Source organism: Heteronotia binoei, chromosome 17 (genome assembly GCF_032191835.1).
Source record: "Heteronotia binoei isolate CCM8104 ecotype False Entrance Well chromosome 17, APGP_CSIRO_Hbin_v1, whole genome shotgun sequence".
NCBI lineage: Eukaryota > Metazoa > Chordata > Lepidosauria > Squamata > Gekkonidae > Heteronotia > Heteronotia binoei.
Genome location: NC_083239.1, coordinates 24,022,642 through 24,302,540, shown reverse-complemented (window position 1 = coordinate 24,302,540; position 279,899 = coordinate 24,022,642). Strand labels below are relative to the sequence as shown.

At 47.7% G+C, this 279,899-nt stretch overlaps 12 protein-coding genes and 2 pseudogenes across 14 annotated transcripts in view; 11 read left to right on the top strand and 3 right to left on the bottom strand.

Annotated features, from left to right (window-relative positions):
- The window catches only part of UTP11 (UTP11 small subunit processome component), an 8,527-nt gene extending 5,120 nt beyond the window's left edge, over positions 1-3,407 (bottom strand). The window contains exons 1-4 of the mRNA XM_060258679.1: positions 3,305-3,407; positions 1,993-2,054; positions 1,126-1,228; positions 14-127 (exon numbers count right to left, since the gene is read on the bottom strand). Coding sequence (XP_060114662.1) covers positions 14-127; positions 1,126-1,228; positions 1,993-2,054; positions 3,305-3,367 — 342 coding nt within the window. The 5' untranslated portion in view covers positions 3,368-3,407. The remainder of the gene's footprint in view (positions 1-13; positions 128-1,125; positions 1,229-1,992; positions 2,055-3,304) is intronic.
- A 5,528-nt stretch (positions 3,408-8,935) lies between these two features.
- FHL3 (four and a half LIM domains 3) lies at positions 8,936-31,410 on the top strand. Of its 2 annotated transcripts, none has more exons than XM_060258677.1 (6): positions 8,936-9,086; positions 24,482-24,669; positions 27,208-27,382; positions 27,483-27,652; positions 30,003-30,189; positions 30,333-31,410. In XM_060258677.1, exons 2-6 carry the CDS (start codon positions 24,514-24,516, stop codon positions 30,485-30,487), a joined length of 843 nt encoding a protein of 280 aa, XP_060114660.1. In that variant the 5' UTR covers positions 8,936-9,086; positions 24,482-24,513; the 3' UTR covers positions 30,488-31,410. The 2 variants fall into 2 exon arrangements, with proteins under 2 accessions (XP_060114660.1, XP_060114661.1); XM_060258678.1 differs by having other exon boundaries at positions 24,479-24,669.
- Positions 31,411-35,630: 4,220 nt separating this feature from the next.
- Positions 35,631-41,919, top strand: SF3A3 (splicing factor 3a subunit 3). Its single transcript, XM_060258051.1, has 17 exons — positions 35,631-35,927; positions 36,028-36,075; positions 36,483-36,535; positions 36,643-36,748; positions 37,086-37,158; positions 37,316-37,407; positions 37,910-37,992; positions 38,260-38,398; positions 38,591-38,659; positions 38,801-38,868; positions 39,024-39,131; positions 39,327-39,396; positions 39,486-39,650; positions 39,992-40,102; positions 40,441-40,531; positions 41,293-41,348; positions 41,650-41,919. The coding sequence occupies exons 1-17, from the start codon at positions 35,832-35,834 to the stop codon at positions 41,725-41,727; spliced, it is 1,506 nt and encodes a 501-aa protein (XP_060114034.1). The 5' UTR covers positions 35,631-35,831; the 3' UTR covers positions 41,728-41,919.
- Positions 41,920-53,648: 11,729 nt separating this feature from the next.
- LOC132586221 (uncharacterized) lies at positions 53,649-57,648 on the top strand. Its single transcript, XM_060258219.1, has 8 exons — positions 53,649-53,762; positions 53,927-53,986; positions 54,154-54,221; positions 54,719-54,817; positions 54,992-55,157; positions 55,578-55,642; positions 55,822-55,917; positions 57,097-57,648. Exons 1-8 carry the CDS (start codon positions 53,726-53,728, stop codon positions 57,358-57,360), a joined length of 855 nt encoding a protein of 284 aa, XP_060114202.1. The 5' UTR covers positions 53,649-53,725; the 3' UTR covers positions 57,361-57,648.
- A 6,757-nt stretch (positions 57,649-64,405) lies between these two features.
- Positions 64,406-97,305, top strand: INPP5B (inositol polyphosphate-5-phosphatase B). The gene is made up of 21 exons (XM_060258266.1): positions 64,406-64,504; positions 65,336-65,433; positions 65,738-65,767; positions 67,427-67,540; positions 68,101-68,183; positions 68,443-68,579; positions 69,024-69,125; positions 70,036-70,150; positions 70,951-71,067; positions 72,248-72,435; positions 73,500-73,611; positions 81,011-81,120; positions 83,651-83,786; positions 85,211-85,321; positions 86,778-86,940; positions 88,033-88,268; positions 88,393-88,503; positions 89,041-89,125; positions 95,627-95,760; positions 95,871-95,982; positions 96,966-97,305. Exons 1-21 carry the CDS (start codon positions 64,458-64,460, stop codon positions 97,088-97,090), a joined length of 2,466 nt encoding a protein of 821 aa, XP_060114249.1. The 5' UTR covers positions 64,406-64,457; the 3' UTR covers positions 97,091-97,305.
- Positions 97,306-100,358: 3,053 nt separating this feature from the next.
- Positions 100,359-121,538, top strand: MTF1 (metal regulatory transcription factor 1). Its single transcript, XM_060257554.1, has 11 exons — positions 100,359-100,522; positions 101,248-101,708; positions 108,074-108,312; positions 108,642-108,773; positions 109,856-109,929; positions 110,534-110,667; positions 111,841-111,918; positions 112,219-112,321; positions 113,072-113,604; positions 113,792-113,855; positions 116,340-121,538. The coding sequence occupies exons 2-11, from the start codon at positions 101,298-101,300 to the stop codon at positions 116,768-116,770; spliced, it is 2,199 nt and encodes a 732-aa protein (XP_060113537.1). The 5' UTR covers positions 100,359-100,522; positions 101,248-101,297; the 3' UTR covers positions 116,771-121,538.
- A 112-nt stretch (positions 121,539-121,650) lies between these two features.
- On the top strand, positions 121,651-125,357 carry YRDC (yrdC N6-threonylcarbamoyltransferase domain containing). Its single transcript, XM_060257534.1, has 6 exons — positions 121,651-121,828; positions 121,938-122,133; positions 122,377-122,491; positions 122,627-122,746; positions 124,129-124,271; positions 124,733-125,357. Exons 1-6 carry the CDS (start codon positions 121,699-121,701, stop codon positions 124,800-124,802), a joined length of 774 nt encoding a protein of 257 aa, XP_060113517.1. The 5' UTR covers positions 121,651-121,698; the 3' UTR covers positions 124,803-125,357.
- A 1,708-nt stretch (positions 125,358-127,065) lies between these two features.
- AIRIM (AFG2 interacting ribosome maturation factor) lies at positions 127,066-136,910 on the top strand. Its single transcript, XM_060257532.1, has 5 exons — positions 127,066-127,140; positions 130,799-131,077; positions 134,244-134,420; positions 135,857-135,975; positions 136,643-136,910. Exons 2-5 carry the CDS (start codon positions 130,800-130,802, stop codon positions 136,681-136,683), a joined length of 615 nt encoding a protein of 204 aa, XP_060113515.1. The 5' UTR covers positions 127,066-127,140; position 130,799; the 3' UTR covers positions 136,684-136,910.
- Positions 136,911-143,332: 6,422 nt separating this feature from the next.
- Positions 143,333-169,265, bottom strand: LOC132585746 (rho-related GTP-binding protein RhoC-like; annotated as a pseudogene).
- Positions 169,266-213,118: 43,853 nt separating this feature from the next.
- RSPO1 (R-spondin 1) lies at positions 213,119-239,727 on the top strand. The gene is made up of 6 exons (XM_060258480.1): positions 213,119-213,299; positions 227,654-228,053; positions 234,036-234,227; positions 235,157-235,306; positions 237,216-237,404; positions 239,112-239,727. The coding sequence occupies exons 2-6, from the start codon at positions 227,948-227,950 to the stop codon at positions 239,258-239,260; spliced, it is 786 nt and encodes a 261-aa protein (XP_060114463.1). The 5' UTR covers positions 213,119-213,299; positions 227,654-227,947; the 3' UTR covers positions 239,261-239,727.
- A 5,697-nt stretch (positions 239,728-245,424) lies between these two features.
- Positions 245,425-269,297, top strand: GNL2 (G protein nucleolar 2). The gene is made up of 16 exons (XM_060257533.1): positions 245,425-245,560; positions 245,655-245,739; positions 251,535-251,629; positions 251,883-252,022; positions 253,510-253,694; positions 254,661-254,727; positions 255,932-256,090; positions 256,400-256,513; positions 257,959-258,087; positions 258,744-258,848; positions 260,829-260,987; positions 261,930-262,037; positions 264,112-264,521; positions 267,260-267,342; positions 268,770-268,873; positions 269,127-269,297. Exons 1-16 carry the CDS (start codon positions 245,497-245,499, stop codon positions 269,274-269,276), a joined length of 2,157 nt encoding a protein of 718 aa, XP_060113516.1. The 5' UTR covers positions 245,425-245,496; the 3' UTR covers positions 269,277-269,297.
- Positions 252,238-252,390, top strand: LOC132586551 (U1 spliceosomal RNA; annotated as a pseudogene).
- Positions 269,298-270,057: 760 nt separating the features above from the next.
- Positions 270,058-273,629, bottom strand: DNALI1 (dynein axonemal light intermediate chain 1). Its single transcript, XM_060257543.1, has 6 exons — positions 273,162-273,629; positions 272,937-273,073; positions 272,663-272,832; positions 272,026-272,204; positions 271,058-271,222; positions 270,058-270,282 (listed from the first exon to the last, which is right to left on the bottom strand). Exons 1-6 carry the CDS (start codon positions 273,240-273,242, stop codon positions 270,247-270,249), a joined length of 768 nt encoding a protein of 255 aa, XP_060113526.1. The 5' UTR covers positions 273,243-273,629; the 3' UTR covers positions 270,058-270,246.
- On the top strand, positions 273,374-279,476 carry SNIP1 (Smad nuclear interacting protein 1). 2 transcript variants are annotated; one of them, XR_009556333.1, is made up of 5 exons: positions 273,374-273,836; positions 274,075-274,162; positions 275,940-276,520; positions 278,174-278,582; positions 278,639-279,476. XR_009556333.1 is itself a non-coding variant. In XM_060257542.1 (4 exons), exons 1-4 carry the CDS (start codon positions 273,754-273,756, stop codon positions 278,433-278,435), a joined length of 1,014 nt encoding a protein of 337 aa, XP_060113525.1. In that variant the 5' UTR covers positions 273,374-273,753; the 3' UTR covers positions 278,436-279,476. The 2 variants fall into 2 exon arrangements, 1 of the variants encoding a protein (XP_060113525.1); XM_060257542.1 differs by having other exon boundaries at positions 278,174-279,476.
- The last annotated feature ends 423 nt before the right edge of the window (positions 279,477-279,899 follow it).

Here is a 279,899-nt window from a genome sequence, read left to right as displayed (position 1 = left end):
AATGTGCTCTGACCTTAGCTTCAGCTACTCGCTTCATTTCAATATATTTCAAATCCTGTGTCTTCATCAACTTCTGCTGTTCCAGTGTCTGTTCTTCTTCCTGCTGCTTAATCACATGAACTCCATCCTGTCAAGAAGGGAAAACATGCTCTGAGAGTAGTGAGAGAAACTGTGCCAGGGCTTACTTGTAAATGTATTTTTATTTGGTTTAAAAAGTTTTCCCTACCTTTCCTAAAGCTAGGGGCAGTTTGCAAAATGGCTAGTAAAAGCATAATGAACAAAGGTCCTGGACCTGAATGGCCCCAGCTAGCCCAATCCTGCTGTAATCCACCTTGAGACTCAGCAAAAAAAGAGAAACTATAAATAAGTCTCCAGTTCATGGCTGAATATTGTTAAGCAAAGTGAGCTGGGAGGTGATGCTGAAGGCCTCTGAACACGTGGTAACAGCAGGAAAGTCTCCACTAACTTTGTTGCATCTGCTGAACCTCATCCAGTGAAATCACTCCATAATCTGGAATCTTGTAACAGTTAGAACAATACTTCCCATCCTGTGGGTTCTTTTGTATTTTGGAAACCCAACCTGTGCTTTCTTTTGTATTTTGTAAACCCAGATTTTACCCTGTTAACAGTATCTTCCATGTCATATGTCAGCAGGTATTTTTTTCTCTTCACTTTGTTTACATGCTAATCAAGTAAAATGCATCCTGACGGTTACTAGAGTTTTAGAATCTTAGGGGGGGATTACAGGGAGTAATGGAGAAGGAGAAGGTAGTCAAAAGCAAAGGTTGTACACTTTGGAATGCCACTTGCTTGGGGTTCACAGTGGGAGCAGCTGCAACTTTTAGTGCAATGTTTGTTGGTTTCTCCAAAACATTTGTTTAGCCACTGTGGAAAACAAGATGCTGAACTAGATGGGTGCCAAGGTCACCAAATACCCAAGGATGACTTCAGCAGTAGCTTGTCCACAAGCATCCATCTCCAATACATGCAGATAGAATACTCACCAAAACTCCAGCCTGTTCAATATGCCTACCTAATTATGCATTTATGTGTGAAACAGACAGCAAGAAACAAAGCCCCATCAACACAATGCTGTGCCCCCCACCCTGGCCAGCAGATTGTTACCTCAAGCTGTACACGGGTCATTTTGAAATAAAACTCATCTGGGTTCCTCTCCTGTGCCTTTCGGCGAAGTGCCTGAAGGACATTCTGCTTCTTGTGGTAGTCACTGCAGGGCAAAACCACAGCATTAATACAGCCTTCCTCTCCAAAGAGGGGGAGTGAAACTGAACACATGAAGAACATATGAAACTGCCTTATCCTTAATCAGATCCTTGGTCTATCAAATTCAGTACTGTCTACTGCAGTCTAGCAGCAGCTCTCCACATCTTAAGCAGACGTCTTTCATATCACCTACTGCCTGGTTCTTTAACTGGAGATGCCTGGTACTGAACCTGGGACCTTCTGCATGCTGAGCAGATGCTCTACAACTGAGCTACAGCCCCTCCCCAAGGCATAGTTTTGCTTTCACTTAATGATAATACTTGTACAGCATATGACAAATCAAGTCATTTTACAGATAGTGTCATGCTCCTCCAAAGCAGCAACTAACATTTAAACAATTCCAGACAAGCACAACAAAATATTTAAAGCACTGTGAGAATCCATCTCCTTGCACTCCTCAGCATTCCTACGAATTAGAAGTGGGCAGGAAAGGCTAGCCCAGTCCAAGGGTACCAGCTTCCCTCTTAGGATCTACAACAGATTAACGAATATCTACACTGTCACCTTTCCAGATACTTCAAATCTGGCCACAGAAGGAGCCAAAACATGGTGCTGGATGGGGATTGTCTGACACAATACATACAGGATGACAATTCTCAATAAGTTTGACTTTATTGGGTTTCCAACAAAGCACAGCTACATGGAAGTAATGGATCCAAGCTGCAAAACATGCACACTGATGGACCATGACAAACAGCAGCAACTTACTCAGCACGGAGCTTGTAATCTTTCTTCTTCTCAAGGATCCCCAGGTGCTTTCGGGATGCAAGCTGCGGGCAAGGGGGAGGGAGATAAGAGACAGGAGAAAGACACATAAATTAGAAGTCAATAACAGGAGACAGTTTATCCAGGACACCAAAATGACCAAGATCTTTTCTGAAACTAGTAAAGTTTAGGTGCATACAAATCCAACTTGTCAAATCTCTGATCATGAATATACCAGAGCAGATAGTTTCATGCAAACAGCAGTGCTGATCTTCAGTAGCAGAGCAAGACTGGCACTCAATAGCACCTTAAAGTCCAACAAGACATCCAGGGTAATAAATTTTTGAAATTCAAAGCTTCCTGCATCAAGAACTTGGCGAAGAGAGCTTTGACTCTTGAAAGTTTATACTTTGGAAATCTTGTTGGTCTTTAAGGAGGTACTAGACTTCAGTGCTGCTCTTATACAATAGCTGAGTGTACAAAATAAAATTTCAAAAGCATCCATTGCTCTCCTATTGGGAAACACTGTAGAGCTTTTTGCAGAGAATGCCAATTGAAACCTCTGTCCAAATACAGATATAATTAAGAGATCTTCACTATTTATTTGCCAACAGAGAGAAGGCTTAAGGATGCCTACAGACACCTTCCTCTACCAGTCTGGGATCTCATCAACTTTATGATGCACTGATTGACACAAAACTAGTTCAGGTATAGGGCAGATACCCTATGTCAGAATGAAGCACACCACTTTGAACCAGGATATGTTTGTGTGTATCGCACTTTGTAATGACTTCCTTCAAGCAAACCAACCCACCCGCTCCCAGTAGTAGTTTTCTATTTGGACAGATAATTTTACATACGAGACAGCGGGGCACGTCCACCCCTCCCTTGCAGCCCCATACATTTTCCTGTTCGGATGACCCAGCCTTTACACTGTCTATCAGGAGGGCAGCTTAGCCCCCCGGGAGATCTTCCTGAGCCTGAGGGGAGCCACTCTACATTTGTTTCCAGGGATAAATGAACAGGTTGCCGTTTTTTCGCCGCAGAGCAACAAGCAACTTTCCAGAATACCTAAAAGCGCTCCAGGAAGGCTCTACGCACCCGAGGCTCCACCGCTGAAGCGGAAATGGAGAAAGGCCCTCCCCTTCCCGAGGCCAGGAGGGAACTCCGAGAATGGACCCCTCTCCCACAGCCCCACCTCCGGCTTCACCCAAACAGGCCTATTTGAACACGCGTTATTCCACACCGCGCTGTTCACACGTTCGGGACCGCCGTGCTTTATGCAAGCGGGAAGGGCCTCGCGGCGACGTCTCACCTGGCTTCGCTCTCGGTGCTGGCGCTGGCCCGTTTTAGCCGCTTTCTTAAAAGCCGTCGCCATGCCTGTAGCCTCCCCAGCCAACCGCTTCCGAGGCACCGCCAAAACTGCTTCCGGCAGCCAACCACGCCCCCCCTGAGAAGTGGGCGGGGAGTAAAACGCGGGAGCCTGCCAATCAATCGATCCGTGGTGGAGAAAGAGACTAGACTCTTAAGGAAGGAGGCGCACGGCAGCGTCTGGGGGCAGCACTCCTCCGTCCTAGAGGCATAGGTGGCAATTACTAGTCTATTCTTTTTGGGGAGACATGGTAGTTTAGGATTAAGGGGGGGGGGGGGCGGGGGTCAACTGTTGCTAGTCACCCAGTTGCTTAAACAGCCCATTCATTTGCCAGAAAAGCGGAATAATTCTAATGCAAATGAACTCTCAGGCAGAAAATAAAAGTGGACCAATTTCGCACCAGACCGTTAATCCTGGTCTAGCACTGTCCCCAAGCTGACATTCTACACTAAAGTCACAGAGTTGGTTTCTATAATTCTAGAGCAGAATGTCAGTTTGGGGACAGGGCTAAACTAGGATTAAAGGTCTAGTGTGAAACCGGTCGTGGTCTGAGAGCAACGGGTCCTTTTTATACGTTTTCTTTTTAAGATAGCAGGCAAGGAGCAAGCATGGAAAAAGCAAAGCTGGCATGGTTTTCAGCTTCTCTGCCTGCAGGGCTCTAGTCCATCATTTTTGGAAGCAAAGTCAGTTCTCATAACATCCCAAGCCAGTTTAGAGTCGCAGCCCAGCAGGATGGGTGTAACCAATTCCAGCAAAGCAAGGTAGGCATCCCGACCTTAAGGCACAACACAGATATCTATTCTTTAAAAATCTGGGCAGAGTTCACCAAGCTGAATAAGTGTGTCACAGTTCAAAACGGAAATTACCCAAGGCCTAGACAGGCTTATAAAACGTGGTTTTCAAAGCAGGTGCCTTAGGGGAGACAGACATGGGGCTGCCAGCCCAGGCTGATGGCTCCCTTGTGTCAGACAGGTTCCTCTTGAGTGTCTGGAGGGAGCACTGCAACATGGCCAGACAGAGCTCTATGGATGTGGATTCAACTCTCATCTTGGCAGCAGTAGCAGTAAGACACTCCTTCAGCAAACATGAGGCTGTATAGTAGCCCAACAGTTACTCGCTCAAGGATTCTGGCTGAGAATTACCTGACTTTTACCAGGCAACCAAACCAGGCAGAAGCTGGGAGCAGCACCGTGTGAAACAGGGCCAACATTGTATTGAAAAATTCATGGAGATTTGGGAGATAGTATCTAGGGAACATAGACTTTTAGGAGAAAAGGAAGCACAGTGGAGGGACATGGTGTCATTCTAGGGCTTCTATTGCTCCTAAACTCTGATATACCATAGAGTCTGCCCTCTGAAACTACCATTTCCTGCAGATGAACAAATATCTGTAGTTTCAGAAGAATTCCAGGCCCCACCTGAAGGTTTGCAACCCTTCATGGCATGTGGACCAGCCATATAAGGGAAAACTGCAGGAAAAGGCACTGCAGGGGCAAAAAGCACAGATTGGCTGTCATAGGGAAAGAGAGCCAGGGTTCCAAGTCAGCATAGGGAAAGAGAGCCAGGAACCTGGGTCAGGGTTCCAAGCAAAGCTGACATTTTGCCCTGCCAAACCGAATCACAGAGTAGGCCGCTAATGATGATTGGTTGCCCATCCTTTTGGCCAGCACCCCCCCCCCCAAAACAGCCATCTTCCTCCTATACTTGAGTTTCATAACCACCATCCACTCCCATTTGCCCCAGAAATCTTCGCCCTCCCCCCCCCCCACCCCCCAATCAGACTGCCTGGCTTAGACACCAGCAGTGATCTGGGGGAATGTGTGGCCTGGAGACAGTTCCCCTCCCCCTTATCTGTGCCTCTTGCCACACCCTCAGCCCTCTCCCAGCATGACGTCTGTGCTAAAGACATCTGAGGTTAGGAGGGAGCAGGGAGTGGGACCCCAGGCAAAGAGAGACATAGCAGAAGAGCAAACGACATTTATTGAGCAGCATCAAGAGACTGTAGCTTAGCAGTAAAATATCTGCCTTGCAAGCAGAAGGTTCCAAGTTCAGTCCCTAGCATCTCCAGCTTAAAAAGGGCCAGGCAGTAAGTGATGTGAAAAACCCCTGCCTGTGACCCTAGAGAGCTGCTACCAGTCTTAGTAGACAATACTGATGGCCAAGGCTCTGATTCAGTATAACAGTTTCAAATGTTCAGTATTGAAAACGAACTGGATGGAGTTGCCATCTCATTTCAGCAAGACACACACACGCCTTTGTTTACATGCTCCATTGACTGGTACAGCTGTCTCAGTCATTGTACGTACAAGGCAGGGACCGCTGTGCTGGTCTTCAGCATGCTGCTACTTGGGTGGGGAGGAGAAGGTTCCTTGGATCTGATAAGCCACAGACCAGGACTTGGGGTGGGGTGTATGGAACCCAAAGACAGCTGGAGCCAATGGAATGGGTCCTCTCTTCCCTCAACATCAGCGGCTTGCTGAAGACAGCCAAGGTCGACACCAAGCAGGTGAGGGAATCAATTCCCATATGGTAGACCCCAGTCAGACACCATGGTCATTGAACAGCATCAGCAACTGAAAGCAAGCCAGAGGAACAGGGTTGTCACCTCTCTTCACACACACACACACACACACACACATACCCTTCCCAAGCCTTTGCAAGCTGCACTAACTAAATGCAGGGCCACAGGCAGAGTGGTTATGACAAAAAAAACTGTGGGCCAAACAACTGTTGTGTGCTGTGCAGCAATGCAAGGGCTAGGCTAGAGCCCATGACACACCCTTGATGCCACCCAATTCTGTCAGTGCTCGAGTAACTCTAAAATATGGGGCTTCAGTTAACTCTCCTATTTAAGCTATTTGGGGACACAGTTTAGGATGGTATCTTGAGTCATGCTGTTAGTTCTTCAACAGGGAGCCAACATAAGAACATCAGAGAAGCCATGTTGGATCAGGTCAATGGCCCATCCAGTCCAACACTCTACAGTGGCCAAAAAAACCTGATTTTGGCAGTGTGATACCCAGGGCTGCCGAGAGAGGGCAGCAAAGGATTCAAACTTGAGAGATGCACAGAACAAGCAGGGGTGAGGCTGAATCCCTGGGACACAAAGGCTGTAGCTCCTGAGCAGCCATACCAATGTGTAGGAGGGAATATCATTGTGCAGGAATGGACACACATTTCCTCTGGGTGATCCCTGAGAGGTCATAAAAATCTTGCAGCTGTCCCAGGTATCCGCTTGGCAATGATACCCTTTCGCCTCACTCCCTATGTTTGCCAGAAACAGTGATCCCGAAACTATATATTTTTAAACAGAATCATATCTCTAGCAGTCTGTTACTGCACTGCTGTTTAGGGTCTCCGCCTCATTGCCGTGCCTCCTGCTACATCCCTCCAAGCTACAAGAAGAGCAGTCTATCACAGCTCCACGCTATTGTACTCCAGGGGTGGCGAGTCCCTCCCCATTACCACACTTCATATAATACTGAGTAAAGATGGTGCATTTCCAGAGGCCAGGCTTAGAGCAAGTCAGGAAGTTTAATAAACAAAAAGAGTATACATGATCCGATCACGGTGATCTGTTTGTGCATCTGGCTGAACAAGGGTACAAAGAAAAGTTGAATTATGCAGTTCCCTTTCTTTATACTTGGAACTTATTCTCAATAATGTTTAAATAGAGCAGGCTAGTTTTACCTGGGTCCTCCTGGCCTGGATGGCCCAGGCTAACACAATGAGGTCTCAGAAACTAATCAAGGTTGGTCAAGGTGAGTACTTGGATGAGAGTCTTCCAAGGACATCCAGGGTGGCAACACAGACACTGGTTCCAGACTGGCAGTTTAAGGCAACCCAGGGATGGCTCGGAAACAGATCAGAAAAGCCACATCTGCCTTCTGCCCGAATCCTGTACTCACTCTGTCCTCCGGCGTTCTCAAAGCAGCTCAAAGTGGTAGCAAATTTCTGAGCTGTACACCATTTGCCTCTTCAGCATCTGGATGAGGAAGTGCATGGAGGCGGATTGGTGGTGTGAACCTGCCAATCCACTCTAGGCGCTCACCAGTATGGAAAAAAAAGAAACCCAAACCCTGCCAAGAGAATTTTGCACTACAGCCATCTGACCATGCCAAAGCCCCTCCCGCGTGGGAGATGGGCACTTAGCAGGGGGAGCATGTGGACAGGCTTCCACTGCTCCATTTTGAGCCGGCCTGATTTGGGACACCTCCCATGCACTTCAAGCTGCCAGTCTGGAACCAGCCAGAGGCAGGCAATGCCAAACCACCTCTGTCTCTTGCCATGAAAACTATCAGAGGCCACTATAAATTGGCTGGGACTTGACAGTATTTTCCATCTCCAGTTTTACCTGAAGTTGCAGTAGTTCAGTTATATTTTACTTTTTGTTGCTTGGACTTCTCCCAATGTCTCTGGCCAAGACAGCAAGTTGGCCCTAAGTAAAGGTTGAGTCCTTCATGGCTTATGCCACCTGAGTGAAAAGCAAGATGCAATTGGCTGGGCTTCTCAGCCCTGAGAATTTATAATCTTCCCTTGGGAGAGTCCTTGTACCCCAAGGTTATTTTGCCTTGAGAGGAAAAGAATACATGATGTTCATTCAGATTTGAGCCCAGGACCTTCTCTCTGTCCATTTGGTGTCAACTACTGTCCTGCTTTGCCTTTGTGCTCTGTGCTGGGAGCTTGACATGGCTCCTTTTCCCAACCCCCTGAACAGGAATCTTTGCTAACACAGGAACTGCAGAGGTTCCAGATCGCTTTCTGCTCCACTGGAGAGAAAGAGGGAGGCATAAATGAATTAAATAAGTATTACCTAGCAATGAGGTACCTTCTGAGACTGAGAACCAGGATGTTTCCACTACACCTGATCTCGGGCCAATGGAGGTGGCAGCCATGAGCCTGATGCCCACATATGAGGGCTGCTGGCCCAGCCCTTCTTGCTTGGGCAGTGGTTGTATTGCACAGCAAGCCAGGAAGAGCACCCAACTGGAACTCTGGCCTGTTCCACCTAGGGTTGCCAGCCTCCAGGTGGGGCCCGGAGATGTGCTAAAATTACAACAGATCTCCAGACGACAGAGATCAGTTCCCTGGAAGAGAATGACAATTTTGGAAGGTGGGTTCTATAGCATCACATCCCTGCTGAGCTCCTTCCCTTCCCCAGAAGTGTCTGTCCCCAAATCTCCAGAAATTTCCCAACCTACAGTTGGCAACCACCCTCTCCCAGTTGACACAGGTGTCTGGCCCGCCCAGGCTGTCTAGCAGATAGACTCCGAGATACCGGCCCTTTCCAAGGGTTACTTGTTCTAACGGCAGGCAAGCGCAGCACAAAGCCACCTAGGCAAACTCTCGTCTTTAGCGGCCAGCCCCGCCCCGCCCTCTCTGTTGTCTCCTGGCGAGTAGTGTTCCCGGCAGGCACGTCGGAACGCGAGTGTGCCCCGACAGGCCAACCCGGGGCCTTTCTAAAAAGCTGCATGGAAGAGTCGAGCCTGTTTTGCGATCAGGACTCTCGTCGCACAAGTAGGGAAAGCGCGCCGGCTTCCCCTCCAGCGCGCCCAGCCGGGCAGGCAGGTCCCCTCGTGGGCAGCAGCTCCGCCCTCGCGAGGGCCGGGCAGACGGAGGGCGCGGCCACTCCGACTCGGGCAGCCTGGCGGGCTGGAGGGAAGGCGAGAGCCGCGAGCAACCGCCAGGAGCCGGGCACAAGCGGAGCGCCGACGGGGCGCGGCAGGTGGGCGAGGCGTCGCGGGGGAAGGAGCTCCTTGGCCGCCCTTGGCTCCGAGCGCTCGGCTGGCTTTCCCCCTCCCGGCCCGGCTAAATGGAGAGGGAAGCCGCTTTGCGAGTCGTCGGAAGTTTCTCCCGGGCCGCCGTGCCCCGCCTCCCGAGGGGTTTGGGTCGGCTCTTGGGCAGAAAGCAGCAGGGCCGGACGCTGGAGGGAGGGGGCCAGCGAGGAGCGAAGCCTCCTCCTGCCAGGCGCGGGAGCAAAAGAGGTGGCGAGGGAGGCTCGATCCGGACGCTCGGCCGGCGGGGGGGGGGGGGGCGGCTCCCCTGGCTCTCGGGCTGGGCGCTACCCGGACGGCCGTACCCCTTTCTCGCTGCTGCTGTAACTGCTCTTGTGGGACTCCCGCCTGCTGGAAAAGCGTAGCAAGGCGCTACTAATTATTTCGGGGGGGGGGGGGACTAGTCTCCAGAAACTGTGTGCAAACGAGGCCGTCAAGACTGCCTCCCCCACGCACGTGTGAATGCGCCTCTGAGTCGAATTCGGCCTTTGCTGGGAAATGGACCCAAATGGTCGTTTGAGGCGCCGGGCTTAGAAGTCTAGGGGGCCTTGGGAAGGGGCTTCCTCCCCTTCAAACCAAGGGTGGTGGTAGAGTCCACCTTTGAAACGCTCCTTTGCCTTCAAAGATGAGACCCGGTGGCGGAGCAGGGAGGAAGCCAGCGTCTCTCCGCGCTTGCCGGGCTGCTTTTATGGGAGCAGTCCAGAAAGTGACTTGCCCCCCGACAGTCTTTCCTCCGGCCCCCCTCTTTCTCCAGCAAAGGTGAATCAAACCTACCATTAGGAAATAAGACCGCAAGCCGGAGCCCTGGCGCTGCCTTGACTCCTTTTCTCTCCCTTTGGCATTGTGGTGCTTGAGACAAAAGAAGCAGCTGCCTTCCTCGGGGCAGGTGAAAGGATATAATCATAAACTCAACCTGACAGCTTTTATCGCACCCCAAAATTTGCACCCTGGGGCAAGTTGCTTTACCCTCCCTGCTGGTAGGGTGAGCCCTGCCTCCCCATGAAATTCCCTGGCAGAGAGGAGTTGCTAGGTTTGCAGGACAGCTAATGTTATCAACCTCTCTCATCTCCAGCTTTGCATTTGCTCCTTTTGGCAGATGGGTGGGGTGGGGGCTTTCTCCCTGCTGAAGGCTCCTTTTGAAGGCTGAAATGTGTGCCTCATCCGCCTTTGACCATCTCCAGCCCAGCAAATTGAAGTGGGGCCCTAGTTGATTGTTTAGTAGTTGTGTATATTCACCTGGATTTATCTATTTATATGCCTCAAGTCACACTGTGGTGGTGCCATGGGGTTCTAAAGTCAAGAGACATTCAGAGGTGGTTTGCCATTGCCTGGCTTCGCATCACAACCCTGGTATTTCTTGATGGCCTCCTTTCTAAGTACTGACCAGGGACAACCCTGCTTAGCTTCCAAGATCTGTCAAGGCTGGGCTTACACCCGAACATTAAGGATTTATATGCTGTGAAATGGCATCATGCTTCTTCCTGGTGTGTATGTGTATGTGGGAGCTACAAAGTTGGGAAGTTGCTTCTCTTTGAAAGCAAGCCAGTGAGTGAAGGGCACTAGTAGCAAATAGATGTGAAATCAACATAGCCATTAGAACTCCCCCTTAATTTTTTGTGTTCATCAGGGCTTTTTTTGAGCAAGAATGCAATTCCGGCTAGCTTGGCACCAGGGGGTGTGGCCTAATATGCAAATGAGTTCCTGCTAGGCGTTTTCTCCCCCCCCCCCAAAAAAGGCCTGGTGTTCATCAATCCATTCCTGCAACCAGTATGCAACTTCTTACTCTGCTTGGTTTCCAAACCAAAGATGGATGTAGGTCTAAAATTAAATGAAATGGGCTCTAGATGGTATTCTTGAGAGCCGAATTGCTTAAACCCCTCTAAAAGTGTATGCATAAGAGCTGGCAAAAAGCCTTTCTTTCCCTTTTAAGGGAGAGCACCAGTGTCATTGCTACTTTGATGTTAGGATTCTTGTCTCTCCAGATGTTAATCTCTGCCTTTTGCTTCTCTGTTTGTCAAATGAATTCCGTTGTTGTCGTGTGGTCTTCAAAAAGTATCTGTAGTCATTTTGAAAAAATTATTTGTTCGTTTTTGCTGTTCCAGAGAACTCTTAAATTTTAAAAGAAGCCTGATAATATTTTCTTTTGAAAGCTCACCTCTTATCTGAATAACAAGTTTCCAGAGTCTGCAGATGTGTTAAATGAACATTTCCTTTGATTTGCTTTTTCAAGGACTATTTTAGCTTTTTGGAGGGGCAGCTGGATGACTCGTGACCGGAAAAGGAGAAGTCTGCCCCTGTTTTTTGTCTGGCCTCTTTCCACAGCTTCCGGAAGGAGCTGGGAAGGGGGGAGGTGATTCTGTGTGCAGCATCTGCTCATGCCAGCTGTGCAGAGGAGGAGGAGGGACTTCCTCTTGTCTGTCTGGCAGAGATCAGGCCTTTGGTGGTGAATCACAAGGAAATGTGGCTTTGTGTCAGGTTTGCAACAATGGATTTTAACTTCCTCCCATTAAGATCCCCTTCCTACATACAGGACCCCTGTTGGGCTTTGGGGGAGCCCCCCAGCTTTGAACGTAGGATGTCCTTTAGCACAGATTCTGTTACAAGTGATGGGTATTTAAAGCCCTATGCGGACTGGGACCAACATATCTGCAGGACCATCTCTCCTGATATAGCCAAAAGGGCTCCTCTGACTGACATCTACTGGTGATCAAAAGATGTATGCTCAGCTTTGACCAGAGACAGAGCCTTTTCAGCTCTGGCGCTGGCCAGGTGGACATCTCTCCTTCATGAAATCTAGGCCCTACAGGATTTAATGCAGTTCTGCAGGGCCTGTAAAGTGGATATGTTGTGCCAGACCTGTAGCTGAGGTGGCCTTAACTTATCTACAATGACCTCCCCTGTTTTGTTTTAGCTGCTTTATTTTAGTCCTTCATTGCTGCTCACCTCACCTCCTCACCTTGACCTATTCCATCTACGACTACACATAACCATAGTCTTCTTCGACTCATTAGATTAAGCGGCTGATGTCACTTAATGCTGCTTGTATTAGTATTGTTTAGTAACTGATAGATTTTTAAGGACTGTTTTATATTGTAACTTTTTGTATGTCTTAAGAGTGTTATAACCTGCTCTGAGCCTGCTGGGCAGGGAGGGTGGGCTAGAAATTAAATAAAATCATCATCATCATTGATTGGATGAAGAGTAGCAAAATGGGAAAACCACTACAAGAAGAAGAGAAGAGACTGGATTTATACCCCTCTCGGAGTCTCAGAACAGTTTATCATCTCCCTTCCCTTCCCCTCCTCACAACAGTCACCCTGTGAGGTAGGTGGAGCTCAGTACTCCCTCTAAGCTGTGGAGTCTGGTGAGCAAATATTCTACTTCGTTAGCTACTGGCATTAAAGTTGTGAGCTATTGCATAAATTAGATTGTTCTGCGACCATTTTTTCTGAGCTAAGACAAAAATGTGTGAGCTGGAGGCTAAAAAACTGTGAGTTAGCTCACACTAACTCAGCTTTGAGAGAACAGTGGTGGGGCTGAGAGAGCTTTTTCAAGAACAGCTCTGAGAGAACTTGTGACTGACCCAGGGTAACACCAGCAGCTGCATGTGGAGGAGTGAAGAATCAAACCGAGTTCTCCCAGATTAGAGTCTGTACTTTTAACCACTACACCAAACAGAATCCTAGGCAGTCTGGAACTGGAGGCCTCCTTTGGTGATGTAAAATGGAGGAGAGAAGAATGACATGAGCCACTTTGGGGGTCCCCATTGGGGTGAAAGATGGGGAGAGGAGCTGTGTCTAAGAGGTAGAGCATCCGCTTGGCGTGGAGGAGGTCCCAGGTTCAGTCCCTGCAATCTACAGTATGTGGAAGGTGAAGTGAACGACCTCTGTCTGAGACCTTGGAGATCTGCTGCCAGTCTGAGGAAACCCTACTGACCTTGATGGACTAGTGGTCTGGTTCAGTAGAAGGCAGCTTCATGTCTATAAATGAAGTAAAATAAAATAAACACCTGCCTTGCAGTTACTTTGTCTTTTGAGAGGGCAGGCTGCAGAGATTGTAGACAGGGAGAAAGCCATCTTTGAAGTAACAGGGCCATAACCTCAACCTCCTTTGCCCACCGTTGGGCCCTGCTAACCTCTGAGCAGCAGCTAAAAGGAAGTGTGGCCCCAGATAGAGTGGATGTTCCATGACTGGATAAGAACATAAGAAGAGCCCTGCTAGATCAGGCCAGTGGTCCATCTTGTCCAGCATCCTTTCTCACACAGTGGCCAACCAGTTCCTCTGGACAGCCTATGACGGGGCTGAGGCCTTCCCCTCATGTCACCTCCTGGCACCGAGATAACTACCTATGAATGTGGATTCTGACTGTTGCCTTTTCCTTTGCTTAAGAACCTTCCACTGGGTTTTTGCAGAGATCCTGGCCAGCTGAGCTTGTTGGCACCTAAGAGGTTCCTCAGACAAAAAAGTTAGTTGCTACTGACAAGCCACTCTCTTTGGGACAAGCCCAGGGCTAGCAGCTAGTCTGATCTGACTCTCAATTTGGTGAAACTGGAAAGATCGCTTCTGGAGTGAGCATGTGTGCATTTTACAAGGCTGCCCTCAACTACAGCAGCCAAGCTGTGGAACTAGGGCTGGATATTCTATACTTTTGCTGCTGTGTCTCTAAAGATAAAACAAACAAACAAAAATTGCATGAGGAATAACCTATTTTGAGGGTACCCTTTTGGAAACAAGAGGACCTGGAGATCTGATATCACCCTGTTGCCCTTTGAAGGAAGGGAAACGTTGCCAAATTCTTGGACATCCCATTATGGCTCTCAAAGGCTGTAAGACAAGCAAGTCAATGACCTTCAGAGCCAGCAAGAGTTGGCAGGAAGCTTTTGTACTGTAATGAAGTGTGTGTGTGTATGAGTGAGTGAGGGGGACACTCCATGTGATGTGCCTTTAGGCAATGGCACCTCTCCTTTGGAAATGTGGAGTGCTCTTTTGTAATAACAGGAGGCTGAATAAAGTTAGAGTCCAGTGGCACCTTTAAGATCAACAAAGTTTAATTCAAGGTATGAGCTTTTGTGAGCTGAATGTGAGAGTCTGAGTCCCAGGGGGCTTAACAGTTTGCTTGTGAGTTACAGACGATAACTATATCCTTGAGGTTCTGAAGGTGCAAAAGTTAACTGCACGGTTTGCCTTCCTCTGCATAGCAAGCCTGGTATTCCTTGGTAGTCTCCCATCCAAGTACAGACCATGGCCAACTTTGCTTAGCATCTAAGCTTGGGCTTGTTTATTTAGTCTGCTATAATGCAATGATAAAAAATACATAAAATGAGAGAAATCACTTTAAAGCTGACTACATCAACCAACTTAGTGAAAATATGTAAAAAGCTTAGTTGAAAAGGCCTTCAAGAATAAGTCTGCAATCACACACACTAAATGCACTTTCAGTCCAGTTTCAATGCACTTTCCAACTGGATTTTGCCAGTTCACACAGTAAAATTCAGTTGGAAAGTGCACTGAAAGTGTATTATTTAGTGTGTGTGTTTGCAGCCTAAATGAGTTTTTAATAGATGTTGAAAGCCTTGTGATGGCCTACAGATCCCTGGGATGTTCCTCAACGACTAGCAGGAAAGCCCTCACATCAGTCCCCACTACATGCTTCTGAGATCAGCTAGATTTTACCTACAAGAGAGTCCCTCAGATCATGGGCAAGAACATGCAGGCTCTTAAGCAGACAAAATACACTCATGCATAATTTTCTGCTCTGAAAGTTTTTGCAAAATGGTGGGAATAATTTGCTGGTATGGATTTGTGGGGATTGACACAGATGAGATGTAAAGTTCATGCATCAGATCCCCCAAATCAGTGCCTCCAAGTCTCAACCCAAAGACCCTTTGGGGACAGAGCCATCAAAACCCAATGGAGTCACCATATATTGGCCGCAACTTGATGGCACTTCCACCTCCAGCGGCTGAAGAAGGGCTATGCCTGGGCTTTCTCCGGCACTGAGCAGTTCTGAGCTCCCCAGATAGAATCCCAACCACTTGCCAGAGACCTGGGGCACACCTTGTTGCCCACCTATGGCACTATGGTTAGGAAAGGACTGCCTTACATGGAATCAGGCCAGGGGTCAATTTTGTCTTCTAAGACTGGCAGTGACTCTCCAGGGTCTCAGACAAAGGCTTTTCAACCCACCTATTACCTGATCCTTTAACTGAAGATGTCGGATTGAACCTGGGACCTGCATTTCAAGCAGATGGTCTAACCACTTAGCCATGCCCCCCTCCCCATGCAGAACGGCTTGCAAGTAGCCAGTTAGCCCTGTGCGTTGTTTCTTTTCAGTGTGTTCTTGGAGAATTTGTGGGTATTGTGAGGTGAACCAGAGACTTCGAGAACGGATCTGTGTGTGCAGCAAGCCTTAAACTGTTTCTCCTGTGGGCGCTTGGTCCAATGAAGCAGCCCTTTAAAAGATGCCTGGGAAAAGGTTACCTTCAAATTGGAATGGCTCTGCCTTCTGCAGGCATCCCTTTTCCCTTGCATAACTGACCCATCTTGCAGCTTTCACTTCGTGTGTGATACAAGAGCAGCTGTTGCCTCAAGGTCTCTGCTCTCGTTGTATGTTCGGCATCTCCAGACTAATAATACAAGCTGCAGAATAGGGGTCCCCCTTGTGTCCAGTCACATGGGTTTCCCGAACGCCCCGGGTGGCTGGCCTCCATCTCCACGTCTTACACGTGTTACAGGCTGCCCTTTCTGCCTCCTGGCATGAGGTGCCTTCCCATTCTTTTCCAAGCAGTGACAAAAAATAGACCAGAGGATTTTCACATCTGCCTTCATGCCCCATCAAGAGCTGCTTTGTCCCTTTCTAGGCCTGGGAGAGGCTGCCTGGGCTCAGTGGAAGAGCCTCTGTTTTGCATGCAGAAGGTCCCTGGTGTCATCCCCTGCATCTCCAGGGTGGAAAAGTAGGTGACGTGGAAAATCTTAGCATGAGATCCTGGAGAACCGCTGCTAGCTTTCGACAAGACTGACCTTGACACACTGAGGGTTGGGGGATATCTGGAGGGGGTGGAGTTTGGGGAGGGGAGAGACCTCATTGGGGTATAATGCCATAGGTGCCACCCTCCAAAGCGGCCATTTTCTCCAGGAGAACTGATCTCTGTCATCTGGAGATCAGCTGTAAAAGTGGGAGATCTCCAGGCCCCACCTGGAGGTTGGCAGCACTAACCGAGGATATGACTCAGTATAAGGCAGTTTCTTATGCGTGCGTCTCAACTTGTAGAGGCAAATCTGCATTATTCACGGTTTCGCCTTTTTGTCCTCCCCTCCCTTCTGCTTGGTAGTTGCCCTTGATCCTGCCACAACCATGGCCTCCAGGGCTGTCCCATCGACTCAGGGGGACCCACGGGTGAGTGCTGGCTTTGCACAGAACTCAGTGATAGCTGCTTTGCACAGCTGCCTGCCTTTTGCACACCGCTGTGTCTCCTGCGCTCACCACAACCCACCTAGGATCTTAAGCAATCCTCATGGAGAGCGGGGTTCTGGCAACCAGAGCAGCTTACCTCATCCTGGAAAAATGCTTTGTTACTGAGACTAGGAAAACTGTCTGAGGTTTCTGTCTGAGCCGGCCGACCAGGATGGCGGGTGTCTTTTTGAAACACAGCACAGCAGAGAGCAAAACTGCAGCTGTTTCGGAGCCATGGAGACAGGCCGCCTTCAACAGGGAACTCACAGGCAGGACAGCAGGTGGCCCAAAGGGGACCTCAGGCTCAAACTGCCACCGACCCTTCTGCCTCTAGCTCGGCAGGGTGCCAGAGGTTCTCCGAGAAAACCCTGGATGACTCACTGACTTGTCAACAGTCAGGACTAATCTGGGTTCGACTCCAACTGAATCCCAAACTTGCTGAGTCTTTCTATTTGGACAGGAGCCTCTTCTGATAGCTGGGAAGGATGAGGGAGTGGTGAAGGTCAGGGCTTCCAGCGAGATGGAGACCAAAATATCAGGCGCGTGGCTCCCTTTCAAATGCCTGTTTGTTGCCAGACTGTCCTTGAGCATTCTGGGAAGGCAAGAGCACAGCCTCCATCCCCCCTCCCCTTCTCACTTGTGGCAGGCACAGCCTGTGCATGGTGTGCAAAAGAAAAGGCAATTTACTGCTGTAACTTATCATGCCTTACCGCACCTGGTTCCATGACAGTGGGCCTGAAAAACACACTGAAGAATCTGCTTTCACACACATTGGAGAATGCACTTTTGATGCACTTCAGCAATTGCAAGTACCCTGAAAGTGCAAAACAGAAAAATCCAGATGCAGAAAATCACTAAAGTGCCTTGAAAGTGTATTCAAAGGTAGTGCAACCAAAATGAGCATTCTGTTTGCTAGCTGCCCACCATCCAACTACTGCCTTTCTTGAGCTGCTTTCTCATGAACTGCATAATGCACTTTAACAATCGCTTGCAACTTGATTTTCCTTTGTGAAATGGGAAAATCTCTTTGCAAACAAGCATTAAAGTGCCCTGAAAAGACAAAACAGGAAAATCCAGTTGCAAACAATCACTAAAGTGCATGGAAAGTATATTGCAAGTGCATTATCTGACATGTTTGAAAGCATCTCAAGAAAGGCAGCAAGAAGACGGCAAACGGCTAGCAAATTGAACACCCGTTTCTGTCATACTACTGTTTGAAGAAAATTCCTAGCTTGCCTTAACTTGGCTAGGTCAGAGAATACTAGTGGGTGGCAACTGTGCCCAACAGATTGATGTGTAGCAAAACAACTGACTTAACAGCACTTTGCCACTTGTGAGTATGTGACTGTGGGAGATATCACTAATACTTATGTGGGTTTTCCTGGAAGCAAACAGAACTGCTGTGGCTGCTGCTGGGCTTTCAGGGAGGGAGGGGACTGGGCTTGACCCAATGGGCATGTTTTTGACCAGGGTGTTTTTTTGGTAGAAAAAGCCCAGCCACACCCCCTGATGTTACCACTGTTTTGCACAGGGCTTTTCTGAAGAAAAGGCCCGGCAGGAACTCATTTGCATATTAGGCCACACACCCCTAACACCAAGCCAACAGGAACTGTGTTCCTGCACAAAAAAGCCCTGTTTTTCACCCTGTTCTAATATTCCTCACCTTTTGAAAAAAAATGCAGGCTCACATGTGGTTTCAGCAAGCTTTTTGCTTTGTGCCAATGTAACAGGGTTTTCCTGTGCTCTTGTGCTCCCTGCTCATTGTGCTGCAGCTTGGAGCGTGCTGGTTATCAGCTAGCTGGTCTGCTGCTCGCCCTTCCCCGCTGTTTGAATGAAGCCCACCCTTTTGTACACATGGCCTCTGTGACTTATTCACATGGTTTGTCTGATAGGCAGGGCTGGCGTCAGCATCCCCCCTGAGGTGGGGCAGGTCAGCTATCAGGGCCCAGGACTTCTGGCTGGGCCCATTGCCACTGACCCTGCCCACCCATGCACCTCCACTGCCAGCTGTCTGTACCCATGCTCCCTCTGCCCAGAGTCACTGAAAAAGGGCATGCGAGTAGTGCACAGTGGCGGCACAATCTGGTGGCCATGGCAGCAGATCTCCCTGCTGCATATAGTGGCCGGTGCTGTCAAGTAAAGGGCGTGCAAGTAACTGAGCATGGGTGATGGGAGAAGGACACATGAGCAGGTGGGCCAGGCCAGGCCCCCCCAAAACCAGAACTGGCCATGCTGATGGGGTGCTACGATTGCTGCAGCTTCAGTTCACAAAGGAAGATGACTTCCAAGAGCAGTGCCTGGCCCAAGAAGACCCTTCCACCAAACCCATCCTGCTCGTTTAATTCTGTACAGATTTCAAGTCATGAGCAGGACATTTTTTTAGTAGGAACACAGTCCCAGCTGGCTTGGCAGTGGGATGTGTGGCCTAATATGCAAATGAGTTCCTGCTGGGCTTTATCTACAAAAGGCCCTATGCAAAACAATGGTGACACTAGGGGGCATGGCCTGATATGCAAATGAGTTCCTGCTGAGCCTTTTCCTTTCAAAAAAGCCCTGTGCAAAACAATGGTGCCATCAGGGGGTGTGGCCTGATATGCAAATGAGTTCCTGCTGGGCCTTTTCTTCAGAAAAGCCCTGTGCAAAACAGTGGTAACATCAGGGGGTGTGGCTTGAAATGCAAATGAGTTCCTGCTGGGCTTTTTCTACAAAAAAAAGCCTTGAGCTTCTCGGTGCTGGGTAGTCAGGGTAGGGAGTGAGGAACAGGAAAGGACCCAAGGATCCCATTTCAGCTGACAATCCCAAAGTTGGGTACAAAACAAACACAAAAAGGTCAGATTCTCTCTAGCCGAACATCAGCTGCTTGCGGATGTGGTGTGTGGATCACAGCCAGCTTTCTGGACTGTGCTGAGGGTTCTTGTTCTCGGAAGGTCTGTTGCAACCCCAGCTCTGTCTCAGTTTACCAGAGGTGAAATATCTGTGGAGCGGCTCCTTCTCGAAGTGGGGCAGAGTGCATCGCCCTGCAGTCTGCTGAAGGACAGGCTCTCTCTGCGGAAATTCAGATCACTGACCTCCCATTGGGCCTTTGCTCTCTCCAGTCTTGCCTAGGGGGTGGGGGTGGCTTTGCAGGCGAGAGAGCATGTCTCCTGCTAATCTCCTGGAGCCTGGGCTCCCAGGCACCTTTTTGGAGTCTTGACTGATTTCGCAAAGGAACTGAATGTTTTGACTTGGGCCAATGGAGAGTGTCAAAGTCTGTGTTTGCCTGGGGAGCTGGCTGGCTTCAGAACAGCTTCACGGATCACTTAGGAAGGCATAATGAAGACCTAAAAGTATGAGCCGCTCTCCCTCCCCTTCCCCCCCCCCCATGGGTCTTGGGGAAAGAACTTGGCAAGGAGGGATCTCCGATTCCCACAGGGAAATGTTTGCTGTGGTACAGAGGGATTTGCAGTTGGCTCAGGCTTGCCCTGGGAGCGTAATTGATAGCAGATGGAGCTTGCCCAGCTCTCTCTCCAGGACTGGAACATCTCAGCTGTACAGCTGGAAATGCCATCTAGTTTTACTGGGGGGGGGGGGGAGGAGGAGGCGCTCCCTTTGTTTCCTGCAGGACCCGCTCCAGTCGTGCTGCCTCTAGAAAAGGGGGTGTGTCTGCCTGCCCCCTGCATAACAGATGGTCTGGATTTCTCAGCCTGCAGTGGGGCACGGTAACCTGAGAAGCATCTCTTTCGGTGGGTAGGACACATTCCCAAACTGTGAAGCGTGCGGGAGAGGGAACTCCAGTCCTCTTCCAGATTCTCTCCTCTCTCCCCCACCGCTGTGTGGCCTCCCTTGACCTCTGGCTTGCCGTGGTGTCAGCTGGCCAGAGTCCAAGTACAAAAGGCGCCTTGAGCCCCCCAAAAGCCACAAGCGCTTTCGCTCTCTCTTGGATACCCGATCCACGTCCCTCCCCCGCTTGGAAAGGCTGCCTCCGGAGAGGCAGTTCTCCAAACAAAGAGCCGCAAGCGAGAGCAACTGTTTTGACCAAATTTGGGGAATAAAGAGTTCCCTTTTGCCTTCGTGCGGACATGGAGAGCAAGGGCCCCCTCTTGCGCCTGCAAGCTGCCTTTTTTATCACACCACTCTGTGTGTGTGATTGCACAGTTGCAACACCCCAGCTCCCGCTCACAACTCATCCACGTAAGTCCCAAGCCCCGTTGACCTGAGGAGTGTTTCCAGAAATTGTTCACAGGAAGGGCCAAATCTGATTCTCAGTTCCTCAATTAGTGATTCTTTCATTGATGCAAGGGGAGACCTTTGGAGAGAAAGGCTGTGACTCAGGGGTAGAGCGTCTTCTTTGCATGCAGAAGGTCCAAGGTTCAATCCCTGGCATCTCCAGTTTAAAAAAAGGACCAAGCAGTAGGTGAGACCTGAGACCCTAGAGAACTATGATGGGCAGTTTGACCAATCTGAATAGACAGTATTGAACCTGATGGACCAAGGGTATGATTCAATATATGGCAGCTTCAGGTATTCAATTTAGAGATTGTCATTCAGCAGAGGGCAGGGAGATCTTAAACTGCTTGCTCCATTTCTGCATTTCTGTCAGACCTGAAAGCTATATGCCCTCCCTCAAGTCCAGCCATGATGCATGCAAGAAATCCCAGTCCATTCCCAGGGGTTGTTTTATTGTCTGTTATTGAAAATTATAAGTAAAAGAATGGTAGCCCTTATATCAAAGTTCTAGTTTGTATTTTTGGAGTGTGTCTCCACTGTGATCCCATAATTGTTTTTTCCCTCTCAAATCCAGCCATGCGGCATGCAAGAAATCCCAGTCCATCCCCAGGGGTTGATATATTGTCTCCCCTTCCCTTGAGACAAGACCCTCAACTCTATATAGGTTTATGCAAAAGGACATAAGAAACCAGGAACAAGTTGTCCTCTGGTTTAAGCCTGGCCATCAGGACCACAGCACACTCATGCCCTGTTTGCAAAGAGCATTGTGGGGTGACGGTGCTGCTTTCTACTAGTCTCTCCTTTAAAAGCCAATTTTCCATAATTTACTTCCCACAGACCTTTCTTTTCTGGTGGGAACTGCCGGAAGGAAGGCTGCCCTTGAGCTTGACCGGGCGTGAACCTGGGACATCATGTGCCGTGTGCCCCAGTGTGCATTTAGCAGTGCGCAAGAAGACCAGTGGGCCTTTTCTGAGTTCCAAAGCCAAGACCAATCAATCTCTTGGTTCAGTTTGCTTGACGTGAGTGTTGCTTGAACATCTGCAGAGAGTCAAAGCAGTGGAATGCCTTTTCCGTGTGCCCAGGGAGTTGTTTTCTCCTCTTGGCTCTGGGGGATGACTCTGGCTGTGGTCAGATGGGCAGTTTGGCCAGATATAGTTGCTTTTCCCTAGTGGATTAAATGGGCTTGTTCATACACCCACATCTGGCAACTGTTCCCTTGTCATGCTCAATCCATCATAAGATGGAGAAAATAGACAACAGATTAATTCTGGTGCTTTAGGATCCTTGCTCATTCATTGAAGGATGTCTGAACTCCCTCAGGGCGTGCTTAAACTGGTTCAGAAGTGTGAACTTTTAGTTCCAGTTTCACTGTTTGTTTGTTTTTTTAAATGGTAGAGCATATATGCATGGGCACGGGGGCATACATACACACCCAAGGAATGATTTTTTTTAAAAAAACTGGTTTTTAAAAAATAAGACCAACCCATGTGCTCCATGGTTGACACGCAACACTTACCTAACAGTCAACTATGGAAGACGTGTGTGGCTGGATCAGAGTGAGAGTTTGATCAAAAATCTCTGTCACAAAATGCAGTTGGAGTAATTAGCAGTGTGCCCAAACCATGCCAACCTGCCAGTCTGACCACAGCCTCCGGTTGCCATCCTTATATTGGGAAATACCTTGAGGGGTGGGGCCTGGAGAGGTTGGGGTCTGAGGAGAGGTTCAGTGGGGTACAATGCTGTAGAGTCCACCTTTCAAGACAGCCATTTTGTCCAAGGGAATTTATCTCTGCACTGGGGATCTGTTGTAATACTGGGAGGTCTCCAGGCAACACCTGGAGGTTGGCAACCCTATGACCCATAGGAATAGGTTTTCAGAAGTAGCTGCACTAGAAGTCTTACCTTGTTTGGTTTTGCTAACATACTCCTCCACCTGCACTGTAACGCTCACTGCCAGGTATTTTCATATATGTGTATTTTCTGTAGCATAAGTTCCCATCTGGGGGGGGGGTGCTGTACAGGTAGGGTTGCCAGCTCTGGACTGGGAAATTCCTAGAGATTTTGGGGATGGAGCCTAGGAAGTGGAGGGATCTTAGCAAGGTATAATGCCATAGAGTTCACCCTCCAAAGCAGCCATTTTCTCCAGGGGAACTCCTCTCTGTAGCCTGGAGATCAGTTGTAATTCCAGGAGATCTCCAGCCACCACCTGGAAGTTGGCAGCCCCATGTACAGCCCATTGCTGAGTTGCCTGCCTGGCAGACTCAAGGTGCGTTGTTCTGCCTCACTCCCAGCTGCTGTCACTCCACAAAGTACAGCACAGACTCCTTGGTGTGGCAGTTGTCATAGTGAGAGCCAGGGATTTGACTCACCCTCCAACACCAAAGGATTGCAGTTGCCTCTTTCCCCTCCTATACGTTGGCTTTGTTTTATAAGGACTGTTCCCTCGCCATTTCCCGCTGACCCAGCTCACAGCTTGCCCTTGCAGGTCTCTGGCAGGCTAGCCCGGGCACGTCCCACAAGCTCTTTGCCTGATTAGCCAGACAGTGTTGAGGCCTTGGCAGTACAGTGAGCAAGGAGATGCTGGCGGCAGCGGTTGGGTCAGGGGGAGGGGCTCCCTTCCACTCCAGGCAGAGGCTTCATCATTCGGCTGCTGAGCAGAAACAAGGGGAGTCCTGCCCAGTGGGGAAGCTAGCTGATCCCCAGCTGCAGGAGCAGGTGGTCTGTCTTTTCCCCATCCTGACCAGGAATCCCAGTTCTCGGGGGCAGCACCTGGCTGGAATTCCTGGGCAATCACAGTGAAGGTCTGTGTGCTGTCAGGAAGAAGCGCAGCTCAAAGAAGCCCCAACTGAGGGCCTCCAGTTTAAGCAAAGTTGGATTGGAGAGGCACTGTGGCTCAGCAGAAGGTCCCAGGTTCGATCCCCGGCATCTCCAGTTAAAGGATCTTTGTGTGGCCTAATATGCAAAGGAGTTCCTGCGACAAAAAAAATCAGTGGATTTTTTCACATCACAGGTGGTGATGTGAAGGACCTCTGCCTGAGACCCTGGAGAGGCACTACCAGTCTGAGTTGACAGTACTGACTCTGATGGACCAAGGATCTGATTCAGTATAAGGCAGTTTCATATGTGTTCGTGTAGATGCAACAAATGGACTTGATGGAGAGTCAAGCAGAGCTGTTGGCTAAGCCTGTGAAGCTGGTCTTGCACTCTGCACTCTTTCTCCTCTCCAGTTCCAGTTTCTCCCATTTTTTTTCAGTGGAGTGCTCTCCCTCTCCCTGCCCTCTCTCTGCCCCTTCATTAGACTTGCAGTATGTTGCAGTGGCCACACCTTACCAGTTTTTGATGCATCCAACTGAGACCAGACTTTCCTGGGACAAAGAGCTACCAAGAGATGTGGAGGGGGGGCTGCTCATAAAATTGGAAAAGGAGGAAAACATCACTTGTATGATTCCCTCCCCTCTTGAAACTTTCCAAATTGCCATTTTTGGGGGGTTTTTTTCCATGGGGGCTCAGTCTCCTCCAAAAGATGATCACCATGCAATGTGGGGTGTGTAGGAGCCAATGTTAGTTTAGAATCAGTTTCTCTGTAGAGAGCCCAAAGTCCCAGCCCTTCCATCCCTTGTGGGCTATCCACCACCTTCCCAGTGACTTGGAACTCTTGCTGACTGTGTGACCTTTTCTCCCCAGAAGGTGTGTGGGCGGGTAGCATCTCAGCCGGCATCATGACGGAGGGGTTTGATTGTGCGAGCTGCAAGGAGACCCTCTACGGGCGCAAGTACATCCAGGTGGAAGAAGGGCCGTTCTGCATCCCTTGCTACGATGCCCGCTTTGCCAACACCTGTGACGAATGCAAGGAGCTCATTGGGCATGACTGCAGGGTAAGCCCAGCCCCGTGGCTGCTGAGTCATCATTGCCCACAAGTCCCAGGCATTCCAGCCTCCCTCCTATCAAGGAGCTCCAGAGTGAAGGCCGGTTACCTCAAGAGGATCAGGGGATTTGACAGTATCCCCTTGTCTTCCACCTGCTCTGGTTCCCAAAACATGGCTGACTGGCACGCTCATTTGGGAGGTGGCCTGTTCCTGCAGCCTCCAGAAAGGGCCCCATGTTGTAAAATAGCTGGCCCACATCTGGATTCAAATCTTAGATGAGGCCAAAGGATGAAGGCTGCTATCAAAGAACCTTTTTCACCCAAGGTAGTTTTCCTGTGAGTAGCTGTGTTGGTCTACAGAAGAACCAGATTCGAGTCTAGTAGCACCTCGGGGGCCAGGATTTTCCTGGGTTTCAGCTTTCATAAGTCAAAGCTTCCTTAATCAGAAGTGAGCTTAAAAAAATTAATTTCTACCTCTCCTTTCTCCCCAGTAGGGATTCAGAGCAGCTTACATCATTCCCCTCTCCTCCATTTTATCCTCACAACAGGGGTCCCTTGTTGCTAGGGAGATCTCTCAGCAAACACCACTGGCAGGGGGTTCACATCTGCTTCTGAGCAGCTGTCATTGGATACAGAACTCAAGGCTAAAGAAGCCTCCTTCTCTGGTCCAACAAGGCAGCCCTTCTTAGCCATGACAGCTAAACGGAGCCTTCGTGTCCAAGGCAGCGTATCTTTGAAGACTAGTTGCGGCAGTGTGTGGGAGGGAGCCAGGGAGGGCCCTGTTTGTGCACTTCTTGGAGGAAGAAATCATAGACTCATAGGGTGGAAGGTACCTCCAGGGTCATCTAGTCCAACCCTCTGCACAATGCAGGAACTTTACAAATACCCCCACCCCCTTCCTGACCTCCCTCTCATGATCTGCCTAATTCAGAAAATAGAGATGTCTCCATAATTCTGAGCAACTGCCTGATAGAAAGAATTACATAGATGTTTCTGTCCCATCTGTACATCTTCAATGACCTTTTGGAGCTGTTAAGAATCCCAAGCCTGAAAAAATCTCTGAAACAGGAAGTGAAGGTTAGCAGTGCTGTTGCATGATTCACGGGATTTATGAGAGTGGATCATCCACTGTGAACTTGTGTGTGAACATTAGTACTGGAATTGGACATCACTATTATTACCAATGGAAGGATTTTGTACATTGGACTTTAATAATATACCTGTTCCATTTCAAAATGTTATAAGTTGCATTGGTATACTGTTCTTAATAATTTTGGGTCAAAGTGGCCTTTTGGGTCTATTTGTCTCAAGTTTTGGTGAGTTTCTCAGGTTTCTCCTATTGATACTTATAATTCAGAAAATCAGCACTACTATCAGATGGCCATCTAGCCTCTGTTTAAAAACCTCCAAGGAGGAAGATCCCACCACGTCCCAAGGAAGCCTGTTCCACTGAGGAACTGCTCTGTCAGGAAGTTCTTCCTGATGTTTAGCCAAAAACTCTTCTGATTTAATTTCAACCTGTTGGTTCTGGTTCGACCTTCTTGAGCAACAGGAACAGTTCTGCTCCATTCTCTGTATAGCAGCCTTTCAATTACTTAAAAATGGTGATCATATCACCTCTCAATCGTTTCCTCTCGAGGCTCAACATGCCCAGCTCCTTCAGCCTTTCCTCCTAGGGCTTGATCTCCAGATCCAGTAGTAGTAGTTTATTGTATATACTGATTGGCTATCACAAATTTGATAACAGGAAACTTAAACAAATAAAACCTTAGTAGTTAAAACAGGTTTAGACATACCAAGCTACAGTGTCTTAAACAGCTGTCCCTTTCAATACCACCTTAGATCTTATCTTCTTTGCTGCAAAGGCAAACAAGGAAACTCTATAAGAGATGACTTCCTGGAGGCTCAGCCTGACTACTGGGTGTTTGGTCTGGTAGAACAGGGCTGCTCGGGGGCTCGTAAGAGCATTTCTGCCTTGAAAATGTTGCCACAGATTGGCTTGCCATCGGTGCTGCATTCCTCACCCTTCTGAGGCTTGGCGATGGGTGCCAGTGATGCAGGCTTCTCGTTCTGGCCTGTTTTGCCAAGCAAGACGCTGTGCACTGATACAGGCCTGATTTCTCCTCTACCCGTTGCCCCGTCCACTCCTCTGCAGAATTGCTCCTTGACGCACGAAAGAGCTTGGCCATTTTGTTTGGGGCTTGCCTCCCTGACTTGCAGAGGACCACTAAAGAGAGCCTGGGAGCACCTTGCCCTACATGGCAAAGAGGGCTGTGGCTAAGTCTCTGCCAGGGCTTTCTTTGTAGCAGGAACTCCTTTGCATATTAGGCTACACCCCCCTGATGTAGCCAGTCCTCCAAGAGCTTACAGGTGAGCCCTGTAAGAAGAGCCCAGTAACTTCCTGGAGGTTTGGCTACATCAGGGGGGTGTAGCCTAATATGCAAAGGAGTTCCTGCTCCAAAAAAAGCCCTGGTCTCTTCACTGCAGCTGCTGGAGCAGGCAGGATGGGGGAGCCCCTTCAACCCTTTCCTCTCCTTCCTCCCCCAAGGAGCTCTACTACGAAGACCGCCACTACCACGAGGGCTGCTTCCGGTGTTTCCGCTGCGACCGCTCACTGGCTGATGAGCCCTTTACCTGTCAAGGAGAGGAGCTTCTCTGCAATGACTGCTACTGCCGAGAGTTCTCCTCCCAGTGTGTCGCCTGCCAGCAAATTGTTATGCCAGGTACTGTGCTGGCTACCAGGAAGTGGGCAGGGGGGCAGGTTCACAGGGTGTCCACCGCATCCCTGCAGCACTGTAATCCCTGATGCTTCCTGCCCCACAGGCTCTCGGAAGCTGGAGTACAATGGGAAGACATGGCACGAGCATTGCTTCCTGTGCAGCAGCTGCCAGCAGCCCATTGGGGCACACTCCTTCATCCCCGACCAGCAGGACTACTACTGCGTCCCCTGCTATGAGAGCAAGTTCGCCCCCCGTTGCACACGCTGCAAGAAGGTCAGCGGTGTGTGTGTGTTGGGGGGGAGTGAGGGTATTCCCACAGGCCTCCAGGTGGAGAGTGTAGTAGGGTTGCCAGGTCCATTTGAGACTGTGGCAGGGGTGGAGTGGGGGGACATTCCAGAAGCCACAAGCATCACCCTGACTTGCTGACATCACTGACATCACGGGCGACTCCCTGGTTTTGGGACAAAAGTCTTATCGTAAAATCACCACACCATAGAGTTTTGCCCCTCAAAAAACCAGATCGTCACCCCCTGCATGCCCACATCAGTTCCGGATGACGTAAGCATGGCACAGGACATTGCTGTTGGGGCGGGGAATTTCCTTCTGCCATCCAGTTGGCTGGCTGTGGACAGGAGCCCACAAAACTGGGGGATCCCCTGCCCTAAACTGGGGAATAACCCAATATGAATAGAGAATCACAGATAAATGACTAGCAGGGGAGCCCCTAAGGGTTCTGTGATTAAACCAGCCCCCAATATAATCAACAAATTTTCATTGAAATTTATAAAGGAAACATAAACAACCACTTAAAGCAGTGAATTGTACATAAGGTGAAATCATACAGTATGCTCAGCCCTTTATAAGGACAAAATAAGGTGAAGTATTATAATATGCACAGTCTTTCTTGGGACCAATAGGCCTCCAAATGGTTTCAGCCAAGAACTGGCAAAGTAGAGTCTTCTTCACAAGTCAAACTGCTGTAGAAAAAAGCCAACAGTAGCAGACAGCTACGAAGGCGGCGCCTCTCTGCCTCCTTTTCTCTGAAGCTTCCACAGGCTGAGTGAAGAAGAATACAAACTAAGTATACAGATAATCCATACACAAATAGTTTCAAATAACCAATTTGAACCATTTTACCTTAATGAAAAAGATTACAAAGTTGATAATGGAAATCAATCCTTCAAGTACAATGAAAGTTATGTTTATAATGTGGTGCTCCAGCGACCATTAAAACCCACTATACATTCATGCAATATAAACCCATTTACAGGTGTTAAAAGTTAACATATTCATTTAAAGGAGCCACATCAAGTCTACAGATGCTGCAAACACTCATATAAAGCAGGACAAATCACATTCAATGTTTAAACCATTTGGTTGCAGAGAATTACATTTAAAAATCCAGAACGCCTCACGTTGTAATAACCATTTAGTAACATAATTTCTGTTATATACACTGGAGTTGAATTTTTCAATAAAAAAAATCTTAAAGACTCAGGAGCATGGTTTTTTGCTGCGAAATGTTCCACCAAAGAGCTGAATCAGTTTGATGTTTTAATCTGCTCTTGTGTTCCAATAAGCGTGTGCATACTACCCGTGTGTATGTGGGAAGTACTACACGGGTAGTGCGCACACGCTTATTGGAGCACAAGAGCAGATTAAAACATCAAACTGATTAGCTCCTTTGGTGAATATGTTAACTTTTAACACCTATAAATGGGTTTATATTGCATGAATGTATAGTGGGTTTTAATGGTCGCTGGAGCACCATTAAAACCCACTATACTGGCGCCGCCTTCGTAGCTGTCTGCTACTGTTGGCTTTTTTCTACAGCAGTTTGACTTGTGAAGAAGACTCTACTTTGCCAGTTCTTGGCTGAAACCATTTGGAGGCCTATTGGTCCCAAGAAAAACTGTGCATATTATAATACTTCACCTAATTTTGTCCTTATAAAGGGCTGAGCATACTGTATGATTTCACCTTATGTACAATTCACTGCTTTAAGTGGTTGTTTATGTTTCCTTTATACATTTCAATGAAAATTTGTTGATTATATTGGAGGCTGGTTTAATCACAGAACCCTTAGGGGCTCCCCTGCTAAACTGGGGAATGGCAAGCCTTGTTTCCAACCTCCAGGTGAGGTCTGAAGGTCTCCTAACAGCAGAGGTCAGTTCCTCTGGAGAAAAATAGTTGCTCTGGAGGGTGGACTTTATGGCACTGAACCCTGCTGAGGTTTCTCCCTTCAATCCTGCCCTCTCCCGGCTCCATTCCCCAAATCTCCAGGTATTTCCCAGCCCAGGAGGGTTGCAGTGGGGGTCTGTGAGGGCACAAGCTCACAGGGGAAATTTTTAAAATAAGGAGTCTCATATACTTACCAGAAGTTCATTTAGGAAGTCACAAAGGAAACTGTAGAGTTTCTGGTAGCTGTAGGAATTGCTGGAAACTCTGTGTCACTTCCTATATGAACAAGCAGTAAGTACACTAGGCTGCTTTAAAAAAAAACTTTATCCCACTGCCAAGCGGTGGTGCGCAGCAGGATCTGGGGGTAGGGAATCGTTGTCAGCCCTAGGGAGAGGGAATCTGTGCAGAGCATCCAACGTGAACACTGCTCCTGTGCCCACAGTCGTTGACCAAGGGAGGCGTCACCTACCGGGATGAGCCATGGCACAAGGAGTGCTTTGTCTGCACCAGCTGCAGGGTGCCCCTGGCCGGGCAGCACTTCACCTCCCAGGATGACCAGCCATACTGCGTGAAATGCTTCGGGAGCCTCTATGCCAAGAAGTGCAGCGCCTGCACAAAACCCATCACAGGTGAGTGGGGGGTTCCCCTTCCTACTTGCTAGCCTGTCAAAGGTGCCCACTTGGAAAGTAGGCTGTCCAGTTGCCACAGGATGGGGGGGATGGAGCCAGTAGGCAGCTCCACCCAGGAGTCCTCACAGCCTTCTCTTCCGCAGGGTTCGGTGGGGGCAAATACGTCTCCTTCGAGGATCGGCACTGGCACCACAACTGCTTCACCTGCTCCCGCTGCGCCACCTCGCTGGTGGGGAAAGGCTTCATCCCTGAGAATGAGGAGATCCTGTGCCGCGACTGTGCCAACAGCGACCTCTGAAATGCCACCAGGCACCTGTCCTGCAGGCTTTGCGTGTGCCCAAGTCCCTTCTTGGAGCAGCAGGCGAGGAGGGGGCGGGCGGATGCCCCCCCCAGGAAGACACCGGCCCCTGCTTCCTCAGACCTGCCTGCCTGATCTTGGGCTTGCTCATGCAGGCTGTCCCTGTGATAGAGCCCTCCCCCCCCAACCCTGAGGGCCAGCAAGGCATTTTGCAGATCTCCATAAGTCTGTGATCAGCTGGAGGGGGATGGAATGTCCAATATGGAGGGGGCGGGCAGGACTTGGCTCAACTGTCAGAGAAGACCCTTTGGAATCCAAAACTACCTCAGTTTTTGAGGTTTTGACCAAATGGTCCCCAGCTGGTGATGCTTACCACTCCTTTTCTCACAGCAAAAGTCTGACCTAGCTCACTTGCAGGTAGGGGAGGGAGGTAACGAAAAGAAAAGCGCTCCTTCCCCCCTCCAGTGATCCCCAGTGTACGCTTAGAGAGAGAGAGGGCTGCTTCTCTTTCTACCTGTTTTCCTAAGTGAGGTGAGAGGGCCTCGGCCTAGTAGGAGTCAGGAGAGCCTGCAAAGCTGAACCTCCTGGCCTGAGCAGAGCTCCCAGGGGTCTCTATTCTGGGTTGAGTTTGCTTCCTCTTCTTGGGGTGAGGTGAGGTTTCCTTTCTTCCCTTTCTCCTGGTGAGAAGGCGAAGCGATGTGTGTTCCCTCCCACTCCTCTGGAAGAGGTTCCTGCATATCACCAGCCCCTCAGTCAGAACCTTTGCTGGGGCTGGGGAGTGCATCAAGCACCAGTTGAAGTGTTTCAAGGTTTTTCCGGGGTGGGGGGAGGGTTGCTTCCTATGGCCCTGTTCACTGCCAGTAATTGTATGTGCCTCTTCCCTTCCCACTTCTGGCATTGAATAATAAACCATTTTAATGGACCATGAATGTCATTCGGTGTTTTGAGCCGTGGGGGGTGGGGTGGCTAAGTTCCTCTGAAATTTGTGGTCTTTCCCTTTTTCTTGAGTGGTTCCTAAAGCCGCTGCCTGAGTTTTGCTACAAGGAAGGAAAATGAACTATTTCCATCCTCTTGCCCTCCCCCCCCCCCCCCCCCCGTTTCCTTGCCCAGTGCAGACGGCCTGGTCCTTTCTGGGCTCACAGTCAACATCTCTCATGAGGTTCTGAGGCCTCTCTTGCAAACAGAAGCTGAGCTCTTCTTGAAATCCCACGCCTGCCTGCCCTCCCGTCAGCCATGCTGTGAAACTGAATTCCAGCCTTCCCTCCGGAAACAAGAGCCCCTCCCTCCAGCCGTTCTGAAATCCCCCCACTACGCCGGGTAAAGACGTTCTGGTGCTAATGGCAGGGTGCCTGTGGCAGCAGCCCCCTCCTTTTGATTCTGTTCATGTGCTGCATTCCCTTTTATTCACAACCATCTTTACAGATGTGGCTGCAATTGAAACTCTTTTGAGGAGAGGGGGGAGGGCTTGGCCCAGATAACAATCAGCGCCCCTCCCCACAACACACACTGCTTGGCTTGCAGGTTTTCCCCCTGGGAACCAGTAACTGGTACCGTTCTCCAAAAAAGGAAACGGCCCCATCTGCATGTGGCCGGCAACATCTGGATTCCATCCCAACGTGAAGGGGTGGTGACTCACTTAATGAGGGGGAGAGGGGTGAGGTAATGCAGTGAAGGCTTTGGAGCAGGGTGGGGGTAGACCCAGCAGCGTCGTTGGGTGAGGGAGCCAAGTTGGAAAGGGGCCCAGCACTGCTGAGTGAGAAAGCCCAGAGCGGGGACAGCAGAGGGATGAAAGCACCCCTTCAGGCACCAGAGCCTGCCCCACACTTTCCTTCCCATCATCTAGCAAGGGGGCAGAAAGAGCAGCCATTCTGGAGTCCTTCAGGGGTCACCTCAGCAGCAGGCTATGCAAGTTGCCTCTTTATTGTGCCTCACAATGTGTCCTGACTGGTGGCCCAATGCTGTAGAGCGGGGCCTCCAGGCTGAGAGGCCTATTTCATGCTCACTTTGTCCTTGGAAGGCCCTGCACCTGGCTCCTCATGGGTATGGCTTGTGCCTAGGGGTGCCTTCTCCTTCCCACTCAGGACTGGGCCAGATCAAAGGCATGGAACATTCCAGGATTGGGCCCAACACCTGTGGGGCCCACATGGGGAGGGAAGAAATTCAAGGCCTTGCCTCATGCTGCTGTGGGGCATTTTTTAGGATACAGCAGCAACCTCAACCCCAGTACTTCATAAAAAATCACAACGGAGTTTTTCATCCTGGCAAGACTCTTTAAGGCAAGATAAGAGTAGAATTCAACCTCACTCTTCCTGGGCCTGGCTGGGCAGAGGCCTCAAGAGCCAAACTTTGAAGCAAAAGAACAGCCCAGCCAGGAAGAGTCTGCTTTGCAACTAGGGCTATTCGCTTGTGCCGTTTCTTTGAAGTACCAGGCTGGGGGACCAGGCAGCGCCACCCCCTGGCCTGATAAATAAGCAGACTTTGCAAACAGTAGCAACAAGCAAAGAAAGCAAAAAGGGGGGGCAGCATATCCCCTCCTGAGTAAGGCAGGCAGTGACAGTATCATGACTCAAGAGGTGTCAAGGCCAGTCTGGTCCATGGGGAAAGAGAGAGAGCTAGAGTTTTTATCTTTTGGGTTCTTGTTGATTTTTAGCCTGCCCAACCCCCGCTGTTTCCCATGCTCAATGGATGGACTTGTGTGTCAATTCTATGTGTTTTGCACTCTTAAACCAGCATAGAGAAATATGTATAAATCTAGACCAGTTTATGCATGTATAAGTACTGTCAAGTTGTTACTGACATACAGCAACCCCAGAAAGGGGCTTTCATGCCAAGTGACAAGTAGAGGTGATCTCCCATTGCCTCCTTCTACAGAGTCTTCCTTGGTGGTCTCCCTTTCAAGTACCGCCCCTACTTAGCTTCTGAGATCTGACTAAAGCACACCATTCCATATACTTGGCCACACTTCACTTGGTTAGACAATGGAGATGAGGCCTTCCCACTACAGTTGGAGGAAGGGGGATCTAGGAGATTGAAGACAGTGAGTGGGACTGGGAACAGCTGTGTGTGAGAAGCCAGCCCAAACTTGCAAAAGGAAAGATAATGTCCTGTGGCTGTACATTTAGGCTTTTGGCATAAACCCACTGCACTCAGTGGGACTTCTGTGTAACCATGCATGTGATCCAGCTCAGAGGAAGAAATTCCAGACAGGCAGCTGTGTTGAAGTCCTTAGAATTAAGTCCCAATGAGGCTTATGCCCAGATTCAAGGCTGTAAAAATGGGTTCAACTCAGGGGTCGTTTTGTAGAAAAATAGGTGGTGGAGCTCATCCAGGGATTGTTATACAGCTGCACCTACTATTCAATGGACAAGGTGGGAAGGAGGAGGTGGAACTCTCAGAAGGGTTTAGGAGCTGTGCTGTGAGCTCCTGCTGAATCTGAGGCCTGGTTCAACTTTTAAAGCAAACCATGATGTCAAAAAAGTATTTGTGTGAAGGAAAATCACCTTTAAGAGTTTTTTCTTTCAGGCTGAAAGGGCTACGCCCTGGTAAAATCTTGGCATGGGTTAAGTATTCATTAGGAACCAGGGTGGTATAGAGCTTAAAAGTGTTGGATTAATGTATGAGAGATCTAGGTTCAAATCCCCACTCGTTGCCATAGAAGCTTGTTGGGTGACCTTGGGCCAGTCTCTTAGCCTAACAAACATGACAGGGTTGTTATGAAGATAAAATGGAGGTGAGGAGAATGATGTAAGCCATCCTGGGTCCCCATTAGGAAGAAAGGTGAGATATATGAAGTTCCAAAGACCAATGTTCGTAAAACCAAAACAGGAATCTTGTGCCAGTTTAAAGATTAAGAGATTTACTGTAGCAGAAGCTTTCTGGGCAAAAGCCTGTTTTCATTAGATGGATGAAGTGACTCCTCAGTCAGCAGATACAACTACGCCCATGGAAAAAACTGGAGAGCTTGGGGCGGGGGGGGGGATTGAATAGTTCTGTGCAAAACTCATAAGTACAATGATTATTCTCAACAGCAGTTAACTGTTTATACCTGGGTTAATTCAATTACATTTATTGTTAAATCCTAATTTAGCAATTATATGTATTTTGATAAATATTAAGTTTTTTACTATAAGGAAGGAAAGCAATTGTGACACCCATTGAAGTACGTTAGGCCACAAAGCTATGAGCCACTGCAATGATACCTTACATACACACCCCTATATATTCACAAGCAAATGGAGATTATAGACCCACAAAAAGACAAGTGGGTTCCAGCTTAAATCAAATCTGAACTTTCCTTGGAAGCTAAAATGACTAAGCAGAAGCTATAGTATTTTGGTCACGTTGAGAAGAGCCAATGGAAACAATGCTAGGAAAAACAGATGCCAGCAGGGAAAGACCCAACATGAGCTGGATTGGCTCTAACAAGGAAACCAGGTTCCTCAGTTTGCAAGACCAGACAAGGCTGTTAGCAACAGAACGTTTGGGAGGTCACGAATTCATAGGGTTGCCATAAATTGGAAGCCACTTGACCCCTCCCTCCCAAACTTTCATTCAAAAAAATCCCAGAATATACAGATTATTTTCATGCACCCATGTTTAGGAACTGGGGTGTACTGAAGGGCAAAATACCTTGAAAGAACCTGATATACATACTGTTGTAAAGCTACTCAATTGCCGAAACACATACACTCTGGTAGGGGGAGTAGGCAGGAGCTGCGGATAAAAAAGCTTCTGTGGAGGCAGGATCAAGAAAATCCAAACTTCCCTACCCGCACAGCAGCCATCATTCCAGGCTCTGTTATTAGATCTTTCTCCAAACTCAGCAGAAATCATGTCCAGGGAAATACACCACGCTGCCGCAGGGAAGCAAAAAAAACCCTGGCTGTGATCACACACACACAATAATACACTTTCAACTCACTTTCAGTGTACTTTCCAACTGGATGTTGCTGTGTGAACTGGCAAAATCCAGTTGGAAAGTGCATCGGTTAGCATGTATGATAACAGCCCCTCACTGTCCATCATCACGGAAGCGGGGCAAATCATAATCCGGCGGGGAGAAACCACGCGACTGAGCTTCAGAGCTAAACAGAGCAGTGGGACAACTCCAGCAACCAATGAAAAGCAGTGGCGTGTTGGGAGGGGGGGGGCGGCAGCAGCCAAAAGCTTTTCTCTCAGGAGCAACTAAAGCTGCCCTCGGGACAGCGCGGATGAACCAGCACCTCCCCTCTCCGCGCTGCCGGAACCGGAACTCTCACTCTGGCTTCCGGGCGGTGCTTGGCAGGACGACTTCCGCCCGAGGGGAATACTTCCGGCCACCGTATCCTGGCTCTTCGCCTCCGCCATGGAGACTATACTAGAGCAGCAGCGCCGCTACCATGAGGAGCGAGAGCGGCTAATGGACGTCATGGTCAAGGAGATGCTGACGCGCAAGTCCACGGTGAGAGCCCAGGATCCACCCCGGGGGGACGGGGGAGGCGATCGGTGGGGTTCCCTTGACACAAACGCTCCTTATCTCGTTATCTTCCCGTTCTTTGCAGTTGCGTGATCAGATCAACTCGGACCACCGCACAAGAGCGATGCAGGATGTGAGTAAAGCCGGGGTCTCCAACGTGGTGCCCGTGGGCGCCATGTGCCAAGTGGTTTTAGAAAGTGGGCGGGGCAGGGTAGGGCTTTTACCCAGCTGTCCTTCCGATTCACTATTGGAGATTTTTTTTTAAAAAGTTGGTTTAATAGCAAGTGCCCCCACAGCACAATAATCTGCATTGTGTCATTGAAAGTTAAGATGTGGCAATCATTTTGTGGCTGGCTCTGTCTCCTGTGGCACTCGTTCTGTGGCACCCATTTTGTGGCTTTGCCCACCATGTCATGTCAGAATTCCAAATGTGCCTAGAGGTTAAAAAGTTTGGGACCCCTGGAGTAGAGGATTGGGGGGGTGGGACAGGGATGAGGCTTAGTGGGTCATTGACATGTTTTAACAGCTTTCTTTCTCCAGCGCTACATGGAGGTGAGCGGCAACTTGAGAGACTTGTACGACGATAAGGATGGGTAAGCTAGGCAGGGGTGTGTGTGGAGGGGGTCTGCCTCAGTTTCCCATTCCCAGGGCTGGCTGGCATGTTCTCTTCGTGCTGCTCAGGTGTTCTTTTGGTCACCAGGTTGCGGAAGGAGGAGCTCAGCGCTATTTCGGGCCCCAATGAATTTGCAGAGTTCTATAACCGTCTGAAGCAGATCAAGGAGTTTCATCGGAAACACCCCAATGAGGTGAGGGGAGGCCACCTTAGAGCCTCATATGGGTCAGGAAGAGGGCTGGGTGGAATGCTGCCTTAGTTCTTTTGCTGCCCCTTGTTTGCCCCTGCCATTGAACCTTGGTTGTCCTGGTCTGGGGCCCTCTAATTGGCTGCTATTTTACTTTTTGTCTTAGTACTCAGCTTTACCAGAAACCTTTGCCTGGGCATTCTGGCTTCACTATCTGCTTATGGAATCTCAAAATCTCATTGCTTTTGTAGTTTTTTTTTGGAGGCGGGGGGGGGGATAGTTTCTGTCTAACTGTCAAACATGCTACTTCTGAACTGCAGTAACATTGTGTTTTCCTTCACAGATCTGTGTTCCAATGTCAGTGGAGTTTGAAGAGCTCTTGAAGGCACGAGAGAACCCTAGTGAAGAGGCTCAGAGTGAGTTAAGCTGGGCCTTCTATCTCTGTTTTGGAAGCAGATGAATTAAGCTGGTAGAGAACTGGTGCAGCTTTGACTGGGCTTGTTGCCATCAGCAGCTTCCCTGGGTTTTTATTGTGGCAGTTCTGAACAATCTTCCAATCTTTGCTTTCTGCAGACCTGGTGGAGTTCACTGATGAAGAAGGATATGGCCGCTATTTGGATCTGCATGATTGTTACCTTAAATACATTAATCTCAAGTCCTCAGAGGTAAGAAGTCTTGATTGTGCTGTCTGGGGACGTTGCTTATTCAATTCCATCTTGAAGCATAGACAGCTTCAAGAGGGGATTGGAAAAGCATATGGAGCAAAGGTCCATCAGTGGTTATTAGCCACAACTTATCATTGGAACTCTCTGTCTGGGGCAAGTGATGCTCTGTTTTCTTGGTGCTTGGGGTGGGGGGCACAGTGGGAGGGCTTCTAGTGTCCTGGCCCCACTGGTGAACCTCCTGATGGCACTTGGTTTTTTTGGCCACTGTGTGATACAGAGTGTTTGACTGGATGGGCCATTGGCCTGATCCATCATGGTTTCTCTTTTGTTCTTATGCTTAGTGTCTCCCCCTGGACCTTTAGTAACTATCCTAGTTTCTTTATCTGCCCAAGTTTATTATGATGGCATGGAGAGAGCAGGAATAAGGAAATGATTCAGTGGAAGCCCTAAAATCTTATGTCTGTTTGTTAATTATTGTTTGTCTTTCATCCTTTTGTTGTAGAAATTGGACTACATCACTTACCTATCTACTTTCGACCAGCTCTTCGACATTCCCAAGGAGAGGAAAAATGCAGAATACAAGAGGTGAATTCACAACAGGGAGGAATGGGGAGAAGTTGCAGTATGTCAGTCTTGGCCTTGCTTGGCCTGTATTTGTGTTGTACTTTTATGCCATTTTAAGCGACTTGTCTGGATATATTCTCTTTTTTCCACATAGTGATTAGCAGTAACCAGAACCAAATTTAACATTGCTGGATGGAGCATGCTGTCTTTGTACAGAACTCTGCTTGTGGGGGTTGCAGGGAAACATCACTTGAGATAGCAGTCTCCCCTCTTCTTTGTTCATTCCAGATACCTGGAGATGCTCCTGGAGTACCTGCAGGATTACACAGACCGAGTCAAACCACTGTTAGATCAGAATGAGCTCTTTGGCAAGATCCAGGCAGACTTTGAAAAAAAGTGGGACAATGGCACATTCCCCGGCTGGCCAGTGAGTTCCCTGGGGATATCGTTGTGGGTTGGGATTCGGCCTGGATGACTGCCACCCAGAGGGCGGTTGTTCAAACAGGCCTCTCCAGGGCTTGCTCCTTGTAGATGCCTTGATAGCGGCTTGTGTGTCTGATCAGGGAAGCTCTGGTGTATGCCCCAGGGGCCTCAGCCAAGCCTTCTTCTCTTTTGACAGAAAGAGACCAGCAGCGCGCTCACTCATGCTGGTGCCCATCTGGACCTCTCAGCCTTCTCTTCCTGGGAGGTCAGCTTGTCTTCTGTTTTGCTATTTTTTCATTATGGAAAGGTGGTAACAGGATGCAAGGAGCTTCTTGTTTGGGCTGGGCTGTCTCCAGCTAGGGCTGTGTTTAACTCTGGACACTTGTGTCTTTGGGTACATCTACAGGAGCTGGCCTCCCTCGGACTGGACAGGTTGAAATCTGCCCTTCTGGCTTTGGGACTTAAATGTGGAGGGTAAGTAGGGGACTTGGCTGCTGATTGCTGGGTGGGGGGGGGGGAGGTGAAAAGGGAAGAACTTTGTAGTGACCCAAGAATCCAGGCTCACTCCCCAAACAAACTCTTTCTTGGTGATATCTTCCTTTTCTTCCCTCCTCTCCAATTTTGCCCAGAACACTAGAAGAGCGTGCTCAGAGGCTGTTCAGCACCAAGGGCAAGTCCCTGGAAGCTCTTGACTCCTCCCTGTTTGCTAAGAACCCAAAGACAAAAGGCAGCAAGCGGTGAGTTGAGTGTTTTGCTCTCTTGTTACCAGGCAGGGTGAGTTTGGCATGGTTGCCTTTGGCCGCCATTCACTGCCTTCACTTCTGTATTTCTCTCCTTGGCTTGCCTCTCAGTGGCCATTGAAGGGGGTGGGGGTGGCTTTCACTAGCAGCAACTGAATCAGGTTGGTGTTTATGGAACTTTCGTCTTGACAGGGACACTGAGAGGAACAAGGACCTGGCCTTCCTGGAGGCTCAGATCTATGAATACGTGGAAATCCTTGGGGTAAGCACCTGCCTCACTTTCCCTAGTGGTGGGCTCACAGCAGTAGCAATGAGTGAATCACATTCCCATTCTCTGTCTTCCCACTGCAGGAGCAGCGTCAGTTGACACATGAGAATGTGCAGCGCAAGCAGGCGCGGACGGGTGAAGAGCGTGAGGAAGAAGAGGAGGAGCAAATCAGTGAGAGCGAGAGCGAGGATGAAGAGAATGAGATCATATACAATCCCAAGAACTTGCCACTGGGATGGGATGGCAAGGTAAGGGGAAGGGCATAGGGGCAGCAGAGTGCAATTAGAGGTCCCTCATTGGCACACCTGGCATCTTGGAGGACAGACTTATTAGTGGCTTCTAAACATCATGACTGAAGTGAATCTCCACATTCAGAGTCAATCAGTCTCTGAATATGACTGCCAGGAGGCAGCATCAGGAGAAAGCCTTAGCCTTTGTGTCCTGTTGTTGGTCCTCTATAGCAGTGGGTTGGCCACTTTGTGAAATGGGATGCTGGTCTAGATAGACTAGTGGTCTGATCCAGCAAGGCTCTTGTGCTCTGATCTTCTTCTCTTCTCCCCTGCCCCTTACATTCTCTCTTGCCTTCCAGCCCATCCCCTATTGGCTCTACAAGCTCCATGGCCTGAATATAAATTACAACTGTGAGATCTGTGGAAACTACACATATCGGGGGCCCAAAGCATTTCAGCGGCACTTTGCGGTAGGGGTGCTATCAGATTCTTTTGTTTGGTCCGCTGTGAAGTTAAGAGTTACAGTGGGAGGAAAAGAGGTGGCCCATCAGCTGGTTGTTGGGACTCCTGTGCAGCAAAAGTTCCAGGTTATGGCAGTTGAAGAAAGAGAGATGGGGAGCATCCCTTTGTTCAGCTATTAAACCAGTTAAAATAGCAGCCCTTGCCCTTGGGCTGGTGTTCTCATACCATACAGAGATGTTTTGTGGCCACTGTTTTGGGCCATTTTGGTAGGATTAGGGAGAGAAATCATGTGGCTGATTTCACTTTGTGCTCAACTCTCTTTTTGATGCCCTTTTGTGCTCTGTAGGAGTGGCGCCACGCCCATGGAATGCGATGCCTGGGCATCCCCAACACGGCTCACTTTGCAAACGTCACGCAGATTGAAGATGCTGTTTCATGTAAGTGGCTGTGCAGGTGCTCTTGGGGGCATTTGGCCTTATCTGGGTTGTTAGGTACAGTGACTGGCACTGGGGAGATGTCCTCTAACCTCTGTCCCATCAAGGAGATTGGTGGCTTTTCCATTTTCTTTTGGTCGAGTGTGTTCAAGCATGTGAGAAGGGCAGCTTTGGCCCTGCCAGCATCTGCAGCTTTTGGGCACAGAAGAAAATTTTCCACTTGAGGAACCAACACTAGAGATACAATCTAGTGGGGGGGGGGGGGGGGCGCGGGGCGGAAAGAACAGAAAAATTCATTAATTTAAAAAATTATATTTTCCCCCGTCTAAAGACTTCTTTCAGTTTTCCAGTTGAAAAATAGAGAAATTCGGAGGAATGCTGAAAAAAAAATCTACTTGATTTTCCCCTGTTGGTAATGATAGTGAAATGATTTTTAAATACAAAGGTTTTCCCCTTTTGGAATGAGCAAAATTTACTAAAGCAGCAGTTAGGTGTTGCAGTTTTCAGCACTATCTCACTTTAGCCTTGGGTGTATTTGCAATTTAGTTTCATGGAAAGCTAACCTATACTTTTACGTGCTATAAATACATGAACCGATGGAATTTTATATGCTAGCGAAGTTATGACTGATTTTTTCCCCCATTAAAGCAGCAAAATCTCTAACCCAGACACACTTGTATTGCTCTGCGGAGTAGAGGCTGAGGTTTGGGGAACTGGCAGAGCCAGGGTGAGAGTCTGACTTTGTGCTTTTGTTTGTGTTCCAGTGTGGGCAAAGCTGAAGCAACAGAAGGCGTCGGAGAGGTGGCAACCAGACACAGAAGTAAGCTGGCCCCAAGGGTGCTTTATTGATGCCTGTGGGGAGGGGAATGTCTGGGGTTGATGACTTACATGTGTGGATGCCACACTATCCTGTGGCCTTTGCAGTCCAGCAAAGAGAACCAGGAAATGGACATAAGTGAGGAAAGCCAGTGTCCTCTTTTCTTCTCCCATCATCCTTTTCAAAGAGGAACACAGAATCAGACCAAACCTCTTATTGGCTCAGTGCTGTTTTTCTTTTTCTTTCTTTTTTCTTACCTTGCCCCACACTTGGAACCCAACAAGCTTCTTTCTTTTCTTTGCAGGAAGAGTACGAAGATTCCAGTGGGAATGTCGTCAACAAAAAGACCTACGAAGATTTGAAACGCCAGGGCCTGCTGTGATGGAAGGATGCTGCCCCAATGTACTCGATTGTCATTCTCCTCCTGTTACCCGCCCCTCCCCCCCACACACACATAGTATGCTGAATTTCCCTCTTCTTTGTCAACTGGCACTTCCAGGATGCTAGCAGGGTGGATTCTGAAACAAGTTTGTTTTTGTTTTTCTATGGAAATAAATGTTAGTGTTAAAGAGAATGGGCATCTGGTATGGTTTGTAGCCTGCAGCACTTTGGAGTCTTCCCCAGACTTGCATGTGCATCACTTCCTCCTGGTAAACTGAGATCTGCGCCCCTCCCCCGCCATCTCCAGTGTCCTGGAAAAGACTGACCATTTTCAAGTTGTGAGGCCTGTTTCCAGTTCCTCAGGGACTTCGTTCTGGATGTGTTCCAAAGCATGTCTTCCAAGTAGATGTCCAAATTTCCTCCCTCCTGCACAGAACTGTTTACCACTGAGAAGAGTTTCATTTGAAATTCAGTGGCTTTGGCCATCCTTGCTTTCCCCCCTTCATAGCATGTGATGCTAGCTTGCTAAGTTCACCTTGTACCTAGGTTTTTTTTTAAATGTCTCTTATGTGACTTTGATTCTAACTCGAAACAAGATAGCTAAACTTTATATCTCCAAGCACGAAACCACTGTACACCCATGTATATAAAAATAAGCAAGGGTAAACATTAAACACAGGTTTGGATATGATTACCGTATTTTTCGCACCATAAGGCGCTCCGGAGGATAGGACGCACCTTCCTCCTGGGGGGCGATCCGTTGCCTCTGCCTCCGATCCGGTGCTTCCCCCACGCCTGCCTGCCTGCCTGGCTCCATCTTCTTCAGGCAAGCGCTGGGATCGCTCCACGTGGCCCCACCGCAAACCCAGCGCTTCGCAAGCGCCGGCTGCGGAGGGGGCAGCGTGCTTCCTCCTTGCCTGTGCCTAGCTTCAGCTGTGATGTTTAAAGCAAGCGCTGGGATCGCTCCCTCCGCCCTCCGATCCCAGTGCTTGCTTTAAACATCAGAGCTGAAGCCAGGCACACAGGCAAGGAGGAAGCACGCTGCCCCCTCCGCAGCCGGCGCTTGCAAAGCGCTGGGTTTGCAGTGGGGCCATGTGGAGCGATCCCAGCGCTTGCCTGAAGAAGATGGAGGCAGGCGTGGGGGAAGTGCCGGATCGGAGGAAGAGGCAGCAGCTCGCCCCCCCCCCCCCCCGGAAGGCACGTACCTTCGGACCATACTTTTCCCCCCACTTTTTTTGGGGGGGGGAGTGCGTCTTATGGTCCGAAAAATACGGTAATTATGCCAGACCACTCTGCCTCCAACAGTTGCAAACTTTTACCTCCTTGTAGCATAGTGATTTTATCTAAAAGGAAATTATCCTTTGTCAAGCTACTCCCAAATGGCAGGGCAATTTTTGGATTTCCAGTGTTTTGCAAGGACTAACCCAGCAACAGTAATCATATATGTGAGAATAACCTGTACCTTGGATACAGTTGAACATAATTTTGAAGCATGGCAAAGCCGCATCCCATACTTCAGCAATTGTAGTCCAATATTCCCTCGCAGATTTCTAAAACCACCACACATGAATGATGTCTGTGGAAGGTACATCATAATACCATCGAGATAAACTACAGATTTTCGCTATTTGATTATGTCTAGTTTTCTATAAACAGAAATTCTTGGGATGGGGGGCATAGTTAAGAAAAGCCATTTAATTCTAAGAGTCACCAGTTGCCACCTATAGTTATGCTGCCCAGTCACAGCTAAGATCAAGTTTAGAGGCCACCATCTTTTTTCCCCTAAGAAGAAGGAGGAGGTAGGGCATGAGGGTCGTGGAGTTCCTTTAATCCAGCAAGCTTTGTGCCCTCATCCCTTGCGGTTCCTTTGCCATGCAGCAGAAGGCAACTGAATGTTCCTGTGTCTTTGGAAGAGCCATGGCCATGTCATTCTCCCAAACAAAGGGGCTCCAATGTTCCACACAGCAAGCTCTAGGTGTCCTTCCTTTGCTCATGAGAACATGGAGAATTGCAGATTGTCAGTGTCTTAAGCAGCTTGCCTCTGTGATGGGAGAAAAAGAAGGCAACTGGTGGGTGGATGCCTCAGAAGGCATGTTTCTGTGCTTTTGCAATAGTTCATCTGTCTTGCAGAAGGATGTACCCTGTGGCAACCTTATTTGGCCTGGCTGCAATAGGAAGCACTTGAAGCACCTGTTCCGTTGGTCTCTTTAGAGCCAGCCATGTCTGCTTCAGCTGATGATGGCTCTTCTCATTCAGGTCCTGATTTCATGCTCTCCGGAAAGTCTAATGTGTGGTCAAAGAGGCACCTCTTTGGAGACTGCCCAGGGCTGTTTTATATGAGAAGTCTGCTTCATGCAATTTCCCCTTCCCTGGAGTGCTAGCTGGTGACAGATCAGATGTGTCCCACTGAGAATCTACTGGGTACATGTAAATTTTCAGGCTAGTTAGAAAATAAGATAACTTCTTTTAAAGTGGTTGCTCTTCTTTGCAGAACAGACCACACACATCTGCATCTATCTGTTGGCTGTATTTCCCTTCCCACTACCGGCTTCCCAGCTCTCAGAATGATCTGTTGTGGTTTCTATGTTCTTTTGGGTCCCCAGTGACGAGTTCCCCAAGGAGGGAGGGAGGGAATAATTAATCTAATTGGGGGCAGGCTTGTTGCTGCAATTATCCCAGTCCTGCTTTGGGCCCAGAAAGCAACAGCCCCAGTGGCGAGATGGGGATAGCAAGTAGAGCAGAGGCTGTTTTAGTAGAGTCTTCCTAAAATAACAGGACACAAGCAGAGCTTTGGGGACCAGGTGGAATATGGGGAGAAGGTCTGTGAACAAAAATTTACTAAATAGAGTTCAAATGAAGGAGGCAGTCCGTCCCCTCCTGAAAAAGGTTACATCAGATCTGGCCGAATTGGCTCATTATTGGCCGGTCTCAAACTTGCCCTTTTTGGGCAAAATCATTGAGAGGGCTGTGGCATTGCAGTTACAGGGCTTCTTGGATGACGCTTCCACCTTGGACCCATACCAGTCCGGCTTCTGCCCGGGCCACGGGGTGGAGACAGTGTTGGTCGCCCTCATGGATGACCTCCGGCGACATCTGGATCGAGGCGGCTCGGCGGTATTGCTGTTGCTAGACCTATTGGCTGCGTTCGATATGATCATCGGCTGCTGACCCGCCGCCTCGCCAACGCAGGAATTCGGGGGCTAGCCTTATAGTGGCTTTCCTCCTTCCTTGAAGATCGGGGACAAAGGGTGGTGGTTGGAGGAGAGCTGTCCCAGAGACACCTACTTAACTGTGGGGTGCCTCAAGGGGCAGTTCTCTCCCCGATGTTGTTTAATATCTTTATGCGCCCCCTTGCCCAGATCGCCCGGAGACATGGGCTGGGTTTCCATCAGTATGCTGATGACACTCAGCTCTATCTATTGATGGGCGGCCAGACTGACGACGCCCCTGTAAATCTGGACCGAGCATTGCAAGCCGTGGCAGGCTGGATTAAGCTGAGTGGGTTGAAGCTGAACCCAGCAAAGACAGAGGTTCTTTGCGTTGGCCGCAGCGAGCTAGGAGGGGAGATCTCCCTACCGGTCTTTGACGGTGTGTCACTGATACCAGTGCGCAGGGTCAAGAGCCTGGGAGTGCTACTGGAGCCTTCCTTGACAATGGAGGCACAGATAGCAGCCACTGCTAAATCCGCCTTCTTCCACCTTAGAAGGGCGAGGCAGCTGGCCCCCTTCCTGGAATGTAGCGACCTAGCAACAGTGATCCATGCAATGGTCACCTCGAGATTAGACTACTGTAATGCCCTCTACATGGGGCTGCCCCTGTGCCGAACTCGGAAACTGCAGCTAGTGCAGAATGCGGCGGCCAGGCTGTTAGTGGGACTACCTCGGTGGGAACACGTACAGCCTGGGCTGAGGGAGCTGCACTGGCTTCCAATTGTATTCTGAGTTCGCTACAAGGTGCTGGTTATTACCTTTAAAGCCCTATATGGCCGAGGACCTGCCTACCTTAGGGACCGCCTCTCTCCATATGTTCCCCAGAGAGCACTGAGATCTAGCTCCCAGAATCTCCTAAAAATCCCTGGACCAAAGGAGGCCAAACTGAAAGTAACGAGGGAGCAGGCCTTCTCAATAATGGCTCCCCACTGGTGGGATCAGCTACCGGAGGAAGTGCGAGCCCTGCGGGACTTTAACCAGTTCCACAGGGCTTGTTAAACTGTCCTCTTTCAACAAGCCTATAAGGTGGAACCCTGAAAGTGACATCTGGACATATACCGCATTTTTCGCTCCATAAGATGCACCTGAGCATAAGACGCACCTAGTTTTTAGAGCTGTTTGTGTGAATTTAGAGGCATTTGTGTGAATTTTTTGCAGTATTCGCTCCTTAAGACGCACACACTTTTCCCTCCACATTTTTTTGGAGAAAAAGTGAGTCTTATGGTGCAAAAAATACGGTATATATTACTGTACTGTAGCACCTTTAAACTATTGTGGTTTTTAAATTTTATGTAACTGTTTTAACAGTATTTATTAATTGCATTTTATTATATGAATTGTATTATAATCATGGTACATACCATGTCTTGTTAGCCGCCCTGAGCCTGCCTTGGCGGGGAGGGCGGGATATAAATAAAAACTTATTATTATTATTATTATTATTATTATTATTATTATTATTATTATGCCCTACTAATAGCTGTGTGTCATCAGGTTGCAGTCGACTCATGGAGAGCATGAGGTTTTCAAAGTAAGAGATGAGCAGAGGTTTGCCAATGCCTTCCTCCGCATAGGAATCGTAATCTTCCTTGATGGTCTCCCATCTATGTACTAACCATGGCCAACCGCTCTTAGCTTCCAAGTGCCAATGAGACTGGATTAAGAGCAATATAGTCTTCCTTCCCAACTCCCTTGAACTTCAGGAGTCAAACTTCAACACTTTTCTTTCCTCTTCCTTCCCCAAATCTGTATTGGCTCCATTTTGTCTTCCTCCCCGAACCTGACAGAAGTTGGTCACAAGCCGCCTTGAGAAAGACCTTATCCTGAAGTGAAGATGGTGCAGGGAGGGTTGGACTTCCTCCACATCCTGTCTCCATCCCATCCAAAAAGTGTTTTGACGTCAGTATGCTTGACCACTGTCTGCAGCCCAGAGAAAAGATTCCAAAGGATAGATTCAAGGACTCCTTGTGTTGAGATGAATGTATTCCCAGCTTTAACCACCTGTCTGTCTTTTGGTTTGGCCAACTCTAGCTGCATAAGAAGCACCCTGCTGGATTAGACCAGTAGTCCACCAAGTCCAGCATCCTGTCTCAAACAGGCCAACCAGTTCCTCTGAAAGGCCAACAACAGGATAAAGAGGCCACAGCTTTGCTTTATGTTACCTCCTGGCACTGGTATTCATAGGTTTACTGCCTCTGAATGTGGAGGTTCCCTCTAGTCACCATAAGAACATAAGAGAAGCCATGCTGGATTAGGCCAATGGCCCATCCAGTCCGTGTCACACAGTGGCCAATATATGTGTGTGTGTATATACATACACACACACACACACATATATATATATATACACACAATGTGGCTAATAGACACTGATGGACCTCTGCTCCATATTTTTATCCAATCCCCTCCTAAAGCTGGCTATGCTTGTAGCCGCCACCACCTCCTGTGGCAGTGAATTCCACATGTTAATCACCCTTTGGGTGAAGAAGTACTTCCTTTTTATCCATTTTAACCTGACTGCTCAGCAATTTCATTGAATGCCCACGAGTTTTTGTATTGTGAGAAAGGGAGAAAAGGACTTCTTTCTCTACTTTCTCCATCCCATGCATAATCTTGTAAACCTCTATCATGTCACCCTGCAGTCGACATTTCTCCAAGCTAAAGAGCCCCAAACGTTTTAACCTGTCTTCATAGGGAAAGTGTTCCAAACCTGTAATCATTCTAGTTGCCCTTTTCTGCACTTTTTCCAATGCTATAATATCCTTTTTGAGGTGCGGTGACCAGAATTGTACACAGTATTCCAAATGAGACTACACCATCAATTTATACAGGGGCATTATGATACTAGCTGATTTGTTTTCAATTCCCTTCCTAATAATTCTCAGCATGGCGTTGGCCTTATTGCAATCACACACTGTCTTGACATTTTCAGTGAGTTATCTACCACGACCCCAAGATCTCTCTCTTGGTCAGTCTCTGCCAGTTCACAACCCATCAACTTGGATTTGTAGCTGGGATTCTTGGCCCCAATGTGCATTACTTTGTATTTGGCCACCTTGAACCTCATCTGCCACATTGACGCCCACGCACCCAGTCTCAACAGATCCCTTTGGAGTGCCTCACAATCCTCTCTGGTTTTCACCACCCTGAACAATTTAGTGTCATCTGCAAACTTGGCCACTTCACTGCTTACTCCCAACTCCAGATCATTAATGAACAAGTTAAAGAGCATGGGACCCAGTACTGAGCCCTGCGGCACCCCACTGCTTACTATCCTCCACTGTGAAGTCTGCCCATTTATACTCACTCTCTGCTTCCTATTAATTAGCCAGTTTTTGATCCACAAAAGGACTTGTCCTTTTACTCCATGGTCGTTTTCGTACTCACCTCCAGCCGGCGCGACCCCCCTCTTCACCGCACAGAATCTGCGCGGATTTCGCACTAAATGCCGCGGAGCAGCCTTTTGCACCGGAAACTCCCGTCGCAAAAGCCGTGCAAACGCCAAACTGCTTTTTGGCGATTTACGTTTGAGCGGCTTTTGCGACGGGAGTTTCCGGCGCAAAAGGCTGCTCCGCGGCATTTAGTGCAAAATCCGCGCAGATCCTGCGCGGTGAAGAGGGGGTCGCGCCGGCTGGAGGTGAGTGCGAAAACGACCCATGACTCTCAAGCTTACTAAGGAGCCTTTGATGAGGAACTTAATCAAAAGCTTTCTGGAAGTCAAAGTAAACAACATCTATTGGGTCTCCTTTGTCCACGTGTTTGTTCACCCCCTCAAAGAACTGTAACAGGTTAGTGAAGCAAGATCTTCCCTTACAGAACCCATGCTGAGTATTCCTCAATAACTTGTGTTCATCAATGTGGCTACTCATTCTGTCCTTGATAATGCTTTCTACCAACTTTCCCGGTATTGAAACCAGACTGACTGGCCTGTAATTTCCTGGATCTCCTCTGGAACCCTTTTTAAAGATGGGGGTGACATTTGCTACCTTCCAGTCCTCAGGAATGGAGGCAGATTTCAATGAAAGATTACATATTTTTGTCAGGAGATCCACAAGTTCAACTTTGAGTTCTTTCAGAACTCTTGGATATATGCCATTCGGACCTGGTGACTTATTAGTTTTTAATTCATCAATCAGTTGTAGGACCTCCTCTCTTGTTACCTCAATTTGGCACAGGTCTTTCAACGCCCCTTCCAAAATTAGTAGTTCTGGAGCGGGCAAATACTTCTCATCTTCTCCAAGCTAAAGAGCCCCAAACGTTTTAACCTGTCTTCATAGGGAAAGTGTTCCAAACCTTTAATCAGTGAAGACTGAGGCAAAAAATGCATTCAGCTTCTCAGCCATTTCCCTATCCTCCTTCAGTAATCCTTTGACCCTTTGGTCATCCAAGGGCCCCACTGCCTCCCTGGCTGGTTTCCTGCTTCTAATATATTTGAAGGAATTTTTATTGTTGGTTTTTATGTTTTTTGCAATATGCTCCTCATAGTTCCTTTTTGCCTGCCTGATCACAGTCTTGCATTTGATTTGCCACAGTCTGTGTTCCCTTTTATTAATCTCACTTGGACTAGCTTTCCACCACTTAAAGAAGTCCTACCGTGGTCACTAGCCACCGATAGGCCCGTCCTCCATGAATTTAATACCTTTGCAAAGCAGCTTATGCTTGCAACTATCATCCTTGAAGCAGCCATTTCCCTCCCAGGCTAAGCCTTGCTGTCTAATAGTATTGTGACACAAAGGAGAGGCAAGGACAAAGAATCCCATCAAAAGCCAAGATCCACGCAAAATTACTAATAAATTCACATAATATAATAAATTTTACACAAAATTAATGTACAATTCATAAATAATTCCATCAATTTCAGGTGAATATAAACAGTAATTCTTCACAATTGCATCAATGCTGTGAACTCAAAGTGCTAGAATAATTACAAAAGTCCATTCATAGAATATTCCAAACGGAGCAGACATACCAAACATTCTAAGAATGGACTTTTGTAATTATTCTAGCACTTTGTTTGCATTCACAGCATTGATGCAATTGTGAAGAAATACTGTTTATATTCACCCGAAATCGATGGAATTATTTCTGAATTGTACATTAATTGTGCGTGAAATTTATTATATTACGTGAATTCATTAGTAATTTTGCACGGATCTTGGCTTTTGATTGGGGTCTAATAGTATTGGCCTGGCTAAAAGTTTCTGTCTTCCCCTTTTAGAAACCCTTTTGACTGAGTGCCATGTCTGAATGGAAGCAGTTTCAAAGTATTGAGCTCCCTCCAACACATGTAAAAAATGGTTGGCCCTGTCCCCCATCTGTTTGGTTGCAAAACATTTGGTAAGTGGAAGGGGGCATCCTTCAGATCTCCTCTGTGTAAGCGAGGCTAACACCATGGGATAGGGTTGCTACCCTCCAGGTAGCACCTGGAGATCTCTTGCTATTACTATTGATGTCCAGACAACCAAAATCAGTTCCCCTGCAGAAAATGGCCACTTTGGAGGGTGTACTCTATGGCACAAGAGCCCTGTGGTGCAGAGTGGTAAAGCTGCAGTACTGCAGTCCTAAGCTTTGCTCATTACCTGAGTTCGGTTCTGGGTGGAAGTGGAGTTTTCAGCTAGCCGGCTCAGCCTTCCATCCTTCCGAGGTCAGTAAAATGAGTACCCAGCTTGCTGGGGAGAAAGGGTAGATGACTGGAGAAGGCAATGGCAAACCACCCCATAAAAAGTCTGCCTTGAAAACATTGTGAAAACTATGTCACCCCAGAGTCAGAAACGACTGGTGCTTGCACAGGGGACTACCTTCACCCTCATGGCATTGTATTCTGCTTTGGTCCCTCCCCTTCCAAAACCCTGCCCTCCCCAAGCTCCACCCCCCCAAATCTCCAGGTATTTCCCAGTCCAGAGCTGGCAACCCTACCAAAGGAACAAAGCTGCTTTCTCAAGGCCTTGATCCAGAAGTCAGGTAGCATTGTGTTGCATGCATGCCCTTTGGGTGTAACGTGAGACATCTGAACCAGGCTTCCTGAGGGCTGTTCAAAGGTTAACAGTTTATTTTTCTTCATGTAAGTTTTTTAAGTAGTTGGATGCATTTCCAGATGAGCTTTCTCAGACAGGAAGGCTGAAATTCTCAATGAAGCAAGGATTTTGAGATTGTGTAACACACCCGCACAAACTGTTTCTCAACAATGGGCTGAGCCCCAGGTAAGGAGAGAATGCTTCTTGCTTGCAGCATCAGGGAACTGAATCCGTCCATCCCTACCACTCATCTCCATCTGTTGGTTGGCGCCGTCTCTGCCTGGGCGTGGAAGAGGGCTCCCCAAGGTGCATCTATTCTGCCAGTGTTGAAGGCAATCAGAAGTTGCTCAGACAGGCAAGCAGGGCTTCCCCATAGGTGTCAGGCGAGCCAGGTAAGTGAACTGAACCAGGTGGGTTCCTTTGGGGGAGTGGTGTGGTTGTCTGAGATTGAAAGGCTGATAGAGTGAATGTTCTGCCCATGGGACTGGTTGGAAGTTCCTGCTTAAAGCTAAGGTGGTTTGTCCTGCATCCTCAATGCAGGCTGGAACTCTGAACAGTAATGGTGGATGGATGGACAGGTGGGTGGATGATTTCTCTCTTGCTATCCCAGTATGTGGGGAGCTGCCCTCTCTTCCTTGCCCAGTTCTGTAGTTTGGAGGCTGGTGGCTTCTGAAGAGCAAATTTGGTTATAAACTGTGGAGAATTTGAATGTTTGAGACTACAAGAGATGTTTTTGATCACAAGAGGATGATAACCATGTAGTAGTACCAGATACCAGAGATGCAGCATTGGTCTTTTGTTCAGGATGACAACCTCCTGCATTTCCAGTAGGGCCTCGATTTTGGTACAGCCAGCAGCATCACAAGGATTTAGAGATTAGCAGATGTGAAGCAGTATCTCCAGGTGCTGAGGCTGGAAGGGCCAAGCACTATTTTTGCACATCCTTGCTATGAGTGAGTGTACTCTCCCTCACTCTCCAGATAAAAGCTTCAACAGAAGCCACTAAAAGATGTGGGGATGGTTTTGTGAATGGTCTAGTCTTCTCAGGCTAAGCTTCAGCCAGAGCTGTTGACTGGGCGTTGGCTCACCCTTGTTGGCAAGCTGTATGTTGCTGTTCTTGACGTCTGTCTGTGGCTCCACTCTTTCCCCTCTGAGACTCTGCTAAACAGGCTGTTGCTGGGCCAACCGTGTGTGTCATTAGTGAACAACTCTGGGCCTCGGGGCTTATCATTTTCCAGTCTCCATGACAGCCACCAGCCACTGGGGGGATCTGCAGGGAAACCTAGAACAGAGCTTTTGAAACTTGCTGTCTTGTCAGGCTTGTAGGATCCCTCTCTCTCCACATTGAGGTCACTTCCAGATGTTTTTTCTTCCTTCTCTCAATGGCATTGACCACATTTCAGGAGCCCAAGTTTTGGAGGACTGCATGTGCCTTGCAGCCCGTGTGTGTACATGTGTTAAAAATGCCATCAAGTTCCTTCCAACCCTTTGAATTAATAACCTTTCCAAAATGTCTTGCAAACTAAGGGTCCTGTCTTTCTTTATTGAGTCAATCCATCTCACATGGAAGTTTTATAACTGCCTTAAATTTTCCAAGCATTTTTGCCTTCTCTAGAGAGTCTTGTTTTTTTATGAGACACCAAGTGACCATGTATTTTCATGAAGGCCTTTCTTAGAGATCCCTCTCATGAACCCAGAGGCTGACAACATTTGTTATTCTAAATATGTTCTTGCTAGAGTGGAACTTATAGATCAGTTATGAAATAAAACCGATCCCCAGATTTATGATTGACATGAGCTACTAAATCCTGGCTACAGAAAGCTTTTTCCTCAGAGACAGGGCTTCTGGAACTAGCTTGAACTTTCACAATCTTGAAGCAGGGAAGGGAAGTCCAAAGGGCAGAAGCAACCATAGTGAATGGTCCTCTAGTCAACTGGCCATTTCTGCATTCAGAATTCCCAAAGCAGTTCACATTAACACCAAAATCAAAACAATGGAAAGGCTGGCAAAAGTTTGATCAGCCCCCTAGGGAGAAACCAAGTTGCTCTCCACTCCCACTGAGAGTGCTTCCCATGGAGATCCAGGTGTGGGGTTTGCTGTGTCTTTTGGGCTGCAGAAGGGCACTTGATGACCAGCTTGGCACTGGGTGGTCTTGGCCAACATCAGTCCTATGAGACATGGGAGGAAGGGAGGGAGCATGCTGAGGACACTTAGTGCTCTGTGGGTCCATGAGGTGCTTGGTTGAGGCCTGGTACCAGCCTGTGGGGAGTGAGCTGCTGCCAGTGGCACAAGCCGCCCTGTGAAACAGATGGCCACATATGGTCATCCTGGTCTAAGGAGCAGCAAGAGCCAACTATTTCCTCTGGGAAAGCAAGGCTAATGAGTGTGCTGCCTGGCTGGCTGTCCCTTTCTGGGCCTCTCCTCCCGCAGGAGCAGAGGTTATGGTCAGAGCATCACAAGCTCTGGAACATGTAAGGCATATTGGCCAGATGGAGCAATAGTTCACAGCCCAAGAGAGAATTTTATATGCCTTTTTATTCCCTTTAGTTCTGGCAGAAGAGGCCAAAAGAGAGCAACATGAATTGCAAAGTATTGCTCAGGCTGCCTGGTAGACAAATGGTTCTAGGTGTTTTTTGGGGGGAGAGGTGTATTTCACTTCTAGATTTCATGTCTTAGTGGGATCTGCCTTGCTGCCTTTCAAATTCCTCTCTCAAAAGGAACATGTTACTCTCCCCAGCCTAAGGTCCCAGTAGCAGCAAGTCCCTGTGATTAACAATGGCACGTCCCAGCTACCGGATCATGTCATCCCAAGGTAAGAGCCTTCATTCTTGTGCAGGGAGTGCTTTCTGGGTTGTAGTCTCCTGTCATGGAGCAAGCACCTGCTGAAGATAGGTTCTAGACACTTTCAGAACAAGCTAGGAAGCTCTTCCCTTTTTGGATTTCTGCCTGTTCTGATCTACCTATCTCATTCTGTAGGCTTCCTTCTGTTCTGGGCTGCTCTGCATTTCAGCACTTGGAATGTTTGTGCATCAGCAGGTGAGAGAAAGAGGTGCATGCTGGGAGGGGAGGAGAGTCATCATGCCCCAGGACGGACCTGTCTGTGATCAGGCTAGTGCCTTGGCAGGGAGGACTTCCCATGCCTGAGATCTTCACCTCCTCCAGGGCTGAGACTGCCGTATGCTCATCCCTCTCTTCTCTTCCAGATCCTGGGCCCATTTCAGGAGCAGCCCTGGTCCCAGACAGCACAATGAACAAAACTGTCATGATGCCTGTAAGGAAACTCAGCCACTAGCTGCGGCATGGGAGTAAGGGTGGGAACTGCAGGGAGGGAAGACTTTCTGGGGAAGACCTCTGGTGGGACAGGAAGTCAGGAGATGGTGGAGGCCCTTGCTGGGCAGGGAGGAAGAGATGTAAAGGGCAACTGGCAAGGTGACAGACCTCAAGGAGGGCTCAGGTAGCAGCTGATTCTGCTGGCAATGCACTGGGCATGTGGCCAGGGAACACCTTTGGACTCTGCAAGGGCACTGCCTCCTAGGGTTGCCAGCCTCCAATTGGGGCCTGAGACCTCCTGGAATTACAGTAGATCTCCAAACAACAGAGATCAGTTCCCCTGGAGAGAACAGCATCTTCAGAGAGCAAACTCTATGGTGTTGTACCTTGTTGAGGTCCCTCCCCTCCTCAAACCCCATCCTCCCCAAGCTCTATCCCTAAATGTCCAGGAAATTCCCAACCTGGAGCTGGTAACCCAACTGCCTCCTCTCCTTACAGCTTACCTGTCAAAGCTTCCAGTGCTCTGGCGAGAGATGCTACCAGGAAGAAGCTCATGGCAACAACACAGAGCCCTGCCACAACGCAACTCACTGTGAGGTAAGGAGACCCAAGACACCACCCTGCAGGCCCTTCTATGCAGAACAGCCAAGGAGGGAGTGGGTAATTTGGGGCAGGAAGTGGAATACACCCTTCTCCCCCTTCCCATTAAGACAACCTGGGAAAAGTCTGGCTGTTTGCTTGCCCCAGCTAATGCTTCTGTGGTTCTTTCAGCTTTACCGGTTCAACAGCACCAGCTATACGGCCCGGTGCAGCAGTGAGTGTGGCAGCAGCAACGACACTGAGATGTGCATGACCAATGGCAGTGTTAGCATGAACCTGTGCACACTGGAGTGCTGTGGTTCGCCCAACTGCCTCAGCCTCAATGCCACAGCCTACGGTAAGCAAACCTAACATGAGCCATGTCCTCAGCAAATGCTGAGTCTTTTCCTTGCTACCCATGATAGCTCTGGCACTAGGATATGTATGGCTTGTTTGAGATTTCCATCCAGGGGTGAATAGTGGGGCTTCTGGGCCAAGCTATATTCTCAGGCAGGGCTTTGCCAATCCTCTGGGAATGCAACTGCACCTTCTCACCAGATCCCCAGAACCAAGAACTGTCTAAGAAGGATCCCACCATAGCAGTTTATTGTTGACAGCTTTCCCTTGAGGCCACAAACCCTGGCTGCATTCGCACACACTAAAGAATGTTTTTTGCAACTGGATTTTTACTGTGTAAGAACAGCAAAATCAACTTGCAAACAGTTGCCATGTGAAAGTACTCTCTTTCCACTCTCTTCTGCTCTTGTGTTTCTTCCAGGTGACCTGCCACCCACCACTACGCCAGCTCCCACAACTACTACCACCAAAGCACCCCCAAAAAACGTAGGTGCCATTTCATGTTTGTACAAGATGTGACATTTCCCTAGCTCCCCTGACTATCTAGGATTCTTGTCCTGCTGTGGAAGTAATGCTCTTACCTCTCACTGTCCTATGCTCCATTTTGACCCAACAATGGGCATTATTTTCTGAGCTGTGAGACTGCCTGTTTTTCTTCCTTCCAGGGGAAAGTGTGCTCAGCTTTCACCTGCCACGGAGATGGCTGCTACAAGAGCCAAAAGGCTTCAGTCGGCTGCATTGTGGGTTTTGACTTCTGTGAGGTACTGTTTCTTAGCTGTCCCCTTACATAGGCCTAACACCAGGCTCTTGCCATGCTGCACTGTGTTCTTTCAGGCCTGGCTTGTGACTTGTTTCAGGAACCCATTCTTCCTATGACCTCTCTCCACACCCATAACAAAACAGCTGTCCAGTGAGTCCCTGTGAGACGGTTGCCATGGCACCTTGGAAGCAGGAGTCAGCTGGCTTGTTTGAGGCCTCCACTTTTGTTGGAAAGAGCATGAAGAGGCACAACTGTCAGAGAGCACTGCTGACCTCCAGTGGACCTGGAGTTCTCCTGTGATTTACAACTGATCTCCAGATGGCAGAAATCAGTGCCCTTGGGGAAAATGACTGCTTTGAACAATACACTATGGCATTATACTTTGCTGAGGCCCCTCCTCTCCCCAAAACTCTGGCCTCCCAAGACTCCACTCCAAATTTCAGAACCTGGAGTTGGCAGCCCTGAAACCCATTAGCTATGTATTGCCTGAACTGCCAAACTAGAGGCTGTGCTTTGAAGCCTGAGAAACGAATGGATCTATTAATGAGTGTTGCCATCTCTGGGTTGGGAAATACCTGGAGATTTTGAGGTGGAGCACGAGGAGGGTGGGGTTTGGGGAGGGGAGGGACTTCAATGGGGTATAATCCCATTCCACAGTGGCTATTTTCTCCAGATGAACTGATCTCTGTTGTCTGGAGGTCAATTGTAATAGCAGAAGATCTCCAGTCATCACCTGGAGGTTGGCAAGCCAACACCTTCCACTTCTGCACCCTGTTGTTCCAGCTATCCCCCAAATAGGTTGCGCTTCTACCACCACTGTGCCAAAAAGCCCCACAGTCGTTGCTGGAGTTGCCAACTCCAGGTTGGGAAATTCCGGGAGATTTGGGGTGAAGGGAAGGCAGGGTTTGGGAAGGGGAGGAATCTCAGTGTGGTATAATGCCGTAGAGACCATCCTCCAAACAGCCATTTTCTCCAGAGGAACTTATCTCCATAGTCTAGAAATCCATTATAATGCTGGGAGATCTCCAAGCCCCACCTGGAGATTGGCAACACTACTTAAATCTGGGCCTTGGTAATCCTCAGCCCCTCACGGAGCCCTCCTCAGGAAGGGCTGTAGCTCTCAATCACACAGGTCTGGTAGCTGCAGCCAGGACCTGACTGCTGCTTTTTCTCCTTCCAGATGAAGAAAACAGGACCCCACTACGTGGCAGGCTGCAGCAAGCTCTGCAAAACATCTGGCCGGCCCTGCACCACTGGATCCACTGCACCTTGCTATCAGGAATGCTGCCCTGCTATGCCCAAAACCAGTTGCCTCAAGCTGGATGGCAAAGTGCATTTCAACCAGGCTGGGTCTCTGGCTCCTGCCCCCCTGCTTCAGTTCCTAACTGGGGTGGCACTACTGGGCCTGAACTATGCCCTGTTGTTCTCCTTGGGGTCCCACTGACAGCTGGGCCTCTGAGGTTGAAGAATGGGTCTTTGGGCTTGAGACCATGCCTGCGGGCTAGTGTGGCTCCCTCTTATGGGTTAGGATCCCTCTGCAAAGAAGAAGGGGCAGGCGTTCAGGAAAATACCCCCTCCTTCTTTCACCCTATGCTGAGCAGAGCTTATGCACAATGCTTTCTGTCCCAAACCTTTGGCTTGTGTCTCTTGGCAATGGAGTTCATCTCTCTACCTGCCTCTTGCTTTGCTCTAGTTAGACCCAGAGCGGGGCTGGAGCAGGTGCTCTGGGTCAGAGCAGTGCCCCTAGGAATGGCTGTCGGGTCTCGCTTGCTTTTTATAGTGAGGATCCTGGAAGTGCGGTGGGACTGCTTCTTGCACACAACGGGCCCTGGCAGGCTTGGTGAAGAAGCAGCCCCTTCCATTGCTGGCAGTCAATCTGCTCACTCTACCAGTCCGATGATTTGCCAGAGCCAAGCAGCGGGGAGGACTGATTTGGGAGAAGGTGAAAGAGATATCTTTAAAATTGCAAAGGGGAGAAAGAGAAGGTCCAGGCAAAGCTGAGTCTTTTCCGCATGCTCCTCCTCCATGTGTGAGAAGGAAAGTGCATTGTTTTTCCCTCCGTGGCTAGGGGTTTTGCCTTCCCCACTGTGGCACCAGCATCCCCTCAATGCTACTTAACAGAATTTTCAGCCACCCTTCCTTCACTAGCTGCCCTCAGGAAGCAATAAGTGAGACTGAAGTTCTTGCTGGATAAATTTTGAGTCCAGAGCCACCTTTAAGACCAATAAAAATTTGTTTAAACCTTGCTGCTTTCTAGGAATTAGGAGTCTTTGGCATCAATGGCTGTTGCTGCTGCCCCACTGGGCTTGTAACCAAGATTGCACTCTGTTGCTTTTACTGCCAGGAATTTGTTTTATATTATTTACTGTCATTAACCTATTTGATCATTTCCTTGGCAATGAATAATTATTTTCATGGCTGAAGGAGGGGGAGACAGACTACCCTCCCCCTGGAGGGCTGCACACACATGTTTACCTTGTGCCAGCAACAAGATTTCTAGGTACCCTCAATGACCTTGCTTTGGAGCAGACAGTCTGGGCACAAATGGTGAGAGGCAAGGACCCTGGACCACAATAGCCTGACATAGGAAGTTACTGGATAGAACTAAGGTGGTCACACCTATTAAGTGTAGCATATATGTAAATTAGCATCTTGACCAGAAGATCCAACATTTAAAATCAGATATGGCAAAGTGGAAATTTCTCTGAGATCAGGCAGGGGTTAGTTAAAAGGGAAGGGGGGAAATACAGGGGAGAGCTGCTGGGCTTCTTTGAACTACCAGGTTGGCTACCGTGAAAAGGAGAATGCTGCACTTGATGGACTTGTCCAGCAAAGATCTTCTGGGACACTACTTCAGCAACAGCAGCAGGACTCAATATGTGATTTCTTGCTGCCTGGGAAAACTGTGTGCATTTGTTCAGCTTTGTTTGTGTGATACTTCTCCATGGCCTCTGTCCTGCATAATAAAATGTCAGGATTCTGTTGCTTGTGAAGTGACTCATTTTGAGACCAGTAGCACCTTAAAGACAAACAAAATTTCCAGAGCAAAAGCTTTTGGGAGTCAAAGCTCCCTTCATCAGATATGCATCTTGCAAAGAGAGCTTTGCCTCTCAAAAACGTATACCCTGGAAGATGCTACTGAACTCAAACTCTGATTTTCCACTGCAGACTAACCCAGCTGCCCACCTGAAATCGTGTTCACTGTGAAGTTCCTGTGATGGTCTGTGAGAGTGACACACCAACTTCTTTTAATGCAGGACAATGTTCCAGATTTCCTCTTCTTGCTCCTTCACTGCATTTGCAAACAAAATGCAGGGCTTTCTTTGAGCAGGAACGCAGTTCCGGCTGGCTTGGTGTCAGGGGGTGTGGCCTAATCTACAAACGAGTCCCTGCTGGGCTTTTTCTACCAAAAAAAAAAAAAAAAATCCCTGGGCACAAGTAAGATCAGCCACTTTCCAAGGCTGGCCATAATGTAAGAATGGCTGTTTGCATGCTGTTTAGTTTGGAACTGCAGCCTTTTGTCTGGGAGTGAAGAACAGGGTCAAGCAGAAAAGGGGAGGGGGGGGGTCAGGCTTGGGCTTCAAGTTCAAAGGGGAGGGAGCTCTAATTTAAACCTCTGGGTACTTGATAATTTTCATGACATGTAATGCGCATCCCTGTTGGACCAAACTGTGACATATGATCTCAGCTTAAATAAATAAATAAAATTTCATATGGTGTTTTGGTTTGTTTCATGGATCATTATTTGTATTTTAAGGCTAGGAGCCTCAAAAGGTGGATCTGAGAGGACTGGGCAAGGAGTGGCACATATCTCTAAGGATCCCACTGCCAAATTGGTGGTGCCCTTTGGTCTATTTTTGTCCACTGTGGCTGCCTGTTTTTATTTGAGTGCTTTCTGAAGAGGACTCATGGTCTCCCTAGATGCAACAGTACAGCATGGCTCAAAGGGAAAATGCAAATGAGGAGGCAGGGGACGAACTCCAAGCATCTTACACAGGGCCTACTCCTGCGTGAACAGTCACTGATTCATGAGTGAATCTGACTGTTGCTGCTAAACTTATCCGCTGTTCTCTGTGTTGTCCTTCCATCTTTTTTCCGACTGGTTTGGGGCAATATTTCTGACTTTGAATATAGAGCAGCACCCCTTACCTGGTCTATAGACTGGAAAAGCACAGATACAGAAATGGCTGGATTGGTAATGCTGTTTCCTGGTCACACTAGCCAGCTTCCAAGTGGGGCCTGGAGATCTTCCAGAATTACGGTACAACTGCTCTCCAGATTAAGCTTCAGTTCCCCTGGAGAAAATGACTGCTTTATGCCATTAAATCCACCCAAGATCTCTCTGCTCTAGTTTCCCCACACTTCACCCCCAAATCTCCAGGAATTTCCCCACCCAGAGTTGGCAACCTTACTGGCATTGTCCTTTTGAAACATCCTGCCATAGGGACGTTTCCAAATTCCATCATCATTCTAAACGGCTACCATTGCAAAGAGGAAACGATGTCAATAAAGGTTTAATTAGAGTCAACCGGATGGAGACAGAGGAAGATCTCGTGTCGAATATTTTGTCTGCAAAGGGGATTTTAAAGATTAATTCCGGTTCCACCATTGACCAGCAGTGAAATAACTTTACAGAAAGGTAAATTTGCAAAGATTAAGGGCAAATAACGGGAGAGGCAAAGAGGAAACGAGCTCATTTCCACAGCCCAGCTACTCCTCAGACCCAAACTCCTCTGCTGAGGTCCTCTGCTGCTGCCCTACCGACTTCGGGCCTTGGCCAGCCCAAAGCCAAGCTGGGCCCGCTATTTGCGCCGGCTGCTCAAGGGTTACGGCAAGGCCACTGCCTCCAGGCAGGCAGGAGGGGCTGCTGCTGGGCCGCCGATGTGGCGCGCGGCATCCGACTGAAGCAGCGGGCGGCTGCCTGCGAGGGGGCGGCAGGTAACCCGGCACAGCTCGACTGGGCGGGGCAGCGCCTGCTTGCGGGGAGGAGGGGGAGTCTCTTGCTGCAATCCCGAAGCCTCCGGGCTATTGCGGAGGGGGGGGCGAGTTCAGCAGCTGGGAGTCGGAGGCGGGGGCGCTGTGGAGCTTTCTGTGCCTGCCGAGGAGACAGCTGGGTGGGGAGAAGGAGAGATGTCGCTGTCCGCGGGGAGGGGAACAGGCAAGGCCCTTTCCCTGCCCACCAGAGCCGGGCATTGGGCTTTAGCGTCATAAGAAAAAAGGACCGACCCGAAAGGACCCCCGCCCCATCTGCGTTGAGAAAGCAAGCAAAGCTGAAGATACCGAGCATTAGTTTTGGATGTGCAGATGGTTGCTGATAGTAAACCGGTCGACTTTTAAAAAGTCATCCCTCCCAGTTCTTCAGCAGGGTGGGGCCTCCTGTCACAAAGCAGCCGCTTACTAGAATGGCCACACTGGATGGGCGCTTCCAAGTGTGTGCGCTGTCTGTCAATCACTTCTAACCTAGGGTGACCTCCAAAACGTCCTGTCCATGACAGACTTGTTCAGGTCTTGTAAACTGAGTCCCTCCTGTACCATAGCTCCCTTCCAGCAGGTGGTACTTCACCACCAGGCTGAGGTCCATATCCTTTCTCTTGGGAATTCAGACAGCTTTCCTCCATTTCCTGACAGACTGGAACAATAAAAGAGTCCTGTACTACCTCAAAGACCAACGATTAATGTGACAGGAGGAGCATTCAAGCTCCAGAGGCCACTCCAGTAAATGCATGAAGGATATATGTGTATGGTGCGAACTGTATGTATCAGGGGTCCCCATGTGTACCATGGTTGTGTTTTGACACCTTTCCTGGTTTTCCCCAGTGTTTTTAGAAAGTGGGTGGGACCAAGTTGGGGGTATTTGCTCAGCTAGACTTCTGATTGGCCATTAGAGATTTGATTGATTGATTGATTGATTAGTTACTAGTTTGGGAGATTTGGGGGGCAGAGCCTGGGGAGGGGAGAGATCTCAGTGGTCCATAATGCCATACAGTCTACCTTCTAAAGTAGACGGTACTACCAGTTAGTGTAGCATTAGCATCTACATCACAGTATATTTGTATCTTTTACCTGGAGGCCAGCTGGAATTCTAGGCTATCTCCAGCCACCACCTGGAGACTGGCAAGCCTACTGTGCAGATTTTTAAAATGTTCATTTGGCCAAAGCTGCCACTGCAGCACAAGGATCTTTGTGACGAAAGAAGCTATGGCAGTATTTTTTGTGGCTGGCTCCACCTCCTGCAGCAGCCATTTTGTTGCTGCGGCCTCTGTCAGAATTCCAAAGAGGTCATCAGGCTCAAAAAGGTTGGGGACCGCCAGTGCTTTTTTTGTAGCAGGAACTCCTTTGCATATTAGGCCACACACTCCTGATGTAGCAAATCCTCCAAAAGTTTATAGGGCTCTTCTTACAGGGCTTACTGTAAGCTCTTGGAGGGTTGGCTACATCAGGTTGTGTGTGGTCTAATATGCAAAGGATTCCTGTTACAAAAAAAGCCTTGGGGACTGCTAATATACATGTACCCACACTAACCTCCAGATCTCCCAAAACTACAACTGATCTCCAGCCAACAGAGAACAGTTTTCCTGGAGCAAATGGCTGCTTTGGAGAGCGGACTGTATGGCACTATGTGCTGAGGCCCCTCCATCCCCAAATCCTGCCATCCCCTGGCCCCATGCACAAAGCTCCAGGAATTTTCCAACCCAGAGGTGGCAACCTTAAAACTTTCTGTACAGACAGAAAGACGCTGGCCAGTTGTAGAGTGAATATGGACCATGCCCAATTGCCAATCAAGTTTGCCCGCAAGTGGACAGTATTCCTTAACATGCGACAGTGATTTTCTATAGTGAGCTACGTAAATAAGACAAAAGTCCAGTGGCACTTTTAGAGAGGTGGCCTCCCCAGTCTTTATTGAGCCCCATCTTGATAGGTCACATACAAATTCCAGCTTCATGTCAAAGTCTCCCTTCGATGAAGTCTGACACCCTGAATGCTTATTAGTGAAAGACAAGGAGGTTGGAAAGTTTTCTTCCTGGTCTCTGAGTTTCCTTTTTAAAATGTCTGACTTGCATCCCTTTGTTTTCCTGCATAGAGACAGCTTGGTTTGACCAGTGTAAATGGCAGGAAGGAAGGCATTGCTGATACACAATAGCATATAGGGGAATGAGCCCTTGATACTGTGCCTCGTGACACTGTCTCTTGGAGCAGGGCTAGTAACTGGGTTTGCTTTGCCTTTGTCCATTGTTGCTGGGATGTGATTGCTTCCAATAGCAGGGGCTTCTGTAAACAAGGACAAGTCACCCTGTTCCCTTTGCCCAAGACCTGAGAGGGAAGAATCATCTTCTGGGGATTGCAGTAAACCAGCCTCAGTTGCTCTGGCCATTGGCTGCCTGGCCGTATCAGCTGCTTGACTCTACTTGTACTGAGGCCCTTGAGAAACTAAGGGTTTCTCCCTTGATTGGTGTCCTCCTCTCCAAGCCTTAATAAGTATACTCAGGTATCAGCATATCTGGAGATGGGTCATCTGCCAGGGCCCACAAAGACTGACCCCCAGCCTGCATTGCACACCCTTCCCTCACACACAGACTCGCAAACATTCCACCTCCTGTGCTCATAGTTGCCTGGATTGCCAAGCACCACCAGCGACGAGTATATGGGTGCTCCTTATGGTCACAGCAGCCACACACACTGCCCAGCATCACTGAGGAAAGGGTATGCATGCAGGTGGCTGGGAGTGTGGGTGGTGGGAAGGATCATGAGTAGGCAGGGGAATCATGCAGAGTCAGGGGGCAAAGGAGTGGAGGTGGGAAGGGAGGTGAGAGCAGGGGTCCTGGTGATGAGCACAGGAGGAGTCCCCAAGCACTCTCTACCCGGTGCCCCTCAAAACCTGGAATTGGCCCTGGGTATCTGTTACTCAGCATGAGGCTCACCAGCCACATCTTTGGTCCTGTGAGCCTCCTCTCCAGTTTCCTTGGCTGCTGATGGTGGCTTCTGGCTCCCTAGTCTTAGGCACCTGAATAGATGCATTATTATCATAAGGAAAAACTAACAGTCATGGTTTCCATAAATCACAATGATGGCAGCTCCACTCTGCCCCACAGTCCAGACAAAGGTCTATAAAAAGTTGGGTGACTTTGGTGTCCCTCATGCCCAGTTAAGAATAAGACTCGTGTCTGGGTTCTGATTCCTCTCTATTTCCTTCCTAACCCACAGGATGGACCAGTCTTTTGCCATCCAGGAGACGCTGTCTGCTGGGGAGACTTGCCTGGCCATATCCTTCAAGAAAGGAGAGAATGTGAATGCCAGAAGGGCACTTGGTTTTGATGGGCTGTTCCCTCATGCAGGCATGGAGTGAAGTGGAGAAGAGCTGGCCATTTACTATGAAGAGAGTGCAAGAGCTAACATATGTGTGTGCAGGTGCATGTTCCTGGGACCTTTTGGGAGATGTCAGTTCCAGCCCTGGGTGTGTGTGTGTGGAATCAGCAGTTTTATTGAGTCTTCCTTGACTGTCAGTTGCACACGGTGCAGGGAATCCTGGCTGCCGAGGAGGGCATGGAGAGCCGACTGTTGAGCCTGGTTGAGAGCCACGGAAAGTCCATGTGCGTTGCCTAGATGTTACCTTAGGGCTTGGTGCTGCTTGGTGTCACATGAAGTCAAGAACCACATGGGGGACTGCAGGAAGAGGAGATTATTTCCTGTGCCAGTATCTTTCTTGTCATACATGCATCATTTTGCAGCTGAGGAGTGCATGCTGGTCAAGTCCCATCCTAAGGCTTCCAGTGCTAGCTCAGCATCATGCTACCCTCACTTGGTAGTGGAGAAATATGGTGTGAAAGATCACCTAATCCCAGATGCAGAGCGAGGCATAGCAATTGCACCAGAGTCCTCTGCAACCCACTACTCATGTCATGGCGTGCTGGCAATGCCCTTGTGACAGACAGGCAGAAACAATTCCAACCAGCACATGCTGATGCAGCTATGACCCCACCCACTCTGATATTTTTTGACCTATGGATGTCTTCTTGGTTTGGATTTATACAGCACAGTGATGTGCTGCAGACATAGTTGGTATTCTAAGCACTGCTGGGATGTGTGATTTGTTGCTTCGCCCACCATGCCATGTCAGAATTCCAGATGTGGCTGCAGGCTCAAAAAGGATGCGGGCAGGGCTTTTTTTGTAGCAGAAACTCCTTTGCATATTAGGGCACACACCCCTGATGCAGCCAGTCCTCCTGGAGCTTACAGTAGGCACTGTACTAAGAGCCCTGTAAGCTCTTGGAGGATTGGCTACATCAGGGGTGTGTGGCCTAATATGCAAAGGAGTTCCTGCTGCAAAAAAAGCCCTGGTTGCAGGGCCCTGGTGTACATGATGGTGGGGGCTGCTGAGACTGAGAGTTGGTTGGGTTCTCCTTCCTCCTCTGTGCCTGCAGGATATGCCTCTACACTCACCGGAGGATGGCCATCACAGCTGAGGACGTTGGCCTGGACAGGGTTCTCCTCATCCAGGAGGGATTTTCAGTGGAAGAAGGTAGAGGCTGTTCTGCTCCTCTAGTGTTTACCTCTTCCCCTGTGGCTGCCATATATCTCAGGGGATATCTGGGAGGAGCTTCTTCTGCTTCCCTTTTGCCTTTTTGAACTTTTGAAGTGAGATGCAGCCCTGCTGGGGAGAGGAATCCATGCCAAATAATGGCTGACAGGCAGCAGGTAGCACTGCAGGTATCACCCATTCTTTTGGTTTTGGGGGCAGCCTTCTCACCAAGGCAACGATTGCTCAGGGCAACTCTCCTGTAGCTCCTCCACCAGTAACTGCTTTTCTCCTTATTTTTTGACAGTCACCCAGGAGAATGACCTGCAGATTCCAGGTGAGTGGCTCAGTTACTGCTGTCGTTCCTAAGAAGGGTAATGCTGTCATTACTGCCCCCAGAATCTTTCACTCTACTTCCGTGGCAGGTTAGGTCGCAAGAATTGTATGACTACACACATTCTCCACTGAGGCCAATGTGATGTAATGGTTAGAGCAAGAGTCTCCAAGGTGGTGGCCTTGGTGCTATGGTGCCTGCCAACATCTTTCCTGGTGCATACCAAGTGTTCTTAGAAAGTGGTTGGGGCTTTTGTCAAGGAAGACTTCTGACTGGCCATTGGAATAGGGTTACCAGGTCTGACAAGGCTGTGACAAGCATGATTGAACTCTGAAGGAAGTTCTGGCCATCCCATCACATTCTCTATTATTTCCAATGAAGGAAAAGCATTTAAAAGGACCATGCTCATTTTAAATGCTTTTCCTTCATTGGAAATAATAGAGAATGGGGCACCTTCTTTTGGGACTCACAGAATTGGACTCCCTGGTCCAATCTTTTTGAAAACTGGGAAGTTTTTTGAGGAGAGGCATCAGATTCTATGCTGAAAATTTGGTTCATCTACCTCAAAAAACAGCCCCCCTCCAAGCACCAGATACCCACGGATCAATTCTCCATTATTCCCTATGGGACTGGTCTCCATAGGGCATAATGGAATGCCCAGCAGATTTCCTTCCACCTCCACTTTCTGATAACCCTGAAGCAGGGGAAGGGCCTCCAAACAAGGGAATCCTCTTCCCCCCCAACTGGGAATTGGCAACCCTACACTGGAGTTTGATTGGCTGTGCAGATTTTAAAAAAATGTTGCTTGGGCAGCAACTGCTACTCCAGCACTGGGATCTTCACTGTGTGACTGAAGGTAAGCTGCCCACCACACTGTGCCAGAATTTGCCTGCAGGTCTCAAAAAAGGTTGGGGACCACCTTGACCTGCATAACCCAGGCAAACCTGATCTCGTCAGATCTCAGAAGCTAAGCAGGGTTGACTCTGGGAAGTACTTGGATGGGAGACCTCCTTGGAATACCAGGAATTGGGAGGACAGGGGCAGGCTTTATTCAGCCACCTCTTCAGGTCCCCAGGAGGGGTCAGTCACCAGAGGTCGCCATGACTTCCAGGTGCTCATGCACACACATACAAAAATAAGCTTGGGGACCCAGGATTAGAGTGTAGGATTGGGATCTGGGAGAACCAGTCTTGAATTCCCACTTACGGAAGTTTTGCTGGGTGACCTTGGACCAGTCACATACTCTTAGCTTAATCTACCTCTCAAGGTTGCTGCAAGGATAAAATGGAGAAGATAATGATGTAAGCTGCTTTGGGTCTTTACTGGAGAGAAAAGTGGGATATAAATGAAGTAAATAAAGAAAAGAATATACACATTTTGTACAAAAAGAAACCCATGTTGTACAGTATGAGTAATTCAGGCCAGCCTGCAGCTGCAGATTCGTAGCTGAAGGTGCTACATGGGTCCTGCTTGTGACAAGCTTAAGGGCCTTCATTCAGCCTTGTCCCAGCTGTTTAGTTTTGGGTCTGCAGTTGTGTTTGGTGAGGGTCCCTTCAGTCTGCAGGGGGCAGCTACAGCTGTGGTGCCCAGCTATACAAGCATTTGCCAAGTGCAAACCATAATAATGTGCCTGCTGCTCTCTCTTCTGTCCTTAATGTTCAGGTTCTGATGTTACAGTCCGGATCACCTCAGGCAGTGCCAACTTGCTGATGCAGCTGCCTTTCGGCTCGCACACCCAGATGTTCCTGAAGGAGGTCAGGAAGCGCTGCAGTCCAGGTATCATGCCTCACTACTTCTGGCAGGTGTTGAGCCCATTTTCCCCTCCTGACCTTTAAAGAGAGGTTCTGGGGATCAAGCTTGTCTGAAAACGCTACTGACCAATGTCGAAACATGGATGAGTGGCTCAGTAGTAAAGACATTAAGTCCGTGCAGAAAAACATTGCATACTCTGCACAGTTCAAGGCTGCAACCAAAACCAGTTCTGGAACAAAAGTCCTGGGCTAACAGCTTGTCCAGGGCCACACAAGGAGCTCTCAGCAGAAGATGGGTGCCACCCAACCCTTCCTTTCTTACTAAAGGGGTTTTGCAAACAGCCTGGATGGGGCTTGCAGCTTCTAGTCTGTTGAGGGGGAGTTCTTTGTCCAGCTGCATGCCTCTTTCTCCTTTCTCCTTCCTGGAGAGCTGATTCCCTGCAGAATACAGGCCTTTTGGGAGGGGAGCAGACCAAACAGCCTTCCCTGGGGAAAAGCCCTTAGCAGGCTCTGCTGGCAAACAGCTGCACACCACAAAAAAGGCCACTGAGGGATTTTACTTTTACTTTTTTTTTTTAGTTGCAGGGAACAAAGATGCAACAGCAGCGGACCCAGAATGGAGCACCAGTGATGATGTCAAGGTTGCCCCCAGGTACAGGCACCAGAAGGCAGTGCCATTGTTTCTCTGTGTATACGGAGAGTGCTGTTTGTCATTGAAGACTGCCCACCACAGCCTACTTCCATCCTTCCGGGGCTAGGAGACAGCACTTTCAGGGACAGCCTGGCTGTGTGCAAGAGAAGAGAAAACGTGGTTGTCTCTGGGCTGAACCAAACTGTGGGACGCAGAGCGGACCTGGCTTGTTGGTCCCAGCTCTTTGTTTAAGCATCTGAATCCTCTCCTCTCTGTCCCCCTGCCTTGCCAGTGAGATGGTCCATTCATCCAGTGCGCCAGCATCTGAGCAGACACAGGGCCTGTCCACTCGGCTGTGCAGGCCAAGAGACACCCTCATCCAGTCTTGGCTCAAGCAGAAGGAAGCTTCATACACACACCTCCAGAGCTTCAGGTAATGGAAATCTGGAGGGCTGGTGGGAGGGAGTTGGCTTCCTTTATGCATAAAGAGATGAAGGGTGTTTGAAGGAGAATGATGTTCCCCCCTCTCCCCCTGCCTCCTCTGCAATAGCAAGTGGCCGTTAAGCTGCTGAGGCATAGCAGAGACTGGTGTGGAGACAGCAGAGGTTGCCAGTGGGCAGTGTTCCCTCAAAGCTGAGTTAGTGTGAACTAGCTCACAGTTTTTTAGCATCCAACTCACACATTTTTGTCTTAGCTCAGGAAAAATGGCCCCAGAGCAAGCAGATTTATGCAGTAGCTCGCAACCTTAATGCCAGTAGCTCACAAAGTAGAATTTTTGCTCACAAGACTCCACAGCTTAGAGGAAGTATTGCCACTGAGCGTGGACAGAACTCTGCTGCTGCTTGTGGGTTCAGGCAGCTCTTCTGTTTCTCTGCAGGTTCTTTGTCGGGACGTATAATGTGAATGGTCAGTCACCCCGAGAGAGCCTGCAGCCCTGGCTAAGCCAAGAGGGGGAGCCTCCCGATGTTTACTGTGTGGGGTACGTAAGCCTTCCCTATCTAGCCGTTTGCTTTTAGACACTCTTTAGAGGAATTGGGAGACCTCAAATCCAGAGTGGGTGCTCTCTATGGCAGCGCTTGCGTGTTGTATTGTGCAGAGCTGGGGTATGCAAGGTGTGGCCCAAACTGGGAGTCCACCCCATCACCAAAGCTTCCTGCTCCTTCCCAGTAGAGGGAGGGGTCCCCTGCAATGTGGGGAAAGACTTCAGAGGGAAGTCAGGTTTTGACACACTCCGTTTCTGAATTGCATTCTGGGAGGGCTCAGTTGCAAGTCCCTGGGATGCAGTGGAGGAATTTTGCATTTGGAAGGGAGCGTCATAATACCATCTCTCTGGCTACCTTTCCAACAAGATTGTTTCCATTGCTTCCAAGGCTTGCTTTCCAGTCCAATGCAAAGCCCCAGGATATGATGGGGAAAGAGTTTGGTGGGCTGTGGCAGAACCAGAAAACAGAATGGGGCGGGGGGAGGGACCTCAGCTCTGGTCAACGTCCATCATGGCCCATGTACATGCACCCCCAGTGCAGAAGTGTGGCTTTCACTTCAGTCACTTAAATTCTAATCAACCAATCTGCATTGTATACATAAGTGCTGCTGACTTACGGCAACCCAAGCAAGGGGTTTTCAGGGCAAGTGATAAGCAGAGGTTGTTTGCCATTGCCTTCCTCTGCAGTCTTCTTTTGAAATCACATATCTGAGTACTGACCCTGTTTAGCTTCCAAGATTTGACAAGATAAGGCTATATGACTAGATTATGTCACCTTCCCAGCCCCCTTTTATAATTCAGTAGGCAGACAACTGTTCGGTTTATTTCCTACTGAGAAAGTGATATGGGGGTGGGTGGGATGCATGTGCTAAGGCTTCTCACTGACCGCTTCCTCTCCTGGATGCAGCTTCCAAGAGCTTGACCTGAGCAAAGAGGCCTTTTTCTTCAATGACACACCCAAGGAAGAGGAATGGTTCAAGGCCGTCACCGAGAGCCTTCACCCAGGAGCCAAGTATGCCAAGGTAAATTGGGATTGGGCTGCTGGGTGGGCAGGATTACCTTGTTTCTTTTTGGTGTCCTATGACCAGAGCTTTTTTGATAGAAAAAGCCCAGCAGGAACTCATTTGCATATTAGGGCACACCCCCTCACTCCAAGCCAGCTGGAACTGCATTCCTGCTAAAAAAAAGAAAAGAAAAGCCCTACCTATGATCCGCTCATTTTGTTGCACAAAGAATACAAGAGAAAGTTGATATTTTTGACCAAAGCAGGGGCAAGGGGAGTGTCAAGGGCATGAGCAGTCAGCTTCCCATTTGAGGTCTACAAAAGCGGGTTAGAAAAAGTGGAATGACAGCTTTCTGCTGTGCCAGCATTTTCTTTCCTATCCCCCATTCCAAGCTTGCAGAGAGGGGCACATGAGGCTGCTCCCTCCTTAGAGTTGGAATGGGACTTCCAGGGTCATCTAGTCCAACCCCCTGCACAATTCAGGAAATTCACAAATACCTCCCCCCATACACCTCCACTGACCCCTGCTCCATGCCCCAAAGATGGCAAAAACAAAAAAAACCCTGCAGGATCCCTGACCAAATTGGCCTGGGGAAAAGTTGCTGCCTGACCCCAAAGTAGCAAACGGCATTTTCCTAGGCATGCCTCTGCTTGGCAAAGAAGCCTATGGGCTTGTAGTAGAGTGTCTATGAACTGGCTCTTGTCAAGGATTTGGAGGGGAACTGGATCTGGATGGGAACTCTGGATCTCCCTTGGCACCCTCCTCCTTGAGTGGGTACAGCAAGCACAAACCTTCCTTGCTCCATTCCATGTTAACAGGTGAAGCTTATCCGGCTGGTTGGGATCCTGTTGCTGCTGTACGTGAGGACTGAGCTGGCCATGAACATCTCCGAGGTGGAGGCCGAGACGGTCGGCACAGGCATCATGGGCAGAATGGTGAGGGCTGCCAGGCAGTGCGTGTGCAGGGACTGGAGGCGGCAGGGTCTCAAACATTTGCTGCGCAAGACAGCTTTGCTTGCAATGCTGTGTGTGGACCCTGTCTCAAAGTAGGGCATGTAAGATGCAGGCATGTGGATGGATGGCTTCATTCCTTGGTAGGGTGGAATAACCTCTGCATGTGCGTTATGGGCCATTTGTCACTGGACAACAGTGGCTGGGATCTAGTTGAATCTTACAGGGGATGGGTGCCAAATGGTGTGTGGAAGGCACACTGGGCCTTCTTTGGCCTCTGCTAGGCTTCTCTGTTCACCTTCCTACATACTACAGAGGCACTTGGAAATCCTAGACTTTTCATTAGGGCAACAACCACGTGGCAAAGATTCTCTGATCTGTGTTCATTGCCATTGCAAATTACAGAGCCATTCATACTGGCAATGGAGTAACCACCGAGGAGTTTTCTGCACATTATCTCCTCCTTTGGCCACCATTTCTCTTGCAGTTTTTTTTTTTTCTCACAACCCCACCGGAGAGCTTTTTGAAGATTTAAAAAAAATATCAGTCATTGCTGTAGTGATATGGTGCTATGCCAATTACTGTCTGTGTTTTGATGTGCCCTGACCTACCTAGATGGCCCAAGAAAGCTTGATCTTAGCAGATCTTGTAAACTCTAAGCAGGGGTGGCCATGGCTAATACTTGGATGGGAGGCCACCAGGGAAATTCAGGGTTGCTATGCAGAAGCTGGCAATGGCAAAGCACCTCTGGGTCTCCATAAGTCAGCTGTGACTTGATGGCACTTTCCACCACCACTGGTGGCATGGTATGGAAAATGGTACTGATGCAGGTAGGAGCTTAGCACCACCTTCCCATTAAGGCAATATGCCAGTGAGCCTGGACTTCATACTTTTAGACAAGGTGGTTAGTAAACCAAGTTTGAGAGAGGGTGTACCAAAGATGGGAAAACCATGGAAAATTGAGAATTGCAGGATGGTGCTTGCGGGTGCTTCCAAAAACAGGACTCCAGGGTGGAAACAAAGGCAGAGGAAAAAATACCCATTTGGTAGCCACCCAAGTCTGTCTTCCCACATGGTGGTGTGCAGTGGGAAAGCATTTGGCCTTCTTTCACTTCCTCTTTCTCTCTGTCCTTCACTCTCCCCCACTTCTGATGCTGCTGCTCAGGGCAACAAGGGCGGGGTTGCCATCAGGTTCCAGTTCCACAACACCACCGTCTGCGTGCTCAATGCTCACCTGGCAGCCCACCCTGAGGAGTACGAGCGACGGAATCAGGAAATCCAAGACATCTGTGCCCGCCTGCAGTTCCACCAGCTGGAGCCCGGACGCCCACTGCTTGCCATAAATGGACATGAGTAGGTTGGCAAAGGCAAGGAGGGAGACTGCTTGAGGATGCTGTGTTGTTGCTTGCAAGGAGACAATTGAAAGGGGTGTTTGTGAATGCGGGAGCAAACAGCCATCCCTTCCTTTTAAATGATGTCTCTCATAACTCTTTCTCCTCCTGCTTCCTTATACTTACATAAAACACACTAGATGCTGCCTTGGGAGGAAGGTGGTAGGCTCTACCCTGATCTCATTAGATCTTGGAAGCTAAACAGGGCCAGTACAAAGGAAGCACTTCATTAGGAATGGGCACAAACTAGCTCACAAATAAACATTCATGATGAATTTTGGCCAGTTTGTGCCAAAATTGAGCTGCCACAAACTTCTATGAATTTTAAGGCAGTTTATGGCAGTTTGTGAAGAGCAGAAAGCTGGGGTTTAAATGGTTCCAAGCCATTTAACTGCCTGCTTTCTGCTCTTCACAAAAAAAGCTGAACAGCAGGGAGCAGAAAGCAGGAGTTTAAAGGGCTACAAGCCATTTAAACCTCTGTTGTCTGCTCCCCACCACTCAGTGGCTTTTAGCAGGGAAACCCCTGCTTTCTGCTCCCCAAGAAATGGAGGCATAATAGGGGATGTAGGTGCTGCACTGTCTTCCTCCAGCTGTTTTCTGCTCAAAATGCCCCCCCACCCACTTTCCCACCTCCATGGCAATTTGCATGGCAATCTCCCTATCAGCAAAAAGCAACTTGGAGATAAGACATTTTAGCAGTAAAACTGCCTGAAGCAGGAAGGTAAAACTGCACCTCTGCTCAAGACTACAGCCTCCTGCAGTTGGTTTTCAGTTTTTTAAAAAGCCATTAAGAGACTGTTGGATTCATCTGCAGTATAAAGCCTAGTTTGGCCCAAGTTGCCTTTCCCACTTACAGCCACAGGCAGAAACAACAGTTGAAGGAACAAGGCCTTAAGGCCTACATGGGGGGATCCCTTCCTCTGCTTTGCCTCCTCTCTTCCCCAGCAACCTGCTTTAGTTGTTCAGTGTGTTCCTTGCCATTCTGCCAGATGCATTGCTTGTCTGCAGCACCCTTCTTTTTTGCAGTGTTGTCTTTTGGTTGGGAGACCTGAACTACCGACTGGAGGAGCAGGACATGGTGCAGGTGAAGAAGCTGATCCAGGCTCAGGACTTCCAAATCCTTCATCAGCAGGACCAGGTACCCCCAGAGTTTTTCTGCGGCAGGCAGCTGTGCTTTCTTTGAGGGTGCAGGGCATAGGAGGCTTCTTGGTAGGGCTGCCAGGTCTGGGCTAGAAAATACCTGGAGAGACTTCCAGGGTTGGAAAATGCCGAGCTGAATAGCTTCTCAAAAGGGGAGCAGGCTGAGGCTTCTGTTCAGGATAGTGGAGGGCAATTTAATGCCTACTGCCTACTCTTCTCAGTCAGAGATCAGTCCAAGATATGCACAGGAAACTCTGAAGAGATTTACCTTGGCTAAAAGGGAGTCCCGGGGGGGGGGGGGAGCTCCTTTGAGGGGTCTCCGGAGACGAGTTGCATATTCATCATCTGCAGAAGTTTCCAGAGTCATTTATTTGACATAAGCGCGACAGGATCCTAACCTTCTTTGAGACTGCTAAACATCTAAAGCTATACAAGACCGGTGTGGGATCTGGATAACTGCAGAAAAAGGTACTGATGACTATCTTCATTCCGGGACTATTTAAAGTTAAACAAAATAAAATCAGAAGGTGGGAAATAGAGATTCAGAAAGCTTGGAAGAAGAAGGGGAGAAGGGCTAAAATTTGAATTTTGTAAATTTAAAGGACAGTGCTAAAAAGTGGAAAGGAATTTATTGTTTTGTCTACTTGCGGTTTTGGTGAAAAAGCCCCATCGTCACAGATTTGCAGCTCTCGCAGTCAACACAGGAAATACGTCAAACTTCGCGAGATCTTTTTACCAGTGAAAACGGGATTTGGTGGCAAGAAAAGCAGGAAGTGTCGGATGGAAAAGGGAAATCATTGAAGCAGCTAGCCTACTGTAGGACTATAATATCACAGAAAAACATCGACGGCCATTGCTAGGAGGTCAAAATTTAAACAAAGTTTTTTAAGTGTTCGGGACATTAAAAATTGGTGAAGCTGACAGAGGGACAATTATAAGGTAAATACTATTGGACATTATCTCTGATAATTATTTTAGAAGCCTTTTAAAGGAAATTTTTTTTTAAAGGGAAGCAGAAAGTCGTGACTGCCATTTTGGAAGAAATAAAAACTTTAAAAATTAATATCTGAGCCCAGTGGCTCTGAGGATGGCGAAATTAGGCTTATTGAAAAGGGCAAGCCTTACTCTATCAAACCTGATAGTTTAAATTTAATTTGGAGAGGTCAAAATTTTCGGTGTTTTTTAAAATGTCAGAGCATAAGTTAACCTGTGCAAGGACTGCCTCAATGGAGAAAATGCAAGAGCAATTAGAAGCAATGGAAGCCAGGATGATGAAAGGGGTGAGAGACATGATAACTGCTTCTAAAAAAGAAATTAGAAAAGACATTAAAGAGCTAAGGAAAGATATAGAAGATCTCAGAAATGAGACTGTGGTAACATCAAAGAAAGTGCAAGAGGTGGAAGAGAGAGTGAAAGTACATGATTCCACCTTGCTAAAAATGCAAAAAAAGGTGGCAATTCATTATTACAAATTGATGGAAACCCAGATACGTCTGAGAGGAGTACCTGAGGATGAAGAGACTGATTTGAAAGGATATATAATAAGAATAATTGCAGAATTTTTGGAGGAAGATCCTGAAGGAACTAGAAGCATGTTTGACTATATGCATAGAGTGAACTCACTATATGCCAAGAAAAATAATCTACCAAGAGATGTGGTTATAAGATATATGACAAAAAAAATGGTTGAATAAAAATTTTGAAAAGACATTGATAGTGGGAGGCAGCAGAATAAGAATCATGAAAGAATTGCCAAGACAAGTGATAAATGACAGAAAAGCATACAAAAAATTGACAGAAAAACGACGTGACAATGAAATGAGGTATAGATGGATAATGCCTGAAGGTCTGAGCTTTGAGCTGCAAGGAAAAAGGATTACAATTACAAGCACACAGGAAATGCGTAGGTTTTATGAAGAACATAAAGAATTTGCACCATGATGGATTACAAATTATTATCTTGGAATATAAATGAACTAAATTCAGCACAAAAAAAGAAAGGCAACGTTTCATTGGATTAAAAAGCAAAATTGTAATATAGTTTGTTTACAAAAAGTGCATATCAAACAAAATAATTAAAAAATTTTATGGAATAAACAACTGGGACTAGAATTTTATTCATTGGCTGAACAGAAGAAAAGGGGAGTGATTTTTTATATTAAACAAGAATTGGAGCCGAAATTGGTCAGACAAGAAAATTTGGAGGACATATGGAGGAAATTTAATCCTGAAGTGCCGGACTATATCTTTTTTTCAGCAAGACATAAAACTTTTTCCAGAATTGACATGTTGTGGGGCACTAAAGACTTAGGCCTTATAACAAAGAAAATAGAGATTTTACCTAAAATTGGGGCTGACCATAACCCAATAATGTGGATTACAAAATTGTCTAAGAAGTTGAGAAGATGGAGATTGAATGAAGATTTACTACAGAATAAAGAAATAGTGACATCTCTAGAAAATGAAACTAAAGCTTTCTTCCAAACAAACGATAAAGAGGATATAGAATTTCAGATGGTCTGGGAGGCTTATAAAGCAGTAATTAGAGGAATATTGATTACATTGAATAAGAGGGCAAAAGAAAAACAGATGTTGGACATTCAAAATGAAATAAAGAAAAAAGAAGGGGAACTGAAAAAAAGGCCAGGGAAAAAGAAAATTATAAGAGAGATTACAATATTACAAACACAAATGAGACATTTGTTACATAAAGAACTGGATTGCAGCAGAAATCTTTCGAGGGAGCAAACACACCCGGAAAATATTTGGCCTGGCAACTGAAGAAAAAGAGAGAAAGTAAAATTATTAATAAAATTGTGGTGGATGGAAGAGAGGTGGTAGATCAAGAAGGAATAAAAAGAGAATTCTTTAAGTATTATGCCAAGTTATTTAAAGGTGTTAAAATAAGGAAAGGAAAGATGAATGAGTACTTACAAAAGATAAAAATAGCACCCTTAGCAGAAAATATGCGAAAAGTTTTGAACGATCCAATTGAAAAAATAGAAATTGAAGCAGCAATTAATGCAATGGAAAATGGAAAAGCACCTGGGCCAGATGGATATACAGCTAAATTTTTTAAAACCTTCAAAGAGGAGTTAATCCCGAAACTTTGGAAATTGATGAATATGATAAGAACAAAAGGGAAAATACCAAATACATGGAAGGAAGCTGTTTTTTTGTTGATTCCAAAGGAAGATAGAGAGGTTACGAACGTAAAAAATTATAGACCAATTTCATTATTAAATAATGACTATAAAATATATACAAGAATCTTGGCAGAACGGTTTAAACAATATTTGATAAATTTTATAAAGGAAGATCAAGCGGGGTTTCTTCCCAAAAGGCAAATAAAAGACAATATCAGAACTGTTGTAAATATCATAGAATGTTATGAAAGACATCCAGAAAAGGAAGTAGCATTATTCTTTGTGGACGCAAAGAAAGCATTTGACAATTTAAATTGAGATTTTATGTTTGCAGTAATGGAGAAAATGGAGCTGGGAGAAAGCTTTATAAGAATGATAAAAGCAATATATACTGAACAATGTGCAAGGCTATGTATAAATGCTGATCTTACAGAAGACATGATAATTAGTAAAGGTACAAGATAAGGTTCTCCACTTTCCCCACTATTACTGATGCAAATTCAAGAAGATAAAGAAATAGAAGGATTTAAAGTAAAAGGATTTACTTACAAATACAGAGCATTTGCAGATGATATAATGTTTATAAATGAAAATCCCATACAAGTCACACCTTTGTTGTTAGCCAAAATACAAGAATATGGGGAGTTGGCGGGACTTTGTATTAATAAAGAAAAATCAAAACTTCTATGTAAAAATATGCAAATAAATAAGCAACAAGAATTGCAGAGACTAACGGGCTGTGAAGTTACCTCCAAGGTACAGTATTTGGGTGTGGAGATAACAATGAAGAATATTGATTTGTTCAAAAATAATTATGAGAAGCTATGGTGTAAAATGGATGAAGATATGTTAAAGTGGAATAAACTTAATTTGTCACTGTTGGGTAGAATAGCCGCAATTAAAATGAATATTCTACCAAGAATATTGTATTTGTTTCAAACTATTCCAATTGTGAAAGACAGTAAACAATTTAATAGATGGCAAAGAAAAATTTCAGAGTTTGTGTGGGCGGGGAAGAAACCAAGAATTAAAATGAAAATTTTAACAGATGCAAAAGAGAGGCGGATTTCAATTGCCAGACTTAAAATTATATCATGACGCAGTTTGCTTAGTATGGATAAAAGAATTGATAATGTTGTTAAACAAAAAACTCTTAGCGTTGGAAGGTCATGGAAATAAATTTGGGTGGCACGCTTATATGTATTATGGGGGGAAAAAGATAGACGGCTTTTTCTCTCACCATTATATAAGAAACAGCTTGCTAAATACATGGGTGAAATATAAGAAATATGGAGATGAGAGAAAACCGTTATGGATAGTGCCAGCCGAAGTGATAAAAATAACAGCTGAGACGGGTGAAGAAAAGTGGTTGTCATATAATCAACTATTAAAAATACAAAGTGGCAAAATAGAATTAAAAACTGCTGAAGAGCTGAATAATAAATGTGATTGGTTTCAAATGCAACAAATAAAGAGCTTGGTGGAGAATGACATTAAAACTGAAGGAATAAGAAAAGAGCAAACAGAAATGGAAAAAGTTCTGCTTGGAGACAATGAAAAATTAATTTCAAAATTATATCAATTACTTTTAAAATGGTCTACGGAAGATGAAGTAGTGAAATCTCAAATGATTAAGTGGACAATTAATGTAAATAAAGAAATACAGATGGAAACTTGGGAATATTTGTGGAAGAACTCTATGAAGCTTTCGACGTGTCATAGTATTAAAGAGAACAGTTTTAAAATGATGTATAGATGGTATATGACTCCTAAGAAATTGGCAAAGATGAATAATAAGATGCCAGACAGATGATGGAAATGTAAAAAACATGAAGGTTCTTTCTACCATATGTGGTGGACTTGTGAAAGAGCAAAAAAGTATTGGCAGATGATTCAACAAGAAATTTCTAGGATATTGGGATATAAATTTAAGAAAGTTGCAGAGACTTTTCTGTTGGGATTACAAATGGAAAAATTTCCAAAAGAAGATAGAGCTATAATTTGGTACTTGCTTTCAGCTGCTAGGACATTATATGTGCAGTTGTGGAAGCAAGAAAAAATACCAGAGAAATGGGATTGGATTGTAAAAGTTATGACATGGAGTGAAATGGACAAATTAACCAGAATTTTAAGAGACTATGATTTAGAAGTTTTTAAGATGGAGTGGAAAAAGTTCAGAAGATATGTAGAAAAAGAGTGGAAAATAAAAGGACATTGGACAGTTTTTGATAATATTAAGTATTAGAAGGAAGAATAATATTAATTTTTGGTTTTATTAGTTAAGGGTACCTTTAAACATTAGAACTTTAAGTAAATAACACGGGCGGGGGTCAAGTAACGGGGGGAGGGGTGGGTAGAAAGTAATATTTATTTATTTATTCGAGATTTATATCTCGCCCTTCCCACAAGTGGCTCAGGGCGGGATAGATAAAAGAAGTTATTAATGATGCATGAAATATAATTTGTTACCATATGTTACCAAATTAAAAAAATTGTTTTAACCAAGAAAATACCTGGAGACTTTGGGGGTAGATCCAGGAGAGGGCGGGGTTTGTGGAGGGGAGGAGCCTCGGCATGGTACAATGCCATAGAGTTCACCCTTCAAAGCAGCCATTTTCTCCAGGGGGCTGCTGCTTGAAAGGCACTTGGTGTAATTAGTAGACTGATCAAAGCCACCAAGTAATACACTGTTTTATAGTTTGCAAAAATATTTCACAAGGATTGTGTACAACACATAATAAACAATACAATATTGATAGAGGCCAGAGGTGCTAAGGCCTTTTAAAGTAACAGAAACCTCAAGGGGCCAAAAAAACCCCATCCCCAAATAAAAACATAAGAGAAGTCACACAGTGGCCAATATATATATCCCCAAATAAAAACATAAGAGAAGTCACACAGTGGCCAATATATATATATATATATATATATACACACACACACACACACACAGACTGTGGCTAATAGCCACTGATGGACCTCTGCTGCATATTTTTATCTAACCCCCTCTTGAAGTTGGCTATGCTTGTAGCCGCCACCACCTCCTGTGGCAGTGAATTCCAAATGAATAGATATAAGTCCAAACTTGGAAACAGTCCAACTGAAATTCACAAGGTGGATGCTCCTAAGGAACGTAGCTTCAACGCAGTCGCTTTCTTAAAAAGACGTCTCTCTAGATTTTGATGACGTTTCAATTCCTTCTTCAGTTTTAATGGCTCAATTATTTAGGAACCCTATTCTACATTCTCTAATCACAGCATTAAGCTTCTCATTTTCAGTGTGAGCATTGGGCTCTTTCATTAAGAAGCCTCCTTTGGCCACCATTTCTCCTACTCAATCCTTGTAATATATTTTTGCAAATTGTAAGATGGTGTACTACTTGGTGGCTTTGATCAGTCTACTATTTTCTCCAAGGGAGCTGATCTCAGCCAGCTCTAGATCAGTTGTAAACGTGGGAGATTTCCAGGCCCCACCTGGAGGCTGGCAACCCTACTTTTTGGAAGGTGCTGAGGAGGCACGGCTGCTTCTTGCTTTATTTAACCTGGACCAGATAACCAGTCTTGCATAGGGGTTAGAGGAGTGGTCTCCAGTGTGGGACCACTGATGTACTTCTTGAGCTTCAAGACAAGCCCTAAATGGGCTTGAAAGGACCAAAAACAGAGAGCTCTGGGATACTCTGTGACCAATGATTGTCAAGCAATGAGCTGAGCTCAGCCCATACAGGCACAATGGCATTTAAGAAGAGCCCTGCTAGGTCATACCAGTGATCCATCTAATCAAGCATCCCATCTCACACTGTGGACAACCAGTTCCTCTGGAGGGCCACCAGCAGGGCATAAAGACTGTGACTTTCCCCTGATGTTGCCTCCTGGCACTGGGATCCAGAGATTTACTGCTTCTGAATGTGGAGGTTCCCTTTAGTTACCATGGCTGGTAGCCACTGACACACATGTCCTCCATGAACTTGTGAACTTCAATGTACTGTGTGCTGCTGCTATTAAATCTCAAGAGCTCGTAGAACAGATACAATGATAAAGAATTCAAATATGGAGGGATTGAGTGTCTTGGGGAAATGTATTTGCATTCCTGCCTCCCAACCAAGGCTAGTAAAAAGAAGGGAAAGTGCATATTCCTCCAGCTGGAGGTGGCTTTACCCTGCTGGCCATTCTCCTCTAGAGCAAGAGAAGAAAGCAGGTCTGAACTTGGTCTTGTATTTCCAGTTCTTATCATTTTGTCCTCTTCTGCTCCTAGCTGAAGATTCAGATGGATGCCAAGATGGTCTTTGAAGGCTTCCAGGAGGGAGAGATTTCTTTCCAGCCAACCTACAAATACAAACCTGGCTCTAATGACTGGGATGACAGGTAAGCTGGGCAGGCTGGGGTGTCATGTGGTATCGCGGTTACTTTGTTTTTTTGAGTGTTCCCTTCTCCAGTTAAAAGGCAAAATGGGAGAACAAGGCACTGAGTCACTGCAGTGTTTTGCACAGGAAAAGAAGACTTAAAACAAGGGATGTCCAACCAAGTTCTTGCATCCAGTTGGAATCTTCATGTTTAAATGCAGCTCTGGAGAGGAAGCACCAAGTGAATTGATGGGGTGGGTTGAGGAGGGAAGCTGAGAAACAAAAGCACAAATGGTGCACATTGAAAGTGAAATCTTTTCCTGCTAGAGCTTCTTGCAGCTTCCTGCTGGTGGAAATGCCTTTGAGGCACAGCTGACTTACAGGATTTTCAAGGCAAGAGGTGGTTTGCCATTGCCTGCCTCTGTATAACCACCCTGGACTTCCCATCCAAGAGTTAACCAGAGTCCACTCTGCTTAGCTTCCAAGATTGGCTGAGATATGGCTAGTCTAGACTCCCTGAGACAGTTCAGAATCAGGATTGGAAATAGAAGATGTTATCCAGCAGCAGACCAAATTCACTGCTAGTGATGAAAAGTGCCATAAAGTCTCAGCTGACTTATGGTGACCCTGCAGGGAGTTTTCAAGGCAAGGGACTAAAAGAGATGGTTTACCATTGCCTGTCTGTGTAGTCTGTGCAGCCTACCTGAGATTTTCTTGGTGGTTTCCCATCTAAATACAAATCAGAGCTGACACTGCTTTGTTTTGTAGCTCTGACAGGATTGTGCTAGCCTGGGCCATCCAGGTTACTAGTAAAAATTTAAACCCAATGTAAATTTACACCTTGCTTGCTTTTGCCCAGGGAGATGAAATGGGAAAATGTCAGTTTGGTGTAGTGGTTAAGTGCACAGACTCTTATCTGGGAGAACCAGGTTTGATTCCCCACTCTTCCACTTGCACCTGCTAGCATGGCCTTGGGTCCGTCATAGCTCTGGCAGAGGTTGTCCTTGAAAGAGCAGCTGCTGTGAGAGCCCTCTTAGCCCCACCCACCTCACAGAGTGTCTGTTGTGGAGGAGGAAGGTAAAGGAGATTGTGAGCTGCTCTGAGACTCTTCGGAGTGGAGGGCGGAATATAAATCCAATATCTTCTTCTTCTCCTCTACTGCGACTAGCCCAGGGCTAATCACATATGTATTCAAATTAGCCAAGGTTAAGAGTGCCAAAAAATCCTAGCACAACAGTATTCATAGCTGCTCCCTTATGCCTCCAGAATCAGTTCTGCCACCATCCATCATGGTGATCTATGCTGTTAATATAGCTTTACTAGCCATCCCCAGAAAACGCCAATCAGAATCCAGCTGTGGCCACAACCAGGCAAGCTCTACCAACAGCCACTCATCTTACTAGCAGTATCTCCTCTAGCTGCAGTCACATGCAGGTCAGCAGCTGGCAGGTCTACAACCACAAGCCCTGCATACCTCCCCTGTCAGAGGCTTGAATTCCCTAGCAGCAGCCTCGAAACCAACCTTCCTTTTGCCAGGGAAGACTGCCAGGGCCACTCAAAACTGGCCAGATAGATGATATCCAGGGCTAATTACTTGGAATCTACATACAGTTTTAGATATATTTGTCCATGCCAGGAAAGGCTGAGATAGTTGGAAGTGACCTGGAGGTGGCATCTGGAGGTGGAAGCTGGAAATGACCTGGAGGTGGAAACATGTATCTTTCCAGAGGACCTTCCCAAAGAAGCCAAACCCACTTATATTTTTACATCAACAAGTACACAGGAAGTTGCTTTCTACTGGGTCAAACCATTGGCCTATCTAGGTCAGTCCTCTGACTGGAAGCGCCTCCCCAGGGTCTCTATTTGAAGTGTTTCCATCACTCGCTACATCATTTTTTTAATTGGAGATTCCAGCAATTGAACCTGGGACCTTCTGCATGCCAGGCAGATGCTCTCCCACAGTGCCACAGCCCCAGGGCCAGCCTAGACTGTCCGGCACCCTATGCAAGGCTAACTTCTGGTGCCCCACCCCCCACACTGATAACATCATCGAGTCACATGGGGGGTGCCCAATTCTGCGCCCCCAGAAGGCTGGCGCCCTAGGTAATTGCCTAGTTTGCCTAGTGGCAGGGCAGGCCCCGCACAGCCCTCCCCTCCCCTAAGTACGAATATTCTTGCTCTTTTAGCATTGAGCTGTGGGCAATCCGTACCAATGAGCCATGTGATCAGTCTCCCCCTTAGTGGCAAAAGACACAGTGTGGGGTTCAGTTCATCTCTGACTTGTGCAGTTTTGTGCTTTAGTCTCCACCGGCGCTAGTCTGGATCCCTTCTCCTAGTTCTATATCAGGAGGGTCTGGGGCAGTGTTACCACCTCCCTGAGAGGCAGACAGGCCTCTGAATGCTTTTCCGTCACACTGCCTTTTCCCCTGCAGGCCAGTAATAAGGATGGGAGGGCTTCAAGAGCCTAAAGAGAGGGAGGCTTTCTTTTGTTGAACAGCAAAATGCCTGCTTATGTTAGGGAGGAGGCTCTACACTCTCCATTTCCCTAGCAGTGAGAAGCGTTGTGTCCCAGCCTGGTGTGACAGGATCCTCTGGAGAGCGAAGACCGTCTCTCAGCTGAGCTACCAAAGCCACATGGCCATGAAGAACAGTGACCACAAGCCTGTCAGTGCGGTCTTCGACGTTGGGGTAGGCACCCAGGGTTGACTCTAGGCTTTGGGGGACCCTAGGCAGAGTGCACCCGGGGGGGCCATATGACCAAGACCAGGCCCCTCTTCTTACCCATCCATCCATCCATGTGCCTTCACTTCCTTGTGCATTGTTCTCCAGCCCACTGGCAAGATCTGCCACTATCTGCAGTGACAGCTGCCCACACTGCTTGCACATCCTTTCCCTGGTGGTGCTGTGCTGTGAGTGCACTTAGGAACACCATTGCCATGGCCACCAGGAATGCCAGTGATTTGTGCACCATCTACCTGCTCTCCTTCTTCTGCAGCTCTGGGCAACCTACACACCTGGAGGCAGTAGGCACAGGTGACAAAGTGCTCATGAGTAGGCAGTGGAAGGGTGTGAGTGCAGGCATCCAAGGAGACACATGAGCAGGGAGGCTGGCGGCAGTGGGCCCCCCCAGAAGCCATGAGTCCCGGCAGCAGCCCTGCTTCAGGGTGTGCTGACGCCAGCCCTGTGTCTCAAGGCTGAACTGAGCTATGGAGAAGGGAGCTTTGGAGGAGCACCTTGATTCATCCCACCCTGCTTCTGACTCTGAAGTGGGCCAGATGTGGATGCCCAAGGAAGTGGTCTGCCCCTATACGGGGGCTTTCCTTTCTGCCTCTGTGCATCAGATGCAAAAGCAATGGGTTGAAATTAAATCAAATTAGTTTCTGGCTAAACATTAGGAAGAATTTTCTGACAGAGTGGTTCCTCAGTGGAACAGGCTTCCTTGGGAGGTGATGGGCTCTCTTTCTTTAGAGGTTTTTAAGCAGAGGCTAGATGCCCATCTGACAGCAATGCTGATTCTGTAAATTAGGCAGATAATGAGAGGGAGGGCAGGAAGGGTTGCATCAGTGCTTAGTTCTTGTGACCTTTTCTTACACTCCCATGGAAATGCTGATTGCCACTTTGGGGTCAGTCAGCAATTTTTGTCCAGACCAGTTTGGCAAGAGATCCTGGAAGCTTTTGCCATCTGGGCATGGAGCAGAGGTCACCGGGGGTGTGGGGGGAGGTATTTGTGAATTTCCTGCATTGTGTTAGGGTGTTGGACTAAATGATCTTGGGGGTACCTTCCAACTCTATGATTCTTCTATCAGGGCCTGGCCCTAAAAGGCTGGGCTCTCCTTTTCAATAACATTCTTTGCTGCCCATCAAATGCCTAATTTCTCAGGCCAGGAGAGCCAGGCTTCTGTGCGCAGCCTCTTGTATAACCAGGATAACTTGGAAGATGACCTATTTATATTCCAGGTTGTTTAGTATGTGGCTCTCCTTGGGACAGATGTGGGAATTGTTCAGTCTTCTCTACAACCTAGTGGTTGGGTGCTTAATTCTACATGGCAGTCTCTGCAGATGTCTTTCAATCATACAGAAGGCCCCCTGATGAAGCCAGATGTATTTTCCAGGTAAAGGTGGTGGATGAGAAGTGCTATCGCAAAGCCTTTGAGGAAATTGCACGTTCCTTGGATAAGAGGGAGAACGCCAGCATCCCATCAGTGACTCTGTCCAAAAGAGAGGTAGGATGTGCTGCCTTGTCCAGGGAGATACACTCCACTTTCTGAAGATTCTGACCATATTAAGAACCTGGAGAGAGAATCTCAAAGGGTTCTGCTTAGCCTCTCTTGCCCTGCTTCTGGGGTGGTCTATTTCCTTCCATGGAGGAATCTAGGCAAGGTTTGTACAGCTCTGAGCTATACATCAGAGTATTGGCAGGCATAGGGTTACCACCTCAGGTTGAAAATTCATGGAGATCTGGGGGTGGAGCCTGGGGGAGGTGGGGTTTAGGGAGGGGAGAGATCTCAGAAGGGTATATTGGCATAGAGTCCACCCTCCAAAGCAGCCATTTTCTCCAGGAGACCTCATCACTGTAGTCTGGAGATCGGTTGTAATTCCAGGAGGTCTAGAGATTGGCAACCATGCGCAGGAGGCTTTGGGCTAGGTATTTGATCTTTTGGCTTATTTGTGACTTTGTGTGAGAGCCAGTTTAGTGTAGCGGTTAAGTGTGTGGACTATCTGGGAGAACCAGGTTTGATTCCCCACTCCTCCACTTGCACCTTCTGAAATGGCCTTGGGTCAGCCATAGCTCTGGCAGCTGCTGTGAGAGCCCTCTCAGCCCCACCCACCTCACAGGGTGTCTGTTGTGGGGGAGGAAGATAAAGGAGATTGTGAGCCGCTCTGAGTGGAGGGCGGAATATAAATCCAATGTCTTCTTCTTCTTCTCCCTCTTGGAAGGTCAATGACTGAGCAAGAGGACAAAACGGGAGCCACCAAGAGCTCTGGGCAAAGTAGGGCTGCCAACTATGGGCTGGGAAATATGATTTGGAGGGGTACCCTGGTGAAGAGTTTGGGGAGGGGAGGTACCTCAGCAAGGAATAATGCCATGGAGTTCACTCTCCAAAGCAGCCATGTTCTTCGGGGGAACTGATCTTGTTTGTCCAGAATTCAACTGTAATACCAGGAGATCTCCGCTTGCCACTGGAGGCTGGCAGCCCTGGGGGCAAAGGCAAGAGCAGCCTGTGACTAGGCCTCAGATTCAGCACAGTTCCTGAACCTTTCTGATGCCCACTTTCTGAACCCCACTCCCCACCTACCTTGTCCATTGAATAGTAGGAGCAGCTGCATAACAATCCCTGGATTAGGACAGCCAGCCAGCTACCAGGAGCTTTGTCATGCCCCCAGCAGCCCTCGTTAACCCCTGGAGAGGCCCACGCCACCCTTTCTCCACTTCTTATGTGATTTTGGGCAGTGGGGGCTTGCTGGTCTTTCGACTGGGATGGGGAGGGCTGGATCTCTAGCCAGCCCAAGCAGGCCTCGCCCACCCGTGGCTCTCCTTTCTTGTGTTGGGTTGCTTTTGGTTGGTGGAGGGGGGCATATGCTAATGAGTTATGCTAATGAGCTCCACCACCTATTTTTCTACAAAACGACCCCTGCCTATGACCATTCTTGCTGTGTGTTATCCCTGTCGCCCTTCAGTTCATTTTCAAGGATGTGAAGTACCTACAGCTTCAAGTGGAGTTTTTCACCATCTGTAATGGCCCAGTTGCCTGCCAGTTTGAGTTTATTAACAAACTGAATGAAGACACCTATTGCAAGCCATGGCTGATCGCAAAACCAAGAGAGGGCTTCCTGTTGCCAGGTGACTTTTTTTTTAACTTTTCAAAAGTTTACTGAGAAAGTTCAAAAGGATATAGAAAGAAAGATAAGGCCAATAAGCAGTCAACAAAAAGGCAGTCAATACACAAATATCATGTCAAGCAGCAGTAAGAAATTGAATTAAAAGAGATCATACACTTATAAAACCATAAAGCTTTGCATACATGGAAACCCATTAAGAAAACATATTAACTCAAGAGGAGACCCTGGGCGAAATAATATTATGAGCATGTTTTCCAGAAAAAAGAAAAACATTGTTCCTGCCCAAGCGCTTGGCTCAGTCACCAGAGCGCTCTTTTAGGATGGTGGTCAATGCACAGACACTTTCAGAGCTTGTATAGGTTTTATTGAAATAAAACTTGTATAGGTTGTATTGAAATCCCAAAGTAATCAACAGGTAATCTACACTGGATGTGGCTATTGGAGTCCTGTATAGAAGCTGCTCAGAGGGTCATTGCGTGATTCAGCCAGCTGATTAACAAAACTTACAAGGGATTTGGGGCATGATTCAGCCAGCTGATTAACAAACCTTACAAGGGACAAGAATGGAGGGTATACATGACCATTTGCATGCATGTAGTTTGGGGTATGTAAGCCTCCCCTGGTTTGGAGGCCCTCCTCCTACTTCAGAGTTATCAGAAAGCAGGGGTGAGGGGAGGAAATATCTGCAGGGCACTCCAAAATACCCTATGGAGACTGGTCCTCGAAGCGTATAATAGGTAATCTATCCCTTGGGATCTGGGGTGGGGGGCTGTTTTTTCAGGTAGAGGCACCAGATTTTCAGAATAGCATTTAGTGCCTCTCCTCAAAAATTGCAACCAACTTTCAAAAATATTGGACCAGGCAGAAAGGAAATATTGCTGCTGGCTCCACCCCCAAAGTCTGCTGGTTCTGCCCCCAAAGTCCCCAGATATTTCCTGAGTCAGATCTGGGAACCCTAGTTCAAAATTTACAATAATTTAAATGACAAGAGCAATCCAAGCAAACCAAACAAATAGTAAGAATCTCTGTTCTCTTCCCACTCCCCCCAAAAAACTTAGACTGGAATAACCTGCATCTTTTTTTTCCTCTGAAGGTTCTGAGGTAGTGATCAAGTTGGAATTATTTGTGAATAAATCAACAGCAACAGCCTTGAACTCTGGAGAGGACAAGCTGGAGGACATCTTGGTGCTCCACCTGGTTAGGGGAAAGGATTATTTCCTGTCTGTATCGGGGAACTACTTGCCCAGCTGTTTCGGGTGCCCTATCCAGACCCTCTGCTACATGAAGGAGCCCATCCGTGAGATGTTGCCAGAGGCCATCAGGGAGCTGGTGGGTTCCTACTGTTGATCAGTTGATGGGGAGGGGGGTATTACACAAGATGGAGGAGCATCCATTCATCTAGGATGTTGTGTTGCATGGAGTTATGCCCATTTAAAGCAGTGCTCCCTTTTAGACCTTGATGCCGTTGTTGACAGACGATGCTTTTCGGGATGAGAAGCCCTTGGACATCCCCAAGGAGTTGTGGATGATGGTGGACCACCTCTACCGCAATGCTTGTCAACAGGTTAGGATGCCTTTGGGCCTGGATTTTAGCATTCCTTTTTCAACAGGACTAGTAGTTGGCTGCCCTGACCTGGATGGCCCATGCTAGCTGGATTTCTGTCAGGCTCTGGTTAGTACTTGGAAGGTAGATCACCAAGGAAGACTAAGGGTGCTACACATAGGCAGACAATGGTAAACCAGCTCTGTTCTTATCTCTTGCCTTGAAAGCCCTATGGGGTTGCCAAAAGTCAGCTATGACTTGGTTGCACTTTTCACCATGAATAGTTAGCTGCAATCGCTAGCATCAGGATGAATTGGGCAGTGTCGGAAGATGTATTGGTGTTTTCAACCCTTTTGCTTGCTCTGTGCCCGGGATCCTCCTGTGCAGGACAGCCCAGCTAATTTGAAATGTTATGCAGAGAGGTTTGTGCCAAGAGGGAATGTTTCTGGATGCAAACATAGGAGGTATTGCTTGCACCAGAGATGGAGAAGTGAGACAAGCTGTTTTATCTCCTCATCCCTCCCTATGATGTAGCTGCTTATATATCCTTTCTTGCAGGAAGACCTGTTTCAACAGCCAGGTTTGAGGGCAGAGTTTGAACTGATCCGTGACTGGTTGGAAACAGGGACCCTGGATGTTCTTGGTATCCTTTGAAAGGTTTCTTCTGCTTCCCTAGTGTCGAATACTTTTAATCATTTGTGTATTTTAATATACTGTAAATTGCCTGGATGCTGCACTGCAACAGAAAGGTGTATATAATTTTGTAAAATGCCTCTCTTCATTTGGTTACGTGTTTATGTGCTGCCAAGTCATTTCTGACTTCCAGCAGCCCTATGAATTAATTACCTCCAAAATATCCTATCATTAACAGTCTTGTAAACCTGAGGCCATGGCTTCCTTTATTGGGCCAATCCATCTTTCTCTACTGTCCAACTTTTGTCAGCATTACTGTACAGTAGCCTCAATTTAGTCATTTTAGTTTCAAGGGAGAATTCAGGCTTGATTTTATCTAGAACTCACTTATTTGTCTTTTTGGAAATCCACAGAATCCATAAAACTCTCCTTCAACACTATAAATACACAGTTGTTATAGGGGTTTTAAAGAGCAATCTGGCCTTTCTGTTCAGTCCCAGCTATCTCTAAGCAAAATGAACTGTTGTCCCCAAAAGTCTTGTTAGCAACTTAAAATGTAGAAAAATACATTTTCCAGAAATTTTGAAGCTGTATAAAAACTGGAGATTAGGGGGAAATTTAAATACATGCAATAGTTGTTTTCTTAGAAACCCTAACTATATTGATCAAGATGAAGGAGTGAGCATTAACTTACAAAAGTTCATATCCTGCTCCAAAGTTTTTTAGTCTTTAAGGTGCTCCTGGACTCTTGCTCATTTCTACTTTCTGTACTGAGTTAAGAATATTAAATACATCACTCATAATTTCATAAGCATATAAAATTACCCTAGTTATGCTACAATTATGTTCAAACAAAACATACTTAATACTAGAGAGAGCTCAGGGAGGGAAGATAATATGGTACAGGTACAGCCCGATCTCATCAGATCGTAGAAGCTAAACAGAGTCAGTACTTGGGAGGTCACCAAGGAAGGCTGTGCAGAGAAAGGCCACAGCAAACCACATCTGCTTCTCATTTGTGTTAAACGCCCCTTGCTGGGGTTGCCATAAGTTGGTTGCAACTTGCCAGTACATACATATGGATACAGAGAGAGCTTGGTGAACTGCTGCACCTTGTGCTATCCAAGGGTCTTGCCATCTGGGAACTCGGGAAGAGATAAATATTAAAGAGAGAAGCCATAAAGATGGTAGTAAACGAAAGATTGAGATAAAACAGTCACATGGAGGAGGATATACCCTTCTTCCAACTCAAGAGGCTCTTCCTCGAGTGGAAGAGTCACTTTTGAAGAAGGCTTCAAACTTGAGCTAAAAGGAAAAGTGAGGAATAATTCTGTGAATAAATAAACTGTGCTCAGTGAAGTGGTGGGATAGGGGTAGAATCCACCCCAGTATTATGTCTCTCTCTCGGCTTGGCTTCGCGAACGAAGATTTAAGAAGGGTGCAATAGTCCACGTTTGCTGCAGGCTCGCTGGTGGCTGACAAGACCAATGTGGGACAGGCAGGTCCGGCCACAGCGGCTGCAGGGAAAAGTCTGATTTAGGGTTGGTCCTGTAGCAGTGCGATTCTTCCTCGATCTCCTTTTGTCCTCAAGACCAGCTATGCGTGCGTTCTCAAAGGAAGAGACAGCCTGGTGGATGGTGTGCCTCCATGCTTTGCGATCTGAGGCTAGGTCAGACCACTGGTGATGGTTGATGTGACAGGTGCTAAGGGATTTCTTCAAGGAGTCCTTGTACCTCTTCTTTGGTGCCCCTCTATTTCGATGACCGGTGGAGAGTTCGCCATACAGGGCAATCTTGGGAAGGCGGTGGTTTTCCATCCTAGAAATATGCCCTGCCCAGCGCAGCTGTGTCTTCAACAGCAGTGCCTCAATGCTGGTAACCTCCGCCCGCTTGAGGACTTCAGTGTTGGTCACAAAGTCACTCCAGTGGATGTTGAGGATGGTGCGAAGGCAGCGCTGATGAAAGCGCTCAAGGAGTCGCAGGTGATGACGGTATAAAACCCACGATTCGGAGCCGTAGATGAGGGTTGTCATCACAACCGCTTTGTAAACATTGATCTTTGTGCCTTTTTTCAGATGCTTGTTGCTCCACACTCTTTTGTGCAGTCGGCCAAATGCACGGTTTGCCTTTGCCAGCCTGTTGTCAATCTCCTTGTCGATCTTGGCATCTGAGGAGATGATGCACCCCAGGTAGCTGAACTGCTGGACTGTCTTCAGAACTGATTCACCCACAGTGATGCAGGGGGGGTGATAATCTTCCTGGGGTGCAGGCTGGTGGAGAACTTCTGTCTTCTTCAGACTAACTTCTAGGCCGAATAGCTTGGCAGCCTCTGCAAAGCAGGACGTCATGTGCTGCAGAGCTGATACCGAGTGGGAGACGAGTGCAGCATCATCAGCAAACAGTAGCTCTCGGATGAGTTTTTCCATTGTCTTGGAGTGTGCCTTTAGTCGCCTCAGGTTGAACAGGCTGCCATCGGTGCGATAGCGGATGTATACACCATCGTCATCATCTAGATCTACTGCGGCTCTTTGAAGCATCATGCTAAAGAAGATCGTAAAGAGAGTTGGCGCGAGAACGCAGCCTTGCTTTACACCTGTGCCTATTGGGAAGGGCTCCGAGAGGTCGTTGCAGTGTCTGACTTGGCCTCGCTGGTCTTCGTGTAGCTGGATGATCATGCTGAGGAACCTTGGGGGACATCCTAAACGTTCCAAGATTTGCCACAGGCCTTTCCTGCTAACGGTATCGAAAGCTTTGGTAAGGTCGACAAAAGTCACATACAGAGCCTTGTTCTGTTCCCTGCATTTCTCTTGGAGCTGCCTGAGAACAAATACCATGTCGGTGGTGCTCCTGTTAGCTCTGAAGCCGCACTGGCTCTCTGGGAGGAGTTCTTCTGCAATGGTGGGCACCAGTCTGTTCAGGAGTATTCTGGCAAGGATTTTGCCTGCGATGGAGAGCAGGGTTATCCTCCGGTAGTTGGAGCAGTCTGACTTTTCCCCTTTGTTCTTGTATAGGGTGATGATGATTGCATCGCGAAAGTCCTGTGGTAATTTGCCTTGTTCCCAGCAGGTGACAAGTACTTTGTGAAGTGAGCTATGTAGTACTGTGCCCCCATGCTTCCAGATCTCTGGTGGAATTCCATCAACTCCCGCTGCCTTGCCACTTTTCAGTTGCTTGATGGCTTTAACAGTCTCTTCTAGGGTGGGGATCTCATCCAACTCTGTTTTCACCGGTTGAAGTGGGGTGAGGTGGATTGCTGAATCTTGAACTACGCGGTTGGCACTGAAGAGAACCTGAAAATACTCCGACCACCGGTTCAGTATGGATGCCTTGTCTGTGAGGAGCACTTGGCCGTCTGCACTATGCAAGGGACTCTGAGCCTGATATGATGGACCATATACTGCCTTCAGGGCTTCGTAGAACCCTCTTAAATCACCAGTGTCTGCACACAGCTGGGTTCTCTCTGCAAGCTTGGTCCACCACTCGTTCTGAATGTCTCGAAGCTTGCGCTGGAGGTTGCTACATGCAGCGCAAAAGGTTGCTTTTTTCCCAGGACAGGAGGGCTGAGCAAGATGTGCTTGGTAGGCAGATCTCTTTTTTGCCAGTAATTCTTGGATCTCTTGATTGTTCTCATCAAACCAGTCCTTGTTCTTCCTTGTGAAGAACCCGAGGACTTCTTCAGAGATCTGCAGGACGGTAGTTTTTAGGTGTTCCCAGAGTGCTTCTGGAGAAGGGTCTGTGGGGCAACTGGGGTCCTCAATTCTTGACTGGAGTTTTGCCTGGAAGGCAGCTTTAACTTCGGCTGACTGGAGGCTGCCAACCTGAAACTTCCTCCGAGGGATACCTCCTCTCCTGGGTGTGGGTTTAAAGTGAAGACAGAGATTGCAGCGTACAAGACGATGATCCGTATGACATTCTGCGCTGGGCATTACTCGGGTGTGTAAGACATCTCGAAGGTCTCTCTGGCGCACCAGAATGTAGTCGATAAGGTGCCAATGCTTGGACCGTGGGTGCATCCAGGTTGTCTTCAGACTGTTCTTCTGCTGGAAGATAGTGTTGGTGATGGTGAGCTGGTGCTCCATGCAGAATTCTAGTAGGAGGCGCCCGTTGTCATTGCAGTTGCCAATGCCGTGTTTGCCAAGTACTCCTTTCCAGGCTTCCGAGTCTTTACCTACTCTGGCATTGAAGTCACCAAGGATGATCACCTTGTCCTCTGTAGGGGTCTTCCGTACGAGGTTGCGTAGATCAGCATAGAACTTGTTCTTTTCTGCAGGATCTGCTTGAAGGGTTGGGGCATACACACTGAAGAGTGTTGCATGCTGCTTGTTTTGAAGTGGGAGGCGCATGGACATGATGCGATCTGAGTGACCTGTTGGCAGGTTTTCGAGTTTGGAGGCAATGGAGTTCCTGACCATGAAGCCAACGCCAGAAAGGCGGCTCTCAGCCTTTGACTTACCCGACCAGTAGAGGGTATAGCCAGCACCGTGTTCTTGAAGACTACCTTCCTCAGGGAAACGGACCTCACTGAGAGCTGCTATGTCGATATTCAACCTGAGAAGTTCGTGGGCAACTAGAGCAGAGCGTCGTTCAGGGCGACCACTGCCTACTGTGTCAAGCATGGTTCTGATGTTCCAACATGCAAGCTTTAGTCTTTGCACACTTTGTGAGGCAGGTGCATGCCTTTTCTTTGTTGTTATTTTTCGACCGCAAGTAAGGATGCCCGTTGACCGCGGCTAGCCAACTGGGGTGGGGGAGACGAGCTTTGTTTAGGCCACCTTTTCTAGGCCCCTCTCCGTGTGGAGCAAGCAGTGCTGTCCCTAGATAAGGCTGCTTGGTCGTTCAGGGTGCTGCCGAAAAATGCTTTCGTCTCCGGGTTAGCATCAGGCGACCAATACCCTGAACCGCCTACATGCAGGATCGGGACTGCGGCTTCCAGTGGCACCTTCCACCTGCCGTTTCGCCCCTTGCCCATCGCTGCAGGACTTGATGCGTTGTGTATTGTGTGTGTGGATATGCCCTTCAGGCCTGCGCAGAGGAATTTTTTAGGTGAAGCGCAGTGTGCGCGGTACTGGCTCCACCCTTTCACCTGGGGGTCATCTGCCATGGCCCAGTAAGCCGGGACGCCGGCAGCGAGTCCTCCAGGTGGTAGGTGTTACATTAACGAGCTCTATCTGCCCGGGTTTGATGTTAGAGTTTTCCTTCTCTTAGGCTGGCTAGGTTGGTGGGCCCAGCCTGCCCATCCGGTTATACCGCCGGACATTCGGTCGCACCATGACGTAGCAAACTCTGTGAAAACGGGGGGGACCAGCGAGAAGGTGTTGCTACGGATGCAGGAGAGGCCATTGCAGTGACCATCTGCCAGGCATAGCCAGACAGTGACCACGCGGCGTTCACTACACCGGGAGAGGAGAGGCTATGTATTGCGCATGCACTTTCCCTGGGGGGGGGGTAGGATTCCCAGAGGGAGCCCACCCCCCACCCCCCCAGTATTATGTAGTGAGTTATGAAAATGTGGTATTTGTTGCCAGAGGATGTAGTGATGGCCAGAGGAATAAACAGCTTTAAAAGGGGAAGGCCTCAGTCTCTGTGCTTTGTTGTTGGTCCTTTGGAGGAACTGATTGGCCACTGTATGAGACTGGACACTGGACTAGATGGACTATTGATCTGATCCAGCAGGGCTCTTCTTATGTTCTTATTGTGGACTATCTAAATACTGACATCTTCAATAGTGTATTAAATAATGAATAGATCTTTGAAAATAGGTAGTATATGTCTACAGTATGTCACTGATTCCAAAAGAGAATTTTTTTCCCAGTGGTCTCCTAAATTTCCATTTTTTCCCTCTCTCTCTCTCTGTAGGGGGGAGGTAAAAGATACCTGTGTGTTCTGATTGGCAGGGTGGAGGAGGGCTTCATAACATATAGGACAAATATTTCCTCCCTGCCCATTCTTATGGCCAGCCATCATTCATTACTGCTTTCCCACACTCTATTCTGGACGAGAGAAAAAAACATCCTCACTTGGAGGGAGAGAGGATCTGCTTTTGGCATCTCTAGTTAAAAGGATCAGGCAGTAGGCAGCATTCTCTCTAAGCTAAGTTAGTGTGAGCTAGTTCAGTTATTTAGCCTCTGGCTCATTCGTTTTTGTCATAGCTCAGGAAAAACAGCCCCAGAGCAAACTAATTGATGCAGGAGCTCACAACTTTAATGCCAGAAGCTCACAAAGTAGAATTTTTGCACACAAGACTCCACAGCTTAGAGGGAGTATTGGCAGTAGGTGATGCGAAAGACCTCCAGCTGAGACTTTACAGAGCTGTTGCCAATCTGAGTAGACAATACTGGCCTTGGTGGACCAAGGGTCTGATTCAGTATAAGGTAGTTTTATGCGATCACTTGGCTGCATGACGCCCTTCCCTGGACCCTTCTGCTATGCACAAGTGTGTGTGATTAGCATTAGTTACAGTTGGAGCTAGGAGTCCCATCTTGGCTGTTGTTTCTTTAATCTACCCTTTCCAGCGCCAGTTGGCAGCAACCACTCTGTGGCTGAAGCGCTGCTGCTCTTCTTAGAGAGCCTTCCTGAGCCAGTCATCTGCTACAAGCTGTACAGAAGCAGCCTGGAATGTGCCAACAGCTACAAGATGAGCAGTCAGGTCAGGCAGGCACCGGGAGAGGAACAGCGCTGAGTGGCAAGACACGTCACTTGCGTGCATCTGGAAACTGATGTGCGTGCAACACTAAAGTGCTCCCAAATCTCCCACAGGTTATTTCTCTGCTGCCCAAGTGCCATCAAAATGTATTCCGTTACCTGATAGCGTTTCTGCGGGAGCTTCTGAAACACTCTGGGAAGAATAATTTGGATGTGAATATTCTTGGTAAGGAGAACAGAACGAGGGACGAAGACACCCTTTTTGGTACATCATCTTTACCAGTGTTGTTGTGGGGGAAGGGGAGAGACAGGAAGAACTCATGCATCTGTATGCCTTACATGTTATCCTACACCTTTATCCAAGGAGCTCACGTGGTCCTCTCAGTTTGATTCACACTATGAGGTAGGTAAGGCTACTGGCCAGCACTGTGTCTTATCTCTGACTTAGCCCCCCTCCCATCGGGTAAGCCCTGAGGGCCCTTGCTCAGAGAGGGATCCAGTAGAGAACCCTGAAGCAGCGGCTAGCTGACAGGCCCCAATCAGGTAGTAGCTCTCTCTGATGATAGAGACTGGAGAGATGGACAGCCCAACAGCAACCTGTAGGGGTGAAAGCCAGCAGCTGGCAAGGACCAAGGTCAGAAAAAGACGAAGGAGGGAGATCTGGACCTGATACCTTTAAAGCCCAGGAGGGACAGCAAAGGACAGGCAGCCCTAAGAGTGGTACCCATCTGTCTTTTATCACTCCCAGGAAGAAGCGGGGGCAAATCATGATTGGGGCCAAGGGTGGTATATAAAGGAGGCTTCCATGCCAGGCCTGGGGGAGAGAGAGAAGCTGTGCTCACTTAGGGGAAAGAAGAGGGCCAGGGTGCCAGAACCCCCTCTCCTTCCCATTCTGAGCCTGGTGGGGAACCTGGTTCAGACCCATCCAGGATGCCAGATGGTTGGGTGAACCAGTATAGCAAAAGAGAAGCCTCAGAATTGCAAGAGTGATATCATGATGATTGATTTTAAAGCCTTGAAAACTTATTGTGTGGCTTGAGCAAGGAAACAGTGAACTATAATAATTCTGGAGCACTTAAAAAATCAGGACACCATGTGCCAACCTCCCTGGCTTTTTGCTTTAGTCTGACGGGTGGGGTGGAAGAAGGGGCCTGGATGCTCATTGTGTTGGTTAAAGCATTAATGCATATTCTTGGCTTTCCTGTGCAGCTAGCATCTTTGGAGGCCTGTTGCTGCGCCTGCCCCCAGGCCACACCAAACCAGGCACAGTTGAGAAGCAGAAGGCTCAGCAATTTATCCAGCAGTTTCTCTGCCAGGAAGAGGGCACAATGTGAAGGTCATGGACATGCCAAGTTATAGATTGCTGCAATGATAACACTGCATACATTCCAGATATTAGATTTGATAGAACATTAATATCTCTTCATGCAAATACAAGCATGTATTCTGGCATACAAGTCCAGTATGACATACTACTTGCACAGCTGCTTGCAGGCTCAAGTAATAAAGCAGTTTTGTTTGTGTATTGCTGCCTCCTCGGTTAACTGATTGTAAATCAGTGAATTTTGTAATGATATTAAAGGAACAGGTTTTTTTAAAAAAAGTATGCACTTAAGAGATTTTTGTGCTCTTTCTGTCAACTCCACAGTCAATGAGGCCCTTTCTTCACTTCTTGTGGTATCACCCTTGTATACCCTCAATGGAGCAGCAGCAGTGTTGGAGTTGAGGAAAATAGTTTCAGGAGGGTAGCTATGTTGGTGTGCAATAGAAGAGCTCAATTCAAGTCCAATAGTACCTTAAAGAGCAACAAGCGAAAGAACCCAGGCAAGTCCGGTTTTGTCAGATCTTGGAAGCTAAGCTGGATCAACTCTGGCAAGTACTAGGATGGGAGGCCTCTTTGGAATACTGAAGCAGGGAGGCAGGGGCAGGCTTTATTTAGCCACCTCTCTGAATATCCTCCAAGCCCCCAGTAGGGATCAGTCACCAGATGTGACCATGATGTTTAGGCACACACACAATACCAAACCTCTCCCCACAAAACAGATTCCCAGGCTTTGCCAGGTGCAAGCTGCTCCCCTTCCACCCTCAAGACCTTTATTGCTGGATGGATATCTGGGAAGCTAACAGATCTCAGAAGCTAAGCAGGGTCAGCCCTGGCTAGTATTTGGATGGGAGACCACCAAGGAATAACAAGGCTTGACATAAAGGCAGGTATTGGCAAATCACCTCTTAACATCTCTTGCCTTGAAAAAATGCCATAAGTCAGCTGTGACAAGATGGCATTTTCTACCACCAATAGGGAGAGCATCTCCCTTGCTGCTTGTTTTCCTACTGCTTCTTTGCCCCATACTTCCACTGAGTGGCACGTAAGCCACAGATTACAGACCAAGAACTAAATGCCACACAGCTTGAAAGCAGGGCAGAAGTGACATAATATAGGGGTCCCCAACCCCCGGGGCTGCGGCCCACTACCGGGCCGCAGCCTGTTAGCAACTGGGCCACCACTCCCTGTCCTCCGCCCCCCTGCTGCCACCCCCCACTCTGTACCCCGCGCATGAGGCACCATGGCCCGCCACCTCCCCTTCCCAGTGCTGCGCTGTGCTCCGCCCCCCCTCCCCCGCGAGCAGAGGAGCCAGGAGGCTGGGTGACAGCTCTACCCACTTTGGCAGGACCCCGGCTGATTCAGTTGTTTGAAGAGCAGGCCAGAGGAGGAAGAGTTTCGCCCCCTCCCTCCCTTCCAGAAGTGAGGGGGGAGAGAAGCCTCCTTCAGCACTAACTTAGAATCAGCCCGGTTCCTGCCGAAGCCGTAGAGCCGAGCCTCATCGCCCCTCTGATTGCGCATGCGAGGGGTGGGGTGGGGGTTGATTTTCAGCATAGCATCCAGTGCCTCTCCCCAAAATACCCCCCAAGTTTCAAAACGATTGGACCAAGGGGTCCAATTCTATGAGCCCCAAAGGAAGGTGCCCCTATCCTTCATTATTTCCTATGGAAGGAAGGCATTGAAAAGGTGTGCCGTCCCTTTAAATATGATGGCCAGAACTCCCTTTGGAGTTCAATTATGCTTGTCACATCCTTGCTCCTGGCTCCATTCCCAAAGTCCCCAGATATTTCTTGAATTGGACTTGGCAACCCTAGGGCGGGCTGTGGTGGCGGCAGTGGCGGCAAAACCGGTTCCTGGTGCCAAAAAGGTTGGGGACCACTGACATAATGCACAGCTTGCCATCACAGCATTCCAGAGCCAGAAGTTCCATTGCTCTAAAATGCCACCTTTCCCCCACATGTTACATTATAGATAGCTCAAGATGGGTAGCTGCGTTAGTCTGTCTGTAGCAGTAGAAAAGAGCAAGAGTCCAGGAGCACCTTAAAGACTAACAAAATTTGTGGCAGGGGATGAGCTTTCATGAGTCACTGAGCAGCTAATACCCTGAAACAAATTTTTGTTAGTCTTCCTGCTAATGGACTCTTGCTCTTTTCTATTACAGTACAGTGTTTAGCAGAAATTAACACGCATGAAAAGCCAAGCTTGATGTGTGTGTTATGTACTTTTAAGTCACTTCTGTCTTATGGCGACTGGGATCCTATGAATGAATTAAAAATAACCTTCGCAACATCCTATCATTGATCATCTTGTTCAGGTAGATAGATCCAGGTGGGTCAGCCGTGTTGGTCTGAAGCAGTAGAACAAAAGCAAGAGTCAAGTTTCACCTTTAAAACCAACCAAGTTTTATTCAGAATGTAAGCTTTTGTGTGCTAAAAGCACACTTCATCAGACAATAGTATGGAATGGCAAGCCGTTCTAAATATAGAGGAAATACTTAGGACTGCTTACTGCTTGCCATTCTATGCTATTGTCTGAAGAAGTGTGCATGCACACACGAAAGCTTACATTCTGAATAAAACTTCGTTGGTCTTAAAAGGCACAACTTGACTCTTAATCTTGTTCAGGTTTTGCAAAGTGAAGGCTGGCGTGGCGTCATCTCATGTTGGGCCTTCTTTGGGCTACTACTACTGCCTTCCAGAGCCTGTTTTTGCATCCATCTTTAGAGCGACCCAGCTTCGGAGTCGTGCTTAGGGAATACGGGAGGCGTGGGGAAGGGACGCCACGTATTTGGTGACTGTAGTTCCCTGACTACACAAGCTGGGGAGGGGCGGAAAAGGTTTCTACTCCCTCTGCCGGGAAAGTCTGGAAGGAGCGAGGCTCAACCCTCAGGCACCAGCACAGACCCAAGTGGCAGCCGTGTAGGTCTGAAGCAGCAGAACAAAGTAGGAGTCAAGTAGCACCTTTAAGATCAACAAAGTTTTATTCTGAATGTAGGCTTTCGTGTGTGCATGCACACTTCTTCAGAAGAGGAATCAGATACAGCGAGAGATTCCTCGTCTGAAGAAACGTGCATGCACAGTGTGCGTGCATTACACACACGAAAGCTTACATTCTGAATAAACTTTGTTGATCTCAAACGTGCCACTTGACTCCTACTTGGCACCAGAACAGGCGCTCTTGACTGCCGCCCGCGAAGCTCTAACCTCGCTCCTTACCGCTTGGACGAGACGCGCCGTAGAGACCCGCCCGAGATGCCGCTCTAGCCCGCCACCTCCCAGTAACCGGAAGTAGGGCCTTGGTATGCCCCGCCCTAGGCGGAAGCGGAAGCGTCGATGTCTGAGGAAGCCCCTGGCGGACCGAGTCGGGGCCAGGGCTGCGCGGGGCCTGCCGGCGGGTGCCATGGCACCGACACGGGCTAGGGTCGGCCTGGTCTTACGAGGACCCGGTGAGGCAGCTGCGCAGGGAGGGAGCGGCTTTCGCGTTGGGACCGTAGCGAGGGGGTGGGAAGGCGGGTTCGGACGACTGTGGCGACGTTGAGAGAAGGGACAGGTAGGAGCGAGTTCTTCCTTCTCCCACACGGCGGGGCTCCGGACTGTCGGCAGGCCTGGGCACTGCAAAGACAGCCGTGTGGAGGCGTCGCTCGGCCTGTGTCTGCCCACACCTCTCCTTTGCGGGCTGGGCTGGGCTGGGTCGTCCCGTGCTCTGCTGTCTCCTGACAGGCCGGCCCGCTTAATTACGACGTGTTTGAAAGAAAGTTTAGCTTGTTTTGCGTTGCCTGTGTTGTTGTGTTTTTAATTGCATTGCAAGTCACTTTGAGAGCCTTTGGCGGAGAAGTGTGGGAGTAAATGGTTTAAGCGAATATCCTTTATTCTGGAGGCCTCCTGGATGTAGGAATGGGCACGCACGCTGAATGTTGTTGAAAGCAAGTTTGGGTTGTCATTATTCTATTAGAATTTTTCATTTTTAAGTCACTTCCCCCCCACCCCGAAGAGCAGATATACTACTAAAAATGAATAAAGCACCACCCAAATGGGTTAAAGTATGACAGCATGAGGTAACACCCAAGAAAAATAAAGCGGCATGCCAAACTGTCATAAGATTTGATTTCTTGTTTTGTGGTAAAGTATTGATTAGACTGTCATCATTGTTTTTTGTATTATTCTGCTTCAGGTAAGCTGTTGCTTATTTATCCTGCGACTCTACCTGAATTCCTTTGAACCATGGGGGAACACAGTCCTGAGAGTGTCATCTATTATGAAGTGGAGGAAGATGACTTGACACAGGAGGATAAACCATTAAGGTTTGTGGACAAGAATGGCCTTGTCTCATCTTTGTCACGGACGGTGTATGACAGAACAACAGTCCTCATTGAACAAGACCAAGGGTCACTGGAGGAAGATGAAGATGAAGGGCAGTGTGGTGATCCTCTGCCTTTTCTACCTGAAGGTCATGAGGACAGGTTTCATTTGATAGCGGACCATGAAGGAATGTCCCAGGGTTATGTCCAGCACATTATTTCTCCGGATCAGATTCATTTGACTATCAATCCTGGTTCAACTCCAATGCCAAGAAACATAGAAGGAGCCACCCTCACATTGCAGTCAGAGTGCCCTGAGACTAAGCTTAAAGAAGTAAGTAATGGACTGGCTGCTTTCTGCTTTTAGCAGGCTCTTGTCTGGCAGTCTGGAACTCCATCACACAGTGTTGCTTTTGTGTTATGTTCTAAAGCTATGAGATCACTTTTGAAGTGTCATGCACAAAAAATGTAATTCTGGATCCTGTATTTACACTGCAGAGCAAATGAAGTAATTGATTACCTTTACTAAAACTTGCATGAGCTTCTATGCTGATTTTGGCTATTTGCCTCTCATTATTTTCCATGATAAACTTTTGTAGAGTAGAAATCTATCATTATGCATCCATGTACCTTTACGTATAGGTTGATTCACAAGGCATATGATTTCCTGTTAAAAGCAAAATGGAGAGTGGACTTAAGATTCTCATTAAAATCAGTATACTCTAGCAGGGAGAGCTTCGCACTGTGCTTGTGTGGGCAGTCCAGATAGTAATGCCTGCTCTCTCCTGATTTAAGCTATGCATTCTGTCACACACACCATGAAAAACCCTAAAAAACAACATTAATCCTTGACTGTAAATATGAACATAGCATAAGAAAGCCCTGCTGGATCACAACAATGGTCTTTCTAGTCCAGCATCCTGTTTGACACAATGCCCAACCAGTTGCCCCAAAAGGCCAACAAACAGGACATAGAAGTCAAGTCATTCTTTGTCAATGTGGTTCATGGTATTCTTGGCATGACTGGGTTCTCCTTTAGCTTTTGTTCTGTTACTAATGAGGGAATTCCCCAATATACATTTCTTGTTACTTTTGCAACTGCAAAAGCAAGTGTTTTGTTCCTATTAAGAGGAAGTCCTTAGATGGCTAACAGGGCAGAAGTACAGTTTATTTGAGTTACAAAGAAACTGGATTTATCTAATTTTGACCTGGATCTTCAAAATCTTAGTCTGCAATCTTAAAACTGCAGATTTCTGAAGCAGACCTGCTAGTTTCCGTTTGATTGCTGGGCTGTAATTTGATTACTTCTATGTCAAATAAACTGAGGACTTTTGCAGCTCTGGAGAAGGACTGACTCTGAAACGCCTTTCTTTTGCTCAAAAAATGAACAGGATAAATTTTCTCTCATTTTTATGAGGCTACTGGGGATAAAATTCATCTGGTATTTTTAATGTAACCATTGTATATTTAAGTGATTATTTAAATCAAGCCTTAAATTGATATTACTACTTAGTCATTCAGGAAGAGAGGTAGTTTAGAAGGGACAGAAACCTTAGTTTGTGTATTTCTGTACAGTGCAGAAACTGTTGACACTTAACTCCAGTTGAAATCAAAATGCATTTTTTCTGATTGTAAAGGCAAAAGGAAATCTTAAGACTGATGGATTGATTGTATGAGAAAGTTTCACAAAGTAGGATGCACTTCAGGCATATGCATGAAAACTTTATGCTACCATCCATCTATGACACTTTTTTACTCAAGACACTCTTTTGTGTTGCAATGGGTCTCTGGGATTTTTTTTGTCTTTGTGTACAAGATTGGCTATTAGCTTTCCTCGGAGCAAAAAGTCATCTTATACAAGTAGGCTAAGCAGAATCTCTCAGCTACCAACTTTATCTTGGCAGAAGATAAAGTACCACCCAATTGTAAAGTGTATTGACTTGTATTCAGAGAGCTGGCTAAGTCTGTTTGGAATATAGTTATTCTTGCTGTCACCTTCTGCCCCCCCCCCCTCCATGAGTGCAAGTTCCCTTTGCCAGGGACCACTGAAGTGTGCTGTGAAAGGTATCTTGTGGGTGCTGTGCTGTTCTCTGCAGCTTTGGGATCAGGCAAGGAACAGCAGACTCTTTATTTAGCAGCAGCAATTGGTATGTGGTGGGAAGACCTGCAAGCAAACTCAGACAGGTGAACCTTGTTGCAGCGCTTGGCCAGAGTGCTTCCCCTGACAATGAGGTCCATATGCCACCTTGGCTTGCAACAAAGCCCAAGGAGCTCAGTTTTATTGCCTCCTGGGGCACAATCTCCTTTATCAGCTAAATTGACTGTAGCAGTTGCATGTGTCTCTTGCAGTTCTGCTGCGGTGCTGTTCTCTGCTTGAAGGAAAGATGCAGACTTGAAAAATTTTGCTAGCTCAAACTCATCTAGGGGATTAAAAAAGGTGAACTGCTTTATCATCTCTGATTACTACTGGTGGCAAAAGCTTGAATTTAATAATTTAAATACAGCCTACGCATTCTCATTTTTCCTGACCTGCTCTTATAAAGTTTTCATTGGTAATTCTGGAAAACTTTCAAGCTGCTATTGAGTCACCCTTACCCTCAGTTATTGCTTATCTTGAGCTTGCAGCCTTTTCTTTCCCAAGTTCTTCAGGATCAGTCTGGATTGGCCAACAATATTATCTCGCTGTAACCAGGGTGAATGGAGGAGGTGTTATCAAAAGTGTCAGGGTGCTGTTTCACACAGTTCTGTGTTTCTTTTTTTAAAAAGGGCTTGATGCTTTTGGGAGCAGCCTGTTGTCTTAGGTTGGTAATTGCCCTACCAATTTGCTCAAGTAAAGAACAGAAGAGCCCAAGTGTCCTTCCAAAGAGTTCCTGAGACTGAAATCACCTTTGAGTCTTCACTTCACAATCATTATTGAAGCATGAGGCATTTGGGTACTCGTGTGAAAATCTCAGAAGACACCATTGCTAGAACATTAAAAGTAGTTCCTGTCAGTTTCCTGTTTATCTGCTTCTGGAATACAGGGCAGAACCACTCTTCCCTTTGAACATTTGAATGCTTCACACTTTGACAACTCACGGGATTAATCCAAAGATCCATGCAGTTGGACCATTTCCTTCATAGAATATACAGGATCATTTTTTTATTAAGGTGCTAGAGCAGTTTGGGGGAAAGCATAGGATTGGTCTTTGCTTCTTTTGTGAACTAGCAAGAAAGCCTTTATAGCAGGGGTGTCAAACTCATTTGTTATGAGGGCCAGATCTGACATAAATGAAACCTTGTTGGGCCAGGCCATGTGTGTACCTATTTAAAATTAGGTAGCAGAGATATAAACTTTATAAAGAACACAAACAAACACAATTAAAGTTTTTTTTAAAACTTAAAATAAGACATGCTTTAAAATAGTAGCACTCATTGGTCTTAAATGTGCTTTCTTTGTATTTCTAACATGGGATCCAGGGAACAGGACAAAGAAAGCTCTGGCTCTTTCCTTCCTTTCCCAGGGGACCAGGAGGGGGAGGAGCCTCAGCCAATAGAAGGAAGAGAGGCTTGGCTCAATAACTGTTGTGTGATTGAGAGAGCCTGGCAAAGCAAGCTCTCCATCCCTCCCCCTTCCTCCTCAAGGGTTGAGCATCAGCCAATGGAGAAAATAAATGCTTTTCTCTGTAGTGCCTTTGTGATTGAGCAAGCCTGACAAAGCAAGCTGTGATGCAGAAGGAAGCAAGAGAGAGGGAGAAGGAAACAGACAACAGCCAGTTGCTGAAGGGCTTGATAGGAGCCCTCCAGGGGCCTGATTTGGCCTCCAGGATGCATGTTTGACACCCTGCTTTATATTGTTTCCAAGAAATGATAGTTAAAAGTATTGGAGATGCTGGAGGGCCAGTGATGTTCCTCTATAATTTGGCAAGTCCGGGAGTTCAAGCATACACACCTCGACTTCTTTCCACACATTCCCTGAGTCCCTGGTGGAAGTGTGGCAGCACCAAAAGTTTGCCTATTACTCTTTCATCCCTAAATCACTCATTTGCGGGTTCCACCAAGAATATTCTCTCATCACGCAGATTGCTGGACACGATCCATTTCCTATCTCCCCCTTTTTAGAAGCTCTGGTCTTGGTTTTCCCTTTCAGTTCAGCAAATCCTTACCTCTTCAGTTTTGGTACACCTTAGAAAGATGTGAATGCCCAGGCACTTGAATCTCATCTCAGGTTGTGAGGGGCACAGAACTTTCTCTGCTACGTTTGCGGTGTGACTAATTTCAGTGGCATGGCTTGACTTTATGACAGGTTATGTTCTGTCCCTGGGCTCCCATTGCCAGCAGAATTGACACTGGCCAAGTTCCAGATCTATTGGCAGCAGATGCTGGAGCGCTTGCTGGCTCCTCTGTCCTTTGTCCTTCAAATTCTTTGCTAGGGCTTAAGCAGATGTCTTACTTTTACAGTGTTTTGCAGACTTGGCCAGTCAATAATAGAATGTACTGTTGTGTGCATGCGGCTTTTTAAAAAACGTAATATTTTTCATTCTCTACCTTTACAATATTTTAGAGACCCATATAGCCAGACTCCTTCTTTACCCTAGTTATTCCAGTACATCGTTTGAAAAGTCTGTTTTTCAGTCAGCGACAGGCAGCAGTGGCTGAGCATAGATGACTCTCACAAGGTGACTTTTTCTTTAATGTGTGCTTACATACCATGTAATCAGTTACCCACTTTGAAAGGCAGCACAGTGGTAAAGGCAGTACAATGGTAAAATCTTTCCTGAGATTCTGGTAGTCATTGTTAGCCTTCTGTGGCAAAAGATATAGCTGTGTGAGGAAGATGAAATGGCAACCTCTCTTCCTACCCCTGCCGAGAAACCAAATAAAGGAGGTCTCTTGATCAACAGTGCAGGAATTACCTTTCACTGAAACTGACCACATTAGCACCACTGATCATTACAAAACTGGCTTGTTCTTTCATCCTGTTTGCTTGCTTTCTTCCTGTTGTGAAAGGAAAGATCAGCATGCAAGTTGGTGGTTGTCGCAGCTTTTTTTGTAGAAAAAGCCCAGCAGAAAATTATTTGCATATTAGGCCACACCCCCTGACAGTACCATTGTTTCATACAGGGCTTTTTGTAGAAAAAACCCAGCAGGAACTCATTTGCATATTAGGCCACAGCCCCTGACACCAAGCCAGCCAGAACTGTGTTCCTGCTAAAAAAAAAAAGCCCTGCAGTCTCTCTGCAATTGTCTTGTAGTTACCTTCCAGGTAGGCTAGTAAAAACTTGGATGGTTGAAAATGTCATCCAGTTGCAGCTGAGTTACGCAACCTTGTGGATTTTTCAAGGCACTTTTCCAAAGCCCTCTGAGGCCATTAACAATTGAGCAAATTTAAACTCCAGAATGACTAAAAATAAAGTTCACTTAAAAGCCAACCTTAACATTTTCAAGCACTGCTTTAACTGCCTTGACTGTCCAATATGACCCCTATGAGCAAACTTCACAAATGCCGCTGTATTTCACACAGAAGAATTGGCTTCATCCCAAAGCTCCCTTTCCTGACAGCCTTTGGCTTGTGTTTGGAGTTCCTGTCACTCTTGGCATACCTGGAAATCCTTCCTAAGCCTTCTAGGCAGTGTGGGTTCATCCCCTGACCTTTCAATGATCTCGTTCAGGAAAGGAAGCATGAAAGAGTGGAAGGGTCTTTGGAGTCCTCATTCTCAGAGCTCACCTGTTCAGATCCTTCACTTAACCACGTTCAGAAACATTAAGTGGATGACTATCCCCATAAACCTTTGGCAGAATTATGCAGAGAAAAAGGCATTGTTTGTATTCTAGAGGCTTAGCCCCACTAGTCCACAGCAGCAAAAGCAATCCAGGAGTCTTGTGGAAACTATGGAGGCTATAACCCATTTTAATTCTAGCAGAAGCTTTTGTGGACTCAGCTAGAACCTGCCTGATCAGATGCGAGCTTGTATGTGACTCTTTGAGTGCAGCCCAGGTAGCTGAGACAAATCTGCTGCTCTGTGAGACTGACCACTTCTTTGCCTTGGGGCAGCTGGTTTTGGGACTCTTAAAGGGCTAGTAGTTTGACTACACTGCTGAGGATGGGCATGGAGCTGTGAGACAGATGTGTTCAGCAGCTCAACCAGTCCTTCCCCTTTAAGGAGATCTCTGGATGTTGACCAGCATAGTAAGTACAGATGAATGGGAAGGCCACATGACGTCATCCTAAGTCGTCTTTCTGAAACAGTTGCTGCTCGTTCCTGCTGGGACTTGACACCCCGCCTCGCTTCTGTTAAATTCTGCTCAGCAAATGCCTTTTTACTTTTGCGACGGTTTGGGAAATTCTGTTACTGTTACCCTCAAGTGAATTAACTTAGCCTTAAGTGCCATTGCCTCTTTGCCCTTCCAAAGCAGTTGATTTCATCCAGTGGGGTATGCTCTGGGTTAACACTCGAGGTAGACTTTTCCTGGTCTTTTCATAGAGCTGGATGAAGTATATAGCAAACTTTGATCAATGTGAGGCCCAGTTATGCAGCCTGATTAACAAAACCTTCACATTAGGCATGTTGTGGTCTTTTGTTTTGCAAGGAATATGTCCTGTCTGGGTCTTCTTGGTAAGTAGGTTTGGCTTACAGAAAATAACTTGTCCAGGCCAAGAGGAATAAGAATGTCTACAGTAGGAAGATTCTACTGTGCCATCTTTGTTTTTCCTGATAGGTGAAACGCTACCAGTGCACCTTTGAGGGCTGTCCTCGTACCTACAGCACCGCAGGCAACCTGCGAACCCACCAGAAGACGCACCGAGGGGAATACACCTTTGTGTGTAACCAAGAGGGCTGTGGAAAGGCTTTCCTGACCTCCTACAGTCTCAAAATCCATGTTCGTGTCCACACCAAGGAGAAACCTTTTGAGTGTGATGTTCAAGGCTGTGAAAAAGCCTTTAATACACTGTACAGGTAAACATTGGAGGACTCTCTCCCCCTTCCTGAAGAACAGAGTTGCTCTCACATACACTCATGCTTTCAGTCCCTCTGAGAGTCTACCTGAAAATAGTTTCTCCACAACTTTTTTCTTCAAGACCGTGGTTATGTCAGATGAGTCTGCTATTCCAGGCTACTTGCAGGATCTGAGAGGAGCCTCCTTCACTGCCCAAATGTCAGCTGTTTCTGCTTGCAGTCCCCCAGCATGCCACTGTGTCCAGATACTTCCCTGGGCCTGCCTTGTTAGGTGGATCCGGTTCAGAAGATGCCATCAGTAATGGAGTCTCCTTCTTCCCATCCTGTAGGTTGAAAGCCCATCAGAGGCTTCACACAGGGAAAACATTCAACTGTGAATCAGAGGGTTGCAGCAAGTACTTCACCACGCTCAGCGATCTACGGAAACACATTAGGACTCATACGGGCGAGAAGCCCTTTAGGTGAGCTTTTGAGTTGAAGTGTGGAGTCAGGCAGAGTTGGCAAACTGCTCTAGATTAGGTTCCTATAAAGATGGATGAGAACTGTGGAGACTGGTACAGAATACCATTGCTTTTGAGACAATAGCGCTGGTTATTAATGTGTTTTCAAACTCAGTTCAAGTTGCTAGTTTTGATGTGTAAGGCTGTAGATTTTGGAGTATATTGGTGAGTATCTTCTTCCAAGTAAACCTCCCCAAAACTTCAGCTCAGCCAACGAACCACCACTTGATATTTATTTTTATGCTGGATTGGCTTCCACAGCAAAGGGGTGCTTTGCTGCTGTAGACCTGGTGGTCTGGAACACCCTCCCACTGTTGTTCATCTCCTTCTTTAGTGGTGCTCCATAAACAAGTGTGGGACCATTTTTGTTTTGTTAAGAGCTTTTGTTAGCCTGTTCTTTTATTTATCTGTATACTGCTCAGGGTTCCTGAGCTACCCCAATGGGCTGACATTATACTTGTTCCTTTCTCTTCTGCACCACTGCTATGTCCAGAGGCAGGCTGGGAACCAAGCTGGGTTGTGTCCTCCAGGGCAGGGGTCCCCAACCACCAGGCCGTTTACCAGTACCGGTCCGTGGCCTGTTAGCAACCGGGCCGCAGAGCAAGGCAGAGGAGCTGCACTGCCCCTGCCAGCCCAAGACATGGGTGGATGAAAGAGGCAGCATGGCCTTGCTCTGAGGCAGGGAGGCAATCTCAGAGCAAGGCAGAGCACTGCCCCTTCCGCCTGTCCAGCACCTGATCAGCTGACCAGTGAGGGTCTTTAAATGGAAGGGGGAGGCAGATTGGCCTTCTGCCACCTGAGCAGCTAGCGGGGAGGCGGCAGAAACCCCGGCCGCCCCTCCCCACCAGTCCATGGAAAAATTGTCTTCCACGAAACTAGTCCCTGGTGCCAAAAAGGTTGGGGGCCACTGCTCCAGGGGACTTTCCTTTCCCTGAGGGTAGGTTAGTGGACAGGCTTCTGACCCAGTAGGAGGCAAGGAGTATTCTTCAAAAAGGTATCAACAGGAAGCCTTTTGCTGATACTTCCCTTCCTTTTCCCTGTAGGTGTGATCATGATGGCTGTGGAAAAGCCTTTGCTGCAAGTCACCACCTGAAAACGCACGTCAGGACACACACAGGTAAGATTGCCAGGATGAGGGACTCGAGAGTCACTTTTGTAATGCTGTATTGCTTGTCACTGAAGTAGCTGCAGGCAACAGTGGCTAGCTGTTAATAACTGAGAATTTAGACCAGGCTAAAAGTTCAATCAACTCGAAAGAAGCCCAGCACACCAGAACAAGCAGTCAAGCCAAAACAGTTCCTCACTGAAGTCTGTTAGCCCTTTGTGCACTTTTGTACAGTTAGCACATGAATCCTGTTTGGGCATTTGAAATCATGTGAACACATTAAGCTGCCTTATACTGAATCAGACTAGCAAGGTCAGTATTATCTACTCAGACGTGCAGTGGCTTTTCAGGATCTCAGGCTGAGGTAGGTCAGAGCTCACTCATCCCTCATATAATGTTCATTCTTATGGCCAATTAATTTCTATTAAATGTGGCAAACTGGATGTGCCAAGGATTGAACCTGGGACTGTCTGCATGCCAAGCAGAGGCTCTTCCACTGAGCCATGGCTCCTCTCCAAGGAAATCCCATGTCTGCTGAGTAGTAAGGAGCTCTTGTACTGGCAGCAACCTAGAAACAGCTGGCTGTGCACGTTCATACCAATTTGTGCTGTTGCAGGTGAGAGACCCTTCTTCTGTCCCAGCAATGGTTGTGAGAAGACCTTCAGCACACAATACAGCCTCAAGAGTCACATGAAGGGGCATGAGAAAGGGCCCTCCTACACTGTGCTTTCCAACAGCAACATCTCTGAGGTGGGTGGCTTCTTCCCTTGGAAAAAGAAAACGCTCTGTTCTTTGTCAATATCTAGGATATTGAAGGCTGGGACTTTTAGAAGTTCAGCTCCTTAGGAGTCTTTTGTAGGTATAACTGCAGAATAGGGAATGAGCAAAAATGTGCCCTTTTTCTCATAGTGTGGGCAGGAAGGTTCTCTACCATTGGAAAAGCTGATGCCTAGATCTGAGCAGCTTCAGTAACAGTCTAAAGCAAGTGGTCAAGGGCACTGTAAAGACTTAACAAATTTTATTCTAGCATATGCTTTTGTGAGTCGGAGCATATGATGTACATCCTTAAGGACAATTAACTTAGATTAAAGTTGGCAAACTTAAATGTTATGTGTGGGGTATTACAAAGAGAGACAAGTTTAAAACAAGATCCAATCCAAACAAAAACCAATCCACTCAGAATTGTGGTTTGCAGAAGACATGGATTCTGCTGAAGGGAAGAGATGGAAATCTGGTTGTTCAGAATTTCTTGGTTTGGTTGGAGACAGAATGTTTCCCTTGGTGTCTGTGGCAGGATTTGGGCCCCTGTCCTGGAGCACTGGAAGGAGGAGAGCCAAGCCACTGGCATTCTCAGTGGCAATAATCCCACCTCCCTCCATTCTGCCACCCCATTGGCAGTTACCAGTGGAATGAATGGTTATTAGTATTCCACTTGTAAATTTCAAGATATAACAAGCCTGCCAGCCTGATCCAGTTTTGGAGAAAGTCTCTTTGAAAGAAGTGGGACTAACTTCTCTAAGATTGGGGCATGTGTTTTTTTTTCTTCTCGTTGTTAGAATAGTCTAGTCTTTGGCTTCATTTGTATTCATGCAGTGCTGGTTTCGCTCGCTAACCCACACCATGGCTTGGTCTGCCTATGTTCACGTATGTGTCATTAATAATTTTTGCCTTGCTGGACACTCACTTGAGTGCCAATTGGGTGGAAAATGCAGTCTAAGATGCCTTCAAGTGACCGTTGAATGCTATATTATGGCTACAGGCTACCTACGCATTCAGTAGTACTTCTTAATTTTGTTTTTAAAAGGGCCAGCAAATATTTTGGCACTCCCCAAACTGATGCACTTGGAAAGGATGACCCAAACTACCATTGTAATTTTAAGTGCTCTATGGATTAAAAGAATTCCCATCTTTTTTTTCCTGCAGGATACAAACCACTCACTCTGCCTGAGTGACCTGAGCCTCATGTCCACGGATTCAGAATTGCGGGATAATTCTAATCCAGTAAGTATTCTTTGGATTCAGTTGTTCACAGCACAGTGAACCTTGTGCAAGGCACAGCAACAATCCCCAGCTAGCTTCTGCAGATAAGGATTAATGTCTTCCATTTCAGTGGTGGATTTCTCTTGAGCAAGTGAAAACAAACCTTTACATCTCTGTGAACTGACTGCATCAGGGAATAGATTTTGAGAGTAGATGCCTGCTCTGTGAGTCTGAGCAAGTGGCTGTGGCAGTGCCACCAAAACTGCCCAGGTACAGAGAGCTGACTATGAGGTTCCCTTAATTGCTCCCTTCTTTCTCCAGATGCATGGACAAGACTTGAGCACCATCTGCCCAGCCAGCATTTTCGAGTCCATGTTCCAGAGCCCAGAGCCTTCTACCACTCAGGAGGACTCTCAACAGACAGGTACGGGCCCAGTCTGCATCACCTCTTCCTTTCCCACGTGGATGGCTAAAGTGTCTCAGGAAGGATAGCAGCCACATAGGCTACTCAGCAGCTTTGGAAAGAGGGATGCCCAGCAGAGATCTGTGACTGAAGGGGCCCCATGTCTAGAAATGTGTAGCTGAAGACCATCAATCAGTTCTTGGTTTAGAGGTCTTTTCAATACCCATCTTTCCTTGTATGCCTCACAGTGTTGTTATAGTCAGTGAAGTAATAAGCTCGTGTTTGGCATGGGTAGGGCTGGACACCTTCCCTGTCCTGGGAAACCAGGGCTACATAAAATTGCAGGGGGTGGGGGGATTCTGTTCTGGTGTGATGTTTTGATCTCTCCTTCTTTGGAGGTTTTTAAACAGAGACTAGATGGCCATCTGACAGCAATGCTGATTCTGTGAACTTAGGGGGGAGGTATTTGTGAATTTCCTGCATTGTGCAGAGGGTTGGCCCTGGAGGTCCTTTCCAACTCTAACATTCTGTGATTCTATCCTTTACATCTCAGACCAATTCCTGAATTACTAGAGCCCAGACAGCAAGAACAGCATATAGAATGTGTCCTCTGAAGTTAGTGGAGAAGCAGACTGGGGTTAAAAGTGGGTCCTCCTAAAAATCCAAAGTCCCTGGGCCACTAGAGGCTGAGTAGCTATATCAGGGGACTCATGCATGAAGAGCTTCTCTAGATCCCACACAGCTTTTTTCATTCTGCTTCTCTTTCAGCAGCCGCTTTGATTGAAGGTGTCAGTGGTGATGCAGACCCGGCCCCTGCCAGCCAGCCGTCAGCAGGAGAGGCGAGACCTGTATCCCTGCCGCTCGTTCTGCAGCTTGGTATCTCTGATCCCACCCACCCTGCACCACCGCCTGCTGCCCCTGCCAGCCCTCCGCGAGAAGCGTACGGAACCCCTGCCACTCTCTTACAGACCCCAGAAGTGCCTGCTCCTAACAGCACATTCTTTGCAGCAAACCCTCAGAACTTCCTGCAGCCTGTTCAGCCGCCTCTGCAGCCCCTTGGGACTGGACTTCCCATTGTCACAGGTGCCCCCGCACAAGCCACACCAAGTGCTCCCGAGGTGCTGCCCAGTGGAGTTCAGACCATGCCTCTGGGAGGGAATTCGGTGCTGTCTGGCAGTCCGACTATCACCATCACCCCTTCGCAAAGTGCAGCCATTCTGCAGTCCAGCATCGTCATGGGAGAGCAGAACCTCCAGTGGATCCTTAACGGTGCCAGCAGGATGTCCCAGAACCAAGAGCAAATGGTTCGTGTCAGCTCCACATCCCAACAGGGAAAATGCCAAAGGGAGAAACAAACGATCCTTATAGTTGGGGTGCTCAAGGCCTGTGGTTCTCGGTGGGGGAGGATTTTGTTTTATGGGTTTTCCCCCCTAATCTCTTGCTGACTTGGACCATTTGGTGACTGAAAGATGTCTTTTCTCCTCCTTACAGCCACAGGCTCCAGTGGTGGAGAATGTCTTCTTTACTGCTGCCTTGCCCGTTGCTGCTAATGCAGGTAAGTAGTTATTAAGACACTTGAGTCTTATCCTCATGGTTTCTGGCACTGAAAAAGACATACTTAATGGGATGTGGATGACTCAGGCTAGCCCCAATCTCGTCAGGTCCTGGAAGCTAACCAGGGTTGGTCCTGTTTAGTACAAAGGAAGTCCAGAGTTGCTGCACAGAGGCAGGCAGTGGCAAACTGTTTTGCCTTGAAAACACTCTATGGGGTTGCCTAAAGTTGGCTGCTACTTGACTGCGCTTTCCACCATCACCAAATGGGATGCTCTCATCAGATCAGCCTGCTCCCACACTGAGGCTGGTTTGAGGAAGGAAGGACCTATCTGGGAGAGCTGCATCCCATTTTTTTCAAGTTATCACGCCAGTCACCACCCCAGGAACCTCCTTTCTTAGTGAGATTATCTTCCTGTGTTAATTACATGTGTTTGTCTGCCTTCCTACCAATGCCTGACAGCTGTCTGCTGTAAGATGAGAACACTGCTTGGGTCTGGAAAACAGGACCAGTGAAGTGTTAGGGCAATAGGGCAGACAGCTGAGCCAGAAAGAATAACCATTCACTTGAAGCAGGAAATCAGTGTGGAGTATAATGATATCTTCAAGCCACTGTGGCTGGGCAAACTGCCAAGTCAGAATCTGGTATCTGGTGGTGTCTCTCTCAAATGCTCGTTCCACTGTGCTGAGATTGCTTAGCACTTAGGTTTTGGGTGTATTCTCTTAATAGTTCATCTTTCTCATTGTGTAAGCCAGGGTTTCCCCAAATGTGCCATCCATCATGCCTCCCTTGGTCACCTGCAAAGCTTTTCAGGAGCGGGTGGGGCCTTTGTAAGGCAGGGCATGTTAATTGTTGCCTTCATCTAAATGAAAGAGTTTCCGTGTTTGTGATAACATGGTCAGGAAGACCAGGAAGCACCTGGGCTTTCCTTAGTCAGTATATGGCTTCATCCTTTCTTCTGGTTTTCCTTCTTCCTAGAGGGCACATCTGGCTCTCCCTCCTGTGGCATCTATTTTGGGTTCAGCTCTGCATTCTGCAACAGCTGTTTTGGGGTGGTACCCTCCTCTAAATTCCATACCTGCCTACTGGGTCAAAAAGGCTGGTGTAAGCCAATGCAGTGAATAAGTTGAAACATCTAATAAGCAGTGTACTAGGACTGGGTTTACAGTAATCTGAAGCAAAGTGTTAGACGTGATATGTTAAGCAAGGCAGAAAATGGTATTGCATATGTTTAAAAACAAAGCAGTGAGAGCAAGATAATACAAAATGCAAACAGACCATAAGTGCTATATGCCGTTCACATTCCTGTTTCTCTTCTTTTTTCCTTCCTGAATGTTTTTGTTATAATATAGCTTTATTTTCTGTATTAAAATGAGCAATTTCGTTTGGCATAATTTGTGGAATGCCAGGAAGGTGGGGAGCCTTCTTGACCCCCACCCCCCCCGACAGGCCATTCCACAAGGCCATAATGGTGAGGACATGTGTAGAGGCAATTGTCAACCTTGCCCATTTGCAGGTTGGCACCTGTGGAAGGCCCTAAGCAGATGAGTGAAGCTGTTGTGTAAGAGAAGCTGTGGTTCTGCAGATAGGAGAGTCAAAGGCCATGAACGGCTTTTCTTGTGATTAGCAGTGCCTTGAATTGAACCTGGTAACATAGCAGCAGCCAGTGGAGTGACTGCAGCATGGAAGTAATATGTATGTTCCACCTAGCTCCTGATAATAGCGGAGCTGCCACGTTCTGTAACAACAGCAGTTTCTGACTTGACTTTATGAACAGACCCATGTTGAGTGTGTTAACAGTAGTCTGGTCTCTGTTAACCGTGGCAGTGATGCAGCTGTGCAGATCAGCCGAGTCAAGATAGAGGCTTAGCTTCTGGGCTGAATGAAGTTGGAAGAAAACATTTATTGCACCTGTCTTTATTTGCTGGGTCCAGTGTAACCCCTTGGCTTTTATCTACATACTTTATTTATACCTCACTTTTGTCTCCAATGGGGACACAAAGCATCTTACCTTGTTTTCCTCTCTTCCATTTCATCATTGCAACCTCCCCGTGAGATACATTAGGCTGAGTGTGTGTGTTAGTAGCCCAAAGAGCCATCCAGCAAGCCTCCATGGCAGAATGGGGGATTCAGACTTGGGTCTTCCAGATTTTGAGCCAACACTCTTACTTCTGCACCCTGCTGTGCTGCTCAGCTACCTGCCTCTTGCTGCTGCCCAAGCAGTTACCCGCTTCCAGTGCTGTGCTCTGCATCAGCAGAATCCTGGATCTCCCCTTGCCATCAGGCATACCAGGGTAGGGAGGCGGCAGGAAAAGACTTGTCCTGTGGCTTACTGGTGGGTGGCAGTGACACAGGTGCTGAAAGAGGCTGCTGGAGGCTTCTTTGCTACTGAGTTTGTCCAAAGTGTTGTTTCCACCTGAGGAGTAGAAACAATGCTTTAGGGAATCCCCACAGCCCTGTACTGACATGCCTGGTGTTTGTCTCCAGGGAGCTCCATGCAGCAGATTGGCCTGAGCGTACCCGTGATCATCATCAAGCAAGAGGAAGCCTGCCAGTGCCAGTGTGCCTGCCGGGACATGGGCAAGGAGAAAGCCAGCAGCAACAGGAAGAACTGTTCCTCCTCTGACGCCAAGCCTTCAGGGGAGCCTCCTGCACCAGGGCCTCACCCTCAGCCCTTCCCTGTGGCCCCTGCTGCCGCCCCCTCTGCTGCTGCCCTCTCTTCCACGTTGCCTCCTTCCTGCGAGCAGAGCGCTCTGGCGGGGAAGCCGTCAGGCTCGCAGACCCAATCCCTAAGTGCCATGGATGTTTCCGACTTCCTCTCCCTCCAGAGCCGTGAGGCCCCCTCGCCGCTGATCCCCCCCGAAGCCCTGCTGCAGGGGGAGGAAGAGCTTGCCCTTGGCAGCAGCTTCCCCAAGTGACGCCCTCCTGAGCCCGAGGGAAGGTTCAGCAAGAGCCTGCTGTGTTCCCTGGCCATTGAGTCCTGTCCTTAGGAGAAAAGGCCTGTCCGGAGAAAAAGGGCAAAGATGCATCCGGACCTCCGGGCCGCTCGCTCTGTCTCGCCCCCTTCCGCTCCTTGTGGACGAACAGGGGAACTGGAGTCGTGTGGAGAGGGCTGCTGGGGCTGGCGCTGCCTACTTGCACATAGCTTGGTGGAAGTTGGGGAGTGGTGCGGGCAGCAAGTTGAAGTCCTTGTTACAGTCCTCTGTGGAGTGTGCACTATTAAGGGGGCGGTGAGGGAAATCGCAAGGTGGACTCCCATTCAAGAGGCAACTGCACTTTTCAAGATGGTGTCACCAACTTTCACGGCCAGGGAGGAAGAGAGCTTGCTCTCCTTCCCAAAGGAGTTTTCCCCTCTGCTTGGAAGGTCTAGAAGTCTAAGCGAGGCACATCTCAGAGTTTGCACTGGAGTAAAACGCTCTGTAGAGGCAGCCAGGTCTTCAGACTCTCTCTCTTTCTCTCCTGCTTGGTAGTCAAGTGCCACTCTCAGGAGCAGCGGCCGGGGTGTTTACACAGACATGGGTGGCTCATTTGCACTGTTTCAGCTTTATCAGAACCACTTGCCCAGCACAGCTGCTTTGCAGTGTAGCAAACACAGCCATAGGAGTTCCGCAGGTTTCTCTTTCTGTAGGTGGGCAGTTTTGGCTGTGGAAGGCTGTCTGTCCTTCAAGTGGTCATTGCTCTTGTCACATAGGAATTGTCCAGCCAGTTGGGGGAAAGCCCTCTTTGGTGATGCTGCCCAGCCCTTGGACAAGCAAATGCCAGTCTCTCTCCAGGAAGCAGTAGGCATCGTTGGCTTCCCAGACAATTCCTCTGGGCTGTCAGGCAGTTCCATTCCTGCCCAATTTTGCCCTTGGCACGCTGCTGTGGAAATGGCATCCTCCTTTCCTTCTAACTTAACTCAGGGTAAAATCGTAATACAGATTCCCTTCACGCCAAAGCCTGTACTGTTCTGGGAAGCGTCCTCTCCTTTTCTAGCATTCTAATGATATCCTGTCACTTTTATGAAGTAGGTGCCATTTTGAGGGTTCTGCCCAACTGTGTCTGGATTTGTAGCTAAGTCGTTTTCTGTTCTAGGGGCTTTGCATGCAGAATAGTTTGACAGAAGGTGGCTACTGGGCAGCTTCTTGCATACTGAGGGGCAAATGATATTGGCCGCTCCAGGAAGCTCCGGGCAGACTTGGGACTTCCTTAAGCCTTCTCTGGAATTTGTCCTGGTGTAGGAAAGATGAGGCTAGTAACCTCCACCCCTAGCAGCCTGGGGTGGGCAGGTTCCACTGACAGTCATTAGAGCCAGCTGTTAAGAAGGGGCTTAAGCATTTTGGTAGGTCTGAGCCAGCCTTGGGGAGGGGAAGAGATTGTCTGCACTACAAGAGCAGATTCTGGCTCTTAGAGTGCTTTCACACACTGCATATAATGCACTTTCAGTCCACTTTCTGTGTACTTTGCAAACAGTTTTCACCGTATGAGATTGCAAAATTTACTTGCCAACAATTTGCAAGAGCATTGAATATAGTGCATTATTCATTGTGTGTGAAAGTGCCTTCTAGGGTGCTTTCACACATGCTGAAAAATTCACTTGACTTTCCATGCACTTTAGCAATCATTTGCAAGTGGGTTTTTCTGTTTCACACGATGAAATCCAGTGGCAAAGTGCCTTGGAAGTGGATTGAATGTGCATTATTCAGCATGCATGAATGTGCCCTCTTTTTTTTTTAGCGTAGGAAAGGACAGCCTGGGCTGCACAAGGCTGTCTCGAAGTGTTGCTTAACTCAAGCTAGATTATAGCACAGCAGAGAGGGCAATCCTTGGCCTGGAAATGGCTGGGCTGCATTGGTTGGCTTGGAGTCTCGCATGACACAGCACAGAGGTGGAGATCTTTTCCTCTGGCCTTGCTGCGATCTGCTGTTGGTTTTTCAAGAGGTCTCCTCTGTCCCCCAGCTACAGCAGAATTGGGTCCAACCTTTCAGCTACGCAGCTGCTAGCTGTACTGCCTCCTTTGGCAGGTAGTCAGAGGCTTGGGGCAGCAGAGCGGCAGATGTTCACAAGCTCTGCGTTGCTGCTGTTGCTGTGGTTAGGCCTCTCTGGTGGTGGAAAGCAGAGCAACTGTTGGGGAAGTTCTTTTAACATTCTCTTCTGCTCCTTTTGGTTTATTTATTATTAAATTGAACTCAAACCATCACTTTGAGAATTGCCATCTCCTTCCCAAGAGTGGGTGAGGCTTGGTGTAGCTGGAGGGCTTGGTTGGGTGCAGGGAGAGGCCCCCGCACTGGGCTGTCAGGGATTGGGTTTTCCACCTTTTCATAGGTTTGCCTGTTTGGAATAGCTGCTGGGAGCCTGCTGATGAGCACAGATGCTGCCACCACCTGACACATTTAGGGGGCCTGACTGACCTTGCAGCTCTGCTGGGCACCCTGGGCTGGGTGATTTGGTTGTGCTGAGAACCCTGGGCAGGAATAGCATCATGCTGGAGGGACTGTTTTTGGAATCTGCTGCATTTGCTGGAAGCTGCTAATGGGAGCCTAGAGAAGGAAAGTGACTTTGCTAGGGCTGCTCCATTTACACAGACCTGCTGGGCGATATAATGCACTTTAGTTTTCTTTAAAACCGACTGCTGCAATTTTCATTTGTAAATATTTTCCAGAAAGTTTTCCCCTCCCTCCTCTCTCTTTTCCTCCCCTGTCTGACTAAAAGTTTAATGTGGTTGTGCAAAAAGAAGAGCACTTAACCTCAGTGCAATACGTGTATCTAGAAATCGCATTCACATGCACTTCAGGTGTTTGTGTGACTGCACATGTGTAAGATGGATGAAATTGGTGTAGGAATCAGCTCAGTGGTGTGCACTCTGCCCCCTTCTGATTTATGCATTCTTAAGCAAATGTCCAGTCTATGCAAAAAAAAAAGGAGATTCAACTATATGGAATCAGGCTGGGGTCACTCACATTTTCTGAGGTGACTCTGGCCACCAGAGATACAGAATCTAGTTTGATACATCTGCCTTCCTCTTTTAAAAGCCTCCCAGAGAGGAAGGGGCCAGAGGGGAAGGGAAGAATGCTGTCTTTCATTGCGTTTGTAGCACCTTCCGCTCTTCTGGGTATTATATTCTGGCTTGGCTTCACTGCGAGGGATTCTCCATCCAAAATGGCAAAATCCTTCAAAGAGTTTGCAGTCCCTTCTGGCGTCTTCTCACAAACATGCCAGAGGTTGATCCATAAGGGACCGAAATAAACCCAACAAAAGGAGTTTTCATTTGGCAGACATAGAGGAGATGCCAATCATTTCACTGAACAGCTCCCTCTTCTTTGCAACACTTCCCCACCACAAAAGTCTCTTGGTTATTCGGTCAATTGGGCTGGGAAGTAGATACTCCTTACTCTGGGTCACAGGTGTTTAAAGGGGGCATTTTTGGGGGGGGGGGTTTAACCTCTTTTGCAAGTGGTCTCCAGATTTTTCACAAGTGTCCTCTGTAGTTGGGGACAGGGCTAACCTTTCAACTTTTGCATCTCATCCTGCTGTTTCTAGGGTTTGGACTCTGATTCTGCATTGCGAAATGCCAAGGAAACTGGATTGTTATGTGAGGCACACGGGGTCCATGTGTGCTTATTTGTGAAAACTGTTTTACAGTGGGGTGCACACTGGCCAAAAAAAGAGAGAAAGGTTTCTATGCAGGAGACACTTTCAGATTTCTACTTAACACCCTCCCCTTTGTTTTGCTGTTTTCTCCCTTCCTTCAGTCTTCCCCTACTAAAGCCTTGGGGAGGTCTTCATATGAGAGGACAGGACTGTCTATTAACTGAAATGGCTCCTTTCTTTGCTTTGCCTCTGTTGTCTCTTCCCATCCATTAAGATACTGAAACTCTTTATGCAGGGAAAGAGGAACTGCCATTCTCTTCAGCGCTGTCTAGAAAAGCTGGGAGTGTGGTGCTAAGGCCAGATGTAGTGCCTTAGAGTGGATTTTGGGTTTCCCTTTCAACTAGCTTGGGGCATGTAAGAGAGAGAGGTTGCCTTGTCTTTGGAAGACAGTCATGGATATTTGCCTGTTCTCAGTGTGCAGGGAGATGACAACAGTTGTTATCCCCCACCCCAGAAGCAAGAGCTGGAGGGCAAAGTTGGGGAAGAAAACCCATGATTGCTGTCACACTAGAGTGGGGAACTGGGGACCCCCGAAGTCCATAAGATACCTTACAAGGGACTTTGGTTGCACCCATTTCCAGCCTGGATCTAAGTGGGTGACCTGCAGACCGAGCACATCTCTGGCTCCCTCCCTGACAAAGAGGCCCAGAATTTAGTCTCCTGCTGCCTGCATCTCCAGACAGACGCTAGCAATGGAGATGATTTGAGGTCAGCTTCTCTCAGGAGTTGTATGTATTGTGTTTAAACAAACTTAATTTAACTCTGAACATGGGAACAAATGTCCTTGCATTGAGTGATGTGAAGATGTTAGTTACAGGTACAGTACTTCCAAAGGAAGAGTCTCTCCCAAACCCCCCAGAAGTGTAAAAAATGAATTTGTATTTTTGAAGAATGTAAAATGTGAAATAACAGTGTTTGCTTAAAACTACTCGATTTTGTATAAAACATTAATATTGTACTTTGCAATACCTGCAAGGAAGTGAAAATTAATTTTTTTTAAATTGAAAGCAATATTAATACGAATGGAATCCTAATTAAACGCTTATTTAAACCTGGTGACTTTGGGGAAGTCATTTCTGACTAAAGTCAAGGCCGCCCAGCTGGGAGAGAGAGAGGGAGCTCTTTCCCCACCTGCTCCTGCTGAAGGAAGCGCGCTAGCCCCGCGTCTATCGTTGCGCGGAAGTGGGTAGTAGAGGGCGCCGGAAGCGACATTCCTATGCTGGGTGGCGTGAGGCGCCGGGGTGGGCGGGTGCTGGCCGGTGCGCTGAGCAGCGAAGGGGCCGCCTGGGGCGGCTCTGCGGCAGCCACCATTCCTCTCCTTCCTCTGGCCGGGCCGAGCGCGCCAGGTTGGTGAGAGACGCACTAGCGGGCTCCCTCCTTCCCTTCGGGCGGGTGGGGGTTCGGCGTCCGACCGGCGGCGTCTCTCTCTCTCTGCCTTATTTCTGTCTCCGCCAGGCCGGGAGCGCGCCCTGTCTTCGGCTGTCGCCGCCTTGCGCGAGGGGGGCCTGGTGGCCGTGCCCACCGACACTGTCTATGGCATTGCCTGCCTAGCGCAGGACTCGCGAGCCCTGCGGGCCGTCTACCAGCTGAAGGGGCGCGACGGCGCCAAGCCACTGGCCATCTGCCTAGCCGACGTGGGTCAGGTGCACAGGTGGGGACGGCCAGCTCCTGGGAAGCATTTGGGGGAAGGGATCTCAGCAGGAATGTATAGCTTTGGAGTCCAGCTCCTAAGGCTGCCCTTGTCTCCAAAGAAACTGATCCTTGTAGGCTGGACATGAACTCGCCATTCGGGAGATCTCAAGGCCACACCTGCAAGTTGATGTCTCTGTCCACATTTCCTGCTCCTCTTATTCTCCAGCTGCTGACTGAGCCCCTCTTCCTTCCTCCCTGGCAGATACTGCAAGGTGGCTGTGCCTGATCAGCTCCTTCATGATCTCTTGCCAGGACGAGTCACGCTGGTCCTAGAGCGATCTCAGGCCCTCAACCCGGACCTCAACCCCTTCACCCCTGTGAGTCTCATTTGGGGGGAGGGGGTCTGCCTTTCAGATCTGGCCAAGCCAACTGATATTTGGGACCACAAAGTGAGTTGGTCACAAAGTGAGTGAGAGGTGGTTGGTGAACACGCCTTTCTTCTTCCCCCACAGCTGGTTGGTGTCCGGGTCCCCAGTCACTGGTTTGTCAGGGAACTGGCCAGGGTTTGTGCCGCCCCCTTGGCCTTAACGAGCGCAAACATCAGTGCCCAGGCAAGCAGCTTGGCAGTCACGGTAAGGGCACTCTGAACTCCTAGGGAGGGACTGAGGGCGGAAAGAGAGAAGCAGGAGGAGGAATCCTCAGGAGAACATTTGGAAAAAAACAAACTTGAAAATTTTGTTTTTACTTTTGGAATCAATGAAGAGTTTCTCCATAAATGTGTAGGGAGAAGAACTATACCAGCATGTAGTACTAAGGAACTAAAGAACCGCCATCTATAATATTATCTAAACTGGCAGAACCAGCGCCAGAACAGTTTTATTGCTGCCAGATATATATAATGTAACTTAAACTATGTATTTTAACTTAACTAACTGGTTTTTATATGTTTAACTTTAATTGTTAAATTCAATGTTTTATCTATTTATGTTAATGTTGAATTGTTGTTAGCTGCCCTGAGCCGCCTAGGCGGGGAGGGCGGGATATAAATAAAATTTATTATTATTATTATTATTATTAGTTTCTGTGTGTTCTGTAGACGCATGACATATTTACAATGTATATTGTTTAGCTGTGATTTAGTTTGCCTAGAGTTCTGTCCATTATGCATTTTCCTTTTCTAAGTAGTTAGTTTTTTGGATTGTTTTTTTCATACTAGTTAAATGGCAGAAATTAAAATGCACTCATAGTGTGTAGTGTGCAGTCACGTAAAAAAAGTAAACGTAGTCCCCTGTGCAAGCACCAGTCGTTTCCAACTCTGGGGTGATGTCGCATCACAACGTTTTCATGGCAAAGTTTTAAAGGGGTGGTTTGCCATTGCCTTCCCCACTCATCTACACTTTTCCCCCAGCAAGCTGGGTACTCATTTTATTGACCTCAGAAGGATGGAAGGCTGAATCAGCCTTGAGCCAGCTACCTGAATACAGCTTCCACCGGTGGATTAAACTCAGGTCGTGAGCAGAGCTTGGACTGCAGTACTGCAGTTTACCACTTTGTGCCACTTTAATAATTTTGGTTGTGGAAAACTTATTTATATTCTCAAGGAAATGGCCTTACAGTTCAGTGTCATATATGAAGCAACATATGAGTGCTACGTGTTGTGTTAAAGCAGTATAGGAAATACAGGTTTGATAAAGTCAGTATCGCATGAATTTCAACTTTTTTTTGTAAATGCCTATGGGATGGAGGGGATTTGCTTTTTCTCATGGCCTCAAAATTTCCAAAATTGTTATGTCTCTAGGTGTAGGATGGATCCCTCTTAGGTTCCATGGTAAGCCCAGAGGGCAAGTGTTCCCTTTTAACACTTGCAGCAAAGTTGCTTCATTGCAATAAAACTATTTCTGTCATTCAGTAGCTTTGAATGGATACTCTTCCAAATTAATATTTTTGTTTCTTTAGTCATTTCTTTGTCCTTCTCAGCTTGTATGTTGAATGCTTCTGCCCTTCTTCCTTCCAGGAATTCCAAGAGCTTTGGCCTCATCTAGCGCTGGTGGTGGATGGAGGCCCAGTTGGAGACCTGCAGAGGCCAGAGTGCCGTCTGGGCTCCACGGTGGTTGACATCTCTGTCCCTGGCAAGTTCAGGGTCATTCGTCCAGGCTGGTAAGGCCACCCACAGCTTGTGGTCATGAGTTGCCTTTTGAAGCAAAGAACAAAAAAATAGTGCAATTATTTTTCTCTGTGAGTTTGTTTGTTTGTTTGCTTCATCTTTGGTGTGGCCTTTTTCTCTTGTATTGAGTTTTGGAGGCATTAAGTACTTCTTTCTGGCTCCTCACCCTGCAAATGAAGAGGGTGGAATCCTGCAGTCTCCCTCTGAAATGACTATTCACAAGCCACTGTGTTTGCTTTCACTTGTAGTGCGGGAGGTTATTTTAATTTGAGGCAAATCTTGTGCTTTTGTCTCTTGCCTGTTCCTTCAGCATCGAGATTTGCACTGAGTTCAGATTTGTGCTGAGATAAGAATTTAGCACAAAACTGGTGCTGTCAGCATTCAAAAATAATATCAAAGTGCAAGTAAGGTTACTCAGTTCTCACCCCTTCTCTCTGTATTTGTCTTTCCACAGTGCACTTACCCAGACTGTTGAAATCCTGGTAAAGAAGCATGGCTTGGTAGCTGAATCTCCTGATCTATAAAACTCACAAAGGGGGTGCAATTGAGTGCTTTGTGGCTCTTCAGGAAACCACTCTCATTGGTCATTTATGAAGGGATAAGGGGTTTAATTCTGCCCAGTCAGAAGTTGTTTGGTAAAAAGAGACCCTCCCCCCCCCTTCCACTTAACCCCCATGTCTCCTTATAGCTTAAAAATATACCCTTTTATGACTCATTTACCCCACAGGTAATGGGACCTTTTTGAAATGCAGAGTCCTTAGTACTGGACACAACTAAAATGGAAGAATTCTTCAACATGAAGCATTTAGTTCTTTCCATTCACAGAACTAGTGAATTGCATGGGCCAAAGGTTGTGGGATTCTATCAGAAGCCTTTTTTATTGACTGCTCTGTTTCCTTGGGGATGTGTGAACTTGGGGGAGGAGACAGCAAGTGCAACTTACAGAGACATGGAAGGTGGGTTGGGAGTATGCCCCTTAGGGACCAATCTGTCTTTATCTCCACCTCTGCTGAGCAGACGTGGTCCTTAGCATGTAACACGCCTCATTCAAACCATTAAAATGGAAACTTTATGTGAAATGTTGTCTTTGTCTGCATTTCTCCAGCCACATGGCCTCTGGGGGTGGGGGAGTAGAGAGGTTGTGGTCTATAGCTCTGGATTAGGTGGATGTGATATACAGCTGTTGCTGAACTCCCCCCCAGCTTCATCAGGTTGGAGCCAGCTGAGTGCCAGAAACCCACAGCTAAGGTTGTTCCCTCTTCTCACTTGATCAGTGGACTCTCTTTTTTGCCCTCATCATACCCCTCAATGTACTTGTACCCTTGGATCCTCCTGACTTCTGATTGCCCTCCCCTCTGGGTCCTTCCTTACTGTGTTCAATCATGCCACTGCTTTCCTCCATTTGCCAAAACCCATCCCATAACCTATACTCCCTGTTGAGTTTCCTTGTAAAATCCTACAGCATATTGTTTACTCTCTCAATTCTCTCTTAACTCTCTCAAGCCTTCAGAGACTAACTTTCATCCCCTTCACTGCACTGTGATCCTGCTTTAATCAAAACCATTGACAAATCATGTCTCTGCTGTGTTCTCATCCCCCTAGCTTCCTCTCCTGCCTCTGATACAGTCATGCTTTCCTGTTTAGCTCCCTTAATGCCCAGGGTTTCTATGACTGTCCTTAGTAGGTTCCCTTCCTGCCTGTGGAATCACAAAATGCCTGTTGTCTGGGCAGATGAGAAAAGGATTCTGCAGGAAGGCTGATTTCAGAGGTGCTGCCCACAACTAAGAGGTGCTGAAATGTGACCTGGCTTCATGGGGCACTAGGATAATGTCTAGGAATTACCGTAGCTCACAAGCTGACCCTCCAGACACCAGTGTTCCCTTCTATTTCTCACTTGCCTTGAAAACTGCTTGCTGGGTTCCCGTCATCTATGCATTCAACATTTCTGTCATCTCCTGATATACGTAAGTTACTAGCATTTAGAGACAGATGAGGGGCTCTGACTTACTTTGGGGGGGAGGGTAACTAGGGGCTCCCTTGTCACATTAGACTGAAATAAATGTTCCTGGAAGTAGCAACCCAGTGGGCATGAAGGGCACTCAGCAAAGCTGTCTGTACAGGAGCAATGATTCTGAACTCAAAAGACTAGAACACAATCCATGTAATATTTTTTATTATGTATGTGTCATAAAGTTGCAACTGGCTAATGGCAAGAAAACCCAGCGAGGGGCTTTCAAGGCAAGCAAGAAGTGGAGGTGGTTTGCCATTACCTTTTTCTACAGAGCTTTCCTTGGTGGTTTCCCATCTAAGTACGGACCCTGCTTAGTTTCCAAGACTGGGCTACACCATACCGTTCTGCAGCCCAATTATTGGCGCTAGCCAAACAACGGGGCGAATCTGCCTGAATTCTTCATCAGGCTGGATTTCAACACCCACGCCGTTTAAAAAGAGAGTGAACCCTCCCGGATGCTAAACAACGCCTTTCTAGGCTCTCAGAGCAAACCTGCTTCCCGTTGCGCCGCACCACCTTACGAACGGCGACGGCTCTCAGCCGGCCTGCTTGCTCCAATAGCACTGCCAGGGCGCGGGAGCTGTAGGGGCCACGGGCCTCGGATACACAGCGCTGGTGGCTGGCCCGGCAACAACCACACAAAGACTGCCCTGCCTTGCCTGAGCCCGGACGCCGCTGGAGGGAGCCCTATGCACTTGGCCCGGCGAAAAGAGAAGCCTGGGTTCCCAGACAGCGGGAAGCGGCAGGGCGCTCTATACCGCTCTTCTCTCTGGTCCCTCCGGAAGTGCGTCATTACTTCAACGCCGGAAGTAAGGGCGTTATATTGGACAGCGCTTGGCGGGTGTTGGCAGGTGAGGCACGGGATCTCGTCAGACTGCTGTTGGGGCGCTCCGGGGATTTCAGCCAAGAGTCTCAGTGTCCTGCGGACGGGGGCGCGGTACTTTTGTCCCTGGTCGACATATAATGCAAGGTGGAAAGTTCCAACTAGGCAGCTCGTTCTGCAATGACTGGAGGAGACTTTCTGCCCGAATTGCAGGTTGCGAGGTTGGCGGTTGCCTTTCCTCTGCCAGTGGGCGCATCGGCTGGCACAGTTTAGTCATAGGAGAGGCTAAGGTTGTCAAGTCCAATTCAAGAAATATCTGGGGACTTTGGGGTTGGAGCCAGGAGACATTGGGGTGGAGCCAGAAGCAAGGTTGTGACTAGCATAATTGAACTCCAAAGGGAGCGCTGGACGTTTAAAGGAACTGCGCACCTTTTAAATGCCTTCTCTCCATTGGAAATAATGAAGGATAGGGGCACCTTATTCGGGGGCTCATAGAATTGGACTCCCTAGTTCAATCTTTTTAAAATTTGGAGGGTCTATTGTGCAGAAGCATTGGATGCCATGCTGCAAATTTGGTGACTCTACCTCAAAAACAGCCCCCCCCCCCGGAGCCCCAGATACCTGCAGATCAATTTTCTATTATACCCTATGGGAATCGGTCTCCATAGAGAATAATAGAGTGCCCAGCAAACAGTTCCCTCCCCTGCCCACTTTCTGATTATCCAGAAGCGGGGGGAGGGCCTCCAAACTGGGGTTTCCCTGCCTTCACCTGGGGATTGTCAACCTTAGGAGAGGCAGAAGGGAAAGAATCCTATGGCTGCCTCAGCAGCAGGTCTCGCAGCACCCATGCCACCTCCTAGCTGGTGCTATGTTTCAGCAGGATAGTAATCTTTTGAAGAGGCCGTTAGGGTGACAGTGGTGAGCAGAGCTCAGTAAACTGCTTTCTGGTCAAGCCCTTCCAGTGAGCTGGTATCCTGGGAATGGGAAGGGCCAATCTGGCAGGATGGGGCGAGAATGTTCTCCATGATGAGAGTCCCCGTGATTCAAAGCTGACGCCTGAGTTGCTGAAACAGTTAGGCTGGATAGACTACTGCCTTTAGTAAACAAAAGATGTGTTATTTAGACAGACTGTCTCATGTAGGGCTAGTAGTATATTTGGATATTGACTAAACTCCCTAACAATAAAAAAATGCTTTGCATATTAATTGTGGATGAAATTAGTCACATTTAAACAACAAGCATGTCTTTGAAAATTTGTTGTGTATGTATTACAGTAATACACAGGGAAGATCATTATCAGACTTGCCAATGCAGACCTTGACGTACTAGAGGCCTGACTTAGTGGTTGATATCGGACAAGCTGTCATGGAAGAGAACTGACCAGAAATAGAGTGCTGGGGAGCTTCCCGACTGCTGGGAAGAGGAATGGGCCACAGGCGCCCCAAGGAATGTCTAGAGTGCTCACACGCCCCCTTTGCGGCTCCCCGGGTGCTTCCCAGACTTCCAGATGGCCAGGGAGATGCCTTGGAGGTGCCCTGGCAAAAAGCCAGCTCCTGGCAAGCTGGGGGCAGGATGGGGACAGCAGGCAGATATACCCATGTGAATGTGTTTTTTTGATCCATCTGCCTCTCATCCTCGGGGCAGCTTAAAATGCCCATCTGTTATCACCATGTATGTCAGCTTCATGTGTCATGTTAAAACCACAGAGAAGTCCCAAGTGCCAGCCTCTGCCTTTCTTCTTGATATAAAAAAGGTAAAGATAGTCCCCTGTGCAAGCACCAGTCGTTTTCGACTCTGGGGTGATGTTGCTTTCACACGGCAGACTTTTTATGGGGTGGTTTGCCATTGCCTTCCCCAGTCATCTACGCTTTCCCCCCAGCAAGCTGGATACTCATTTTACTGACCTCGGAAGGATAGAAGGCTGAGTTGACCTGGAACCAGCTATCTGAACCAGCTTCCGCTGGAATTGAACTCGGGTCATGAGCAGAAGGCTCCACTGCAGTACTGCAGCTTTACTACTCTGCGCCACGGGGCTCTTCCTTATTGGTTGTTTTCGCACTCACCTTAATCAGCAGCGACGACCCGCTTCACCGCGCAGGATCTGCGCGGATTTCGCACTAATTGCCGCGGAGCACCCAGAAGAGCCGGAAAGTCCCGGCGCTTTTGCGGCGCAAACGGAAACTGGTTTTTGGCGGTTTCCGTTTGCGCCGCAAAAGCGCCGGGACTTTCCGGCTCTTCTGGGTGCTCTGCGGCAATTAGTGCGAAATCCGCGCAGATCCTGCGCAGTGAGGCGGGTCGTCGCTGCTGATTAAGGTGAGTGCGAAAACGACCATTGTAATTAACTTGAAATAATATATTAAATTGGGGAACCACAATGGCAAGATGGTGCTCTGTCTCCTATCTAGCAGTAGGTAAATTCTGTAAAGCAGAATTTAGTGAGCCTGTTGTGCTGCCGCTGTCTTCTACAGATGCAACCAGGCTTTCTTTAATGCTGCCTTCCCTGTTTTGGATGCCCAAATGCCAGGTGTAAGGCTGCCAGTTTCTTCCACAAGATACAAACAGCCTAAAGTGCAGCTCATTGTGCTGTCTGTCTAAAATTTGGCAGGCAGCATGTGGTAATTGGAAGCACCATCTCTGCAAAAAATCTGTTGATGAGGGGAAAGGCAGACCTGGAAATGTTTCCTGTAGAAATCAGTGGAAAGAAAAATGTAATTCAGAAGCAAATGGGGATAATATCAACCCAAATCTGGAAAAGCACAGCTTGCATGTTCTTCTGCTGTCATAACCAGCAGCTTAGCCATGACCACATTAGCTTACACCATACAAGTGTCCACATGTCCTCTGAGCATGCCTGGAGTTTATCAAGAAAACATGACAAACAAGTCCTTACCAAGGGTAGCTACACTATCCTGCTTTAGATGTGGGGGAAGCCAGAGCCAAGGGACTTATGGACTGGGAGAGATGGACAAGACAAGCTAACCTCCAAAGCTCCTACAACAATTACATGGATCTCAAAAGTCTGGGAGCATTTCATCATGGAAGAGATCACCGATAGTCTGCTAAGCTCTTCATCACCTCACACACAATCACATTTTACAGACAAATGGTTTCCTTTCATTGATTATGTAACTTCACAGAACTTTCTCCTTAGAATCCCTCACAGATGGCTATGATCTACTTCTAGTTTCTCTTCTCACCTTCTTAGCTCTCTTTTTTACCATCCACCTCAATCTATCTTTCCAGGCACAGGAGTGAGTATCTACAATTGTATATATTTTAACTTCCCCTTTAACTTTTTCTCTTATCCTACTTTTTGTCCTTTCTCTTTTCTCTTAGCTGTTTTAAATCTCAATTTAAGTTGCAGATTGATTGAATGCTTTTTTTAAACGATACCAATAGAGAGATCATCCAACTTTTGTTTTGAAATGTTGTTTGGCTTTACATTTTAATTAACATATTTAGGTTCCACTTATATGTCTGTATCATTTGCTCTTGCATTTTATGTGATACCTCCTGCGCTGTATTGTATGATTAGTATAACTTTATTTTCAAATAAATTTCTTATTAAAAAAAAAAAGACAAGCTAACATGATACCTCTTTGGAGGTTGCTTGAATGACCGTGCCAAGGACTGGAGCTTCCTGCATGTGGCCCATTTCAGTCCCAGTTCTGTTTGTTTGCCCCTAGGATGGCCTCAGATGACTCGCCTCTCCCTCACACCCTACGCTGCTCCCTGCAGAAGTGTTTTTGCTCCCTGCAGGAGCAACATGAAACCTGGAAGCGTGTGCTGGCTGCATGCACGTCTCTTCTGGGTTCCCTGAGCAACCTGGCAGAACAGATGCAGGCATCCCAAAAAGTGGACTTTGCCAACACCCCACTGCGAGACTTCCCAAGTCTACCAGAGAGGCTGAGATGCCACCAGCGATGTGCAGCGGAAGCTTTGCTGGAGGAGCTTTGGGGAAAACAGTAAGACTGCCTTTCATGCAGTATGATGTACAGTGCAGGGTAGGGAATTCCAGGGGCTGGTGCACACTTATCAGAAAGATTTGGCCGCTCCTGAAAGTCACCATTAGTGTTGTCGTAAACTATTTGGTGAGTATTTTTGTTGTCCGGACACATCACAGTGGCAGTATTCAGATGAATCTGACTACTAATTCTACTGCTGTTTCCATTGTCCTTAGGAATCTCATCATGACTATGCACCTGGCCACCCAGGGAGCTGCCCAAGCCCATTAGAATATGTTGAGTCATTTCAAAACTGCTGAGTTTTTTTTCCTTGAGAAAGAATAACATGCTTTTGGGTTGCAGCTGACTCATGACAACCTCATCCAAAGGGTGTTCCAGCCAAAGATCAGTCTGATGTTAATCTGAGTCCCCTTTACTGTGGAGGGACACCGTGAACCAACACGGACTCAGTGTGGTGGCGGAAGGTGCCATCAGGGTGCACTCTGACTCATGACAGTGCCTCATGGGTATTTCAAGGCAGAGGTGGTTTGCTGTTACCATCCTCCACATAACCGCCCTAGTTTTTTCTTGATGGAAGTACTGACTATGGCCAACCCAGCTTAGCTTCCAAGTTCTGACAAGCTTTTTCCTTGAGGAACGCTAGGAAGCATTGCTCATAGAGGGTCAGCTGGACTTGCCCAGGAAGTGACACATGCCTTATCGCCGACTTGAGCTTGCATGTTTTTGCAACTTTCCATAAGGCTTACACCTCACCAAACATATTGCCAAACACTCAGTCAGGGCTTCTCATGGGAATCCTCCCCACTGCTTGAGCAACTCTAATGTCAGGGAATCTCCTGGGCTTCTGCTGCCACCTGGGCTTAAGCATCCATTTTCCAAAGTGTTTACTGTTCACTCTCTGGCTCTGCACCTGCTCCTTCTACAAACTGTTGAATAATAAGACCACAGAAGGAAGGCATACCCACCGCTTCCAGGTCATAAGAACATAAGAGAACCCATGTTGGATCAGGCCAGTGGCCCATCTAGTCCAACACTCTATGTCACACAGTGACCAAAAACCAGGTGCCATCAGGAGATCCATCAGTGGGTCCAGCAGGTCCCAGAGAATCCCAGACAATCAAAAACCAGCTCACCTACATCCCCCTTTTCTCAGGGAACCAACTTTTAGGGAATTTTAGAAGCATAAGATCTTCCCTGTTCAGTGGGAGGGGTGGAGCAGAATGACTGGTAAGAACCCCATAATTTTGAGAGAGAGAGAAACCTGTTCCAAAGTTGAAGCCATTTATTGAAGGTTAAAAACATGCAAATAACAATCAAGAATTTTCTATACCGGGTCCAGGTGGGCAGCCCTGTTGGCCTGAAGTAACAGAACAAAGTTGGAATCCAGTAACACCTTTAAGACCAACAAAAGTTTTATGAAGAATGTAAACTTTCATGTGCTAAAAGCACACTTCATCAGACAATATTATGGGATGGAATTAGCAGTCCTACATATATAGACAGAGGGGGCAGTGAATTATTATGCAAAATAGTGAAAATGTTTTCAGCAGATTAAAAGAACAATAAGTTGAAGTTTGGTAATTGTCAGTTTAAGTTGACTCGGCAGACAAAAAACAGCAAAGGCAATAAACTTTAGAATTGGAGATTGATATCTATGTCATAACATTCAGAATTCCTGAGGAGCCTGTTAATCTATTTAGGCTTTGGAGCTAGTATCCTGGATGTGGAAAATATCAACTATTCTTTCTAGGACAGAGTCCATTGTGGAATCCACTCTTGCTTGGAAAAATACAGCACTGAGCCAGATCCAAAACCTTATGGAAGAACCAAATAGAGAGGCCTAAGCAAATCCAGGCTGCTGTAACTGTCCTCTCTTGCCTATAAATCCTCCACACACACACAGATTTTTTTTTTGGGGGGGGGGGGGGTTCAGCATGTGATTGTAGGAACTTCCATATACCTGTATTTCCCCCCCTTTTAATTTTTTTAATTTTTTATGATTCTTTTTTTTAACACAAAACAACACTTTATTTAACAATTACTTATACAGGACTAGGTTATACATATATATATATATAAATACACAAATACATACATAAACCATCACCCAACCCTCCACCCAAGGAGCTTAATAGGCATCACCATAACAGAGTTCCAGTTTCTTCATATTAAGACCCATACTTTTTATCCAATCATATAAATAGTCCCAGGTCTTTCTACAATCTCGTATATTACCTCCTTTTAATCTTACAGTTAAGGTATCCATCTCAGCTGCATCTAATAATTTTTGTAAAAACTCTCCCCTGTCTGGCAGTTTAGAGACTTTCCAGTATTTTGCATACAAAATTCTTGCAACAGTTATTATATGCAGCAACAATTTCTTCTCTTGTTTAGGTAAATTCCCTTTATAGACATTTAATAGATAAAATTCTGGAGAATGTTGAAGCCTTATTCTTAGTATATTTTGTATCCATGTACTAATCTGGGCCCAGTATTTCCTGGCGAATTCACACTGCCACCAAATATGATAGAGGGACCCTTTGACTTTTCTGCATTTCCAACATTTGTTGGAATACTTTGGGTATATTTTACTCAATCTTTCTGGTGTTAAATACCACCTGTACACCATTTTGTATATATTTTCTTTAAACACTGCAGACTTTGTTAATTTTAAATTTTGTTCCCAAATTTTTTCCCATTCTTCCATCTCAATATTATAACCAAAATCTTTCAACCATTTAATTCAGCTTTCTTTAACCACTTCACTTTGCATTTTAATTTGTAAAAGCTAATTATAAATGTTGGAGATGAGTTTCTGATTATCCGGATTATTGAATCAAATTTGTTTAACTTTTTAGTAAATCCTATTTCTTTATCTATCTGGTATTTGGATTTCACTTGGTTTCTCAGCCACCAATCCAATTTCATATTATCGTCTAAGTTTAGGTTATTCTCTTTATCTAGTAAATTCCCATAGTTGTATTTATTTTCCCAACAATATAGATTAGGTTGGCTGGAGGCTTCTACCAGTGACAGCCAGGAGGGTATGCGGGTATAGATCCTATTTTTCACTTCATTCCAGACTTTAAAGACTATACTTTCAGGGATCATTTCTATAGTTCCATATACCTGTATTTTTATGACACATTTTCTGATTTGTACATAGACTTGAGCTGCAGAAAGTGCGGGATACAGTTGGCATTCAGATAGCCTCTGTTTTCCAGCTCTATGAGCAGCAAGAAGACCTGAGCCAGGAGAGGGCCTTCCAGCGCTCTGTGCTTTGCCCGTCCTTGGTGGATATGTTAGAGTGGCTGCTGGACGTGGAAGGTTTTTATCACAGCATGTATCCTTTGAACAAGTTCTTCCCATGATGCTTTCTGAAGGCGGACTGTGTTCTAACTGCAGGGGAAAAGAAACAGCGTCCATCTGGTACTGAGGGAGTGTAGATTAGATGCAGTGCTTGGGGTGGGGGGGAGCTGCAGGCTCTAAAGCCCTTTCTGACTCTCACCTGGATTATCTGGAGTAGTTCGAAAAGGTGACTCCAGCCCAGTATCATCTGCTTTGACTTGCAGCAGGTGGCCAGGATTTTGGGGAAATAAGTGCTTTTCCTGGTGCCTTCTTGTTCCTGGAGATGTTTGAAACTGGAGCCTTTTTTTAATTTAGTCACCACTCACCTAAAGGGTCTCGTGGCAACTTAAAACATTAAGTTGCATTCCACAGGGTAGGGGCCACAACTGAGAAGGCTGTTCCCATGATGACAGCTAACTGAGCCCGATCTGGGGCCAGGAACCTGCAAGAGGCCCCTAGACAATGACTGAATGGATTGTAACTGGAGAGGCAGTCCCATAGGTATGGGGGTCCCAGACCATTGAGGGCTTTGAAGGTTAACACTAACACCTTGAATTGCATCTAGGGACTAATAGTGGAGCTGCCATAGAATTGGAGTAATATGAGCTGACCATGACGTTCCAGTCAGCAACCTGGCAGCTGCATTCTGGGTCAGCTGCAGTTTCTGAAGCACTTTCAGGGGCAGCCCTATGTAGAGCGAATTGCACTAGTTGAGTCAGGAGGTGACCGTTGCATGGATCAACATGGCATGATCTGATGCAGACAAATAAAGAACCAGCCAGCAGGCCTGGTGCAGGTTAAAAAAATGCTGACCACACTACCGTGAACGCTTGTTTATTGGATGTCTCCCTCTTTGGAGGTTTTTAAACAGAGACTAGATGGACATCGGACAACAATGCTGATTTTGTGGACTTAGGAGGAGGTATTTGGGAATGTCCTGCATTGTGCAGGGGGTTGGACTGTTTGACCCTGGAAGTCCCTTCCAACTCTATGAATCTGTGAATGACAGTGCAGAATCCAACCACACTCCCAGACTCTTTATAGAGTCTACAGCTGTCAGCTGGGCACCATTGAGTCTTGGGAGTGACCCTCCAGCTAGCATTTCAGTCTTTCCCAGCCACATGACCTCCGTCTTGGATGGATTCAACTTCAGCGAGCTGCCCTTGAACTCCAAATAATAGACTCTGCTGATGACCCATGGGTCTTTCCTCCACTGTTCACCTTTAACAAGTGGAGAAGAGGGGGTGGGAGAATGCTTTCAGAGTACTTTCCCTTCAGCAGTGACAGGCTTCAGGTCTTCTTGACAGCTTCACCTATCTCTTCCTTCCTGCTCAGTTTGCCTCTCTGATTTGTTGGGGGGCGGGGAGGTACTTCCTGTATCCCAGCCTCTCTAAGCCCCTGTTCCTCTACTGTTCTTAACTCCTGGAAAAGCTACTTGGAAGTCAAGATGCTGCTTCTCCAGGTCACGTATGAAGACATGCCCAAGATGCAGGCTCTTCCACAGGCCTGGGAGCAGGTGCTGCAACACAGCCTCCAAAATGTGGTAGAAGGTAACCATAGCCATGAGGAGGATCTTGCTTTTGGGGGTGGGGAGAGGCATTTGAACCTGAGCCTTAGAGAGAAACTGCCCCCAAACTGGGTATTATGATACCAAAAATTGTATAATTTTGTCAAGTTGCAACTGACTTGTGCTGATCCCTGGCGAGGTTTTCAAGGCAAGAAAAGAACCATGGCAGTTTGCCATTGTCTGCCTCTGTGTCCCGACTCCAGAGTTCCTTGGTGGTCTCCCGTCTAAACGCTAACCAGGACTGCCCCTGCTTAGTTTCTCAGATGTGACAAGCTCAGGCTAGTCAGAACTATTAAGTCTGCTACAAGCTGTATAGCAAACTGCATAAACTGTGTAGCAATGTAGAATGTCTAGAGCTTTTAGTATATGTTTGTTTAATAATAGTCCTGTAAGGCAGTGTAATCTCTGTATAGCAGATGCGAGGAGAGGGAGCAAAGGCCAGGAGAGAGTTCAGTGCAGAGATCAGTCTCTTAGTCACCAACCTGTATAAGGTTTCTAGATCTTCGGGTTCGTGGCCATTTGTTCCTTTCTGAGTCTGCATGCATCTGAATGAGTTGATTCTGTAGTTTTAACTTGCTTGGCTCATGCGCAAAGAGGGGCTGTGTGTCTGTTGGGACTTGCTAGTACTTCCTTCTGATCTTTCTTCTCAGATGCTCTACTGAAAGCCTCCTTCTTCCTGGAAGCCGGGTGAGGATCTGCCTCTGCAGGATGGCCCGAACAGCTCTCCACCCCTCCGCACTGGGCTTTCCTGCCCTGTGGCAGAAGACAAGCCTGGTTTCGCAGGCAGGTGACATGGCTGGGAGTGAGCAGCCTGTGAAGGCAGTGGCAGTGGTGGGCTGCTGCCCTTGGGCTCCTTGCCCCTGGTTGGGGTGGGATGGGGAGGCTCTCTGCATTAATAAAATGGATTATGTTCCCTTAGATGTTGAAGTAGTTCTTCCCTACCTGTTGTGACTTCACACTCATCCTTCCCTACCTGTTGTGACTTCACACTCATCCAGTTCCCTCTCTCTCTTTTTTTTAACTGACCAAAAGCTACTCAGTGGGTGCAGATGAAGGATTTAATAGGAATGTCAATCACAACCAAGGATGAATAATTGAAAAACCGCTCCAAGATCTAGATAAGCACTTCCTGCTCCCCTAATAGTGAGCCTCAGCAGCCCTGAATGGAGTGCGGTAGTTCTCCTTCTGGTGAGAGGAACAGCACACTGCTCATCTGTTCCAAGTTCCAGGAAGTACGGTATGAGACTGGGGTACCTTTGCATCTTTCTCTGTCTTGCCCCTTGTACTCTTGGGAAGAGTAAGGGGTTTTGTGTGGAATGCACGGTGGCTAATGGAGACCTCCACATTTAGAGGCAGTCAACCTCTCAATTCCAATTCCAGGAGACAACGTAATGGGAAGGCCTTGGTTTCTGTACCCTGTTGGCCTTCCAGAGAAACTGGTTGCCCACTGTGTGAGATAGAATGCTGGACTAGATGGACCACTGATTTGATCCAACAGGGCTCTTCTTGCGTTCTTATGCCTGCCCCTCAGCATGCATTCCCTGTACCAGGATATTTATGCCGCCCCCTGGAATCCTGAATCCCCAAGAAGCCACCCTCAGGTGCAAGCCCTGGTTTGTTTGGCCTCTTCTCTATCTCCTTGCAAGGATAGCCTCCCTATTCTGTAGGCTCTGGCCAGGCAGCTACAATGGGTAGTGCTCCTAACCAAAAGCTTAGATATAACAGGGACATTGGTACGAACAGTGATGGGAGGGGCCACAGATTAAGTGGAAGAGTCTTGGCTTGGCATGCAAAAGGTCCCAGGTTCAATACCTGGCATCTCCAGTTAAAAAGGATCAGATGTGAAAGACCTTAGGCTGAGCCACTGGGGAGCCACTGCCAGCCTGAGTAGACAATATTGATTTTGATGAATGCACAAATCTGTTTTAGTATAAGGCAGCTTCATGTGGGTGGGAATTTTTAGTGAATTCCCCCGCCCCTGTCCTGCTGTGCAACTCTGCCCACCACCTCTTTCCATTCTCCCTGTATTTCAGGGTGCACTGTAGGTTGCAGGGGGAAGGGGAAGGTAAGGAAGCAGCATTCCACAGTCAGAAATCCCTGGTGGGTGCAAGCCAAGGTAGGCAATGTGGATTCACAGTTAGTACAAACTATGGCTTATAAACAGCTGCAAACTGTAAATCCTGGTTGATTGGACTATTTGCATTTAGACCAACCTGCATTTTGATCAGCTGCTGTTCATAAACGGCAGTTAATTGTAACATCTGTGCCACAGTGGCACTTTGGGGTGCTGGAGGTGTGGACTGCTGTGCTTGATTGGCCACCAAGCCATCAGGAGTACATAAAGGTAGGTCTTGCCTCCAGTCAGTTTGCAGGGAGACTGCTTGCTGCTGTCCTCACTCTGTTTCTGTTTTCTGTGGGCCCATTCGGCAAAGCCCAAGCTATAAGGAGGTTCCCATCCTTGTCAGATGCAGTGATGAGCCCAGTGGTGTCGCTTCATTCTTTGACCCCCTGCTCCAGGGATTCAGCAGGTGCCTTTGTTTTACTATTTCCATTTGTTCTTTGCTACAGCAGGAGGCTGTAATGGGGGGAAGGAGATTTCTCCCTCCCTCTCCAAAGAAGGAGACAGCCTGCCTGCAAACAGCTCTGTTCGCCTTGGTTGATTGATAAGCCTCTCCCTTGCTGTGCTGACTTCACTTCCTTCTTGTGGTCAAGGTTCAGCTTCTTGGCCAGGGGCTCCCTGTGTCCTTCACAGATCCTGGGAGAGGCAGAATGACCTCTTTCCATGCACAGCCAAGTCTGAGCAGCCACGACGTGGGGACAAGGCTTAACTGGAAAAGTAGCCTGTGGTCAGTAGAAATTCTGAGGCATTTGCAGCCTGGCTCGCAAGAAGCGACTCTTCTTGTTTATGCCTTCAAGAAGAGTTGGCTTGGAGGAACATGCCAGAGTTTTGGCACTGCCACAAGGCGGCTGCAGGGATCCCACTGTGTCTACTCTCTTCTCTTGAATAAACACAGACTTCTCCAGGAAGGTCCTCTCTTTTTTACGACTTGGATGCTAGTTTTATTTGTGATATTTTGAGCACCCCCCCCCCCACACACACACTGTTTCTCTTGAGGGCCAGAAAGAGGTGCAAAGCAAGAGGTTGGCTGAAAGACTACAAAGCTTGAACAAAGGCTGGTGAAGGAACATGAGGCTTTATCCCTTGCAAGCGTGTGTGCCCCTGGACCCACATGTGGGTTTATGTAGCAGTGACATCAATGCACTAATGACACCCAGCTCTGTATTTCTTTGTCCAGACTGCCAGGCAGTGCTGTAGTAGTCCTGAAGCAGTGCTTGGCTATAGCAGTTAGATGGCTAAAAATGAGCAATCTGGAATTGAATCCTGATAAGAGGGAAGCCTCACTGGTTAGGAAGGCTGAGGTCGCAGAGAGTACTGTGTTTCCCACATGTGTTGGGGTTCCTTTGACCCTCCCTCTGTTAAGAGTCTGGGCATTATAAGCCAGTGGAGGATGGCTCACTACCTTGATCCAGCTGATTTGATAAATGTCTTTGTTTCTCCAAGGAAAATTTCATTTCATACAGTACAGAAAAGAGAGAAATGCAAACTGTGTAAAGTATAAAGCAACTTCATGCATCATGTGTTATAATTCTTGTGCATACTGTTGCACTCAGCTCCAAGATGCCTTCCTGCACCTTGAAGGAGCTGCCACCTTCATAAGAAGATAGGATGTTCTTGCTTAGATCTCCATGGAGATCCTAGAACTCAGGACCCTGGATCTGCAGTCCTTTGGACCTGGCCCCCTGAGGGTGATCTTTGCAGCCTTAAAGGACTGTGTCAAAGACTGGGAAACTAGGACCTTATTGCCTAGCTTTTCAGGAGGTGATACAAATATATATGAGGATGTGAATAATGTTGTTTATGAGTGACTCATATGCCATAGCCCAATCTCAACAGCTCTTGAAAGCTAAGCAGGATCTGATGCAGCAGAAGGCATCTTCATTCCTTCCCTGTGTCTGTTAACTGCGTGCTGTGGCCTAAGCATGCTGCTCATCAAAGGGGGGCTCTCTGCTTGTTAATGTTCATGCCCAAAAGGGTGCCTGCAAGAGGGGGTGAGAGAGCGCACAGTGGCTGGTGTGTGCACAAGGCTTCTCATTCCCATGTCTTGTGCTTGCATGCGAGGGGCTTTTGCTGCCACAAGGTGGAGATAAGGCTTCTAGTTCCACAGCTCTCCCCTCCCAACAGTTTCCCCCTTGCCAACTGCAGCTGCGTGTCTGCTGGCGGAAGGCCCAGCAGCGGAGAAGGGAGAGGAATTAAATCTCATTTAAGCCCACTTCGGTTGTAAATAAACTATAATCACTTCAAATGTTTTGCTTAATAAGGAAAGGATGTTAACCATTAGGCAGGCAAACACTCAGCAAGCGGGTCCCTGCTGCCAAACTAGAGAGAGAGAGAGATACCGAAGTGGAAGGCGATCCCTCTTGCATCATGAAAACAAATCCGTTTGCCGGCTTGAGAGGGCTTTTGTTATTTCTTCAGGCCTGGAGCTGTTTCTGACCCGCTGCACTTCACATCCAAATAATCAAATTAGTGCCTGGTGCATGAGCCGGGTTGCAGAGGAGAGCTGATTCCTCTGCGACGCCCAAATCTGTGCAGCTCCTTGCTGAGAAGCACATCTTCAAAGAAGAGACCACATTTCGCCCTCCAGGCATGGCACACACAAAATCTGTCGAGCCAAGACTCCCCTCCGGATGCTGCTTTTCCTTGAAAGCAATTTCAATGCTGTCTGAGTATCAGGAGATGGTTATTCCTTCAAAGTTTCTCTTCCGCCCACCCCCAACTGTCTGGAAGTTCCAGTGTTCTTACCTTTCCTGCTCTCCCACCAACCAATAGAAAAGGGAAATTTGCCCCATTACAGTGAAAAATACAGAAATGAGGAAGGGATATGAACGGATAGACTGAGAACTAGCAAACCTCAGGATTGTGTCATCCATTCCCCACAAATGACTACAGAGGCAACGTGGTGTGTGTATCAGCAGGGCTTTTTTTGTAGCAGGAACTCCTTTGCATATTAGGCCACACACCCCTGATGTAGCCAGTCCTGGAGCTTACAGTAGGCTCTGTACTAAGAGCCCTGTAAGCTCTTGGAGGACTGGCTACATCAGGGGTGTGTGGCCTAATATACATAGGAGTTCCTGCTACAAAAAAAGGCCTGGTTATCAGACTAGGATCTGAGAGACCCAGGTTTGACTCCTTGATCTGCCACGGAAGCTTGCCATGTGATCTTTGACCCCCAGTCACATGTTCCTGACCTAACCTACCTCATAGGGTTGTTGTGGGGATAAAATGGAGAACGGGAGGCTGTGGAGAGCTCTACTAGTCTGCTTGGCTTGGGTAGAGGAAGCCAGTTGCCCCGGCCTACATGTGTTAGCCATCGAGCCTGGTGTGTTCTCTGACATCATGGCAAAGAGTTATTTATGGCCCATCCGGAAGGCCAGGAGAGGGGTGTGGCTCCCCCGGCCCCAAGGGCACGCAAGTATTCTGAGCTGTTATTGCCAAGTGTTATTGATTAAGTGATGAGCTCATCATGAGCTGCTCAAGCACTGCCAAATTTCAAGGGTATTTTTTTCTTCATTTGAACAGAACAAAAATTATTTTGACATGAGAACCCAAGACAGAGATCTGTGGATTCTGGACAGCTTTATGAAGATGAGCTATAAAATTCTAGGTTCAAAATGTTCTTTGCTTTGCTGTATCTCAGGGAGCACTTCATTTTTCCCCTTCTGGTTCATTTTTCATTAGCACTGGCCAGACATACCAGCCACATCTCCAAATGGACATTCCATCAGTTCCTAGGGTGGGTTCAAACAGCTGCTTTGTGCTACAGTCTTCCTTGGCAGTGAGGGACCAGGCAGCATGGGCACAGCCAGTTGGCATTCTGTGGCCATTACAGAGAGGGTAAAGCAATGGCAGTTGCCCCTCAGCAAACCATAGAATACGTAGTGTGCTCACCAAAGTCCCAAGCAGCACACAAGGATGTACAATATGGAGTTACCAGCTCCATAGTGGGAAACATCTGGAGATTTGGGGGTTGGGGCCTGAAGAGTTGGGGTTTGGAGAAGGGAGGGGCTTCAATGAGGGATAATGCCATAGAGCCCACCTTCCAAACTATTTATTTATTTATTTATTTATTTAATTCGATTTATATCCCGCCCTACCCCACCGAGGCGGGCTCAGGGTGGCTTACAACATAAAACCAACAAACTGACCATTTTCTCCTGGTGTATTGATCTCTGTCATCTTGAGATCAATTGTAATCCCACGAGATCTCCATCCACCACTGGTAGCTGGCAACCACTGTCAGTTATTTTGTCCACAACCCTTTTAATGTCATGCTGCTTCTATCCACAGGCAGAGCACCAGACAAAGTTGTTCTCTCAGGAGCAGCTCTTGAAAGAGCCCTCTCAGTCCCACCTACCCCACAGGGTATCTGTTGTGGGGAGAGGAAGGAGATTGTAAATTGCTCTGAATGAAGGCAGGGTATAAATCCAATATCGTTGTCTTCTTCCTTCTTCCTCCTCTTTCTTCAAACCATAGAGTTTTGTCCAAAAAACAGAGTGTCACATTACCAACAGGATGATGTCACTTCTGTGTGATGTCAGCATGTGGCATTTGGGGGCCAGATTACTCCCCTCTTTTTCAGAAAGAACCTGAAAAACCAGGGGATCCCCTTGCCCCCAACTGGGGAATGCAACCCCTGCAGTGGCATCATACCTCCCTGAGCCCTCCCTTCCCCAAACTCTGCCCTCCCCAGGCTCTAGCTGCAAATCCCCAGGAATTTCCCAACTTCGAGCTGGTGGCAGCCCTACACCCTCGCCCTTTGCACCCCATCAAAGAAGTCTGAGCCATTGCATAGGAATTGCAGGGGGGTGGGGCTCATCTAGCACAGAAATGCTTTTTGCATGCGCTTGCTCCAGGATTGATTTCCATTCCCTTTGAAACAACATGGTTTGCATTAAGATTTTAATATTATGTTGTGGGGAGGAAAAAACACCCCACATATGTGTGTTTTCCCACATATTTAATTTAGGAGGTTTAAAGTTTATAAATAATCCAGTAATTTGGGGGCACTGGAAGGAGATTTCATGTGAGGAGGAGATAAATCAGTCCCTCATTTACATGCTTAATCTGTTCCACATTTGATTCGCCAGGCTTCTTGGAAAGGACTCAAAGGGATTTCTCTGAAGGATCTGCCTTTGGCAACAATGTCTCCTAGGACTGCTGAGTCCAGAGACAGTCAAGGAGCTCTGTGCTACGGTAGGACAACTGTGGCACCCAGATGTTACAGAGCAAACCCTCTTCCACAAAACCAACAGTTATCGCTGTCCTGGAGCGACTCATAGAGGACAGACCTGCCGTTCAGGGAGCTCCTACGCTGCATGGGCAAGACAGAGAAACAAAGACCAGTGGGGATACACACTGCTGCTGCATAGTCAGCCCTGGTGGCTAGTCATAGCTTCCAAGGCAGAAGGTATTGTTTTGGGCCACAAAAGCCCTGAACAGTTTGTGCTCTCAGCCACTGGACACACATGAAGTGTACTGAATCAGACCTTTGGTCCATCAAGGTTGGTATTGTGTACTCGGAAACAGCTCTCCAGGATATCAGGCAGAGGTCTTTCACATCACCAATTGCCTGATATATTTTTAACTGGATATCAGTGTGCCCTCTAAGCTGAGTTAGTGTGAGCTAGCTCACAGATTTTTAGCCTCCAACTCACACATTTTTGTCTCAGCTCAGGAAGGATGACCCCAGAGCACACTAATTTATGCAGCAGCTCACAACTTTAAGGCCAGCAGTTCACAAAGTAGAATTTATGCTCACAAGACTCTGCAGTTTAAAGGGAACATTGCTGGATATGCCAGGGACTGAACCCAGGACTTTCTGCCTGCCAAGCAGAGGCTCCACCACTGAGTCATGGCCCCTCCCCTCTTCTGTTTGTACCAATGTCCCTGCTATAAAATAGGGATGCCAACCTCTAGGTCAGACCCAAGGATCCCCCAAATTCTAGCTCATCTCCAGATTACAGAGATTAATTCCCCTGATGATTTGGAGGGTGGACTTATGTCATTACACCCACCATTATACCCTTGTCATCCCCAGACTCCACTCCCAAATCTCCAGGAGTCTTCCTGGCAACCCTCCTCCCATCCCATGGAGGACTTGGCAGCCCTGCTTGTTGAAACTGCCTGGCCAGAGAGCACAGTGAATAGGGAGGCTGCCTTCCTTGGAGGGGGCCAGAGAAGAGGCCGGACAGACCAAGGCTTGTTTACTTACACCTGCAACATCAACCGCAACTGGTTTATCACAATGCTCAAAAACTTTTAAGCAAAGAAAGTCAAATATAGCTGTGCATGTAATGCAAATGTACAAAATCTCTAATTTAATAATGCCATCACGGGTGCTAAAACATCATTTAAAAACAACAGTCCTATGATATCTTCAATAATAATCCAATATCTTCTTCATCTTCCAATATCTATGATTGAGCATATAAGCACCTGATTCCAATAGAAAGACAAATGCCCAGTCATAAATACAGGTTCAAAGGTACATATGCAAGACCCAATGCCAAGTGGGTTTTGGTAATAAGCCTTCCTCAGTCATATAATTCAAACTGAGCATTCCATTAAATAAAGGTATACATAAAACGAATCATACACAGAATGGACCTTACACTGAGATGTTCACCCAAGGAAGAAGAAGAAGATATTGGATTTATATCCCGCCCTCCACTCCGAAGAGTCTCAGAGCGGCTCACAATCTCTTTTACCTTCCTCCCCCACAACAGACACCCTGTGAGGTGGGTGGGGTGGGAGAGGGCTCTCACAGCAGCTGCCCTTTCAAGGTCAACTTCTGCCAGAGCTATGGCTGACTCAAGGCCATTCCAGCAGGTGCAAGTGGAGGAGTGGGGAATCAAACCCGGTTCTCCCAGATAAGAGTCTGCACACTTAACCACTACACCAAACTGGCTCTCCAAGGAGTAAGTGCTGTCACATATTCTTGAGATACAATATGGGCAATTCATCAAGATGTAAAATCTTTCCTCTGCCCTTTAATCTTCTAAGGTCCAATCAGCAATGCTCAAAGCTCCAATGGAATGCTCAGGCACAACTAGAAAAGAACCAGCTGATTCAGGCACTGTTTCCACTGTTGTTAAACCCAATGTAAGGTACTGGCAGGCAAACTGGATTTGTTCTCTGGAGAGCGACATTCAAACCCAGAAGTGGCTCATCCACTAGGCAGACCTAGGAGGCTGCCTAGGGTGCAGGCCAGGGGGGCAGATTGGAACTTTTGTTTCCAGAAGGTGGAGTGATGGCAAGTAGGGGTACACGGCTTCTCTGCACTTTGCCACGCCAGCGCACATTCCCTCCCTGCCCTCTGGCTTTGCTGGCAGGGAAGCGGGGAGCTAGGGTGCCAGATGCCCTAGGGCCAGCCCTGTTCAAATCCTTCCTCAGGTGAGTCACTCTCCCTCACAGAACCAGGGCTTTTTTTTGAGCAGGAATACACAGGAACACAGTTCCAGCTGGCTTGGCATCAGGGGGTGTGGCCCAATATGCAAATGAGTTTCTGCTGGGCCTTTTCTTTTAAAAGACCTATGCTAAACAATGGTGATGTCAGGGGGTATGGCCTAATATGAAAATGAGTTCCTGCTGGGCTTTTTCTACAAAAAAGGACATGCACAGAACTGTTATGAGAATAAAGTCAGTTGTTAGGGATGTGGAACTTTTAGAAGCACTGCTGCTCTGTAGTCATTCCTGGTGGCCGACCTGTGCTCCTTGACAATGGGTGGTATATGACAAACACATGCCTACTTGAAGACAAGAGTTTGCTTTGGGAGACTGTATGGCCTCTGCCCAAACGAAAGTGGCTCTAGGTACCATCACCCTTAGCTCTGTCTGCACCACTCTGAACAGCTTCCACAGTTGCCTCCTGAAGTCAGTCAGAATTCCCACCTCAAGTAAATCATTCTGAGGTGAGCCATCTTTGCACCCAGCATTGCAGGGTGTACTAAACTTAAAGGCACAGCTTGCTCTGCAGCCTGGAGACAAATTCTATCTTTGGCAGTTCTACAAGTTGTCTGGGGCCTGGAGATCTCCCAGAATTACAACTGATCTTCAGACTACAGAGATCTTTTCCCCTGTAGAAAATGGCTGCTTCATAGGGTGGAAACTATGGCTTCATATTCCACTGAGGGTCCCCAAACCATGGCCTCCCCAGCTCCACCCCCAAATCTCCAGGAATTTCCCAACCCAGAGTTGGCTACCCTAGAGCCAACGAACAGATGCCAAAGTTGGCAGGTTCATCCTTTAAAAAAAAAAAGGTCAAAGCATTCTTCCGGAGTAATAAATAACAAGCCCAACTGTCAGCAGGTGAAGACAACAGGACCGATTCTCCACTAGCCTTATGCCACTCTCACTCTTCTTTTCTCCATGGGCTTCTGTCGGATTTCACACTATCTGCCCTGGGGCTACAACTAGCTCCGCCTCTTTCACGCAGCAAACAAAATCCTCTAAAAATGGTTTCTGTTTGCTGCCTGAAAAAGGCGAAGCAAGTTGCAGCCCTGGGGGAGATAGTGTGAAATCTGACGGAAGCCCCACAGAGAAGAGGAGCATGAGAGCAGCATAAGGCTAGTGGGGAATCGGTCCAGGTTTTATGAAGTCAGCAGCATTCTGGAGAGCAGTTTGGACCAGGATGTCTCTGGCCTCTCCTGGCATCCTGAGCAGCATCCACTGCCTCTGCCTACAAAGATATCTCCCTGGATGAAGATTGTCTCTTTTCTCCCTTTGGGAATTAGACAGAGTAGCAAGAGTGAAGAGGGGAAGAGAAAGTGGTACTCCTGGGGCTTTTTGATAATTTTGCAAATCATAGCTTCTCTGGCTGGCTGTTCGGCAACGGCAGAGCTGTTCCCCAGAGTGTGCACAGTAGTGGACTGTCTCACTCACAGAGAGCTACTCTGTTTCTACCCAGAGGAGGTTCCAGGCTGTGGTCTCCTACTATCATGCTACATTCATGCAGTGATGAAACGAACAGATCTTCTGCTGGCTGGAGCTGCTCCAATTCATACATTAGCACAGGGCTTTTTTTGTAGAAAAAGCCCAGCAGGAACTTATTTGCACATTAGACCACACCCCTGACATCACCATTGTTTCACACAGAGATATTTGTCGGAAAAGCCCAGCAGGGACTCATTTACATATTAGGCCACATCCCTTGATGCCAAGCCAGCCAGAACTGTGTTCCTGCTCAAAAAAAGCCCTGCATTAGCAGAAGAGGGCATAAGCCAGGGTTTCACCCTCACACACACAGATGATTTTTTTGGTTGCTTGTTTTTTTTTTCTTTTTTTCAATTTTAAGCAATTTATTAAAGCTTGTTAACAGTACAAAAATTACTTGCAGTAACAAATTATCACAACAATAAATCGCAGTTCAACACCCCCCACCACCATTTCCCCCCCCATCACCAAGAGCTTATGGGGAACCACCAAAACATAGATTCAGATTCCTCATTTCAATTCCCATACTTTTTATCCATAGATACAGCGGGTTCCAAATCTTTTTACAAGCCGAATAAGACTGTCCTCTTAATTTCATTGTTAGCATATCTAGCTCTGCTACCTCTAATAACTTTTGCACAAATTCATCTCTTTCTGGAATTTTCACAACCTTCCAATACCTGGCATATAGAATTCTCGCCACGGTAGCAACATGTACCAAGAGTTTTTTCTCTAATTTGGGGAGACTTTCCTTTACCACACCCAATAGGTAAAATTCAGGTGTATGCGGGAGTCTTATTTTAAAAATTTTCTGGCACCAAATATTAATTTGGGCCCAATATTTTTTGGCGTGGGTGCTTGTTATCACCACCACAAACACAGAAGCATTTGCCCTGCCAATGGAGTGTCCACATGGGCATTTTTTACATGATTGCCTCCATTACCTGCCATTCCCCCACTGTGTACCAGTGGAGGACTGGGAGGGTCCTTAAAAAAAAAAAAAAGTAAATGATTGCTATTCATTTGAAATGTGTTGGAAGAGATCTGGAGGAGCTGTTTTTTTAAGGTAGAGGCACCAAAATTGCAGCATAGCAATCTGATGACTGTCCTCAAAACACCCTCCGAGTTTCAAAAAGATTGGACTACGAGGTCCAATTCTAATAGCCCCCAAAGAAGGTGCCCTTGCCCATCATTATTTCCAGTGGAGGGAAGGCATTTAAAAGGTGTGTGGTCCCTTTAAATGTGATGGCTAGAACTCCCTTTGGAGTTCAATTATGCATGTCACACCTTTGCTCCTGGCTCCTCCCCCAAAGTCCCCAGAGATTTCTTGCATTGGACTTGGCAACTCTAATTCAATCAAGGAAACCACAGACCTCAGTTTGCAAGACTTGAGCAAGGCTGTTAATGAGTGGACATTTTGGAGTAGGGTTACTAGCCTCCAGCTTGGGAAATACCTGGAGATTCTGGAGATGGAGCCTGAAGAGGGTGGGGTTTGGGAAGGGGAAGGACTTTAATGGGGTACAATGTCATAGAGTCCACCTTCCAAATTAGCCATTTTCTCCAAGGGAATTGATCTCTGTTGCCTGGAGATCACTTGTAATCCCAGGAGATCTTCAGTCACCACCTGAAGGTGATAAATATGGAGAGAGGTCACTCATAGACTGAAAAAATATACACAACCACACTGTTATAGTGACCAAATAATTAAATAATATTGATAATATAAAAATATAACTAACAAAATTAGGAGTCCTGTTGTGCAGGGGGTCGACTTGAAATTCCTGCTTCGTTCACACCATGCAAGGGGTGCTCCATACAAGTCAATTCACTATAAAACATAAATAAATACACAATACTCATAATATTCATGTTCCCAATCAAGTACATGATTATGCTCATGACCATTCCATACTCACAAAAATCCAGTTCAGACCAAAATCAATATGGGTATTCATACAACGTTCAGTGACTGCAAACTAAAAATAATACAATAATGAACACATATACCAGTAGTGGCATTCAAAATTGTGGCTTTCACACACACAGTAAGCCTCTTCCTTGCAAAGATATCCCCTTATGTGTCAGCAACTGTGAGATGGTGAGAGACTTACTTTAAAAAAAAGAAAGAAAGAAAGCCAAGGAATTCAAACTAGTAGATGGTAACAACAGATGTTTATTGTTAGCTTGAGCTGGCTGTGTGCAAAGGGAGGGGAGGCTGCCTTAAGATACAGTCCACATGAGGCTTGAAGAAAGGAGAGGATATTCTTTGCTGGTAAAGAAACCCGTACAGTGATAGGTGAGGGGGGCCTTCTAATTACCTGTCTAATTAGGAGATACAGAGAGATGTCCAGAGCATGTGTTGTCCTCTTGGTGATGGGATGTGGGGAGAGAGAGAAGAGGAGAAGGAGGAGCAGTAGCAGCTGGAAAGAAGGAAACCCCTAAGATTAAGAAATAGGTAACAAAGGAATAACAGTAGAACAGACAAGTGGAAAGCAGACAGAATGATTTAACCTGTCCACCTTGCTAATTCTAATTCCACCCACCCCACTCCAGCACTGCAGTGCTGGCTGCAAACAGATGTTGAAATATTTTTCACTTCCAAAAGTTATAGGCATGTTATAAAGCCTTCACTTCCAACTGTTATAACTCTACAGCAATCTAGCAAATATAATAGTTAAGCACTGTCAAATCACAACTGATTTACAGTGACCTCTCATGGAGTTTTCAAGGCAAGAGATGAGCAGAGGTGGTTTGGCATTGGCTGCCACAGCGGAGCAACTCTGGACTTCCTTGGTGTATCCAAGTACTAACCAGGGCTGACCCTGCTTAGCGTCTGAGCTCTGACAAGTTCAAGCTAGTCTAGGTTACTAGGGAACTAATCTAGCAATTACTGATTTTTAGAAGCCCTGGGGCACAGAGGGGTAAAGCTGCAGTACTGCAGTCCAGGCTCTGCTCAAGAACTGAGTTTGATCCCGGTGGAAGTTGGGTTCAGATAACCGGCTCAAGGTTGACTCAGTCTTCCATCCTTCTGATCAATAAAATGAGTACCCAGCTTGCTGGGGGGGGAAGTATAGACAAGTGGGGAAGGCAATGCAAACCACCCCGTAAAAAGTCTGCCGTGAAAACATCATGATGGGACGTCACCCCAGAGTTGGAAATGACTGGTGCTTTCACAGGGGTCTACCTTTACCTTTAATCTAGCAATTACTGATTTTTAGAAGCCCTGCTGTGTTGGTATTGGAGGGGTCAATCTTGGCTGCAGGGACTGGTGTAAAGAAGATAGATGAAGATGATAGATGAAGATGATATGATATGAAGATGATGATAGATGAAGATGATATGATATGAAGACGATGATAGATGAAGAGTATCAGAGCGGCTCACAATCTCCTTTACCTTCCTCTCCCACAACAGACACCCTGTGAGGTGGGTGGGACTGAGAGGGCTCTCACAGCAGCTGCCCTTTCAAGGACAACCTCTGCCAGAGCTATGGCTGACCCAAGGCCATTTCAGCAGGTGCAGGTGGAGGAGTGGGGAATCAAACCGGTTCTCCCAGATAAGAGTCCGCACACTTAACCACTACACCAAACTGGCTCTCCTTGAAATTGGCCCTGGGGGCAGGATTTTAAAAACAAACAAACAAAAAAAAACATGTGCCATATACAGGGCAAGCATGCTGTGACTGCAATTTTCCTAAAAAAATACCAGATCCCCCGGAAAGAACCCCCTAGCCGCTTCCCTGATCTCTGGAGAGCTGCAGAGATCAGGATGCAACCGGTCCAACCTTGTGATCAGCTTCCTTCCCATTAGCAACTCTGCTGGGCTCACCCCTGTGACTGGGTTGGGGGTGATTCTATTGTCAAATAGGAAGGTGGCCAGGCGGTGGTCCCAGTCCCCCTGTACAATGCGTCCCAGGGCCTCTTTAGTGGTGCGTACCATCCGCTCTGCTTGGCCGTTGGTGGCCGGATGGAAGGGGCAGACCGTATGTGTTTTATTAGGTATCTCTGCAAGAACTCCTGGAATTCCCGGGAGGTGAACGCGGTCCCATTATCAGAGACGACGGTGTCAGGAATCCCGTGTGTGCAAAGGACCCTGCGCAATGCTCGGACTGCCGCCGCCGTTGAGGTGGAGGCTACGGGGATCACCTCCAGCCATTTGGTGTAAGCGTCCACCAGAATGAAGAATGTTTGGCCCTGGAATGGCCCCACAAAGTCAATGTGTAACCTAGACCACGGCCTCCTATGGGCAGTGAGGCGGTCCAGCTCTGCTTCGATTTTAGGCTTCAGAGCGAACGGAACCCGCCTGGCCTTTAGCCGTATCGGCCGCACGTGGGGGTCGAGGGGTAAGGATATGGGAGGACCCTTGTAGCACCCTAGGGCCCCATCAAACACCTCTGGAAATTCCCTACACACATGCTCAAACCCTTGTGTCCCCAGCTGCTGCATCCCCACGATCTGAATTCCCAACAGTCGAAACCAGGCCAGGCCCGGCAGTGTGGTGAGCTGGCGTTTTACCACCAGTATATCCAATTTCCCCCTAAAGCTCTTAAACTCCACCCTCACTGTGGCCCATCCCAGGATCTGTACGGGGTTCTTTTGGAAGTCCCGTAGCATGAAACCAGCCGGTTGCAGCCTAGGCCGGCCACGTGGGCACAGTTTTCTTAGGGATGCTTCCAAAATTATGGAGATGGAGGAGCCCGAGTCCAGTTCCATCAGGCAGGGGCTTCCCTCGATCCTGATCGATACCTTGACCTTTTCGGGGGTATTGCTGGGCAAGTTCATTACCTGCAGGCTGGTCGAGGCGGTCAAGTAGTCCTCGGTCGAATCTTGGTTGATGGACTGGCGTCTGCGGCCAACCTTGGCCCTGCAAGCCCGCGCAATGTGGCCCAATTTCCCACAGTTCCTGCAGTCCACGTTTCGATAGGGGCAGTCCCGACACTCGTGCGGGTCTCCGCAGCTTGCGCACTTGGTGATGGTTGGTTTCTCTGTCGCTCGTGGCCGCTGGGTCGCTCTCGGTCCCGTCCCTGGTGGGCGGTGTAGCTGGTGCGTCTCCTCCTCCTCTGGGTGGCTCTGCGCCATCTCCTCCTGGTGGACGGCTTCTGCCCTCGGGTAGTGGAAGGCTTTAGTGGCCTCGTTGAAGGTGCCCTGGAGGGTGAGTTCTTCCTTTGCGAAGAGCTTCTGCTGTAGTCTTTCGTCCCTCAGGCCCCAGGCGAAACGGTCCCTCAGGGCCTCCTCTAGCTTGTCGAAGCTACAGTTTCCCGCTATTTGGTGAAGAGAGGCTAGGTATTTGGCTGCCGTCTCACCCGTCTCTTGGTCCCTCTTGTGGAAGAGGAATCAGCGGGCAATGATTGAGGGCTGAGGCAAGAAGTGCCCCGTGAGGAGTCGGACTATCTCCTCATACGTCGTCTCCGTGAGTCTCGCGGGGACCGAGAGACCCTTGGCGATCTTGAATGTGGCCTCTCTGCAGACGCTCAGGAGCATGTCTCTTTTCCGGCTGTCGTTCGTTATCATGTTTACTCGAAGGTAGCCATCGACCCACTCCATGTAGGTCTCTCACCTCTCCGGTTTAGCGGGGTTGAACTCTTCGAGGTAACCCGTTGCTCCGCTCAGGTTAGCCATGGTGGCTGCAGCAGTGGGTGCTTCCGTCTCCCTGGACGGCTTGCCTTCTCCGTCTCCAGCCAGCTCCGTGAAGGTCCTCTTCGGGAGTTACCTGGCTAGGATTCCATCCTCGTCACCACTGTAATGTACTGAGTTGCGAGACGGTTGGAAGGCAACATGCTTTATTCAGTGGTACATTACAGAGAGGTAACACGCGGGCCGGGTCCCGCTTATATACATTCCCCGGAACTGCCCCCCCAGTCTGACCAGTCCAATCCTGGTCCGTCAAACTTCCCACCACAGATCTTGATGGGCGGGGCGTCTGGTGAGCTACATCCGGGGACCCTTAGGGTCGCCTCTGTAGCGATCGCCATGCGGTACATCAGCTTATGTTCAAGACATAACAGGTTCCATCCCCTAATCTCCAGGAGTTTCCCAAGCTGTATCTGGCAACCCTACCTTCCCATTCCCCGCAGGTAGCTAGGGGGTGGGGGGAACCTGACAACCCTATCTGGACTATCCAGATCAGGGCAAACTAAAACCTCTAAAGCCCTCTGCAAATGTGATGGAAAATGCCATCTAGTCGCAGTCAACTTATGAGGTTTTCAAGGCAAGGGACAAACAGAGGTGATTGGCTGTGGTCTATCCTGATGTTGTTTGGTGGTCTCCCATCCAAAGACTAACCAGGGCCAACTCTGCTTAGCAGCTGAGATATGAGCTTATTCAGTGCTCTTTTGGTAGAAAAAGCCCAGAACTCATTTGCATATTAGGCCACACCCCCTGACACCAAGTCAGGCAGAACTGTGTTCCTGCTCAAAAAAAGCCCTGAGCTTATTTCAGCTACTGGCTAACAATAAAATTGTTTCCTCCTGGCAGGCCTCAAGGCTTCCTGCCCTCATGTGTCTCTGCCTCCTGGACCTCGCTGCTCAAGCTCTGCTCCAAGTTCAGATGCCCTGCCTCCTCTCTCTGTACTAGCAGTGAAGGTCAGATGCAGGCATCCCTCCTGCTTTCTGCTGGTTCTGGAGAAGGATGAAAACACAGGAGATCTGGCACCCTTGCAGCCCTCAGATTCTAAACAAATGAAGCTGCATCACTTGACAGTTTATTAGTTACGGGGTGGGTGGGGAGGGACCAGGCCAACGAAGACCTTATTTTCCAGACTATTGAATTGCATGAAATTGCAGCGTTCTTTTAAGTGGAACGCTATGCCTCTTGCCTGTAACCTCACTACCACTGCTCTTTGTGCCAAGGGCACTGTGGCCTTCACTTACTCAGCTTTGGACGAGGAAGTCAGAAGGCTGTGATGCTGTTTTGATCTTTGTTTGATCTTCCTCTTTGCTGTCCTAGAAACTACTGCCTGATCTGGACTGCTCAGGCTAGCATGATCTCATCAGAGCTAAGAAAGTAAGCAGGGTGAGCCCTGGTTAGTACTGGATATACAAAGAGTGGCCAAACTGCAGCTCAGGATGACATGTGGTCTTTCACACATCTTGTGTGGCTCTTGAAGCCCCATTAGCCAACTTGGGGAAAGCATTTTTCTCTTTAAATCATTTTAAATGTTCAAGCCAAGCCAGTAGGAAGCTTGGAAAATGCATTTGAGGTTAAAGTTGTTTTCTTTCCACCTCCACCTCCCCCCGTCTATTTGCCTGCCTTCCTGTCTTGCAGCTCTCAAACATCTGGTGTTCATGTCTTGTGGCTCTTAGACATCTGACATTTATTCCATGTGGTTCTTACGTTTAGCTAGCTTGGCCACTCCCTGTGATATGCCATACTATACCATAGAGCAGTGTTTTCCAACCTTTGGATCAGGACACAAACGTGGGTAGCAAAGCCTCGGAAAGTGGGTCACAGACCATCCCTCTCTAACAGCTGGTCCTACCCTTTGCATTGCTCTCTTTTGTGTTTCAGAAACTAAGATCTGACTCTGGAAACAGGATCTTCCATGTCATGCATTAGTTGGTATTTTTTTTTCTTCATGGCATATGCTTGTTGATCAAGTAAACAAACATGTCCTGGTGGTTACTAGTTTCTTGCGTTCTCAGGGGAGATTAGAGGGAGTAATGGAGAAGGAGAGGGTGGTCAAAGCCTGGAATGTAACCTCCACATGCAAACACTGTGCATGTCAGAATGTCACTCACATCAGGTTCATAGTGGGGGCAGCTGTGCCCTTTGTGCAATGTTTGTTGGTTTCTCCAAAACATCTGGTTTAACCACTGTAGAAAATGGAATGCTGAACTAGATGGGTACCAAAGTCATAGTTTGCCTAGGGTGCCAAAATACCTTGGGCTGACCTTGGATGAGTCACCATACAAAGTAAATTTGGACTCTTGGGTCACCATACCAACTAAACCTGGACTCGTGGGTCAGCTCATGGGAACTGCTGCCATAGAGTCTAGGAGAAATGGAAGTCCTAAAATAACATCTCATCTCTCCCCTCATCACCCTCTCTCCTTCCCAGGAACCACCCTAACCACCCACCACAAATCACCCCAAAATTTCCCAAGCTGAGGCTGGCAATCTTATCGAGGAAAGGAGCCAGCTTCAATTTGCGTCTCAAACAGCATTTTCTCCTGCAGTGACTAGTCAGTTCCTGGTAGGGCTGCCAGCTCTGGGTTGGGAAATACCTGGAGATTTTTGTGGAGCCTGGGAAGGGTGGGGCAGGGTTTGGAGAGGGAAGGGGCCTCAATGGAGTATGATTCAATAGAGTCCATCTTCTAAAGCAGCTATATTCTGCAGAGGAACTGATCTTTGTTGCCTGGAGATGTGTGTGCTGATTCCAGGAGATCTCCAAGCCCCACCTGGAAGTCAACAATCCTAGTTCCTGGGAAGGGTCACAAACAACAGAAACACTTGGAATGGCCTGAGTGTGGCACACCAACAAAGCCAGCTGCAAACAAGTACATGTAGCAGCCACACGAGACCATTACAATAAGGAGAGAGAGACTGGCTTTCTGGCAAGGTTAATTTCTGGGTGCCCAAATGAGCTCAGCAATTGGAGGGGAGGACGGTTGCACGGTGGAGACCTCAAATTTTTGAGGACAGCTCGCGACTCCTGAATGGAAACAAATGTAAAAAATTATAGGTACATTTGTAAGTGATTACTGCCCTGCCTTTATGAAACCCTAACCACCCTGGCAAGAGGAGGGAGAGGGCAGCTTCCCAACTATTTCCTTTTAAATGAGAAAGTCAGCCTCAGATCCAGTCCGTGCTTATGCAGCTGCCTCTTCCACTGAAGTTGAAAACAAAGCTTGTGCTTCCCACAAAACTGATCTCATCACTCTCCCGCCAGGCACAGAGGCCTCCCTGCCAGAAGAGCAGCAGCCGCCTGCCTTCCTAAATGTCAGGGCATGGGGCGTGCCCCAGAAGGGGCCTCTCCTTTAGGTTTATCTTCCCGTATTTGGCCCAGGGCAAAACAGGCCTCTGAGCAAAGGTGGGACCTGGGCATCCCCTGGAAGCACATCTCCTCTCCAGACTACAGAGACGAGTTCCCCTGGAGACACTGGATGATTTGGAGGGTAGTAGGGTTCCCAATCCCCAGGTGGGGGCAGGGGATCCCCCAGTTTGGAGGCCTTCCCCCCACTTCAGGGTCATCAGAAAGTGGGGAGAGGGGTGGGAAATGTCTGCTGGGCACTCCATTATTCCCTATGGAGACCGATTCCCATAGGGTATAATGGAGAATTGACCCTTGGATATCTGGGACTCTGGGGAGCTGTCTTTTGAGGCAGAGGCACCAAATTTGCACCATAGCATCTCCTTGAAATACCCTCCAAGTTTCAAATAGATTGGACCAGGGGGTCCAATTCTATGAGCTTCTAAAGAAGGTGCCCCTATCCTTCATTATTTCCAATGGAGGGAAGGCGTTTAAAAGATGTGCGGTCCCTTTAAATGTGATGACCAGAACTCCCTTTGGAGTTCAGTTATGCTTTTCACACTCTTGCTCCTGGCTCCACCCCCAAAGTCCCCAGCTATTTCTTGAATTGGACTAGGCAACCCTAGAGGGTAGGCTGTATGGCATTGTACCCTACTGAGTTCCCTTTCCTCCCCAGCCTTCTTCCCCCGAGTTTCCCAAGTTGGATCTGGCAACCCTCCTCCCCCATCCTCCACTGGTGGCCAGTGGGGAGCTGGCAACCCTAGCAAATGAAAAGGGGGCAAGAATAACTGGCTGACATAAAGGGCAGGGGATTAAGAGATGGAGGGGGCTGTTCTACAGTTGCCAGATCCAAACTGGGAAATACTTGGAGATATTTGTGGTAGATCCTGGGGGTGGTGGGGTTTGGGCAGCAGATGGAACTCCGTGGGGTATAATGCCAGAGTCCACCCCCTAAAGCAGCCATTTTTCTCTAGGGAAACCAACCTGTGTCATCCAGAGATCAGGGAATACTGGGGAATCTCTAGGCTACACCTGGAGGATGGCAACCTTAGCTGTTACTCCAACCACATTGAAAACTGTTTTCCTAGCCCTGATTGTGCATCTGCTGAGCTAACCACAGAGTCTTCAGACTGCCAGACTATATGGCAGGCAATGTGGCCCTGGGAGCCAGCAGATGGGTGGGAGGGAGTGCCAGGATCCTAGCTGTGGTGTGGGAAATGCCTGAAGATTTTGTGGGTGGAGCCTGAGGAGGGCAGGATTTGGGGCATGATGCCATAGGCTCCACTTCCAAAGCAGCCATATTCTCCAGGTGAACTGATATTTGTCACCTGGAGATCAGTTGTGATCGTGGGAGATCTTCAGCCAGTACCTGGAGGTTGGCAACCCTGTGCTGTGTTCATGAGTTTCCCCGTTGACTGCTCTGAGAACTATGAAGTGGGATTTTATGGGGTTGCCATGAGCAAGTTGGCATGCCTTAATTTAACCTTAGGTCTGCCTGGTTACAGTGTTGATTTGTGGAAGGGAAACTTTGCCCTCCTGTGACTACTCGCCCACTTAGAACCCCAAAGTGAAGAGAACTTTGCCTTACAGAAGCTGTGCCCCTATTCCCCCCTCCCCAGGTGGAACTCAAGCTCTTCTTTCTTGGGGAGGAAGCTCAGCAAGATTATGATGTCAACAGCCCCTTCTCTGAAGCAGCCATTTCTCCCTGGGAAACTGATCTTTGCAGTATGGCTGCTGCAAATGGCAGATTGGACCCTGCCCCAGCTGTTAGCTGGAGATTATACAAAAATAGGGTTGCCAAATCCAATTTAAGAAATATCTGGGGGCTTTGGGGGTGGAGCCAAGATCAAGGCTGTGACAAGAATAATTGAACTCCAAAGGGAGTTCTGACCATCACATTTAAAGGGGCGGCACACCTTTTCAATGCCTTCCTTCCATAGGAAATAATGAAGGATAGGGGCACCTTATTTTGGGGCTCCTAGAATTGGACCCCCTGGTCCAATCTTTTTGAAACTTGGGGGTATTTTGGGGAGAGGCACTAGATGCTAGACAGAAAATTTGGTGCCTCTACCTCAAAAAACAGCCCCCCCCCCCGAGCCCCAGATACCCGCGGATCAATTCTCCATTATTTTCTATGGGAATAAATCTCCCTAGGGAATAACAGAGTTCCCAGCAGACATTACCCTCCCCTCCCCCCGCTTTCTGATGACCCTGAAGCGGGGGGAGGGCCTCCAAACCAGGGGATCCCCTGCCCCCACCTGGGGATTGGCAACCCTATACAAAAAGTCCACCAAGGTAGGGCCGTAAGACTATTTTCACTAGAGCACTTGAAAGACAGTATATTTAATGTCTTGCTTCCTAATCAATGTCATACCACTCTTTTGGAGATAGCCCTTCCTCCAGGCTAGCAGGCTGCATTATGGAGTTCAAGTACATATTGGGAAACTCCTGGAGATTTGGGGATGGTGCCTAAAGAGGGAAGAGTCTGTGGTGGGAAGGGAGCTCTGTGGAGAAGTGATGTCACTCTAGGATTTGTGTTTTTCCTAGACTCTATGGTAAACCACAGTCTGCCTTCCAAAGCTGCTGTTTCAATTGTAATTCCAGGAGAACTCCAGTCCCCACCTGGAGGCTGGTAACTCTGGGCTCCAACATACCTGATGAGGAGCACACACACAGGGCCGTGATGAGGCCATTTTCACTTCTTAGTCGTTCCCCCCACCCCAGAGATGACTTTATCAACAGGCCTCTTTGGCAGCCATAGTCTAGTCCCCTGGGCCATACTCAAGATAGCCCCCGCTCGAGTATCTCGCAAGGGTTATGATGAAAGGCATATTTATTGTACTCCATTGCGGCAAGTAGTTTCAGATGTTTCCAATTCATTTGGCTGGTTTGGACATCTGTTCCTGGTTGAATCAAAAAAGGGGAAAGTGTTTACTTTGGAAACATTTAAACCCTTCCCATAATCCTAGTAACTTGTCCACTATCGCTGGTGGGCAGGTGGGCGGCAGTGAGAGTTAGGCATATTACAACGAGGGCCAGCCCTGGTGGGACCCAGTAGTGTCTTAGTATAAACGGTTTCTGACCTGCATCCTCTTCCAGCTGATAGGGAAATCTGGTGTCCTGAGCTTTTAGGTACAACAGATGTTGCCCCCTTAAAATAACCTCTCTGGTCCAATTCTGTCTGCATAGATCAGGGGTCCCCAGCAGTGTTCCCACTAAGCTGAGTTAAGTGTGAACTAGCTCACAGTTTTTTAGCCTCTGGTTCACACATTTTTAGCTCAGGAAAAATGGCCCCAGAGCAAGATATGTTATGCAGTAGCTCACAACTTGAAAGCTTGTAGCTCACAAAGAACAATTTTTGCTCACAAGACTCCACAGCTTAGAGGAACTATTGGTCCCCAGTCTTTTTGAGCCTGCAGGCACCTTTGGAATTCAGGCACAGCATGGTGGGTGCAGCCACAAAATGGCTGCTGCAGGAGGTAGAACCGTCTACATAATGCTTGCTCTGGCTTACCTTTCAGTCACAGATTGAAGATCCTTGTGCTGTGGTGGCAGCTGCTGCCAAAGCAGCATTTAAAAAAAAAAAAAATCTGCATAGCCAATCAAGTCTCCAGCAGCCAGTTAGAAGCCTCACTAAGCAGAAACCTCACCTGACCCTGCCCACATTCTAAAAACACTTTTATCATTGATAGGTATAGTATTGCCCTGTCTGTGTTATCCCTATATGTCCCTATCAATTTTCTTACCTATTTTCCTTGATCTGTGTGATTGCTGATAATTGTGCTTCTTGTAAGCATGAGTGATTTTTCTAATAAAAACCTATTTTTAGTATAAAATCTCATTATTTAAAGGGGCTCCTTTGGAGGACTGACTCCTGTATACACAGGTTATCGACCTCATATCACTTGCTGTCTTTACTCACCTAAACAATTCCCCTATATCTTTCTTGAGGGCAATTTGGCTAACGGTCACCACAGTTCCACAGGTCATGGAACAGTGTGCATGCACATGTAGGCACCCACCTGGGGTGCGTTTGCCTTGTTCATGGACTTCCCTGTGATGTGTCCCGGCCACAATGATGTGATTACTAGATGCACCTGAGGCCCATACAGCCCCACTTCTGGATCTTTGGAGCAGCCTCCCAGTCCCTGCCAAAACCCTATAGGGAACAGACTGGTGACGCTGGAAGTGTTGGGGACCCTTGCTCTAACCACTACACCATAGTGGCTTTTCTTTCTAGTTGTAAGCCATTTTGAACAGATGTTAGGAAAACATATGTTTAAGTATTTAGGCGTAAAATAAGTAAAAGTGTCAGGGAAAAGAGTGCCAAAAGAGGAGGAAGGAGCAAGAGGTTGACGCCTGTCATTCGCCTTTCCTGTTTGGCACCTGTGTCCTGATTCTATCCTTTAAGTGCAGAGAAGGCTCCGGCACTGCCGATTCCTCCTGGCTGCACTTCCTGCCCCGCTCAAGCATCCCGCACTTGCTGCAGCTGCTGTGTTGCTTCCAATTAGCTCACATCTGCTACAGTTCCAATGCGCACCCCCCAGCATCTCCTCCAGCAGAGAGCTGAGCCACCTGCAAGTGATTTCATATGGCAATAACGGGAATCACGAAACCCACAAAGCATCTAAACAAGAGAATCCATTCCAATTAACCTTAACCTTTGAAAAACTGGGCCACACCCATTGCTAATTAGGGCTTCAGGATGATTTCAAGGAGCTACAGGGTTGGGGATCTGGGGCTTGGAGGTATGTGATCCCAAATGGGATGTCCACATCGCTGACCCTAGAGGACGTCATGGGCAGATGGAACTGAAATGATTGCAAACCCAAACTGCTGTGGGGTTGCCAGCTCTGGGTTGGGAAATCCATGGGGATTTGGTGTAGAGTCTGGGGAGGGTGGGGCTTGGAGAGGGGGAGGGATCTCCATGGAGTATAATCCCATAGCATCCAGCCACCAAAGCAACCATGTTTTCCTGGGAAACTGATCTCTGTAGCCTCTAAATCATCTGTAATTCTGGGAGATCTCCAGGCTCTTCCTGAAGGTTAGGAAAAAAGCAACAGCTCCGTGCACTATATGCCTATATTCAAATGTTCTTTCTTGCAATTTCAATAAAGAATAGTTTCACCAGAAAAATTTGTAAATCTAATTTCTTTACTAATGGCAAAAAATTGATAAATCCAGATTTGCTCAAAGTATGCAGAGGATACTTCAACAACAGTTCAAAGTACCAACATCACCTACAGGCATAACCGGTCTGTATTCCTGTTTCACATTACTGCTTTGTCCAAGCTACTGTTTTTTGCCAATATTTTGTTTTACTCTTCACACTTAGTTATAAATCTCATCACACTTACTCCAACAATTGCTGATATCTAATGAATATCTGATGAAGTGTGCATACACATGAAAACATACCCAGAATTGTTGGTCTTAAAAGTGCCATTAGACTCAAATTTATTCTTCAGACTCTGAGTGTTAGTCTCTGAGCAACCAGGGCTGATGCTTCCAGTTATATCTACAAGGGGTTCACGCACAAACCCTCTTCTGTATTGTAGGAAAGACTGTGCTTTTACTTTCTAGGCCATAAATTAAAAATAGCATTTGAGTATTTTTTTGATCATACAATATGTCCATAAAATGTTAATTGAATGGTGCGGGGGAACAAAAAAAGGGGGGGGGGGGAGAGAACGAACGAACTCTCATTGCAACAGATGTGGTGAAGAAAAACAAACAAAAGCACACCCATGTGTTTCTTGTCAGCCACAAGACTCATCAACTGGAAACCTCACTAACAAGGAGAATGTGATATTGACTAGTCATTCTGTGTGAGGAGGAGCCAACAAAGAGAACACCTGGCTGCTAGCAGCAGTGAGAAGGTGTATGGGGAGCAGCACCAGCAATGGAGAAGCAGGAGGCCACAGGCCAGGTGTGTGGGCCAAAGAGGACTGCACAACTGACCACAACTGGGGGCAGGGGCAAGCATTGACTCTATACAGCTCCCCATGGGGTGGCACGACAAAGGCAACAGAGAAAGCAAAGGGATTGGAGAAGATGGAGGAAGAACAAGACAAGGGGGCAGGGCTGCCAATTCCAAGTTGGGAAATCCTAGAGCAGAGATGGCCAAACTGTGGCTGTTTCACATATATTGTGTGGCTCCTGAAGTCTCCATCATCCTGTTAGCCAGCTTGGAGAAGGCATTTGTCTCTTTAAGTCCCCTCTCCAAGTCAAGCCAACCGGTGGCTTGGATAATGCATTTAAAGTTAAAGTTGCTTTCTTTCCATCTCTATCACCTTCCTCCTCATCTATTTCCTTCCTTCCCACTCTCAAACATCTGATGTTTATTCTATGTGGGTCTTACTTTAAGCAAGTTTGGCCACCCCTGTCTTTGAGATTTGAGGGTGGAACCTGGGGAGGGGAGGGGTCTTATAGAGCATAACACCATAGAGTTTACCCTCCAAAGCTGCCTTTTCTTTTGAGGAACTAATATCTGTAGTCTGGAGATCAGCTGTAATTCTGGGAGATCATCAGGCCTGACCTGGAGATTGGCAACCCTAGAGGGGGCACCAGAAAGAGGATGAGAACCCAAAAAAAGATTGGGGGGGCAGACTGCTGTGAGGAGAAGGTCAGAGGGGGAGAATGCAGTAGAAAGCAAGGATGAAAGAGGAGAGGAGAGCAGAAGCCCCAAAGGAGGAGAAAGCCTCTGGCCGGGGAAAAGGCAACTATAATATTGTGGGTTCAATGCACGGAGGAGACGAGGTTGCAGTGATCATAGCTCTTTATTGAGTAAACTAGAAGACTGCTAAATGGGGCCAATGGGGCCAACTTTATACAGTCCTGGGTTCCTGCACTAGAATGCCATTGGATCGTTTGAACCAGCAGGGGCTTCTGATTGGACCAGGGCAGCAGGGATTTGTATCCTACTGCCCATTGTTCTTGAGTCCCCAAGCTCAGTCCTCAGGGTTCCAGTGAGCCAGACAGGAACACTGGTAAAGGAACATAAGCATGAGTCCACATACACAACAGCAACAAAGGGACCCCCCTTAAGGAAATTCCCTAGAGCGAGTTCTAGTGGTCAGGAAAGAAGGACATCACTGCCTTGAGCACCTTCAGGGATGGAACGGATTGGCTGAAGCCCTGAAAAAACCATATGCTGTACAAATATGAACATCTTAGGTCTCTTTATTGGGCCATGGGAGGTTTTTCATGGGCCCCTGTTGCCAATGTGTTATGTGCTATCAAGTCACTTCTGATGCATGGCGATCTTATGAATTAACCACTTCCAAAATGTCCTGTCATTGACAGCCTTGCTCAGGTCTTGCAAACGGAAGGCTATGGCTTCCTTTATGGAGTCCACCCATCTCATGTTGGGTCTTCCTCTTTCTCTACTGCCTTTGACTGCTCTTGCCTGTCGCCCAACAACCTCATGAACGCAAGTGCCATGGAGGTCCACCTCACCTCAGCAGAGGGGCCTGAAACTCAGCGGGTAGAGTTGGTAAGGCAGCAGCTGCTCCAAGCATGAGAACAAGAGCAGATGTGGCAGTGACGCACTGCCCAGATGTTGGAACGGATGTCACAGGCACGGCAGCAGCTGCCTATGTGCCAGTGGAGACCAGATGATCCAGAGTCTGTGTGCCTCATTTCCGTTACTGCTGGGGATGGACAGAACAAGAACATAAGAACATAAGAGAAGCCATGTTAGATCAGGCCAATGGCCCATCCAGTCCAACACTCTGTGTCACACAGTGGCAAATTTTTTTATATATATATATACATACACAGGGCGTTTTCGCACTCACGTTCAGCCGGCGCGACCCCCCTCTTCACCGCACAGGATCTGCGCGGATTTCGCACTAAATGCCGCGGAGCAGCCGGAAGAGCCGGAAACTCCCATCGCAAAAGCCGCGCAAACGGAAACTGCTTTTTGGCGGTTTACGTTTGAGCGGCTTTTGCGCCGGGAGTTTCCGGCGCAAAAGGCTGCTCCGCGGCATTTAGTGCGAAATCCGCGCAGATCCTGCGCGGTGAAGAGTGGGGTCGCGCCGGCTGAACGTGAGTGTGAAAATGCCCACACGCACACTGTGGCTAATAGCCACTGATGGGCCTCTGCTCCATATTTTTATCTAAACCCCTCTTGAAGGTGGCTATGCTTGTGGCCGCCACCACCTCCTGTGGCAGTGAATTCCACATGGTGAAGAAGTACTTCCTTTTATCCGTTTTAACCTGTCTGCTCAGCAATTTCATCGAATGCCCACGAGTTCTTGTATTGTGAGAAAGGGAGAAAAGTACTTTTTTCTCCACTTTCTCCATCCCATGCATTATCTTGTAAACCTCTATCATGTCACCCCCGCTGTCGATGTTTCTCCAAGCTAAAGAGTCCCAAGCGTTTCAGCCTTTCTTCATAGGGAAAGTGTTCCAGCCCTTTAATCATTCTAGTTGCCCTTTTCTGGACTTTCTCCAATGCTATATATCCTTTTTGAGGTGCGGCAACCAGAACTGCTCACAGTGCTCCAAATAAGACCACACCATCGATTTATACAGGGGCATTATGATACTGGCTGATTTGTTTTCAATTCCCTTCCTAATAATTCCCAGCATGGCGTTGGCCTTTTTTATTGCAAACGCACACTGTCTTGACATTTTCAGTGAGTTATCTACCACGACCCCAAGATCTCTCTCTTGGTCAGTCTCCGCCAGTTCACACCCCATCAACTTGTATTTGTAGCTGGGATTCTTGGCCCCAATGTGCATTACTTTGCACTTGGCTACATTGAACCGCATCTGCCACGTTGACGCCCACTCACCCAGCCTCAACAGATCCCTTTGGAGTTCCTCATAAACAAGAAGTCACTGTGGTTAAAGTGACCTGCAGGGGGCACTGCTCCTATATGGGTGTCAGCAGTGTGGTGATTCTGAGACCTTTGAGAGGATGGCTGCCAGACAGGCCTAGAGGCACAGTTGTCTGTGATCCAGATGCCCTGATCTATGGCAGTAGCCCAGGAGGCTCTGTGATACCCAGATGCTTCATAAGAAGTTGGAGCCATGTTTGGAGCAAGCCAAGCCCCAGTGATGCTTGCCAGAGTAGCAAGTATTTGCCTTGGACTTAACCAATGGCTGTGTAGGTCTGTGAGGTGATTAATGCCTGCGGCTTCCTCTCACACTGCCAGCACCAACTGGCTTATCAGTGTCTTGCTTCCTTGGGTGGAGTTCTGTCCCTGAGTAACAAGATTGTGGAAATGGAGCTTGGGAAAGACAGGGAAAGGACCTCAGTGAGGCATAATGTCATAGAAGATTGCCAGGTCTTCCCTGGCCACTGGCAGGGGATGAGGTGTTAGGGTTGCCAGATCCAGGCTGGAAAACTCCTGAAAGTTTGGGGGTGGAGCCTGGGGAGGACAGAGACCTCAATGGAGTGTAGTGCCATAGAATCCACCTTCCAAAGCATCCCTTTTCTCCAGGGGAACTGATGTCTGATGTCTGGAGAGGAGCTGTAATTCCAGGGGATCCCCAGATCCCTCCTGACAAAGAGAGCTGCGTTTCTCAAAAACTTATGATGTAATAAAATTTTGTTAGTCATAAAGGTGCTACTGGGCTCTTTATTAATTTGCAGCAACAGAAAACACAGCTAACTCCTCTGGATCTATGACCTGGAGGCTGGCATCTCCAGGGGAACTAATCTCTGTTGTCTGGAGATCATCTGATGGAAGATCTCCAGGCCCCACCTTGATGTTGGCAACCCTAGCAGCAAACAAAATGATATGAGGTGCTGCTGTCTGCACATGTGTTGAGGGATGCCTGCCCTGGGCATTACAAGCATAGGAGCCATCCCCATAACCTGGAAACTACAGAGTATCATTTCTTAGCTTAGATGATTTTTGCAGATGAAGGCACAAACTTCATGTACAAAGTAGTTAAGAATCATGAAAAATATTGAAAGTCACACCCTTGAGGTCTCTGTTTCAATGGCTATCTATTTGATTTGAGGCCAAATTCAAAATGCTTTAAAGCCTTCACAGCTGAGAGCCTTTAATCCACATCCCTTTGTACTGTCTGTATGGCTAAGATTGCTAACCACCAGGGGGTTTCTGGAGATCTCCTAAGATTACAGTTGATTTCCAGGCAACAGAGATCAGTTAACTTGGAGAAAATGGCTACTTTGGAAGGGGGACTGTATAGTAGTATACTCAACTGAAGCCTCTCTACTCCCCAAATCATGCCTTCCTTAGGCTCCATCCACAAAATCTCCAGGAATTTCCCAACCCTGAGTTGGCAATCCTAGTGTATAGCCACTGTGAAATCCTGGGCCTTTTCTGTGGTGGGCCCAATCCTTTGGAAAGGCCTGCCGCAATGCATGAGGAGGGCATCTTCACTTTTCACATTTACAAAGACATGTGAAGTAGTCTTGTTCCAGAGAGCATTTGGTTGTGGGTGCATTTTCCTGGTAGATGTGACACCAGTTTGCTGATCCTGTGTGTTTTATGCATATTTTCAATCTTTTGAAATGTGTATTTTGACATTTGTATTTTGTGTATTTTAATATGTTTACATTTTCTTGATTTTATTCACTGGAGTGCTATAATTTATGTTCTTGCAACTGAGGTGCTGCCTTGAGTCTGAGGAGATAAGGCAGGATACAATTGTTTTCAGTCAATAAATATCACCTTGGGGTGGGTAATTTCCACTTTAAGCAGGGAAATAGAAGACAAGTGAGCTATAGACTGAAAATATAACAGCCTAGTAGGAAAGGTACTTCAACTCCTTGGTTTGTCATTTTCTGCACTTTTCCGCACTCTGCAATAACTTTTTGGACATACGGCAACCAGAACTGAAAAAAGTATTTCACAGCTGAGGCACAGTGAGGCAACATTTTTGTTAAGCTTCGCACTAACAGTCCCCATGCACCAAATTTAGAGAGATTCTCCTGGAGTTCTTCATAATTCTAAGATTGGTTGGACTCATTGTTTGAGAGTCCTATTAGATCTGAGTTTACAGACAGAGGAGAGAGACCATGGCTCAATGGTAGAGAATCTGCTTTGCATGCAGAAAGTCTCAGGTTCAATCCCCAGCAGTTCAAAAGGACCAGGAGATAGGTGATGGAAAGACTTCTCTGCTGAGAAGACAGAGAGCCTGGCTGCCAGTCTGAATAGACAATACGGACCTTGATGGACCAAGGGTCTGATTCAAGATAAGGTGGCTTGTGGCTTCATGTGTCTGCATGCTCCCTCTATGGTATACAGTGCCTTTGCCAACTCCAGTTGGAGAGCAAGCTGTGGCTTTTCTTGCAAAAACAAAATCTGGCTAAGGTTAGCCATGCTCTGATCACATCCAGACTGAGCTCCTGCAAATGTGTTCTGTTCTATGAGGGGCTTGCCTTTGAAGGCCGCTTGGAAGCTTTAGCTGGTGCAGAACACTGTGGCAAGACTGTTGACAGGCCCTCATTATCAAGAACACATCTCTCCTGTCTTAAAAGAACCGCACCGGCTTCCGGTTCTCTTCTGAGCACAAGACGAAAGTTTCTGGTGATAAACTTGAAGGCCTTGAACAAGCTGGGACAAACTTACTCCTGGATGAATCTCCCCAGTTACAAACTCTTAGAGATTAATGGACTGTGAATTTGAATAATGTTTAATACTGCTGTACCATTGAATTATAGTTCTGGATTATAGTTACAAACAAACTGTGCTGACAGGGTGGTGAATCAAAGCAGTCAGGGGCAGGCTTAGTGATGCTGGGACCCTTGGCAAAAATCCAGGATGGGGCCCTGGAATCACTCCCTGCTGGGGAGAAGAAAGGAGCGGCTCTACACCCTGTGAGGTGCTGAGTGCGAGCTATTTCAGGAAGCTAGCTGCTCAAGCCTTAGTTGGAGCAGGTACAATTGTGGCCATTGCAGACACAGTTCCCCTTCGGGGTGTCAGCCTCCAAGTGGGACCTGGGGATCCCTCAGGACTGCAGCTCATCTCCTGACTACAGAGATCAGTTCCTTTGGAGAAAATGGCTGCTTTGGAGGGTGGACTCTGCGGTATTAGAACCCACTGAGGTCTTCCCCAGGCTCCAAAATGTGCAGGAGGTTCCCTACCTGAAGCTGGCAACCCTACCCACCTGCTCCCACCAGCAGCTGGGGAAACCTGGTGACCCTTCTGGAGCAGGTACAACTGTGGCTGCTGCAGATCCAGCTGTCCAAGCCCTCAATGGGGCAGGCATAGGGATTCCAGCTCCAGGTTGGGAAATATCTGGAGATTTGGGGGTTGGGTCCTGATGAGGATGGTGTTTGGGGAGGGGAGAGACTTTAATGGGGTATAATTGCATAGAGTCCACCTTCCAAGGCAGCTATTTTCTCCAGGTAAATTGATATATTTCACCTGGTGATCAGTTGTAATAGCAAGAGATCGCCAGCCATCGCCATCTGGAGGTTTACAATGAAAACAAGGGAAACCACAGTGTCAAAGATGAGAAAAACAGCGGAAAACACTGTGCAACAATTAACTCCAGAACTATAATTCAATGGTATAACAGTATTAAACATTATTCAAAGTCACAGTCCATCCTCTATGAGTTCAAACCAAAGTCCAGTGATATAAAGCCAAAGAATCTTCTTTATAGTCTACAAATTGATAATTTCCAGGTACGTAACCCCATTTGATCACAGACAATCTGTCCAGCCTCTAGGTGCCAATGTGTGACTATATTTGTCCCAGGTTCATTCTTATTTTGAAACATGTTGTTTTGAACCTGGGGTGCATGTGGCTGCACATTGGCTTTGTGTGTGATTTTATACTATGCTGACTGGTAGCCTTCTACAAACCAAAAGCATTGATTCTGTTTGCCATGTATCTCCCTTCCTCTGGTTTCACTGGCTCCTGTTTTATCCTTGCTAACTCTCTGTGGGTGTGGTCATCATTCCACAAGTCCTTCTTGTTTCCCACAAGGATGATGGGCACATTTAGTCAAAAATGTTTCACTTCTGGTGTCCATTTCTCTGGTATGTTCTCTAAACTGTCTGGACTGTCAGTGGAAAAACACATCAGGATAACATCAGTGTCTGGGTAAGAGAGGGGCCTCAGCCAGCCACAGTCTTCCTGCCCAGCTGTGTCCCAAAGGTGCCAGCTACACCTGCTTTCCATCTACTTCAATGTCAGTGATGCAGTTTTCAAAGACAGTTAGACCTCTAAGAACTGGTCCTTGCTGAACACAATAAGGAGGCAGGTCTTCCCACAGGCACTGTCTCCCACAATCACTAGCTTTTTTCTAATGGCTGCCATAGTTTAGCATAGCTTAGTGTGGTGTTGGACTGCTGAGGCTTTGTCCTGAATAAGCAACTGAAAGGACCAAGTGGCGAACTCAGACTCACTCCTTGGGCTTGCTGGTAGTCTTTATTCATTTGTTTTTAAGGTTATTGTTGAATGCCACCATTTTATTTATTTTTTTAGACAAAGAGATTGGGTTTATACCAGCCCTTCTCTCAGAGTCTCAGAGCAGCTTACAACCTCCTTTCCCTTCCTCTCCCTGTAACAGACACCTTGTGAGGTAGGTGGCGTTGAGAGAGTAGATCCAGAGCTTTTTTTGAGCAGGAATGCAGGTCCGGCTGGCTGGGCATAAGGGGTGTGGCCTAATATGCAAATGAGTTCCTGCTGGGCTTTTTAAAAACAACAACAAAAAAGTCCTGTGTGAAACAATGGTGATATCAGGGGGTGGGCCTAATATGCAAATGAATTCCTGCTGGTGCTGAACAGCTCTGACAGAACATGTGATTGACCCAAAAGCACTCAGCAGCTGCACTTGGAGGACTGCAGAATCAAACCCAGTTCTCCCGGACTAAAGTCTGCGCTCTTAACCATTACACCAAATTGGCTCTCATTTGTAATTTGTTTGTAGCCAGCCTTTCTCCCCAGTGAGGACCCAAAGTGACTTACATCGTTCTTCTCTCCTTCATTTGATCCTCACAACAATCCTGTAAGGTAGGTTAAACTGTGAGTGTGTGACTGGCCCAAGGTCATCCAGTTAGTTTCCATGGCACAAGTGAGGATTCACACCTGAGTCTCCTTGACACTGGTCTGACATTCCTAAGCACTTCACTACACTGACTCTGCACCACTGGCAGATATTAGAAAGTCAGGGTTTCCTTTTTAAATAAGTAAGTAAATAAATGAATGCAAAAATTAGTTTATTTTACTCTGTCTGGTTGATTTATTTTGTGTTAGGCAGGGAGGGGGCTGGATTCTTTTAATGTTGATCCTGGCTCCCTGTTTTTTATTTTATCAGCATTCTCTCTCTTCGCAAAGGAGATTTTTGGGAGTTGGGCTGCAATTTTTCACATTGGCATTGTTAGATTGCTATTTCTTTCGTGTTTTACTGATGAGGAACAGGAATAGTATTAAAACCTGGGATTCCTCACAGCAGCCAAGCCAAACTTCCCTTTTTTGTTCTTACTTAAAAAACCCCGGGTGGGGCAGTGGTTGGCTAGATTTCTCAATCTGTCTAAAAAGAAGCAAACAAATGAAAAGTTGTTTTTTTCCTACAATGCAAAACTAGGTAGGGTTGCTAACCTCCAGGTGGGACTCAGCGATCTCCTGAAATTGCAACTGCTTTCCAGACTACACTTTCCGTGGAGGAAATGGCTGCTTTAGAGAGTGGACTCTGGGCATTATACCCCTCTGAGGTCCTTCCCCTCCCCAAGCTCTACCCCCAAATCTCCAGGAATTTCCTAACCTGGAGTTGGTAAACTCAGGTCATGGGTCCCTGATGGTATCCCAAGCCTTGGCCAACTAACAGATGGCCTCGTACAATTCCAGTACAAAATAGCTATGTTAAGTAACAACAGAAATATTGGTGGAAATTGTCATCATCACAGCTGATTTATGGTGACCCCATAGAGCTTTCAAGGCAAGAGTTGTTTAGAGGTGGTCTGCCATTGTCTGCATAGCCACCTGGGGCTTCCTTGGTAATCTCCCATCCACATACCAGCCAGAGGCTGATCCTGCTTAGCTTCCAAGATCTGACAAAGTTGAGATAGCTTGGGACATCCAGGTCAGGGCAACAGAAATACTATCTGTGGCCCTGACCTAGATAGTGCAGGCAAACCCAATCTCATCAGATCTTGGACGCTAAGCAGGGTTTGGCGCTGGCAAGTATTTGGATGGGAAACCTCCTTGGAATATCAGCAGTCGGGAGGTGGGGGCAGCTTTATTCAGCCACCTCCTTGAATATCCTCCAAGCCCCCAGTAGGGGCCAGTCACTAGAGGTCACCATGTCTTCTAGGTGCACACACACACATAAATTTTAAAAAAACCTCCCCCACCTCTCCTCCCAAAATTAGCTATGGACAACATTGTATTTTCCAGCTCTGAGGCTCTAACACGGGGCTGGCCAAACTTGCTTAGACTTGCTTAAACTGCAAGATATGAATGTCAGATGTTTGAAGGAAGGAAGGCAGGAAGCCAAATAGATGGAGAGAGAGGTGAAAAGAAAGCAACTTTAAATGCATTCTCCAAGCTGCTGGCTGGCTTGGCTTGGAGAAGTGATTTAAAGAGAGAAATGCCTTCTGCAAGCTGGCCAATGGGATAGTGTGGGCCTCAAGAGCCAAACAATAGATGTGAAAGAGCCACAGTTTGGCCACCCCTGCTCTAACATTTGGTTATCTTGAAAAAAGACATTTAGGAAAGCCACAGTGCATGCACAGAGGAAAAGTGTTCAGACTGTCTTGCTATAGATGTGATCTTTTGAAAAATGTTATCTAAATTCTGTGTAAAGAACGCCTATTTGCCTAGTTAGCTAAATAGAACCTCCATCTTCAGAGGCAGTGTGTCCCCGAGAATCAGATGCTGGGAGAATCAGATGCTGCCTTCATTCTCTACTTCCCAGAAGTTATCTGGTTGATCAATATGAGGAAACAGGATGCTGTACGAGACAGACCTTGGTCTGATCCAACAAGGCAGGGCTCCTTTTATGTCCCCTGTACATTCCAAATCCCCCAAAGGAGTGGCCGGTTGATTTTGGTGTAAAATCACTTTTGTGGCTGTGAACAGGAACTGGTTAATTAAAACACCAATCAGCAGTTGAGTTGAATACAACTGATTCCTGGGATGAATGGCCCTTCAGTTAGTTGTTTCCTGGAGCAGAGACAAAGGGTTAGTTTTAGTAATACAAATAGAGACAGTTTGAAGACTATGGTCATATGGTACTTATTTCTGAGTAAACATATGCACAACAGGGACATCACTGTGAGACTTATGTGCAGTGCCATTCTTTGGGGGGGAAAATAGAAAAGCATTGTTATTCATATACAAGCTTGCACCAGTTTCCACCAATTCTCACCTCAGGACTTGGGGAAGCTCCCCTCCCCTCCCCTCCAAGGTACCAGCATTATGTACTGTTGCTAGGGCTGCCAACCTCCAGGTGGGGACTGGAGATCTCCTGAAATTAACCACTGATCTCTAGATGGCAGAGATCAATTTACCAGGAGAAAACAGCAGCTTTGAAGGGTGGACTCTATGGGAATGTGTCCCGTGGAGGAACGTCCTCTCCCAAAACCCTGCCTTCCCCAGGTTTTACCTCTACAACTCTAGAAATATCCCAACCTAAATCACATATATGCTAAGTTTAAATTCTGCTTTCAGCAGAGTGTAGAATGGCAGTGTTCAATAGCACTATGGAGCTTGAGCGTAGAAAGAACCTTGGACTGCCAGTTGACATAGGAAATGCAAAAGCTTGGGATATTCATCATTCACTCTTTCTTTTAATGCTTTCTGCCATCCGCCTGACTGGGAGAATCTGGCGCTTCTCAGCTGGGGAAATTGGCCCAGGCTGGGTGAGTTAGTTGGGATTCAGTCTTTGGCCTCCATCCCTCGACAAAGCACCTGACATCAATTAAGTTGCCATTCTGTTCTTTTTAAAGTTGTCAGAAGATGAGGGAGTTGCACGCAGTAGGAAGGAAGCCTTGGCAAGAGAACTTGGCTCATCCCTGTCCCCGCATAGGTGCACACAGAACAGGGTAAAACTGCATCATAGGGCTGCCAGCCTCCAGGTGGGGCCTGGAGATCTCCTGCTTTTACAACTGGTCTTCAGCTGGCAGAGATCAGCTCCCCTGGAGAAAATAATTAGGGTAACTGGTACCGGTGTATATAGGAAAATATGCAAACAACCAACGGAAACAATAACACTATCATACTATAAGTGTGTAAATGTGTTCTTATTTAGTGCAAAATAAAATGAGACAAAGGAACACTTAATCTTAGAAAACGCCCACAAAGTCACTACATCAGTCTCTCAAGGGCAACTGCCTCTTCAAAATGAACTGCTGTGTGGATATGGGTGGAGTCTTTTGGTGTTCCGCTCGTGGTTTGGACGGAGAGAATAAGGAACCGCTTATTAAAGGAATCCTCATGGTTTCGCTTATCAAGTTCTTCTTCAGTCTTTTCTCCTGATGTTTCACGGAGCCATAGTTCTTTTTTCTGTAACATGGATCAGCGTATGTTCTCAACATCTGCTATCGGCTCTTATTGTTTCTGGTGGTTGTTTGCATATCTTTCCCTGGAGAAAATGGCTGCATTGAAGGGTGGATTCTATGGAATTGAACCATACTGAGGCTCCTCCCCAAACTCTGTCCAGGTATTTTCCAACACAGACCTGTCAACCCTAAATCAGAACCATCCTGGCCCAGGTGCAGGGATGGTTAGACTTCAGTTCAGCTCTGGTTACACATCAGTTGAAAGATTTATCTCTATTGCATTTACTCAGAAACAATGCTAACTGAGTTCAGTTGCATTTATTTCACATGTAAGAGAGTTTAGGACTGCAGCTTTACAATGCAGCCCTATGCAAAATTATTCAGAATTAAGTCCTGTGGGTTTCGGTGGGGCTTATTCCGAGGGATTCCCAGAGACTATTCCCAGAGAAATTGCTTCATATATTGGTAGAACAGTATATCAATATAGTAATAGTCTACTTTTTTTAAGTTGCAAAGCCCTTGGCCTATAGGACGGGCAGGGAAACTGCAGGAAACCTGCCACATAGAACCACCATTATTGCTGTGCTTAATCTGCAGTCATCCCAGCAATGGGAAACTGCAACATCGCATCCCCATGTGGAAGACACCAAAGTACTTCATGAAAAAAAAACTTATACATGACCACTTGGGCATATTCAGTAGAACTAGTGTTGCCAGGTCTCCTTGGCCACCAGTGGGAGATGGGGATAGGGTTGTTAGATCCAGGTTGGGGAATTTCTGGAGATTTGGGGATGGAGCATGGGAAGGATGGGGCGGAGCCTCAGTAGGGTTCAACACTATAGAGTCCACCCTCCAAAGCATATATTTTCTCCAGGGATCCCTATAGGCTGAAGATGAGCTGTAATTCCGAGGTCCCACCAGGAGTCTGGCAGCCCTAATGTCAGTGCTATTCTGATTACAGTTACTCCCTTCTAAGGTTACTGTAAAAAGAGCCCTGTGGCACAGAGTGGTAAAGCTGCAGTACTGTAGTTCTAACCTCTGCTCACAACCTGAGTTCGATCCCCACAAAAGCTGGGTTCAGGTAGCCAGCTCAAGGTTGACTCAGACTTCCATCTTTCCGAGGTCAGTAAAATGAGTACCCAGCTTACTGCGCGCGGGGGGGGGGGGGGGGGAAGTGTGGATGACTGGGGAAGGCAATGGCAAACCACCCTGTAAAAAAGTCTGCCGTGAAAACGTCATGATGCAACATCACCCCAGAGTCGGAAATGACCGGTGCTTGCACAGGGGGCTACTTTTACCTTTTAAAAGGTTATTGAAGTCAATGGGCATGCTGTTTCTGCTGCTCAAGAGCATTGTCCAATGGAACACTGATGGGAGAAAGGAAGTGAAGTCTATGGACTGAGAAGGGTGTAACTCTAAGACAGATTTGAGACTAGTAGCACCTTAGAAGACTTCAGGAGGCTGAAGTTGGTTCTCAGTTCCTTATCCATATTCATGAATTCAGCCAAAAACACTGAGGTGAATTTAAAAGCTCTGAACCCCACAATAAGGTGTGGATCAGCATAAATCATACACCCTCACATTCAGGGGATTTTCCCCTTCAAGGGGGCATATGGTGTTTCCTGGTCCAAAGCACAGTTCTCAAGCCAGCTGCTCCAAAACAGAGTGCCCCCAGGATAATCACACAAGCGGACACTGAGGCAGGCTGCACCCCAAAACAATCTTTGGACCACCCCAAATGACACATCCCCACAATCTGGAGACTGTCCCCTAAAAGAGGATGTACAATGGTGCCCAATACAAATATTGGTTCTGGCACCACAAGGTCCGCACATATTACTGGTATGAAATGAGGTTTACTTTTGTTGCCAAGGTATGCCAAAGCTACCTTACACTGGCACAAACCCTGGGGAATGCAGGGACTCTTCTTAGAAGTTAGCCTTGAAAGCCCCAAGGAGTAGTGTGCTAGTAAAGAGAATGTGGAGGAGTATCCATGTCTAAACTATTGTGTTTTAGGGTAAAAAGAATATCTTTGCATGCCCTCTGGTTGCTGGTGGCCCTTATACCCTGGAAACTCACAGTATACTTAATTGCAAGCCCCGTATGGATGGACTGTGAAATACTAAATCATAGAAAAATTGAACTGTGGCTATGGTTTTGATGAAGCATCCCTGGAAATCTGAATCTTCCTTCCTGGGGTGGGGGAGAGAGCATTAGGGTACATGACTGACACACAGCAACTGAAGCAGAGAAATAATAAGGTCTGCACACATTACTGGTATGAAACGAGGTTTACTTTTGGCACCAACAGAAGAACTTAGCCGGCCATGGGCCCCCAAAATGACGAAGTTAAAATTATTCCACATTCAGCCAGTTTTATCCATTCCCAAAACAAGCAGGCAGGCCCCCAAGGCTTATCTGATTCAACATTCTCCACCCTCCTGTAACTTCTAGTACTTTTCCATACCTCCTGTCTCCATGCGTTATCAGCTCCAGCAAGAAGCTTCTCTGAGGCCCCTTTGTTATCTAATACACATCCAGAGGCCTCAATGAGGTCACTATCTCTTTATCTAATATAAAACCTTGAATTCACACCCACTTGGGGCTGTCTGTGCTTCTAACAAAGGGTTGCATCAGACATCCTCTTTTTGAAGGCATAAGCATGCTTTTATTAATTATTATAGGGGTATTCATTAATTATTCAGGGCTTCCCCTTCACAACAACGTGGTTGTGAAGTGGATGTCTCTTCAGAATATTGCTGAAGATTGCTTCTATGGTCTCTATGTTGTCATCTCATGAGTGCTGTTATTCCTTCAGTCCATCATATAGATGCTCACCAGAATCTTCATGTTTTTGTGTTTTTTGGCATTTTTTGTATTTTTATGTTCATATTTGTGCGTGAGAAAGAATGAGAGAGAGCACACTGGAAGTCATGGTAACCTCTGGTGACTGACCCCTACTGGGGGCATGGAGGATATTCAGAGAGGTGGCTGAATGAAGCCTGCCCCTGCCTTCCGACTTCTGGTATTCCAAGAAAGTCTCCCATCCAAGTACTTGCCAGAGTTAACTCTGCTTCGCTTCTGAGATCTGATGAGATTGGGCTCACCTGAACTGTTCAGGTCAGGACCCATTCTCACAGAATCTTGAGAAAATGGTCAGTTTTGGGGATGGTACATGTTATCACCAAGAATGTAAACTAAAGACCAGGCACTCACATACTGGAGACACATCTCTGCATCTAGGCCACTGGGGATGATAGGAGAGAACCAGAGTACATAGCACATACAGCTGTTAGATGCATGAATTTCACCTTTCTAAAATTTCGCCACACTACCCAAGAAGCATTCTATTGACAATAAATGATAACTAAGATTAATTGTGTAATATTAGATTTTTCTCAAGGGGATTGTACAATGAAATTAAGAGAAGATTTGATACAAGGGTATACTTGCCATGTTTTTTTTTAAAAATGCACAATTATTAGAAAGGTTTAACGCAGATAAGATTGCATGGTTTTGAACACTCTAGAACTGAATTTGAAACAGAATGATGTACAAATGACGAACATGTTGTTGCTAAAATATATAAACTCTTATTGAAATTTGAGACAGAGGATGAACGAATGAAAGATTCTTTGATAAAATGAGCCTAAAACTTTGGATATAATGTACAGATGGAACAACGGAGAAATATGTGGACGAAGGATCTTAAATTTACACTGAGCTGTTTTTTGCCTACAACCCCCTACAACTCCCATGGCAATGGCTGGGGCTGATGGGAATTGTAGGCAAAAAACATCTGGAGAGCTACCGTTGGCCACCCCTGGTCTATGACATCAGAGAAATTAGGAAAAAATGTATAAAAATTCCAACAAAGAACTCTGCTCCAGAAAAGCTCCCTAGCACTACCTCTGTGAATCAGGTTGCAAAGGAACAAGATAGCCAGTGTGACAACTATTGTGCAGCAGACCCTGCTGCTAGAGCAGGCTTTTTTTCTGGAGAGATGGGAAGAGGAAATAATTCTAAGGTTCAGAGCTTTCAAACTCTCCTCAGTGCTTTTGATTTAATTCACAAATAAATTAGAAATAAGGAATGAATAAGGAACTAGGAATAAAGAACCAACTTCAGCCTCCTATCTCCTATGTGGTTTGTTAGCAAAGGAAGATCTTAAAAATACTAGAAAATCAGTTTCTTTCTGTGATCCTGCTTTGGGTTTTTTAAAAACATAAATGGAACAAAAAAGCCTGCAGTATACAATTGTGTGGATGAACCACCTTAATGATTCCCAGGCTCAAAGGAAATCTTGCCTGTAGAATAGGGTTGCCAGATTCCTGGAGATTTGAGGGATTGCACCTGGGGAGGGTGGGGTTTGGGGAGGAAAGAGACCTCAGCAGAATGTAATGTTATACAGTCCACCTAAAGCAGCCATTTTCTGCAGAAGAACTGATTTCTGTAGTCTGGAGACCAGCTGTAACATCGGAAGATCTCCAGGCCTCACTTGGGGGCTGGCAACCCTAATAAATGCTCAAGTTCAGACTTGACGGAGTCCCTAGGAGGAAGGAACTCCTCCCCCCCAAAAATTCACCTCTGTATTCCTTAAGCCATTTGAAGTATTCCTGATCAATTGTAGATAGCTGCTAGGGTTGCCAGCCTCCAGGTGGGGCCTGGAGATCTCCTGCTTTTACAACTAATCTCCACGTGGCAGAGATCAGCTCCCCTGGAGTAAATGGCTGCTTTGAAGGGTGGACTCTATGGCATTGTACCATGCTGAGGCCCCTCCCCCAACCCCGCCCTCTCATGGATCCACCCCCAAAGTCTCCAGGTGTTTTCCAACACAGACCTGGCAACCCTAGTAGCCGGGAATGGGCCCCATGTGGCAAGGTATATTTTGCCCAGCTGATGGAAGGCGTCAGCACATGTATGTGAGATGTTCTTCAGGCAGAAGAGGCACCCTTGATCATGGATTCCAGAGCTGAATCCAAAAGAAGTCTTCTTCAGACTGACTCACAACCTCCAGGCATGTGGTAGTGCCTGGGAATCTACTTGAAATCTCTGTACATGTTAAAAACCCAGCTGGTTGGACCAATGTGCACAGGAGGATGTAGGGTTGCCAGCTCTGGATTCAAGAATACGTGGAGATTTGGGGGGTGGACCTTCAGAAGGCAGAGTTTGGGGAGGAGAGGGACTTCAACTGGGTATAAATGACCAATTGGTAATTTGCTCCAGGTGGACTGAGCCTGGACATCAGTTGTAATCCCAGGAGACCTCCAGCCACCACCTGGAGGCTGGCAACCTTAGGAGTACACTTTGGCAAGCCACTTGAAAAGTGGATTGATGATGAAACACTACAAGGAGTGGCACCAACACACCCCTAGCTAACTTCAGGAATTGAACAGATCCCTTAGGGGTGCCAGGTCCGACTCAGAAAATATCTGGGTATTTTGGGGGTAGAGCCAGGAGACTTTGGAGTGGAACCAGGAGCAAGGCTATGGCCGTTTTCGCACTAGCGTTTGCTCCGGCGTAGCACCCCATTTACCTCCGGATCTTCTCTTGGATTTCGCACATGTTGCTCCGGCGCTGCGCTTTGCTCCGGCGCTTCAGGGATTTTACGCTGGAGTATGTTTTTCAGCATGTTGCCGGAGTTTCCGAAAACCTCCGGATCCACTCAGCGGAGTTTGCTGTGCGAAATCCATCCACGCCGGATCGACTGCTTTGTGGGCGTCACCCTTTCCCTTTCCGTCCTCCCACCCCATCCACCCGCTTGGCCAATCATCAGCCTTTCGCGGCGCTTCCCCAAAGTGCCGGCACGGCCATTTTTTTTTTTAAACTTCATAGTTTTGCGTAATAGCGATATTTCGAAATTAACAAATAGAAAAAAAAACCCTCCTGGAATAGCCTCAATTGCCACTTCAATTGGTTTCGTTAGAATTTTTTTTATTATTATTGACTTTAGTTGCGTTATTTCGCTGTTGCGTTATCTCGATAATGCGAAAACGACCATTTTTTGGGGGGGGGAATCTAGTGCCGGTACGGGCCAAAGCGTTCATGTGTGTGTGTTTTAAAAAGGGAATGCTCCCTCAGCTGTGCCACCAGGATTTCTGGACCTGCACAAAATCGCCATGTATAAAATGGGAAGTTGGAGTCCTGCATTCTTCTCCCTGGCTACATTCTGCTCGGTTAGAAAATAGACGCGACCTCGCTCTTCACACGCGCCATAAAAGGGGAAGGAGAGAATGGAGCGGGGGGGGGGAGCTCTGGCAGCAGGAATCAGTCAGGTCCCCGTTGCAAGCGCCAGCCGGGGAGGGGAAAGAGAGCGGAGGAAATTTGGGGGGGGGGATCTAGTGCTTCAGAATTTGGGGGGGGGTCTAGTGCTAGGCTGTGAATGCTTCCGTTAATACATAAAGGGCTGTGGAGGATTCTACAGCTGCAGCCAATCCATAAGCAGCAGCAGCACACGTGATGCGGTTTGTCCAAGAAAAGAAGGGGAGGGAACAGCTCGATGTTACGTTAGTACGTTAGTACGTCATTACGCAACTAGACTTGCGCTTAAAAAAAAAATGATTGACAGGGCATCGAACTCAAGCCGATGCCAGTGGGAAAACGATTTGAGCCGGGGCTTCAGGGAAGGCGACTCCGCAAAGAGTCACTAGTGGGAAAACGAGAAAAATGATCCGGACATAATTGCGCCGCGGAAAAAGGGGAGCAAACGCTAAGTGCGAAAACGGCCTATGAGAATCACGATTGAACTCTGAAGGGTGTTCATATGAAGGGACCACATTCCTTTTAAATGCCTTAAATGGAGAGCCAGTTTGGTGTAGTGGTTAAGTGTGCGGACTCTTATCTGGGAGAACCGGGTTTGATTCCCCACTCCTCCACTTGCACCTGCTGGAATGGCCTTGGGTCAGCCATAGCTTTGGCAGAGGTTGTTCTTGAAAGGGCAGGTGCTGTGAGAGCCCTCTCCAGCCCCACCCACCTCACAGGGTGTCTGTTGTGGGGGAGGAAGGCAAAGCAGATTGTGAGCCACTCTGAGACTCTTTGGAGTGGAGGGCGGGATATAAATCCAATATCATCTTCTTCTTCCTTCCACTGGAAATAATAGAGGATGGGGGCACCTTCTTTTGGGGCTCAGAATCTTTTTGAAACTTGGGGTGCAGCCAGACGTACCATTAGTGGCGATACAGCTCCGTCTCGCTGACGGATTAAATGTGTTCGTTCAGACATCCGCATCTGGCAATCGAGCGTATTCCAGTGTCATCCCGGCTTGCTACGCATCTATGGCACATTAATTTGACAGCAAATAAAGTCCAGTCCTTTTTCAAAAAAGCTGCACAAGATCGGCTTTTTCCTGTTTGGACAGCTCATGCGCGATACTGCCTCTCACCTTTTTTTTTAAAAGCCCCAGCAGACATGCACATTGCCAGATCATCCGGCAATCTGAGGTGACGCTTCTGCTTCTCCAATCAACACAGGATCGGAGGGGGGGGGGAACGTTATCCCACTATTTAGAACAGGAAAAAGTCTTTTTTTTTTCAATGTGGAGGATTTCTGGAAACTTCCCCCCCCCTCTGAAGTAACGTTTGATTTCCCACCTCCAAACAGTTGGGCGCATGTTCAATGGACCCCCCCCCTCCCAGAAATCACCACCTGATCACGCATGCTCCAAGAAAAGAGCGTGATAGTATTGGATGTCTGAACGCTCAACAACAAAATGAGTCGCATTCTTGGATGCTCATCTGAATGGCCCTGCATTGAATCAATATTCAGCTGTTCAAATTTGAGCGCTACACACACACTTTTAATGTGAGGTGTGACCGCACCCTTGGAGGGTTTTTTTTGAGGAGAGACACTAAATGCAGTGCAAAAAATCTGGTGCCTCTGCCTCAAAAAACAGGCCCCATCCAGAGCCCCAGATTGATTCTCCTTTATACCCTATGGGGACCGGTCTCCATAGAGTATAATGGGGAGCTCAGCGGACATTCTCCCCACCCCATCTGATAACTCTGAAGTGGGGTGGGGGGGAGAGCCTCAAAACCAATAGATTCCCTGCCCCCAACTGGGGATTGGCAACTGTATTTGTACTACAGGTTCCACTAGAGGCTCTCGTAGGTGGTAGGCCCAATGGCTCTGAGAAGGCCAATTCAGTCTAAAGCATGACTGGGTTGGAAAATTCTGGGAGATTTGGAGGTGAAGGCTGGAGATCATGGTGGAGAGGGGGTGTGGATCGCAGTGGGATATGAGGCCAGAAAGTTTACCATACATTTTCTCCAGGGAATCAGTCTCTTTCATCTGTAAATCACTCATAATTCCAAGCAATCTCCAGCATCTTCTCCAGATGTCAGCAATTCCTAGGTCTGGATATGAACTATAATTCCAGGGGATCCCTGATCCCATCTGGAGGCTGGCATCCCTAGGTAACCATACAGGGTTTTCAAGGTAAGAGACGTTCAGAGTAGGTTTGTCAAGCTCCACATTTCCATATGACAGAGATTACGTAGTTCCCCTGTTGAAAATGGATGCTTTAGAAGGTGGACTATGGTATTATACCCCACTGTGGTCCCTCCCCTTCCTAAACCCCACCATTCACAGGCTCTACCTCCAAAATATCCAGGAGTTTCCTAATCCAAATGTGGCACCTCTATTTCAGAGGTAGTTTGCCATTCCTTGCCTCTGTGTAGCGACCCTGGTATTGTTTAGTGGTTTCTTCTCCAAGTACTAACCAGGCCAATCCAATTTAGCTTCCGAGATCTGATGAGATCAGGCTAACATGAGCTGTCCAGGTCAGAGTGATGTTTCCTATGGCAAGATGCTTATTATTTAATGAGCTTTCTCTCTACTGACCACCTTAACCTTTTAATATATATATTAAAAAGACCACCTTACCTTTTCCCATTGCATTTGTTTATCTGCAGTAATCTGGCAAAGGTGCTGAAATGGACTGAAGTACAAAGTAGTACCATGGATCACAGTCAGTGAGTGTGTCAGTCAGGTGATGTCGCAAATAACTGTTTCAAAAGCTGTTCACTCCAGAACTCATAATGTCTGCTGAAGGCAGAAGTGAGCAAACTATGGTCTAACAGTGGGTCACTGGCCAATTCCTTGGAGGACTACATAGTCTCTCCTGCTTCCAGATTGCACAGAATTCTGTATTCTGAGGTGGATCTCGGTCAGATCTAGCACCACACTTCTTATGTTCTCAAGCAAGAATAAAGGCAGGGAACTACTTAACACTGCCAATTTAATACTTAAAAGTATCTGGACTACTCTTGTTTTCTAAACTTGAAACATATCACTGATCTATGAGGATTTTGCTTTTATTTTTTTAAATAGACCTAAGAACCTTTGGATCAACACAGATCTTGGAGCCTTGATGTTTTCAGCAAAAATCTGGCAATTGTCATAGCTGATGATATTTTCTCTCTGGTTGTAGAGGTAGGCTCATGTTAGACTTTCTCTATGTTTATCAGCCAGTGACCCTCTAGACCTGTCATTATGGGCCAAGCCACATTCCTCTAGCCCTTGAAGAATTCCTCTACCAAAGGCACTTGCCAAAGGTCTACTCACAAGACAGGGCAGCAGAAAGGGAGTCAAGGCAACTAGTGGGCCAGTCTTCGAATCTGGTCCGCTCTCTCTTCAGCATGGCTGATGCCTCCTTGGTCTTCCTACCCAGCAGCTGGGAAATGTGGCAGCCATATGTTGGCAGAGGCTGAATCCTGGGCACATTTTTTTCCCCTCTGCACAGGCTTTAAGCTGTGGGAAGCATTTCAAAGGAAACCATTCCTCCCATAACATGCTTGTGATCTGAAGATGGCTATTTAGAAGGCAGCCCGGCATTAATTTAGCAATCCACTACAAAGTTTGGCGTGAGGTTGAAAGCACTAAAATAAATTGTGGCGAAGTTGTTTCCCTCAAACCAGATTGTGTGGTTTACATTATTTGTCAAAGTTAAGTACAACTGGCAGGTTTGTATCATTCATGTGCAACAGAAGAGCCTGGGGCCAGGTAGGCCTTTGGAATTGTCACTGCTCCTCTCGAGATGTGGTTTGCGGGAATACTGCATGAGGTGGGGTCATCTGGGGGACAGCTCCAGGGGCCTTTAGCTCACACAATAGGAAACATCCACCTCCTTGGATCTGTGGTGGGAAGTGCTGTCCAGCTGCAGCTGACTTACAGCACCTCTGCAGGGTTTTAAAGGCAAAAGACAAACAGAAGTGATTTGTCATTGTCCGCCTCTGCATAGCAGCCCTGGACTTCCTTGCTGATCTTTCTTCCAAGTACTATCCAGGGCCAACCTTGCTGAACTTCTAGAATCTGACAGGATCAGGCTAGCCTGGGGCATCCAGACAGAGATACCAGCTTCCAGGTGAGACCTGGGAATTCCCTGGATTAACAGCTCATCTCCAGACTAGAGAGATCAGTTCCCCTGGAGAAAACTGATGTTTTGGAGGATGGATTCCATGGCATTGTACCCCACTGAGGTCCCTGTCTTCCCCAGGCTCCACCCCAAATTTTTCAGGAGTTTCCCAGTCTGAAGCTGACAACCTTATGCCCCACACCCCTGCTGGTGGTCAGGACCAGGGAACCCTAAGCCAGATCTGGAGCCTTCCAAGATTCACTCAAGTCACCATTAACAGCATTTTAGTTGGGGGAAATGGGGCCCAGTGGCTGGTGGTGCACACCTATCATCAAAATAAACAACTGGCCTGTTGTAGGTAAAATAATATTGTGAAGTGACATCAAGTCACAGTAGATTTATAGTGACCCTCATGGTTTTTTCATGGCAAGAGTTGAGCAGAGGTGGTTTACCATTGCCTACCTCTGCATAGCAACCCCAGTCTTCCTTGGTGGTCTCTTACTAACCAGGACCTACCCTGCTTTGCTTTCAAACTCTGATGAGAGTAGACTGGTCAGGGCTAGGGTTGCCAACTTTCAGGTGAGGCCTGGAATCTGCTGGAATTACAACGTATCTCCAGACTACAGAGATCAGTTCCCTTGGACAAATGGCTGCTTTGGTAGTATACCTTGCTGAGGTCCCTACCCTCTCCAAACTGTATCCTCCATTCGAAAACCTCCAGGAATTTCCCTACTCAGAGTTAGCAACTCTAATGAACCCATCTTTGTAGGAAGTGGAAAGGAGACTTGTAATGATCTTAAGCCTAGTGTGGCCTAGAAGGCAGGGAGAAGCCTACCTAGGAGTAGCTACAGGGCCTACATCTCCCAGGATCCCTTCAGTCCCTCTGATTGGGTGAAAGCAGTTTTGGAAGGAAAACTTGCCCAGAGAGGTGGGACCTGGGAGGAAAGCATAAAAAGGAAGGCCAAGCTACATACAGGGTTATTCTCTCTGGAAAAAGGCTGAGCTGGAGGTTGCAACTTGCAGCTGGAGAGGGATCCCTCATCCAAGGAAGGTGAGTGAGGCTATTGGGATTAGAGGAAGGGAATGTTTAGGTAGTTGCATCAGGGCTTTTATTGCTGTGTACCAATCTTTACTGCTTTTCTATATTCACTGTTGCACAAAAAGTTTTTACAAACCACTTGTTTATTTTTTGAGCACATAATAAGCCTGTTGTTATTGTTAAACTGTCTGGGTCCTCATGTCTTTTTGGTCACAGATAGGAGTTTGCTAATAAGGAAAACAGGGGTTAGGTGGGTGCTCTGGGTCTTCCCAGGCAGACCCTTACCAGAGTGGTGGCAGTCAGTAGAAGGCCCTTCCTAGTCCCCTGCCATGTGTCAAGTTGGCAGATTCAATAAGGAGTCGTTGTTGATACAAAGAAACTAGTTTATTGATACTGTTACTTGAGGTTAGTCCAAGATTGAAAGACTGAAGAGCATCCAGTAGATACAAGCATATATGGGACACTTCAAAGAGATTCCTACGGGGGGGTGGGGTTTATGCAGGGAACATTCACACATTGATGTTACCATTTCGTTCTCAGGCCTACTTTGGCCTTGATCGTAAATGGCTCCTGACTCCCTTCCGAGCCAGGCCTGAGAAGGCGCAGATAAGGCTTTCACATCTTTCCATTTCAAAGCAAAACTACATAACAAAAGGAAGGGGGGAATGGAGAGTTTAGCTAGCAGCATTTGAATACACTTTGGTTCTACCCAGAATGCTCTTTGGCTGAGCCAGAGTTATACACAGACTTGACATACTGCCTTCCCTAAGCTGCCTCTACAGCCCTGTGTGTTTGACTTTGGTGAAATCTTTTAATCAGGTCAGGTGCTGAAATGTCTCTTTCAGCTACCCATTCATTTTCGCTGACTGGGAAATGCTTCCATTTTACTAAGTAATACAAGATTCCTCTTTTGATTTTAGAGTCCAGGATTTCTTGGACCTCGTGATGGCTCTGGTTCCCAATTGGTACAGGTTGGGGGGCTGATACTCGAGGATGCCAATCCGAAGCCCCGGGGTCTCGATGAAGCAGGCTGCAATGAAATACAGGGTGTATTTTACTAAGTGCCTTTGGCAGCTCTAGTTCCACAGCCACCTGGTTAATGACCCTTTTGATTTTGAAGGGCCGCAGAAATTTATAGGCCAGCTTCCTGGATGGTTGACTGAGGGGCAGGTTTTTGGTAGACACAAACACCGAGTCTCCCACCTTGAAATCCCAAGTGGGAGCATGGGACTTTTCATAATATTTCTTATAGGTTTCTTTGGCTGCCTCCATGTTCTCCTGGATGGCTTTCCAGCTCCCACTCAGTCCCTGCCACCATTGCTCGAATGCAGTGGGATCCGAGGGAGGTTCCCCCCCTGGTAGCAAGGGCATTGGCTTGCCTTCATACCCGTGCACGGTGGAGAAGGGGGAGGCCTTAGTGGAGCTGTGCACACTGTTATTGTATCCATACTCTGCGAACGGGAGCAGGTCAACCCAGTCGGATTGGCGTTGGTTTATAAAGCAGCGGAGGTACTGCTCTAGAACCCCGTTCACTCTCTCTGTCTGTCCGTCCATCTGGGGGTGGTAGGCTGAACTCAAACCCTGTTCTATCCCCAGCAGTTTGCAAAACTCCCGACAGAAGGTGGCAACGAACTGCGGCCCGCGGTCGCTAATGACCTTGTCTGGGAATGAGTGGAGTTTCACCACGTGGTTAAAGAATAGGGTAGCTAATTTCTTTGCGGTGGGTAGTTGGGCGCATGGGATGAAATGGGCCTGTTTGGAGAATGTGTCTACAACCACTAGGATTACTGTCTTCCCATGAGAAGGGGGCAACTCCACAATGAAATCCATAGATACCACTGACCAAGGGTGTTTTGCTGTTTCCATGGGGCTATAGCAGTCCTGGCGTTTTCCCACCCCTTCTCTTTGCCATGATGCAAATGGGACAGCCCGCTACATACTCTGACATGTCCTTCTTTAGGGACGGCCACCAGAATTGCCTGCTGATGAGGTGCAGGGTTTTTACGTAGCCAAAGTGCCCCGCTAGTTAGTTGGAGTGGCAGAACTGTAGTACTTCTGCTCTTAAGCTCTTGGGGACGTTCCCCCTTGTACCACAGTTTGTTGCTCCCTTTCAGCACTCCCTCTGGCCGTCCCTCCTCTTCCCTTTCTGTCTCGGCGGCCAGTTTTTCTTTACTCAGCCCCTCTAGTTCTCTTTTCTTTTGGGATTGGGTAGTGACCATGTCAGCCACCTGGGAAGGCGGGATCAATGAGTCCACTACCTCTTTCCTTTGACTTTCATGCTGTGGGAGCCGCGAGAGGGCATCCGCTAAGAAGTTTCTCGTCCCGGGGATGTGTCTCAGCGTAAAATCGAACTTGGAAAAGAACCCCGCCCACCGAATTTGTTTTTCGCTCAGTTTTCTCTTCCCCGTGAGGGCTTCTACGTTTTTGTGGTCAGTCCAGATTTTGAACGGTATTTTGGCTCCCTCTAGCCAAGATTGCCATGTTTTTAGAGCAAACATGACAGCGAAAGCCTTTGTCCCACACCGACCAGTTCCTCTGTTCTCCTGAGAATTTCCGGGAGATGTAAGTACAGGGTCTCAGTTTCCCTCCCCCATCCCTTTGCATGAGAATGGCTCCGACGGCCACATCGGAGGCGTCACATTGCAAACGAAGGCCCGCTGCTCGTCGGGGTGGCTCAGGACCGGCTCACTAGTGAACAGGCGTTTCAGCTTGTTGAAGGCCACTTGGCACTTCGGAGTCCAATTTAGCCTGGCCCCTGGCCGCTTCACCTCGGGCCCCTTCCCTTTGGTCTTTAGGAGTTCAGTCAGGGGCAGGGCAATCTGGGCGAACCCCTCAATGAAGGTCCTGTAAAAATTGGCGAACCCGAGGAACGATTGGAGCTGTCTACGTGTCCTTGGGGGAGCCCAGTCTAGTACTGCCTGCACCTTAGCCGGGTCCATTGCCAACCCCTTTTCCGAGACGTGGAACCCTAAATAGTCTAGCTCTGTCTGATGGAATTCACACTTAGACAGTTTGGCGTACAGTTTGTGCTCTAACAGGGTGCTAAGTACCTCCCTCACCAACTTTACATGCGACTTTTTGTCTTGCGAGTAAATAATGATGTCATCTAGGTACACCACCACCCCTTTAAACAAAAACTTTCTGAGCACTTCATTGATAAAGTTCATGAATACTCCCGAAGCCCTCTGCAGTCCAAACGGCATGACCAAGTACTCGAACTGTCCCATAGGCATATTGAACACCGTCTTCCACTCATCCCCATCTTTGATGCACACCCAGAAGTACGCATCCCTTAAGTCCAACTTGGTGAAAATCTTGCCTCCCGAAACTGTCCTCAAGAGGTCCCGAATGAGGGGGATGGGGTAGGCGTTGGACGTGGAAATCGCGTTTATCCCACGAAAATCTGTGCAAAGCCTAAGTGAGCCATCCTTCTTCTTCCTAAAGAGGACCGGGGCAGCGTGGGGGGCCGTGGCTGGCCTAATGAAGCCCCACTCCAGGTTGTGATCTAGGAACTTGCGGAGCTCCTTCTTTTCTGCCCACCCCATCGGATAAAGCTTTGCCTTGGGTAGGGCCTCCCCTGGGATTAGTTCTATGGCGCAGTCGGTGTTGCGATGGGGGGGGGTAGCTCGTTGGCTCCCTGCTCGCTAAATACCCCCATCAAGTCCCGGTAGACTTTCGGAACCGTGTGAACTTCTTCAACCAACATGCACACCCTCTCCTTGGCCACTGGAGCGTGTGGGCCCCAGGCGGAGTTCCACAGGTGGCTTACACAAAGAGGGTCTATGAACAGGATGGTTTGTGCCCCCCATCTAATGCGGGGCTCGTGTTTCTCTAGCCAGCCCACTCCCAGGACCACCGGGTAGGAGCAGGACGGGGCAATAACGAAGCTTTCCTGGTCCCAGTGTTCCTCGATCCCCATCGGAAGGGGTTGGGTCTCTAATTTGCATGGCTCCCCTCGCATTACCGACTCGTCCATCTGTTCAAACTGCATGGGGCAAGGTAACGGCGAGCTCTCGAGCCCTAGCGCCTCCACTATCTGGGGGGATATCAGTTCTCTGTTGCACCCTGAGTCTATTAGGGCCCAGACCTGCATGAACCTTTTCAGGTTAGGGTTCAGTAGTTTCACTGTTACAAAGTATAAATGTCCCGTTACTCTCACCCTCACTGGTGCCTCTTCCTCGTCGACCTGCTGGCTGGCACCCTTCAGAGCAGGTCGGTCTCGTTTCCCGCCGGCTCGGACGCCCAGGCCAAGTCACCCAGCTCGGCTGACAGCAATACCTTCTCGTCCGGCTACTCGGTCACTGCGACGCTGCTCTTCGCTGCTTCCTTAGGGCGGCTGGTCAGCTTCTTCGGGGTCAGCACGTTGGTTTTCACCCCCCCTGCAGGGTCTTGGGGGCCAGGGGATTCGGGCAGTTGAAGGCCAAGTGGTTCGGGTCCCCACACCTGAAGCACCAGCGGGGCCCCACGGTCGCTCCCCCACCTCCCCCGGCGGGCTTTTTGGCCTCAGGCTTAGGGGGAGTAGGTTTCTGCTGGCCTTTCCCCGACTGGTGCTGGCATTGCATCGCAACCCGCTTCATGTTGGTCTCGACCTCTCCCGCCAGCTGGATCCAGCCCACCAGGGTGTTGGGTCTGGCTTGGGTAAGGGCCTGATCCAGGATGCTGGCGTTCAGGCCCCGGGTGAAGTGCTCGATCTTCATTAGCTCACTCACCCGGAACGCCACAGCATATTCGCGGATGGATTGGGACCCTTGCTGCATGTCTTGGAGAACGGCCAGGGTGCGCGTCTCCTGCAGGGGGTCCTCGTATTGGGCCATCAGAGCCTGGAGGAACGTTTGCACATAGTCCAACTCAGGGCTCATGGCTTCGTACAGGCTCACATACCATCTCTTTGCGGCCCCTTTCAGCTTCGAGCCCAAATAGTCCACTCTGCTGAATTCATCGGGGAAGGTGTTCCCCCAGTAGTACATGTAGCTGTTCGCTTGGATGGCGAAGTAATCCACCTCCTCCGGGTCTCCATCGAAGGTGGTTTCCAGCTCCATTTCAAAGCAAAACTACATAACAAAAGGAAGGGGGGAATGGAGAGTTTAGCTAGCAGCATTTGAATACACTTTGGTTCTACCCAGAATGCTCTTTGGCTGAGCCAGAGTTATACACACTTGACACCATGTGACAAGACCCCAGGCCTTGTCAAGACCCCAGACAAGACCAGCAAGCAAAGGCTGGTGCCATTTCTGGGTTGGGAAACACCTAAGGATTTGGGGGATGCAGCTTATCAGGTGGAGTTTGGGGTATGGTTTAGGGGGTGGAATTTGGGGGAATAATGCCGTAGAGTCCAAAGTGGTCATTTTCTCCAGGTGAACTGATCTCTGCCACCTGGAGATAAGTTGTAATAGAGGAAGGTCTCTAGCCACTACCTGGAGGTTGGCAACCCTAGCCCACATTTCTCTCAGGTGAGAGGTGAGCATATTCCCCTTTCCTCAGTCAGCCCGGTGCTGTTCAATAAATATGCCCCTATGAAACTGGAAAGGTTGCCAGTTTTCCTCGGAAAGCTGTGGATTGGGAAATACCTGGAGATTGGGGGGGGGGGAGGGAGAACATGGGAATGGTGAGCTTTGGGAGGGACCTCAGTGGGGTATAATGCCACAGTCACCCTCCAAATCAGCCATTTTCTCCAGGGAAACTCATTTTGGCTTTCAGGAGATTAATTGTAATAGCAGATCTCCAGGTGCTACCTGGAAGTTGTTAACCCTAGCAACTGGGCTTTCATAAAGCAGGCCAGGTTCCCATGGCCCTCCTCCATTCCCCTCTCCATCTGGCTTCCACATGCAGTTCAGTGAGAGAGGCAGCCATTGAAATGCCGTGTTTGCCCCTTTGAGGGGAAGGGAGGGTCCCCATGGCTGTCAGCTTGACCAGGGCACACACCATCAGGCTTTTACATGCACAAAGGCAACCAGGGTTCCTCAACACACCCAGCAGAAGGGGGAAATGGACTGGGAGGAGAAAGGCCACTCTAGGGCCTACCTACACAGAAAGGGGTAATCTGGTTAGGAATGGGAGGCTCCACACAACTGTGCCAGACACTACAGGAGGTGGTGTAGATGGCACTGCAGGGACTGGGCCCTCTGGACTTTCTGAACGACTCACCACTAGGGATGTCTGAGGCCTGGCCCTGTGAAGCATGGACCCTTGACAGAGGATGGGCAGCTGGCTGGGCCGTTCACTATGAAGCCAGTAATCAGCAGTATCATTGTAGCCGTTTTGAGGCCGAGTGAGTTCAGGATAGAGGGGAGATCTTGGCCCCGGACATGGAGCTCATCTCTCCTCACAGAAGGATACACAGCATTTCTACCTCAATACTCAGAAAGACAAAAAGGAGGAGAGAGGGCTGAAATTAGCTGGTTTTCCCTCCCCTGTTCAATGTATGAAACATCAATCAGTCTAGAAAGAATATTTGGACACCGAAATTCCTTCTTTCCACTCAGTTGTCCATTATGATTGACAGAGCTCTGGAGGATGCGCCCCTAGCACATGCAAACTGCACGATTAAAAAAGATAAGTCTTTCTCAACTTAGTGAAAGCATTTCTTGTGATTCATAATAAAGACTGCCAATGTAAAAATGTCACATGAATCATTCTGTAGACAAGGCATCTGAAGGAACTTAAACCAGTCCAAAATTGCTGAGCTGGAACAAAACCAAGCTGCAAAAGTAGGGTTGCCAATCCCCAGTTGTGGGCAGGGGATCCCCTAGTTTAGAGGCTCTCACTTCAGGGTTATCAGAAAGAGGGGGGGAGAGGTTGAATGTCTGCTGGGCACTCCATTGTACAGTATGGAGACTGGTCCCCATAGGTATAATGGAGAATTGATCTGTGGGTATCTGGGGCTCGGGGGGGGGGGGGTGTTTTTTTAATTAGAGGCACCAAAATTTCAGCATAGCATCCTGTGCCTTTTCTTAAAACACCCCCCCCCCCCAGTTTCAAAAAGATTGGACCAGGGGGTCCAATTCTGTGAGCCCCCCAAAAAGGTGCCCCATCCTCCATTATTTCCAAAGAAAGGAAGGCATTTAAAGGAGAGTGGACCCTTTAAATGTGATGGCCAGAATCCCCTTCAGAATTCAGTCGTGGTTGTCAGAATCTTGCTCCTGCCTCCACCCACAAAGTCCCCAGATATTTCCTGAGTTAGACCTGGCAGCCCTATTCAAAAGAGAGGGCTGCCTACTTTCCCTGAGGGACTGCATGGAGCCCACCCCAGCCACAGAGAGCAGTTCTGGCACTGGAAGGCACATCTCACCTCCCAAAAGAATATGCAGCAACCAGGGCCAGAGTGTCCAGGGCAGGGCCCCTCCTGACACATCAGCCTCCTCTCACTGGCATCTCCCTTCTCATCAACCACCTGCCTAAGCATTCTTCCTCTGCATGGAAGCTTGCTTGCACATCTTTCCTCTGATGGCATTGAGCAGCATGTGGCTGGGGAGTGCCGCTGCTATCACTGCCCAAAATGCCACCGCCCTACACACCCTTCCCCAGTGGTGCTGGGCACTGCATGTGGCAGGAAGCATGGGTGGTGGAGTTCCAAGCAGATGGGTGGGGCAAGCACACTGGTGGGTGGCAGGGAAGGCACACGGGGCAAGAGGTCAGGGTCAGTGGACCCCACAAAAAACCCTGGGCCCTGGCAGCTGCCTCACGTCATGATTTGTTGGCACCAGCCCTGTCAGCAACTGCAGCAGCCTGTTTTTGTTGTAATGGACCAGCCTTTGGACTTCAATTCTAAAACTTAGAAAGTTTCCATCAAGGCCCTTTTCCTAAGCATTTTTAAAAAACATTCTTCCCAAATCCTGCCCATGTCAGTTGTCAAAGCAGTTCTCAGTTTGATGCCCAAAATATTTGATTGTACAATGCAGAAAGATGGGAGCATGGAAATGCCATTTCTTTCCCAGGGTCCCAGATTACTGCTTTGTTTCTTCTGCTCCCCACAGAAGAGTTTTCGTTACACCAGACAAGCCTCATGTGTGGCGGGCAGCTTCCAGATTTTGTTCCTGACGAATACACATTAGATATTTTTCTCCCCAGGGGTCGGCTGGTGGTTTGCTGGGGAAATGGTGAGTATTCCAGGGGTTGTAATATCAGTTGGACCGCTACCACAGGCATGAAGGCATGCAGTCTCTGGAGCCATTTCGCTTCCAATTACCTTCTTACATTGCAGTATTTCATATTTTGCCTGGAGACAAGGCTGCTCCCATCAAACAGAGTCTCCAAGAGGAAGTCACTCCTGTTGTGCCTGGGGCAGTATGCCACTCAACTGTCTGTGAGAAAGTCACAATGACCACCAGGGCTGACACTAAAGCATCACTTTTGTCCTCTTTCTAGAGGGTGCATTAGGGTGCCTCGACTCCTCCTCCCACTATGTCTATCTTGATGGAATCGGCTGCCAATTTCTTAACTCAAGCCATGTAACGGGCACATTCCAAAACGAATGGCAAGGAAAACATAAAATCAAGATGGTTTTGCTTTAATTCTAATTTCAGGCATGTTACTCTTCGCCTCATAAGGTAAAAATACCCAGAGGCCAAAAAGTTCAGAGACATTCCGCCACGTGGCTTGCTACAATGGCAATCAGTCTGCCATGATAGGCCAGATGGAACTGGAATGGAGGCATGCGTTTTGCATGCATTTATTTGTAACCTGTTTTTTTCCACAGTGGGGACTCAAAAGGGCTTAGAACACTGTTCTCCCCCCCCCTTGCATTTTCTCATGACAATCACCCTGTGAGTAGGGTTGTCAGGTCCTTCCTGGTCACCCATGGGGAATGGAAGGCCAGATGCAGGTTGGGAAACTCTTGGAGATTTGGGGATGGAGCCTGGGGAGGACAAGGACCTCAGTGGGATACAGTGCCACAGAGTCCACTTTCCGAAGCATCTGTTTTCTTCAAGGGAACTGACCTCTGTAGTCTGGAGATGAGCTGTAATTCAAGGGGCCCCCAAGTTCCACTTGGAGGCTGGCATCCCTAGCTGTGAGGTAGGTCAAGCTGAGAGTTTGGGATGGGCCCAAGGTTACCTAGCAAGCTTCCATAGTAGTAGTGCAGATTTGAACCCAGGTCTCCCAGGATCCTAGTCCAACATTCTATCCACTACACCAGACCAGCTCTTGGAGGCAGAATGGGCAGAAGCAGATGCCCTAGGACCGATTGTGACTCAGGGACAGACTTAGGGATGCCAGGTTTTCCTTGGCCACCAGCGTGTGTGGGGGGTGAGGGCAGGTAGGGTTGCCAGATCCAGATTGGGAAACTCCTGGAGATTTGGAGGATAGGAGCCCCAAGTCCCACCTGGAAGCTGGCATTCCTAGCATCGGTACCACCTCCCTGAGTCCATTGAAGCTTTTGAAAATAGCACCAGGGAAGGGGGAGACAAGAACCCCTCCTCATCCTGCTCTGCAGTCCCCCACAAGATCAGGCTCCCACAGAGTTGGGAAAAGTAAAAACCAAGGCTCTAAAATGGTGTTGTGTCCCTGTGGCAGACTTGGGGATGCCATATTGTCTAGTTTGGTCACTAGCAGAAGTGAGACAGCATCTTTCAACCTCTGTGGCGCTTGAGGATAATTCTCTCTGCTCATCTTTAGCAGGTGCGGACACTTTTGCTTAATTTGGGCTTGAGAGCCAGTGCAAGTATGCAAAAAAAAAAATCAAACTGGGCTGGTATTTATTTTATTTTTATTTTAGTAGATTTCTTTTCCGCCCATTTCCCGTAGGGCTCAGGGCGGAGTACAACATATGATAAAACAATAAAATACAATAAAAACATTTTCTAAGCAGACAACTCAACAGCACTCAGAAAATTTACCATAATCACATATTGCCCAGCCTGGCTGTCTCACATCATGATATCCCATAGAGATGGCAGATATTATTCTGTTTTATAGAACAGGTGACAGTGCTGGCAGGGGAGGCCAACCAGATCAAGAATAGATGCCCACAGCCTCAACTAAAAGCCTGGTGGAACAGCTCCGTTTTACAGGCCATACGGAAGGCTAATAAGCCAGGTAGGGCCCGGATCTCTATAGGGAGCTGAATCCACCAGGCTGGGACCAGGACTGAAAAAGCCCTGGCCCTAGTTGAGGCAAGGTGGGCATTTCTTGGGCCGGGGATGGCCAACAGATGTTAGGAGGGTGAACGTAATGACCTCCCAGGCATATATGGTACGCACTTGTAATACCAACCTGTCCCATGTGAAAGTCCAATTGCCGCTGACCTTTCTTGGGCCTACTGGCCCTTTAAATTTTGCTCCTTCCCTGCAGCTTCCAGCTCCATGCCTTCCTCTTTTCAGGGCAGACTAGCATTCCTAAATCAGTCTTTAGCAATCACTTTTTGTCCTCTGAAGAGATACATGTGAATATTTCTTCTAGGACTCTAGTGCCAATAGCCTTTCATCCAGAGGCAACCAAATCAGGGCTGCACTGTCCTTGAGGTATCTGGAAAGCAGGGAGCATACAACAGCATCATTATTTGAGGTCAACGACCCTCATGAACAAAGATCACCCTCATCAGATCCCACACTTCTTGGGGAATATTTCCCATCCTCTGTTACAAAGCACCATCCCATTTTGTCACGAACCCTCCAGGACGGGAGGGGAAGAGGACTTAATTTGTTTCCTTCTGCATAGATTACAATTTGTGCGACAGTTGCAGAGCCTCCATTGAGCTTTCTAACCCCACCAGGAACAACACACAATTGCTGTGGGATTAACATGTCTGGGCAGCAGCCTGATCCCCTATTATATTATTTTGACGATGTGCGGAATCAGCTGACGAGCCTCCCGCTGCGAGGAAGGCAGCATCGGAAGTTCCGTAATGCAGCTTTGGAAGGGAACACGAGCAGCAGGCTGCCCTGCCTGCATCTGTCAGCCAGCCCAGGAGCTTCACAATGATGGGGAAGGAGAAGGAGTGCATGGGAGGCTGGACAAGACACAAGCTGGACACATTTCTCTTGGCTCCTGAGATCAATCCACAATGATGGCACAAACAAGCGAGGGGTTTCAGGAATGACTCAGTAGCACAGAGGGAATGGTTTCATGTAACCTTGCTTGGCATTCACTTGTCTCTTTTCCAGGTGCCTCCAACAGGTTACGTTTGTCCTATGAAATGTTGCACGACCTCTCTAGAATCATAAAATCATACAGTTGGAAGGGACCTCCAGGGTCATCTAGTCCAACCCCCTGCACAATGCAGGAAACTCTCTGGGTGGAATTATCTTAGGGTGTTTGAACACTGCAAGGCAGGCCCATATCTAGGATTTTTAATTAGTGAATTAATTTCTAGTTATGGCCCTGCTTGGGGGGGATACCACCATCTCCATAAGATGGGAAGTGGCCAAATTTATTCTGCCATTGGAGGGATTGTTTGTGGAGCTTTGTAAGCAAAGACAGCTCCCAATCCCCTGAGCTCCTGGCTTTCTATAACTGATAGCAGGCAGGGGGAGAAGAGATGTAGAGCAAGAGGCCAAGATGTGCAAATGCAGAGACTGCTATGGGAGAGATTCTGTGAAATGTTGGAAATTAGCTCATGGTGGAGGGAAAACCAAAACAATGGCTTTCCCAGGCATTGAAATGAGCAAGACCAGGTCTGTGACTGTAATCCACAAAGGAGCAAGTGATCTCCAACTCACTGTCTCCATAGCAAAACATTTCCCTTTCTCTCAATTGCGTTTTCCCAGCAAGTGCAGAAACGTGTGCTTGCATGCGTGTGTGGTGAAGGCCAACCTGCTAGTGGGACCTGGAGTTCTCCTGCAATTACAACTGATCTCCAGACTACAGAGATCAGGTTCCCCTGGAGAAAGTGACAGCCTTGGAAGATGGACTTTATGGTATTGTATCCTGCTGAGGTCCCTCCCCTCTTCACACCCTGCCCTCCCTTGGCTCTGGCCTCAAATCTCCAGGAATCTTCTTAAACTGGAGTTGGCAATTTTAGGGTAGGTAGACATGAGCAGAGCAAGCCTAACTGGAAGTGGGGCGTTGGTTTCAATGAGACTGGTGGGCCCAAACTGCAGTCAACTGTAGAGGAAAAAAAGACCTTAGCCATGGCAGAGATGCAGAAAGCAATACATCATGGCGAGATGGACAACATTGTCCCTCCCCTCTCCCCAGAGAGCGCCCTTCTTCCCTGTGCTGACCACCCACTGCTTCTGGAAAAGGGAAAGGAAGAGACCACCCACCCTCCACCTGGCCTTTACATTCCCCCTTTCTCCTCCCTCCAGTTAACCTCAGGCACCTTCCATATTCATCTCCGCGTTATCTCCCCTTGCAGACAGCAAATATTCTGGGTCTTTCTGAAGGGGTCTGGCCCACCAGAGTGCTCTTTCATAAACAAGGGAGCAACTTGTAGCTGGGCAGGAAGGGGGCTTTCCTGGACAGAGTCCCCAAGTCCAACAACAAGGTCCCCGCTCAAAAAAACTTGGAACCCTACAAGCACCAGCTCAACAGGCAGGAAGCCCCTCGGCATGAATGTGCAGCTAGATTGTCCAGATAGTTTGCTGAAGTGCAGCCTGGAAAAGAGAGCAGCAGCAATGCTTAATTGCTTGCTGCAGTGCCACTTTTAAACTTTTTTTTTTTTAATTGGTGACTTTACACTATTGTGAACAGGCAACATTTCTGTTTTAGCAGTTAGGTGATCTTCTTGGTGTCATGACATCCTTAGCACTAATGTGCTCAAAAAGGGGGAGGGATATTAAGGTATACTTCTATTGCTGTCAGTAAACAGAGGAGGAAGTAGATTGGTGATAATGGAACAAGACTCCCTGTGTGGGTGAAAAAACCTGGAAGGAAAGAAAATGGTTTCTCACTGGCATGTGGGTAGGGTTGCCAACTCTAGGTTGGGAAATTCCTTGAGATTTGGGAGTGCAGTCTGAGGATGGCAGGGTTTGGGGAGGGAGCTCAGTGGGGTATAGTGCCGCACAATCCACCACTTAAAGCTGCCACTTTCTCCAGGGGAACAGATCTCTGTCTGGAGATCAGTTGTAATTCTAGGAGATCTTCATGCCTCCTCCCCCTCCTGGTCCCTGTCACGGGCTGGGGCCGGGTCAGGCAAAGTCCAGGGGCAGTCCAAGGTCTGTAGCCAGTGAGCAACGAGGGTCCAAGGCGCCAAAACCAAATCACAGTCCAGGTATCACAGGTCAGAGGTTCAGAAGCCAAAGTCAGGGGGTCCAGAAGTCAAAGCCAAAGTCAGGGGGTCCAGAAGCCAAAGTCAAAAGCCGGAGTGGATGCTAGAACGTCAGGTAAGTGACTAGTTGCTTCCACAAAGCCTCCTCCCAAAGCCCACAGCTATATAGCCCTCTGCTGTCTGTTGCCCATTTGGGCTAATTGCTGGCTGAGAGAGGCAGCCAGGATGCTGCTGAGACTCAAGCATCCTCACTCCTAGAAGGGCCAGAATGCTTTCAAAACTCAGGGCTCAGGGAGCGTCTTGCTCGTGAGCGTGCCGCCCTCCTCCGATCCCTGAGGTCCTGACGAAGGCGGTCATGCACACGAGCCACCCGAGAGGGCGAGGCAGGGGGGCTTGGATCTTCTCCAGCAGGAGGCAGGGGCACTGGTGCAGGTGGCAGGGGCACAGTTTCTTCTGCAGGCTCAGCTTCTTCTGCAGGGTCCCCAGTACCCATGACAGTCCCCTGGGGAAGGAAGGAAAGAGCTAGAGTTTCCTTTGCCCAGTTTCCTGGATCCCATGGGAGAAATACAAGGAAAGCACCTTGGAAGACCAACGAGTGCTAATGTTTTAAGCATGTTTTGGAAATCTGGAGGCTGAGCCTGGAGATCTCCCAGAAATACAGCTGAACTTGAGACTTCAGAGATCAGTTCCCCTGTAGAAAATGGTTGTGTTCCCTCTAATTCCCTCCCCTCCTCACTGAGCAGAGCAGTTCACATCCTGAGCAGAATATAACTGCTATAATCTTAAAACATGCAACGGGCAATGCAAGACCCTGTGTGGCTCCAGATTGGTGCTGAGTGGGGCTTCCTTTGTTAATGAGTGGCTGTTCACGTGCACAGCTTAGAGCAGGGGTGTCAAACTTGCAGCACAGGGGCCAAATCAGGCCCCCAGTGGACTCCTGTCAGGCCCCTGAGCTGTCATCTGCTTTCTTCTCTTTCTCTCTTGCTTTCTTCTGCATCTCAGCTTGCTTTGCCAGGATTGCTCAATCGCACAGGAGCTGCAGAGCAAAGCCTCTATCTTTTCCATTGGCTGAGGCTCCTCGGGGAAGAAGGAAGGAGGGTAGGCAGAGCTTGCTTTGCCAGGCTCTCTCAATCGCACAGCAGAGCTACTGAGCTGAACCTTCCTTCTATTAGCTGAGTCTTCTCCCCTTCCTGGTCCCCTGGGGAAGGAAGGAAAGAGCCAGATACCGTTTTCGCACACAGCTTACCTCGCAGTCACAATCCTGTTCCCTCTGCAGCATCCAGTCGGATTTCCCACCATCTGCGCCGGAGTTACAGGAAGTGCCACAGCTTTTGCGTAGCAAACGTAAACCGCTAAAACCCAGTTTACGTTTGCTATGCAGAAGCTGCGGCACTTCCTGTAACTCCGGCGCAGATGGTGGGAAATCCGACCGGACGCTGCGGAGGGAACAGGATTGTGACTGCGAGGTAAGAGTGCGAAAACGGTAAGAGTTTCCTTTGCCCAGTTTCCTGGATCCCATGAGAGAAATACAAAGAAAGCACCCTGAAGACCAACAAGTGCTAATGTTTTAAGCATGTTTTATTTTAAGTTTTAAAATAATGTTTGTGTTTGTCTGTGTCCTTTACAAAGTTTATATCTCTGCTACCTGCTCTTAAATAGGTATACACATGGCCCGGCCCAGCATGGCCCAACCCTACATAAATGTCAGATCTGGCCCTCATAACAAATGAGTTTGACACCCCTGGCTTAGAGGGAACACTGGTGGACAGCATGATATTTTATTCCACTGAAGACTTTCCTGTCCCCAAACTGAAGTTGCTGAATTGTTTATGCTGTGGTTGGAGGGCCCAATTAGAAAATTTATATAATGTCTCTCCTCTTCTCAAAGCATTTCATAAATAAAACCACACAATGAAGCCAAACACCCATTAAAATAAACCATTAAAAACAGAATAAAACAAATATGTCGTTGAAGGCTTTCACGGCTGGAGTTCATTAGCTGTAGATTTTACCAGGCTGTATGGCGATGGTCTTCACATTGTAGAACCTGACGTTTCACCAGCAGCTGTGACTGGCACCCCCAGAGGCATAATACAGAAGGCTAGTGTTCTCTCTTTGTGACTCTAGCCTTCTGTGTTATACCTCTGAGGATGCCAGTCACAGCTGCTGGCGAAACGTCAGGTTCTACAATGCCAAGACCACAGCCATACAGCCCAGAAAATCTACAACTAATGAGCATAAGCCATACAGCCCAGAAAATCTACAACTAATGAGCATAAAACATTGAGTCTCTGGAAAATTATATTATTAGAACGTACAAAAATCAATACATCTTATGTATTGCTTGAGTGTGGCATTGAGTTGGGGCATCAACTCTGTATGTAGCTTCCTGGCAGATTCCTACTCTGGCTGTGCTGCCATGTTGTGGATGGTGTGGTGGAACAGAAGAGGAGTTGTGGTGCAGGAAAGTGCCATCAAGTCATAGCTGACTTACGGTGACTCCATCAGGTTTTTAAGGCAAGAGGCCAACAGAGGTGGTTTGCCAGTGCCTGAGAGAAACTGTGAAGGCATGCAGTAGCTTCACATCTGAGAGGAGCAGAGCTTTTTCCCCAGGAATTTGTCAGCCCAGACTTTGCAACCTGATGCTGCTGCGGAAGAAGAATCAAAAGAGGGCTCTTTAGTTTGGAGAAGCGTCAACTGACGGGTGACATGATAGAGGTTTACAAGATTATGCATGGGATAGCTCCCTTCTTTCCCTCTAAGAATTTCTCAACTTTGAGCTCGCAGCCCTAGGCGCTTGGTCAGAAGTAAGGAGCCATCAGGACTCTGGCTTTGGGCCCAGTTCTAGAAGCTTCCCACAGCTTGGTCATGCACATGGGAGTTCCAAGTGATGACTGCATGATGAGAAAGAACCGTGGCAGGTAGGCAAGTCTCATTTCTGGGGTCTGCTTCTTCTATGCATCCTTCTTGCCATCAGCTACTGTCAGAATTTGCTCCAGATGGCTCTGCTCTACCATCTTTGAAGTCATCTGGACACTTTTGTGTTTATTTTCGGTGGAACATCCACTTAAGCAGAAGCTGTAACTCTTCTATAATGAGCAGCAGCACATTTTTTGCCTCTAGGGCTGGTGACGTAATGCTTAGGCCAAGCCTGGTGACTCACTCAGAAGAATGAAGCTGGGAAAGGAAACGGGTGGGGACTGTTTCCAAGTGGTCATACGGTGGCTGCTAGCATGTCCTTTCACCCTGGCATAAAAGGGGGAACCATGGACAGCTGGCCATTTGCACCTTCTGCTTCACACCAGAGAGTGCTTGGATGGTCAGGGACTGCCTTGGGCAATCTTCTGACAGCTAGGATGCCCACCTGTATTCAGTCTAGAGAGTCAGTTGGGTGGGAACAGGAAGCCAAAGTCTCCTGGACAAGTCAGCGGACACCAAGTCCTCATGTACCTTAAATGGGAACCAGATCTTGGACCCAGGCAAACTGTCATCCAGGCAAAGCTTAAATCTAACCCAGAAGAATTTCAGCCCACACCAAGAGAAGGAGATGCAATGAAAGAAGGTTGCCAGCACCCAGGAGAGGCCTAGCGGTCTCCCAGCATAATCTCCAGATGACAAAGATCGGTTTCCCTGTAGCAAATGGCTGCTTTGGAGGGTGGCCTCTGTGGCATTATATCCTGTAGTGGACTTTATAGCGCTGCACTCCAAACTGCAGCCTCCCCAGCCTTTGCACCCAGTCTCCAGGAATTCCAGCCCAGTTGGCAACCCTGATGTGAAGCCCAGGAGGCATAATCACAAGACCTGTTTCTTTTGTAGCCCTGAGTGCAACTTCAGGGAGCTTTCCCAAATGAAAGCTCCACACTTCTTGGCTGAGGAGAGGCTTGGTAATGTCTAACTTCCTAGGCTTGCCCACCTCCAAGTGGGGCCTGAGGACCTTCCGGAATTATAGCTGACCTCCAGATGACAGTTCCCTTGGAGGAAATGGTTGCTTTGGAGGGTGGCCTCTGGCATTTTAAACTGCTGAGGTTCCTTCCCTTCTCAAGCCCTGCTCTCCTCAGGTTCCACCTCCTAAATCTCTGGGAATTTCCCAACCTGCAATGGCAATCCTACAGTTTATAACCTGGAAAAGCATTTATTCTTTTACAAAGCCGTGTGTCTGTTTGACCTGCATGTGCACTTCAAATTCCACCTGTCAGGCTCTGAAAGCAATGAAATCCTCCTCCCTATCTGTTGGAGCCAAACTGCGCGGAGGTACGACTTGGCTTCTTTTCCCTCTGCATTTGCAAACCAGGTCTGCCATTTGGCTGCCCAGCTCCTACTACTGACAGGGACCTCTTGTAATCTTGGAATAACTTAATCTTTAAAGTAAAATACATAATACTGATTCCTTAGAAATGTGGTGTCAGAGAAGAGTTTTACAGAGTAATAATAGTTTACCAAGAAAAGCCTGTACCGAGCGAGATCTGGGGTATGATTTTTCCTTTGCTTCTTTCCATGGTGCCAGATCCAGTGCAACAGTACAAAAGTTTGCGTGCTGCCATTAGTAGATAGGGTTGCCAGGTCCAACTCAGGAAATATCTGGAAACTTTGGGGGTGGAGCCAGGAGCAAGGCTGTGACAAGCACAACTGAACTCCAAAGGGAGTTCTGGCTATCACATTTAAAAGGACCGCATTCCTTTTACATGCCTTCCTACACTGGAAATAATGGAGAAAGGGGGCACCTTTTAGGGAGGCTCACAGAATTGGGCCCCTTGGTTCAATTGTTTTGAAATTTGGGGGGTTTCTTGAGGTAAGGCACCAGATGAAAATGTGGTGCCTCTACCTCAAAAAACAGCCCCCTCCCCAGATCCCCAAATACTCACAGATCAGTTATCCATTATACTCTATGGGGATCAGTCTCCCTAGGATATAATGGAGTGCCCAATGCATATTTACCTCATCCCTGCTTTCTGCTAACCCTGAAGTGGAGGGAGGCCCTCCAAACCAGGGGATCTCCTGCCCCCAACTGGGGGTTGCAATCCTATCAGTAGGAGACCTAAGCCATGCACAGATCATGCCAACGATGCTGGTTCCTGATTCCTTACAAGATATTCCTTTTTTGACTTTTTAAAGGAAGGTGCTTAGAGACTGCTTTTAAAAACCTCTGTTACTCTTTTACAGGCGCAAGGAAATCCAGAATAATCTCAATGGACAGCTGGAAAGATACAGCCCCCCACTCCCACAGCATATTTCACCCTCTTTCTGGGAGAGCAGCAGGTATTCCAACTGACTCAACATTTACTTCCCCTTTTGCTCTGAATCCATGCTGTGTTAAGTGCTGTCAAGTCACAGCTGATTTAGGGTGACCTCAGCAAGGGGTTTTTAAGTCAATTGAGAAGCAGAGGTGGCTCGCCATGGCCTTTCTCTGCAGAGTCTTCCTCGGTGGTCTCCCATCTAAATACTGACCCTACTTAGATTCCAAGCTCTGATGAGACCAGGCTATACCACGGACTTATAGTGACTCCAGCAAAGGGCTTGCAAGGCAAGTAAGAAGCAGAGGTGTTTTTGCAATTTGTATTGTTTTCCTCTGCAGAGCCTTCCTTGGTGGTCCCCCATCCAAGGACTGACCCTGTTTAGCTTCCAAGATCTGAGAAGATTGGGCTATAGCATGCCACTTTCACTCCCCCCACCCCAACTCCATGGAGCAACACAAACGAACTGCAAAAGGGTTTCTGTGTGCACAGACACAGAAGCCAGGATGCCGCCCCCTGTAATGCAAAATATGAGCAAGACCAACAGCTGCAGGCCTTAGGGCTTGCTAGCTCTCAGTTCTAGCAGGACTCCTGTACCTCTGCAAGATGCTTAGCAGAGAGTACACTCTTTGTTATCCCAATGACTGGAGGATGGTAGTGCATTTGTTTGGCATGCAGAATGTCCCAGGTTCAGTGCCCAGTATCTCCCGTTATTAAAAAAGGATCTTGTAGTAGGTGACATGAAATACTTCTGCCTGAGACCCTGGAGAGCTGCTGCCAGTGAGATGAGACAGTACTGCCCTTTATAGACCAAGGAGGGGTCTGATTCAGTAGATGGCAGCTTCCTGTGTTCATGCATCTGATGTTGCCTCCTACCGCTGATGCTCTGTGTCATGTTCTTCATTCATACTTTCCTCTTCCAGCCCCATTTCTTTTCAGGAGGGCAACCTGCACACTTCTTTTAAGGATTCAGACCTATAAATTTGATGTTTGAAATACAGGGGATGGGGTGTCTTCCTTTCCTCCCACAACTGGCTCTTCTATTGCCTGGAGCCAAGGATGGTCCATCCTCATTAGCCTCTATCTCTAACTTTCAGATGCTAGGCTGAAGGAGTGGCAGATTCCCGCCCCCCACAGCTTCCTGGCTCTTGGAAGAAAAGTTGGGCCTTCCCCTGAGAACTGGAAGGCTGATCGGTTGATAGATCCAGAGTACTGCCCTACTTAACCCAATAATTGTCCTCCGGTTGCCTGTGCATCCATTGGGTAATGTCTGGGTTGGTGATCCCCTGTTGAGTGGCCAACTGGGTTGCTGCCATAGCCAGAACACTGTCATCTAATGGAACAATGCCCCCCCGCCACCCCATGTCTCGGCTTCACATTGTTGGGATACCTATGACATTTGTTAAACCCCTCTCACGAGCAACCTCAAGTTGAAATGGGGTCCCCCTCTCTCTTCCTCTCCCCCCTGCTCCCTCCCCTTTTCTGGGAGTTAAATTATCCAGTGTTTTCATCCCTGGCCAGCAACACAGCCCAGGTTAAATTACATACTTGGAACTCCAGTCCTGGAAGTCCATGGAGTTTAGCCCGGCACCCCCCACTCCACATGCACCTGCTGTTTTGTGACCTTGAGTCAGTCACAAGTTCTCACAGAGCTGTTCCTCTCAAGAGCAGTTTCTGTTGGAACTCTCTCAGCTCCACCTACCTCACAGGGTTTCTATTGCAGGGAGGGGAAGGGATTGGCGATTGTAAGCCACTCTGAGACTCCTTCAGGTAGTGAAAGGTGGGTATAAAGCCAGTCTCCTCTTCTTGCAGGGCTTTCCATGTGATAGAGACAGAAGGACCACAATTGCTTGAAACTGGAGCTTATTTTTCATGGTCAGAGGAGAAATGATAATGTTCAAAGGTTTGTTTTATGTATTTTACAGTACAATCCTAAAGAGAGTTACTCTTTTGGCTGGATTAACACTTATTAGTCTTCTAGATAGGAGGGGGGGGGGATGTGTTCTTTCTAAATTTGGATTGCTAAAATAGAAGGAAAGCAGAGTTTTTAAAATACACTACAATGTTTTGATTAAAATTAAGTTACCCAAAAGTCACTTTTCAAACATCAAATATCTCCTATATGCCAGAAGAGGGCATTTGTAATGCAAGTAAGCATTTTGTCCAGTGTAAGTTTTAGAAAGCAGTTAAGGGGGAGGGGGAGAAGAATGATGTAAGCATCTTGCATGAAATACCCAAAGAGGAAAAAATAAGACTGGAATGTTGTTTTGCTGCAAAATTCATTCCCAAACTTGTCAGAGCTTGGAAGCTAAGCAGGGTCAACCACAGTTAATACATGGATGGCAGACCATCGAGGAAGCCTGGGGAGCAGGCAATGGCAAAGCACCTCTGCCCATCTCTTGCCCGGAACACCCCATGGAGGGGGTTGTCATAAGTTTATTGTGACTTTATGGGACCTTCATTCAAATACTGCACATTTCTTCTTATTTCCATCTTGTACATTGCATCCATCTTGGCCTGGATGGACCATGGGTAAATCTCCCACCCTTCTTCATCCAGAGAGTCACTATTCAGGACCAGCAGCTTAGTTAAGATTGGCTTCTGAGCTTCATGGCAAAGTAGTAATAATAATAATAATAATAATAATAATAATAATAATAATAATAATAATAATAATAATAATAATAATAATAATAATTTTTATTTATACCCCGCCCTCCCCGCCAAGGCAGGCTCAGGGCGGCTCACAGACATGGAAAGTGCCATGAATTGCAGTAAATACATTATACGATAAAATACAATAAAATACATTAAATAAATAGATTAATTAATTAAAACCACAACAGATAAGATGCTATAATAGAAAACACTGTATATCAGATGGCTGGATGTCATTTTAGGATTCAATCTTGTAGGCCATTTGAAAAAGGCTAGTTTTGCAGGCCCTGCGGAACTGATTATAGTCCCGCAGGGCTCGAACCTCGGCTGGTAGTTGATTCCACCAATGGGGAGCCGTTACTGAGAAGGCCTGCTCTCGAGTTGTTTTCAGTTTGGCCTCCCTTGGTCCAGGGATTTTTAAGAGATTTTGGGAGCTGGGGTTGAAGCCTAGCTCTCTGCTGATGCTGAGTCCTTTTTCATTTGGTCTGAGGTGCATGCTCACAAGGGGCAACAAGGATTTGATTTTGCTACTTGATACTGCTGTTTCTTCAGGCAATTTGTGGGTTGTAAAGCTAGCTCTTTCACTCTCCCGCTCTCTCTCTCACACACACAGAGCGATTAAATGTCAAGAGATGTGGAATGTTGGTTGGTAGCCCACTAAGCATTCTCTCCACTTTGTTACCATTTAAGAAGTTGATGTGTTAAGATTTATTGGCTACTATGCTAAAGTAAATCGTTTCCTAAAACTATAAACATTTAAAGATCATTTGTCTGAAAGAAACTCAGCTTGCATGTCCCACTTGGATTGGAATGTCAACTTGCTTGCTGCTTGCTCCTCCCATTTTTATCTCTCCCCTTCTAACCAGATGAGAAGGGAGGACTATTGCTCACGGCTGGGGAGCCAGAGGCAGGCCACTGCCATCGGCCAGAGTTTCCAGATGCCAAATGTTGTAGGGTTGCCAATTCCTGCTTGGGAATACCTGGAGATTTTGGGGGGAGGTGAGCCTAGGAAGGGCAGGGTTTGGGGAGGGACCTCAGTGAGGAATGATCCCACAGAGTCCACCCTCCAAAGCAGCCATTTTCTCCAACGAAACTGATCTCTGTTGTCTGGAGATCGGTTGTAATTGCAGGAGATCTCCAGCCCCTACCTGGAGGCTAGCAACCCCAACTGTCCTAGGAAGAACCAGAGCCTGAGACAAAGTCAGCGCAGAAGGCCCGAGAAGCACTCATCTTTGGCCAGCTCACTCCCACTGCTTCCCTTGCTCTACCTGCAGAAGCTGAAGGCAGTTTAGTCTTCAGCTTCTGCAGCCTTACCTGCCTGCCTGCCAGCAAGTGCGAAAAACATTGCATCGCCTGCAGGGAAGGGTTGAGCAGAGCAAAGGAGCTCTTTTCTTTTGCAAGGGGAAACCCTAGCCTCTGCCTTGATCTCTATCTCTTAGTTTTCAGTCATAGTGCCTGTTGTGGGGAGGGGGCAGTTTAAACCTTCTGACTGTCCCTTTTCCCCATCATTCTGCCAGTGGGTACAAGCAAGTTCTGAGTTGTCCTAGGAGGTGTGCAAAACAAAATGGCTCCTTCAAGCAGAGGAGACTTGCTTATGGAAAATCAGAAGGTCCTCCTGATAGCCAATCATCCATGCACTAAAATCAAGCTGAATTTTACCATGTTCCTCTCCATTACCACAGCCCCTTTCATCCCCTCCCCCAAAGGATCATTTTTGGGGTTGTAGAACACATGCAGAGGAATAGCCACACATGTTGGGGGCTGGAATGAGGATGGAAGAGGGGATGAGATTGTCCCCTCTCAGACCTGCGCTTGCAGAATCAGTACAGGAGGGTTTTCACCCTCTTATCCCTCCTCCCACCAGCCCTTGACTCATCTAGCTACTCTTCTCTGTGGGTTCCACAGTCTCAGATGGTAGACCTGATTTTTCCAGGGCTCAGTATGGTGGAAGGAATGGAGAAGAATGCAGGGAAACTCCATGTTCCATGCACAAATGGTTAGACACAGGCCAGCACAATGGTTGGTAGGATGGTGTGGAATTGTTTTCTGTGGCCCCGGAAGGTAGGACCAGAACCAATGGGTTGAAATTAAATCAAAAGAGTTTCCGGCTCACCATTAGGAAGAACTTCCTGACTGTTAGAGCAATTCCTCAGCGGAACAGGCTTCTTCAGGAGGTGATGGGCTTTCTTTCCTTGGAGGTTTTTAAACAGAGGCTAGATGGCCATGACAGCAATGAAGATCCTGTGAATTTAGGGGGAAGTGTTTGTGAATTTCCTGCACTGTGCAGGGGGTTGGACTAGATGACCCTAGAGGTCCCTTCCAACTCTATGATTCTATGAAATGGGTGGCAGCAGTTGACATTGCACCAGTTAAAGCACAGAACTGGAAGTGACATTACCTTAGGGTGATGCTGCAAGATTCAGCCCAAAAGTATGGTTTAACCATACAGTTTTTGATAAATCCTAGAGTGCCCCCCAGAGCAATAACATCACTTCTGGTTGCAACACGAAATCTTTTGTCCCTGTTTTCCAAGGTGCCAGCTGGCAACCCTACTCTGGGTTGAACAGACGCCTGAGTAATAATAGGCAATATGGGTTAGTGTAGCAGCAGTGGTAGTACCAGTTCTGAGTGATTTATGTTGGTGGCTTTTACTTCCTCTGTTGGAATAGATTTAGCAGGACCTTTTCCCAGCCTGTCCTTCAGGATGTACTGGCCATTTTATGGACCTCTGTCTTACTTGGTTCCAGACTCTTATGAGCCTATCCCAGTTTTCTGTTCCTGTCCATTCCTTGTATTTCTTGTCCGTTCCTGTATTTCTTGCTCTGCTCCTTTCAGACTAAAATTCAGTTTCCCTCTGATTCTGGTTTTGAATGACTGATTTCTTCCAGTGGTTAGGCAACTGATCAATGGGAACAGACTCTTAGCCTTTCTGGCCACAGTGGCCTTTTGCTTAGAATATTTTCTCTTTAGTTTCAGCTCAAAGCCTCCGTGGAGTACCAAGTCTGGCATGGTGCCTGCCAAGCAGAAGGTGCCGTCACATCTTAAAGACAGAAAGGCATTGACTGTCTTGGGTACAAACCAGGAGAGAGAAGAATACAGACTCCCTGACAGTCAGACCTCTGCCTCACGCAACAGGGTGATATCAATTAATTAAATACCATAGCGATAACATGGTGATGCCTTCAGAAAAGCCTCCTGGGCTTTTCCTGGCAATTAACCTGATACTGTAGCTCCCGCAGTGACATCCAAATGGGAACAAATGAGTTGGCCAGACACCTACTAAAAGTCTCAACACACAAAACCCCTTTTGTTATTCCGAGAACCAGTGAATCTGGGGTGTACTCCAAAATCCATATCAGCTAGATTGCATGCGCTCCCGGTTGCTGTGCGGTCATATCCACATTCCTATTCAAACGAGATGTTTTTGACAATTTGTTTTGAACAAGTTAAGCTGTTCTTGTGCCAAGAAATGATGAATAGCTTGATGAAGGAAGTCAGGCACATCATTCCGGGACCAGGGAGCAGAGAGAGGACTTAGGAATTCAGTTCCCCGCCTTCATTTTTTTCATGGAAACCTTTTTTTTTTAATTTTAAGAAGTCTGTTTGCAATTCAGACACACCTTGCACCCCTGCACCCTACCCAAATAACTGGAAAAGCCTAGTTGGATCAGACTATCTCATTTAACATCTTGTTTCCAGAAGCAACCAGGCAGATGTTCTAGTGAGGACCTCACAGCCAGGACATGATGGCAGCATCCCCTTGTTTACCCCCAGGAGCTATGCAGGAGAGCCCATCTATTTATTTAAACACTTAATATATAATTGTGGACCGTCAATTGCAACCCATTCATGGGCTGACCCTGACTAGCTTCCAAGCTCTTACAAGATCAGGCTAGCCTGGCCCGTCTAGGTCAGGGTGCACAGAGGTGGTTAGCTATTGCCTGCCTCTGCACAGCACCCCCAGTCTTCCATGGTGATCTCCCATCCAAGGACTAATGGGGGGTCAATCCTGCTTAGCTCAAAAGCTTCAAAAGCTTTGATGAGAGTGGGCTAAGCTGGGTCATCCAGGTCAGGGCTTATGGAGGGAGGTTGCCATTGCCTGGCCCTGCATAGCAACCCCGCTCTTCCTTGGTTGGTGGTCTCCCATCCAAGCACTAACCAGAGTTGACTCAACTTAGCTTCCTAGCTCTGACAAGATCAGGCAAGTTAGGGTTATTCAGACTGCTGTTTGAATACTTATATCCCACTTTTTTTGCTGACAACAGCAACCCAAGTCTACTTACAAATCCAGTAGTCGCTTGCACAATATGGCATTTAAATGCCTTTTAAAAATCAGCTACAAACAGTTCTGCTGCTGCAGAGATCTACAGAACCCTCATTGAAAACTCTTTTGACTGGAACAGACTCGCACAGCTTTCAGAAGTTGGCCAGTGAAGGATCCTTTCTAACCTCTTTGGCAAGCCGTTCCCAAGGGCTGGTTGCACAGCAGAGAAAGACCAAGTTAGCTGTAAGTGGTAGAGTTGCCAGCCTCCAGGTGGGGCCTAGAGATCTCCCGCTGGTACAACCGATCTCCAGCTGAGATCAGCTCCCCTGGAGAAAATGGCTGCTTTGAAGGGTGGACTCTGGCATTGTGCCCTGCTTAGGCCCCTCCCTAAACCCTGCCCTCTTCTGGATCCACCTCCAAGCTCTCCAGGTATTTTACAACACAGACCTGGCAACCCTAGTAGCTGTGCTGGTTCACAGTAGAAGAGCAAGATTGGAGTCCAACAGTACTTTCAAGACCAGCAAGCTTTCTAGGGTGCAAGCTTTAGAGCAGGGGTCCCCAACCCTTTTTAAGCCTTTGGAATTCTGACACAGCTTGGTGGATGTGGGCACAGCAACAAAATGGCTGCCACAGAAGGCAAAGCCAGCCAGAAAATGGCTTCCATAGTTTACCTTCAGTCACACACCAACGATCCTTGTGGCTGTGGTGGCTGGCAGCTGCTGCCAAATGAGCATTCTTTAAAAGCTACACTATCAGTTAAATCTCCTGTGGCCCAACAGAAGCCTTGCTGGGGGGAAGCCCCACCTGCCCCCTCCCACTTTCTAAAAACACTTGGTGGGCACCAGGAAAGGTATCAGCAGGCACCATGGCTCCCACAGGCACCACAATGGAAACTGCTGATGAAGATTTCCAGAGTGTAAGCTTTCAAGAGCCAAAGCTTCCTTCAAGAGCCCAGTAGTACCTGAAACATGACTAACATGGCTGCCCATTTTGAGCTGTGTCCTGGAAATCTTGTTGGTCTCTGAGGTGTCACTGGATTCCAGTCTAGCTCAGGGTAGCTTCATGACTGTCAGTGTAATCATAATCACTCTGTGGTCAGAAGCAGACAGGAGAGACCTCTGAGATTTTACATCGGTTTATACTGAGAGAGACAGCTTCCCAAATACTTAGGTCCTAGGTCATGTATGGCTTTGAAGAAAATTGCCAACAGTTTGAATTTAATCTGGAAGAATCTGGGGGACCAATAGCGTTTTAAATTGGGGGTGAGACAGGTCTTTTCCTGCTTCCACAAAGTTTCATGGTACACCTTTCTGCATTCTTTGAAACCCTTTTAAAGATCACAGCAAAGACACTGATGGGAGTGTCTGAATTTTTCCTGGTCCTGCCCATGTTGGTGCCATTTTCCCTGCACCAAACCCCTGAAGTGGCCATTCCCTCTTTTACAACATGAGTTGTTTCAAATCCACAATTCCTATCTTACTATATAGTGGTATAATCTACTAGGTCCCCTGATTTCCCAGCTTTGACTCAGTTAAAAGTAAGTCCCTTTGGTAGGGAAAGACACAGTCTACAACAAAAAGGGTGCTAGAGATTTACAGAAAGAAAGATGGGAATTCAGAGGATCTAGTACAGGGGTGGCCAAACTTGCTTAACTTAAGAGCCACGTAGAATAAATGTCAGATGTTTGGGAGCCGCAAGATACGAACATTAGATGTCTGAGAGCCACAAGACATGACCATCAGATGTTTGAAAGTCGCAAGAGAGAGGAAAGCAAATACAAAGGAGAGAGGTGGAAAGAAAACAACTTTAACTTTAAATGTGTTCTCCAACCTGCAAGCTAGCTTGGCTCAGAGAAGTGATTTTAAGAGACAAATGTCTTCTCTAAGCTGGCCAACAGGGCAGGGCTTCAAGCCTTCAAGAGCCACATGTGGCTCCCAAGCCACAGTTTGGCCACCCCTGATCTAGTAGATAGACTGTAACAAAATTGTAATGATATAGTGAACCAATTGCTTATTTAAACAAACAGAAAAGCCTCCCCCAGGTGGCTGAGTTAAGGCTGCCAATTTGCAGTTGGGGGAGGGGGTTCCCAAGTTTGGAGGCCCTCCCTCTGCTTCAGGGTCATCAGAAAGGGGTGGGGGGGAGAGAGGAGGGAAATGTCTACTGGGCACTCCATTATACTCTATGGAGATCAATTCCCACAGAGTATAATGGAGAATTGATCCGTGGTTATCTGGGGCTTGGGGGGGGGGGCTGTTTTTTGAGACAGAGGCACCAAATTTTCAGCATACCATCTGGTGCCCCTCCTCAGAACGCCCCTATGAGCTCCAAAAGAGGGTGCCCATAACCATTATTTCTAGTGGAGGGAAGGCGTTTAAAAGGTGTGCAGTTCCTTTAAATGTGATGTCCAGAACTCCCTTTGGAGTTCAATTGTGCTTTTCACACCCTTGCTCCCAGCTCCACCCTCAAAGTCCCCAGATATTTCTCGAGTCAGACGTGGTAACCCTAGGCTGAGTGGGGTAGTAGAAATGGCTTGAACTGTAACAGGGAAAATGTGAGGAAACCTATCATGGAAGTCCTGTTGCCACAGCATTTAATTGGTAGCCACACCAGCAGTGAGAAACCCTGTGGAATTGTTGCCATGTGGAAGACTCTGCATGCTGTATTCACCAGGCAAGCAGCTCTGTTCTGTACCAAGTGAAGCTGCTGAATTGTCTTCAAGGTCAGCCCCACATAGAGTACAGGACAGTAATCAAGCCTCAAAGTTCCAGAAGTATAGTAAATGTGCCTAGAGGAACTGCATCTAAGAACGAAAGCAGTTTCCCCACAAGATTCAGTTTCAAGAAAGCTATGTTCATTCCTACATTTATTTGGCTTTCAAACAGCAAAGGAGAATCCAGTAAAATCACCAAACTTTTCACAGATTCACTCAAATTCTGTACCACATCTCTATCCTAAGTTGACAAAACCCTCGTTCCTATTTACAGATCTATTTAAAAGATTTCGACCTTTGTTGAACCAACTTACAAAATTGGAAAGACAAAACTACAATAAAATGAAATGCTAAAAACATAGCACAATCCTTGTTGGTTCAGTATGTGCAAACATCCGGACAAGACAGAAGAATTCTCAAAGCAAACATCATAAAATGACCAGCAAGGAACAGGTAAGCACTTCATAGAACTGAAAAAAGCCTCTTGAAAGGACAGTGCCTTACAAAAACTGCAGAATCTCAACAAAGAGGAGAATTTTACATACCTGTTGCAGGAGATGGAAGTCATTACAAAAAACTCCATAGTTCTAATCAAGGTCAATTGATCCTCTTGGAAGAAGGGAACTTCTAACAATTGTTGGGCTGAGCAGAATTAGTGACTGGGGTCAAAGGAGATATGAGAGTCCCAGACAGGGATGCCAGCTTCCAGGTGGGACCAGGGCTTATGTGATCAGGGCAAAACCAGCTTCTTAAACTCAGGGCAGCATCACAATTCAGTGGTTGAGTATCTGCTTGGCATGCAGAAAACCCAGGCACAGTCCTTGACCTCTTAAGTAAAAAGCATCAGGTAATGGATGATGGGAAAGACCTTTCTATGCCTGAGGAAAACTTGATGGAGAAAATGGCCATCTTGGAAGGTGGACTCTATGGTATTATACCCCACTGAAGTCCCTCCTTTCCCCAAACCCCAGTCTCTTTAAGCTCTATCTCCCAAGTTCCCAGATATTTCCCAACCCAGAGCCAGAAACCTACATTCAATAGAAAGCAACTTCATGTTTGTGCAGTGAGCTTGAACACAAACTGACAGCCGGTATAGCTGTTGTAGTACAGAACTTATAATGGTTATGCCAACTGCAGAAAATCAGGAGGCATTACTGCATTTCTGGGTTACTTCAAGGGCAGCCCTATGTACTGTGTGTTACAGTAGCCCAGCCTAGAGGTCATGGAAGCATGGGTCAGTGAAGTCAGCAGAGGGGAAATTTCCAAATAAGGTGCAACTTATGGAACAAACTGTTACCAGCTCCACCAACCTGTGGCTCAAAGAGCAAGGCATGTCCATAAGAAACCTCAGACTCTTCATCTCATTCAGTAGATTCAACCCCATTTGGAATGCGTGGCTAGGCCTTCCTGATCAACATCATCTCCATTTTGTCTGGCCTGGGGTCAATTTCAGCTTGTTTACATGAATTCAAACACTGGTGTCTGTCTGTCTGATTGCCTGCTGTTCTTGGTGAGACTCAGACCGATTTCCCACTAGCCTTATGCCGCTCTCACTTTCTTCTCTGCGGGGCTTCTGTTGGATTTCACACTACCTGCCCTGGGGCTGCAACTCGCTCCATCTCTTGCGCAGCAAACAAGATCCTCTAAAAACCAGTTTCTGTTTGCCATGTGAAAAAGGCAAAGCAAGTTGCAGCCCTGGAGCAGATAGTGTGAAATCCGACGGACGCTCCACAGAGAAGAGGAGCATGAGATCAGCATAAGGCTAGTAGGGAATTGGTCTCAAAGTGGATTACAAAAATTTCAAACAATTCCGTAAGGACAGTGTAAGAAATATAACAGTATTGAGACGGGGGAGGGGTTATATATATTTTGTTTGTAATTAATAGGGTTGCCCCCTCTGAGTTGGGAAATGTCTGGAGATGGGGGGTGAGGGTGGAGGGCATGCTTTAGGGAGGGGAGGGACTTCAGGATATAATGCCATAGAGCGGGGGGGGGGGGTGTTAAACTCATTTGTTATGAGGGCCAGATCTGACATAAATGAGACCATGTTGGGTCCAGCTATGTGTGTCATAAAATGTAATGCCACGTGGCGAAGATATAAACTTTATAAAGGACACAAACACAAAGATTTTTGAAAAGCTTAAAATAGAACATGCTTAATGCTTAAAACATTAGTACTTGTTGGTCTTAAAGGTGCTTTCTTTGTATCGCTCCCGTGTGATCCAGGGAACTAGACAAAAGAAGCTCTGGTTCTTTCCTTCCTTCCCCAGGGGACCAGGAGGGGGAGGAATGGCAGCCAATAGAAGAAAGAGAGGCTTGGCTCTGTAGGTCCTATGCAATTAAGCAAGCCCAGCAAAGCAAGCTGTGATGCAGAAGGAAGCAAGAGAGAGGGAGAAGGAAGCAGATGACAGCCAGTTGCTCGGGCCTGATAGGAGCCCTCCGGGGGCCTGATTTGGCCCCTGGGCCAGATGTTTGACACCCCTGCCATAGAGTCTTCCTTCCAAAGTGGCCATTTTCTTCAGGGAAACTAATTTTTGTCATCTGGAGACCAGTTGTAATCTCAGATCTCCAGCCACACCTGGAGGTTGGTAACCCTGGTTATTATCTTTGTTATATGTAAAAAACAATACAAATCTTTGTAATCCAAATATATTACACAGTTTTTCCCCTCTAAGATTTTAGTTAGAAAGTTAGAAAACAATGCATCTGGAGGCACCAACCTTGAAGATTAAGCCAAACACAGATTCAGGTGGTCTCATTCAAACAGCTCATATAAATATTTAGGAGCATTTGCCTGAGAACTGGACCTTGTGCAGCATCCCAGAGTAGTTGAGTAGCATCTCCCATGGAAACTTTTTGCCACCAATTTGACCGACTGGGAAAAGAAAGTAACAGAGAAGAGAAGATGTGGCTTCCCAGACGGCACACAGATGGCTTTGTTTTGTACTACAGACCAGAGCTTCAGCTAAAGTAGGGCTGCCAACTCCAGGCTGATTTCTGGAGATTTGGAGGTGGAGCCTGGGAGGATAGAATCTTGGGAAGGAGGAAGCTCAGTAGGGATGTGATCCCATAGACTCCAGCTGTGGTGTAGTGGTTAAGAGTGGTGGACTAAACTGGGAGAACCGGGTTTGATTCCCCACTTCTCCGCATGCAGCCTAGTGTTGCCAGCCTCCAAATGGGGTCTAGAGATCTGCTTTTATAACTGATCTTCAGCTGGCAAAGATCAGCTCCCCTGGAGAAAATGGCTGCTTTGAAGGGTGAACTCTGTGGCATTGATTGTCCCATGTTGAGGCCCCTCCCCTTCTCCCAAGCCCCCCCCCCTCTCCTGGATCCACCCCCAAAGTTTCCAGATATTTTCCAACACTGACCTGGCAACCCTAATACAGCCAGCTGGAGTGACCTTGTGCCAGCCACAGTTCTGTTAGAGCTGTTCTCTCAAGAGCAGTTCTCCAAGGAGCTCACTTGGACCCACCTACCTCACAGGGTGCCTGTTGTGGGGAGAGGAAGGGAAGAAAATTGCAAGCAGCTCTGACTCCTTTGGGTAGAGAAGGGAGGGTATAAAATAACCAAAGGTGCCATTTCTTCCTTTCCAGTCCCAGAGATAGACAGCACACCTCTTTGTATTTGTTGCTGGGGAGCAGAGGCAGGATGATGCTTTTTCAGCCTTTCTGTCTGTGGGCTTCCTAGAGATAACTGGTTGGCCACTGGACTAGACAAGCCTTTTGCTTGATCCAGGATGGCTCTTCTTATGATCTTATGTTCCCTAAGGGAACTGATCTCTGTAGTCTGGAGGCCAGTTATTCCAAAAGGACTCCAGGCCACACCTGGAAGTTGGCAAGCCTAGCTAATGGGCCATTTAAAAGATTAAACGCCTGCAAATTACCATGAGTTTGGCTGCAGTAGCTCAGTCAAGAGATAGGCTGTGGTCTCCTGCCTGGAGGCACCAGGCTGCCAGGCCCTGTGCTGAGCTCCCAGGTTGCTCTGCCAAGGATCTCTTCCCTTTATAAGCATGAACCAGTCTCCCTTGCAGCAAAGCACCCCTGCTCCATGCTACTCCCCCCATCCCTCCCTCCCAAGTAGGTAACAAACTTCATTGAACCTGTGTCATGTTTATTAACAGTTGGAGCAGTAGGCAGGCCACACTGTGCCAGGTTACTACTGAAATATTAGCATCCACTCCTTGGCAGTTGGCTCCAAAGGGGACGGTGCCTGCTCCCCCATCCCTCTGATGGAGATCGGCTGAGTTCCTGCCGGCTCTGGGCAGAACTCTGCAAGCTCCAGTCCAGGTTTTGCAACAGTCGCAATATTTTGGCAGGATATTGTCTTAGGAGGTGGTACGAGTGGGGTGGGATTCCCTTCTGCCGGAGTGTGCACTGGATGCCTTTTTTGCAAAGAGCGGAATAATAGATACGTATGAAGGAATGATAATGGAGATGCGAGGACAGCTGCCCAGGTGAACGGAGAGGCTGGGATCTGCAGCACCGCAGCCGGGAGTTTATGAATAGTACAAATGGCTCAGATATGATCACATTCTTGTTTTGCTCAGCATGCACCGAGAGCAGTGTGGGCTGATGGAGTATGAACGAGCCCAGACAGCCTTTGCAAGCTGCAATCGGGCAGATCGGAGACGGCATCACGTCTGTCTGCAAAGCTGGGGGAATCTTTAGCTTGCTTGGTTTTGGAAGGAGAAAGGCGAATCCTTTTTTTTTTTTTTTTTAAACCAAACCTAAACTGAAGGTAAAACAAAAATGAGCAGAGAAGAAAACTAGTGGTGCTGGATAACTTCCTTTTTTCTGGAGGAGTTGTGATGGCCATAGGATTTGGAGGCTAATTGGAATAGCCGAGAGGGCTCTGTTGGGCAAGCCGGGAGCTACTTACAGCTCAGAGGTAAGAAGGTTTAGAGGGACCTGAGGCAGTCTGGCTGGCTGGCAGGGGGGTGTGCTTGAGGGCAGCATGCCTTGTGAAGCAGGGATCACACCGCTGGTAAGAGTGGGAAGCCACTGTGGCACGCAGGATTCACCTTGCTGTCAAACCAGGGGAAGAGAGGTTTTCTGCTAGGGAATGATCGGAACATCTCAGATGAGAGATCCCCAGTGGAACCACATAAAGAAATGGTACACTTTCCAGGAATGGCAGTTTTGACATACATTATCCAGTGTTCTTATCTAAGACATACTGACAAAATCATATATTTAGTTGTGTAAGCGCTAGGGGTGGTGATTGCACATTGCACCTAATGAAGTTCTTCCACACTGACCCCCAAGCCCAAGGCTGAGTTTTTGGAAAGGTTTGTTTTATCTCGTTAAGCTGAAGCTCAATGGGTTGCCATCAAAGGGTGGAGACAGACAGTTGTTTGGATGAGCATTTGAAGTGGCTCTGGGAGTACAAAACTCATTTTCCTGTTGCCTTTGATGAAACTTGCTGTTGTTGTGCTGAGATGCGTGTGTTCCCCACAGCTTTCCACAGGGGTGATACATCAGGTCATTGTCTGCTTCCTCCAGTCAGAGGAGAGGGCTGAAGGTGGGCAGGGAAGTACCCTTCCCCAAGGGGGCAATGCTTGTTTCTGTTCTTCTGCTGTAATCTCTGGTTGAAGAGGTTTTTGTAGGATCATACTGGTGGGAGAAGGTGCACCCATCAGAAGTGCTGATGCTTCTCTACCTCTGTCTTGTACCTTCAGCTCTGCCTTGACCTAGATCAAGGGTGGGCAGACAGCGGCTCAGGAGCCACATGTAGCTCTTTCACACATATTGTGTGGCTCTCAAAGCCCCCACTGCCCTGTCAGCTGGCTTGGAAAAGGCATTTATCTCTTTAAATCACTTTGCCAAGCCAGCCAGCAGCTTGGAGAATGCATTTAAAGTTGCTTTCTTTTGACCTCTCCCCCATCTATTTTGCTCTCTGACATCTGACATTCATGTTTTGTGGCTCTCAAACATCTGACATTTATTCTAAGTGGCTCTTGCATTAAGCAAGTTTGGCCACCCTTGAGCTAGATGACCCAGACTAGCCCAATCTTGACAGATCTTGGAAGCTAAGTAGGGTCAGCACTTGGAAGGGCACCCGCCAAGGAAGTCCAGGGTTGCTACATAGAGGCAGGCAATGGCAAACCATCCCTGAAGATCTCTTGCCTTGAAAACCGTATGGGGTCAGCATGAGTGGGATGCAACTTGACGGCACTTTCCACCACCATCTCCAGGTAAAACTGAACAAGAGTCTGCAAAGGAATGCTGCATGATCCCCCTGGGTTACAAAGAAGAGGGCAGGCTTCCCGGCAGTGTGGCTAAAACTGCTCTACAAATGCTGGGCTTTGCCACCCTTCTGACAATTCACCACACCTGTGCTCCCAGATGTGGTGTGAATCACAACAACGTGAAAGAGAGACTTTTGCCCCCAGATGAGTAGCAGGTGTGTGTCTGGCCTCTAGCCCAAGGGCTGATCGCATGAAGGATCTCCCTGCATCCCCACCTGCTGCATCCTAGAACCCAGGGTGATGAGTGAGGACGGAATCCAGCCCTACAGCAAGAGCTCCCACACCCAAAGAACCACACCTTGGAATCTGGGGGCGGGTGGTGAAATATCAGTCAGAACTGTTTGCAGCTCCACAGCACTTCTTACACGGAGATTCTCTGGCTGCTTGGGAAGAGGTAGTGGGGCATTAGAGTTGGAGATCAGAAGGACCACACGGAATCAAGGCAGTGAGGAGGGATACCAAATAATGAGAAAAAAAGCAATGGGAAGGCAAAGGTAGTTGCTGGGGGTGTGCAAGAAAAACCATTTTATTGCTTTTGTTTGTTTGTTTGGGAGGGACGGTGGCTCAGTGGTAGAGCATCTGCTTGGGCAGCAGAAGGTCCCAGGTTCAATCCCTGGCATCTCCAAAAAAGGGTCCAGGCAAATAGGTGTGAAAAACCTCTGCTTGAGACCCTGGAGAGCCGCTGCCAGTCTGAGAAGACAATACTGACTTGGATGGACCAAAGGTCTGATTCAGTATAAGGCAGCTTCATATGTTCATATGTTCAAGGAAAGACTAATTCCCAGCAATGGGGAGCTTCAAAGTCAGTGGTGGTGGAAATGCTGTCAAGTTGCAATGTTTTCAAGGCGAGGGACAAACAGTGGTGGTTTACAGCTGCCTGCCTCTGTGTAGAAACCTCGGACTTCCTCAGTGGTCTTCCATCCAAGTACCAACTAGGGCCGACCCTGCTCAGCTTCCGTGATCTGTGGAGATCAAACTAGATTTGTCCAGCCAGGTTGGGGTGAAATTGGCATCGTAACCTTAATGAAACTGGACAAATGCATCAGCAGCCAATTCCCCCTCCCTAATGGCTCAAACCTGAATTAGTGGACAACACCCCATTGCCTCCAACAACAGCAAGCACAAACGACCTGTAAACTCTTAAACCAAGGAGAACTTTTGCCCCTCATGCCCAACATCTTTTCCTCAGAGCCAGCACCTCCCAAGACGAATTTCCTATGGATTTTGTCATGTTCAGCCAGCCTTGCAAACCCATCAGGACATAAATCAGATCATTGTGCACTGTGCAGAAAGAATCTCTTTGCAAGAGGTGTCCAGCCCCATTCCTCCCTCCACTGGATGTGTAAACTGTCTGTCTCTGTTCCAGCACCACTCTGCTTGTGGTCAGAGTGGGTAGCTGATGTTTGTGACAGATTAAAGAACAGTTGGCGAGAGCTCTTTAGTGCTAACTTTTCCTGAAATTGTGCAAGCAATTCGGGCAGATTTTTCACTCTGAGCTTGTATTTGGCAGCTAATTCCTTTGCTGCTGGCATCAGGGAAGAAGGAGCTGGGAACTGCCCCAGTTCTCTCAGCCCTTTCCTCTTCACATCTGCCTAAGAACCACAGCTGGAAAGGGGCAGATGTGCCCATAGTGGTGTATAACTATGAGTTTGATAAAGGACACATGAAACTGCCTTATACTGAATTAGACCATTGGTCCTATGTCAGTATTGTCTACTCCGGCTGATAATGGCTCTATAGGGTCTCAGGTTGAGCTCTTTCATATAATCTAATTCCTGACCGTTTTAACTGGAGATGTGGGGGGGGGGGGGTTGAACCTGTATGCCAAGCAGATGCTCTACCATTGAGTCACAGCCCCTCCACCCAGGGCCAGGTAGGACTCTGGGAACAGGATATGGTGGATCTGTTTCTTTTGGTTGCAGTATAGTCAACAGAGAGCAGTCCCCTCTGGGGAAAATGGGTGCTTTGGAGGTTGGCCTGGTGCCATTATACCCCACTAAGGTCTCTTCCTTCCCCAAACCCTGCCCTCCCCAGGCTCTGCCCACAAATCTACAGGAATTTCTCAACCCAGAGCTGGCAACCCTAAACTCTGCTACATGAGACAGAGCCTGCAATCTATATTACCAAGTAATTCAGTGGGACAGAGCTAGGATTGCCCTAAGAAAAACACAAGGATGAGACAGCAGAGGGCAGCCGATCTTCTCTGGAGGCTGAAGAACAGGAATCGCCAGGAATTCACCAACCTGGAGCTGGAAACCCTGTAAGCGTTGATCCTTGGACAGCTTGCAGAGCAGAGGCAAGTGTGGTCGTGAAGGCAGGTAGTGAGCAGAACAGCCTGGATTTGAGGCTGCTTCTAAAGGGGGGAAGATGCAGCAGGGACACATGTCTCTGTGTTCAGTGTGGCAAGCACTCTCTTCATGCCGTCATTCCTGCAAGTCTTCCTCTCTCCAGTGCCCCTCCTTCTATTGTTTCTTCTGTTGGCAGGCTGGGGTGTTGCTAGGGTTACCAACTTTCAATTGGGAAATTCCTGGAGATCTAGGGGTGGAGCCTAGGGAAGGAAGGGTTTGAGGCGGGCGGGAAGGACCTCAGTGGGGTATAATTCCATAGAGTCCAACCTCAAAAGCAGCCATTTTTCTCTTGGGGGACTGAACTCTGTCATCTAGAGATCAGTGGTAATTCCAGGCAATCTCCAGGCCCTACCTGGAGGTTAACAGCTCAAGGTGTGGCCTTACCAATCAGACCCAGTGTGATGGATGGAAGCCCTTGTGGACAGTTAGCAAAAAGGCCAGTACTGGAGCTATGTGTGCACCACTGCAGAATGTAAATCGGCAATGTGTCTCATTTTAATGCTTCCCCTTTAGTGTTAACCTTTTCTGAAATAGCTGTAGATGCTTCAAATCTCCCTTCAATTAAAATATTAGCACATCAGAGACTTTGAGCCCTGCTGGGCTAGTTAGCTGTTTTCAGGGAACTACAAGAGAACTCTGAAAAAAGTAAGCTCTTCCCTAGAGCCTGAGATAGCACTATCAGTCCCATCTTATCACTTCAGCATTTTTTCTCTGGACTCTGCAGCTAGGGTTGCCAGCCTCCAGGTAATACCTGGAGATCCCTCACTATTACAGTTGATCTCCAGACTATCAAGACTCATTCCCCTAGAGAAAATGGCTGCTTCAGAGGGTGGACTCACTGGCATTATACCTACAGAGGTCCCTCCTCTCCCCAAACTGTGCCCTCCCTAGGCTCCACCCCCAAAATCTCCAGGTATCTCTTAACCTTGAGCTGGCAACTTTATCTGCGGCATACATGGGCCAGGCCTTGGAGGAATGCAAGGTGTGATTGCATGACTAGGCCATCCCATTGAGAAAGCAGTCCAAGGTGGGTGCGGCTTTCAGAACACAAAGTAGGAAAAGCACCTTCATCAACGACGCCAAAGTCAAAGAAAAATGAGAGCCCTCTAAAGAAGTCTGCATGGTCACATACAAAGTCAAGGGAGGAGCTGACCATCAAGAAGGGCTTTTGTAGGAAACAGAAGTGGAGAGAAGACACTCAGGAATATACTTGCCAACCTCCAGGTGGGGCCTGGAGGTCTCCTATTATTACAACTGATCTCTAGGGTTGCCAAGCCCCAGGTGGGGGCAGGGGATCCCCCGGTTTGGAGGCCCTCCCCCCGCTTCAGGGTCATCAGAAAGCGGGGGAGGGGAGGGAAATGTCTGCTGGGAACTCTGTTATTCCCTATGGAGATTTATTCCCATCGAAAATAATGGAGAATTGATCCACGGGTATCTGGGGCTCTGCGGGCCCTGTTTTTTGAGGTAGAGGCGCCAAATTTTCAGTATAGTATCCAGTGGTTCTCCCCAAAATACTCCCTAAGTTTCAAAAAGATTGGATTAGGGGGTCCAATTCTATGAGCCCCCAAAGAAGGTGCCCCTATCCTTCATTATTTCCTATGGAAAGAAGGCATTTAAAAGATGTGCAGCCCCTTGAAATGTGATGGCCAGAACTCCCTTTGGAGTTCAATTATGCTTGTCACACCCTTGCTCCTGGCTCCACCTCCAAAGTCTCCTGGCTCCACCCCCAAAGTCCCCAGATATTTCTTGAATTGGACTTGGCAACCCTATCTCTAGGTGATAGAGATAAGTTCCCCTGTAGAAAATGGCTGCTTTGGAGGGTGGAATCTATGAAATTGAACCCCACTGAGGTTCCCACCTCCTCAGCGCCCCTCCCCCCAGTTCCACTCTCAAGATCTTTCCAACCCAGAATCAGCAACTTGACTTGGGATGTCTACTGAGGAGGAAGAAGAAGATATTGGATTTATATCTGAGTCTCAGAGTGGTCACAATCTCCTTTACTTCCCCCCCCCCCTACAACAGACACCCTGTGAGGTGGGTGGGGCTGAGAGAGTTCTAACAGAAACTACCTTTTCAAGGACAACTACTGCGGGAGCTATGGCTGATTCAAGGCCATTCCAGCAGCTGTAAATGGAGGAGCGGGGAATCAAACCTGGTTCTCCCAGATAAAGAATCTGCGCACTTAACCACTACACCAAACAAGGCGCAGCTTGGGCTTTAGGGATCATGTTGGGAAATGCAGAGTTCAGACAACAAAGAAAAGGAAGGAAGGTAATATATGAGATCAGATGGGAAAATGTTAACAGGTGCAAAAAGTGGGCAGAACTGTTCCTTTCCCACTTTACCTCCATCTTCCCCCAACTGGATGTAACCAAGCAAAAGTGTGTGTACATAGTGAGGGAACAGGATTCCAGTTTAGGATTGAGAACGACATTCTGGAAGACTAGGCAAAGATCAGGAATCAGGCAAATGTTGTGCCAGGGAAGACTTAGGTACCTTAAATAAGTTCATTCAATGACTTGCATCCTAGGATGTTAGGCTTGCCAACCTCCAGGTGGAACCTGGAGATCTCCCAGAATTACAGTTGATCCCCAAACTACAGAAATCAGTTCCTTTGGAGAAAATGGCTGCTTTGGAAGTTGGACATTATACCCTGTTGAGGTCCCTCCCCTCCCCTCCCCAAACCCCACCCTTCCCAGGCTCCATCCCCCCCACAAGTGTTCAAGAATTTCTCTACCCAGAGTTGGCAGTTCTGTATGGGCATTTAAAGGAAACTTTGTGATGTACTCTGAGAACCTCTGTTGTCTTTCAGACATTCTGGAGGACTAGGCAAAGACCAGGAATCAAGCAAATGTCGTCCTGATCTTCAAAAAGGAGGATCTGAGAAACTACAGACAGGTCATTCATTTTAGTTATTTAATTTATACCCCGCCCTACCCCACAAATGGGCTCAGGATGGGTTACATCATAAAACCTTCAGACAATAAACCATAAAACTATAAATAGTATCAACAATTAATTCAACAATCAACAATGTCAATCTGACATTGATACCAGGTAATATATGAGATCAGATGACAGAGCAGTCGAGTCTGTAAGCATCTTGAAAACAATCCACTGATTATGAGAAGCCGGCATGGATTTGTCAAGAATAAATCCCAGCAGACTAATTGTATCATGTTTTAGGTTACTAGCCTAAATTGCTCTTGGAAATACCATGAATTCAATAGATCTTGATTTTTGCAAGATATTTGGCAAAGTCCCGCTGAGGTCCTGCAGTAGTAGTTTGATGTAGTGGTTAAGTGCATGGACTTTTACCAGGTTTGATTCCCCACTCCTCCACATGCTGGAGTGACCTTAGGTCAGTCATAACTGTCAGAGCTGTTCTATTCAAGAACAGTTCTCAGCTCTCTCAGCCCACCTACCTCACAAAGTGTCTGTTGCGGGGAGGAAAAGGAGATCGTAAGCTGCTCTGAGACTCCTTTGGGTAGTAAAGGGTGGGGTATAAATCTCTTCTTCTTCTTCTACATGTGAAAATAACCTTCAGTGAAGGCACTCATTTAAATGCACGCCAGCTCCAGACCTGTTAAAGACATGTTACAGTAGGAGGTAGGTTGCCACTTCACATTGCTTGCAGGAACATAGACTCCCCAAATAACCCTGCCTGGCCTGAATTGCCTTAGAGCAAGGTGTAGGCTTCCCTTTAAGTGTGCAACTGATCAAAACCCATGTTAAAGACATGGGGCAACACCCAGTAGGAGCATCCCAGCAGGATTCTTCTCTTGCACACTGAAATGAATGGCATTTGCAAGGAAAGCTTGCAGTAGAGATACACTTCCAGATGTTAATTTTGTTAAATGTGTGCCTGTGTTAAAAGTGTCTATAAAAGTTCATGAGAATCAAGTTTTGAGTCCAGAGGCACCTTTAAGACCAACAAAGTTTAATCCTGGGTATAAGCTTTCATGTGCACACACACTTCTTCAGATGCACGCAAAAGCTTTGTTGGTTTTAAAGGGGCCATTGGACTCAAACTTTGACCTGTTGCTTCGGACCAACATGGCTACCCTCTTGAATCTATAAAAATCCATATTGGATGCAGATGTGTGCTGAATTCTCCCCATCTATCTGTCTTCTCAGGCCTCCCTGCCTAACATTCTCCTTTGTCTTCCCCTTAATGGGGCAAACTCCAAAAGAAAACTCCTTTGGCGATTCCTGCTTGGATTCTTCTATGCCTGAGCCGCCCTCCCCTCCTTGGTTTACATCATCACGAAGCCCGGAAGGCCAAAGATGTTGAGGCATCTGATAGTGTTTGCAACACAGGCTGCCTTAAACAGCTTTCCAAGTCCAAAGCCAGGCAGGATTCAATTTATACAAGCAGCTCCTTGTTTATTTGAAGTCTACAAACACATACACACGATACACACCAGCTGAATGACGCAGTGTCACCCTAAGTGCAAACACATGCTTGATGCCAATACAGTGCGGCAGCCTTGGCAACCCACCTGAGCAGTGACAGCAGGGGAGAAGGTCCCGTGCCCTCACTTGGATGGCCTTTTCCCACAACAAACTGTGCTTCTGATGCCGATGGCTTTCCCCATCACTGTCAACCTATACTGGGGATATATGGAGGATGCAAGTCATGGTCAGGCTGGCACATGGCTGAAAACCAGGGCCCTCCAGCCCATCCATCCTAGTGGCAGCTGCTTCAAGGTCAGCATTTCCAGTCTGGAGGGACATAAGAACATAAGAGAAGCCATGTTGGATCAGGCCAATGGCTCATCCAGTCCAGCACTGTCACACAGTGGCCAAGGTGCCATCAGGAGATCTGTTAATGGGGCCAGGGCACTAGAAGCCCTTCCACTGTTACCTCCCAAGCACCAAGAATACAGAGTATCAATGCCCCAGGCAGATGGTGCATTCACATGACATTAAATAATGTGTTTTACGTCCAGATTTTTACAGTGCAAGAATAGCAAAATCTGGATGTAAAACACATTATTTAGTGTAGTGTGAATGCACCTAGAGAGTTCCATCTATACCCTGTGGCTAATAGCCACTGATGGATCTCTGCTTCATATCTTTATCCAATCTTGAAGCCATCTATGCTTGTAGCTGCCGCCACCTCCTGTGGCAGTGATGTGTGGCATGTTAGTCAAGGAAACTGTTCAATGTTGGGGTTGCCCACCTCCAGGTAGGGCTGGAGATCTCTTAGAATCACAACTGATCTCCACACAATAGAGATCAGTTCCACTGGAGAAAATGGCTGCTTGGAGAGTGGACTCTGTGGCAAAATGGACTCTGGGAAGACAATACTGACTTTGATGGACCAAGGGTCTGATTCAGTATAAGGCAGTTTCATATGTCCACCTTCCTCAGACTCTTCCCCCAAGTCTCCAGGAATTTCCAAACCCAGAGTTGGCAACCCTGTTTAATGTACAGAAAGAATCAACATTTTGTCTGTATAATCCTAGGCACATCCCACTGAATTACTCCCTAATAAGTATCCTTAGGATTGCAGCCTCTGTCTCATGTAGCACAGCACAGGATTGCCAGCTCCGGGTTTGGAAATTCCTGGATATTTGTGGGTGGACCCTGAGGAGGGCAGAGCTTTATTAGGGAAAGGACCTCAGCAGGGTAAAATGCCATAGAGGCTACCTTCTCAAGTGGCCATTTTCTCTAGGGGAACTAATTTGTATAGTCTGGAGAGCAGTTGTAATTCCAGGAGCTCTCCAGGCTCGCCTGGGAGGCTGGCAACCCTGCAACACAGATGTCACATTACAGCAGCAGAAATTCCATCTGGGAGCTTGTTTTTACACAGGAAAGGAAAGGAAAGGTCCCCTGTGCAAGCACCAGTCGTTCCCGACTCTGGGGTGACGTTGCTGTCACAACGTTTTCACAGCAGACTTTTTACAGGGTGGTTTGCCATTGCCTTCCCCAGTCATCTACACTTCCCCCTCCCCCCAGCAAGCTGGGTACTCATTTTACTGACCTTGGAAGGATGGAAGGCTGAGTCAGCCTTGAGCTGGCTACCTGAAAACCCAGCTTCCACTGGGGATCAAACTCAGATCATGAGTTTTTACACAGTAAACTGCCTAAATCATCCTTACAGGAAGCAGTCTACAGATTTAGAGCAGCAGAGAAGAAAGAAGGCAGGGAGCAAAGGTTTCACTTTCCAATTAACCCACTTTCTGTTTTCCTTCCAACTGCTTTAGTGCAAGCAGAGAATCTCCACACAGCTCCGTGCTCACCGTGTGCAGACACTCCAGATGGGACTTAACTTTGCAAGCCCTCCAGCTCCTTATGGGGACTACAACATAAGAGAACCGTGACCAAGACCCTGACTTGTGAAGACGGTCTCTTATCAGGCGTCATGTACAGACTCGTGCTTCTGATTCAGCCGCAAAGACATTAGGAGAAGGGTTGAGACACCCCCTACATCTCCCACTTGTGGATCGGAGTCTGCCAGTCACGTTGCCTTCAAGGGCCCACGCTGCTGGGAAGTTACTATGCAGCTTGGACTATTTATAGTGGTGGTTTTTCTAAACTCAGTGGATCTCATGGGCAGTGACAGCAGCCGCAGCAAAGCACTGAAAGGCAAGAGGCAAAGGCGAAGTACGTATGAGAGCCCCTTTGAATGGCGAGTCGCTCTGAAACAGACCTGTGCTTTGCTCTCCTTCTCCCAATACATTTGCAGGCATCTTAGGGGTGACAGAAGACACCAGGAGGTCAGCAAGCAACATAGAATCCACCCTTTGTGCTGTTTTGTATGGATTGGCATCATGGCTGAGATGGGAAGGGAAGGTCTTCAGGAAGCAAACCAGCCCATTTTCCTCCTTTTCTAAATGAGCAGCCCTTATGTCAACCCAGAACTGCTTTCATGCATGTTGGGTAATGCACTTTTGATACACTTTAACAATAATTTGCAACTGGATTTTCATTTTTCACACAGGAAAATCCAATTGCAAACGATCGCCTTGCACTGAAAATGCATAGAAAGTGCATCATCCAATGTGTGTGCAAGCAAGGCTCATGCACGGAAATTTTATTTTAGCGATGTTTTTAGTGTTTGGAAAAGTGTGGGTTTAATACTGCAGCCAAAAGCGCCATGCCTTATCTGGAAAAACTTTTCTTAGAGTGATGCTCATAAACCAAAAAGGGCAGTGTGTCTGTCTTATGGAGCGTATAAGTGACAGAAACTGTGTGTGTGATTGAGGGCAGAGAGTAGCAATGGTTGGACATTCTAAGATGTTCCAACCTCTGCCAAATGCATGGGCTTTAGGATTCCAAGATAATCTCAAGGCCTTTGGTAGGTCTCCACTGGTGACAACCGTTTTGCTCAAAATCCATTTCCCCCCATTGGCTGGCTATTTATAATGTCTAGGGTTGCCAACTCCTGATTGGGGGGATTCCTGGAGATTTGGAGACAGAGCCTGGGGTGGGAGCTCAGCACAGGAGTGAGTTCCAACACAACCATTTGCTCCAGGGAAACTGATCTCTGTCATCTGGAGACCAGTTGTTATTCCAGGAGAGCTCCATGGCCTCCCCTGGAGTTGGCACCCCTCGTAATGTTTGTAGCTTTTCTGTGAGAAGAAGGACCTGAGAATATTGCCCCTGGATGTCAAGTAATCCTGACAGGAGAACAAATAAGAGAATTGTGATGCTCAGGGCAAGTGTTGCTTTTCCCTGCTTGCGTGGTAGAGTCTTCCTGTCCCAAAGCTGTTTACAGCCACGCTGGTCCAAAGTCCAAGAAAACAAACCAGCAGAGTATAATGCTATAGAGTCCACCCTCCAAAGTAGCCATTTTCTCCAGAGGTACTGCCATCTGGACATCACTTGTAATTCCAGGAAATCTCTGGGTGCCACCTGGAGATTGGCAACACTGGGCTGGATGTTCTAATTTTTTTAAAAAGTGGAGAGATAAAAAGAGATTATTCAGGTCACGTTCTTAAAGGCCCTTTCTTGTCAACGTCCCTTTCTGCAGAGAAATACTAACTAGATCTACCCTTGTAGAGGAATGGCACAGCAGGGGAAGAGCACTGCCTCGACAGGGACTTTTAGCCCCAACACGCCCACAACTCAAAGTTCACAACATGACAAAAGCCTTGCTGGGGGCTTAGGACTCCTTGCCATTCAAGACAAGCACATCTGCATATCCACCCAGCTGTGCAGACCATCCAGACAGCATTCGCACCAGCAATGAACAGTAGCAAAGCATCTTCTTTCTGAAGGTGTTAAAAGGGTTCTGTTTTGAGTGCTTGGAAAATGTGCAACTAAAGGGCAACCTTAAGTAAGTCTGTGTGTAAAAATGGGAGTAGCCATGACCTGGATGGGCCAGACTAGCCTGATCTCATCAGATCTCAGAAGCTAAGCAGGGTTGGTTCTGTTTAATACTTGGATGGAAGACCACTGAGGAAATCCAGGGTTGCTACGTAGAGGCAGGCAATGGCAAACCACACCTGGATCTCTCTTGCCTTGAAAACCCTACGGGATTGTCATAAATTGGCTGCAACTTAGTGGCACTTTCCACTAAAAATCAGATTGAGGAGTGTCTTAGGGAATTAAATAGATTCCTGGAGGATATGTCTATCACTTAGGGATTGTCTATGACTGAGGGGAACCTCCACATTCAGAAGTGCAACATCTCGGATTCCCAGTCAGGAGGCAATATCAGGGGAATGTCTCAGCCTCTGCCCTGTGGTTGACCATCCAGAGGAACCGGTTGGCCACTGTGTGAGATAGGATGCTGGACTTAATGGACTATTGATCTGATCCAGCAGGGCTCTTCTTATGTTCTTATGGTTATTGAGAAAGAAAAGGGAATATAGGGTAGAGAGACCCTGAAAGAGAAGGGGGAGGAATACAGTTTTATATGTGGTTTAAAGCATAAATTTATACAAGTGGTGTCCAAAGTAATCTGGAGCACCTGGTGCTGTGGCTGTCACTGAGCTCTTGGTAGGGCCTGGAGATCTCTTGGAGTTACAACTGATCTCCAGATGACAAAGATGAGTTTCCCCAGAGAAAATGGCTGCTTTGGAGAGTTATAACTCCACTGAGATCCTTCCCCTCCCCAAATCTCACCTTTCCCAGGCTGCATCCCCAAATCTCCAGGAATTTCTCAACCCAGAGTTTGTGTCCCTACTTGTGATTGTTATCATTCATTGGGACCAAGTCATGCCATGGAAGCCCTCAGGGTTGCCAATCCCCAGTTGGGGCAGGGGATCCCCTGGTTTGGAGCCCTTCCCCTGCTTCAGGGTTATCAGCAAGTGGTGGTGGGGGGAAATGTCTGCCAAGCACTCCATTATACCCTATGGAGACTGATCCCCATAGGGTATAATAGATAATCAATCTGTGGGTCTAGGTGGGGGCTGCTTTTTGAGGTAGAGACACCAAATTTTCAGCATAGAATCTGGTGCCTCTCCTCAAACAACAACCACCACCCAAGTTTCAAAGACTGGACCAGGGGGTCCAATTCTATGAGCCCCAAAAGAAGGTGCCCCCATCCTCCATTATTTCCAGTGAAGGGAAGGCATCTAAAAGGAGCTTGGTCCCTTTAAATGTGATGGCCAGAACTCCCTTTGGAGTTCAGTCATGCTTGTCACAACCTTGCTCCTGGCTCCACCCCTGATGTCTCCTGGCCCCATCCCCAAAGCCTCTTGGCTCCACCCCCAAAGTCCCCAGAGATTTCCTGAGCTGGACCTGGCAACCCTACTTGGGAGCCTTTTGCCTCTAGTAGGATTCCTGCCCCTAACCCCACCCCCTCCCCAAGAAATCTCTCAGGAATGTCCCAGCACTTGCTTTAGAGGAAGAATAAATAATGTGTTTAAAATAAAGTCCAAAAGATGTTGACTGGCTATAAACAAAAGGCAATGCTTGCATAATTAACCAGCATAAATAACCTGAGACAGTTTGTTTAAAAACCAGGCTGAGTTGTCTGTGGTAATTGATACCAGAAAGCAACACACACTTGGAACTGGATGTTTTGGTTGGCTGAAACAGAAAGGCCCCCGAGCAAGTCTGTGCCCAGAACTGGCCTTGTGCCCCAACCATGAGAAGTTGGAGTGCGAAGCAAGACAGAGATGGGGGAGTGATGTTAACGGGTCTGCAGTCTCTGTTGGAAAGGGCTGGCTGACTCTTCCTGAATCCTTGCGGGGCCTGAACTAAGACTGACTCCAGAGGAACCTGGCAAAGGCTGTGTGCTAACCTCAGCTCCCTTTCTTGTATAACAGCTGCTGTTCCTTGGCTAGGGCTGCCAACTCTGGGTTAGAAAATTCCTGAAGATTTGGGGGTGGAGGCAGGGGAGGAAAAGATTTAGGAAAGGGAGAGACCTCAGCAGGCTATAATGCTCTAGGGTCTACTCTCCTCAGCAGGATATTATGCTCTAGGCAGGGTCTACTCTCCAAAACAGCCATTTCTCCAGAGGAACTGATCTCTATTGCCTGGAGATCAGTTCTAATTCTGGGATGTCTCCAGACACCCAACTTTGCTCCTCTCCCATCTTAGACTGACCACAACAGTAAAGGATTAGAGGTTGCCTCTTCCTTGCTTGAGGGTGGAAGTAGGGTTGCCAACTCCAGCTTGCGAAATTCTATGAGACTGGGGGGGCAGACCCTGAAGAGGGCAGTTTGGGGAGGAGGGGAGAACTCAGGAAGTATGGGATTCTATTGGCTGCCCTCCAGAACAGTTATTTTCCCCAGAAGAGCTGATTCCTGTAATCTGGAAATCAACTGCAATTCCAGGAGAACTCCAGGCTGTACCTGGAGAATAACAACCCTACGTGGAAAGGCTGTGCTAGGAACTAGGAACCTCAGCAAACCAGCCTGAGTTCATCAGCCAGGGCTGTAATCTTTTGGGCAGATGCATCTCCCCTAGAGGCCCACTAAATATGACAGCAATAAAATGGATTAGTAATGGCAAATCTTCCTCACTGCAGCTGTGTCTACTGTGAATGCAACTGCTGTTCCTTTGGACCCACATAAAGGAAAGCAGAAACAACATGGAAGGAGCGAATATGGCTGGTCTCTAATCTCACCATCCCTCCCACAGCCATGGAATGCTGTTGCAGCTTTTAGGTGCAGAAGCTATTTCTATTCTACCCAGGGTTGCCAACCTCCAGGCAGAGCCCAGAGATCTCCTGGAAATTACAACTCTCTACAGATGACAAGAAAGAGCCCTGTGGTGCAGAGTGGTAAGCTACAATACTGCAGTCCAAGCTCTGCTCACAACCTGAGTTTGATCTCAGCAGAAGCTGGATCCAGGTAGCTGGCTCAAGGCTGACTCAGCCTCCCATCCTTCCGAGGTCAGTAAAATGAGTACCCAGCTTAAGTGACTGGGGAAGGCAATGGCAAACCACCCCGTAAAAAGGCTGCCATGAAAACGTTGTGAAAGCAACATCACCCCAGAGTTGGAAACAACTGGTGCTTGCACTTTACCTTTACAGATGACAGATCAGTTCCCCTGGAGAAAATGGCTGGTTTGAAGGGTGGATTCTGTGGGATTACAGCCCACTGAGTCCCCCCCCCCCAAATCCCACCTCCATCAGGCTCCACCCTCAATTCCCCAACATGGAGTTGGCATCTCCAATTCTGCCTTTCCATGAAGCTCAAGGCAGCATGCACGCAAAAACTCAGTTCTAAAGACCAGCCCTTTTCTACCAGAAGGCTGAAGTCACACGTGCCACTTAAGAGCGTCTCTCACACTGCATGAGTGAAAAACACAGTAAGTTGGTGTGCTTGTGTTGTCTGTTCGGAGTGATTGGCGACTTTGCATTGAGGTGGATTCCCAGTTGCATCCTAACTTCCCTATGTATTCCTTATTGCCTAGATTCACTGTAAGAACTGAAGAGTAGCAATGCAAACAGGTCCTCCATTTGAGGTCATTGTTGGGTAATGGCTTAATTTGGCTGAAGCTGACTTGACTTCTCTGCATGAGGACCTGAATTATTTCATTGTTTTCAATAAAGAAAAGGCCAGGTCCATCTAGAGAGAGAAACATGTTGCTTTATGTGTGACCACCCTCTGACAGAGAGAGGCTATTTTCTAGACATGAAAGGTTTTGATAAGAAGTTGCTGTGTTCTGAAAGTTCCTGACCTTCATTAGCCTGATCTTGTCAGATCTTAGAAGCTAAGCGGGGTCAGCCCTGACTAGTATTTGGATGGGAGACCTCCAAGGAATACCAGGGTTGTGATGCCCAGGCAGGCAAGGGCAAACCACCCACCTCTGAACCAGTTTGGTGTAGTGATTAAGTGTATGGACTCTTATCTGGGAGAACCAGGTTTGATTCCCCACTCTTCCACTTGCACCTGCTGGCATGGCCTTGGGTTAGCCATAGCTATTGCAGGAGTTGTCCTTGAAAGGGCGGCTTCTGTCAGAGCTCTCTTAGCCCCACCTCACAGGGTGTCTGTTGTGAGGGTGAAAAAGATATAGGAGATTGTAAGCCGCTTTGAGTCTCTGATTCAGCGAGAAGGGTGGGGTATAAATCTGCAGTCATCATCTTGCCTTGAAAACCCCACTGGGTCACCATAAGTTTGACCTGATGGAGATGGCCTGTGATCTTGTTCTAGGCTGCTTACAAATCTCTCCGTTGCTCTCTTCCAGTCAGCACAGAGATGAGCCAGGGGTGTGCCAAAGGATGTGAGCTGTGCTCTGAATTCAATGGGTGCCTCAAGTGTTCTCCGAAACTCTTCATCCTTCTGGAAAGGAATGACATCCGGCAGATTGGGATTTGTCTGCCCTCTTGTCCCGTGGGCTACTTTGACCTGCGCAACCCAGACATGAACAAATGCATCAGTAAGTGGGGGAGGGGAGGGGGGAGATCAGTGTTTAAGCCTCCCAAGCCAAGTTGGCGGGAATGGCCCACAGCGACATCATTGCCGTGTGTGTGTTAAGGGCCATCAAGTCACTTCTGACTTAGGGCAGCCTATGAAAGAATGACCTCCAAAACACCCTATCATTAGCAGCTGCTCATTCAGAGTGAAGGGTGGGGTATAAATCCAGTGTCTTATTCTTTCTATTTATTTTCTTCATTTCTACCTCGCCTTTCTCCCCAGTGGGGACCCAAAGCAGCTTACATTGTCCTCCTCTCTTCCATTTTATTTTCACAACAACCCTGTGAGGGAGGTGAGGCAAAGAGTATGGGACTGGCCCAAGCTTCCATGGCAGAGTGGGAATCTGAACCCAGGTCTTCCAGAGTCTAGCCCAACATGCTAACGATGAGGCTGCCTGATCCTGAAATCAGCCCCTGATCCATCAAAGTCAGTATTGTCTACTCAGACTGGCAGCAGCTCTCTGAGGTCTCAGGCAGAGGTCTTTCACATCACCTCCAGCCAGACCCTTTAACTGGAGATGCTGGGGACTGAACCTGGGATCTTCAGCATGTCAAGCAGATGCTCTGCCACTGAGCCACACCTCCTCCCCTTTGTGGCTCTTTGTCATACTGAACCTTCAGCCTTAGCTTCAGCAGATCTTTTCCTCCAAAATCTTTAACATTGAGGCGGGGAGACAGCTGTCCGGGGCCATTGTTGCAGTCCCCAAATTGGCAGGAGGCAAGACTGATGCAGGACCTCTTTCTCCTCTCCTTATTCTGGGATGGCCCCAAGGGGTTCTCTTGACCATTGTCATCTGATGGAAGGCAAACTACAGGCATCGTAAGCAAGAAATGTTACATTTGAAGGGCTAATTTGAACACTCTTGTTTTGCTTTTCTCCCATTGGACACAGAATGCAAAATTGAGAACTGTGAGGACTGTTTCAGCAGAAACTTTTGCACAAAGTGTAAGGAAGGCTTGTTCCTGCATAAAGGGAAGTGTTACACAGCCTGCCCTGAAGGCTTCTTTGCTGCCAACGGCACTATAGAATGCAGCAGTCCTGGTGAGTCCTGTGATCTGGCTGGGGGTGCAGGGCAGCGTTGCCAGCTCCAGGCTGGAAAATAACAGGAGATTTTGGGGATGGAGTTAGCAGAGGGTGGAGTTTGGGGAGGAACTGCAGTGGCATACAATGCCATACAGTCCACCTGCCAAAATGGCCATGTTCTCCAGGGGAACTAATTTCTGTCGCTTGGAGATCAGTTGTAATAGTGGGAGACAGGACCAGATCTACATGTTTTTTGAGAGGGGGCAAAATTAAAAAATGACGCCCCCTTATGGGCCATTCTGTCTTATGGTTCCATAGAATACAATGGATTCCATACCCAATTTGGCGCCTGGGGCAAGCACCCCCCTCTGCCCCCCCCCAGATCCGGCCCTGGTGTGAGATCTCCATCCACCACCTGGAGGTTGGCAACCTTAGGGCAGGGACTGCCTGTCTGTGCTGGTAGAGCACGTCCATTTTGCCTGGGGAGGGGGGAAGATGCTTCTGCTGGACTTCTGTCCTTCACATAAAACCCCAAATGTTAGGCCAGTTTTCCTAGGCCACATGTTCTCAGAGATAGAGGTGACTGGAAAAGCTAGTCAGTTTCCTGAGACAGAATCAGGTCTTGCAGAAGTAGAGTTGCTAGTTCCAGGTTGGGAAATACTTGAACATTTGGGGGGTGGAGCCTGAGGAGGATGAGGTTTGGCGCAGAATGCCATAGAGTCCACTCTCCAAAGCAGCCATTTTCTCCAAGTGAACTGATCTCTGTCACCTGGAACTCAACTGTAAAAGTGAGAGATCTCCAGCTGCCACCTGGACACTGACAACCCTAGAAAGCCAAAATGGCCTTCAGATGGGCTTAGGGTTGCAGACTCCAGTTTGGGAAGTTCCTGGCTGTTTGGGGGGTGGTGCCTAGGAAGGGATCTCAGTGGGGATGTGATGGCATAGAATCCAGGGGCGACCCTCCTGCTAGGCAACCTAGGTGGATGCCTAGGGTGCCAGGAGGGTTAGACTCCTCACCCCCTCCCGGTGCCCCAGGCAAGCACCTAGTTTGCCTTTTTCCCCAGCCCCCCGCCGCCTGCCCCTCCATTCCCTTCCCTCCCCCCCCCCCGCAGCTCCGCACCTCCCCGCCGCATCTCACCATCTCTCAGGAATAGCATCCTGAAAGGGCGACCCCCGCTGCCACTGACTCCTCCCTTCCCCACTTCCTGGATGGGAGAGGAGGCTGCGGGCGTTGCCCTTTCAGGACGCTATTCCTGAGATGGGGAGTGCAGCCTGGTCCTGCGCCGTGGTTTTACCTGCGATTCCAGTGTTCGGCCGGGGTCGGGGTGCTTTAGAGAGCCGGAACGTGGCGCTAGAGCCGGTTCCGGTGTTGAAATTGGCACGGGTGGGGGTGGGAAAGGGTCTGAAGGGAGGGAGGCGGCATGGCGGGGAAGCGCCGGGGGGGGGGCGCAGAGCTGCTGCGGGGAGGGGGGAGGTGCAGGGATGCCACCCCAATAGAATCCACCCTTCAAAGCTGACGTTTCCTCCTGAGGAACTGATCTCTGTAGTGTTGGAGATCAGTTGTAATTCTGCAGGAACTTTGGGCCTTATCTGGAGGTGGATAACCCTAGGAAATGCAGGGCATTTGCGGCATAACTTACTGTGGCTGATGAGTTCAACGAAACTCCTTGGTGCAAAGTGTATAGTTCCCATAAAGGGGGAAAGTGCAATATTTCCCAAAGCATGGAAATTCCTGAGAATGAAAGTATCCAAGAGAGAGACAGACAGACAGGGGAAGCCCCTTGAAGCATCTCAATGTCCCAGAATGGGTGTGTGTGTGTGCGGGGGGGGGGGGGTGTTGCTATTTGAGGCAATGGCTACTTCTCCCAAGCAGGCAGGCTGAAATGAAGACAAGTTTTTTTCCCTTCTCTTCTCTTCTTTGGGGCAGCACTATGTGAAATGGGTGAGTGGGGTCCATGGGGCCCTTGCTCCAAGAAAAAAAAACTGTGCGGCTTCAGGAGGGGCAACGAAGGGCGTTCCCGCAAGATCCTCCAGGCCCCCGCTGGGGATGCATCCTTGTGTCCGGCCACCACAGAGTTCCGGAGATGCACGGTGCAGAAGACCCAGTGCCCAGAAGGTAAGTAAGGTGCCACCTAACCCCACAGACTTCACCACTTGATTGGCAGGGATGCTTGGTCAGGTAGACACAATCCATTTGTGTTTGTTTTACCCACTGGAAAAATGTGGCTGAGTATTATAGTCTGATACATTTTGAAAATGGGCTTAAATCCATACCCATGACATACCCATCTCTTTCCACCTGCCTGTACATCTAAAAAAATTTAAAATGCTGTTACACAGGCCCAAGATGACTATAGAACACATCCACTTCTGAGTCAAAACATAAGCAGGATTTGCCCAGGTTTGTATTTGAATAGAAGACCACCAAACAAGCCCAGGCAATGGCAAACCACCTCTGCTTGTCTCTCAATCCCACAGGATTGTCATTAGCTGTCTGTGACTTAACAGCGCTTTATGAACATGCAATGGAATAGAGCTGCTCAGCAGAAGAGTAGCCAGTGTCGAGGCCAAGCATTCTTCCTTGCTTGTGGAAACTTTGTCTTTTTGTGCCCCACTCAACAGAATTGTCTTGGCAAATGTTTGGCTCTGAGTGGTGTATGTTCTGGATTGGAGCTACAGAACTCTCCACAACCATATGCCAATAACTCAGTCAGTTGGAGATGTTTGTCCATCCCTCTTCTGAGATCATTTTGGCTGGAAACTTTGTGCTTGAAATTGCACAGGTGCAAAGGTCCACTGCTCAGTAACCCTCTGCTTTTGTCAGGTACCTTTGTGGCAGACCCCCTCCCCATTCCTACTTCCCTGGCCGATCAGAATTGTGAGGCATCACGGTTCACCTCTCCATGACCCTCTAACACAACTGCCACCCGATCTGTCAAACCAGTAGGAACTCATCTCTTACTAGCCTATCTATCCTCATCCTCCTTGCCGGTCCCTCATAGCTAGGTTGATACAATCAAGGCCGGCCTCTCGTCAACTTAGCCCCCCAGGTATAGGCAACATCAGATCTGCCATGCTCCCCTAGAGCATGGCATGAAACTGCCCTGTGGCAGCTCATCCATCACAATCCCTGCTGCTCTTCAAAGCCAGGTAGGATGCAAGGGCCTATGGTATTATCTACGGAGGCAGCTGATAGGGGCTTTGTGGGGATTTAGTTTAAGTGTAATGAAGGTTAAGAGCAGAGAATAAAGAGTTTTATGAATTATGAGAAGCTGCTAGCAACTCTGATGCACTTTAGAAACTGATTCAGGCACCTCCCTGTGTGTGTCTCTGTGTGTGTGTGTTTTCATTGTCGTGTAAATCTTACTTTTCTCGCCGGTGCGTGGGTAGGACCCCACGACAGGGCTTAAAGGATAGGTGACAACCAGAGAGCATTACTGCCCCTTAAGGAAAATAATGGAGAAGGCCATCCCTCTCTCCATGTTGGCTAGGTTATAGGTAGTGTTCCCTCTAAGATGAGTTAGCGTGATCTAGCGCACAGATTTTTAGTCTCCAGCTTACACATTTTTGTCTTTGCTCAGGAAGGATGACCCCAGAGCACACTAATTTATGCAACCACTCACAACTTTAATGCCAGGAGCTCACAACTTTAATGCCAGGAGCTCACAAAGTAGAATTTTTGCTCACAAGATTGCAGCTTAGAGGGAAGACCTCATTGTAGGGTGAGGATTCCACACTTTTGGAATCCTGAATGTTTTCTAGCTGAGCAGCAGGTACAGTGTTTTGTTCTACCAATTCATCTGCCCCTTTCACTTTGTTCCAGGACAGAAAAAGAAAAAAGAAGACCAAGGCAGGCGAGACAACACAAACGAGGAGAGAAACCAAAAAAACGCCAGAGACAGCAGGCCTGGGGGCAAGAGAAGGAAAGGCCAACTAAGGGGAACAGCTGTGCCAATGACTTCTGCCCAGTAGCTGTCCCTCCAACAGTGGTGCGATGGCAAAACTTCATTGCTGCTATGTACATGGAAGCTTTACTGAACCAGAACACTGCACCAGGGCGCCACAAGACACAGCTGGACTCAGCACACAGGCACCGGCCCACATCTGTTCAATGTGTATTTGAAACATGCCTGTTCTTTGGGAGAGCAGCGAAGGACTCTCGTGGGTGACCCTTAAGCACCATGGACTTTCTGCTGGGACCTTAAGGGGAAAGGAACATTTCCAGCCAGAAGGGCCTTACAAGACTGAACATTCCCAGCTGAAGTGACTGGGATAGAAGAGAGTTTCTGATGCAGAGGAGGAGGCTGGAAGCCACTTGTTCAAAGCCTGGAACTGCACAGCGATTGCCTTTGTGTCTCGAGCTCTGTCGTTCATAATATATTTTAAATGTTTGTGATAAACATTCAAAACATTTCAGAATAAAAAAACATCGAAACAAATCCCTATGCTTGCAGATCATCTTCTGTACTCTGAAAAGTACAGAATCAGGAAGAGACAAGGATGGCAATGACATGAACTCATTCCTTACAAGGAGATTCAGGAGGGCTGAAATAAAAAGCTGTGCCGAATTGCTTGAAACCTTTTTGAAAAGCTGTAGAAGGATCACAGTCCCTTGTCTATGTGGCAACATAGGGAGGGGGGAGCGGTTTTTCACATACTGTAGCATCTTCCTGAAGAAAATGTTGTCAATCTCAAATCTAATGAGATTCACAGAAGGATCAAAAATAATCTGAATGACAACACAGTTAAACACTGTGTAGTGGTTAGAGTGACAGACTAGGATTTGAGGGACTCAAGTTCAAAACCCTGCTCTGCTACGGAAACTCAGTGGGTGGCCTCAGGTCAATCATTCCCAGTCTAATCCTGCCTCACAGTCCTGTTATTGTGAGAAAAAAATGGAGGAAGGGAAAAGATGTTGCAAGCCACTTTGGGTCCCTCCCTGTTGAGGAGAAAACCTGGGTGTAAAGAGACAAAGCTCAGAAGGTGACCTTTCCAGCCATTCACTCTCTTATCCAGGGGTTGTTTGGTTAAAAAAAAAAAGGTGGTGGAGCTCATTAGCATATGCTGCCCCCCACCCCCCACAAGCCAAAAGCAACCCCACGCAAGACAGGAGAGACCCGGGCGAGTGAGGCCTGTTTGGGCTGGCTAGAGATCCAGCCTCCCCTCCACAGTCAAAAGGCCAGCAAGTCACCTGCCACCCAAAATCACATAAGTGAAGAAAGGGTGGCGCAGGCTTCTTCAGGGGTTAATGAGGGCTGCTGGGAGTGTGGCAAAGCTGGTGGCTGGCTGGCTACCCGCTCTCCTAATCCAGGGATTGTTTTACAGCTGCACCTACTATTCAATGGACAAGGTAGGTGGAGAGGAGGAAGGGGGCTGTCAGAAAAGTTCAGGAGCTGTGCTTCTGTGAGATTCTGCTGAATCTGAGGCCTGCTCTTACCTAATATACCTGTTGATTAGTAGACATGATGTGAGATCAAATGGGAGCCATATGTTGCCTGGAATTTCTTGGAGGTAAGGCAGGATAAAAAATGTGACAGGATAGAGTCAGGACCAGAACAAAGTGCCAGCATGCTACAGCAGGCAGAAGATGGAATGGGAGAAATGGGGTGGGAAGTGGCACTTGTCCTTGGTGCTGGGAGGCAAAATGGATCCCTCGTATTTCAGACTTCTTTAGTGAGGGAAGAATTCTCATCCCTGTACTTAAGTGAACCAGCCTTTTAGCACTTGGGCTCCCCTACAGCTAATAGCCATGAAGTTTTCTTCTAGAGTGACCACTGTGTGGTCCCCTTCAACATTCAATGACTTCTGGAGCAAGGGAAGTTATGGGTCAGGAAACAAAGCCATTTCGAAGTGCTTTGCTACAGCTCAGGTCCTTCTTACTGAAAACTATAGGTGATTTTAAGAGAAAGTAAAAAGAAGCAAAATCCTCTTGATTCAAGGACCAAGCACTTGAGGTGAGAACAAAGCAAAAATGGCAAGAGAGGGAAGTTAAAAGTTACATGGAATTTGTTTTAAAACTTTCTAGTTTTTGTAGGGCTTTTTAACAGCAATATTTAGGAAATACATAAAACTGCCACAAAAATGATCTCCACCTGAAAGGGGATTGAGATTTTTTTAAAGATGAGAATTCACGGATCTGGATAGAGATTGTCACAACATATGTCAGTTACCAATCTTCTTAAAAAATCTGAAAAAGCCTCCACTTGGCACAGGGATTAGGTGGTCGGTGAGCCCTGTGGAAAGACCAATAGTTTGGCTCAGGACAAGGCAGCTTCATTTAGGGAGGGGTCCAAAGGCAGAGCATCTGCTTCGCATGCAGAAGGTCATAAGAACATAAGAGAAGCCATGTTGGATCAGGCCAATGGCCCATCTAGTCCAACACTCTGTGTCACACAGTGGCCAAAAGACCTAGGTGTCCTCAGGAGGTCCCAAGGGTTTGGCTCGGTATAAGGCCATTTCATGTGCCAATGTCTCTTTTTTTGATTCTGTGGCCTTATTGGTTCTCAAAGGATAAGAGGCCCATCCAACCCATGGAGGAGTGCTAGAGCTCACATAGGCTCAGAGATCACTGCTGAGTCAAGCCAATAGCCAGTCTGGCCACCTATCTAGGAATTTCCAGGCTTACTCTTTTTAACAGCTGAGGGGTTTGGCAGTGTCAGGAAAGACCAAGTCATCTTTCTGGTGCCACTGAGGGGTGGAAGCTGTGTTGCTGCCACAGTTCCAAAACTGCACAAAGGTTCTGTGGACTCCTAGCTCTGCTAAGGGCTGCCTGGCTCATCATCCACTTTGCACATAAGTAAACACTGCACTGCGATCTCTTTCAAAGGAGATTCCATTGCAGCACAATGATAAACGAGTAGCATACCAAACCACAAGCGGGTTCAGCCTTTGAACTACAGAGAAATTGGTGATGAATGAAAAACTGACAGCTCTCTCCTCAGCTCATGCTGGAGCCTCTCCCTGCTGGGATGGAGAGATAAGTAGTCAACCTCAGCAGCAGGCCCTGACCCTTCCGAATTCTCAGCCAGCACTCTATTGCGTACAAGCTCCAATTGCCAATGGTCTGGCTGGCAAACTGCTGAAACGAGAACCTATGATAAGGATTGCCTCCAGCTCCTCTGGTGCAAAAGAGCAAGCTGGCTTTGCGAGGCCATGACCCCAGGACTAACATGAAATGGATCAGCACACCTACTGACAGTCAGGGGAGAAGAGTCCAGACAGGGTAGGTGTGAAAAAGGCAAGAGGCAGCAGTGGCACTGTCTGGTGCAATTCCTGTAAGTCAAGTGGGAATGTAAAATCTGCCCCCATCTCTTGCAGCAATGTACATTACACAAAGGGGAATCTTGTTTTATGCTCCTGGGGGGCATCGAAATCCCACACCCAACATTTTGTGTTTAGAAACCACCTTGATTTTTTAAAAACGTAAATGGCTTCAATAAAAGTACCTCCTTCCTCCCCTTTTCAGACATTCCAGCAACAATCAAAATAGAAGAGGCACTTAGCTAAGACAACCCTTGAAAGCATCGCAGAGTCCTCCTTCAGCCTGAGCCAGATTCTTCCATTGCATTTCCTGTATATAGCACACAGCACAAAAGCAAAATCAGGCTGAAATATATTCACCATGATTATGGCTAAACATGCAAGTAAAGCAGGGAGAGAGTTGACAGAGAGAACTTTTTCTCCTTCTCCCAAAATACTAGAACTTGAGGGTATCAATTGAAGGTGATGGGCAGTAGATTCAGGACAGATAAAAGGAAATACTTCTTTACAAAGCAAACAATTAAAATGTGAAATTCGCCACCACAGGCATAGACAACTTTAAAAAGGGACTAGATCTAGAGGTAGTAAAAATATGAATTGCAGTGCCAGGAGGCAACATCAGGGGAAGGCCTTGGCCTCTATGACCAGAGGCCCTGGTTGGCCACTCCATGAGACAGGATGCTGGACTAGATGAACCACTACTCTGATACAGCAGGGCTGTTATGTTCTCAGAAAAACAGCAGTGACTAGAAAAATATACATTGTGTAGCACTTGGCACCTGACCTAGCTTCAGTATAACCTGGCCAGTTCAGCCCATCATCCAACACTGTTCTCCCATCCCGCCCCCAACATTGATGGATGGAAAGGATTAGCTTTCCCCTTCTCCATTTCATATAAATCCCAACTTTTACCCACTTGCTGGCATGCCAGGGTTAACACACTCTCACACAGCCTCCCAATAATAATTTACTAGCCTTCTGCCTCCATAGCAACAAGAGGGAATGTATACACCTTACTCACTTATGTTTACATTGAAATGAATTTTCACTCAGAAGAAACCTCAGTTTATACATTAAGAGGGCCAAGGGTTTTCTTTTCTCAGTGGCCTCAGCCAAGGGGCACAGGAGAAACATACCCCCCACCACACACACACAAAAAAAGGAGACTGCAGCAACTCCTTTTAAGTATCAAAAACCACAGCTTTGTACAAGCAATCACCCCAAATGAATCACTCTGATGGTATTTATAGGCAGAATAAATACATTGGGCCATGCAAATACCTCCCCGCCATTACAGAGAAGCAGCCCCCAGCCTGCTATCAGGAGTAAGAGGGGGGAAAGGGGAAGAGAGCTTTCGGCTGGAGGCATACATTCATTTTTAGGACAGCAGTGATCTGAGAGGCGCTTTACTTCCAGGGTGTATACACACATTGCTTTTCTACTGGTTCTCTCCCCCCCCCCCCTCACAGAGTTTTGAAGGCAACTGACATTGAGATGGTTTGCCACTGCCTGCCTCCATGTAGCAACCCTCACGGCGACCTCACAGAGTTTTGAAGGCAACTGACATTGAGATGGTTTGCCACTGCCTGCCTCCATGTAGCAACCGTGGACTTCCTTGGTGATTTCCCATCCAAATACAGACGAGGGCCACCCCTGCTTTACATGGCAAATAATACAAGCTCCTGTTCTCCAGACAGAAGAGTGGGCAAGTGAGCATACATCACAGTCAGCAACCCCTCTTATCAACTGCCCTCAGCTCCACCTCTAGTGTTTTATTTTGAGAGAGCAGAGTGAGGGTGGACCTGCTCTTTATCCAACAGGCAGCAGCAAGAGGAGTGGGCAGAGAGGGTGGCTCAGGATCATGGGCTGTTTGCTGCATCCCAGCAGGTTCCATTCCATTTCCCATATTACTTCCTAGCAGTTGCTCAGTCCTGGGGTTCTGAAGAGAACAGAGCAGCCCGAGACACGTGGCACAAGACCACACCATTCTGCTCCAGTGCTCTTTAACAGGGTAACTCAGTCCAGAGTAAGGCAAATGGGGCAAGCTAACAGGGAATTCACAAGCACACTTTCCATAACAGGGGAGGAAAGAAGGTAGTGACAGAGTACAAAGAATGAAAAGGCAAAGTTACCAAGGAGTACCCACCACACACAGGAAGCAATCTCTGCAATCAAGAGGCACACAATAAGGGACTGTCCCTGTTCCCCATTACCAAGCTTCCTTTGCAGCCAACACCAGGGGCCTAGCCGCTCCCAGTTAGTTTCCCATTCGCCACACTCTGGACTGAATTATGCGGTTATGGAGCAGAATGCGGTGGGCTCTAGGGGTGCCCCATAGTTCAACCCGGAGTTTTCTTTCAGCAGCCCCAACGGTCAGTCACTGCTAGGAAATCATTTCCATTTGCTGAAGGAAGGAACGAAGGAGGAGGAGGAAATCAGACCTATCTTCAGGAACAAGCAGAAAGAAGTAAAAGCTCTAAATCTAGGAAATCCCAACTCAGAGATCTTGGGAGCCCGGGGCAGTGCTTTTGCCACGTCTGCAGGGGGCCTAAGACCCACGATAGGGTTATCAACCTCCAGGTGGGACCAGGAGAGCTCCCGGAATTATAACAGCAGATGACAGATCAGTTTCCCCTGGAGAAAGTGGCTGGTTTGGACTCTATGGCATCATATCCCGTTGGGGTTTTTCCTCTCCCCACACCTCGTCCTCCCCAGGTTCCAACCCCAAATCTCCAGGAATCCCCCCACCGGGAGATGGCAACCCTAAGAGAACGCCAGGCGTGACCGCTTCCTCCCGCAGCGTCGCTATGGTGTCACGGCTAGCGGCTGGGTGATGAGAACGTCTCGCAGGAAGTGCGTCATCGCGTCGCAGGAAGTCCCTGGCTCGTTCTTTCCGGACTCGCTGCCGGCCGTGGCTGTAGGATCTGTGGAGAGCCGGAGCCGTCATCATGGTGAAACCGCGCTTCAAGGGCCGCGCCAGCCTCAACCCATCGCGGGCCAGCACCAACCCCGGTAGGCAGAGGGCCCAGGCTGCCTCGGCTCGCCCTTCGCAGGGCAGAAGGCACCGCGGCGGCCTGCCTCATCCTCCTCTTCCTTTCACCCCCAGATCGGCCGGCGGAGGCGGCGGGCGGCAGCATGCGGGACCGGGCGACCATCCGGCGGCTTAACATGTACCGGCAGAAGGAGCGCAGGTGAGAGCGGCGGGGCGACCCTCCACAAGTCTTGGGCCTTTTCCAGGGGTGGAATTCTAGCAGGAGCTCCTTTGCATATTGGCCACACCCCCTGATGTAGCCAATCCTCCAAGAGCTTACAAAAAAGAGCCTTGTAGGCTTCAGGAGAATTGGCTACATCAGAGGGGTGTGGCCTAATATGCAAAGGAGCTCTTGCTAGAATTTCACTCCTGGCCTTTCCTGCTCTAGCAGGCTCTTGGGTGCGCGATCCAAAGTAGCTGAAGTTGGAGTGCAAGGTCTTTTTGGCGGTTTCAGGCACCTACACCCAGGAAAGTGCAGTCCAAAAGGCTTTGGATCGGTCAGACACTCAGGCTTTAGACAGGAACATTGGCTAGTGGGGCTTTGCCTTCCGCTCGCCTGCTGTGCAGGTCGCAACCCAGGTTGGAGGAGATTTATTTATTTTTATTTTTGTTAATTTGTACCCCATCCCTCCCACAATTGGCTCGGGGCAGCTTCCAACAAAAATTGTTGTTGTTCAGTTGCACAGTCGAGTCCGACTCTTTGCGACCCCATGGACCAAGTCATGCCAGGCCCTCCTGTCTTCCACCATCCTCCAAAGTCCATTCAAATTCATGTTAGTTGCATCAGTAATGCTATCCAGCCATCTCATCTTTTGCTGTCCTCTTCTTTTGCCTTCTGTCTTTCCCAGCATCAGGTTTTCTTCAGTGAGTGCTCCCTTCTCGGTGGCCAAAGTATTTGAACTTTATAATTACATTAAAATGTCCTCAAAATTACAGTATCATCAAAATACAGTAAAACATCATTAAAACCATAGACTCTAATAACTGATTGCTTTATAAATATTAGAGTTTATAGTTATAGACTTTAGAGTCAGTAGACTACAGTCTGCAGTAGCGGCCATGTGACATGGATCAGCATAGATTCCTTATAATAGTGTCACCAGTAGGAGAGCTAGGTCGCTCTTGCTGGCAGCCAAGATGATATTAACTAAAGGCCATCTGGAAAAGTTCAGTTTCACAGGCCCTGTGGAACTGTAGCAAGTCTCGCAGGAGATGCTGATGCACAAGCGCAAAACCCCTCAGCCGAGGCCTTTTGCCTCAGACAGGGTAGGACTGAAATGGAACCTTTGTAGGCAAGGGCAAGAGGATAGGCAGTTCTACCAGTGCTTATTCTGCTTCAGCAAATCATTCTTTTTATGGTTTGATCCACTATCAGAAAGGAGTTTTTCTCCTGCCTTGCTGAGGTGCAGTTCTTGCTCCTCCTAGGACTCTGGTCTTCATGCTTCCTTCAGGAGCATGACTCCAGCTGTGTCCTTCTCTGTTTCTGAGCTGTCCTTGAAGGTAGCTAAACTAAAGAATAGCTCCATCCTTGCACTGCAGTGCTTGGGATGCCTCTGAAGTCACACAAGGAACCTAAATCCTGTGGAGGGTTTTTTTTGTTGGTGTTGCTGCTGAGTGGGTTCAGTACCTGCTTTAAAGCTGATTAGATCAGGGGCTCTGTGGCTTGCTAGGATTTTGATCAAAAGACCTGGAGATTCTCTGCAGCTGTTTCTGGATGGTTTTTTTGCTTCAGCTGTTCTTCCTCAGCCCCCATGTCAAGGCTGTCTGACAGGCTTGGACTAGTGAGCCAGCTGGAGATGAGGCCTTTTAGCATTGCTCAGTTGTTGGGGTGAGGTTGCCATCTGCTCCCCAAAAACTTGGATGATCTTCCCTCCCACCTGCAAGCAAGTTAATTTCATGCCCCATTGGGTGCCAGCATGTGCTCCGTACAGAGAGTAGGTGCTAAATGGAAGCAGCTTTGCTGTGTTTTCTCAAATCTCTCTGCCTCTGAAAAGATGCCAGTTGTGAAATGTGGAATCTCTTAGCCATGTGTTTTTCCAAGGCTCGGCTCCATCACTTGGCATAGCCTGTGGAAAAACGTCAGCCCTGAATAACAGGCATTCTTGCCTTCTCCTCTGGGACCTGTTGCCCTTTTGCCTGTCATATGGCCAAAGAACCTTCATTGCTTCCATTTGTTCATGTAAAGGTGCTGTGCTTCTAGCATGCTCCAGGTAGTGACCGAGCTGTGTTTCACTTGTTGTATTGGGTATGTGGTAGATGCCCTAGCTGAGAGCTCTGTCCCTCAGTGCTCATTTCTGTGATTGGCAGGACATGCTATCTATGGTTGGGAGGGCCCCAGTCAGGCTCCCCAAATTCTGTCCTATTCCTCCAGCAACAAGTAAGGCAGTTGTCCACCTGCTTAGCAGGTTTCCTTTCTCAACCAACTAGGGGTGGCCAACAGTAGTTCTCCAGATGTTTTTTGCCTACAACTCCCATCAGCCCCAGCCAGCATGGCCAGTGGCTGGGGCTGATGGGAGTTGTAGGCAAAAAACATCTGGAGAGCTACCGTTGGCCACCCCTGACCGTAGGATTGGAGTGAATGAAAATGTTCTTCTGTCATCTCCAAAGTTCAACCTGAAACCTTATTTTCCCTTTTGGCAAGCTTTTAATGCTGGAACAATTTTTTTTTTTTTTGGGGGGGGGGGGTTATGTCCACCAAATGAGGGTAGCTGCTGATTTTCCCAGGTAGGAAAGCTTAGAGATGCTTATTTTGCCTAAAATAAAATTGCTGCAGTACTCCTGAAGATGAAAATAGAGGCCAGAAAACTGTGTGCAAGCTTGTGTGAGTTCTCTGGAACTATTAATCAACCTGGATGTTAATAAAATAAAATAAAATGGTGAAGTGAGGAAGAAGTTGTTTCAGACTATGAACTTGAGATAGGTCCTTATTCTGCTTCTGTTGGAGAGTCATGTAGGAGGCGCTGAGGTACGGGCAGACTTGGCACTGGGCATTCTTGGGGGAAAGTCAGTGAGAACAATGGCAGCCTCCACTGTGAGTATAAAAATGAGTAGTTAATCACCGGTTCTTCTAAAGACATTTAACACATTTGAATGTTACTCATTTAAAACATTTTTATCATACCTTATTTCCTTGGACTTGAGGTGAACAATGTAGCAGCCAAATTGCAAGGAGGCAAACAATCCAATTAACAAAATTAAAGCAGATGGGCAGCCCAATCCAGAGAACCGCTCGAGTGCAGAACTAGCGTCGGCGGCCACAGTTGGCTCCCAAAGGGGAGACGGCAGGCCACGTTTGGAGGGGGAAGAGCAGCCCGATGAGTGAGAGAGAACCCGTTGTCATGGTGATTCCGCCCAGGCGCACGCCATTGGCCCGCTACCGAGGTGGGGGTGGGGGAGGCACAGGCTCACGCGGGACCACGGGATTGCACGTGACCGGGCGAGGGGGGCGGAAAACATGTGCCTGAGAGGCCGTCAATCCCCCCACTCCCTCCCGCTGTCAAAGACGCTGCCAGTGGCAGACAGGCGGGCAGAGGCATGCGCGGACAAGCAGGAAGTCTCAAGTGCAGGAGTTCGCTGTCCTAGACAGCAGCTGGAATGTGTGTCTGGGAGCAGCCAGACCAAGTCCAAAAGACACCCCCTGGAGCCGCCCCCCCCGGTTTTGCCCTGCTGCCGCCCCATTCTATGTGCCAGGAACACCTCCCCTGGGGGCTGCAGAACTCAGAGTGCGAGCCGCTGGGCATGCATTCACTTCAGCAGCCCCTCCCTTGGTGCCCTGTGCGGTCGGGTAGGCTGTCAGCCCGGGCAGGCTGAGGGGTGGCACCCCTCCCCTCTCCAGCCACGCGGGGGGGCAGTGTGGCGGCTCATAGACCGTCCCCCCCGCCCGAACCAAGTCTGCCCACCCTCCAAGGCATTTCCTCAGAGAGGCCACTGACGGGGTGGGGGTTGCCCAGGGAATGTGTAGCAAATGCCAAGCAGGAGAGACAGCAGAGGGCACAGCTCAGACTTTATTTTTCCAGAACAGAGTGCAACAGTCTCCCTGGTGCACGCTGGGCAGTCTCGCTGTGGGTGGGGCTCCATTCAGAGCGGTGGGCAGAAACAGCTGAGGAAATGGGGGGGGGGGGCAGTGGAGCGACACACGGAAGCCTCTGTGTTGGAGTCCCACCTGCAAAACGGAGACAGATCAAGAGCACCTGCAGGGGTGGCAACTAGAAGAGCAGGCTGCGTTTCAGCCTGGCGCTCTCTTAAAGGAACAGTCTCTGACCCACCTCCCCGCAACGGGGCAGCTGCCACGCACACACGCACCCCGTGCCCTGCCAGTGGTTGGGAAAGCGGCAGAGGGCAGATGAAGGGAAGGGAGCAGACAGCAGCGCAGGGTAGCGGGGTCAGCAAATGCCGCCTGACGAAGCCCACTGCCAGGTTCAAGTGCCAGAGACGCTCACACACCGAGCGCTCGAGAGCGAGGGGAGGGGGAGACGGGGGGGGGCAGTGGAACTTACCCAGCCATGGGCGATAGTCCTCGCATGCAGAGCCTCTGGGAGCTTGGAACCTGTGGAGACCTGGAAACAAGAGCAATTAGCCCCAGGGAGAGACCTCTCTCTCCTCCTCGCAAGTCAAAGATACTGTCAAAGCAACTGCCCAGTGCATAACCCGTCACCAACGGGCCTGCCTGTCCCTCACTCTAAGTCTGTATGGCTGGGAGCTCGCCAGCATTGCTTCCCGCCATGCACTCCTTCCCTAACAATTGAGTTGTACGAGGCCAGAGCGGAAGTATTTCTAGGAAGGGGGAGACTGCGATTGGGTGCTGGGGAGGGGGCTCGCCAGCCCGAGGTGTGAGGGGATTGGCGAGGCAATCACGCCGCTCCCTAAGGGGTTTGCGAGCTTTTGCAGCGGTGGAGGCAACCTTTGCTTTTGTTGCAATGAGTGCCTATGGGACACGCCGCTGTTTTTGCAGGCGTAATGTTGCGCCTTTCGGGGTGTGTGTGTGTGTGTCATGGCCCAAACTGCTCAGGAAGCTGCCTAAGCCTGGCCGTGCCCCCAACTCCACCCCCTCCTCTGCCTGAACGTCGTGCTCTGCCTCACTTGCGCCCATGCTCGGCTGCAGCCCTCAGGTGACACTGCCCCCCGCACACGTAACTTCCTTCCACTGTGGCAGTGCCGGTCGTATATCGGTGCAAACCCTTCCTGTGCCCGCGTAGCAGCTCGTCTGCTCCGAAAGACTTTTTGCCCCTCTCCCCGGATTTTGCTGTAAAATATACAGTTTACTAATATAACAGCATTCAGACTTCAAACACGCAGGATCAACAAACCATTGCAAAGAAAAGGCCCAGGATCTCACTGTCACCATATGACAGTCCTAAAGGAGGGTACCTTAAGGAGAAGGCTGTCTGCACAATGTAAGTGGCAGAAGGATATACTGAGAGATGAAAATTAAAAGCCTTTGGCCATGAAGGGCTTTAAAGGTAGTAACCAGCACTCTGAATTAGACCTGGAAGCAAACAAATAGCTGTTCCAAGAAAATCCTCAAGGGTCTTACTTTCAATAGTTGTCAAAATTCTTGAGCAACTTTCCTCATGCCTAAATCTGTAGGTAATTGATCTTAGGAAGCCTCAGCCAAGAAAAGATGGTCGGTAGTTCCTGAGTTATAGTAATGTCCCAGCATCTAGCATAGGCAACCCCCAGCACATGTGCCGACAGGAGTCTACAGGGCCAAGAGTGTCTCATACCAACTCTGAAGTCTGCATGATTCTCCACCAAAAGCAGACTAACATCCAGCCTTGTAAACAGTCTTACAAGACCTGAAAACTTGTGCACTATTTTGTGTCATTTTCATAGACCTTGACAGACGGTGCTATGTGGATTTTGTTTTCATATCTTTTTCCTTTGACCTGTGTAGCTACTTCTCTTTACTTGGATCTTGAACTCGTGTCTCCAAGGCCCTCTTTATTGTATCCTTAGGAACAAGCGTGGGAAGTTGATCCGGCCACTCCAGTTCCAGTCCACAGTGGCACCAGGCACAGTGGCAAGAGTAGAGCCCAACATCAAGTGGTTTGGTGAGTCCATCTGCAGCCTTCCTGCTTCCCAGTTTTCCTAGGATGGGTTTCTGAGAGGCACTGGGCAGCCTCTGGTGTCTTACAGCTGAGCTGGGAGCAGGTGGGATGATCGGCCAGAACAAAGGGCCACTCAGAATGCTGCAGGACTAGCAAGCAGGTGTGCTTGTGGACTGCTTCTCAACACTGTTTCATGTAGCAGCAGACACCAGAGTGGCTCTGAGGTGTGCCTTTTTATGACTGTCACCCAATGCAGGAAACACGCGTGTGATCAAACAGTCATTCCTCCAGAAGTTTCAAGATGAAATGGAGACTGTGATGAAGGACCCCTACAGAGTGGTCATGAAGCAGAGTAAGCTGCCTATGTCCCTCCTCCATGACCGAATTAAGCCTCACGTGAGTCTTCTAGTCATTTCTTGAAGCCTGTTGAAGTACTATTTTTTAAGAGTATCCAAAGTGTGGGGTTTGTCTGAAGGGGACTGTGTGCGTCCTGGGGAAAGCCTCTTGGGTTGCATTTGCATACATGAATGCTCTCTTGTTATGAAATTAGAATCCTTTCCGTTACAAGTATGGTAAGTCCTAGTAGAGGTGCATGGTTTTCCTGTTCAGCAACATTTGTGGCAGGGGAGACACCTTGGTCATCAAGGAGGTTTTCCCAGGGTGAGGCTCATCCATTGCACTCCGGTTGTGCTGACCCCTATGATTTCCCCAAATGTGGGAAACTCGACTGCATAATTTGTGAGAAAAAAATAGCCCATATTTATAAAGCTTCACTGAAAGAGAAACAGAGTGTGGTTTGACTGGCTATAAATCTCTTCTGAGGCTCTTTCCTGAGACTCCCCAGGACCTGGTTGCTCTTAGTGCTGCAGGAAATGGTGGGTGACTTCTTAATTGGAGTCATTATTTATCTGTCATGTTCCCCTCACACCTTTTTGCAGGGTAATGTTCAAGGCAAATCCAAAATACGTATTGCTGATGCATGTGTTTTAATGGATTCCTCTGGTCTGAGCAGTGATGTCGTCACTGTCCCTGAACTGCAGCTATATGTAGATCCTTGCCAGGATTAGATAACTCTGGTGCCACTCAGTTGGACAAGACCCTCAGTTACCCCCGTGTTAGATGCTTACAGTGCATTTGGAGGGGATTCACTTTCCTTGGCAATGGAGTCCCAGGAGGGTTTGTCTCTAGGTTTCCATCAGACAGTAAAGGTGGAGCAATGTTGGCTTTGCTAAATCCAACCCCCAAGTGTGTTTGTTTTACTCTAGCCTTAATTTCTTCCCCCCCCCCCCCACCTCTTTTTGATTTCTTGGGCTCTCACCGGATGCCTTTGTTGTCTCAGGAGTTTCCATGTGTCTCTAATAAAACTAAAACATTCCAAATTAAGAAAAGGGTTCTGTGTAACTTGAGTGCACATCACAACATGAGCCATTCCTCGTAGCTGCAGAAGATGCAGTTCCCAGGAAAAGGGCTGGCACTCACAGCTGTCCTCTAAAAAAAAAAAAATCCCAAATGTGAGCCAGACTATCCTTAACAAATCTGCCTTTTGGCAGGCTCTGGAGTCCCGTTGATGAAACAAAGGAGCCGGCAGAGATAACAGTTGGATTTTCATAGTGTGGTTTTGATGTTGCTGGACTTGGGTTAACGAGCGGAGCACGGCTGCCTGGCAGAGGGAGGCCCATTGTGGGTTTGCTGTGCCGCTGCTTCAGCATTGAAGCCTGTCTCATTTGGAAGCTCCAAGAGTATAATCAGATGTACCGTCCTGATGCAGTGAGCTCGAGAGGAACTGATGTGCAATCTCTCTACACTCCTCCTCAGAGCCGCTCTGAGACTCTGAGTGGAGGACGGAATATAAATCCAATGTCGTTGTCTTCTTTTCTTTTCAGAATGCCAAAGTTCACATTCTTGACACAGAAACTTTTGAAATGACATTTGGCCCCAAATCGCTCAGGAAGCGGCCAAATCTCTTGGCGAGTGATATGCACTCACTGCTAGAAAATGCTGCAGCTGGGGCCAGCAGCTATGACAAAGAGAAGGACCGGGATTTAGTGGTGGAGGATACAGGAGTAAGGTAAGGAGCTGGAGAAGCAGAACTCTGTAGAGTTGCTCTGGCTCAAGCTAGTAATACAGGAGATGGAGCTCAAGGAAATGCACTGTTCGCCCCACCCAAATGGGGTGGGTCTTAATCCTGTTTAGCAGTGGGGACTTTATGCCCTCCAGACTCTGCTGGACTTCCTCCCAAGGGCTAGCACTCCCTTCTCTGGAGCGTTTTGTTATGAGCCCCTTCACTGTCATTACACAGCTATCATCGCTTTGCAGCCAGTTGTGCAAAGATGGAGAGTCCTGAGTGGAAACATGCACCTTGTTTTGAACATGTATGTTTTTAGCTACATCTCCAAGGCTGCATTTGTTGCTTTGCATGGAGGGCTCCATGGGAGAAGACTACTTTGCCCCATACAGATGTCATGTTCTCTCTGTGCTTCCAGGTGCCTCAAATCCAAGGGCTGATTGCTTTGACCTGGCCTCCTGCAGGTGTGGCACAGGCAGAGATGTGAAGGCCTGGAAAAAATTAGGCAAATAAATGTTTGTCCAACGTTCTCCCTCCTTCAGTTTTTGTGGTGGGAAATTTGGAAGGAGCTCTGAGGAAGAATAACTCCTTTGAAATGAGTGGAATGCTTTCAAAGAATTTTATTCAGTGTAATAACATGAACACACTTGAAGCACTGAACAAAACTAATATATACATATGTGGATTTATATAAAATTCCATTTGGAATTTTTAAAATATGTCAAGGTTAGCAGAGAATGCAGCACTTTTCAGCTGACTCAAGTTCACTTGTAGGAAACTTTGACTTTTATTTTTAAATTGTATAAATATCCCAGTTAGTATAATGTCAACGCTGACTAAATTATAAATGATGCATTTTCTGTTGTTGAAGCAGGAGAGTAGGTTTGGGTTTGACAGGGAAAGAAATTTTATATCTCTAGGCGGGAGGTGGACTTGGAGCTTCTGACCTTTTCATTTGCCTCTTTGTAGGGAAGAGGCACAAGAGGAGATATACAAGAAGGGGCAGTCCAAGCGGATCTGGGGAGAGCTTTACAAGGTACGGATGTGAAATGGGGAAGCCATTTAGCTTCCATCTTCCCAAATGTTTCGCTCATTGCGGAGCTGCAGTTGCCGCTTTGGATCAGCTGATTATCCTGAGTAGTATCTGGAAAGACTGCTCTGTTCTGTATTGTGCTGCTTGACCCTTTTGGAAAGCCTGCAGATGGCTGGCCTCCTGGATTGTTGGTGGCGGGGAGGAGACATTGGTTCCTGGGTCAGCACCAAGCGACAGCTTGTCAGGGAGAAGCCTAGCTGCTGGCCATCACTGGGCCCACTCAGGCACTCTGTCTGTTGAGCAGTTGCTGCTTCCCTTCTGTTGCCTCCCTTTCTTGCACTGCATGCAGTGGCCCTCTGGCATAAACAGAGTCTGCTGGGATGGGGAAGTGGGTAGGTGCAAAGACCAGAGGGGAGAGACAGGCTGGGCTCTTCTGCAGTGAAACATGACCCACTAGTTCTGGGGATCATCATGGAAAGAGGTTGGGACTTGGAAGAGGTCCTACCAAAATCCTGCTTTTGGGAAGCTGCCGGCTGGGTTTTCTGACTGGGAATCTCCACACAATGTGGCAGGGCTGTCTATTGTGACACTCTTACACCGCCCTCTCCCTTTTCTTTGCTTTCAAGCCTCTCGGCCACAGCTAGTCTTCCTGAGAGAGCTACTTAGTCGGACCCTGACTTGGATAGGCCAAGCTATCCTGATCTCAGAAGCTAAGCTGGGTCAGGCCTGGTTAGTACTCAGGTGGGAGACCACCAAGGAAGGCCAAGGTTGCTATGCAGAGGCAGGCAGTGACCAACCACCTCTGAACACCTCTTGCCTTGAAAGCCCTGTGACGTTGCCCTAAGTCGGCTGTGACTTGACAGCTGTTGCCAGCACACTGCTTTGTTGGAAGACGCTGGTCATGATAAAGCAGCCTAGGAAGTTCCGCTGTCTGATGTGTGTGCCACAATGTGAAGCCCAGCCTGGTGAACCAGGAGGTGCTTCTTTTCCTAGTTCTTTCTCATTAACTAGAATCATGAACGTGTTTCACTGTAATGCAACTGTGGCTAGAACATGAGAGAGGTGGAGCTGGCTGCATTGGGAGAAGGACAGAGTGGTCAAAGCCAGCCTCTTGCAGTGAGAGAGAAATGAGACATGCGATGCCTGTATGCTGCAGAACTCTGCCTGGCAGTCTGGGAGGACCTAACCTTTCTCTCTTGCCCGCCAGGTGATTGATTCATCAGACGTAGTGGTGCAGGTGCTGGATGCGAGAGACCCAATGGGAACCCGCTCCTCACACGTGGAGAGCTACCTGAAGAAGGAGAAACCCTGGAAGCATCTCATTTTTGTCTTGAACAAATGTGACCTTGTGCCCACGTGGGCCACGGTAAGTCCCCAGCATCTTTCCCCCTCTCTTGCACACCGTGCAAGTAGATATTTCCTGCTAAGGAAGGACACATGCTCCTATACCTGCTGACACTGTCAGGAGAACACTGGGACCTATCTGCCCAAAGCAGCTTCTTGGAGCTGCAGGAACAGTGAAGCCCTACCTGGGGTGATTCCTGTGAACAGGAATGAACAGCTTTGGTTTGGCAGCAGTTTTTGTCGGAGCCACTGGACTCTACAGGTTCTGAGATGCAGCCTCTCACGGGCTGAAGGGCTACATTGTTGAATGATGGGCTGTGCTCTCTTCCAGAGACGCTGGGTGGCCCTTCTTTCCCAGGAGTATCCCACCTTGGCCTTCCACGCAAGTCTCACAAACCCCTTTGGAAAAGGAGCCTTCATCCAGCTTCTGAGACAGTTTGGCAAGGTATGGTACGTCTCCATGCTGATGAAGTGCAGGCTTTGCAGGGAAGTCTTAATTTGTGGAGGGATGGCCTGAATCTACCATTGAGACCCAGGGAAGAAGCATGCATTCTCTCAAGGCTTGGCAATAGTTAGCAAATGTGCTAGTTGCCGACATTGGGACCTGTCAAACCAAGCAAGAGAGATGCCAACCCGCCCCCCCCCCCCACATCTCCCAGCTCAGTAGCTGAACCTCTTCAGCACATCAGAAGGAACAGGAGGGATGGCCAGATGTGTGCATTTCTGGACTGACTGAGCTCCTGCCTTCAGGCCCCTGAAGCCTTCCTGGCCTTCCCTTCTCCCACTGCCAGTGCTAGAGGAGCACCAGCTCTTTTATTTTCAGTGTGCTGCATGACAGTGCTCCCACTGCTCATCTGGTGATAGACCTGCTTGGGTTGGAGACAGAAAGATCTAGGTTGATGCAGCAAACAAGCTTCTTCCCCTTTGGTCCTCCAACAGAAAGCACAGGGCAATGATGCCTGGGAGATATTTACAGTGGACATGAGCCTTCTAGGCCTTCAGCCCCTTTCAGACAACCAACTTTATATTCTGCTTCCCTTCACAGTGCATTCTAGGGAGAAACTACTTGATCACAACTACCCTTTTTTCTGTTTAACCAATTTTCCCCCTATCCTTCAAAGTGCCTAGTGTGGCCTACAAGCTTCAGGAAAGCCTGTAAGTGTAACAACCACGTCTACATTTTCCAGGATCCCTTCTGGCCCTCTGATTTGGTGGGCAGCAGTTTTGGAGGGAAAAGTTTGTCCAGTGGAGCCCAGAGGGGTGGGACTTAGAAGGAAAGAGTTAAGAGGCTAGCTGGAGAGGGGAAAGTGTTCTCTTTGGAAAGACTGAGCTGGAGAGCGGGCTGCAGCAAGAGAGTTCCCTCTTCCAAAAAGTGGTGAGTCAATTGGAATCAGAAGAAAGGGACCATACAGTTAGTTGTGTCAGGGCTTTTATTTTTCTTTGTACCACCTTTACTGTTTTTCCATGTTTACTGTTGCACTAAAAGTTTTATAATCCGCTTGTTTATTCTTGAGCACTTATAATAAAATTATTGTTGCTATGCTGCCTGGGCCTGCACGCCTCTTTGCTCAGAAGGAAGATAGGGGTTGGAAGGGTGCTCTGGGCCTTTCATACAGATCCTATCAGAGTGGTGGCAGCCTGTAGAGGCCCTCCCTGCTCCTCTGCTTGTGACAATGGCACACATAGCTCCCCCTCCCTTTTATCCCCACAACAACTGTGTGATGTAAATCAGCAGAGAGAGACTGGCCCAAGATCACCCAAGTGAGCTTTGTGGCTGAGAGATTTGAACTTGAGCCTCTTTGCCTGTAACCCAGCACTCAAATCAATCCTCTTCTGGGATGCCCACAGCATGTGTTCGAAGTGTTTTTCTTTGTGTGTGTTTCTGAACAGCTGCACGTGGATAAGAAGCAGATCAGCGTGGGCTTCATTGGCTATCCCAATGTGGGGAAGAGCTCAGTGATCAACACGCTGCGCTCCAAGAAGGTCTGCAATGTAGCTCCTATTGCTGGTGAAACCAAGGTGGGTGAATTGAGCAAGCTTCACTCTAGCGGGGTCAAGCTTAGTCTCTGAGAGAACCAGGGCTAAGACCACACAGCTGTGGGTAGGGATGGCTATTGTGAATGTGAGAGGACCAGGCAAGTGAGCTTGGCGTGGACAGACACAAAAATCAGCCAGTGATAAGGAAGAGACATAGCAGCCCTAATAGCCCAGGCTTGCCTGACCTCATCAGTGCTTGGAAGTGAAGCAGGGTTGGTAGTTGGATGGGAGACCATGAAGGAAGAGTGGGGCTGCTATGCAGAGGCAGGCAATGACAAACTATCCCTGCTCATCTCTTGCCTTGAAAGCCCCACAAGATGAAACATCATGGGGTTGCCATGAATCAGTTGTGAATTGATGGCAAAGTTAACCTTAGAAAAATGATCTCTCTTTCCCCACTGATATAGAGCAAGTGATTGTATTCTCTAACTCAAAAGCTGAGGAAGTAGTAAATTAGACTGTGAGATTGTGTGTCATAGCCGGACCACTGCTGGGGCCTGCCTGCCTGCCGGAGCCTGCCTACCTACCTACCTTTTCCTATCACCTTTAAGTATCCAGGCTTCCCCATAGCTGCTTCCTTCTCAGTTTAAGGGACCTTTTTCTTACCTACCAGCTAAATCCTGCTTTTTCCTCCACAGGTGTGGCAGTACATCACTTTAATGCGCCGCATATTCCTTATCGATTGCCCAGGAGTGGTGTATCCATCCGGAGACACAGAAACCGACATTGTGCTGAAAGGAGTGGTGAGTGTTCAAACTTCTTGAGACTCAGGAGTTAACTCAGGTCCGTTTTGCAGAAGTGTGTTGGCCCCCTTTTTGTTTAACCTCTTTCTTAATGATTTTGCTCCCTTTTTGTCAGATACTGACCATAATAGTCCAAAACTTGGTGCCAGACATGTTCCCTTACTGTTATATGCGGATGATACAGTCTTACTATCTTGTTCCAGAATTGGATTAAAGCGTTTGCTTATTCGCTGTATCACCTTCCTTAACAACAATGAGCTCCTATTGAACTATGACAAATCTAAAATTGTTGTTTTTTCCAAATATTGGAAACCAACTAAATGGTCAATAGGCGGCAAAGAGATAGAACAAGTAAAATACTACAAATACCTAGGAATTCATTTGCAATATAACACACTTTGGACTAATCATCGTAACTGTATAATTAAGTCAGTCAGTGTTAGCGTTGAAGCTATCCAGTGCTTCTTTTACAGCAGAGGCAATCAGTTTATCCCAGCGCGCTAAAAATCTTTAAGGCTAAAGTGATACCACAGCTTTTATATGGGGTCCCAGTGTGGATCACAGCCTTGGATAATAACATTGAAGGTGTCCAATCAAAATTCCTACGGAAAATTCTGGGATTCCCAAAGTGCATACCATATGCAGTTTTGTGTTTAGAAACAGGGACGAGTCTTGTGGAAACACAAGCATGGCTAATGTCACTTAAATACTGGCTACGGCTACATTTCCACTCTGACTCAGAGAGCCTTTTATATCAACTGCTCTCAGAATCTAATTTGTCAAATTGGCTAGTATTTATTGAGAGGAAAATTAAATCTATGGGCATTGATTTAGATTCACTTCTTATGCTATCCTTAAAAGATGCTTTTTTGAAACTTAAGCTCAGAATTCTAGATATTGAAATGCAAACTTTATATAGCCTGGCCAACAAGTCTTGCTCCCCACTGAATTTCGAACTTCCTCTCTCAGTAGGGAAATTAGCGTCGTATTTCTCCTGTCTACAAGCTCCACAGCAACGGCGTGCATTCTCGTTAACTAGATGTAATGCATTACCATCTGCTATCCTATTTGGTAGATTTAACAGGATTGAGTACTCTAATAGACACTGTCTTTGTAATTCCAAGTGTATTGAAACTATTTCCCATGTATTATGAACATATGAAGCTCTTTCCCATGTATTATGAACATATGAAGCTGCCTTATACTGAATCAGACCCTTGGTCCATCAAAGTCAGTATTGTCTTCTCAGACTGGCAGCGGCTCTCCAGGGTCTCAAGCTGAGGTTTTTCACACCTATTTGCCTGGACCCTTTATAATTGGAGATGCCGGGGATTGAACCTGGGACCTTCTGCTTCCCAAACAGATGCTCTACCACTGAGCCACCGTCCCTCCCGAACTATTATTGAACTGTCCTCTTTATGATGATTTTCGTTGTAAATACTTGAAAGATATCTTAGCAGATATGTTGGGCTGTGCTGATTCAGGCAAAGTCCACAAACTTTTAAATGACACTTGCGCTGAGGTAACTTTAATGGTGGCTAGATTTCTCCAACAGGCCATGGAAATACGACAGAGAATGGTTCTGGAATGACCACATTTTATTTGTTTTAATTATTTAATTTGGCTAAACTTGACTCATATATATTTTACTTATTTTATGTATTTTAGCTCCCTATGTAATCTAGGATTTTATATTATTTATATTGCTATTTTCTGCTAAATCTGTTTTATGCCAATAAAGGCTTGCTGTTTGCATATTTCAGGATGAAAGTGGTGAAGGGTCTGAGGTACCTGAACACCCTTCATAAAGGTTTCTTGCCCTTTGATGCAGCATGGGGCCATGGCAATTGATAGAGATGCAGCTCTCTAAAGAAACCTGCCCAGCTCTCCTTTCAAATCTGTTCTTGCATCTGTTCTTGAATGGGTTTGATGCACAAGAGGTGGGAGTGGAACACATTCTAATTTCCTGGTTCCTTCCAGGTTCAAGTGGAAAAAATCAAATGTCCAGAAGATCATATCGCCACAGTGCTGGAGCGAGCCAAGCCAGAGTACATCAGCAAAACGTACAAAGTGGACTCCTGGGAAAATGCAGAGGATTTCCTTGAGAAGCTGGCTGCCAAGACTGGGAAGCTGCTCAAGGTGAAGGAGCTGGACTTTTCTTCCAGGGGCACAATGGAGTGTGATGTAGAAGGACTGCCATGGAGGAAGTGGAGTCTGGCCTGTAGCTACAAGAGGGCTCTCACTAGGCAAAGCCTCCTCCCCAGTTTGTCCAGCCCAGCCAGAAGGTTGATTGTGTCTTGTCTGCTCTGAAAGGGAGACAGGGGAGAAAACCATTTTGTAGGTAAAAGCTGTTTTTGTTTTCCTGCTAGCTGTCCAGAGGTGTAAACTGACCATCATTGTCTGGCCAGGGAGGTCATTAGCATTTCTAAAGGGTTGTTGGGTGGGGCTGGAGACTATGCTAAAATGGAGGTGACAGTTTTGAACCATCCAAACATCCAAAGTACTCCACAAGTCAAGTTAATATGAAGTTTCCTATAAATGAGGCAGCTGCTCAGTCAAAACAAAACCAGCTTTTCCATTACTTTGCACAACCCAATCTGCTTAGCAGGTTTCCTTGGAAGTAAGCTCCACTGTGCTAAACTGCCCCTTGCCAGCCCCAGCCCCACCCCACAGGCAAAGAAAACATATCCTTGCTATGGCCTTGGGTGAAGTCTGGCCTGAGGCTATCATCAGGGTGGGGCAGAGAACAGACTTGCCTTTTGGAAGTGATGTTAGGAAGGAACTATTTCAACAGAGGGAGAGGAGCAAGCAGGCACTCTCTGAAGCAAGAATTGGGCTGGCGTCTGGTTCCAAGAATCCAGCGAAGTTGCAGCGCAGGACTAAAAAGAGAATACTTACGGGAAGGGCATGGCTCTTAGAGGAGAATCCCTTCCCCGCAATGATCCTGTAGCTGTGGCCCAGTGCCTCACTGGATTTGTGGGGCCCAAAAGGGATTCTGTTACCTGTGTTTGCTCTTCTGCCTTTGCTCCTCGGCATGTCTGTTAGCTCAGTGGAATTGAAAGAGCACACTTGTCATTTCAGGGGGGAGAGCCCGACGTGAGCACTGTGAGCAAGATGGTGCTAAACGACTGGCAAAGGGGCCGAATTCCTTTCTTCGTGAAGCCCCCAAATATGGAGCAGGGCCCTCAGGTAAGGCGGTGCATGCGAAGGAAAGAATTGCACATGCAGCAATTTTTTTTTATGTATTCATTTGTACTCTGCTGTTCTTCCCATCAGGACCCAAAGCGGCTTACATCATTCCACTCTCCTCCGTCTTATCCTCACAACCCTGTGAGGTTGGTTAAGATGAGAATGTGACTGGCCCAACCTCACCTAGTGAGCTTCCATGGCATGAGAGGGGAGTTGGGCCTGGGTTCCCCAGAGACTAGTCCAGCACTCTAAACACTAGACCACACCAGCTCTCACAACTAGAACTGTGCATGTAGTCGATGACCTGAGAACAAACATCATTTGAGCCAGTAAAACAAGTCCTGGCAGCAGCCAGGCTGGCTTTGGATGACTGCTGGCCAGCAAGCCTTCCACCTCTAACCTTTGGATAAAGAGGACAGGGTAGAGGAGGATGACTTCCATCGCTACCAGTCTGGCCCCTCCGCTTCTTTGTTGAAGCTGCTCCCACTTCTTTCATTGGATACAGGAGTAGTCTAAGCAACCTGAGAAATTTGCCCAGGCCCCCAAGTCCTTCCCTTCTCCATGTGTCAGACCTCTCCTTCTTAAGCGCACATGGCAGTCTTGTGCATGCCTCTTCCTCCTGTGCCCTCAGAACAGTACAGTGAGAACTGGATTAGTTATGTTTTAAAAATTGGGGAAACCTTCATTGTTGCTTAGAGAAATAGAAAAAGATAAATGCCACATTAATACTTTTATTTCAGCTGAAAACCCTTGTTAACAATTACTGTCTGTGGATGCTGAGTGGCATCTCAACCTGCTGAAATCCTTGACACCGGATCAGTTAAATTTCATTAACCGGTTAAATTTCTAGGTCAGTTGAATTTCGTACTATGATGACTGCTGCTTTTATTTTCTGCCTTCAAGTCGCAGCCAGCTTTTGGTGACTTTGTGGGGTTTTGAAGGCTGGAGACATTCAGAGGTTGTTTGCTGTTGTCACTCTCCACATCATGACTCTGGTATTCCTTGGTGATCTCCCATCCAAATACTAGCCAGGACCGGCCCTGCTGAGCTTCGGAGATCTGACAAGATCAGGCTATCCTGTATATTCTTGGTGCTACTCATGCAATTAGCATTCTTGGCAACCAATTGGCATGTTTTCTGGCTAGTGCTGTGACATGATATGGAAGTTTGGTAGGTGTGGGTTGTAGCAACTTGAAAAGGAAAAGCGGGTTCCATCTCCTGTCCCTGTCCAGAAAATTGACAGAGCTGTGCATCAACCAGAAGGGCATGAGAAGTGTTCTCTCTGTTAAGAACATCAGAGAAGCCATGCTGGATCAGACCAATGGTCCATCCAGTCTGTCACACTGGCCAAAAAACCAGGTGCCATCAGGAGGTCCAGAAGCCTTACAAAGAAGTTCTTTCAAAGGATCCCATGGAGTGTTTTTGCCAGACCCCCAAGACCATAGTCTTAAATGGAGAAGCACTATGTCATCTTGGGTACTTTCCCAGCTAGTCCAGTGTCATCAGTTCTTGGAAGCTAAGCAAAGTCAGCCCTGGCTAGTATTTGAATGGGAGACCTCCAAGGAATACCAAGGTCAGGATGCGAAGGCAGGCAATGACAAACCACCTCTGCATATCACTTGCCTTGAAAACTCTAGTGGGTCACCATAAGTCAGCTGTGACTTGATGGCACTTTTCACCTTCTGGCTCATTTCTTCTTTATGGCCAGCCACTCACCCACAGAAAAGACAGGGAGAGCTAGACCACATGTTAGAGATCCAGTTGTCATCCTGGCCAAATATGAAGCTTACTTATTGCTTTCAAAATAGAAATGTTGGTTGACATGCAGGGCTGAAATCCCTGTCCCCTAGAAGATGATAGTACCTCAGTTACAAGGGAAATGTTTAGCATCTGAGAAACTCTTTGGTTAGAGCACAGAGTGTTGGGAAATAATCAATTGGATTTAGGTGAGTTTCAATTCAGATTTATCCCTAATTAAGCACATCCAAAAAACTGGGACAGGCATGGTAATTGGGCGGGGGAGGCATGCTTTGATGATCATAACTTTCAGAGAGGCTGCCTTTCTATTTTCCAGCCTACAGCAACTGCCTCTGTATCCACAACCACGAGCCAGGGTCAGGAGTCTGAGGATACCACTGGGTCAACAGAGACACCCAAAGAGCAGCCTGTGAGGGATGACTGCCCCAGTACACCACCACCATCAACTACGTGGCCTTTGTCCCATGTGCGGCAGAACTTTGGGGAGATCCGTGTGGCTCCTCATTTCTTACAAGAGGATTTGGTCCCTGTGGATGTGTCGTATGGTGACGAAACAGACAGTGACCCGGAGGAAGATAGCCAGCTTCAGGAGGTGGACAGTGGGCCTTTGGGTGAAGCAGACAGCAGTCAGGATCCCAAGGCAGTGTTGAAGTCTCTGGAAGAGAAGATTGCCAAGTGCAAGAGGTTCTTGGAAAAGGCCAAGGCCAAGAGGTTCTCTGCAGTAAGGTAATCCCTGATGTTCCGGAGATGGAGGGGACCTGGTTGAGGGGCCCATGAGGTCACTGCCAGAGGGGCCCATGAGGTGGAGACTGTCTTTCTGCCACAATTGCAGGACAATAGAATGAAAGAAAAGCCCCAGGGTGACAAAAGACTTGAGTACTTAACAACACTCTAAAGTATTTAACATCTGTAATTAAGAACAATATGCAAAGTACCAAAGCCCACTGTAACAAGGAAAATTCTACAAACAACAAACCATATGCAGTATGACACAGTGCAGTAACTCAGTACAAATGCAGGTTGCTCTTAACAAATAAATATCAAGCCTGTCCAAAAGTGCAGCTTAGCCAACAGTATTCTTCTCTAGCCACTTCAGACTTGACCACCTTAAGGAAGCAGAGCTGTACTGGTGATCGATAATATCTGGTTTCGGGCCTTCGTCTTCAGCTTGCATAAATCTCAGAGGAATGTCCCCATGTCTGAAATAAATTCTAGGGGGGGCAGAATATATTCTAGCTGTCAGGACGTCTATTGCCTTCCTTTGGATTGAAAAGGATATTTCAATCCAAAGGAAGGCAATAGACGTCCCAACAGCTAGAATATTTTTTTCCCCTCTTGGAATTTATTTCAGGCATGGGGACATTGCTCTGAGATTTATGTGAGCTTAAGGCTAGTTGAAACTGGATATTATTGATCATCGGTACAGCTCAGTTTCTAATAAGAAACTATATGTTTCTTTCTATAAGTTAGTTTCTTCTAATGATAAGAAGAAACTAATAAAAACTTACGTCACAGAATTTTCCTTGTTACAGTGGGCTTTGTTACTTTACATATTGTTCTTAATTACAGATGTTAAATACTTTAGAGTGACATTAAGTACTCAAGTCTTTTGTCACCCTGGGGCTTTGCTTGTTGACTGACAATTGCAGGACTATCCAGCAATAATTCTCTGTGCATGTGCCCCCTCCCCCCCAAATTTTATGGTTCCTGAGATCACAAGAAGCCACATGCTGCTATAAGGTAGTTCCCAGTGACTTTAGAAACTGAGCCAAGCCACATCTTGCAGAGGAGGGCATCTCTTCGGTCTTGACCAATGGTGTGGCTCTGTGACACAGAGGACATTCTCTACTGGGCATGGCTCGATCTAGAGGGGGGGAAAAGGGGTGGCTTGCCCTGGGTGCCACCTGGGGGGGTGCCAAATTGGGGACTCCCCAGAGCAGGGGGAGAAGCAAGCAGCCCCACAGATTGGCTGTTTTTGCCTCTTGCTGGGAGGTGAAAGTAGCTCCCCTGATCTGCCTCCCCTCCCATTTAAATGGGGGGCAGGCAGATCAGCTGCTTGGGCAGCTGCCGAGAGCCACATCACCACGGGGGCGGAGAGTGGCCGCCCCGTCTCCAGTCATGCTGACCCTGCCCATCCCATCCCTTGCCCAGCCTTCTCCCTCGCTTCAGAGGAAGCTGGCTGGGCAGCAGTCACCAGTGTCCTCCTTCATTGTCCTGATTCAGGACAAAGGAAAAAAGACCGGCAGCTGCCTGCAGCCCAGCCAGCTTCCTCTGAACCTTCATTGTTGCCTGGGAGTCTCTGGAGCAGCAGACAGAAGCAGCAGGGAAGGGACTGAGCGGGACTCCCCCTCCCAATGCACCAGCAAGTGGAGTCTCACCCGCCGCTCCAGTATAACCAAGGGAGGCTTCTTCTCCCAGCAGACAACCCCGCCCCTCTTCTCCGCACGCTGCTTTGCTTCCCCTCCCTCTGGCCAAATAGTGAAGCAGAGAGGGGCCAAGAATCACAGCGCTGTGCTTTCGCCCCAGCTCTTTGCGCCTCAGGGCTTGCTGCCTTTTCTCTCTCCTCGTCCAACCTGCTTTGTAACACACACAGATACACACACATTCTCTCTCCCTTCTCTTCCTCCTCCTCCTGTTGCCCCCCCATGGTGTGTGAAGCTGCTGCTCCCACTTTTCTTAGCACCCGCTTTAAGAGTCACAGATAGATCCAGGTGGGCAGCCGTGCTGGTCTGAAGCAGTAGAATAAAGCAAGAGTCAAGTTGCATCTTTAAGACCAACCAAGTTTTATTCAAAGCCGCAGTTAGCATGGGGGAAGGGGAAGAGTAGGTAGGTATTCAAAGGAGCAAAGCCCAGTTTCCCAAGGGATTGGGCTCAAACATGACCTGGAATCTCTCTTAGATTTTTGGATTCAGATTGGCTTTTTTGTAATTGAATATCAGGAGCATGAATAATTTGCAGTGGTTCTTAATCTTTAATGTACTGCTGCACCCCAAGCACCATAATGCATCAGTCAAAATAAGCACACTGAATCCTACTGATTTCAGTGGATCATTTCAGTGAGTGCTTATCTTTCCTGCTGAAATAATAGAAAAGGGCTTCAGTTTTGGCAGGACTCTGTTATGCCACGGTGTGTGTATGTGTGTATATATTGTGTGTGTATAAAGAAAAAATATAAGGGGGCGCCATTTTTTACTTTTGCCCCCCTCTCAAAATATATGTAGATCTGACCCTGCTACTGAGTCCAAACCCCATGGCTGGATTTCTGTTGCATCCATCTGTTGTGTAAGCAGACCATATTTATTTTATGTTATAGTCTGTATTTCTTGCTGAGACTCAAGGTGGATTACAGAGTGTAAATCAGTGCAGTCAACAGAATGGGGGACAAAGGCTGAATGCTTGAGGTGGAGGGACAGCAACAGGACTTGGCAAGACTTCCAATGACTCCTTTGCTCTTTGCATTGCAGAATCCCAAAAGGGCTCAGTGAAAAAGTCTTTGCAAAGTGTCAGACAAATGCTTTGGCAACTGCTGCGAATGGCAACACTGGAGGTGAGTTGGCTCTAGGACCTGGGTGGGTACAGGGCTCCTGGCGGTACATCCAGCCTATGTGTTGCCTTTCTACTCTGCAACCACCAGTGATTCTACCCCCCCCCCCCGCACCTCATTCCATGCCAAGGAAGTGCATTTGAGACTACCCACAACCAATGTGTTCCCTCTAAGCTGAGTTACCATGAGTTTGCTCACAGAATATTAGCATCCAGCTCACACATTTTTGTCTTAGCTCAGAAAGGATGACCCAAGAGCACAAAAATTTATGCAGTTGCTCACTAATGCCAGTAGCTCACAAAGTAGATTTTTTCCTCACAAGACTTTGCAGCTTAGAGGGAACATTCCCCACAACCTAAAATTTGAGGCAAGAGAAAAAACAAAAGCAGGGAGGCAGGAAGACATGAGAGGGCTCTGCTTATTCCAATTTCTCCATGGGACTCGATCCTAGTGTGCAGAGTGAAAGGCGGGGGGCACGGGAGGAGAGATGAATCTGAGTGAGTGGGGATATTGTCCAAGGGGAAGATGATGCATTCCTGGCATTAAGTAAGAGTGGGAGGTAGAAGCCATACAAGACTGCAGCATAAAGTAATAGAGGGGACCAGAGTTGGACAGCCTTGAACTTCCAAGGCTGGCCTTTGTAACCCCCTTTCCATCTTTCCGGAGCCTGGGGGGAGGGGGCGTGATACGTGCAAGGAATGTCCTGGCACAGACCACAATCTAGGGCTAAGGCTGAGCATGGGTGTTGGATGCCTCTACCAGCCAACCACACTGAGCCCAAATGTTGAGAGCACAGGAGGAACTGGCAGATCCAGAAATGCAGTCAAGGCCCCCACTCTGGGCTAAGGAATAAGAAAGCTCTCCAAAAGGGGACAACTATAGCAGCCATGTCAGGGTGGGGGAGAACCATGTTAAGATGAAAAATAGCTGAAAGCCATGAGAAAGAGGGCTGGGAGAATGGCTGCTCCCTCTGTGATGGTGAGGAAATTCGGAAGAGGTTGGCAGATTGTGTAATAATGGCAACAAGGACCAGGAGTGTGAGGAAAAGGGAATGAAAGCAAACTGCATGCAGCAAGCTGATGTGGGCAGAGATATGGGTGACTATAAATGCTTAGCTTTTGCAAATGCATTCTCAGTAAGTGGGTCTTTTCAGTGAGTTTTTAACCCTTTGCAAATGGTAGTGAGCTGTCTCTGGCTCTTGTTACTTTGAATTGAGAGCAGGTTGTGTGTCAAGTGATGTATACTTGGATATGTTGTAGTGTAAACCTTGGTGGGAAGCTCCCCAGGCTCATTGACACGTGAGGCTGCTTGGCACATAGCAGCAACATCTTGGTGTGTCTGATTTTCTGGGAAAGCCCAGGCCATTTATCTTATCAGAGGCTGGTGCTTCAAAGGCTTTTGCCAGACAGTTTTTGAAATACTGCTTTCAGGGAGCCAGAGGAATGCTGGGAAGAGGAGGATTCAAGAAGAGGAGGAGGAAGAGACTGATGCTCATCAGGTTAAGAAGCCTTGCAAGAAACCAAGTTCCAAGAAGGTAAGAAGTGATAATAACCATCTTAGAAGCCCTGAGACACTTGATTGCTACTCTTCCAGGCTAACTACCAGATCTAGGCCTTGGGGAGGCTTCACGTATGTAGGATTATTCTGCTAATAAGCCTTTCTTCTTCCTGTTAGGGAGCATAAGGGGGGAGGGGAGGAGCTCTTCTGTGCACTTGCAGCAGCCTAGGTTGTGTCTTTTTCAGTTAGGCTTTCTAGCTTAAAATGAATGTGTGATTTTTTTTTTGCAGCGGAGAGCAGAGCAGCGGCAGCAGCGGCCCAAGAAAATTGGTGTCCGTTATTATGACACTCACAATGTCAAAAACAGAAACCGGCACAAGAAGCAGTGTAATGCAGAAAGTCAGATACCGAAACCAAACAGAAATAAATGCAAGCAGTAGTTTCTTCTTTTGTGAACAGCATGAAGTGTTGGTTGCATATTGCCAGAACTGTGGTGTGTAAAGAGTTACATAGCAAGTAAGGTGCATGATTTTTCCTTTAGCCTGCTAGGCTGAAGGAATCATAGCTCTTTCCAAGCTTAGCCACTGTAGGAGAGTTGTGCCTTTACTGTTGCCTCAGCGTGGGCACTAATCCTTCACCTGCATTAATCAGAAAATCAGCTACCTTGCATTTACACTTGTTTAAATTGTCAACTTCCAGGCTCAGGGTGAATGTACAGGTTCTGATCTCAAAGTAGCCTCATGAGCCAAGTGCTCCAGGAACCAACATAAGAAGGCCACCTACAAACCAAAAGTTTAGCTACTGGACTTATTTTTGGAAATTAGCGTAATAGGGAAAAACCCATAAATGGATTAGTGAAAATTACACATCCTTTTTTTTTTGGTGGGGGGGTGGTGTTATCAAATTCTTTCCCCATTCCAGGGTATTTCCGGTTCAGATTAGCTAAATGTATTATGCAGTGAATCCACAGGCAGCTGTTTCCATGGCTTTACCATGGAACACTGTTTTAAATGACAATACTTGTAGGCAGCCCTAACAGAAGAGCTAGTGTTATCTGTGAAATTGGTATTGGCCTCAAACTCTTCCAGTCATTGTATATGTCTAACTCACCCTGCAGCCATCCACTTAAGCTCCTTGCTGAAAAGCTCACAGAGCAAATGGGGAAACAGGCAGAACAAGCACAAGTAGGCAGGGAATGTAGAGAGCTTGTCTTCCCAAGTGTTTCAGAATTCCAATTTATTCTCTTACAAATCCAAACAGGCCTTTGCCTAAGTGTCAAGGCTGAGACCTGCCCAGCATTCTGCCCCCACAAAAATATATATATATTTGTACGAAACATTTCCAATCATTGTGATCTGAGAGAAAAGGCCCAAAGCATATGAGTTCTTGCTTGAGAGATGACTGGAAATTTTACTTCTTCGGAGCAATGATGCCTTCGAGCTGTGCCTGAATTAGAAAATGAGAAGAAAAAAAACCATACTTGTTAAAGAGCTCTCACTTCTAGTTTTTATAGATGTGTGATTGGCTGCCGCAGTACTTGAGAAAGGCACTAGCCAGGAGACTGTGTTGATTCTTACATTCTGTTTCCCATATTTAAAAAATTAGTTACTCTCATTCTTGGCATGTAGATCTGTTGTGTTATAAGAAGCAAGTGGAGAACTGGCACCATTTCCTGGCAATGAATCTCAAGTTTTGTAATGTAAAGTACTAAAGAGGAAACTGAATCAAAGCTGCTGAAATGGTAGTTTACATTCTGCACTCCTAAACCTGGCTGCGAAACCATTGCCTGAGAACAGCAACTCAGGGGCTGCAACAACTCAATGCCCAGGCAATGAAAAAGGAGAGGGGTGGCTGCTGTGCAAGGAGAGCAGCTTAGTAAATGTCAAACTGGAGTAGCTTGCTAGGCTCTTTTCTTTGGAGCAAAAATGTGATAAAATAAACCCAGCTCTTTCCCACAAGACACCCTTTTCTCAGCAGTAGAGCTCAGGTGTAGCAGCCAATCTGATCTGGGGAAGAAACAATTCCCTAAGTACATGGAGCACCCCCACAGACCTTGAAACAAGCATGCACCAATAGTCCCTGAGGGAGGGGGGGGGCACATGTCTAAGCCTCCAGGACCACTTCCAGCCTCCATTGTGGCTTTAAATAACTAGTCTTCCTTGCCCTACTCAGGACATAAAAGATGCCTCCCTATAGACTTGTTTCCTTCTCTTCCACTAACCTTAAGTTGTTGATTGGTCCGCTTAAGGAATTGGACTTCCTCAGTGTGCTTCTTCTCCTCCACCTGCCGCCGTTCAAGCTCTCGTTTTTCAATGGCTTCACATTTGGCCTTCTGTTCATTTACTTGCCGCTCCAATTCTTTCTTCTCATCTTCTAACTCTGCAATCTTGGGATGGAAAATTTTGTTTTATCAGTCAAGTAAGCACTGAAAAGAAATACCCTGTTTTATGCAAGGTCCCCTGGAGGTATCTTTAAGGCCACCTACTCCAGGCTGCAACTCTGACCATTGTTTTATCAAGCTTGGCAATTCTTTTCTTGCCAAATGTGTTGACAAAAGATACCTATGCATGTATAGGCTAAATTAAAAGAATACAAGATCTGTTTTGTGAATGCCATATACATGGAGAATATGAAAACATGACAAAACTTCAGACTGTATATACTTGTTTCAGTATTAAATACTTTTCAGACCTTTCTTCAAATTAAATAGAAAACACACACATGTTCCTGGACATGAATTGCTAAAGACAAGCGACTGAATCTAAGTCCTGAATTTGATGTACAGCTGTGGAACAAGTGAGCTCTAACAATAATGTCCCCAAATTTTCAATGCTATAGACTTAATCTCAGATTTGCAACTGTACCTAGCAACTAATCACAGAGGTCAGAATGCGGAGTGAGTCTCCAGGACCTCTCCTGGTTAAGTTTCAGCTCAGAGGTTAAACTGCATCTAGCTGGTTTTCCTATCTTCTGTATATAGTGTTCCCAAGCAGTTTCAATACTTTTCTATTAAGTCCCCACAATATTTCCTTCCTTGCATCCCTCTTCTTTTGTATTATCTGCATTAAGGGGCCTGTTCCTTTTTTAGTTGCTTGAAAGATACATGGCTATTGAGTTCATGGGCAATAGCAGAATTCAGCCTTTTGAATGCTTTCCTCTAGGGGTGTGCCTGTAGATGGACCCACTTACTTTTCTTTCCATATCTGATTTGCCCTGCTCAGCTTGTAGCGCCTTCCGCATGCCGAATGCAACGCTGCTCTCATACAGAGTCTGATAGGCTGCTATTGTCATCCGGATCTCATCCCGCACACGCAGCAGCAGAAGTCCCCGCTCGGCACAGTTGATGGTCACCTGCCGTATCAGCTCATCTGGAAGCAGAGAGCTAACCATCAGGCTGTGTGCAAGAGTGCCGAGCCTGCAGCCTGTATGTCACCTGTCTTCTTTCATGCCTTCCACCACAAAGTAAAGCTTAAGCAGATGCTCAGGGTAACCTCAGAGCCCAGGAGTACTTAACCCAAGAGTGGTGTATGTCTCCTGTAACACTGGAGCAAAGTACAGGCTGTTTTCCAGTCCAGCAGTGGTTATGCTTGCAGGAGAAATGTAAGGGAACCATGGCATTACCCCCTTCACCTCAATATCCTTAAATGTGGTTAAGATGCTCTGAAGCTGTTCAATAGCCAAATGCTGTGAAGACGATGCAAAACCCAGAAAAGGAGAGCAGTGGGAATTAAGCCTTTTTTCCTTTCTGAAGAGTACATGTGGAACAAGTGAGGTGTACCTCGGCCCAAGGGAAGGAGGTAAAGAAACTTGGCCCTCCCACACTCACCGAAGCACTGAGAGTAGAGCTCCCGCCGCACAGGGCAAATGCCCGTCTCCCGGGCTTGGCGCTGCTGGAGCTTGAGGTCCAGTTGCTCTTGCAGATGCACCACATCCATGCGTGTGCTGGGGGTGCTCGACACCTGTTGGATCCATAGCTGGTTCTCCTCCACCCATTCTCTACAGGGAAGCAAGAAGATAGAGGAAAGATGCAGGATGGCTGTGCTCTCCCCACCCCAGCACAGCCTGTCTCCTTTGCACCTCTCACCTATCCCGGGGCTCACCTGGGCGGCAGGATGGCATTGAGGATTTCTTCCGCTTGCTTGCTAGGATCTACGGTGGGCGACGGCACCTTGCCCTTGGTAGGAGGGACTGGCCCGGGGGGCGGCAGCAGCTGCGGGCTGGCTTTCAGCGGCCGGGCCTGCGGAGAGGGCGGAAGAGGAGTCAGGCCGGCGGCGCTCCCGAGGCGGTGCTCACTGTTTTCCTCCCCCGTCCCGCTCCCCACCTACCTTGGGCGACCGCTTCTCGGTGTTGCGGCTCACCAGCACCGGCGTCTCATAACGGAGCAGCGAGTCCGCGGGCGGGATCATGACGGCTCTGGTGTGGTCTCTGCTAGGCCCGGCCTTCGGCGCGGAGCCTGTTGTGCTGCCGTTGCCATGGCGACAAAGATGCTCCGCCGGAGCTACATGACATAGGCCGCCCGCGGCGCTTGCGCACTAAAGCGGCGCCGGGAGCAGGCACGCGCGCAGCTGGACAGAGATCACGTCACCCGTTCTAGGCTCTGTGGGGACTGAGAACAGCCTACTTCACAAGGCTGTTAAACGCAAGCTCTGTTCTTTTCCTCATGCCTCGCCCTCAGCGCAGCATCCCAGTCCCAGAAGCCTTCCGAGCCCCGTTTCATGTCGTTCAGCCCGCTTGCAAAGCAGCCGCTACAACCGGAAAACCGGCTGACCAGGAAGTCCCGCCTACCACCGAAGGAAGAGCCTTCATTGGCTCCGCTCAGGTCTCCTCCTAGAGGCGTAAACGGCCCTGAGGGAAATCAGAAGTGCTTCCGGGTAGTCACGGAAAGCGAAGCTTGGAGTCGGCAAGCGGGTGGGCGCCATGGAGGAACCGGAGCGCCGGCGGCGCAGGAAGCGGAGCCCCCGCGGAAGCCGCTCGCCGCCTAGCCCGCCAGAGGATGCCAGGTAAGGCTCCCCTTCTCCTGAGCAAAGCCTTCTCCTCTTGCCGCCGCTTCCTTCTCCTCTTCGCGGTCAGGCCTCTGTTCCGCCTCCGACGGGCTAGCTGTGCCCTTCCGGGCCGATAGCTTCGCAATCCGTGTGCTGGGTCGTGAGCCTTTTGTCCTTAGCCTCCTGGACGCTCTTCGCCGCAGGGTATCGTCCCTTTTCCTGCTCTACTGAGTTGATGCTCTATTTTTTTTTACAGAGTGGCTTCAAAAAAGAAGAGCAAGTCCTCGAATAAAAAACGGAAGAGGAGTCGAAGCCCCCGCCAAGTAATCGGCAAAATAAAGCAGGTGAGCGGCCATTCTGAAGGGTGCGGTGGGGAGGATTTTGGTGGATCGGAGGATGGTAGGTAGAAAGAGCGTGGTGGATGAGAGAGAGGAATTGTAGTTCTAGTGTGCCCTGCATCAGTTCTTGGCTCTGCTAGGCTCATTTGGTGGTCTTAAGGGAACTTTATGGGAAAAATAAGAGCCAGGAGAGAGGAGCCCCGCAGCAACTTAAAGGCTTACTCTGTGACTCAGATGTGATGAAAAAGAAGTCACTTTCCTCATTTTTTCCAGGAGAATTATGGGGTGGGGGTATTGGGGATAGAGAGAGGCCTGGCGGTATATATCAGATGGGAGTCTCTGTGTAAAGAATTAGAATGGATTAGGTTGTTACATGCGGAGGCTGATGGAGGAGGCCAGAGGAGAGGCCACTTCTCATGAGATGAAGCAGCCAGATAATCCTGCATTGTGCCTGGATGCTGCTCTGTCTGTTTTTGATGAGGCCATTAGAGAGGCAGGAAGCAGCCAGCTGACGCTTCCATCACTAAGGATCACTTTCATTGAAGTTTTAATTGTCCTCTGAACTATTTTAAGAACTTATACTTGGTTATAAAGCAAGATATTATTGTTAACAAAACTAATAACAGGCTTATGTCAGAATTTTTAACAAAATAGTGTATCCATTAAGTACTTCTTAAATGTTACTCTTACTGTGCAGAAAAGAAGTGATATCTCAAGTTATATGTTAGTCAGTTATTAATGTTATACTCATCGATTGTTAAATATTGTTAAATAATTACGTGTCAGCACTTTTGAAGGATTCAGAATGAAGGTGGTAGTGTATTATGTAACAATTTAAAAAGAGGAGGAAAACTGCTCAGCATATTTGTGAAGTATGTAATATCCTTGATTCCCTTAGGGCACTGTTTCCTAGTCTTCTTGTTGGGATTTAAAAGTAGTGCACAAAGCCTCTCTAATGGCAGCTCCAGCCCTTTGCATCCTTGTCTTTCTTTCCTCTTTATCAATTTCTCGCATGCTTATTTTCCTCTCCTTCTTTGTGACAATAATGAGTGGAAGAAAGCTGTCTGGAAAGTAGTAGCTTCATGGTAGTAGCTGAAAGAAGGGTGGGGGAAGTTGAAAAGTAGATTGGAACTGTTCATCATGTCATGGAAAAAACCTCAGGAGAATACAAAGAGGCATGTGTGTGTGTGTGTGGGCTCTGTCTTGATGCTGTTCTTCAGCAGCCCAGCCTCTTGTCCTGCCCCATGCAGTTGCACGCTGCTCTCTGAGAGATGTACTACACCAAGTCCCTTGCTGCCAACCACTTCACTGGCATCTTTACATGCTTTCTCAAACCAGTGCCCCACAAGCTTGCCTCTTCAGACTCCTCTGATCCAGCTTGCAGAGGAGGAGGAAATGAACTTTCACTTGGTTGGAGTTCATAGTAGGAGCTGCTGCATCCTTTATGTGATGTTTGTTGGTTTCTCAAACATATGGTTGGGCACTGTAGAAACTGAAATGTTGGAATAGTTGGGTGTAAAGGCCACAGTATAAAACCTTCGGCCAGCCCTGGATAGGTCACTGTATAAATTTGGAATCCTGGGTCACCATATCAAAAAGGTAAAGAACCATTGTCTTGAGGTTTGTGGCTTAATAGGAATTTCTAATTAAAACTAAATTGATTTGTCCTTTTCTACATGACAATATGTTACAATGATTAATTGAATTGTGTGATCCTAGAAAACATACTTGAAAACATGCATTTTTGTCTCCATATTTGATTTGATTTTTTTTTCTTTTGCAGGAGCGTCAGGATCACTCCCGAAGGGGGCATGAGGAACGTCAGCATCGGGACCATTCTGAGTTGGAGCATAGAGGGGGGAGAAGTGGAGATAGGGGTAGACACCGGGACCATTCAAGCCGACGGAAATCCCATAGAGAACGCCCTGGGAGCCGTGAAAGGGAAGGTGATCATCATCTCCAGGAGCAGCAAGCACAGAGGGAGTTTTACAATGAACGACGGCGTGAACATCGTCAGCTGTTGGAAGCAAGTGGTGATGAGGAGAATAGAAACACAGGGAGGCCAGGTAGCAAGAACACAGAAAAAGAACCAGAGAATAAAGAAAAACCAAGCTTTGAACTGTCTGGTGCGCTTTTGGAGGACACCAACACTTTCCGTGGAGTGGTAATAAAGTACACTGAGCCTCCTGAAGCGCGTATCCCAAAGAAGCGGTGGCGCCTCTATCCTTTTAAGAATGATGAGGTTCTTCCAGTCATGTACATTCACAGGCAGAGTGCCTATTTACTAGGCAGACACAGACGCATTGCTGATATTCCTATTGACCATCCCTCCTGTTCCAAACAGCATGCTGTCTTTCAGTACCGGTAAGTCATGGCTTATATGCTAGAGAGTATACTATAAATGACCCTTAGTTTGAGATCAGTCATTTAGCATGCATTGTGTGTTGTCAGGAATCTCTGCGATATGGAGTGTTCCAGAGTTGTAGTTCTCAATCTTTTGTTTCCTGTGTAATTACTCTATCACAGATCCTGGGTCTCACCATAATAGAAACAAAAAGGCCCACTTTCCCATCGAGGACGTTTATATATTTATAGGTGTTCTGTTATTGTTCTTATCATTTAAGGTAAATAAACAGCAGAAGTATTTCATGGCAGGTATCATTTGCAGAAAGCAATACATTAAAGACACTTGTTAGTGGGCAGCAAGAGTGGTTGATAAAAGATCTGCCAAATGCCCAAAATTGTTATTAGCCTGCCAAAAGACCGTAGGTGAATAATCTTTGGCTGGTAGGATTGCCAGGAGATGACTTGCAGGTGAACATGGGGATTGTGGAAGAGTAAATTCTTAGTAATTGTTATGGACCGTTTTCGCACATAGCTTACCTCGCAGTCACAATCCTGTTCCCTCCGCAGCGTCTGTTGGATTTCCCACCATCTGCGCTGGAGTTACAGGAAGTGCTGCGGCTTTTGCGTAGCAAACGTAAACTGGGTTTTAGCGGTTTACATTTGCTACACAGAAGCCGCAGCACTTCCTGTAACTTCGGCGCAGATAGTGGAAAATCCATCCGGACGTTGCGGAGGGAACAGGATTGTGACTGCGAGGTAAGCTGTGTGCGAAAACGGTAATGAAAACTGCATGTTTTGTCTGCATTGCACTGGTGAGTTACACACCCCTGGTTGAAGACCACTGGTCTAGCATGGAGCTTGTAGATATAATTTCTTGTCTTTTCCCCAGACAACATATTTTGTTCTGTCACTTTGACCATACTACTTTGTTTTTCTTAGTTATCAGTCTGTCTTACTGAGTGTGTCTTTATTTGAAAACTTTCTGCCTGCCATGTCCCTCTCTCACCTTGCTTCCCATTTAAAGCACTTCTAGTTTCCTCAGCTAGTTGTCTTCCTGTTCTGTTTCTTTTTATGAGATAGGATGGTGAGTGCGGGGTGACCCTAATGGTGTATACAATTCAGGTGAATGAGCTCCTCTTAAGTGGGCTAACATCACATCAAAATGGAACGTTGGGAGGCAACTTGTTTTGGAGTTTATCAGTTAACATAACATGGGATCTAGGTAACGTCTTTTATGAAAGGAAGCTTAGGCTCACAAGCTCATGTTCCTGTGGGTGGCTATGGAATCAAGGAAGTAATGCAATGTTTAGAGCAGAGTTTCATTCAAACTTTCATTAGGCCCAGGGTGCCTCCCCTTCTATGCTTGCCATTGTGCCTTTCCCCACTTACACCTCCCTGCTGACCTGTGCCCTCCCACCACTGCCTAGCCATTCATCCTTCCCTCACCTACTTTCTCATTTTCCAATCCCCCACTGCTCATGTAGCTTTCCCTAACTGCTCTGGCTGATGGGGAGGTGAGCTTGTGAGGAGGCATGGCAGTGGACTCCACCCAAAGACCTGGTGTGGTGTCATACTTCCAGATATGCTGATGCAGAGGTGTGTGTGTGTGTATGACACAGCTGTTCATCTAGTATATATGCTGCTAACTACCATGAATCTGTTTTGGGCCAGGCTCGTGGAGTATACTCGCCCTGATGGCACAACAGGTCGGAAGGTCAAACCCTACATCATTGACCTTGGCTCAGGCAATGGCACATTTCTGAACAACCAGCGCATTGAGCCTCAACGGTACTATGAACTGAAAGAGAAGGATGTCCTGAAATTTGGATTCAGCAGCAGGGAGTATGTCCTCTTACACGAATCATCAGACACCTCCGAGGTGGACCAGAAAAAGGAGGAGGAGGAGGAGGAAGAGGAGGAAGAATCAACATGACAATAGGCCGGGAAGGTGGACTGAACTTTTCCTGCAGTAGAGCTGGCATCCTTATTGTGGTGCTGGAGCCTCGCTGCCCTCTTGTCTTTCACTGCCTTAAAGTCTGCTGTCTCTTGACTTCTTATTTGAGGAGCTTCTTATATACATGTGGCTTTGATGGTGCTGGGCTTTTTTGGGTAATAAAGAAAACCACTGCTTTTAAGGTGGGTTTTGTTAACCGAAAGGTGTTCTGGATGCTCATGTGGCCTGGCAGCTCCTCAGTGAATTATTTTTACATAAAACTTTGCAGCAACAAACAGTCCTGAACACCACAAAGCTGCTGCTTCTCTTCCTCTCCCTCCCCTAAAAGTCCAAGATAACTGTTATTTTTTCTTTCTTTTGCTTGCAAACTGTTAAAAAGATAAATGCTACTTAAAAAATACTAAGTGGGGTCTTGAGATAGAGAAAGCCAGATGTTTTTCTGTAATGTCTATGTTTGGTTGATTTATTCATATGTTAAAGTTAGGAATTTGTATGATTTTTTTAAATGCTTTGTGTAGGCAGTTGGTATCCAGTGAAGTTTTCAAAGATATGGTTTGCAGTGTGTATATAAAGTACCCTCAGTCTTTTCTCTGGCTTTTTATCACTGAGGTGAAGGGGTTCGAGCTGGTTTCTGAGACTCCTGTTCTGCTCACGCATTTCTGATATGATGGAGAGTGTTTTCCAACAAAATATTAACAGTAGATTCCTTTGTGTCGAATTCCCACAGGAGACAAATGGTTTATTATGATTTGGGAATGGGAAGGAAATTTATTTCACTGAACTGTTTTGTGCCCTAGAACCACTCATTGTACAGTGCAACTCGATGTACTTGGTTAGTAACTTTTCCCAAAAGCAATTTCTATTTGCCGAAATGCTGAATATATAGGTTTAGAACTAGGGCGATTGAGCTGAAATGCAATTCCTAAATGATACCTGAGAGGAACGTTTCAAGACAGCAGCATCTTCTTTACTGTAGTTATTCTTTTTATTTGATAAAAAAGATTTGTAAATTTAACTTGATCTAGTTCTTGAGGGGGTTTTTTTCTCCTTGACCATGGCAGGCAGCCTGAATAGCCCTGGCTTGTCTGATCTGACACAGATTCTAAATGGGACACCACCAAGGAAGTCCAGGGTTGCGATGCAGAGGAAGGCAATGGCAAATCGCCTCTGAACATCTCTTGCCTTGAAAACCCTATGAGGTTTTGTACTTTGTACAAAAAGCAAGGTGCATCACAATCCTCATTTTAAAGGTTGTCAGGGGAAGGGGGGTTGTCTTCACTGGTCCTAGACAAATTAATTTAATTTTGAAAGTCAAAATCTGTCCTCCCCCCCCCCCCCCCCCGCCCATGTAGCACTACTGTGATCAGGGGAGAGTAGCTGCACTATTTGGAAACTGTATGTTGATGGGGAGGGATCATTGGTCTGCTATGCAAAAACATTCAT

Excerpts from the sequence above, each read along its gene's own strand:
- FHL3 (XM_060258677.1), top strand. The coding sequence starts at position 24,514 with ATGACGGAGGGGTTTGATTGTGCGAGCTGCAAGGAGACCCTCTACGGG. Across the intron at positions 24,670-27,207 it reads TCATTGGGCATGACTGCAGG|GAGCTCTACTACGAAGACCG; the intron begins GTAAGCCCAGCC and ends TCCTCCCCCAAG. Across the intron at positions 27,383-27,482 it reads CCAGCAAATTGTTATGCCAG|GCTCTCGGAAGCTGGAGTAC; the intron begins GTACTGTGCTGG and ends CCTGCCCCACAG.
- SF3A3 (XM_060258051.1), top strand. The coding sequence starts at position 35,832 with ATGGAGACTATACTAGAGCAGCAGCGCCGCTACCATGAGGAGCGAGAG. Across the intron at positions 36,536-36,642 it reads TTGTACGACGATAAGGATGG|GTTGCGGAAGGAGGAGCTCA; the intron begins GTAAGCTAGGCA and ends TTTGGTCACCAG. Across the intron at positions 40,532-41,292 it reads GATTGAAGATGCTGTTTCAT|TGTGGGCAAAGCTGAAGCAA; the intron begins GTAAGTGGCTGT and ends TTTGTGTTCCAG.
- LOC132586221 (XM_060258219.1), top strand. The coding sequence starts at position 53,726 with ATGGCACGTCCCAGCTACCGGATCATGTCATCCCAAG. Across the intron at positions 54,818-54,991 it reads ACAACGCAACTCACTGTGAG|CTTTACCGGTTCAACAGCAC; the intron begins GTAAGGAGACCC and ends TGGTTCTTTCAG. Across the intron at positions 55,643-55,821 it reads CCAAAGCACCCCCAAAAAAC|GGGAAAGTGTGCTCAGCTTT; the intron begins GTAGGTGCCATT and ends TCTTCCTTCCAG.
- INPP5B (XM_060258266.1), top strand. The coding sequence starts at position 64,458 with ATGGAGAGCCGACTGTTGAGCCTGGTTGAGAGCCACGGAAAGTCCAT. Across the intron at positions 64,505-65,335 it reads GAGAGCCACGGAAAGTCCAT|GATATGCCTCTACACTCACC; the intron begins GTGCGTTGCCTA and ends CTGTGCCTGCAG. Across the intron at positions 88,504-89,040 it reads ACCGCAATGCTTGTCAACAG|GAAGACCTGTTTCAACAGCC; the intron begins GTTAGGATGCCT and ends CCTTTCTTGCAG.
- MTF1 (XM_060257554.1), top strand. The coding sequence starts at position 101,298 with ATGGGGGAACACAGTCCTGAGAGTGTCATCTATTATGAAGTGGAGGAA. Across the intron at positions 110,668-111,840 it reads CCAACAGCAACATCTCTGAG|GATACAAACCACTCACTCTG; the intron begins GTGGGTGGCTTC and ends TTTTTCCTGCAG. Across the intron at positions 113,856-116,339 it reads GCCCGTTGCTGCTAATGCAG|GGAGCTCCATGCAGCAGATT; the intron begins GTAAGTAGTTAT and ends GTTTGTCTCCAG.
- YRDC (XM_060257534.1), top strand. The coding sequence starts at position 121,699 with ATGCTGGGTGGCGTGAGGCGCCGGGGTGGGCGGGTGCTGGCCGGTGCG. Across the intron at positions 121,829-121,937 it reads GGCCGGGCCGAGCGCGCCAG|GCCGGGAGCGCGCCCTGTCT; the intron begins GTTGGTGAGAGA and ends TGTCTCCGCCAG. Across the intron at positions 122,134-122,376 it reads GACGTGGGTCAGGTGCACAG|ATACTGCAAGGTGGCTGTGC; the intron begins GTGGGGACGGCC and ends CCTCCCTGGCAG.
- AIRIM (XM_060257532.1), top strand. The coding sequence starts at position 130,800 with ATGGCCTCAGATGACTCGCCTCTCCCTCACACCCTACGCTGCTCCCTG. Across the intron at positions 131,078-134,243 it reads GAGGAGCTTTGGGGAAAACA|ACTTGAGCTGCAGAAAGTGC; the intron begins GTAAGACTGCCT and ends ATTTGTACATAG. Across the intron at positions 134,421-135,856 it reads GAAGGTTTTTATCACAGCAT|CTACTTGGAAGTCAAGATGC; the intron begins GTATCCTTTGAA and ends CTCCTGGAAAAG.
- RSPO1 (XM_060258480.1), top strand. The coding sequence starts at position 227,948 with ATGCAGCTTGGACTATTTATAGTGGTGGTTTTTCTAAACTCAGTGGAT. Across the intron at positions 228,054-234,035 it reads AGGCAAGAGGCAAAGGCGAA|TCAGCACAGAGATGAGCCAG; the intron begins GTACGTATGAGA and ends GCTCTCTTCCAG. Across the intron at positions 234,228-235,156 it reads AGACATGAACAAATGCATCA|AATGCAAAATTGAGAACTGT; the intron begins GTAAGTGGGGGA and ends CATTGGACACAG.
- GNL2 (XM_060257533.1), top strand. The coding sequence starts at position 245,497 with ATGGTGAAACCGCGCTTCAAGGGCCGCGCCAGCCTCAACCCATCGCGG. Across the intron at positions 251,630-251,882 it reads GCCCAACATCAAGTGGTTTG|GAAACACGCGTGTGATCAAA; the intron begins GTGAGTCCATCT and ends CACCCAATGCAG. Across the intron at positions 256,514-257,958 it reads TTCTGAGACAGTTTGGCAAG|CTGCACGTGGATAAGAAGCA; the intron begins GTATGGTACGTC and ends GTTTCTGAACAG.
- DNALI1 (XM_060257543.1), bottom strand. The coding sequence starts at position 273,242 with ATGATCCCGCCCGCGGACTCGCTGCTCCGTTATGAGACGCCGGTGCTG. Across the intron at positions 272,833-272,936 it reads AATGCCATCCTGCCGCCCAG|AGAATGGGTGGAGGAGAACC; the intron begins GTGAGCCCCGGG and ends GCTTCCCTGTAG. Across the intron at positions 271,223-272,025 it reads AATCAGATATGGAAAGAAAA|ATTGCAGAGTTAGAAGATGA; the intron begins GTAAGTGGGTCC and ends TTCCATCCCAAG.
- SNIP1 (XM_060257542.1), top strand. The coding sequence starts at position 273,754 with ATGGAGGAACCGGAGCGCCGGCGGCGCAGGAAGCGGAGCCCCCGCGGA. Across the intron at positions 274,163-275,939 it reads TAATCGGCAAAATAAAGCAG|GAGCGTCAGGATCACTCCCG; the intron begins GTGAGCGGCCAT and ends TTTCTTTTGCAG. Across the intron at positions 276,521-278,173 it reads CATGCTGTCTTTCAGTACCG|GCTCGTGGAGTATACTCGCC; the intron begins GTAAGTCATGGC and ends GTTTTGGGCCAG.